We start from the raw sequence: 286,560 nt of genomic DNA, 5'->3' as shown, positions 1-286,560 counted from the left end.
GATACATTGACAGTCATTCTAACTGCAGATTGAAGGTGATTAAAAGTTACAATTGTTGGATATAACACAAAATAAACTGTACAAAAACAATAAACAAATAACGACCATGAAGCTATCATAAGAACTGTGCTGACACAAGCAACTAACATAGACAATCACCGACAACCCACAATGACAAAACAGGCTACCTAAATATGGTTCCCAATCAGAGACAACGACTAACACCTGCCTCTGATTGAGAACCATATCAGGCCAAACACAGAAACAGACAAACTAGACATCCAACATAGAATGCCCACCCAGCTCACGTCCTGACCAACACTAAAACAAGGAAAACACAAAAGAACTATGGTCAGAAGGTGACAGTACCCCCCCCCCCCCAAGGTGCGGACTCCGACCGCATAACCTAAACCTATAGGGGAGGGTCTGGGTGGGCATCATTGTTTTTGTCCACCTCCTTAGCGTCCTTTGAGTGGCGACCCTCGCCGCCGACCTTGGCCTAGGAACCCTAACCAAGGGCCCCACTGGACTGAGGGGCAGCTCCGGACTGAGTGACAGCTCAGGACTGAGGGGTAGCTCAGGCTGGTTGACGGCTCTGGCAGCTTCTGGCTGATGGACGGCTCTGGCAGCTCCCTGCGGCTCTGGCGGCTCTGGACAGACGGGAGACTCTAGCAGCTCTGGACAGACGGGAGACTCTAGCAGCTCTGGACAGACGGGAGACTCTAGCAGCTCTGGACAGACGGGAGACTCTAGCAGCTCTGGACAGACGGGAGACTCTAGCAGCTCTGGACAGACGGGAGACTCTAGCAGCTCTGGGCAGACGGCCAGCTCAGACGGCGCTGGGCAGACGGCCAGCTCAGACGGCGCTGGGCAGACGGCCAGCTCAGACAGCGCTGGAGAGGAGGAAGGGTCCGGCAGCGTTGGACAGGCGGGAGCACCTGTAGGGATGAGATGGAGAGACAGCCTGGTGCGGGGGGGCTGCCACCGGAGGGCTGGTGCGTGGAGGTGGTACTGGATAGACCGGACCGTGCAGGTGCACTGGCGCTCTTGAGCACCGAGCCTGCCCAACCTTACCTGGTTGAATGCTCCCGGCCGCCCTGCCAGTGCTGCGAGGTGGAATAGCCCGCACTGGGCTGTGCAGGCGAACCGTGGACATCATGCGTAAGGCTGGTGCCATGTACGCCGGCCCAAAGAGATGCAATGGAGACCAGATGCGTAGAGCCGGCTTCATGGCACCTGGCTCAATGCCCACTCTAGCCCGGCCGATACGAGGAGCTGGTATGTACCGCACCGGGCTATGCACCCGCACTGGGGACACCGTGCGCTCCACCGCATAACACGGTGCCTGCCCGGTCTCTCTCGCCCTACGGTAAGCACAGGAAGTTGGCGCAGGTCTCCTCCCTGGCTTCGCCACACTTCCTGTGTGCCCCCCCCCCCAAATACATTTTTGGGGCTGACTCTCGGGCTTCCATCCACGCCGCCGTGCTGCCTCATACCAGCGCCTCTCCGCCTTCGCTGCCTCCAGCTCTTCTTTTGGGCGGCGATATTCTCCTGGCTGTGCCCAGGATCCTTTACCGTCCAACTCGTCCTGCCATGTCCATTCCTCCTTGCGCTGCTCCTGCTGCCGCTGCCTGTCACCACGCTGCTTGGTCCTGTTGTGGTGGGCGATTCTGTCACGATCGTCGTAAGAAGCGGGCCAAAAGCGCAGCGTGAATGCATCATTTAATAGATGACGAAAAACACTAAATAAACTGTACAAAGTTTAGTCTTCCCAGAAAAGTGGAGGCTGTTATAGCAGAAAAGGGGGACCAACTCCATATTAATGCCCATGATTTTGGAATGAGATGTTCGACATACTTTTGGTTATTTAGTGTAAGTATTCTCACCTGAGTCGATATGTTAGAATCACTTTTTGCAGCAATTACAGCTGTGAGTATTTCTGGGTAAGTATTTATTTAGGCTTTGTTAGGCAAAGGGGTTAAACTTATTGGCTCAACCCTTTCATTTTTTATTACATTTGTAAACATGTCTAAAAACATAATTCCACTTTTACATTATGGGGTATTGTGTGTAGACTAGTGACCAAAAAAATGTACATCCATTTGAAATTCATGCTGTAACGAAAATGTGGAAAAAGTCAAGGGGCGTGAATACTTTCACAAGGTACTTTATATAGACCACACTATTGCCTCAATGTCATTATGATCAGTTGAGTCTTCAATGAATGCAACCAATTCATACAGACATTGGATAACTTATCAGTGTAAATCTGTACAAGCAAATAGCATTAGTCACACAGAACTTGTTTTCCACAGTGCCGCTGGAATGCAGTATTGTCATGTGTTAATGATGGTGACATTTTATAAGACCTATACTTCCATGGACCAACAATCTTTATATCAGGTTTAAGCTCATATAGTGTCTTCACACCACAGGTGTGACATTTATTTGCTCCTGAACTTACTTAGATATGCCACAGCAAGAGGTGTGAAGACCTATGTAATTAATACATCTTTGTTTTTTTATAATTTGAGAAGATTTCTGTAATTGTAATCCTTTTTAAGATTCACATTTCAGGCAGCAAAATATGACAAATGTGAAAGCAAGGGGTTTGAAGATTTTCACTAGGCATAAAATGTTACTATCTGAAAAAGTACATGAGCACTTTTTCCCTAGATATTTTTATTCACTCTCCAACATGGTCCTCCTGGCCTGTGAGAGGTATTGGTGAACCACTTCTTGCACTGCTTTCCTTCCTGAGGCTCTTCAGGCACTTGTCCAGTCTTTTGATGCAGAGTGTCACGTCATCCCGTGTGATGCCAACAGCCGAGGCGGCATTGAGATAGGGGTGTGGGTACGCCTCTGAGTGGGACATGAAGCCAGAGAACATGTGACCGCTCACCATCTGTTTGTTACCAAGGGCAACCACCCTGAAAACAGACATTACCATTACCACACCTTCTGCATGCAGAAATTGTCTTGAAACAAGCAAGTTTAAAAATATGCTTGGAAGAAACGCCCACAAAAGAGAAAGGGATAGCACATTTATCCCATACTACAAAATTGCTTCCTATTTGAACAAACAGGCAAAGCTAATTAATATCTGAAAAGGGGAAAATGTTATTTCAGCTGCACAAGGCTATACAATTATTGTATGACAGATTCATTTCTTTGAAACATTGAAAATGAATGTGTTCACTTCCAGGAAAATAGGGGGTAACCCTAGGAGAAGGTGCTTTGACACTTGGAAGAAAAAAAATATCACTGCTGAAAGACCAAATTAATAATTTATGAGGATGTTTAAAAATATGTCCACCTTTCTTTGGTCTTCCTTGCTTCATCACAAACTATTAGGTGGGACCAGAGGAAAAAGGAAATGCATAAAATGTGCTCAATTGAATGTACTCTTCATTATCTCAACTTCATTCCTCCTTATCCGGGAACTGTATTCTGAACACATACAGTTGAAGTCGGAAGTACATACACTTACAGTGAAGTCATTTAAACAAGTTTTTCAACCACTCCACAAATTTCTTGTCAACAAACTACAGTTTTCATAAGTCGGTTAAAACATCTACTTTGTGCATGACACAAGTAATTTTTCCAACAATTGTTTAGACAGACATATTATTTCATCCTATCACAATTCCAGTGGGTCAGAAGTTTACATACACTAAGTTGACTGTGCCTTTAAACAGCTTTGAAAATTCCAGAAAATTATGTCATGGCTTTAGAAGCTTCTGATAATCTAATTGACATAATTTGAGTCAATTGGAGGTGTACCTGTGGATGTATTTCAAGGCCTACCTTGAAACCCATTGCCTCTTTGCTTGACATCATGGGAAAATCTAAAAGAAATCAGCCAAGACGTCAGAAAAATAATTGTAGACCTCCACAAGTCTGGTTCATCCTTCGGAGCAATTTACAAACGCTTGAAGGTACCATGTTCATATGAACAAACAATAGTACGCAAGTATAAACACCATGGGACCACGCATCCGTCATACCACTCAGGAAAGAGATGCGTTCTGTCTCATAGAGATGAACGTACTTTGGTGTAAAAAAGTGCAAATCAATCCCAGAACAACAGCAAAGGACCTTGTGAAGATGCTGGAGGAAACAGGTACAACAGTATCTATATCCACAGTCAAACGAGTCCAAAATCGACATAACCTAAAAGGCCACTCAGCAAGGAAGAAAACACTGCTCCAAAACCGCCATGAAAAAAAGCCAGACTACGGTTTGCAACTGCACATGGGGAAAAATATTGTACTTTTTGGAGAAATGTCGTCTGGTCTGATGAAACAAAAATAAAACTGATGTTTGGAGGAAAAAGGGGGAGGCTTGCAAGCCGAAGAACACCATCCCAACCGTGAAGCACGAGGGTGCAGCATCATGTTGTGGTTTGCTGCAGGAGGGTCTGGTGCACTTCACAAAATAGATGGCTTCATGAGGAGGGAAAATTATGTGGATATATTGAAGCAACATCTCAAGACATCAGTCAGGAAGTTAAAGCTTGGTCGCAAATGGGTCTTTCAAGCATACTTCCAAAGTTGTGGAAGGGAATTTTTACTAGGATTAAATGTATTTGGCTAAGGTGTATGTAAACTTCCGACATCAACTGTATCAATCAGGATTTAGACAGGGACATAATACCATCTCAGCTGCTTTCTTGGTTGATAATGTTATTGAATGCTCTTTAGATAAAAATGTTAAAAATAAAAAATTGTACTGTGGATTTTACTGCGTAGATTGTCCTCTAGTGGACTTGATCGAAATGCATGTGCATGGTCAACAACTACCTTACGGATATATCTTAATGTATAGTTGCTGCCATTTACTTTATGTTTGTATTCTTATATTTCATTATATCTTATTGTTGTTGCATTGTCGAGAAGGAACTTGCATGTATACCATGCACATTCCAAATGACTAATAACATTTGAAACTTCACTATTCCTAGAGGACACAAAAGGTGTTCCTCAGGGGTCCATTTTAGGGACAGTTCTGTTCACGTTTTATATTACCGATTTTGGTTCCTTAATGAAGAACTGTAAGCAACACTTTTATACCGATGACACGGGGCTTCACTCTTCTGCCCCCACTGTAAACCAGGATATATTTTACAAAGCTCTCCTGCAGAAACTACCATACTAACTCACATCGCTCATGACATACAGAAGAAATACCTCACTCGCGCCCATGAATGGCAAATTGTTTTGTTTTTTAAACCCTTTGTCCCTACTGACCTAGGTAAAACGGCTTTTAGTTTTTACATGCCCATAACTGGAATGTATTCAAAAATACCCTAAAATCAGACTCCCAAGTGTTTTTTGGTCACTTCAAGACATTATTAAGAGACATGTTGAGGATTGTATTTTCTTTATTAATTTACAAATATGGCTGTTGTCTTGGTTTATTTGGACTGTTCTATCTACCAGTACTTGTTATTTTTATTTATATGCATTTTGTATGTTGTATTTTAAACTTGACAAAGGCTGGAAAACGGCACAAGTCCTCCCCCTACACAAAGATCCTTCTGACTTGGATAACTACCGTCCAATTTCCCTCGTTATCTTGCCTTGCCAACTCTCAGCTTATAACTTTACCTTCTCATTCTATTCTTAATGAGCACCAATCTGGTTTTAGCACTGTTTCAGCGGCTACACTTATCTTAAATTATGTGCTATATTACTTCAACCATAAAAATCATTGTGTAGCCTTATTTATTAACCTGTCAAAGGCGTTTTTGACTCAATTTTAAAAATGGTTTTATTTTTTTAAATTGCATACTAATCTTAAACTAGTTCTAAATCCTAATAAAACCACATTTATGTTGTCTCTAGGTCTTGAAATATACACATGTCCTCAAGGTCAATTTGCACATTAAAGGGAGCCCAAATTGAGTAACATCTCTATTATAAGTACTTCGGTATTTGAATTTACGATAAACTCTCTTTTAAAACACACATTGAAAAACTGACAAAAAAAGCATAGAATTAAGATTGGTTTCTTTTAAAGAAATAAATCCTGCCTCACTTTGGAAAGTATAAGGAAGATTGTTCAAGCAATGCTTCTCCCAGTACTTGATATAATCTACATGCATGCGGCAGCCTCTGTTTTAAAGACTTTAGACTATCATTCAGCACTGCGTTTTATCACTCGGGACAATTTTCTTACACACCACTGCATTTTGTATAGTTCTGTTGGCTGGTAGTCTCTGACTACCAGAAGGGCCCAGCACTGGCTACTTTTTGTATACAATGAGGTTCTTCAGAGACTCCCCCACTACCTCAACTCACATATTAAATTGTCCCGCTGGTCTCCACTGAGCTGGGGAAAAATACTTTTCATATGGCGCAGCGGTCTAAGGCACTGCATGTCAGTGCAAGAGGCATCACTACAGACCCTAGTTCGATTCCAGGCTGTATCACAACCAGCCGTGATTGGGATTCCGTAGGACGGCACACAATTGGCCCAGCATCACCCCGGTTAGGGTTTGGCCGGGGTAGGACATCATTGTAAATAAGAATTTGCCTAGTTAAATAATTACCTGGCTCCAGACACCTGCCTGGTGAACAGCATGGAGCCCAGTTGAGTCACAGACTTGCCACTCTGTGTCTGGAGGCCATCCAGAGACATGGCTACATGAAAACATGCACAGACAAAAGGTCAACACAACATTGGAATTCACATCTTTTACTTTGTCATAAGTCACAATATTACAGACATAGAAGCAATATTCACCCAGCATGTGACGAGCAGAAAAGTGCTGTGACATGCATACGCTAGCTTGTTTGAACTTTACTGGGGTTAAAGCTTTAGATTAGTTGTTGTAGTAGTTGCAAGGACTGACTATGGAGAGAAAATAGCTACTAATACACATTGAAAGATATTACCTTCCACTCTACACACTAATTTGTAATGTAGAATGAAATTTGCATTGAGGTCAATCAAGCATGTTTAGATTTCGGCATTCGTAGAAACTTTCACACCACACAAATTTTGCTCCAACATTCTCATAGGATGCACCAAACCAAGAATTATCGCACGAACATGAAATGTCAGGCGAATATTGTGTAATGTGAAAGCAACTTTATTCCGATTTAAGAATTGCAATACTTCAGATCCAGTAATTTAGGGCTAATCTAGAGATCTCTGGATGAATCTCTGGGCTAATTTCTTATCTCTAGATTATCCCTAAATTACTGGATCTGAGGTATTGCAATTCTTAAGTGTGACAAGGGTTGTGTAAGAGGCATCTATCTTAACCACTGCTATTGAGTTGTGTGCACTGTATCTTCCCTAGTTATAGGGTTGTGTGGGGGTGCATCTTACCCAGTGATATGGTGTGCCGTATCTTACCCAGTGATATGGGGATGTGTGAGGGTGCATCTTACCCAGTGATATTGGGTTGTGTGGGGTGTGCAGCAGTCTCTCCCCATGAGCCGCAGCAAGCCTTTTCAGCTCCTGTGCCAGGTAGGTGTACATCTCCTTCAGGCCATGCAAACAGAGATGGATATAAATAGCATTACGCTCCCACTCTCTCCCTCAGCCTTATAAACAGAGGGCTGATTATTACTTATCTATCAGTTTTCCTCCACGTAGACCAGTGTTTCTCAACCTCTGGTCTGTGACCGGCACCGGTCCCTGGGATGATGCTGACCAGTCCCTCAGATGGTTACCAGACTGATTTAGTCAGTTCTCAAGTGCTAGCTTTCACTCCTTTTAACTCCCGTTCCCAAACTGTACTAGCATTATAACAATACATTAATTTTATATAGCACTTTTCATTACAAACAGAATCTAAGACACTTAAAAATAAATACACTAATATAATTTTGGGGATCTATGTACCCTGATTAAGACAGTTTAGCTGTCAAACATTGTTGAATAGATTAATGAATCGGATCTACTAGTGTGCAGCTTTTCCTTTCTATATAATGCACGTTCAGTCTTGCCTGGTCTGACATTAAAGACAAAATCCAGCTATTTCTTTTTATTTTTCCCATTGAAAAACAATACCCCAAGTATACAGTGCCTTCAGAAAGTATTCCGACCCCTTGAATATTCCACATTTTGTTACGTTATTTTGTCCCTACTGCCTCTGATCTGGCGGACTCACTAAACACATATGCTTCGTTTGCAAATTATGTCTTCGTGTTGGAGTGTTGCCCTAGCTATCTGTAAATTAACAAAAACAAACAAATTGTGCAGTTCGGTTAATATAAGCAAGTTGAAATAATTTATAATTTTACTTTTAAAAGTATATGTTCGCAATTGCATTTACTTTTGATACTAAAGTATATTTAAAAGCAAATACTTTTAGACTTTTGCTCAAGTAGTATTTTACTGGGTGAGTTTCTTTTCTATTAAGGTATCATTTTCTCAAGTATGACAATTGGGTACTTTTTCCACCACTGGTAGTGGCCAGACGGAAGCCACTCCACAGAAAAAGGCACATGACAGCCCGCTTAGAGTTTGTCAAAAGGACTCTCAGACAATGAGAAACAAAATTGAACTCTTTGGACTGAATAGTGGTGGCAGAATCATGCTGTGGGGATGTTTTTCAGCAGCAGGGACTGAGAGACTAGTCAGGATCGAGGGAAAGATGAACGGAGAGATCCTTGATGAAAACCTGCTCCAGAGCGCTCAGGACCTCACAACAGAACTGTGACCCTAAGCACACAGCCTAGACAACGCAGGAGTGGATTTGGGACAAGTGGGTGAATGTCCTTGAGTGGCCCAGCCAAAGCCCGGACTCTAACCCGATCGAACATCTCTGGGGAGACCTGAAAATTGCTGTGCAGTGACGCTCCCCATCCAATCTGACAGAGATTGAGAGAATCTGCAGAGAAGAATGGGAGAAACTTCCCAAATACAGGTGTGCCAGGCTTGTAGCGTCATACCCAAGAAGACTTGAGGCTGTAAACGATACCAAAGGTGCTTCAACAAATTACTGAGTAAAGGATCTGAATACTTATGTAAATGTAATATATCAGTTTATTTTTAATACATTTGCAAAAATGTGTCATGTGGTAATTGTGTATAGATTGATGAGAGAAAAAATTATTTAATCTATTTTAGAAAAAGGCTGTAACATAACAAAATGTGGAAAAAGTCAAGCGTTCTGAATACCTTCCGAATGCACTGTATAAGGTCCCACAGTTGACTATGTCTGTCAGAGCAAAAAAACAAGCCATGAGGTTGAAGGAATTGTCTGTAGAGCTCAGAGACAAAATTAAGAACACCATCAATCTTATACTTTTGAACTATTTGGTCTTTAATCTTGCAACATCATTGGAACATCATTCCACCTGCCAATCAACATGGTCTCTCAAAGTTTGGTTGTGGCTGGCTAATCCCTTGTTGTAGGCTAGTATGGCAAGCAAGCGATTGTGAGAATGCATTTTATATAACGGAAAAGTTAATGCCTACTTACATGTTTGCATCAATTGCCCGATTCCTTGAAAGTAGTGTAATGATTATATATTGCATTTGCATACGTGATGAATGATGATCGCTGGCAATTAACTGCAGTGCTGGATTTTTAACACATATCATGGAATACCTGTGTCTATAAGGACAAATGGCATGGAATTATATGATATGGATGGTTGAAACAACAGAAAGGTAGGGTGATGTATTTTCATCTGAAAAGTGGGTGAAATTTGGAAGTATACATTTCTCGAGCACATCAAAGTTATGTTTGCTGTGTTGAGATTCACGCCCGGTAAAAACCCTATTCTATTGCGCAATCTATTCCCAAATTCTAACTAAATACACCAGCGACACCATTTAGGAGATACAGATTGTGAGCATAGAGTTTCTGATCAGTTTGACAATTGTCTTCTAATGTATGTGCCTGGCTAAAATGCAATTTCTTGCACACATTTTGTGCTTGGTTTTCAGATCAATTTAGCCTATTGAAAGAGTGAAATTAAAAAGCAACAAGGTCAAATAGATCTAACTTATGATGCGTGGATTTGATAGATTTATTCAATGTATTTTCGCTGTTATGAAAATAACTAATGTTAAACCCATGTAGTCAGGCAATCCACCTCGCTTCAGATCACATGCCTCACTAGGCTACATGACATGAATGAGAGCGTGTCTCATGCACTAAATGATGCCAGATAAAAATGTAAGGATTCTGTGCCTTTCACCGCTGGGAGAGGACTGCAGATGTTTTATTATGTATGTATGAACCATACATTGACACTTTGAGTCCAAAATAGGGTGTAAATAACAAGGTTGTTTGCAATCCTCTGGAATGCCTCTAAAAGGTTAAGACCTGGTAAAAAAAACACACATTTAAACAAGGCAGAGAATAGCAGATATCCAAGATTTGAACTTGACAGTAGTAAACGTGGTGGTCATCCATTATGTCGAATTTCTATTTTCTTGATAAAAAAAAAAATTAGAGATGTAGCAAATAGTATGAAATTCATTTGTGAGAATGTTTTATCCCTGTTTGAGTTGAAAGTCTACTCTTTTGCTTCGGATTATGTGTTCGCCATGCATCAATGAGGTTGTAATCAGAGAGTATATGCTGGAGAGCCTTGGTTGCGTGTGGAATGCAGTTGGTCTTATTAGATTTGTCTCGCATGTCCAAAATGACATTCATATCTTTCCCAATAACGAGATGAAATTCAGTTAATTCTAACAATATGCTGTTCAGACAATCAAAATTATATGAATTCGGAGTGTACACACTAATAAAAGGTCATTTTCTTTACATTATGGATACATTTAAGGAAAGTGACTCTGCCTTCTTGGTCTTCCCCTTAACCCAAGATGGTGATTGAGTTTCTTAAGTATAATTATGATTACACCTTTAGTTTGGTTTGGGGCTGATGAAAAAGCAGCCAGTTTATACAAGTTTCTATGTGCGTCCTTATGGAGCAGGTGTGTTTCTTGGAGCATTACTATATCAATAATGGTTTCTTGCTAGGATATGAAGACAGCTGGAGCGTTTATTAGGAACATTTTGGCCTTTCAAATTCAAAGAGAATAGCATTAGCATTGTTTTTCATAAAGGACCGTTATATTAATTATATAATTGTTATCTTTAGCGTTGATAAGCCCATGGATGCCAGAATAACAACCTATCCCTCAACGTAATCAAGACAAAAGGAGATGATTGTGGACTACAGGAAAAAGAGGACTCAGCACGCCCCCATTCTCATCAACGGGGCTGTAGTGGAGCAGGTTGAGAGCTTTAAGTTCCTTGGTGTCCAAACACACCAAGACAGTCATGAAGAGGGCACAACAAAATCTATTCCCCCTCTGGAGACTGAAAAGATTTGGCATGGGTCCTCAGATCCTCAAAAGGTTCTGCAGCTGCAACAGAAACCATCCTGACTGGTTGAATAACTGCCTGGCATGGCAACTGCACGGCCTCCGACCGCAAGGCACAACAGAGGGTAGTGCGTACGGCCCAGTACATTACTGGGGCTAAGCTGCCTGCCATCCAGGACCTCTATACCAGGTGGTCAGAGGAAGGGCCTAAAAATTGTCAAAGACCACAGCCACTCCAGGCATAGACTTTTCTCTCTGCTACCACATGGCAATCGATACCAGAGCACCAAGTCTAGGACCAAAAGGCTTCTCAACAGCTTTTTACCCCCAAGCCATAAGACACGAGAACAGGTAATAAAATGGCTACCCAAACTATTTGCACTGTGTCCCGCTAACCCCCTCTTTTACGCTGCTGCTCCTCTGTTTATCATCTATTCATAGTCACTTTAACTATACCTACATGTACATATTACCTCAATTAGCCCGACTAACCGGTGCCCCTGCATACTGTTATTTTCACTGTCATTTTACTGTCTTTATTTATTTACTTATTTATCTATTGTTTACCTAATACCGATTTTTTTCCTTAGAAATTGCACTGTTGGTTGGGGTTTGTAAGTACGCATTTCACTGTGAGGTCTACACCTGTTGTATTCGGAGCACGTGACAAATACACTTTGATTTGATGATGTTGTTTGGCAAAACAGGTTCATTAGAAACATTGGAATCAGCTCTTTTTTATAGGGTATAGCAATCAAAACGTCTCTCCTGCATGGACCTCTTGTAGGATGATATGGAAGAAGAGCTTACTTGGAAAGCTCCATTCTTTTCTTTGTCAATGCACACAGCGCTGGTCATCAGTCTCTTCATTCTCAATTGATAATATTGACACCCATCACACGGTTATTAATTTAATCTAGTCTTTAGGCCACATTTATTAAAATACAGTTCCAGTCCAAAGTTTGGACACACCTACACATTCAAGGGTTTCTCTTTATTTTTTACTATTTTCTACATTGTAGAATAATTGTGAAGAAATCAAAACTATGAAATAACACATATGGAATGATGAAGTAACCAAAAAAGTGTTAAACAAAGATTCTTCAAAGTAGCCACCCTTTGCCTTGACAGTTTTGCACACTCTTGGCATTCTCTCAACCATTGTCAACTGGAATACTTTTCTAACAGTTGAAGGCGTTCCCACATATGCTGAGAACTTATTGGCTACTTTTCCTTCACTCTGCAGTCCAACTCATCCCAAACCATCTCAATTGGGGTCAGGTTGAGTGATTGTGGAGGCCAGGTCATCTGATGCAGCATTCCATCACTCTCCTTCTAGGTCAAATAGCCCTTACACAGCCTGGAGATGTGTTGGGTCATTGTCCCGTTGAAAAACAAATGATAGTCCCACTAAGATGGGATGGTGTATCGCTGCAGAATGCTGTGGTAGCCATGCTGGTTAAGTGTGCCTTGAATTCTAAATAAATCACAGACAGTGTCACCAGCAAAGCACACCCACACCATCACACCTCCTCCTCCATGCTTCACGGTGGGAACCACACATGCGGAGAACATCCGTTCACCTACTCTGCATCTCACAAAGACACAGCGGTTGGAACCAAAAACCTATTATTTGGATTCATCAGTCCAAAAGTACAGATTTTCACTGGACTAATGTCCATTGCTCGTGTTTTTTGGCCCAAGCAAGTCTCTTCTTCTTATTGGTGACCTTTAGTAGTGGTTTCATTGCATCAATTCGACCATGAAGGCCTGATTCACTCAGTCTCCTGTGAACAGTTGATTTTGCCATATGCCTTGACCACAGGTTGTTGGTGGCACCTTAATTGGGGAGACCGGGCTCGTGGTAATGACTGAAGCGGAATAAGTGGCATGGTATTAAATACATAAAACACATGGTTTCCAGGTGATTCATGCCATTCCATTTGCACTGTTCCGGCCATTATTATGAGCCGTTCTCGCTTCAGCAGCCTCCTGTGGCCTTGACCTCTTTCTCCCCTCTCCCTCCAGATGAAATTCTGCGACTAGTGATGTCTGGCTGCCCGACAACCTGCCCACTTGACTACATCCCCTCCTCCCATTCCTCATCAACTCATCCCTTGATCACTGGCTGTGTCACTTCTGACTTCAAGTTGGCCCCTCCTCAAGAAACCAACTCGACCCCTGACGTCAAAAACTACAGACCGGTATACCTTCTTTCTTTTCTTTCCAAAACAATTTAATGTGCTGTCTCTGACCAACTCTCTAGTTATCTCTCTCAGAACGATCTTCTTGACCCTAACTAGTCCCACTTCAAGGCAGATCACTCAACTGAGACTCCTCTCCTCTGTGTCACAGAGGCTCTCCGCACTGCCAAAGCTGACACGCTCTCCTCTGTTCTTATCCTCCTAGCTCTATCAACTGCCTTAGACGCCGTGAACCATCAGATCCTCCTCTCCACCCTCTCAGGTTTGGGTGTCTCAGGCTCTGCACACTCCTGGATTGCATTCTACCTGGCAGGTCATTCCTACTAGGTGGCATGTAGAGGATTTGTGTCTGCACCACTTGCTCTCTCTACTGGTGTCCCCCAGGGCTCGGTTCTAGGCGCTCTCCTCTTTTCTCTTCACACAAAGTCACTCGGCCCTTCATATCCTCACATGGTCTCTCTTATCATTGCTATGCGGATGACAACTATTTTTATCCTTCCTTCTGACACTCAGGTGGCGACACGCATCTCTGTGTGCCTGGCAGACATCTCAGCTTGCCCAGGACCTAACCATCACAGTTGACGACTCCATGGTGTCCCCCTCTGAGAGTGCAAAGAAACTTGGCATGCCCTGAACAATACCCTGTCGTTCTCTGCAAACATCAAAGCAGTGACTTGTTCCTTCAGGTTCATGCTCTACAACATCCGTAGACTATGACCTTTCCTCACACAGGAAGCAGCATAGTTCCCAATCCAGGCACTTGTCATTGCCCATCTAAACTACTGCAACGCTGTTGGCTGGGCTCCCCGCTTGTGCCATCAAACCCCTGCAATTTATCTAGAATGCTGCATCCTGCTTGTTGTTCAATCTTCCTAAGTTATTCCATGTCAACCTACTCCTCTGCACACTCCACTGGCTTCCAGTCAAAGCTTGCAACATCTTCAAGACCCTGATACTTGCCGACGGAGCAGCAAGGGGAACTGCACACCCTTACCTTCTGGCTATGCTCAAACCCTACATCCCAGCCCAAGCACTCCATTCTGCTACCTCTGGTCTTTTGGCCCTCACACCCCTATTGGAGGGCAGCTCCCGGTCAGCCCAGTCAAAGCTCTTCTCTGTCCTGTTACCCCAATGGTGGAAGAAGCTTCCCCCTAAAGTCAGGACGGTGGGGTCCCTGCCCATCTTTCGAAAACATCTGAAACCCTACCTCATTGAAGAGTATCTTAAATAACTCTCACAGTGCATCCAACGCACAGCTCATCACCGTCTAACACCATCCCTGCCGTGAAGCATAGTGGTGTCAGCAAACTGCCATGGGAATGGTTTCCAGTGGCACGGACTGGGAGACTGGTAAGGATAGAGGGTACAATGAATGGAGCCAAGTACAGGCAAATTCTTGATGAGAACCTGCTTCAGAGTGCGAACGACCTTAGACTGGGGGAGAAGATGTGTGTTCCAACAGGACAATGAACCCAAGCATACAGCCAAAGCAATGCTGGAATGGCTTCAGAACAAGAATGTGAAAGTCATTGAGTCGCCCAGACAAAAGCCCAGACTTGAAATCCATTGAAAATCAGTGGAAAGTCTTGAAGATTGCTGTTCACTGCTGATCCTCATCTAACTTAACAGTGCTTGAGAAAATATGCAATGAATGGGAGAAAATCCCCAAATCCAGATGTGGAACGCTGATACAGACATAACACCTTTGAATAGTCTTGGGTATCACCGCTAAAAGGTGCTTCTCCAAAGTATTGACTCAGGGGTGTGAATACTTATGTAAATAAGACATGGCTGTATTTAATTTTCAATAAATTTGCAGAAATATCAAAAAACATGTTTTCATTTCGTCATTATGGGGTATATGTGTGTAGATGGGTGAGAACAAAATAATGTATTTAATCCATTTTGAATTCAGTCAAGGGTTATGAATACTTTTTGAAGGCACTGTACTTCCTCCAAGTTAGCTAACCACTGCAGCTAGCATTGACATAATTAAGTCACTATAGATTAGTTCCTATGAAACAGCTGCCTGTGTTAGCCAATAATGTCAATCTGTAGACCGCTGTTACTACATGCCGCACCCACTGCCATTGAGGCTACTAGCGCCGTCTCTAGCCCACACTCCAAGCACAGTAGGTGGCGGTAATGCACCAACGTTGAATGCCAACTGCCGAAAAACACCACAGAAGAAGGAGGCTGCTAGCTAGCTACACCGGTGTAGTGTCCTTTGCCTCCGCCAGCTGAGCACTGCTTTCCCACAGTTCTGTTAATGTTACGGCGAGGGAAGTAGCTAGCTATAGCACAATGCTTGGAATTGCGCATGGTGATCTTAGGCTTGTGTGTGACTCCGCGGCCATAGAAACCCATTTCATGAAGCTCCTGACGAACAGTTCTTGTGCTGACGTTGCTTTCAGAGGCAGTTTTGAACTTGGTAGTGAGTGTTGCATCCATGCACAGACATTTTTTACGCTCTACGGGTTCAGCAATCCCATTCTATGAGCTTGTGTGGCCTACCACTTCGTGGCTGCACTTACCACTTCACAATAACCGCACTTACAGTTGACCGGGGCAGAAAGCTCTTCGTATGGGCCATTCTACTGCCAATTTTTGTCTATGGAGAGGGCATGGCTGTGTGCTCTATTTTATACACCTGTCAGAAACAGGTGTGGCTGAAATAGCCGACTCCACAAATTTGTAGGAGTGTCCACATATTTTTGTAGTATCGCTAGCAGCCTCAATGGCAGTGGGCTTGGCATGTCGTAAGTGACACACGCGCATACTGGGCGCAGCACGTTGTGGGCATGGCATGTAGTAAACAAGGTCTGCAGATTGACCCTTCTCGTGTCCACTGCTGAGGTAGTGCAGTGTCTTAGCTAACTATGTTGTGCTAGCTAGCGAACATGCTAACATTAGCTAGCTAAACATTTGGCTACGGACTGGAGCTGGCAGTATGGGACTATGGCGAGTGAATTAAATTGTTTCTTCATCATCTTGCTAGGTAGTTATCTAGCTGTGGCCATCTGGCAAAGGTGTTCTACAAAATAGCAACATTAGCATAGTTAGCTAGTTATCGTTGGAATATAGACCATTAACTAAGCCAGTAATCTGTATATAATGACAAGATGCTCATGTCTCTGCCCTAACAATGGGAGTCGTTGTCCCAAAGGCAGGAAGGCAGGCAACAAGCTTAGGTCCAAAATAAGCCCACAGAAACGCATTTTGTACAGATTTTGGCGAGACTGAAACCTCTCACTTTGCCTCTTCCTCTCTGACTAAGAAACTCACGCGGATATGCATTGCCAAACGACGCTACTGACTCCTTCTGGTTTGGAGTATATTAACAATGACTTCAAGGTCTTTGCTGTATGAACACAAAAAAAGAGATTGACTGCTGACACGCAGGGAGTGTTAAGTATTGTTGGCAGGCAAACATTTGATAATCTTACTGGTGTGTCTGATCTTTTATGGTAATGCCTACAGTCTCTGCCCAATCATAATCATTTAAGACCATCATAAAAAGTATTCCCAATTACAGCTATTTAGTTGCAAATACACTACCCTATTCTCGGTCATGGGAATAATGCTCCAAAAGACTGGTAATAAAGACATGGTGATAAAAGGGCCTCCAGAGTGGCGCAGCGGCCTAAAGCACTGCATTGCAGTGTTGTGGCTTCACTACAACCTGGGGTTCGATCACAACCGGCCGTGACCAGGAGTCCCATAGGGCGGTGCACAATTGGCCCAGCGTTGTCCGGGTTAGGGGAGGGTTTGGCCGGGGGGCTTACTTGGCTCATCACGCTCTAGCGACTCCTTGTGGTGCGCCTGCAGGCTGACTTTGGTCGTCAGTTGAACAGTGTTTCCTCTGACACATATGTGCGGCTGGCTTCCGGGTTAAGCGAGCAGTGTGTTAAGAAACAGTGCAGCTTGGCAGGGTCCTGTTTCGGAGGCGCATGTCTCTCGACCTTCGCCTCTCCCAAGTTCGCACGGGAGTTGCAGCGATGGGACAAGACTAACTACCAATTGGATGTCACGAAACTGGGGAGAAAAGGGGGTAAATAATATATTTTGTCATTAAGTGAGTCTTATCCAAAACTGAGTTTTGCGAGACTTGTGGTCATGACTGTGTCACAATGTAAATGAAGGTTGGGTTGGTTTCAATCCTGCCCACATGCTGACAGCTGGCAGCACACAAGTAACCATCAATTCAGAGTGCAGCTACACACAACCCAACCATAATACTTCTGGTAAATACGGGTATACTTTGGATATCCCTATGGTGCAAGTTTGGGACAAGTCGGTAAATTACACAATGTACATGGGACAATATGTTAAAATTCAATAGCTTCAAATCTCAATGAGTTAACCTTAAACCAAATATACATTTTATAAATTGATATAGAAATATTGAAACATTTAATGAGAAAACTAAAAGGTGTGCAACATGAAAATTGTCTCATTTACATTTTGTAATTTATTGATGGTCCCCAACTAGCCCAGGAGATCCAAAGTCAAACCAACTTTGCCACGGTTGAAACTGAAAGCGCGAACCACTGCTTTTAATCAGGGGAAGGTGACTGGTAATATGACCGAATACAAACAGTGCAGCTATTCCCTCCATAAGGCTATCAAACAAGCTAAGCGTCAGTATAGAGACAAAGTAGAATCTCAATTCAACGGCTCAGACACAAGAGGTATGTGGCAGGGTCTACAGTCAATCACAGACTACAAGAAGAAATCCAGCTCAGTCATGGACCAGGATGTCTTGCTCCCAGGCAGACTAAATAACTTTTTTGCCCGCTTTGAGGACAATACAGTGCCACTGACACGGCCTGCAACGGAAACATGCTGTCTCTCCTTCACTGCAGCCGAGGTGAGTAAAACATTTAAACGTGTAAACCATCCCAAGGCTGCAGGCCCAGACGGCATCCCCAGCCGCGCCATCAGAGCATGCGCAGACCAGCTGGCTGGTGTGTTTACGGACATATTCAATCAATCCCTATACCAGTCTGCTGTTCCCACATGTTTCAAGAGGGCCACCATTGTTCCTGTTCCCAAGAAAGCTAAGGTAACTGAGCTAAACGACTACCGCCCCGCAGCACTCACTTCTGTCATCATGAAGTGCTTTGAGAGACTAGTCAAGGACCATATCACCTCCACCCTACCTGACACCCTAGACCCACTCCAATTTGCTTACCGCCCAAATAGGTCCACAGACGACGCAATCTCAACCACACTGCCCTAACCCATCTGGACAAGAGGAATACATATGTGAGAATGCTGTTCATCGACTACAGCTCGGCATTTAACACCATAGTACCCTCCAAGCTCGTCATCAAGCTCGAGACCCTGGGTCTCGACCCCGTCCTGTGCAACTGGGTACTGGACTTCCTGACGGTACTGGACTTCCTGACTGAGGTAGGCAACAACATCTCCACCCCGCTGATCCTCAACATTAGGGCCCCACAAGGGTGCGTTCTGATCCCTCTCCTGTACTCCCTGTTCACCCACGACTGCGCGGCAACGCACGCCTCCAACTCAATCATCAAGTTTGCGGACGACACAACAGTGGTAGGCTTGATTACCAACAACGACGAGACGGCCTACAGGGAGGAGGTGAGGGCCCTCGGAGTGTGGTGTCAGGACAATAACCTCACACTCAACGTCAACAAAACTAAGGAGATGATTGTGGACTTCAGGAAACAGCAGAAGGAACACCCCCTATACACATCGATGGAACAGTAGTGGAGAGGGTAGTAAGTTTTAAGTTCCTCGGCATACACATCACAGACAAACTGAATTGGTCCACTCACACAGACAGCATCGTGAAGAAGGCGCAGCAGCGCCTCTTCAACCTCAGGAGGCTGAAGAAATTCGGCTTGTCACCAAAAGCACTCACAAACTTCTTCAGATGCACAATCGAGAGCATCCTGGCGGGCTGTATCACCGCCTGGTACGGCAACTGCTCCGCCCTCAACCGTAAGGCTCTCCAGAGGGTAGTGAGGTCTTCACAACGTATCACCGGGGGCAAACTACCTGCCCTCCAGGACACCTACACCACCCGATATTACAGGAAGGCCATAAAGATCATCAAGGACAACACCCACCCGAGCCACTGCCTGTTCACCCCGCTATCATCCATAAGGCGAGGTCAGTACAGGTGCATCAAAGCTGGGACCGAGAGACTGAAAAACAGCTTCTATCTCAAGGCCATCAGACTGTTAAACAGAAACCACTAACATTGAGTGGCTGCTGCCAACACACTGACTCAACTCCAGCCACTTCAATAATGGGAATTGATGGGAAAGGATGTAAAATATATCACTAGCCACTTTAAACAATGCTACCTAATATAATGTTTACATACCCTACATTATTCATCTTATATGTATACGTATATACTGTACTCTATCATCTACTGCATCCTTATGTAATACATGTATCACTAGCCACTTTAACTATGCCACTTTGTTTACATACTCATCTCATATATATATATATATATATATATATACTGTACTCGATACCATCTACTGTATCTTGCCTATGCTGCTCTGCACCATCACTCATTCATATCTTTATGTACATATTCTTTATCCCCTTACACTGTGTATGAGAAATTAGTTTTGGAATTGTTAGTTAGATTACTTGTTGGTTATTACTGCATTGTCGGAACTGGAAGCACAAGCATTTCGCTACACTCGCATTAACATCTGCTAACCATGTGTATGTGACAAATAAAATTTGATTTGATTTTGATTTGATTAGACGGTTGCTCACGAGCAGGCTGAAGGTAATTGCAACAAAAGTACACCTTGACTTGAGGTTTGCAAAATCCCTCTGGTGGCTGAGTTGACCCAATTTTAAGAAATGCCATTGACTTGTGGAGAAAACGTTTAACGTCTTTGATAAGCTGATGAGGACGTTTTTACAGGAACTGCCACCTGGTGATGTTAGCATAGGGCTAACATGTGCCAGGTTTTCTGATGGGGTCAGCTACAACGTAGCGTTCTATCCCGTGACACTATGCAGACTAATTGGCTAATACTTAAAGTTAACCTTACTCTTTTTTTATGTTGGCAAGATGTTTTTTTGGATGTCTTTTCACACCGAATGCTAACCAAGATTGTTGAATCAGCAAAGTCAGCCAACCACTGGGAATGGTGCGGAACACAAACCCTGGGACTGTGGGCGATGGTCTGTAGGGGACACACATTAGTCCTGTGTGTCCCCTACTTTACAGTGCTCACTTCCTAAGCTAAAGATATACCAGCTCTTAATAACGAGAAAGAGTCCTTTTATGACAAATTATTCAAAGCTGTTGAATCGCAAGGGTATGCTATGAAATCAGTAAGCTGCAGATGGTATTAACGAGTGTGTTCAACATTGCAGCCGACTTTGAAGGAGAGTCAAGACTGACGGATCTACAAAAGATCTTCCCATTATTATTTGTAGATCAGTCAGTCAGTCACAATTGATCTATGATACGGCTTTGATTCGTTCTAACACGGCCATAATCTGGTTCAGACATTAAAAAAAATATGATCAGGATCAATTGAAATCAATCAACTCTGGCAGTGTCGGGTCATGTGGTGGCAAGAGGTATTTCCTGGGAGGATTTGAGCAAACATTAATCTGATAGCATTTTGGTCATTGTATGGCATACCATAGGAATCAACATTTCATGGTGACACAGAAGAACCATGTTAGAAGTAACCAAATGCTGTCTGTGGAGACCAGCGCATCATTGCCAGTGCAAAATACAAGAGCTTAAACTCAGCAAAAAAAGAAACGTTCTCTCACTGTCAACTGCGTTTATTTTCAGCAAACTTAACAAGAGTAAATATTTGTATGAACATAAGATTCAACTGAGACAAACTGAACAAGTTCCACAGACATGTCGCTAAACAGAAATGGAATGATGTGTCCGTGAACAAAGGGCGGGGGTGATCAAAATCAAAAGTAACAGTCAGTATCTGGTGTGGCCACCAGCTGCATTAAGTACTGCAGTGCATCTCCTCCTCATGGACTGCACCAGATTTGCCAGTTCTTGCTGTGAGATGTTGCCCCACTCTTCCACCAAGGCACCTGCAAGTTCCCAGACATTTCTGGGGGAAATGGCCCTAGCCCTCACCCTCCGATCCAACAAGTCCCAGATGTGCTCATTGGGATTGAGATCCGGGCTCATTGCTGGCCATGGCAGAACACTGACATTCCTGTCTTGCAGGAAATCACGCACAGAACGAGCAGTATGGCTGGTGGCATTGTCATGCTGGACGGTCATGTCAGGATGAGCCTGCGGTAATGGTACCACTTGAGGGAGGAGGATGTCTTCCCTGTAACGCACAGGGCTGAGATTGCCTGCAATGACAACAAGCTTAGTCTGATGATGCTGTGACACACTGCCCCAGACCATGACAGACCCTCCACCTCCAAATTGATCCCGCTCCAGAGTACAGGCCTTGGTGTTACGTTCATTCCTTCGACGATAAATGCAAATCCGACCATCTCCCCTGGTGAGAAAAAACTGTGAATCGTCAGTGAAGAGCACTTTTTGCCAATCCTATTTGGTCCAGCGATTGTGGGTTTGTGCCCGTAGGCGAAGTTGTTGCCAGTGATGTCCGGTGAGGACCTGCCTTACAACAGGCCTACAAGCCCTCAGTCCAGCCTCTCTCAGCCTATTGCGGACAGTCTGAGCACTGATGGAGGGATTGTGCATTCCTGGTGTAACTCGGGCAGTTGTTGAGATGTTACCCCACTCTTCCACCAAGGCTCCTGCAAGTTCCCAGACATTTCTGGGGGGGAATGGCCCTAGCCTTTACTCTACGATCCAACAGGTCCCAGAAGTGCTCAATGGATTGAGATCCGGGCTCTTCACTGGCCATGGCAGAACACTGACATTCTGTGTTGCAAGAAATCACACACAGAACAAGCAATATAGCTGGTGGCATTGTCATGCTGGAGGGTCATGTCAGGATGAGCCTGCAGGAAGGGTACAACATGAGGGAGGAGTATGTCTTTCCTGTAACTGTCATTGCAGGCAACAATCTCAGTCCGATGATGCTGTGACACACCGCCCCAGACCATGATGGACCCTCCACCTCCAAATCGATCCCGCTCCAGAGAACAGGCCTCGGTGATGTCTGTTGAGGACTTGCATTACAACAGGCCTACAAGTCCTCAGTCCTGCCTCTCTCAGCCTATTGCGGACAGTCTGAGCACTGATGGAGGGATTGTGCGTTCGTTCCTGGTGTAACTCAGGCAGTTGTTCTTGCCATCCTGTACCTGTCCTGCAGTTGTGATGCAGTTGCAGTTGTTCCACGTTGTCTGCCATTGCGAGGACGATCAGCTGTCCATCCTGTCTCCCTGTAGCGCTGTATTAGGCGTCTCACAGTACAGACATTGCAATTTATTTCCCTGGCCACATAAGCAGTCCTCATGCCTCCTTGTAGCATGCCTAAGGCACGTTCACGCAGATGAGCAGGGACCCTGGACATCTTTCTTTTGGTGTTTTTCAGAGTACGTAGAAAGGCCTCTTTAGTGCCTTAAGTTTTCATAACTGTGACCTTAATTGCCTACCGTCTGTAATCTGTTAGTGTCTTAACGACCATTCCACAGGTGCATGTTCATTAATTGTTTATGATTCATTGAACAAGCATGGGAAACAGTGTTTAAACCCTTTACAATGAAGATCTGGGAAGTTATTTGGATTTTTACTAATTATCTTTGAAAGATATGGTCCTGAAAAAGGGATGTTTCTTTTTTTGCTGAGTTTATTTTTATCCCTTTTGCAAGTCTGATTTTCCACATATATTGCCTAGGAGTGTCTGGGAATGGTGTAGTACATTACGCCTTTTAGTATACTGTATTGTTAGCTCTATTTTAGTAAATGGAGCCAACAGGGACTATTTTGGAAACTCCTCTCCTTCACTTGAATGGATTTCTCCTTGCTGTCGCCCTCCCCCTCTACTTAAATGTTATTTTATCTCTGGAGTTTACATGTAGAGAACACACAGTGCTGACAACGGGAGAAAAAACAGATAGCGGCTGACTTACACCCTTGTTGTACTAAGATGTTTCACTAAATTGAAATACATGCTAATCAGTTTCACTTTATTTCCTAAACTGAATGAATATTAAATTAGGCCCCAACCTTCTGCTCTGCCAGGAGTTTCCTGTAGCCGCTGGCTCCCAGGGTGAGCAGGGTGATGAGCACATCTAGGGAGGGTGAGGCTGATGCGCGACCTGGAAACGGAGGGAAGTCAGTGTCATACTAAAGGGGACAGACAAACACTTTCGAATCTGAACCCTTCCTTAGGATTATAGCGATTTCGGTATCAATATCAATTCCTCTCAACAAATTGTTTCCTGAATGGTTCCAATTCATACAATAATTGAAAATATAAGCTCATTATTATGGCTTTGAATGCTTAAAATCTAACTCCAATTCAGGGAGAACTTTATTATAGCTAAATGGAAGGAATGTGCTCAAGTCTATATTCTTACATAAACAGAAAAAGGGTGCTTGAAGTCAACAGTCGATCACAAAGAAAAAGAGGATAAACACTCACTTGATATATTTGGAAATGGAAGTCTTTATTTCTTTATTAAATGTTTCTTTATTCTATTCTTTATTCTACTATCATCTTTTAGGCAACATATTCAACTACAACACATACTAGCCACATGCAGGTCTTTATTATGGCCTAGCACAAGCGTACCTGATTTTATGACATGTTGATTATTTTAAACTGGTGAGTTATGTCTGGGCTGGAAAACAATACTGCACAACAAGTAGCTCCCCAGGATTGGAGTTGGATCGAGACCGTGAGCTCCCAAAATTAATTCACTTTCAATATTCCAGAGGGGAAACAGAATTTGTCACCAACATCAGACAGACGTATAGTGGGGCAAAAAAGTATTTAGTCAGCCACCAATTATGCAAGTGTGTGGCTCAGTCGGTAGAGCATGGCGCTTGCAACGCCAAGCGTCGTGGGTTCGATTCCCGCTGGGGCCACCCATATGTAAAAGTAGTGGCCCCAGCCGACTTGTAAGTCGCTTTGGACAAAAGCGTCTGCTAAATGGGATATATTATTATTATTAAAAAGATGAGAGGCCTGTAATTTTCATCATAGGTACACTTCAACTATGACAGACAAAATGAGAGGATTTTTAATGAATTTATTTTAAAATTATGGTGGAAAATAAGTATTTGGTCACCTACAAACAAGCAAGATTTCTGGCTCTCACAGACCTGTAACTTCTTCTTTAAGAGGCTCCTCTGTCCTCCACTCGTTACCTGTATTAATGGCACCTGTTTGAACTTGTTATCAGTATAAAAGACACCTGTCCACAACCTCAAAGAGTCACACTCCAAACTCCACTATGGCCAAGACCAAAGAGCTGTCAAAGGATACCAGAAACAAAATTGTAGACCTGCACCAGGCTGGGAAGACAATCTGCAATAGGTAAGCAGCTTGGTTTGAAGAAATCAACTGTGGGAGCAATTATTAGGAAATGGAAGAAATATAAGACCACTGATAATCTCCCTCGGTCTGGGGCTCCACGCAAGATCTCACCCCGTGCGGTCAAAATTATCACAAGAACGGTGAGCAAAAATCCCAGAACCACACGGGGGGACCTAGTGAATGACCTGCAGAGAGCTGGGACCAAAGTAACAAAGCCTACCATCAGTAACACACTACGCCGCCAGGCACTCAAATCATGCAGTGGCAGACGTGTCCCCCTGCTTAAGCCAGTACATGTCCAGGCCCGTCTGAAGTTTGCTAGAGAGCATTTGGATGATCCAGAAGAAGATTGGGAGAATGTCATATGGTCAGATGAAACCAAAATATAACTTTTTGGTAAAAACTCAACTCGTTGTGTTTGGAGGACAAAGAATGCTGAGTTGCATCCAAAGAACACCATACCTTCTGTGAAGCATGGGGGTGGAAACATCATGCTTTGGGGCTGTTTTTCTGCAAAGGGACCAGATTTTGGACCAGATTTTGAGTGAAAACCTCCTTCCATCAGCAAGGGCATTGAAGATGAAACGTGGTCTTTCAACATGACAATGATCCCAAACACACCGCCCGGGCAACGAAGGAGTGGCTTCGTAAGAAGCATTTCAAGGTCCTGGAGTGGCCTAGCCAGTCTCCAGATCTCAACCCCATAGAAAATCTTTGGAGGGAGTTGAAAGTCCGTGTTGCCCAGCAACAGCCCCAACACATTACTGCTCTAGAGGAGATCTGCATGGAGGAATGGGCCAAAATACCAGCAACAGTGTGTGAAAACCTTGTGAAGACTTACAGAAAACGTTTGACCTCTGTCATTGCCAACAAAGGGTATATAACAAAACTATTGAGATAAACTTTTGTTATTGACCAAATACTTATTTTCCACCATAATTTGCAAATAAATTCAATAAAAATCCTACAATGTGATTGTCTGGATTTTTAATTCTCATTTTGTCTGTCATAGTTGAAGTGTACGTATGATGAAAATTACAGGCCTCTCATCTTTTTAAGTGGGAGAACTTGCACAATTGGTGGCTGACTAAATACTTTTTTGCCCCACTGTATATAATACACACACAGAAATACAACCACTGATGGCTGGCAGAACAATTACACTACATGAGCCTCACATGATAACAAACTATTAACTAGTCTAGATAATGACAACTTTACACAAAAAGGTTGCAGCCCTGGTTCAAACGCATATGGAATTTTAAACAGCACTAACCTGGATACATTCTGCTGATCTCCTGAATGAAAGACTCATTGAAACCTGCAATTATGGCACCACCTACTGGAACCATGAAGTTTTTGTCCAGGCTTTGTATAAAGGCATCGATTCTTCCAACACGAGCTCCCTAATGAGATTATAGAAGAAAAAAAACTTTGCTATGTATAAAAATAATATACAGTGCATTTGGAGTATTCAAACCCCATCCTTTTTTCCACATTTTGTTACATTACAGCCTTATTCTAAAATGTCTTACATAATTTGATTCCCTCAGTAATCTTCACACAATACCCCATCATGACAAAGCAAAAACTGTTTTTTAATTTATGCAAATGTATTAAAAATAAAAACTGAAAAACCTAATTTACATAAGTATTCAGAAATTTGTCATGAGACTCAAAATTGTGCTCAGGTGCATCCTGTTTCCATTGATCATCCTTGAGATGTTCTACAACTTCATTAGAGTCCACCTGTGGTAAATTCAATTGATTGGACATGATTTGGAAAGGCACACACCTGTCTATATAAGGTCCCACAGTTGACAGTTCATGTCAGAGAAAAAAACAAGCCATGAGGTCAAAGGAATTGTCTGTAGAGCTCCGAGACAGGATTGTGTGGAGGCACCGGTCTGGGGAAGGGTACCAAGAAAATTCTGCCGCATTGAAGGTCCCTAAGGACACAGTCAAGACAACTCAGCAGTGGCTTCGGAACAATGTCTCTGATGCTCCAGATAATCAACTAGTCTAAAGGAAAGTTTTATTGCTTCTTTAAATCAGAACAACAGTTTCCAGCTGTGCTAACATAATTGCAAAAGGGTTTTCTAATAATCAATTAGCCTTTTAAAATGATAAACTTGGATTAGCTAACACAACGTGCCATTGGAACACAGGAGTGACGATTGCTGATAATGGGTCTCCGTACACCTATTCCGTAAAAAAATCTGACGTTTTTAGCTACAATAGTCATTTACAACATTAATGTCTACGCTATAGTTCAGAACAATTTGGTGTTATTTTAATGGACAAAATGTTTTACTTTTCTTTCAAAAACAAGGACATTTCTAAGTGACCCCAAACTTTTGGGGTGGGGTGGCAGGTAGCCTAGTGGTTAGAGCATTGGGCCAGTAACCGAAAGGTTGCTAGATCAAAACCCCGAGCTGACAAGGTAAAAATCTGAACAAGGCAGTTTACCCACTGTTCCTAGGCCGTCATTGTAAACAAGAATTTGTTCTTAACTGACTTTAACTGCCCAGTTAAATAAAGGTTAAAAAAAATTTAAACGGCAGTGTCGGTAAATGGGATTTTTTTTCCCCCTCACATTTATGAAGAATAAAAAAACTCTTTAAAAATGTCAAATATGAAAAAAAATCTACAAATGTCCATTTAGGATATTGTGTAGACTGATGAGGGGGAAAAAATATTTAATACATTTTATTCTACAGCCTTATTCTAAAATGTAACACATTTTGAAAAAAATCAAGGGGTCTGAATACGTTTTTTGGGGGGGGGATTATGAGTTGGTACCTGCTGAATAAGGTGCATACACTTGGATGACTGCACTCCATAAGCATTGTTGACAACATGGGGGATATCATATTTGGCAGACATAGTGGCTAGCTCCTCCAATCTGCAAGAACAGAGAAAAGTCATCAATAATGCCCTCGTACTCTTGACCTAACATACTTCTACATTACTCCAGTGTATGTTTGTCAATAATGTCATGAATTAGATATAATAAACAACATACAGATTACACAAATAACATTTGTTTCAAGTCATACCATTTATTATAGCACATGATAATTGGACATGCACATCTACCTTTCACAGCTCTACTGAACCATGATTGGATGGCTTGAGGACAAGGCATACCTGTCGGGAACACGTGGGGCAAAGCAAGAAGTAGTGGAGTGGATGCAAAGGATGTTCTCTGCTCCCAGCTCTTGCACCTTACATTCCACAGCTTCCATATCTGTTCTCAGCTCATCACCCTCCAAAATGTTCTCAACCACCACTGGTTCAAACCCTGTCCATGGTTACAAGGAGCAAGAGAGTTGTCAATGTTGGGGTTGCCTCATGGTGAACTACACTGGGGCAGCGCAAAAAAGTAGGTTTTTAGCTGCCACAGTGGATGCATAAATTAAGCAAGAGAGCAAGATACTTGATCAAGCATTCACAGGCGTGAGCTGTGAGTAGGGTTGGAAAAACTTCCCGGAAATTTTCCATGGGGAGTTAAGCCCGGGAATTTTGCTTAAATTCTTCAAAAACGTTTGCTTATAATAGTGAACCTTTTTTGTGGGATATACATAAGGCTTGCGGCATATTTTAAACTATCACCAAGTCAATGGAATTGCAACCCTCTGCATGCACAGTGCACTCTTCCATCACATGTACAGCTGACTCAAGATCTTGCACACTAATGAGATTCTATTGAGCTCACACTACTACACTGTCTGAGCCAAGGACTACATGCTTTCTGGTAAATTTTGATTAAAATACTGGGTGGGGTGAATATATTGTATATGACATACATTATTTTTTGTTAACTAGTAAATAGTAGCCTACAGTAATGTGTGTTTAAATAATTTCTAACAATTTATGCTAGTTCGTTTTTGCTACCATGTGGGTTTTTAGCTTGCTCGAGCCTGCTAACTGAGGAGTGTTAATTCACCCGTTTCCATACATGTTTCATTTTAAAACATTTATCAAACAAAGGAAATGTTTAATCTAACTGCTTAACTGTTAATCTGTACATCGAATTGTATTTGTTGTTGTTTTTTACTCTTTTTTTTCTATTCTTTACAGGAAAATGTCACGGGCACTATCTGATGTGTGGAGACATTTCACTGCAGCTAATGTAGAAGGAAAAGCTGTGTACGTTTGCAAATACTGTGCCAAATCATATGTGAAGAATGCAACAAAGATGCAAAATCATCTGGCCAAGTGCATAAAGTTCCCTCAGTGCTGACAACAAGCAACCTCTGACAAAAGTCCCTCTACTTCTACTCGAGATGAAAATGATGAATCAGACATTATTGATAGCAACAGCTCATGGTACTCCTGGAATCATACGTTTTTTTGACTGAATGGAAGAACATGGTCAGTGAAATGCTGATGAATGACTTGCTCGGGCTGTGTATGCAACTGGTTCACCTCTGATGCTCACAGGTAATGTGCATTGGAAGAGATTTCTGAATGTTCTTCGCCCAGCTTACACCTCTCCAACCAGACATGCTTTATCTACTCATTTGTTGGATGCAGAGTTCAAGTGAAGGTCAAGCAAATCATAGAGAAAGCAGACTGCATTGCAATCATCTCTGATGAGTGGTCAGATGTTTGTGGGCCAGGAATAATTAATTACAACATCTCCACATTGCAGATGAGCTGAAGGCAGTCATCAATGACCTTGAACCACAGAAGGTATTTGCACTGGTGAATCTGCTCCTCAAGGACATCATGGCACTGAAAACAATGGATACACTTCAAGAGAGCCAATGAAATGGTTAGGTATGTGTAGGGTCATCAAGTTACCGCAGAAGGTATTTGCAATCTACCTCACCAAGCAAAGTGAGAAGAATAAGAGCACCACATTGAAGCTGCCCAGCAACACCCGCTGGGGTGGTGTTGTAATCATGTTTGACAGTCTCCTGGAGGGGAAGGAGTCTCTCCAAGAAATGACCCTATCACAGTCGGTCGATATGTACAACCCCATTAAGAGGATCCTCCTGGATGATGTATTTCAGGAGAGAGTGGTAAGCAGCCTGAAACTCTTGAAACCTATAGCAGTAGCCATTGCAGGGATTGAGGGAGACAATGCCATCCTGTCTGATGTTCAGACTCCACTTCTGAATGTAAGAGAAGAAATCCATACTGCCCTGCCAACTTCACTGTTGCTCCAAGCAGAGGAACCTGCAGTTCTGAAAGACATCAGAAAGCGTGAAGACTTCTGCCTGAAGCCCATACACACGTGTACATGTTGGACCCCAAGTATGCTGGCAAGAGCATCCTGTCTGGTGCAGAGATCAACAAGGTCTATGGTGTCATCACTACCGTGTCTCGCCACCTTGGCCTGGATGGTTCTTGGCAGTCTGGCGAAGTACACTTCCAAACAAGGGCTTTGGGATGGAGATGCAAAATGGCAGTCGTGCCAACATCTCATCAGCCACCTGGTGGAAGGGACTTTATGGATCTGAGGCTCTTTCCCATGTTGCCTCCATCATCCTCCAAATCCCACCAACATCAGTTACCTCAGAGCGCAACTAGTCCATGTTTGGAAACACACACACCAAAGCACACAACAGGCTGACCAATACAAGGGTTGAAAAATTGGTGGCAATCCGGGCAAATTTGAGGCTTTTTGAGCCTGACAATGAGCCATCCTCAACAAGGTTAGAAAATGACAGTGAAGATGAGGCCTCAGAGTCTGATGTTCACGAAGTGGACATTGAGGTGGTCCAGGGAGAAGACATGGAACCCTGAGAGGAAGACAACCAACGCTTTAGTTTCTAGACTATCATTTTGCAGCTTTATGTTGAAAATGTTTTTGGGAGATGAGATGGATCATTGGGGATCACTCAGTATTCCCTTTCTTTTGTTGTTCTGTGAAATTATCCCATGTGAAGAGTCAACTTTTATTTCTATTGGAAGGATTTAATCATTTGCAATAATGTCTACTTATAATAAGATAAAAGGTTTATGTTTCTGTCTCCATATGATATGGGAAATATATCCAATGCAAAAAACATCTAAATTGAAATAGTATTAATATTAATTAGCATAAATTTACATTAATAACCCATATATTCCCGTTAATTCCCATATATTCCCACGGAAAGTTTCCACCAAAATGTGCAACCCTAGCCGTGAGACTTATTCTTGAAATTAGAAACCAAGAGTAATTTTGTGCTGAGCAGGGCGAGTCTCTAATTGACCCATGCTGCTCATGCCCAGGTTTCTTTGTAATTAATAGGAGCATGTCACACTCTGCAAAAGTTAGACCCTACACGTCGAGTATATGCATGTTAAGCAGCTCTTAGAAAAGAGAAGTAATTTTTTCAAACCCAACTGAACTGATAGGTAAATCTATTGCAATAATAACAAATCAGAGCATGAATGTAGAGTACAATAAACTGTTGATGGATAGTTTTAAGAGCAGAACATACTTTCATGTTAATGTTAGTGCCTAACCTGCAGTGATCATGGCTTTGAAACAGGACTTCTGGTCAATGCGGGGCCAGATGATGTAGCGCCCTTTTGGTCTCTTGTGGCGAAGTGTTAGGAAGCACAGTGTCAGGCTCATCCCTGTTGCCATTGGAACTACGAAACAACTGGTCACACTTCGCACACCTGCAAACACACACAATTAAGTGATAATGCCCGAGAAGCCAGTGTTGAGGATATATTGGCATGGTTTGTTTTTGTTGGCCGGCAAACCATGCCAATATATCCTCCAAACACTGGCTTTGAGGGCATTATTACTTTAATACAACAGGTCTCCAACATATTTAAACAATTATTTACATAACATTATTTTGATGAATTTATTGATACTATTTCATTCTTCCACAAGATATAGTCCTGGCACAAATCTAGGGTTGCTACCCATGCCGGCTGGTCGTTCGTTCTAATAGGTTACCAGAGACGAGACCGTTGTTAAGCAACCAATTCATTCGTTCTAAATTTTCCGTTGCCATGATGGCTGACAAAGTTCTAATACCTTGCTTGCTAGCTAGCCAACTTTGGCTATGACAGTCACGTCAAACAAAAAAGCCAGAACAACAGCAAAGGTGCTGCATTCACGTTTAAGTGGTTTTCTATAGATTTTTTGGGGTTACCTCCATAACAATGAGTTAATGTGATATTTTGCCTGGCATAGAATATTGGCTCTCTTAGATTGAGAGAAAGATGAACAGAGCAAAGTACAGGGAGATCCTTGATGAAAACCTGCCCCAGAGCGCTCAGGACATCAGAATGGGGCGAAGTTCACCTTCCAACAGGACAATGACCCTAAGCACACAGCCACAATAACGCATGAGTGGCTTCGGGACAAGTCTCTGAATTTCCATCAGTGGCCCAGCCAGAGCCCGGACATCTCTGGAGACCTGAAAATAGCTGTGCAGTGACGCCCCCCATCCAACCTGACAGAGCATGAGAGGATCTGTATTTTATTGATTTTTTATTGAACTGAGAGGATTTGCAGAGAATGGGGAAAAACTCCCCAAATATAGCTGTGCCAAGCTTGTAGCGTCATATCCAAGAAGACTTGAGGCTGTAATCGCTGCCAAAGTTGCTTCCACAAAGTAATGAGTAAAGGGTCTGAATACTGTGCAGCAGGGAGACAGGACGGACATCTGATCATCCTCGCAGTGGCAGACCATGTGTAACAACACCTGCACAGCATCGGTACATCCGAACATGACACCTGCAGGACAGGTACAGGATGGCAACAACAACTGCCCGAGTTACACCAGGAATGCACAATCCCTCCATCAGTGCTCAGACTGTCCGCAATAGGCTGAGAGAGGCTGGACTGAGGGCTTGTAGGCCTGTTGTAAGGCAGGTCCTCACCGGACATCACTGGCAACAACTTCGCCTATGGGCACAAACCCACAATCGCTGGACCAAATAGGAATGGCAAAAAGTGCTCTTCACTGACGAGTCACGGTTTTTTCTCACCAGGGGTGATGGTCGGATTTGCATTTATCGTCGAAGGAATGAACGTAACACCAAGGCCTGTACTCTGGAGCGGGATCAATTTGGAGGTGGAGGGTCTGTCATGGTCTGGGGCAGTGTGTCACAGCATCATCAGACTGAGCTTGTTGTCATTGCAGGCAATCTCAGCCCTGTGCGTTACAGGGAAGACATCCTCCTCCCTCAAGTGGTACCATTACCGCAGGCTCATCCTGACATGACCGTCCAGCATGACAATGCCACCAGCCATACTGTTCGTTCTGTGCGTGATTTCCTGCAAGACAGGAATGTCAGTGTTCTGCCATGGCCAGCAATGAGCCCGGATCTCAATCCCATTGAGCACATCTGGGACTTGTTGGATCGGAGGGTGAGGGCTAGGGCCATTTCCCCCAGAAATGTCTGGGAACTTGCAGGTGCCTTGGTGGAAGAGTGGGGCAACATCTCACAGCAAGAACTGGCAAATCTGGTGCAGTCCATGAGGAGGAGATGCACTGCAGTTCTTAATGCAGCTGGTGGCCACACCAGATACGGACTGTTACTGTTACTTTTGACCCCACCTTTGTTCAGGGACACATTCCATTTCTGTTAGTCACATGTCTGTGGAACTTGTTCAGTTTATGTCTCAATTGCTGAATCTTGTTATGTTCATACAAATGTTTACACATGTTAAGAGTTTATAATAATCATACTATTAAAAAATAAATAAACAAATAGATACTTGGGAGTGAAAGTATCGATATAATATTGTCCAAAATAATATTGTGATATGTTGGCATACTATCGATTTTTTTCCCCCATCAATTTATCAGTTGGCTGAATGGAAACTTAGTTACACACCTGAAAGTTTTAAAATGTCCAGCACAACTGAATTCGTCAGCTTGTTCAGCAGACTGGAACCTGTAGCCTTGGGTTGAATTGCAGCAATGTCCCCAGATCGTCCTATCCCATGGATTAACCTGTGTAAAGCAATAAACACAGATCTCATGATCATGACATGTGTGACAAAACTGAAGGCTACTTGGAATTTAGCAAAGCTAAAGTAAATTAGTCTATTTTGAAAATGCTCCAAGTAACAGCTGATAACCTGTAATGTCGTCGGGCCACCAGACTAGAGGCCACTCTGCCCTCTCTCTCGCCAACGCCACAATTTCCCAAGAAGTTGTTGCTGTCCATCACAGCCAGTTCATTCAGGAAAAGTTCTATTGTGCTCTCGCTCCATCCCTCCTCAGGACATTTGCCCTATAAGGTAGAGTGAGTATACGCAACAAGGTACATGCTTCAGCCACAACACCTGAATTATGTAGGCTAAATAGAACTGTAAACAAATTTATATGTAGTATCCATCTATGTTATGGTTGTTGTGCACTCAATCTCCATTCACATCATGGATGTAATCATTAGTCCAAACTGTTGCGTTATGCAATAAAAATTAGTTTCTATTGGATACATGTAGATAGGTCCCTCCTCATTTGTTTCTGCTTGGTTCCATTACATCTTGCAACGGAAATCGTAAACAGAAAGAAACGGGTAGGGACCGACCTGAATTTCTCCAATACTAGTAGTGCCATCGAACATTCAAGCTGCTGTACAGGCTATGGAGCTCTAGTCCAGAGGAGCCAGTTAAATCGTGTTTGAGAGCATTTTTAGAAGGTCTACATTTTTTGACAAATAGGTCTAATTGTTGCAATAGCTTGTGAGTGGACAACATATACTATCATCCTAAATTGACATGTTAGATTTTTTTATCTTAATTTAGGATGATAGTAAATTAAGCAAATTCACACATTTGTTCAATAATCACATACGTCTTAGTATTAACCATTTAAATCGTTTATTTTTTAAATGCTCTTAAACAGAATTTAACCAGGCGCTCTAGACTAGGTCGTCAATAGGGTCTGTGCAGCAGGCTGAACGTTTGACGTCTCTATTCAGATAATGTACATCGGATAATACCTGTTCCAAAAGCAGTCTAATCAGTTGCTCATGACTGCGACGTGCCTGTGACCCCTGGCGAATGTATGATGGCGACACAATCTTCTCACTTATGGAAAAGTTTTCACTATTCATCTCAACAATTGCTGTCAAATAGATGTGTAGATTAACATACGCAATTCATCAGTATAAACTTGTACTTAGGGAACGTGTGCCTCACGAAACTCAAGTACAAAGTACAACCTGCGTCTAACGTTATGCCACGACTAGCTTCGTCGCGCAACTAGCCATTTAAATGACCATTTACATTAACAATTTAGAATGGTCTTTTATGTTACAGATGGCTATCTGTAAATCAAACGTGTTAATATAAATGGTGACTTAAATGGCAAGTAGCGGGACGAAGCGATGCGACGACTAATCCAGAATCTGGGTGTAGTGTGTAGGCTAGAACGAGTGGTTTATTCAGTTCAAACGACGAATCCAAGTGACGCTCAGCACCGTTTCTGAAAATCTTGATTTGGCTACAGGTTATTGTAGCGTTTATCTTTTTAATCTGCTTTACCTTTCTTTCTGTTTTCACTGTCACGAACCAGTCGCTAGAGATCTCCTTCTCTGTCAGCGACACTAAAAAAAAGTACTTCCGGGTCATATCATTTCGGAAACATCCTAAAATAAAGTCCCATGTAATAGTAGAAAACATTTATTGTCGAAACATTAACAAGGATTCATATTTGTTCATATTTAAGTGACATTTGCCTTACATGTGATATTTAAACATGTTCCAATGTCAAATAAATGGCCACAATGCAACTCACTGTATATGGAATATATTGGTTTATAGAGCAAAAAGTATTATTGGTGCTGCAGTAAAAGTTGTTAATACTCAGTAGGGTCAGTGGAATTTATAAATGGTGTTATGTCATGGCGGACTGAGGTCTAAATACCCAGAAAGACTTTCTTCTCCATCCACTTCATTCGTGCAATACACTTGGACCTCCTGAGTGGCGCAGTGGTCTAACATGCTGACCAGACCAGACACGTGGCGTGTGCGAATGTCGCAAAATAAATTTAGAAATCCATGTTATTCAATTATTGCGTGCCAACCAGAGTCTGGTTGCCAAGGGCTAACATAGAACTCCTTTCTATTTCTGACCCAGATCGTGCTTGCAAGTCCTGCCTCTCCCATCTCCTCATTGGTTTATAGAAGCAGGTACCCACGTGCCATCTCCTAATTGGTTATACCCACATAGGTGATGAAAGACTAAATGTTTTGCTGGTAGTCATGGTAATACTATGAAAGTTTAAATGCCAATCACCAAATCCAAAAATGAAAAAGCCTGGAAGGAGGAGAGATGACTAGAAATGTTTCGGTTGGCCGTTTATGTGTGGATTAATTGGCAGAGTAGAGGAGCTTGTGCATTTCAGGTAAAATAACAACTCAATGTTTATATCCCAGGACAAATTAGCTAGCAACAGCAAACTAGCTAAATAGGACAGATTAGCTAGCAAGTGCAAGCTAACTAGCTAAATTGCCATACATGTTTAATGCTTTTCTACCTGTCCCCAAATGTATGTAATTGGTTCAGAGTTTGTTTTGCTATTTTAACCAGCGTAGCGCGATCGCGTTTGGGCTCTGTCGCAGCTGGTGGCGACCCATGGGGTGGTACACAATTGGTCCAGCATTGTCCAGGTTAGGGGAGGGTTCGGCCGGCAGGGATGTGCTTGTCCCATTGCACACTAGTTGACAAAGTCTCCGATACATTGGTGCTTCTGTGTTAAGTGGGCATTGTGTCAAGAAGCAGATATTGGGTTATGTAAAAAATATATATATATATATATATATATATATATTTACAATTTAAACATAATGAATGTCAACCAGGCTATGGGTACAGTCACCAATTTTGTAAAATGTGTTGGTTAAAGTTCATGGTCAAACACACTCTAGGATACATTCATTCGTTTCAATTAAATATTTCATATAATTTGTCAGTAAAAAAATGTGTATGGTCTGACATTGTCATTTCAATCTCTCATCAAATAAATCCATTAAATTAGTGATGGGCACCGATATGGAAAATCTGTCGATATCAGTAGCATTTTTCGATTCGATATTGATATTTAAATATAATTTCATTATTAAGCATATAGCTTAATGTCATCAGTCTGCTGAATCGGTCAAGTTTAAAACCTTAACTTCTTTCAACTAAGTAATTTACTCTCCGATAACGCATGTAAAACAGTCTCGCATGCCATTGTGAAAAAGCTAATTTACATTGCCCTCTCATAAGACTACTTTAGAGAACAAGCACACATAAACACAACTGCTACTGTTTTCTAAAAGGTCGAAGCAGAGAATTAAACTTTTCTGGACCCTGCTTCTCGGGGGTGCAAATAGGCATACCAATGAGAACTTTTAAAAATATCTACCACTATCTACAGATCCTACTGAGTACCCCCTACCCCACTTGTACAGCTGCACAAATAATAGTTTTTCTCCATAAGCCAATATGTTATGCAAATACAGTCATTTGTAATTGTGTCCAATGTAATGGACGAAGTAAAAGGTCAGCAACACTCAGCATTATTCAGATCCCCCGTCAAATGACACCATAATATAGATTCCACAGACCCTACGGAGTACTCCCTACCCCACTTTTACATTGGCACAGATAATTGTTTTTCCTATAGTGTCCCGGCACCCAATTTTAAGCTGTTTGACCACAGTAAAAGGCCAGCAACACTTTGTATTATTCAGAGCCCCATGAAATGACACCATATACTGAGTATTCACATAATAGTTATCTCTATAAGACAATATGTCATTTATTGGTCTACACTGTCTTGGATTGGGACAAATGGAATGGATGGAGTAGAAAGAGCTGCTGGGTATTTAGACCATAGTCCCTCAAGAAATAACACCATATATCAATAGGGTCTGTAGAATATTATGTTCTTTACATTCCTTACCTTAATATCCAACCATTGTTCAATGTGCTCCGCCTTATATAAAGTAGTAACTCTCTTTAGTTTTGATTTTCCACTGATGTAGTTACGTAAATTTGGTAACATTATGTACTATGCAAAGCTCTAAAATGATTGATTCCGTATCATACACATACCGTTCTCCCGCATAGTTTTATTTTGAAGGCATAATCGGAAAACTGAAAAGTCTTAATGTTGCTGCCATGATGTTAATATTGCTGCTGTAATGCTAATTTCTTCTCTCACATTTTTATTAATTCTTAGGCATTGTCTTCTGAGTTTATCAGCAGGTGGGGACTGGGAGCCCAGAAATAGAAAATAGCGCTCCCGGCTGCATAAAGTTATACTACAGGGTACAAACGAGTAATAAGGCCACACCAAGCGTTTGTACAGTGATTCCTCCTTTAAAAGTTGAGTTTACACCGCGGGACTCAAAGGTACACCGCGTCACGGCTTCATTGCTCCAGACCACCACAAGGGGAAGTTTGAGCACGTATTATGCATTTGGGTCCCAAGGTTTTTATATGACCAATCATATCGAGTGGTTCCAATGACAAATTTGGCTGAAGTCACCCATCCCTGGCAAATATGGCTGACAAAACATTACGTGGAAGCTAATTTAAGTAATTATATCGTCATAACAAGTCAATCAAAAAATGTACAATTGAGAGGAATATGTCAGTTAGTGTAGAGACAAACGATGGTGCATATTTGTCATAAAGTCATAAAGAAAAGAAAACCAGGCTGTCGTCTTGTGAAACGGTGGATGTAAAGAATCTAGGTAGCTAAAGCATTTCTGCAAATTGAATGTACAATTGTGTAAGCTTGCTGTGCAATGCAGCTGAAGTAACATAACTAGCTAACTATTTACTTGCCTATTGTGTAGTGGAGGATAAAAATAACTGTATGCCTATGGATGTGTAGCTAGCTGCAGTATGTAGCCGATCCGTGTATGAACCCTGAAACGATAAGTTCTGAACTAATATTCATACCAATCTATGAACCTCAGCTATCATAGTTGTTGTATCAACTTCAAGTCTGAATGGCATTAATGAAGCCTATAGATAGAGTAGAATATAATAACTGTATTGTGCCAAGGATGCAAGTCCTACATATACTGCAAGTACTACATATAGTTATTGTGGCCTGTACATTGAATATATTAATTCATGTACTCTTCCTTGGCAAATAAAGGTGTGGTTCAGGTATGAATCTCTGAGATATTCTTTTTCAGTCATATCAAACTCCATTATCCATTATTTGAATTATTACAATGATTACACATTGTCACTATGCAATAGACTAGAAACGAGAAATGAGTGAAGAAACCTGATGGCTGTACAGACTCTGATAACGTATCCCGAGTGAGCCACGTTTCCGTGAAACAGAGAATGTTGCAATCTCTGATGTCTCTCTGGAAGGCTACCCTTGCTCGGATTTCATCTACCTTGTTGTCAAGAGACTGGACATTGGCAAGTAGAATACTCGGGAGCGGTGGTCGATGTGCACGTCTAAGGAGCCTGGTCAGAAGACTGCTCCGTTTGCCCCTTCAGCGGTGCCGTTGTTTTGGGTCGCCTGCTGGTATCGGATGCATTGTCCTGGGTGGTGGACAAAACAGAGGATCTGCTTCGGGAAAGTCGTATTCCTGGTCATAATGTTGGTAAGTTGACGTTGCTCTTTTATCCAATAGTTCCTCCCGTCTGTATGTAATAAGACTTAAGTGTTCCTGGGTAAATGTGTAAGAAATAATACATAAAAAAACCGAAATACTGCATAGTTTCCTAAGAACGCGAAGCGAGGCGGCCATCTCTGTCGGCGCCGGGAGCAAAGACAACTGACGTCTTCCGTCGCAACGTCCCTCTTTGTCCCTTCTGCTAGCCCCGGCCCGCTAGCTGTCTGAATTGCCGTGTCTCCAGCTTGCCCAGCTACTCACTGGACCCAATGATCACTTGGCTATGCATGCCTCTCCCTAATGTCAATATACCTTGTCTATTGCTGTTTTGGTTAGTAATTATTGCCTTATTTCACTGTAGAGCCTCTAGCCCTGCTCAATGCGCCTTAGCTAACCCTTTAGTTCCACCTACCACACATGCGGTCACCTCACCTGGTTTAAATAATGTTTCTAGGGACAAAAACATCCTGTGGCGGACTGCATTAGCATCGAACAGTCCCCGCGATATGCAACTGTTCAGGGAAGTCAGGAACCAATACACGCAGTCAGTCAGGAAAGCTAAGGCCAGCTTCTTCAGGCAGAAGTTTGCATCCTGTAGCTCCAACTCCAAAAAGTTCTGGGACACTGTGAAGTCCATGGAGAACAAGAGCACCTCCTCCCAGCTGCCCACTGCACTGAGGCTAGGGAACACGGTCACCACCGACAAATCCATGATTATTGAAAACTTCAACAAGCATTTCTCAACGGCTGGCCATGCCTTCCGCCTGGCTACTCCAACCTCGACCAACAGCTCCGGCCCCCCGCAGCTCCTCGCCCAAGCCTCTCCAGGTTCTCCTTTACCCAAATCCAGATAGCAGATGTTCGGAAAGAGCTGCAAAACCTGGACCCGTATAAATCAGCTGGGCTTGACAATCTGGACCCTCTATTTCTGAAACTATCCGCCGCCATTGTCGCAACCCCTATTACCAGCCTGTTCAACCTCTCTTTCATATCGTCTGAGATCCCCAAGGATTGGAAAGCTGCCGCAGTCATCCCCCTCTTCAAAGGGGGAGACACCCTGGACCCAAACTGTTACAGACCTATATCCATTCTGCCTTGCCTATCTAAGGTCTTCAAAAGCCAAGTCAACAAACAGGTCACTGACCATCTCCAATCCCACCGTACCTTCTCCGCTATGCAATCTGGTTTCCGAGCCGGTCACGGGTGCACCTCAGCCACACTCAAGGTACTAAACGACATCATAACCGCCATCGATAAAAGACAGTACTGTGCAGCCGTCTTCATCGACCTTGCTAAGGCTTTCGACTCTGTCAATCACCATATTCTTATCGGCAGACTCAGTAGACTCGGTTTTTCGGATGACTGCCTTGCCTGGTTCACCAATTACTTGAGAGTTCAGTGTGTCAAATCGGAGGGCATGCTGTCCGGTCCTCTGGCAGTCTCTGGGGGTGCCACAGGGTTCAATTCTCGGGCCGACTCTTTTCTCTGTATATATCAATGATGTTGCTCTTGCTGCGGGCGATTCCCTGATCCACCTCTACGCAGACGACACCATTCTATATACTTTCGGCCCGTCATTGGACACTGTGCTATCTAACCTCCAAACGAGCTTCAATGCCATACAACACTCCTTCCGTGGCCTCCAACTGCTCTTAAACGCTAGTAAAACCAAATGCATGCTTTTCAACCGATCGCTGCCTGCACCTGCATGCCCGATTAGCATCACCACACTGGATGGTTCCGACCTTGAATATGTGGACACCTATAAGTACCTAGGTGTCTGTCTAGACTGCAAACTCTCCTTCCAGACCCATATCAAACATCTCCAATCGAAAATCAAATCAAGAGTCGACTTTCTATTCCGTAACAAAGCCTCCTTCACTCACGCTGCCAAGCTTACCCTAGTAAAACTGACTATCCTACCGATCCTCGACTTCGGCGATGTCATCTACAAAATCACTTCCAACACTCTACTCAGCAAACTGGATGCAGTTTATCACAGTGCCATCCGTTTTGTCACTAAAGCACCTTATACTACCCACCACTGCGACTTGTATGCTCTAGTCGGCTGGCCCTCGCTACATATTCGTCGCAAGACCCACTGGCTCCAGGTCGTCTACAAGGCCATGCTAGGTAAAGCTCCGCCTTTTCTCAGTTCACTGGTCACGATGGCAACACCCATCCGTAGCACGCGCTCCAGCAGGTGTATCTCACTGATCATCCCTAAAGCCAACACCTCATTCGGCCGCCTTTCGTTCCAGTACTCTGCTGCCTGTGACTGGAACGAATTGCAAAAATCGCTGAAGTTGGAGACCTTTATCTCCCTCACCAACTTCAAACATCAGCTATCTGAGCAGCTAACCGATCGCTGCAGCTGTACATAATCTATTGGTAAATAGCCCACCCATTTTCACCTACCTCATCCCCACAGTTTTTATTTATTTACTTTTCTGCTCTTTTGCACACCAATATCTCTACCTGTACATGATTATTTATCAATCCAGTGTTAATCTGCAATATTGTAATTATTCGCCTACCTCCTCATGCCTTTTGCACACATTGTATATAGACTCCCCTTTTTTTCTACTGTGTTATTGACTTGTTAATTGTTTACTCCATGTGTAACTCTGTGTTGTCTGTTCACACTGCTATGCTTTATCTTGGCCAGGCCACAGTTGTAAATGAGAACTTGTTCTCAACTAGCCTACCTGGTTAAATAAAGGTGAAATAAAAAAAATAAAAAATAAAATAAAAATATCTCTCTCATCGTCAATCAATGCATAGGTTTACCTCCACCGTATTCACATCCTACCATACCTTTGTCTGTACATTATGCCTTGAATCTATTCTACCGTGCCCAGAAACCTGCACCTTTTACTCTCTGTTACGAACGTACGAGACGACCAGTTCTGTAGCATTTAGCCATACCCTTATCCTACTCCTCCTCTGTTCCTCTGGTGATGTAGAGGTTAATCCAGGCCCTGCAGTGCCTAGCTCCACTCCCATTCCCCTGGCGCTCTCATTTGTTGACTTCTATAACCGTTGTTTTATTCACTGCTTTAGCACACTCTGCCAACCCGGATGTCCTAGCCGTGTCTGAATCCTGGATTAGGAAGACCACCAAAAACCCTGAAATTCCCATCCCTAACTATAACATTTTCCTCCAAGATAGAACTGCCAAAGGGGGCGGAGTTGCAATCTACTGAAGAGATAGCCTGCAGAGTTCTTTCTTACTATCCAAGTCTGTGTCCAAACAATTTGAGCTTTGACTTTTAAAAATCCACCTTTCCAGTCTCTCACCGTTGCCGCTTGCTTATAGACCACCTTCTGCCCCCAGCTGTGCCCTGGACACCAAATGTGAGTTGATTGCCCCCCATCTATCTTCAGAGCTCGTGCTATTAGGTGACCTAAACTGGGACATGCTTAACACCCCGGCCATCCTACAGTCGAAGCTTGATGCCCTCAATCTTACACAAATTATCAATGAACCTACCAGATACGACCCGAAATCCGTAAACACGGGCACCCTAATAGATATTATCCTAACCAACCTGCCCTCCAAATACACCTCTGCTGTCTTCAACCAGAATCTCAGCGATCACTGCCTCATTGCCTGCATCCGTAATGGTTCTGTGGTCAAACAACCACCCCTCATCACTGTCAAACGCTCCCTAAAACACTTCAGCGAGCAGGCCTTTCTAATCGACCTGGCCCGGGTATCCTGGAAGGACATTGACCTCATTCCAACAGTAAAGGATGCCTGGTTATTCTTTAAAAGGGCTTTCCTCACCATCTTGAATAAGCATGCCCCACTCAAAAAATGTAGAACCAGGAACAGATATAGCCCTTGGTTCACTCCAGACCTGACTGCCCTTGACCAACATAAAAACATAATGTGGCGTACTGCATTAGCATTGAATAGCCTCCGCAATATGCAAATTTTCAGGGAAGTTAGGAACCAATATACACAGGCAGTTCGGAAAGCAAAGGCTAGCCTTTTCAAACAGAAATTTCCATCCTGTAGCACGAACTCCAAAAAGTTATGGAATACTGTAAAGTCCATGGAGAATAAGAGCACCTCCTCCCAGCTTCCCACTGCACTGAGGCTAGGAAACACTGTCACCACTGATAAATTTATGATAATTTAACATTTCAATAAGCATTTTTCTACGGCTGGCCATGCTTTCCACCTGGCTACCCCTACCCAGGTCAACAGCCCTGCACCCCCCACTGCAACTCGCCCAAGCCTCCCCCATTTCTCTTTCACCCAAATCCAGATAGCATATGTTCTGAAAAAGCTGCAAAATCTGGACCCGTACAAATCAGCCGGGCTAGACAATCTGGACCCTCTCTTTCTAAAATTATCCCCCGAAATTGTTGCAACCCCTATTACTAGCATGTTCAACCTCTCTTCCGTATCGTCTGAGATAGACTGGAAAGCTGCAGCGGTCATCCCCCTCTTCAAAGGGGGATGACACTCTAGACCCAAACTATTACAGACCGATATCTATCCTGCCCTGCCTTTCTAAGGTCTTCGAAAGCCAAGTTAACAAACAGATCACCGACCAATTCGAATCCCACCGTACCTTCTCCGCCATCCAATCTGGTTTCCGAGCTGGTCATGGATACACCTCAGTCATGCTCAAGGTCCATAATGATATCATAACCGCCATCGATAAAAGACAAATCTGTGCTGTATTCATCGACCTGGCCAAATCACCACATTCTTATCGGCAGACTCAACAGCCTTGGTTTCTCAAATGACTGCCTCGCCTGGTTCACCAACTACTTCTCAGACAGAGTTCAGTGTGTCAAATCGGAGGGCCTGTTGTCCAGGCCTCTGGCAGTCGCTATGAGGGTGCCACAGGGTTCAATTCTCGGGCCGACTCTTTTCTCTGTATACATCAATGATGTCGCTCTCGCTGCTGGTGATTCTCTGATCCACCTCTACGCAGACGACACCATTTTGTATAATTCTGGCCCTTCTTTTGACACTGTGTTAACAAACCTCCAGATGAGCTTCAATGCCATACACCTCTCCTTCCATGGCCTCCAACTTCTCCTAAATGCATGCTCTTCAACCCATCGCTGCCCACACCTGCCCGCCCGTCCAGCATCACTACTCAGGGCGGTTCTGACTTAGGTATTTGTAGTTGTCCACTTATTCTAAGTGTCTGGTTAGACTGTAAACTCTCCTTCCAGACTCACACTAAGTATGTCCAATCCAAAATTAAGTCTAGAATTGGCTTCCTATTTCGTAACAACGCGTCTTTCACTCATGCTGCCAAACATACCTTCGTAAAACTGACTATCCTACCGATCCTTGACTTCGGTGATGTCATTTACAAAATGGCCTCCAACACTCTACTCAGCAAATTGGATGCAGTCTATCACAGTGTCACGAATCCCGTTTCCTGGGTCTGTTTTTTGCCTGTGTTCTGTTCTGGAATGTTTTTTCCGGCGTCCTGGAACGCACCCTGTCTGGTTGCCGGGCAATGTAGCCAGTTGGAAGTTCTGATTACCCGCACCTGTATCCCATCAGCTATCTGCACACCTGGTCCTGATCATCATCTCTCCTCTTCATAAGCTCGGACCTGACATCCATTCCCTGCCGGATCGTTAGCCATGAACAGTATGTCTTGCCATAGTATCAGCCTCAAGTTGGATAGAATTTATTTTGTTGTTTTTTTACGTATTGCTTGCCTTAAACTTACATCCGTTTATTCTGTCTTCAGTTACTCACCCGGATCATTTACCCCATTCCCGCCTGGTCGTCGGAGAATTCTGCTACCCCATTGGATCCACCTATTTACTCCCATCAACTCACCACCGCTGCCCGCTACGCCACCTGGATATATCTACCCATTCACTTGTAAATAAATACTCACCTTCTTCCTACTCTCCTTGTCCTGGTCTGCTTCTGGGTTCGATTTTGAAAGAACGTGACACACAGTGCCATCTGTTTTGTCACCAAAGCCCCATATACTATTCACCACTGCAACGTGTATGCTCTCGTTGGCTGGCCTTTTCTTCATATTCATCGCCAAAGCCACTGGATCCAGGTCATCTACAAGTCTTTCCTCGGTAAAGCCCCGCCTTAATCACAGCTCACTCGTCACCATAGCAGCATCCACCCGTAGCACACGCTCCAACAGGTATATCTCACTGGACACCCCCAAAGCCTACTCCTCCTTTGGCCGCCTTTCCTTCCAGTTCTCTGCTGCCAATGACTGGAACGAACTTCAAAAATCACTGAAGCTGGAGACTCATATCTCCCTCACTAACTTTAAGCACCAGCTGTCAGAGCAGCTCACAAATCACTGCACCTGTAAATAGCCCATCTGTAAATAGCCCATCCAACTACCGCATCCCTCATACGGTTATTTATTTGATTTATTTTGCTCCTTTGCACCCCAGTATCTCTGTTTGCACACTCATCACCTGCACATCTATCACTCCAGTGTTTAATTGCTATATTGTAATTATTTCGCCACTATGGCCTATTTATTGCCTTACCTCCCTTATCCTACCTCATTTGCACACACTGTATATAGACATTTTTTCTATTGTATTATTGACTGCGTGTTTGTTTATTCCATGTGTAACTCTGTGTTGTTTGTGCAGCACTGCTTTGCTTTATCTTCCCCAGGTCGCAGTTGTAAGTGAGAACTTGTTCTCAACTAGCCTAACTGGTTAAATAAAGGTTAAATATTTGTTTTATTTAAACAAATGCTGCAGCAGGGTGTGCCGCAGCATGATGCAACTTTTAAAGGACGAACCGTTGTAGAAACAGTGCTGAACTTTCTCCATTTATAGACCATTTGTTTTACATCAAGGCTTTTAGAGATACGTTTGTATCTGTAATGGGTTTCTTCTACCTCCTTCTCTAACGAAGAGGTGGAACAAGGATCGGACCAAAATGCAACGTGGTTCGTTCGATACATCTTTAATGATGAAAAACACAAACAATACAAAACAATAAATGTTGAAAACCGAAACAGCCCTGACTGGTGCAACAAACACAGAGACAGGAACAATCACCCACAAACACACAGTGAAACCCAGGCTACCTAAATATGGTTCCCAATCAGAGACAACGATAATCACCTGACTCTGATTGAGAATCGCCTCAGGCAGCCATAGACTAATCTATACACCCCATACAACCCCAAGACGAAACACACTACAAATAAACCCATGTCACACCCTGGCCTGACTCAATAAATGAAGATAACATAATAAATATAGTCCAGGGCGTGACAGTATCCCTTTCCAGCTTTATGCAAGTCAACAATTCTTAATTTTGGGTTTTCTGAGATCTCTTTTGTTCGAGGCAATCTCAATGATTGTACTCCAGGTTAGCTGACTCCTCACTCCAATTAGCTTTTGGAGAAGTCATTAGCCTAGGGGGTTCACATACTTTTTCCAACCTACACTGTGAATGTTAAAATGATGTATTCAATTTAGACAAGAAAATTACAATAATGTGTGTGTTATCAGTTGAAGCGGACTGTGTTTGTTTGTTGTTGTGACTTAGATGAAGATCAGATCAAATTGTGTGACCAATTTATGGTCATCACGATGACATAAGATTGATTGCTTAAAACAGATCAATATCTTTGGCTTTGTACCATTGACTTTGTCACATGCTCCGGGATGCGCAGGGGGATCTGTCGTATGCCGTATGCCTTAACCGCCAGACCATCTCTAGGGACCCATTTATGAACTTTGAGTGGTTATATTTCTGCAGCTCTATCCCTCAGCTGTTTACAAAAACAAGTGGCAGGGTGGCAGTTTTGGTGTTTTTCTAATCTCAGACTGCAGCTTTAACATAATGGAAAATAAAACAAATGTTCAAGTTTGAATAATTTCCTTGTTACCTTTATTCATTGTATTAGATACTTTGTGTTTGACAGTAGTTTTACATAGTGGTTTTACACATCTAGATTATATGGTTAATTGTCTGTATATATGTACACCTGAAATAAATCTTACATTAACACCAATAAAATAAAAACATTTACAGTTAAAAATGTGTATTAGTGTTTGACTCATACCCTATAATCTGCAATCAATGTCAGTCTCACATGCTAAACTGGTTGTTTTTGCGTTTTTTGCATTCATGCTTGCACACAATATACCATGTAACTTTGGAAACAGTGCTTCTGCTCATAGGATATTATTTGACAGTACCTTCGACACCAGACATAAATGTCACTGAGGGAATCTGGAAAAGTGAGGCTGAATGAAAAGTACAAGTGCACTATGAAATGACAGTTTCACTAAGGTTGGGGAAGTTTGATCTCAAGAAATCAACCCCCACCTAAGAGAAAAAGGTTAAGAACAAGTGGTTTGGTGAGGTACTGTATTTTAGCCACACAAACACAGTTCTCCTTTTCTCTGGATCGTACTACAGGATAAGGCAATGGGCACTATATAGCGAAGATTTTAAAAAAGGTGTGTGTGGAAAACATCTGTTATCTTATTATCTAAATGTGAATGAGGGGATGTTCACAACTTATGTCTTAGCTTTCTAACTTGTGTTTTCATGTGTGTGCATGCGTGCAGGGAAGAAGAAATGGTTCCTTGGCAGTGACAGCCCTATCTGCCCCTTGACTTTTGCACCTACACTTTAAAGACAGGTAGAGGTAAAAGGAAAAAAATAGTGGTAATAGACAAATAAATATCAGGAGGCAATGTGGTATCTAAAGCCCTAATTTTTTATACCAGCAAAACAATACACAAACGTGGTGTACACACAGGTGAAGTATCCAACCAATCAATCATGATATTACTGAATCCTTGAAGTGTTGAGGGTGACTTCATATTTGATTGTTTAAAAAAAAATACTATGATAATATGAGAATAAGCTTACTATATCAATATTCTGAAAGATAAAAGTTTTCTTACCACTGAAACATTAAATACTCTTTTTTTTAACACAATACAAACCTGAACCAAGGAGTTTTGTTCTAGATTGGTTCAAGTAAGGAATCTTATAAAGGCATATTTTCTATTTACAAGTATTTTCTACGTATTTTCTTATTTTTGCATTATGCATAAGGTTAACGTACAGTACATAATTCCATTTCATGTGTGCAGCCCATGGGTAACCAGCCCAAATTCCTCACATGCACTTTTCCTCATACATTCACATTATTTAGTTATTCATATTTTACAGTCAATTCTTGCTAATATACAGAGAGAGAACTGAGGTAATGCAGGTGTGTCTGGCCAGTTTGGATGTCTGAAAGTGAGCCACATGGAGACATTTTGGAGGACTTCAGGAGAAATCGTTTTTTAAATGTATAGGTATAGAGGTCACGATAGAGGTCACGACAAGTACAGCAGTCAAATGGATGGAAATGCAATTATTAATGACACATACCAGGGTTTGGGCCGATTCTGGATTTAATTAAATTACATTTCCATTTGAATTTCATAGAATTTTATTCAATTCAATTCCACTTCATTAAATTCAAATTCTTCTTCCTGTGGGGTGTGGCCAATACAATTCTGGAATTGAATTGGACTGTGTGGTCCTCGCAGAAAGCAGAAAGCACACATGTACAATCCTGACGGTCACTGATTTAACCCCCCCCCCCCCCCAACCTTGCTGACTTCCCTCCTCCTTGCCTGTGTTCCCTATCTAATTCTTCAATGTCTAAATAAAGAATCAGAAGATACTTATGGATAATGGAATTCCACTCTCCTTTAAAATATTTTTTAAAATCAGAATTGACCCCAACCCTGACATACAGTATACAGTATATTGCTGTTAGTTTTGTGATGTCAGTGTTCCATGTACTGTCGTTTATGGGTGACTGTGAAAACGACTGCATGAGATTTGCTGACTATATAGATAATTATAGATTTCCATTTGCTGCAAAATACTGGTAACCTCCATTCATTTGTTATTACTGTATACCTTTTTGTTAATCAAATGTCAATTTTTACAATGGCAGAGTATACAGACTTCCCACATGCAGACAAAAGCACCCTTCAATTGAAAATAAATTACACAAGGTTGATAGACATTAACCATACATATTGTTGTAATTTTGTACATAGAAGCCTAACACACTTGCGTCAAAGAAATATTGAAATGCTAAATATTTGAGAATTCATAATTTTTTGGGTAGTGATTATTCTGGCAGGTATAACAAGAAAATGTATCATGCATTTTACTGCTCCTATAAACTTCTCTAGGAGCCTGCATATTAAAGTCTTAATTTCAAGAGTGTGCTAAACATTCACTAATCTAAGTATAGCATTTTATGACTATTTCAAACATCAAGTGCCAGTTATCTTATCTACTACCGTATTTTGACTTTACATATTGGTTATGAGTGTCCTATCGGAGTCTACACATGCTTTGTTTATTCAGAGTGAAGAATATTGGAAGCTAATATATATTTTAAGAGGCTGCAGATAAGGCCAATTCAATCAAGTGCAGATTTTTTTTTAACTACCCTGTGGTTTTACTCAGAATTTTTACACTGTGTGTCAGAGTTGTTAAATGTTTGAAAATGGACACAACCCCAATCTCTTGGCGTTATTCCAAATTGAGATCCGAAAAAATTATTCATACAAAAGTATCAGTTTCAATCGCTTATCTCAATTTTGAATCGTATCTGTAGTCTTTGTATATTGATGTGCAACCACATCTGTCCTTATATTCCAGCTTAAACATTGAGTCAATTATGTTATGTTTTTTCATTTGTCTGCAATTGATTGAATTGGGTTTCAAGTTAAACATTTCCAGTAGAGTTTACATTTCCAATTGGTGTGTAAAGCATGGCATGCTCTGTACAATATGAACTCTTATGTCCAATGGCGGGTGGAGAACTGGATAAGATCATAAGTAGGCCTATCAGGACCCAGGAAGAGGCAAGATCCAACACCTAGAGTACATGTTACTGCTACAGTACAACTGGGCTACTACTATTTTAGTAATTAGAGCTAAAGTGTCGATCCAAAAATAATACATGCATCTTCTGAACAGACATGTTGAGCAATGACATCCAGAAGGGGAGATGGAATATTTTAACTTTAGTCTTTTGGACAAAACAAAAGATAAATTTGCCAAAATCAGTTCCTATCTCCAGCTCTGCATTCAAAACTGCTTAGACTGCTTCGTATTTTGATGCCCTGTCACAAGTACACAAGAGAGGAGATAATCATGGCTCCAAACCATATTTTAGTCTTGTGTGAATCCACACATTGTGTGGAGTATCAGCAACATCCCTTCATCATCATCAAACTCACTATACAACAAACACTGGAGTGACAAGTCGAGTGAAGTCATCCGATCAGTCAGTGAAACCAGTTAAAGAGTGTCATCCAAAGTTTTATTCAAAAAGGTTTCTCACAATCTGTCCTGAAGCAGAAAGCATTATTGTTGCACCTCTGGTGTTTCATGCCAGGCTCAGCCACCACAGCTTCGTCAGAAGTCTCTTGTGTACTTCCTTCAGCCTCCTCAATCTACTGAGTATTCCACTGAGTAGTCCACTGAGTAAAACAAGTGACATGCATAAGACGGCATAGTTGCTCCTCTACCTGGCTAATACACCCCCCATCCCAAAAAACTACATCCCCGGCCATCTACAACCCCCAACCACCCGCCCCAAAATAATAATATGATTTTGTATTATTACTATTATTATTATCATTATGATGATGATGATTATTAATATTATCTACTTCCGCTCAGGTCTAGCCATCCAGTGAATCAGCCAAGCCTGATCACGCGCCCTTATTCTGAAAGGTTTTTTTGTGTGTATTTCCTCTATCCCATCCCCATGCTTCTTGTATCCTGTAGAAGGAGTGAACATTTTGTGGCAGGAGTAGAGGGGTCTCAGATGGATATAGGGCAGGCGATGATCTTGTCTTCCAGCATAACGCTGACCACCAGGAAAACTAAGTAGAGCACGAACATGATGAAGCCCAGCAGCTTGCTCATCCGCCACTTGCAGGCAGCAATCGAGATGATGACGAAGATGAGCATGAGAAAGAGCAGCACAATGGCGCAGAACAGCCCGTTAGAGCTCACCGCCACAGGCCGCATGTTGTTGATAATGGACCAGAGGAGCCATGGGAACGGCAGGCTGAAACACACAAAATAAACAGACACACGTGGTCTTCAGCCATACTTAAAGTTTATCTTTCAGCATCACATACATCTGTGCAATATAGATAATAGCTATTGTTCAGTTTAGACCTGAGAATGGACGCCTCTGGGTTGTAATGAATAAAGTCCCTTGGCAAAATGTCCACAGTGGGAACTTCCATGTCACCACCGATGGGCAAACCTTATTCAAATGAATAAATTTGAGAATACAACAGTTCAATTAAGTTCAATTAACTTTTACATCCTATTATAAAGTATCTGGTGTCTACCAAGCATAAATCTGGTAATAATTGTTATCAAAATGATGTGAAGTGTGGTTTTAATTAATCCCAATGAAACCGAAAGCTACTTATTGGATAAGAACAAAGTAATACTGTATGACTGTTACTATGTAATATGTAAAAACATCCCCCAGCACTGCAAAAATGCTAATAAGAATAATCTAATAATAAATAATGTTCAAAATGTGAAAGGAACATATATTAAAATAAATTAGTACTGTAAAACTTAAAGCTGCAAAAAGTAACTTTTTGGGCAACCCAACCAAATTCACATAGAAATGTGAGATAAATATGTCATTGTCATTGAAAGCAAGTCTAAGAACGGTATATCTGTTCTATGTGCACTATTTATATGCTTTCCGTGCTTAAGTTAAATTTTTGCGTCTTTTACTTTCGGTTTTGTACACCAGCTTGAAACAGCTGAAAAAAGGAGAATAATTATTATTATGTTCTGTAAATTAATTACATTTATTTTTAAATAGAGGCATATTAAGACAAAAGAAATGTGAGATAGTGTGTAAATGATAACACATTAGTTCAGGAAATGAAAACATTTATTAAAATGCTAGAAGTAAAAGCTGGAACTAAACAATTAACTATGCAAATGAGCAAAATATGCCTGTCTCTAATAAGTGCCTGTTGTGTTCAGTGATTTAAGCAAATAAATAACCCTTGCTATTAATTGCAATTTTATGGTAATTAGAAATTAGAGTGATCACAGTACTGATGACAAAAGCATACCCAACAGTGATGTCAAAGATGTTGGAGCCCACAGAGCTGGACACGGCCATATCCCCCAGTCCCTTCCGTGCAACAATGACACTGGTGATTAGGTCAGGGATGGAGGTACCAGCTGCTAATATAGTCAAGCCCATAATCTCTTCTGTAATCCCAATGGTCTCTCCAACCTGTAAAGAATAAACAGAAAAAATGGGGTAAATAAATATTTTAAGTGGAGGTGAGGTTTAAGGAATTAAACAGCTATACTTTGACATATTTTGGGATTTTCTTTTTTCATATTCTGCTGAAATCCCTGTATTCATGAACTCTGACTATTTAATGTGGTCTAGCTTTGATTGAGAGGTGTAGTTACACAGGCCAAAGAGCGGAAGGCTGCTGATAACAATATCACAGTGTTCTAACCCTCTGAATATCCCTCTCCTTTTCTAACTACCTATACGTCCTGTCACTTGCTTGTGAACATGCTTGTGTTCTGTTCTGTGTGAGGTGGTTTAGCGTCTTTACAAAAGGAAACATGATTTCACTAAATGTATACTGGACAAAAATATAAATGCAACAATTTCAAGATTTTACTGAATTGAAGTTAATATAAGGAAATCAGTCAATTGAAATAATCTAATCTATGGATTTCACATGACTGGGCAGGGGCGCATAATTAGTTTTTCCTCCCCAAAAAGGCTTTATTACAGACAGAAATACTGCCAGCTGTCTAGGTGGCTGGTCTAAGACGATCCCATAGGTAAAGAAGAAGGATGTGGAGGGCTGGCATGGTTACATGTGGTCTGCAGTTTTTAGTCTGGTTGGACGTACTGCCGAATTCTCTAAAATGACGTTGGAGGCGCCTTATGGTAGAGAAATGAACATTCAATCATCTTTCAACTGCTCTGGTGGGCATTCCTGCAGTCAGCATGCCATTTGCACACTCCCTCAACTTGAGACATTTGTGGCATTGTGTTGTGTGACAAAGGTGCACCTGTGTAATGATCATGCTGTTTAATCAGCTTCTCGATATGCCATACCTATCAGGTGGATGGAGAATATTTGTTTCTTTTTCATCATTTGAGAGAAATAAGCTTTTTTTGCAAATGGAACATTTCTGGAATCTTTTATTTCAGCTCATGAAACCAACATGTTGCGTTTATATCTTTGTTCAGTATAGTACTGTTCTAAATCTCAAATTTTTCAGCAACTATGGTGGATGCAAAACTAGGCCAGCTCAGTACAGCTTGGTTTGGCTTGGCTCAGTAGTGTGAAAAACCCTTAATGGTTCGATTAATTTAGCCCCCAGTGCACCCCACGTACCTGGTGAGCCCACCACACCATTAAGTAGGAGAATCCAGCAATCCAACAGATAGAACCCAGAAATGAGATGGGAAAGAACTTCTTTGCAGTCTGTTAGACAAAGGAGGAAAAGGCTATGGTTACTCTAAAGGCGTAAATGACAAATGAAGCCTCAATATTATTGTTCTACAGGTATCTAAAGCAAACAACACATCACACTTATTATTGACCAGTTATAGCTAAATAAGTATAGACAGATACAATTCATACCAAACATGAGTCTTTCTATGCCTGCGTCCCAAATGCACCCTATTCCCTATACTAATTTTGAGCAGGGCCCATAGTGTGTAGAGCACTATATAGGGTTCCATTTGGGGATATTTCTCTATCTGAAAAACTGGAACAGTAAGAGATAGAAATGGAGGGGAATAACTTACTGGTTTCCTGACATCAGGCAGTGTTAGCCACAGAGGGAAGACGATGGGCATGATGATGAGGTAGGTGAAACGCTTGCGCATGGTATCTGGCCAGGACAGGCTCAGAGGCTGGTCCTCATCCTCCTCATCCTCAGCCTAAGAAAAGAGAGCAAATGTGGAAAAGAGAGGCTTTCTGTATCGATACAGTTTCAAAATTAAATACAGCACTCGTACATCTGAGTTCTCGTTGCAGGTGCGTCGGAATAATGCAATAAATTCAAAGAAAAGAGAAACCTGCAGTATTGATACAGTTAAATGTGAAATTGGTTTGGAGAAATTGGGAGATCTGTGCTCAAATTGTGGTGCAGTCAGGGTCAGCCAGGCCTTTCTGGGAAAAAAATAATATGAATACTATGATGATGATGATAAATAATAATGACAACTAAGGCCTTCGGAAATGATTATAGAGTTGGATGGCATTCCCTCACTCTCTGCGACCTTGAGAGAGGGGTGTTTGATGACAGTGGTTTGGAAGATTGCTCCAAGCCTGGATGAGCCTGACACTCTACTCATCAGGTGCTGGCACACGATCGAATGTCTGGACTGCTGCACCTTCAGTGTGGTTATCAGAATGCCAAACAGAGATACCTCAACTTCTAAAGATAAGTAGGCAGTGGCTTACTTTAACACAGAAGTCTGTCTCACCGCATGACATTAATCCAAGCAGGCCTCTTCTGGCCAAAATTCCAGACCCAGTTACCTGATATATTGCATTATTGTCACAATATTGAAGACATTTTCCTCTCCCTAAAACACGCGGAACAAGCTTAAGAACCTGAGCAGTGACGAGTTAGGTATTTTCGGCTCATCTGCAGGTGCATCTGCACAGATCTTGACAACATCTAGCCTACACCAACAAAGGTGGAGCAGAAAATGTACTGTGTACTTGCGGTACTTGCAAAAGGGATTCCAGACGTGTAGAGCGTGTTGGAGTAATTTCCAAATATGAAATTATAGTTTTGACTTTGATAGGTCATTGATTTTGTACTGTAGCTAACTAGACATTTTTACAAAGTTCGCAATAAGTGATTGTAATGACAGTCCACCAGAACAGACCCGAGAGAGCAAGATGTTGTCTGCATTTAAGCTGATCACATAGTAATGATATACTGTAAATTATACATAATATATAACATTATCAATGAATTAATTTGAGCTAACTTCCCTTTCTGGGTATATGATTTTAGTATTTTATTGTACAACTTTCATCAGCAAATTGGAGTTAAAGGACATAGTCATACAAATTAAATACATTTTATTGGTCATATACACATGGTTAGCAGATGTCATTGCGGGTGAAGGGAAATGCTTGTGCTTCTAGTTCCGACAGTGCAGCAATATCTAACAATTTCACAACAGATACCTAATACACACAAATCTAAGTAAAGGAATGTAATTAAGAATATATAAATATATGGATGGCCAATGATTTCAAGTCTGTGTACAGTATATAGGCAGCAACAGTGAAGGCTATTTAACAGTCTGATGGCCTTGAGATATAACCTGTTTTTCAGTCTCTCTGGTCCCAGCTTTGATGCACCTGTAGCTATACACCTTCTGGATGATAGCGGGGTGAACAGGCAGTGGCTTGGGTGGTTGTTGTCCTTGATGATCTTTTTGGCCTTCCTGTGACATTGGGTGCTGTAGGTGTCCTGGAGGGCAGGTAGTTTGCCCCCGGTGATGCGTTGTACAGACCACACTACCCTCTGGAGAGCCCTACAGTTGTGGGCGGTGCAGTTGCCGTACGAGGCGGTGATACAGCCCGACAAGAAGCTCTCAATTGTGCATCTGTGAAAGTTTGTGAGGGTTTTAGGTGACAAGCCCAATTTCTTCAGTCTCCTGAGGTTGAAGAGGCACTGTTGCACCTTTTTCACCACACTGCCTGTGTGGGTGGACCATTTTAGTTTGTCAGTGATATGTATGCAGAGGAACTTAAAACCTTCCACCTTCTCCACTGATGTCCCATTGATGTAGATGGGGGGTGCTCCCTCTGCTGTTTCCTGAAGTCTACAATCATCTCCTTTTGTCACGACTTCTACCGAAGTCGTTGCCTCTCCTTGTTCAGGCGGTGGTCGGGGTTCGACGTCACCGGTCTTCTAGCCATCATTGATCCATTTTTCATTTTCCATTGGTTTTGTCTGGTCTTCCCACACACCTGTTTTCAATCCCATTCATTACCTGCTGTGTATTTAACCCTCTGTTTCCCCTCATGTCTTTGTCAGAGATTGTTTTATTGTCAGTATAGTTTGATGTTGTATAGGTGTGCGTCGGGTCCTCGTACCCATGTTTGTTTGTTTATGTACATTTTAGTGTTATGGAGCATGATACGTGGACTTTATTAAAAGACTCCATTTTACACTCCGTTTGACTCTCCTGCGCCTGAGTTCCCTGCCACCTATACACCTATGCCTGACACCTTTGTTTTGTTTACGTTGAGTGAGAGGTTATTTTCCTGACACCACACTCCCAGAGCCCTCACCTCCTTCCTGTAGGCTCATCATTATTGGTAATCAAGCCTACTACTGTTGTGTCATCTGCAAACTTTATGATTGTGTTGGAAGTGCGCATGGCCATGCAGTAATGGGTGAACAGGGAGTACAGGAGGGGACTAAGCACGCACCCTTGTGGGGCCACAGTGTTGAGGATCAGCGAAGCGGAGATGTGGGCGGTGTTCAGACCCAGGGGCTCGAGCTTAATGATGAGGTTGGAGGGTACTATGGTGTTGAATGCTGAGCTATAGACAATTAACAGCCTTCTTACATAGGTATTCCTCTTGTCCAGATGAGATAGGATCCAGTGTGATGGCGATTGCATCGTGATGGCAATTGCATCGTCTGAGGACCTATTGGGGCAGCGAGCAAATTGACGTGGGTCTAGGGCAGAGGTGGGCAAACTTTTTGACTCGCAGGCCACAATGGGTTCTAAAATTTGACAGAGGGGCCGGGCCAGGAGCATTTGGAGGGAGTGTTTGGGCCGGATATACTAAAGCATTAAATGTAGTGTGTGCAAACCTCATAGCACAGTAAGAACACTACAACCCAATTTATTAACTGTCTTTCAAATGTGAAAAATAGCCCTTATCAGTTAATAAATTTGTCTCAAGGAATATGCAAGATATGGCATTTACATACTATTTCGGAGATACTGGGAGGAGGAAATGTAAATAGATTAAAATAACATACGCACTGTGATTTATCAAGATTGCATCTGTTTTTAATAAGTTTCAATCGAAGGTGCAAAGTTAAAGAAATCAACATTTATTGAAAAATGGAATCACTTTCAACATTCAAAACATATTATTACACAACGAAATACTCAAGCTCAATAATATCTACTTGTGTTAAACTCCGCAAAATCATGGATGGATTGTCCTGACCGCGCACTCTACAAACTCGCCACGGACGCCCTCGCCTTCACGCGCAAACAGTACACGTGTATCGTTGCCAAGCACACAGACATAGGCTGTATTAAATATCAGCTGAAAATTTAAATTTAAATTAAGAGCGATGTGCGGCGTGTTAATTAAGCTACTGTACCGCTGCTGTGCGTAAATGCGCATTGCTCTTAATTAAAAGACGCACTTCCAAACTTTCCATATGCATTTTTTCATAACACAGCAGAAAAACTCACCATTTCAGTGGGAACAGTGTTGTTGGTCTCCCTTTTTGCCAGTGCATCAAAGTCTGGAGTTAGTTTTGTTGTGGCAATTCTCAGGACAGATCTGAGGTGTTGGTCAGTTAACTTGGATCTGTGATGGGCTTTGTTGATTTTCATGACGCTAAACGTCTGCTCACACACGTAGGTCGAGCCAAACAACACCAGCATCTTCTGCGCCATCCTCCGGAGGTTTGGAAACGCGGTCTCGTTAAGTGAAGCGTAAAAGTCATTCAGTTTAAGAGACTTGAACTTCTCCTTTGAGACGGAGTCAGACTGAAGATCGATCAGTTCCAATTGCAGCTCCTGCGGTGCTGGTTCGGGGTCTTGTGACAGGGGACAGGACACCAGTTGAAGTGACTTGTCAATTTTTTCAAAATCACAGAACCGACGGCAAAATTCTCTGTGCAGATCGTCCAGTGATTTGCAGTATTTCTTCGCATTTCGGGCGGCCTCTTTCTGCACGGCTAGTGTGGGGAAATGTGCGAAAGATTTGTTTGACATTTGCCTGGAGAATAAAACCAGCTTGGATTTGAAGGCTCTCACATTTGTGTACATGTCGTGCGCAAACTGATCTTTCCCCTGTAGCTTCACGTTCAGCTCATTCATGTGTGAAAATATGTCCACAGCAAACGCAAAGTCACAAAGCCAGTTTGTGTCGCTCAGCTCGGGGAATTCTTCGGATTTCCCCATTGAATTAAAAAATGAGCGAATCTCGTCTTTGAGCTCCCAGACTCGTTGAAACACTTTCCCCAAACTTAACCAGCGGACGCGAGAGTGGTAAAGTAGGTCCTGGTGATCCGCATTAGTTTCTTCCAGGAACGTAATGAACTGACGATGATTAAGTCCCCTTGCTCGTATGAAGTTAACAAGTTTTACAACTGGATCCACGACGTGATTAAGCTGCAATACAGACTTACACAGAGACTCCTGATGAATGATGCAGTGAAGTAAAATAACATCCTGGTCAGGGTTTTCTTCTTTCACTTTATCCTGGATTCTTTTCAGCAGCCCGATGTTTTTTCCAGTTAAATTTGGCGATCCATCCGTGGTGACATTGGCAAGTTTACTCCAAAGTAGCTTCATTCTCTCGATGACAGCAGACACCTGTTCATATAAGTCCTCTCCACGCGTTTTCCCTTTCAGTGATTCCATGCTCAAAAGCTCCTCCGTTATCTCAAAACTGTCGTTAATCCCTCGGATAAAAATTAGGAGCTGAGCAGTGTCTTTTATGTCGTTACTTTCATCCAGTGCTAGTGATTATAACTTAAAGGACTCCGCCTTTTTGTTTAACTCGCTGACTATATCTTCGTCAATCAGTTCCACGCGGCGAGTCACTGTCCTGCGTGCTAAACTGATTTTTTCAAACTTGGCTTTGCTCTCCGGACACAAGAGACCTGCTGTCTCTACCATGCACTCTTTCAAAAACTCGCCTTCGGAGAAAGGCTTGCTAGCCTTTGCTAATTTGAATGCCAGCAAATAACTTGCCTTGGTACTTGACTCTTGAATTGCAGTTTGTCGGTGAAAAAGTTCTGTTGACTCTGTAAATTAGCTGCCAACCTCTGAGCAGTAGCCGCCCGTTCCTGTGTTGACTGCTTGCTAGCATAGTTTGCATGCTTCGTGGCAAAGTGACGGCTGATATTGTACTCTTTGAAAACCGCAACAGCTTCTTGGCATATCAGACATACAGCCGTTGATCGGACTTCAGTGAAGAAGTATTTTGTTGTCCACTCCTTATTAAACACTCGGCATTCGCTGTCCACTTTCCTTCTCTTTGGTCCGCTCATTTTCACAGAAGGGCTTAATGGTGACGTGAAACGAAGTGAAAATTAAAGTGAAATAAAGAGAAATACGCGCCACTCCAACAACGGTCAATGTGTTTTGAGTGCGCCATCTATTGGGGAAACGTGGGCATTGCAGGGAAAGGGGAAAAAGGAGGTTTTTACTATAATTTGGCCAAGTTCGGCGGGCCGGATTAAAAAGCCTAACGGGCCGTATGTGGCCCGCGGGCCGTAGTTTGCCCATGTCTGGTCTAGGGTGACAGGTAAGGTGGAGGTGATATGATCCTTCACTAGCCTCTCAAAGCACTTCATGATGACAGTGACTGCTATGGGGCGATAGTAATTTAGTTCCGTTACGTTGGCCTTCTTGGGTACAGGAACAATGTTGACCATCTTGAAGCATGTGGGGACAGCAGACATGGATATGGAGATATTGAATATGTTCGTAAACACACCAGCCAGCTAGGGATAGGGATAGGGATGCCCCCTGGGCTGGTAGCCTTGCGAGGGTTGACACATTTAAATGTCTTACTCACGTCGGCCACGGAGAAGGAGAGCCCACAATCCTTGGTAGCTGTCCGTGTCTGTGGCACTGTGTTATCCTCAAAGCAGGCTTGTCCGTAAGCAAAATGTTGGTGTCCGACACATGGCTGGGTTTCCTTTTGTGGTGTGTGATTGTCTGTAGACCCCGCCACATATGTCTCATGTCTAAGCCATTGAATTGCGACTCCACTTTGTCTCTATACTGATGTTTTGCCTGTCTGATTTCCTCGCGGAGGGAATGACTACTCTGTTTGTATTTGGCTGTATTCCAAGTCACCTTGCCGTTAAATGCGGTGGTTCACGCATTCAGTTTTACGCAAAATGCTGCCATCTATCCACGGTTTCTGATTAGGGTAGGTTTTAATAGTCACAGTGTGTACAACATCTCCTATATATTTCTTGATAAACTCAGTAACCGTTTCAGTATACACGTCAATATTATTCTCGGAAGCTACCCGGAAAATATCCCAGCCCGTGTGATCAAAACAATCTTGAATCGTTGATTCTAATTGGTCAGACCAGCATTGAATAGTCCTTAGCATGGGTACTTCCTGTTTGAGTTTCTGCCTATATGAAGGGAGGAACAAAATTGAGTCGTGGTCAGATTTGCCAAAAGGAGGGCGGGAGTGGGCCTTGTATGCATCCCAGAAGTTGGAGTAACAATGGTTGAGTGTTTTTCCAGTTTGAGCACTACAGTTGATACGCTGATAGAATTTATGTGGCCTTTTCCTCAAATTTGCTTTGTTGAAATCCCCAGCTACAATAAATGCAGCCTCAGGAAATATGGTTTCCAGTTTAAATAAAGTCCAGTTGTCACGCCCTGGCCATAGTTTACTTTGTATGTTTCTATGTTTTGGTTGGTCAGGGTGTGATCTGAGTGGGCATTCTATGTTGGATGTCTTGTTTGTCTATTTCTGTGTTTAGCCTGATATGGTTCTCAATCAGGGGCAGGTGTTAGTCATTGTCTCTGATTGGGAACCATATTTCGGTAGCCTGGGTTTCACTGTGTGTTTGTGGGTGATTGTTCCTGTCTCTGTGTTTTGCACCAGATAGGGCTGTTTTCGGTTTTCGTACATTTGTTATTTTGTTAGTTTAATAGTGTATAGTTCTTTATTTAAATAAAATGAATAACAACTACGCTGCATTTTGGTCCGCTCCTCCTTCCCACAATGAAAGCCGTGACAGAATCACCCACCACAACAGGACCAAGCGGCGTGGTAACAGGCAGGAGCAACAAAGGGAGGAGTGGACATGGGAGGACGAATTGTTTGGAGAAGGACCCTGGGATCAGCCTGGAGAATATCGTCGCCCGAAAGAAGAACTGGAGGCGGTGAGAGCAGAGAGGCGCTGGTATGAGGAGAAGCAACAGCGGCAGCAGGAGCAACAATATCGGGACTACACTACTTGGGAGGAAATAGACAGGTGGGCGGTCGACCCAGGGAGAGTGCCGGAGCCCGCCTGGGATTCACTGGAGCAGTGCGAAGAGGGTTATAGGAGAATGGAGATGGCGAAGCAAGCACGGTGGCGTGGAAGGAAGCCCGAGAGTCAGCCCCAAACATTTCTTGGGAGGGGGCTCACAGGGAGTATGGCTACGTCAGGTAGGAGACATGCGCAAACTTCCTGTGCTTACCGGGGTGCTAAAGAGACCGGGCAGGCACCGTGTTATGCTGTGGAGCGCACGGTGTCTCCAGTGCGGGTGCATAGCCCGGTGCGGTACATACCAGCTCCTCGTATTGGCCGGGCTAGAGTGGGCATCGAGCCAGGTAAGGTTGGGCAGGCTCTGTGCTCAAGAGCTCCAGTGCGCCTGCTCAGCGCAGCCAGAGCCCTCCTCCTCTCCTGCGCTGCTGGAGTCACCCGCCTGTTTAGCGCTGCCAGAGCCTTCTGCCTCTACAGCGTTGCTGCCTCTACAGCGTTGCCGGAGTCTCCTGCCCGTTTAGCGCATCCAGAGCTGCCAGCCTGCATGGAGCAGCCAGAGCTGCCAGCCTGCATGAAGCAGCCAGAGCTGCCAGTCTGCATGGAGCAGCCAGAGCTGCCAGTCTGCATGGAGCTGCCAGTCTGCATGGAGCTGCCAGTCTGCATGGAGCTGCCAGTCTGCAAGGAGCTGCCAGTCTGCAAGGAGCTGCCAGTCTGCAAGGAGCTGCCAGTCTGCATGGAGCAGCCAGAGCTGCCAGTCTGCAAGAAGCCACCAGAGCTGTCAATCTGCATGGAGCAGCCAGAGTCGCCAGTTAGCATGGAGGGGGGGGGGGGGGGGGGTTCTGTCACGCCCTGGTCTAAGTATTTTGTGTTTTTCTTCATGTATTGGGTCAGGCCAGGGTGTGGCATGGAGTTTTTGTATTGTGGTGTGTTTTGTCTTGGGGTTTTGGTGTGTATGTATTTGGGATTGTAGCTAGTGGGGTTATCTAGCAAAGTCTATGGCTGTCTGGAGTGGTTCTCAGAGGCAGGTGCTTATCGTTGTCTCTGATTGGGAACCATATTTAGGCAGCCATATTCTTTGAGTTTGTCGTTGGGTGATTGTCCTGAGTGTCTTGATGTCCTTAGTCTGTGTTAGTTTGCACCAGTTAAGGCTGTTTCGGTTTTCACTACGTTTATTGTTTTGTAGAGTTTGTGTTTTGGATTCGTGTTACGTTGTGTAAATAAACATGGATCACAATATACGCGCTGCAGTTTGGTCCGACTCTCCTTCACCATTAGAAAACCGTGACAGTTAGGTTGAGTAAATAACTTTATTTGTGCTCTGCTAATCTAAAGTTGAGATGTTGCAAGTTATGATTATTTAATATTTTAAAGTCAATCTAACATTTATTAAATACGTTTTTACTCTATTCTATGTTTTACATCTTTACTTAAAATAATAAAGGAGTAGTCAAGACATTGCTATTTGAGTAAAAAACACTTGGTTTATTTGTGTTGTGCTGATAAAGAATTATGTTTTTGTAAGTTATGAATAGTGCCATTTTGCTCCGTTTTTGAAAGGATTGTGGGTAATACATTATTTTGGGACTATATGATACTTTTACACAATGTTGTAGGATTTTTTAAATATTTCAAAAATACTATTAAGCAGTTTGTGGTAACATGAGGTGTAAAGAATCACGAACAGATTAGGGTAAATTGACGTTCAATAATGAGACAACTCAGACAAGCCATTCCCACCAAGGTCACTCCGCTCTAAATGACAAAGGCTATTGCAGCATCCTGCAATGCTTACAGCTCTACCTCCAACTATTGCTAGAGAAATGATCATTGTGCTCAACAATGCTTACCAAGGTGGGTTAAAATGACAAATCCATAAAAGAATGTTAAAAATTAAGACATGACCACTAAAAATTACTAATCAGAACTAGTTCCTACTAACGCTTGAAAAAATAACAATTTAAAGGCCCAGTGCAGTCAAACATGATTTTCCTGTTTATATAATACCGTGAAAATGTTGATAATGCTCTTTTAGTGTAAGAGCTGTTTGAAAAGAGCCTGAAATTTGCCTGTTTTAGTAAATGTGTTTATAGACAAAGTCCCAAACCTCTCTGCCAATAACAGCTAGTTTTCTGTTTTCCCCTCCCACAGACAATCATATCAATATTCTTGCTTGAGAAATTGCTCTTTGCTAAAAAGCTATTTTAGTTTATTTACCATTTAAAACAATCAACAGTAAGGTACTTAATTGGTATTAATTAAGGAAATGGGACCCTACATTTATGTTCCCGGGAATAAATATTATTAAACTTCAATTGTTATAGTTCAGAGTACATAATGCAATTTAGTGCAAACACAAAACCGTTAAGTATTTACAACTTAAAAAGAGAACCAAATTGGTATGTCACTGTATTACGTTAAGTATTGAACACTGCAATACTTTGAGTTGGGTTACTTGAATGGTTCTAGGCAACAGGTTTCCACAAAAAAATGTTAATTAGCAGAACTAATTACTTTTACAGTGTGGGAAGGGGTGAGACTACATTTGTACGTACATCGCCAAGGGGGATATGTGATCTGGTGTCTGCAGCGCTACCACTAGACCAGACTCCTGCACTCTTGGAATATTGTAATAGGAAATAAACTGTGAATGTAAAAGTTATAGATATATTTTTAATCAACCAGTTAAAAGGTGACATGACTGTAGCTGGTATATAAAAATATCTCTATCATGAATTAAGTATTTATTAAGGATCCCAATTAGCTGCTGCCTCTTCCTGTGGTCCATCAACATTTAAGCAGTTATGGTACCATAATTTAAAATAAGGAAAGAGCACAACCACACCCTTTTGAGAGTGGAAAGCAGTCTCAGATTCCCTTGTATCCAATTAAAGAGGAGGACCAGGACCCCCTTTGGGACTGCTGGAGAACAGGTCCTCACGCCAATCAATGTAGAACGCACTAAGGACTATTGCTGTCAGCCATGTCTGTCCCTGGCTCTGTGGACAATGATGTATGCAAAAAAACAGGATTGTTTTCAAACCTAGGAGTATGATATCCTGTTCTAATGAGACCAAAGGTTCATTCGTTGGGTTTGAAATGTAAAAAAGTTCAAGATGAAGTACCTACGCGGCATATTAAGCAGGTTGGAGCACTATAGAAGATGGACCTGATGACAGCTCAGGCTGCTTAATCTGCCATGACCGTTGGCGCTGACAAGAGACTTGCTTGTAACCTTGGTGATGAAACAGCAGTAAAACAAAAGGGCTATTCTCTTCCTCCCTCTCCACATCCAGATGATTGAATTGTTATCAATAGCATGGCGTCCACAACCGTGCTATAATCAGGCGAACCAATATATTCTGATGCCATTTTTTTGGTTTCCACTTCTAGTCTTTGGGGATGATATATAATATATATTATAAACTGCGTGGTTCAAGCCCAGAATGCTGATTGGCTGACAGCAATGGTATATCAGACTGTATACCACAGAAATGACAAAACATTTGTTATTGCTCTAATTACGTTGGTAACCAGTTTATAAAAGCAATAATGCACATCTGCAGTTTGATACTGTATATGGCCAATATACCACGACTAAGGGCTGTGTCCAGGCACTCCATGTTGCATCGTGCTTAAGAACAGCCCTTAGCGTGGTCTATTATCCATATACCACACCCCCTTGGGCCTTATTGCTTAAGTGTATATATATATATATATATATATATATATATATATATATATATATATATATATATATATATATATACACCATTTAGCAGACACTTTTTTCCAAAGTGCTTAAAGTGGGCTTAATCTGTGCTTAAACATTACATTTTATTAATGATTGGAGACAGGCGCAGGAATTCATAATACTCCACCCAAAATATACAACATGAAAAGGCACGGGGACAAAGCCCAAAACAAACACGTATACAAAAACACAGGGAAGTAACCCAAACAAAAGAAGTTAAACCTCCTAATATATACCTGCAAGACACTACACGGGGCGAGACCCGTAATAACAAGTGCACAATACACGCTGCACGAAAGCCGAAATAACAACCCACAGGTACTCACAGACGAACGGACATGGGAACAATAACCGACAAGACAATGGTGAACAGTACCGGGGAAATCCGTGATATGAGCAAGCAGCATGTGAGTGAAGACCCTGAGTCATTTTATGCTTCACATGAAAGCAACATTTAAGTTAGTCTGTAACCTGCAGTAATTCTGTTTTTTTCATTTAATTATTGTTCAGGTTCGGCATTCCATAACTCTAAGGTTAATATCTTTGAGGTTCTACTGTATCTGACTAGTACCTTAGTAACTATGTGCACAAGTGGGAGGGATGGGAATTATTGAGTTGTGTGCCCACTTGTTTGCGGTCGGGTCTATGTTGGTTTGTGTGTGTGTGTGTGTGCCCCTAAAATGGGTTTCTTACCAGAGCTTCCCCTTCTTGTCCTGTAGTGCCATTCATTGGTGGTGTGACTTCCACCTCAACATTTGTGCTGTTTGGAAGATTTTTATCTGCAATAAAAGAGAAAACATGGAGAGCAATTAATGTAATTGTGGTATACAGTGGGGAGAACAAGTATTTGATACACTGCCGAGTTTGCAGGTTTTCCAACTTACAACGCATGTAGAGGTCTGTAATTTTTATCATAGGTACACTTCAACTGTGAGAGACGGAATCGGAAACAAAAATCCAGAAAATCACATTGTATGATTTTTAAGAAATTAATTTGCATTTTATTGCATCACAGACCTGTTAGTTCTTCTTTAAGAAGCCCTCCGGTTCTCCACTCATTACCTGTATTGACTGCACCTGTTTGAACTCGTTACCTGTATAAGAGACACCTGTCCACACACTCCATCAAACAGACTCCAACCCCTCCACAATGGCCAAGACTAGAGAGCTGTGTAAGGACATTAGGGTTCAATTGTAGACCTGCACAAGTCTGGGATGGGCTACAGGAAAATAGGCAAGCAGCTTGGTAAAAAGGCAACAACAGTTGGCGCAAATATTAGATAATGGAAGAAGTTCAAGATGATGGTCAATCACCCTCGGTCCGGGCTCCATGCAAGATCTCATCTCTTGGGGCATCAATGATCGTGAGGGATCAGCCCAGAACTACATGGCAGGACCTGGTCAATGACCTGAAGAGAGCTGGGACCACAGTCTCAAAGAAAACCATTAGTAACACACTACGCCGTCCTGGATTAAAATCCTGCAGCGCAGGCAAGGTCCCCCTGCTCAAGCCAGCGCATGTCGAGGCCCGTCTGAAGTTTGCCGATGGCCATCTTGAGGATCCAGAGGAGGAATGGGAGAAGGTCATGTGGTCTGATGAGACAAAAATAGAGCTTTTTGGTCTAAACTCCACTCGCCATGTTTGGAGGAAGAAGAAGGATGAGTACAACCCCAAGAACACCATCCCAGGACGACTGCACCGTATTGAGGGGAGGATGGATGGGGCCAGGCCATGTATCATGCGATCTTGGCCAACAACCTCCTTCCCTCAGTAAGAGTATTGAAGATGGGTCCTGGCTGGGTCTTCCAACATGACAATGACCCGAAACACACAGCCAGGGCAACTGAGGAGTGTCTCCGTAAGAAGCATCTCAAGGTCCTGGAGTGGCCTAGCCAGTCTCCAGACCTGAACCCAATTGAAAATCTTTGAAGGGAGCTGAAAGTCTGTATTGCCCAGCGACAGCCCCGAAACCTGAAGGATCTGGAGAAGGTCTGTATGGAGGAGTGGGCCAAAATCCCTGCTGCAGTGTGTGCAAACCTGGTCAAGAACTACAGGAAACGTATGATCTCTGTAATTGCAAACAAAGGTTTCTGGACCAAATATTAAGTTCTGCTTTTCTGATGCAACAAATGCTTATGTCATGCAATAAAATGCAAATGATTACTGAAAAGTCATACAATGTGATTTTCTGGATTTAAAAAAAAGATTCCGTCTCTCACAGTTGAAGTGTAACTATGATAAAAATTACAGACCTCTCCATGCTTTTTAAGTTGGAAACACTGCTGATTTTGCAGGTTATCAAATACTTGTTCACCCCACTGTAGATGGGTTGCAAATTCACTCACAATATTGTAATGAAGATTCTCTTTAGACACTGCGCCCTCTGAATGTTCTACTCAATTAATTCTGAATTGGCGCTGATGAAGAATTAGTCTAAAGTGCATTATTGTGTCTTGGAAACATGATGACATTTCAAATGGAGACATACAGTGCCTTGCGAAAGTATTCGGCCCCCTTGAACTTTGCAACCTTTTGCCACATTTCAGGCTTCAAACATAAAGATATAAAACTGTATTTTTTTGTGAAGAATCAACAACAAGTGGGACACAATCATGAAGTGGAACGACATTCATTGGATATTTGAAACTTTTTTAACAAATCAAAAACTGAAAAATTGGGCGTGCAAAATTATCAGCCCCTTTACTTTCAGTGCAGCAAACTCTCTCCAGAAGTTCAGCGAGGATCTCTGAATGATCCAATGTTGACCTAAATGACTAATGATGATAAATACAATCCATCTGTGTGTAATCAAGTCTCCGTATAAATGCACCTGCACTGTGATAGTCTCAGAGGTCCGTTAAAAGCGCAGAGAGCATCATGAAGAACAAGGAACACACCAGGCAGGTCCGAGATACTGTTGTGAAGAAGTTTAAAGCCGGATTTGGATACAAAAAGATTTCCCAAGCTTTAAACATCCCAAGGAGCACTGTGCAAGCGATAATATTGAAATGTATCAGACCACTGCAAATCTACCAAGACCTGGCCGTCCCTCTAAACTTTCAGCTCATACAAGGAGAAGACTGATCAGAGAAACAGCCAAGAGGCCCATGATCACTCTGGATGAACTGCAGAGATCTACAGCTGAGGTGGGAGACTCTGTCCATAGGACAACAATCAGTCGTATATTGCACAAATCTGGCCTTTATGGAAGAGTGGCAAGAAGAAAGCCATTTCTTAAAGATATCCATAAAAAGTGTCGTTTAAAGTTTGCCACACGCCACCTGGGAGACACACCAAACATGTGGAAGAAGGTGCTCTGGTCAGATGAAACCAAAATTGAACTTTTTGGCAACATTCCAAAACGTTATGTTTGGTGTAAAAGCAACACAGCTCATCACCCTGTCCACACCATCCCCACTGTCAAACATGGTGGTGGCAGCATCATGGTTTGGGACAGCTTTTCTTCAGCAGGGACAGGGAAGATGGTTAAAAGTGATGGGAAGATGGATGGAGCCAAATACAGGACCATTCTGGAAGAAAACCTGATGGAGTCTGCAAAAGACCTGAGACTGGGACGGAGATTTGTCTTCCAACAAGACAATGATCCAAAACATAAAGCAAAATCTACAATGGAATGGTTCAAAAATAAACATATCCAGGTGTTAGAATGGCCAAGTCAAAGTCCAGACCTGAATCCAATCGAGAATCTGCATAAAGAACTGAAAACTGCTGTTCACAAATGCTCTCCATCCAACCTCACTGAGCTCGAGCTGTTTTGCTAGGAGGAATGGGAAAGAATTCTCTCGATGTGCAAAACTGAGAGACATACCCCAAGCGATTTACAGCTGTAATCGCAGCAAAAGGTGGCGCTACAAAGTATTAACTTAAGGGGGCTGAATAATTTTGCACGCCCAATTTTTCAGTTTTTGATTTGTTAAAAAAGTTTGAAATATCCAATAAATGTTGTTCAACTTCATGCTTGTGTCCCACTTGTTGTTGATTCTTCACAAAAAAATACAGTTTTATATCTTCATGTTTGAAGCATGAAATGTGGCAAAAGGTCGCAAAGTTCAAGGGGGCCGAATACTTTCGCAAGGCACTGTATTTAATAGAAAACCTTTTGTCATCATTGTGATGCAGTATAAACATGCAGCAAAACTCAGCACCACATTTTTACTAGCTATAGTTTTCATCGCTAACGTAAACTCACCCCCTTCCGTACAAATGTGAGCAACCGCAACATTCAAACGAGGCTACAAAGAACTAATGGGACTGTAGCGACTGTGTAAACTTCAAAATCGGGGGTGTGAACTAGGTTTCTATTCAAGCGTTGATCGACATGGTAATGGCTCTATAGTATTGGAGAAAAGTTGAAAAAAACGGACCCTCTGTCATAACGTACAGCATGCATAAAGCAACTATTTATGTCTTACAATCTCTCTCCACCAGGTGTGGCACTTCTCTCATCCTTTAAAAACAGGAAATTGACAGTGACGGGGGTAAGGGGGATACCGTGTCATTTTTTGGGTTGTCATTCTCAGAGCCGCTGTTTACTTCTAAGATCACTTTAGCACCGCCCTAAAAACCCAATTCAAATTCGACACAAACCTTCAAATATGTATATAATGACACATTATATGAACTCTTTATAGTGTTTTATTTACATTTTAGAGGTGATAAGGTGATAAGTTGGACAGATCAAGTGAAAAAAAGCAATTTTCCACCCGACCTCTCCTTCTCACTATCACGCATTAGTTTAGTTTCCCCACCCGCCATTTTTAAAAAGACCCGACGGGGCTCATTGCCTGCTTGAATTATGCAGAAACAGGCAGTGTTTAGGTCATGTAATTGATTCTGTTGGAAAGGGGAGAAATTGTGCTTTACCATGGTATTGACATTACAGTTGATCTGGAAGTATTACGTTTTTGGGGCGCAAAAATAAGGGCAATTGTATGGACCAAGGCGATGTACGAGTTTACGTTAGCTATTTGTAAAGAACTTTGCTAGCTAATGGCAACCTTGCCATATGTCTAAAGTACATTTTACGACACCATAGTGATGGCAAAGTTGTTTTCTACTAATTATTTGCCTACTTTAGACACGTCATCGTATTTCCAGGCCACTAAAGTGTAATTTAGACGAAACGGTCACTAACCAATGTTGACAATGACTGGCTAACACTCGACTTCGAGCATGACTATTGCTGAGGCGCCTGTAGAACTTTAATAACAATGGCATGACCAAGTGATGGAGATGCAAGCCATGAATACAGATAGGAAAAAAAGCCAATTCAGTGTAGCAAGTTAGTCAAATACAGAGTAATATTCGTAAAACTACACTGTAAAATGCTGCTATGATTAATCAAGAGATTCATTCATTAAGAAATAACTAGCTATAATTGCAAATCCATCAATCAAACTATCTACGGTATCCGATGATGAAAATAACCATTGTACACACTACTTTACGCAAACAACTTTTCTCCCCCTCACAAAGTGTTGCCATGAAAGAAAGATAAAAAAACAAAAAAAAAACAATAGTCAGCTCTGTAGAGCTTCTGTAGGTCTACATGATATTTTCAGGACAAGGATTGAGGAACACTGCATTAGGACATCCAACCTTCATGTCTTTCACAGTCATTCCTTACAGCTTCAAACAGTGGCTGCATATATTGTTTTTGGCTTTTCAGAGCACAATATGTCCCCATAAGCATTGTTAGCAGCATCAAAAATGCTAAGCAATGAGATGCTGGACCTAGGGTGTCTGTGAGTGTGTGTTCCTGTAGTGCAGCAACCCCTATGTTGTAAGAGGGCTACCTTTTGTCGAACTTCATTTAGGGCCCTATTCATTGAAGGCCAGATTTACTTACACTAATTCATTAAAATACAAAATGCCGAAAGCTATAAAATCGGATGACTATAACAAAATTGACATTGGAATTGGTTTAATCCAAGTGTGGTTGTGACATAGCAGGATATTGCCAGGGAGGTAAAATGATCTGATACTCCTATTATCTAACAAATAACTTCCCTGGCCATTTTGGAAGGGATCCTATACACTATTAACTAAACCATAGAACATATTCAAATTAATGATACATTTGATATGTCAATTTGATATACTAGTCGCATATTACATTCTGAGTAAATAAGACATTACACTACGCATTTGTATATTAATTACATTTGACATTTTTTGGGACTACAGTACAAACTTGTTTAACCAGCAACATGGACTTCTAATCTTAAATTGAGACTTGGCATGAATTTGGGTTCTGTTAATATGTTAATGTAGCACTGTTAGCCTAATTTTGTCTCAGTAATAAATATCCATGTCCCTCTTTGATTTTGTCTGTATGGGAACATTATACACATGAAAGATCTTTCTATGGCCCCTCTGAGTATCTTTTGGACCATTGCGTCAGAGCTCTTTGAAGTGAAAACACACAGGAATTGCACTTGGCAGTGGCTCAATTGAACAAAACATTGCTCTAAGACAACAGTCACAATTGATTTGGCACTTCTAAATGCCATGCTTGCTTGGCTTTAGAACTGACGCCTCATTAACCCAAAAGATAGCAAAGGTGGTTTAGTCAATCCTCCCAATTTCAGGACTTTGTCAGTCAACATGTTCCTAATAACTACACCAATATTTTAGATTTTCTGCATCAATGTGGGCTTTAAAAAATATATTTTGACCCCAGCCAAAAAACATCAAATTCCACTTTTAGTAATTTGATAAATAGCCAGGACCTTACTTTGAATCCAGGTTTCTTTTGAGGCATAATTCCAGGTTATAAATATCATTGTGGACCTGCATCAGTGATTTGGACCACATACAGATCCCCTACCAAGATAGTAATTGGGGAGCTCTAAGATTCTAACTTTTCTATACAGATGTGCTATCTTAATTTAATCACTCTGCTGTTGTAGAGAATTTTCATGTGCAGCAGGAAATGCAAATTCTAGTGTATTCAAGGTTTAAAAAGGCTTCTAAAGTTAGTTAATTCCACTTTAAAATGTAAGACTTGATTTATCCTAACACAAATGTACAGTGGTTGCTCAACTAAAAGTTTTGCGATTATGCTGCGGGACTTAGATGTAATTTGTGTTTTAGTACTGTATCCTGTGTCACTACTTCATTGCTCCAGACCAGCACAAGGGGGAGTTAGAGCACTGATTAAGCTTTTGAGTCCCAAGGTGCTACGGTCTCTGACAATGAATGGGCAACATAAACCAAATAGAAACTGATAATTCTGCACGACTTTCATTTAACTGAATGATGAGTATGAAGGAGATAATTGAATTTAGAACAATACTCTAAGAATTGCGATTCCTCTGTCCTGTACGCGCACACCTGGAAAAATACACTTATTATTTTATTTCTACTCGTCAGTATTACTTACAAAAACTGTTGTTACACTAAGGTTTTTATTCTAAGAGAAACTTAGACTACAATTAGGGTGTGGAAATGTTAGGATTATTTTGCTCTTACTTTATTGCTGTAGGCTACTCCCGACCAGTTACCTTGTACAGCGCCTGAGTGGTGCAGCGGTCTAAGACACTGCATTGCAGTGCAAACTGTGTTGCTACAGATGCTGGTTCAATATCTGTGCAGGTTGTGACCTATGAGGTGACGGTAGGTTTTTGGTTTCTCTCCCTCTAAAAACAGAAATAAATAATTCTGAATAACAAACTGGCTTTATTTATAAATGTTTAACAATGTCTCACCCCATGTTCAATAATGGCCTTTTACACGCTCACTTTAGGTTATTTGAAAATGAAATAATCTCTAAAATATCATTAGTTTTTAAACAGGTCATAGAAAGTTGGTTGCAATTTCCATTTAATCCACCAGAAAAGACAGAACAAATAATACAACAAATATTGTGGTTAAACTCAAATATAATTAGTATATTTGAGTTTAACCACAATATTAGTTGTATTATTTGTTCTGTAAAAAAACGTTTATAAATTAGAACCTTTAACAAGTGGAAGGAAGAAAGTATTATTATTAACCCTGTTTTCCACAAGCACAGCAGGCTGTGAATTCTGCAAATAACGTTTCTAGGATGGGCTATTAGCAGCACAATATATATTGATCATGGTTCCTGAGTGGCACAGTGGTCTACGGCACTGCAACTCCATGCAAGAGGCATCACTACAGTCCCTGGTTCAAATCCAGGCTGTATCACATCTGACTGTGATTGGGAGTACCATAGGGTGCCTGGGTCCTGAGTGGCACAGTGGTCTACGACACTGCAACTCCGTGCAAGAGGCATCACTACAGTCCCTGGTTCAAATCCAGGCTGTATCACATCTAACTGTGATTGGGAGTACCATAGGGTGCCGCACAATTCTTATGAATTCATTTAGAATTATATAAAAGCCCCTTAGATGTTCTCACAGATCAGATTTGACCTAACGGAAAATTTTGTGCAAGGTAGTTGATAAGCATTAAAAACTTTGTGGATGGCGCCTCCTGAGATTCGCAGCAGTCTAAGACACTGCATCGCAGTGCAAACTGCGTTGCTACAGATTCTAGTTCGAGTCCCATGCCGGCCATGACCGGGAGACCAATGAGGTGACACACAATTGGCCCAGCATTGTCCGAGTTAGGGAAGGGTTTGGCCCGACCGGGATGTCCTTGTCCCATCGTGCTGTAGGGACTCCTGTGGCGGGCCAGGCGCATGCACGCTGACACGGTCACCAGGTGTATGGTGTTTCCTCGAACACAAAATGTTTTTTTTGTCGATGGGTATAATTTGTATGTATAAAATATATAATAGTAATATTTAAAGTTACTAAATTGGGTCAATTTATATATATTTATTTAAATTTGCATCGGCAAGATGCCGGCAAAGTCGGCTGAATTCCGGTAGATGGAAGCAGCCCGATGTACTTGGGCCGATTCTGGGCGGTCATTCATTTTTATTTTTATTCCGAGTCCGACACCTGATGCCGGGCCGATTCAATCAGTTCCGGCCCCCCGGAAGAGGGCCAATTCCTCATTGTTAGCTGGGTCACATCACAAAATATTTTTTTCAATGACATACTGTAGGCCTACCGTAGGCGACATGAGTCTCACTAGTGTTGAGTAATGTGCTGTTTAAAGTGGTGTAGGTCTTATTTATTTAAAAAGCATATTGAAGTTAGAAGCTATAGGACTTGAAGCAATAGACTACCCACATATGGTCAACTATTTCAGCACCGTTTCACGCTGCTCTGGGACAAGCATGGGGACTGGTCTTGATAAATCAATGAGATGTCTATTTTCACTGAATCGCTGTTTGGGTATGGGTTAGACTACAATTAGGGTGTGGAAATGTTATGCTCTTAGTACTGTAGCCTACTCTCGACTGTCACATTGAACAGTGCCATATATTCCGTTCCATCCTCACGGAAATCCTGAGGGTTTTGTTTTTTGTTTTTCTTGGAATAGAAACACCATAATATTAATCAAATTAATTAAGCAACATTTCTTAAAATCAATCCCATATACTATGTTCTTACAAAAAAGCTTTTAAATTCTCTAGTACAGCCAGTTTTGAAGGTTATCCAAATGCTTCTCAAAGATGCCATCTGGTGGTCAAACTTGCACTAACTAGCATTAATGGTAACAATGGCTGACAATTAAATAACGTGCCATAGAATTCTGCGGCAGCTTGCAAGCTGTGCTGAAGTATGACGCAACTTTTAAAGGAAGAACAACTGTATCAACCCCTACAAAAATATCCATTAATTTTAATTCACATAATAATTCACATTTCCTGTTGCTGCTGGATTATTTTCTTAATGTGAGAAACTGGTCAAATGAAGACAACATATCTGTATCAAGTAGCCCATGACTGTGTACAAAAATGTATATTTGTGCATATGCGAACAAAACAATGGCAATGGTATTTGCGTTTCTCAAAAGCTAGTGAGCTGTTTTAGAAAATGCAGGAGAGCAGGCAAAACCTCAAGGTGGTAGCAATCCAGCATCAGGGGTTATGCGAGTAGGGTGTAGGAATGTTAGATTAGTCTGTTAATTTAATATAAATTAAACTGAAGTTGGTGGTTACTACTGGTTACAGACACAGAGCATGGCAAAATGTTCACCATGTTTTTTGTTTTCGTCAGAGCCTGGAGTTGGCATATTGAGATTGGATGTATCAAGTTACAACTGGCACTCCTTCGACAGAGTGATAATCACTAGATGGACATGCTAGTAAGGACAGGCATTATGACTGTTTGGAACTTCTGTACTTTGTAACATGGCCAAATAGTGATGATCTCTGCCTGTGTGGTTATTGGAGATGATTGAATAGCTTCGACCTGCATTTCATCAGATAGTAGATTTTTCCGAACCTGTTATACAATAACAAATATCTAACAATTACATGGTTTCAAAACAATATGGAGCATTGAATGGATTTATTTAAATGTTTAGCCAACTGCCAAACATAAAAATATTTGAAGAGATCACTCTTCAACTTGTTTGTGTTTCTGATATCATTCACTTGTGTTAACACATGGGACTACACTAGACCCCCCCCCCCCCCAGAGTAGAGACCACTCACCTGACCGGCTGGCTACTCCATTAGCCTTCTCGCTGTCCTCTACTTGGCATTTCTTTTTGGCAATCTTATGAAGGATGGATGCCTTTTCTCTGAATTGTCCTGCAACATAACCATCAGGGAGTTAACTACAGTAGGGGACATAAGCCCTGTGTCACCTTCACAGGTCCATTGCCTGGACTCAGGGCTACTCTGCCTTTCTCATGGTTCCAGACTTATCTAAGTTCAAAGGAACACAGAAGCAAGTTTTCATATCACTATTCAAATTACAGTTTGAAGTCAATGTCATATAATGCACTAATGACCCAGCAATGTCCTAGATGCATGCCAGTGGGAGAGAACACTTTATGAAGCATAATCGGTCACACCCAATCTATGGCCAGGTCTACTAAGCCTTTACGCTAGTTGAACCTACATTTGTACACTTTTATTTTCTCGAGGCATAGCATTTAGTCTAAAAGATAGAACAAAACAGTTACATACAATTTAAGAGACTGATTAAGATATTGCACTTGATAATATCCTTTTCAGAAAAAAACTTTTGTTACTAATCTTTCATGGACAGACTATGTAACATATGGTATCGTAATGTCTGTCAAAAGACTGTGGGATGCAACAATAAACGAGCAACAGTTGTTCCAGTGGGATGGTTTTTCGTCACTGATTAGTTGTACAAATGACGATTTAGCATGTGTGAGCTTCTTTAAAAATTTTACCCATAGACTTTAGAGAAACTTGAAGAGCGAGGGTGGTGGAGCTATCGCCCTTCTTCCGCTCCTCGTTCTAGTATCTTTTCTCATACAGCTCCCCTCAGAATTTATTTGAGTAGCTGCCGCAAGATATTCTTTCGGGGTTGCCGACTGCCAACTTTGCACCAGGCAAATTCTTAATAAATGTGTCTTGATGAGGTCCATTAGTAACCTTTTCTTGTCACCGTATTCACATACAACGTACCAAAATATTGTAATACAAAAGACAGTAATGGCATGAACAGAATGCAAAAATAATGAAATTCAACATAGAGGTCAAAATTTCCTTACTTTACTACTCTAAATAATGAGGATGTAGATCAGACCATATTGGACAATTTAATAAAGATGGTAACCAACATTATCTGTTTTAAATTGGTGGCTAGCTTACACTACCGGTCAAAAGTTTTATAACACCTACTCATTCAAGAGTTTTTCTAGATTTTTTAAAACTATTTTCTACATTGTAGAATAATAGTGAAGACATCAAAACTAAGAAATAACAAATATGGAATCATGTAGTAACCAAGAAATTGTTAAACAAATCAAAATATATTTTATATTTGAGATTCTTCAAATCGCCACCCTTTGCCTTGATGACAACTTTGCACACTCTTGGCAGTCTCTCAACCAGCTTAATGAGGTAGTCACCTGGAATGCATTTCAATTAACAGGTGTGCCTTGTTAATTTGTGCAATTTCTTTCCTTTTTAATGCTTTTGAGCCAATCAGTTGTGTTGTGACAAGGTATGGGGGTATACATAAGTCCATATTATGGCAAGAACAGCTCAAATAAGCAAAGATAAATCCTTTCTAGGACACATGTTCCGCTAGTGGAACCCCTCGACAACATTCCGCTGAAAAGGCAGCTCGCAAAATTCAAAAATATTTTTTAGAAATATGTAACTTACACACATGAACAAGTCCAATACAGCAAATGAAAGATTAACAAGATGTTTATCTACCCATCGTGTCCGATTAAAAAAAAAAAGCTTTACAGCCAAAACACAACATATGATTATGTTAGATCACCGCCAAGTCCAAAAAACACACAGCCATTTTCCCAGCCAAAGGAGTCACAAAAAATAGAAATAGAGAGAAAATTAATCACTAACCTTTGATTATCTTCATCAGATGACACTCATAGGACATCATGTTACACAATACATGTATGTTTTGTTCAATAATGTGCATATTTATATCCAAAAATCTGTTTACATTGGCGCCATGTTCAGAAATGCCTCCAAAATATCTGGAGAAATTGCAGAGAGCCACATCAAATAACAGAAATACTCATCATAAACTTTGATGAAAGATACATGTTTTACATACAATTAAAGATACACTTGTTCTTAATGCAACCACTGTCAGATTTCAAAAAACTTTACGGAAAACAATTCCATGCAATAATCTGAAACGGCGCTCGGATAGAAACAAAATTTCTCCGCCATGTTGGAGTCAACAGAAATACGAAATTACATTATAAATACCTTTGATGATCTTCATCAGAATGCACTCCCAGAAATCCTAGTTTTGTTCGATAATGTCCATTATTTATGTCCAAGTAGCTACTTTTGTTAGCACATTTAGTACACATATCCAAACGCTCGTGCAGGTCCATGCGAACGTCGGACAAAAACTTCACAAAGTTATATTACAGGTCGAAATAAACTTGTCAAACTAAGTTTAGAATCAATCTTTAGGATGTTATCATACATATTCAATAACATTCCAACCGGAGAATTCTTTTGTGTCTATAGAAGTAATGGAATGCAAGTCGATATCATGTGGAATGCGCGTGACCAGGATCTGGCTCTCTGCCAGACCACTGACTCATTCCCCTCTCATCCGGCCCCACATGAGAGTAGAAGCTTCATTCAAGGTTCGACAGACTGTTGACATCCAGTGGAAGCTGTAGGAAGTGCAAACATATCCATATCCCACTGGGATTTCAATAGGTTATGAGTTGAAAATCGACCAACCTCAGATATCCCACTTCCTGGTTGGATTTTTCTCAGGATTTTGCCTGCCTTATGAGTTCTGTTATACTCAGAGACATCATTCAAACAGTTTGAAACTTCAGAGTGTTTTCTATCCAATAGTAATAATATGCATATATTAGCATCTGGGACAGAGTAGGAGACAGTTCACTCTGGGCACGCTATTCATCCAATGTGAAAATGCTGCCTCCTATCCCTAAAAAGATAAATGACAGTCCATCAGTACTTTAATAAAGACATTAACATTTCTTCAAGTGCAGTCGCAAAAACCATCAAGAGCTATGATGAAACTGGCTGTCATGAGGACCGCCACAGGAATGGAAGACCCAGAGTTACCTCTGCTGCAGAGGATAAGTTAATTTGAGTTACTAGCCTCAGAAATAGCAGCCAAATAAAAGCTTCACAGAGTTCAAGTAACAGACACATCTCAACATCAACTTTTCAGAGGAGACTGTGAATCAGGCCTTCATGGTCTAATTGTTGCAAATAAACCACCACTAAAGGACACCAATAAGAAGAGACTTGCTTGGGTCAAGAAACATGACCAATAGACATTAGACGGGTGGAAATTTGTCCTTTGGTCTGATGAGTCCAAATTGGATATTTTTGATTCCAACCGCCATGTCTTTGTGAGACGTGGTGTGGGTGAACGGATGATCTCTGCATGTGTATTTTCCACCGTAAAGCATGGGGGAGGAGGTGTTATGGTGTGGGGGTGCTTTGCTGTCTGTGATTTATGTAGAATTCAAGGAACACTTAACCAGCATGGCTACCACAGCATTCTGTAGGCAACACGACATCCCATCTTGTTTGGGCTTAGAGGGACTAATTAATTTGTTTTTCAACAGGACAATGACCCAACACACCTCCAGGCTGTGTAAGGGCTATTTTGCCAGGAAGGAGAGTGATGGAGTGCTGCATCAGATGACCTGGCCTCCACAATCACCCAACCTCAACCCAATTTAGATGGTTTAGTATGAGTCGGACCGCAGAGTGAAGGAAAAGCAGCCAACAAGTGCTCAGCATACTTGGGAACTCCTTCAAGACTGTTGGAAAAGCATGAAGCTGGTGAAGCTGGTTGACAAAATGCCAAGAGTGTGCAAAGCTGTCATCAAGGTAAAGGGTGGCTATTTAATGAATCTCAAATATAAAATATACACTACCTTTCAAAAGTTTTGGGTCACATAGAAATGTACTTGTTTTTGTCCAAATGCATTTTTTTGTCCATCAAAATAACATCAAATTAATCGGAAATACAGTGTAGACATTGCTAATGTTGTAAATGACTACTGGAGCTGGAAAAGGCAGATTTTTTAATGGAAAATCTACATAGAAGTACAGAGGCCCATTATCAGCAAACATCACTCCTGTGTTCCAACGGCACGTTGTGTTAGCTAATCCAAGTTTATAATTTTAAAAGGTTAATTGATCATTAGAAAACCCTTTTGCAATTATATTAGCACAGCTGAAAACTGTGTTCTGGTTAAAGGAGCAAAACAACTGTCCTTCCTTAGACTAGTTGAGTATATGGAGCATCAGCATTTGTGGGTTCGATTACAGGCTCAAAATGGCTAGAAACAAAGACCTTTCTTCTGAAACTCGTCAGTCTATTCTTGTTCTGAGAAATGAAGGCTATTCAATGCTAGAAATTGCCAAGAAACTGAAAATCTCGTACAATGTTTTGTACTACTCCCTTCACAGAACAGAGCAAACTGGCTCTAAGAAGAATAGAAAGAGGAGTGAGAGGCCCCGGTGCACAACTGAGCAAGAGGACAAGTACATTAGTGTCTTGTTTGAGAAACAGACACCTCACAAGTCCTCAACTGGCAGCTTCATTAAATAGTACCCGCAAAACACCAGTCTCAACGTCAACAGTGAAGATGCGACTCCAGGATGCTGGCCTTCTAAGCAGAGTTGCAAAGAAAAAGCCATATCTCAGGCCAATAATATAAAAGAGTAAGATGGGCAAAAGAATACAGACACTGGACAAAGGAAGATTGGAAAAAAGTGTTATGGACAGACGGATCGAAGTTTGAGGTGTTCGGATCATAAATTAGAACATTCGTAAGACACAGAAAAAATGAAAAGATGCGGGAGGAGTGCTTGACGCCATCTGTCAAGCATGGTGAAGGCAATGCGATGGTCTGGGGTGCTTTGGTGGTGATAAAGTGGGAAATTTGTACAGGGTAAAAGGTATCTTGAAGAAGGAATGCTATCACTCCATTTTGAGACATCATGCCATACCCTGTTGACGGTGTTTAATTGGAGCCTATTTCCCCCTACAACAGGACAATTGTCAGGACCCGGTTACGAACCTGGGTCTCCGGAGTGAGAAACAGTCACTTAACCAACTGAGCCACGAATAGTCAGCAGAACCCAGAAGATGAGGCAGACACAGCAGTACTTAAGACGGTGTATTTAATAAAGTAAAAAGGAGAAGTCCTTAAATACAAAAATTGGCAAATCCAAAAGGTGGTAGGAATAGCACAAAAAAGCCTCAAGAGACACTCAAAAACAAAAACAGAATTCCACAAGAGCATCCACCGGAATCGACAGGAAAACACAGAACACTAGGGCTGGGTGCTGACATACAAACACAGAGCCCAGAACTGAGGGAAACTAAGGGTTTAAATACAATCAGGGGAAACGAGGTACAGGTGCAAATAATAATGGGGAACAAGGGAAAAAACATAAGGTCAAAAAGCACAATGGGGGCATCTAGTGACCAAAACCCGGAACAACCCTGGCCAAATCCTGACAACAATTTACCCAAAGCACAGCTCCAAACTATCCAATAACTATTTAGGGAAGAAGCAGTCAGCTGGTATTCTGTTTATAATGGAGTGGCCAGCACAGTTACCGGATCCCAACCCTATTGAACTGTTGTGGGAGCAGCTTGACCGTATGGTAGGTAAGAAGTGCCCATCAAGCCAATCCAACTTGTGGGAGGTGCTTCAGGGAGCATGGGGTTAAATCTCTTCAGATTACCTCAACAAATTGACAACTAGAATGCCAAAGGTCTGCAAGGCTGTAACTGCTGCAAATTGAGGATTATTTGACGAAAGCAAAGTTTGAAGGACACAATGATAATTTCAATAAAAAAATCATTATTTATAACCTTGTCAACATCTTGACTATATTTCCTATTTTCATGTATGTTTTCATGGAAAACAAGGACATTTCTAAGTGACGCCAAACTTTTGAATTGGTAGTGTATTTCGATTTATTTCATACTACATGATTCCATATATATTTCATAGTTTTGATGTATTCACTAGAAAATAGTACAAATAAAGGAAACTCTTGAATGAGTAGGTGTTCTAAAACTTTTGACCGCTAGTGTATGTAAGCAGCAATGGTTGTCAAAATTGATAAAAGGTCAACAATACAGTTCTGATAAATGTAAGATACTCAACGCTTTTAGAATTGTCAAAATCCATCAAATAATGTCTGAATATCACCTTGATGTGTTTAAACCCTGTCTAAAGGTCGGCTTTGAAATAGATGCATATCAAAAACCACATGTTCCATTGTTGCCATTTTGAATGGACTGCCATGTGTGTTGATAACGTACTTTTTGGCGCAATAATACATTCACAGTGAAAATGTGCTTTGCACAAGCAACAGTTTGAATGTCCATGGCTTTTCTTTAGAGATAACTTACCTATGCAAGATACACCCTCTTGATATTCATAATGGTGCTCGCACAGGAAAATTAAACTTCAACATTTCCACATCTAATCACCTATGCTTAGTCTAATACAGTGACAAAAAAATACCAAAATGTATTTAGTCCAATCAATGTAAACTAAATATGATGTGGCTGTCCATGCTACTGATTTCTGTGTGTGTGCATGTAAGTGCATGCATGTCGAAAAAACATGTTGACTCACCCTACTTGTAGAATAACGTCAATTCCATCCTCCTCTTTCATGTTGCCTAAAACGGTCTATAATTCTGTCATACATTACATGCTTTTAGGTTTTGTTGTCCTAGGCTACCTGGCTAAGATTCTTGATCGGTAGCTTAACTTCCTTTCATGGGCAATGATGCGCCAGGCCAGCTAGTTAACATTAGCATACTACATCTAGCTACATGTTGAACTTCCATCTTCTCAGGCTACAGGCACAATGAATGAATGTATGGTTGGATCAGAACCGCCACTATAATCATTGGTCAGTATGGAGAATTACGTAAAACCACAAGTCAATATCCTTATCTCCATTGTGAGAGAAAAATTATGTATTTACCTGATTGATTTGATATTAATGGTTAACAATTAATACATAACAAAAAGTAAGACATTTCAGTTCTACTAATGATGTCTTTTTATGGTCTCCACTCTAGGTCCCTGAAGCTAATCTGGGTGTATGGTCAAGAATGGGTTTTACTAGAGATAGCTTAGGTTTAGAATGATCCCTCATTGTCTCATAATCATCCTGGCATCTGAGAAACTAAGCCAGGGTGGGGTTAAGACAATACCACCCGTGCAGATAACGACAAGATGAACCCAGAGTGGCTTATGTTGCTCCATTCTGCTTCGGAGGGGTGGAACCAGCCATGACTAAGCATTCTTGGTGTCAGCTATATAAAGAACTCTGCATTTCTGTGAAGGTCAGACTGCTCAGCCCAACAGTCAAGAGTGTTGGGTTGACTAGTCTCATTATTGCAATAATTAATCAATATTAAATAAATATAATTGTTTGAAGAAATGCCAAAGTCTCTCAGTATGAATTTCCACGACACCATCCATGGCTAATTTAGAAAAGGGCTGATTTCAGCTAGCTAGCCACCAGAGGACAACAACACAATGAAATGGAACAATTAAAAAAAAATTCTGTCAATGACGTTTGGCTATTGATGTGATGTGATTGGTTTGAAGTCAAATTCAAACTGGCTTCCCTTTACACATTTTTTTTTGGTGCTCAAAGACCAGTCACAGCTTAGTTCACTCAGTTTAGATCAACGCTGTTTGGCTATAAAATTCATACGAGCACCTAAAACTTAATTTTGTCCTGCACATCAATAAAGCTGTGGTATATTAGCAGATGTAAAAGCTGAGTTTGCTGGAAATCCCCATTATTGCATGAGAATAAATGTATGCTTAACCCGAAAATGTGGTCAGACGCGCAGTATGGATGGTGTGACGCAATTGTGGAGCCTCCAGAGGCCAAATTGAGCTCCGTACCGCATCGCCATGCACCTCTCAAATGTGGTAACAATACGGAAGGCTCCGTATAGCTCTGCATTGACATGATTGGTTGACGGAAGGTAAGGGCGGGAGACCCTGTATAAACACAAACTCACTTCCTTGAAAACTTCCTTCAGAACAGCTCTGGCAGTAGTGCAGGCAGTGGTCCTGTGTGGCTCAGTCGATAGAGTGTGTTTTTTGCAAGCCAAGTGTTGTGGGTTCGATTCCTGCTGGGGCAACCCATACGTAAAATGTATGCACATGTGACTATAGTGCGCTTTGTATAAAAGTGTCTGCAAAATGGCATATACAGCGCAATCGGAAAGTATTCAAACCCCTTGACTGTTTCCACATTTTGTTACATTGCAGCCTTACTCTAAAATTTGTTAAGTCGTTTTTTCCCTGATCAATCTAAAACACAATAACCTGATAATGACAAACCATTTTGCAAATGTATAAAAAAAAATGAAATCACATTTACTTAAGTATTCAGACCCTTTACTCAGTAATATGTTCAAGCAGATTTTCATCAAGGATCTCTCTGTACTTTGCTCCATTCAGCTTTCCCACGATCCTGACTAATCTCCCAGTCCCTGCTGCTGAAAAACATCCCACAGCCATGATGCTTCACCGTAGGGATGGTGACAGGTTTCTTCCAGACATGACGCTTGGCATTCAGGCCAAAGAGTTCAAGCTTGGTATCATCAGACCAGAGAATCTTGTTTCTCATGGTCTGAGGGTCTGAGAGTCCTTAAGGTAACTTTTGGCAAACTCCAAGTGGGCTGTCATGTGCCTTTTACTGAGGCGTGGCTTCTGTCTAGCCACTCTACCATAAAGGCCTGATTGGTGGAGTGCTGCAGAGATGGTTGTCCTTCTGGAAGGTTCACCCATCTCCACAGATGAACTCTGGAGATCTGTCAGAGTGACCATCGGGTTCTTGGTCACCTCCCTGACCAAGGACATTCTCCCCCGGTTGCTCAGTTTGGCCGGTTGGCCAGCTCTAGGAAGAGTCTTGGTGGTTCCAAATTTCTTCCATTTAAGAATGATAGAGGCCACTGTGGTCTTGGCGACCTTCAATGCTGCAGAAATGTATTGGTACCCTTTCCCAGATCTCTGCCTTGACACAATCCTGTTTTGGAGCTCTACAGACAACTCCTTTGACCTCATGGCTTGGTTTTTGCTCTGACATGCACTGTCAACTTTAGGACCTCAAATAGACAGGTGTGTGCCTTTTCAAATCATGTCCAATCAATTGAATTTACCACAGGTGGACTCAAATCAAGTTGTAGAAACATCTCTAGGATGATCAATGGAAACAGGATGCACCTGAGCTCAATTTCGAGTCTCATAGCAAAGGGTCTGAATGTAAATAAGGTACTTCTATTTTTCACTTTTAATATATTTGCAAACATATCTAAAAACCTGTTTTTGCTTTGTCATTAAAGGGTATTGTGTGTAGGGGTCAGACCTACATCACACGTGTTACTGAAGTGGTCGTGAATGCATATATGGGCATGCTGCATGAAAGTCAGTGCACGCATGTTGGTCATACTTTCAATCAGGCTAGTGCATTTCAATCAACATGAAAGCTTCCAAGGTCGGCTAATTTGTCAGGACTGCTGTGGTGAGTCATCGAGCTGTATCTTGTCACCATGTGTGACCTTCCAGCAAAATCATTAACTGTTCAACAGCAATCCAGTGCCACAGAGCTCTCCACCCTCTCTCTTTCCGCTGTCTGTAGCAATCAACACCCTTGCTCGGCACACACACTCGTTAATACATTCTGACACAATGATATGGATCACACACCCTCCACGTCTGCTGCTTCTAGCCTGACTCACCATTGGAGGACAGCCCTTTCCCAGTTATCATTATTACATTATCTCTCTTTGGCTACTTGGTTTTCTGACAGTGATGCCTGTTATGCAATTCCTGGGTGGATGAGTCACCCCACTTTGCCAAAATCAGTGGCGTAAATCTTACTTGCATACTCGGTTTCGTTCTCATTGCAGATTGTGGGGATTCCGAGAGTGTGCGGAGGCATGGCCGATTTTGTGTCTCCAAGATGAAAGAGAGAAAGGACTGATGTGATGTTCCAATGTTTTTTGGGGGAGTCTGTGTGTGTTCTTGCGTATGTTCTTGCAGGCATGTTTGTGTATATATGTTAACGTGGAAAAGAGTCAGATACCCCTACTAATCTTCTATGGTCAATGACAAGGCCCTAGGGCTGAATGTAACCCCAAACCATGACAGTACATATCCACTCACAAGCAGATTTGTAGTTGGAAAATAACTTAGCACGGCCCTTCTGCCTGCTAAATAACAGTCATATTTTGAACCATTAGGCAAAACCCTTTAGAAGATCTAAAAAGAGTGGGTGAAAAATCTCACACAAACTTTTCAATAACTGTATGGTTGACACTACACCTATTAACTTCAGCTTGACACATTTTTTTAAACTATTAGACAAACAAAACACAATTATACACGTTAACAAATGCTATCAATCACGAAACATTAAAACAAACAAGAGTTAAATACCTCTGAGCATGAAGAACAAGAAAATATAATGTAGGATGTCCAAACATGTAGATGTCCAAGCATTGGAAAATGATTTGCACTTATGTCAGTGAAATCTCGTAGAGAGAGGTAATCAAACAAGCAAAAGCATACATAACAATCACAAAATAATGAAGCATAAGTCAAAGTAATCAAAATGGAGAGAAAAATAAAACAGATGGGAAAAGTGACTCAAAGAATCTATTGAAAAAGCTTACCTTCCTCGGTCATTGTTTGATAATATTTTAGTTTTCCATAAGTCACAAGTTCTACAACATTACAGTAAAAGACAAGGGTAAGGCAATTATGACAGACATGGAAAAGGTCAAGAAATTCTGAAAGTTTATCATCGTACACACAATACACAAGGACAGTAAATTCTCTCACACACCAAGACATCACTGTATAAGTGCAAAACCAAGCAGCAAGGACTACGAAAAAACGATTGAATCCTTACAACTACTTTGAATGAGTAACATTTTCGTATCTGAGATACATATGCAGTAGCTACATGTTCAATCTAATCAGTGGTTGCAGAGATCTCAATATAAACTGAGTATACAAAACATTAGGAATGCCTTCTCTTTCCATGACATGAACTGACCAGATGAATTCGGGTGAAAATTATGATTTATTGATTTCACTTGTTAAATCCACTTCAAATCAGTGTAGTATATGAAGAGGAGGAGACGGGTTAAAGGAGGATTTTTAAGCCTTGAGCCAATTCAAATAGATTGTGTATGTGTGTTGTTCATAGGATGAATGGGCAAGAAAAAATATATAAAGTGCGGAGTATTGTAGTAGGTGCCAGGCGCACCAGTTTCAATTTGTCAAGAACTGAACGCTGCTGGGGTTTTCAATATTAGGAAGGTGTTCCTAATGTTTGGTATAGTTAATGTAAATAGAGGCTCTAAAAGGCGTATAGCACCTCAAGAAATTATAGACATATTAATTTTGAAAGACAAATGTATGTATGTATGTATGTGTATATATGTATACAGTATGTACAAGTGAAGTCAGAAGTTTACACACACTTAGGTTGGAGTGTTTAAAACTCGTATTTCAACCACTCCACGAATTCCTTGTTAACAAACTATAGTTCTGGCAAGTTGGATAGGACATCTATACTTTGTGCATGACACAAGTCATTTTTCCAACATTTACATTTACATTTAAGTCATTTAGCAGACGCTCTTATCCAGAGCGACTTACAAATTGGTGAATTCACCAACTGAGATGAGACACTACAAAGTTGATAATTATAACAATTGAAATGCTAATCCTTTGCACATGAACGCTCACTCATTCGGGAATAATTGCAATCAATATATATATTTACGATCAATGTGTCGTCTGGATCTCTGTTGAAAAGTTTGTTTCTGTTGGAAGAGTTTGTCCGCTCTCTCTCTCTGTAGTGGTTAGGATGGATAGTTCAGAGTGACATTCATTCATGCCGTTATAGAATAGATGTTTCGGCGGTTGTCGGTCTTCGCGTTCAATGATACCGAATTCCTAGCTGCAGACTAGTAATTACTATCAAAGACTTGTTCTTATTCTGTCGGTATCGATAGTCTAAGAGTTTAACCATGTGGTATGGTTAAAAGATTCAGCCGTCTACTCAAACCTTAGGTTTATGGTCTCTACTCAAACCTTGGCCCTCTCGTGGTAAGCTGGTCTGCAACCTTTAGCCATCTCGTAATTGAGGTAAACTCGGTCTCCTCTCAAACCTTGGCCCTCTAGGTAAGCTGGCCTGTTGATAGAAAACCCGGGTGGGGGTTTTATTCGGAAGAGCAGAAAAGGGCCTGTCCCAGGACGGCAGACCATAACTGTGCTCTTGGGCGGTCCTCTGATTTAGTTAAACTCCAAAGGGAATTGGAGTTTCCTTCATTAAATAGTCCAAAATCACATTACACAATTTCACAAACAGTATCATCCTCACTCATTCATCTTATACAACAATTAGATGTTATCCTCATAACTGAGGCTATTGTATAAACAGCGTTATGGTAATGTGGCCGTATTGTCTCCCATGAGTTTCACAAAATTGTACCAAATGGACCAGTTCGTAGCTGGATTTTTCACCGATCTTTTATACCTTCTCCAGAACATAAATGTTGTTCAGTTCTCCAGTTCTGTGAGGTGGAAGAAATTCCTTTGTTCTCTCTATGAAACTCACTCTCTCTCTATACTGTGGCCATGACGAGATTATTTCCTCCAGGAATTTACGACCTCTCTGACCACAGCAGCCTGGTTGGAGGAGACAGAGAGAGATGGTGCCGTGGTAGGGGGATGGTGCTCGCGGTGTTGCAGTGTCCAAAGAGGGCAACGTCATGACACTAGCATGGTCCAAGCACACCAAGACAGTCGTGAAGAGGGCACGACAAAACCTATTCCCCCTCACGAGATTGAAAATATTTGGCCTCAAAAAGTTCTACAGCTGCACCATCAATTAACTGGTTGCATCACTGACTGGTAATGGCAACTGCTCGGCCTCCGACCGCAAGGCACTACAGAGGGTAGTGCGTACAGCCCAGTACATCACTGGGGCCAAGCGTCTTGCTATCCAGGACCTCTATACCAGGCGGTGTCAGAGGAATGCTCTAAAATTTGTCAAAGACTCCAGCCACCCTAGTCATAGACTCTTCTCTCTGCTACCGCACGGCAAGCGGTACTGGAGAGCCAAGTCTAGGTCCAAGAGGCTTCTAAACAGCTTCTACCCCCAAGCCATAAGACTCCTGAACACCTAATCAAATGGTTATCTAGACTATTTGCATAGTACCCCCTCTCCAACAATTGTTTACAGACAGGTTGTGTGTGTGTGTACGCAGCAAAGATCAGTTCTCTTTTCTGTAGTGATGAGAACTGTGGCGGCAGCGTAGCCTAGTGATTAGAGTGTTGGACTAGTAACCGGAAGGTTGCAAGTTCAATCCCCCGAGCTGGCAAGGTCTGTCATTCTACCCCTGAACAGGCAGTTAACCCACTGTTCCTAGGCTGTCATTGAAAATAAGAATTTGTTCTTAATTGACTTGCCTCGTAAAATAAATAAAACTGAAAAGGGCATTTGCTTTTTTGAGATCAATCTCGCAAAATGTTTTGATTCTTATGTATATAGAGAAGAGACACTCTTTTTGACGAATTAGCCAGGATTTAAAAGCTGCAAACACTGCTCAACTGGAAAATCCAGTGTTGAGGACACTGCAATAAATAGAATCTGACACATCAGGATGATTTGTCTGGAAAACCGTGCTTCTTTCCCTTACTGAAATTATTCTATCTCGCCCAGCCCTCTGAATGAATGAGTCAGCTGTCTAAACTTATCTGTAACACGTGTAACTATGAGAAACCAAAATCTAATTTATTTAGTTTTATTTTGGAATGCATATTCAAATGTTCAGGATGAACCTTTACTAGAAAGGTTCCTATCTAACTGATGCTGAGTGGATGAGATGGACACATCCAAATCAAGAGTTGTATTTTTTTATCTGTGTTTAAACGTGTTTTGAGAGGCTTCAATAATTTGAAAAGGTTCCGTGGAAACGAGACCTGTTGAGTCCATTAGTCCTATTTCCAGGAAGTGGAGAGGTGCAGGTGATGGAGTTGTGAAAACAAAGCAGGAGCTGGGTATATTAATGCTGGGAAAAGGGAGCTCAGTGTTAAGTTCAAGTTGATAACCTCCCTAATGGTGTTGTCATCAACTGTTGCCACTTATGGAGAAATATACCTTATTAACAAATCACTACCAAGTTTGTTCGCCCTTTGTTACAGGACATAATAACTTTTAGCTGTTTATCAAATGGCTTTTTGTCCTTGTGGCATGACCTCTGCTGCAGTTGTCTTTTGCGTCATGAAAATTAGTCTGTTACTGGAGCAGAAGGCTTTTAACATTGATTATTTCAACAGCCAGCCACGAGTTGGGGGGGGGGGGGTTACGTAACTTTGTCAAGGCCCAATTATTCATCTAACTATTTATGTGTGGGGTAGCAAAAGCCTGGGAGCACTGAATGGCTGTAGCAGCAAGACTCTGCAGTTTTCCTAAAACAAGTATGCGTGGATGGTGGACAATGAACAGGGCAGGGGGCACTGATTCAGCTGCGTGATAAATTAGTTCTGAGTCATAACACAGTGCAGGTGCGACAACAACCACACACTATGACCGGATACACGCCAGACATGGGCCACAAATGCAATGATGGAGGGTAGTTGCAGACACCATACAGTGGCCAAGGTTAAGAACACTTTGCCACATTTGACATGGGTTTTATATATAGCATGATGCATGAAAGTTGCTTTACTATTTAACTTTCTGGTACAATAGAAAACATTTAATGTGGAATATAGAGTATATAGACCATATAATCAAATTGTGATTTGTTATATCCCTTTACTCCGTTTTGTTTTTATAACCAATTGATTGTTTGTAAAAAATTGCATATTAACAGTTCGAATCAAATCTAGCAGAAAAGCCACTCTTTGTTGAAACATTAATTATTTTGATTGCGTGACAAGATGTAGTTTTGGTGTATGTGTGTGTGTTGAGGGATGAACCATTCATGGTAAACTAAACAGCCTTGTCCGGTCTGTTCAGCAATGGTCAATGCCATATAGCAATGATAACAGCAACAACATGTCCACACCACAATGCAGCAACTATCTAGTCTCCTTTTACTATATAATGGGGTATTAAAAAGAAACCAAAGAGGAGCCTGTCACTTTATGACCCTATCGCCAGTGGCAGACCATCACTGAAGGAAGGGCTTGTACCGCATACCTACTCAAACTTCAGTTTGGCCTTTGTCCCTCCAAGATAAAGCACCAAATTGTATTGTATTAGGTAATTTATTTTGTCTACTATCATCTTTGAATTTGTGACTAACCAAAGTTGTTGATTTCTAAAGAAATATTCGCTACTCAGCTGCTTCCCACGTCGTTTCACTGCATGCAGTACCAGCATAGCGTTGCTGTTCTCCACCATATGCTCTGCCAGAGCGTGCTCTGTGATGTATAGCCAACACTGTCATTCACATTGTGTTGCAATGATAACATGACTTATATATTGGCACCCTTGCACTTTTCTTAATTAATTTCCTATTTATTCTCAAATAAGTAGAAAAAGATACTGTATATACCTGTATATACACATATTTGGTCACAACACCTTGTTTTTGATTTTCAACATCGCAGAACCAATTATATTTTTTTATACACCACCTGCTGTTTTCAGATCTCACCATAGCTTTTGGATGTGATTCAGATCGGAGTCTTTGCTGGCCACCCAAGAATGGTCAAGCATCTCTTCTTGAACCATTCCTTGGTGCTTTTTGATGTTTGTTGGGGTCGTTGTTTTGCTAGAAGACCCACAACCTTCTATGGAGACCCAGTTTTTGGACACCGGGTTGAATATTGGACTGTAAAACACCTGATAATCTGCTGATTTCATGATGCATTATGTACATTCAAGGCCCCTAGTACCAGAGGCAGCAAAGCAACCCCACAGGATTATCAAACCTCCCCATCTTTGATTGTAAGGTGGGTGTTATTTTCAATTGAATGCTTAATTCGGTTGTCAGTAAACACAGTGCTGATTTATATTGCCAATGTGCTTAATTTTGTTTCACTGGTCCATAGAACATTTCTCCCAGGATTTAGGTTTGTTTAGGTGGGTTTATGAGAAGTTAAATAAGGCTTTCTTGTGCCTCCTTCAGCAGTGGTGTCTTGCTATATTTATTAACGACCAAATGAAGCATTCAAAGAAAACACTCTCCCCACAATCAAACATGGGAGAGGTTTAATAATGCTGTGGGGTTGATTTGGTGCCCCTGGTACCTGGGGCCTTGAATGTGTGCAATACATCATGAAATCAGCAGTCAAGTTTTGAAGGCAGTGATCTCGGTTTTAATTTGAATCATATTTTATAACTTTGTATTTGTACTCAACTTTGTTCTGGAGTTATAGGCAGTCACAGAGAGCCGGATAAACAATGTGATTAAATGTTTAGTGGAGATATTCTATGGATAAAGTGACGCAGGAGGGGGGGAAGCATCTAACGATGCACTTAGCTCTTCTATGAGTTTTAGATTATGAGCATTTCCAAGTGTAACGTTAATAATGATGGTTTTGGGCAACAGATCAGAGATTTAACAACGCTCCTCCAAAGCTTCTAATGATAAACTTAGCCTTAAGATGCTTTGGGAAACCAAAATCTGAATTTAAAATAGCCAGACTGTGAAATAGTCAATTAATGGTACCCAAACTATCTTGTTGGATTCTAGCTTGAAATATACTTACCATACTATAAGTTGTTGATTACATATTTAAGGAATGTATATGGTGGGGTCAATAGAGGGTGGATAAGAACTAAGGGTATGGAAAATTACTGAGTGAGGAAAAAGGCAATCACTGGATGCCGTGGATTAGGGAGGAGTGAAGAATTCAGGCCGAGGTCAGATGAAGTGAGAAGGAACTGCCCTATTACACACACACCCCTTAAGTTCCTGCCTAGCAGCAGAGATGTTATGGCTGTTTACATGTGCAAGGAGTTGCCTCTGCCTCGTAGGAGGGTATACATACTTGTGCTGGGGGAAATGCATATTTGTCTTTGCAGCCGTTTGACCCAGTGGGTGAATAAACTTGATTTGAACTTTTACTAGTTGTCCGTGAGTTTTTACTCTGTTTGTTCAGAACCTAACAGTTGGCGTTGTCGGCAGGATTCACCACGATTTACAGTCGAACTACAGTCCAAATCAGTGAAACAGGAGCCGAAACTAAAAACAATGCAGGCACAGTTCCTGCATCTGTTACCATTTATTCTGAAATAATTATAGGATGCAGACCTAGAAAGCCTGCGTTTATTCAGTAGGCCCATTGTGGAATGACGTGTCAGAAATATATGGTTTAGGGTAGGTTCCGTAAGGATAGGTCCTGACGGGGTGTTCCTCTGCGAGATCCATATAAATAAATGGTTTAGGGTAGGTTGCATAAGGATAAGTCCCAAGTGGAGATAGTTATCTAAGAGATCCGTGAGTGACACCACAGTGTAGGGTAGGTTCCGTGTAGGATAGGTCCCTCGTGGGGGTGTTCCCCTGCGAGGTCCGAAGTGGGACAAAAGTCCCAGCCGCGGTGGTCGTAAGGCTGTAGAGTGTTTGTTTACGGATAAATTGTCATGCTTGTATACTAGTATGAAAGGTTGTAGAGAAGTAGTCCATGTAGAAGGACAAAGGAAGGAAGTGCGTTCGCTGGAGAATAGGAGATATCTGAGAATATATCTTGAGATGAAACATTGTCAGTGAGTGGCAATGTGGATGGTGATAAAAGGTTGCCTACAAGTTATGGAGGAGTGCCTCATTCATGGTTAGAAATGCCAAAGGATATTTGAATGTTGTTTGAACATTATTTGAGTTTATTAGCAGTAGCAATAAGAGAGAGTTTGGTTATGCCTTATTGACGTGAGGAACCATGACAGATTATGTGGAAATTGGAAGACAACTGTGAATAATTTTGATAATGTGTGTTGTCAACAACAGCGATATTTGAAGCGGGACACTGGTACAAGACATTAGGTCTCCCTGTATTTTCCAGTAGTAAATTGGCAGACGCTTCAGTATTGGTTTGAATACAAGGTATCAGGTGACCAATTAATAGGCACAAATACCATAACTAGTCTCCGGGGAAGTGGGTATCACTACCTTGGAAAATTATTAATAGAGGGCATGTATTAAAGCTGTGAGTGAGGAAATCTAAACACCCTGGACACGAGAGAAAGGCACATAAATAACCACCATTGAAATGGCATCAGTGGCTTCTGACACTCCCGTAAATGGGGGAAAACAAGAGGAAAACTATAGCAAAGCCATGGAATTGCTAAAAGAGGGGCACGAGCTACCATTTTGGCTCAAATATTGAAAAATTTGAGCAAATGGAATTAAATTGGTCAGCATTTCCCTGCTGACAGAAAATTCCAATTTAATAAATAATTTAGAGATGCTATTGTGATACGGCATAATGACGTAAAATAAATATCAAAAGCTCAATACACCGGCATTTTATGTACTCAGCGTCAAAAGGAATGGGTATGTGAGTACCTTGATATAATTTTTAGGTCTGCTTTGATGGCAGGTTTGAAACCTGTTATCAAAACGGCTAATGCGGGGGTAGGGGACCAACATTTTCACTGGGATGAGATAGTAAAGACAGCTTTGAGAGTGGAATCTAATTCCGCTCACTTCGCAGCAGTGCGTGTGGTTAATACAGCCACAAGGAAAGTCAATGGCCAAGGTAAGACAAAGACACAGGGAGGAAAGGGCAGTGAATTGGTCCCAAGGCGCAAGGCATCAGAGCCCTGTTTTAGGTGTGGGGCTGTTGGTCATTCAGGCACATGTGCATTTCTTGTTTACCTTTTATAGTGATGACGTTATTGTCCGGTTTAAATATTATAGATCATTTAGGCTAAAAAACAACCTGAGGATTGAATATAAACATCGTTTGACATGTTTCTATGAACTTTCCGGATACAATTTGGATTTTTTGTCTGATTGTTTTGACCAAGTTTGAGCCTGTGGATTACTGAAGAAAACACTGGATATAAAGAGACTTCATCGAACAAAAGGAACATTTATTGAGTAAATTAATGTCTTCTGATTGTCACCATATGAAGATCATCAAAGGTAAGGGATTAATTTTATCTCTATTTCTGAGTTTTGTAACGCTTCTGCTTGGCTGGTTACTGTTAGTAATAATTTGTCAACTGGGCTAGGTATGCTTTCGCCGAAAAGCATTTTATAAATATGACACTTTGGTTAGTTTATCAAGAAGTTAATCTTTCAACCTATGTAAAATATGTTTTGTTTTCTGAATTTTTATTATGAGCATTTCTGTAATTGAATTTGGCGCTCTGCAACCGCACTGAATGTTGGCCAGGTGGGACGCTAGCTTTTAAAATAACATAACATAAAATTGATTAGAAATACAGTGTAGACAGTGAGGAGGTGACTCCGGGATGTTGGCCTTCTAGGCAGTGTTACAAAGAAAAAGCCATATCTCAGACTGGCCAAGAAAAATAAAATATTAAGATGGGCAAAATAACACAGACACTGGAAAGAGGAACTGCCTAGAAGGTCAGCATCCCGGCGTCACCTCTTCACTGTTGACGTTGAGACCTGGTGTTTTGATCATTGTTCCAGATGAGGGATTGTTGGAAACTGACTAATTGAGTATGTTTTAGTATATTTATAACTATATACAGTGCATTTGGAAAGTATTCAGACCCCTTACTTTTACACATTTTGTTAAGTTACAGCCTTACTCTAAATTTGATTTGACATGATTTGATAAGGCACACAACTGTCTATATTAAGGTCCCACAGTTAACAGTGCATGTCAGCGCAAAAATAAAGCCATGAGGTTGAAGGAATTGTCTGTAAAGTGCCGAGACAGGATTATGTCGAGGCATAGATCTGGGTAAGGGTATCAGAAAATGTCTGCAGCATTGAAGGTCCCCAAGAACACAGTGGCATCCATCATTCTTTTTTGTTGTATTTTTCACCCCTTTTTTGTGTTATCCAATTGGTGGTAGTTACCGTCTTGTCTCATCGCTGCAACCCCCGTACGGACGCGGGAGAGGCGAAGGTCGAGAGCCATGCGTCCTCCGAAACACAACCTAACCAAGCCGCACTGCTTCTTGACACAATGCCCATCCAACCCGGAAGCCATCCACACCAATGTGTTGGAGGAAACACCGTTACACCTGGCAACCCGTGTCAGAGTGCACTGTGCCCAGCCCGCCACAGGAGTTGCTAGGGACAAGAATATCCCTGCCGGTCATTTCCAGACGACGCTGGGCCAATTGTGCGCCGCACCATGGGCCTCCCGGTCACAGCCAGGTGCGACAGACCCTGGACTCAAACCCAGAGTCTCTAGTGGCACAGCTAGCACTGCAATGCAGTGCCTTAGACCACTGTGCCACTCAGGAGGCCCTCATCCATCATTCTTAAATGGAAGAAGTTTGGAATCACCAAGACTCTTCCTAGAGCTGGCTGCCCAGCCAAACTGCCCAGCCAAACTGAGCAAAAAAAACTGGCAGAGCTCCAGAGTTCTTTTGTGGAGATGCGAGAACCTTGCCATCTCTGCAACACTCCACCAGGCCTTTATGGTAGAGTGGCCAGACAGAAGCCACTCCTCAGTAAAAGGCACATGACAGCCCGCTTGGAGTTTGCCCAAACGCACCTGAAGGACAGACGATGAGAAACAAGATTCTCTGGTCTGATGAAACCGAGATTGAACACTTTGGCCTGGAGGAAAACCTGGCACCATCCCTACGATGAAACATGGTGGAGGCATTAACATGCTGTGGGGACGGTTTTCAGAGGCGGGGACTGGGAGACTAGTCAGGATCGAGAGAAAGATTAACGGAGCAAAGTACAGAGAAATCCTAGATGAAAACCTGCTCCAGAGCGCTCAGGACTTCGGACTGGGATGAAGGTTCACCTTCCAACAGGACAATGACCCTAAGCACACAGCCAAGACAATGCAGGTGTAGGTTCGGGACAAGTCCCTGAATGTCCCTCAGTGGCTCAGCCAGAGCCCGGACTTGAACCTGATCAAACTGTAGAGACCTCAAAATAGCAGAGTCGCTGGCCAGATTTAAATTCAATAAAACAGGTTGGGCACAGCACAATTTAGGAACCAAAACAAAAGACCTAATTACCCATATGTGTAGGAAAGACCTTCATGGTTACATTGGAAATTACTGTTTTCTTACAAGTACAGTGGGGCAAAAAGTATTAAGTCAGCCACCAATTGTGCAAGTTCTCCAACTTAAAAAGATGAGGCCTGTAATTTTCATCATAAGTACACTTCAACTATGACAGACAAAATGAGGGAAAAAAATCCAGAAAATCACATTGTAGGATTTCTAATGAATTTATTTGCAAATTATGGTGGAAAACAAGTATTTGGTCACCTACAAACAAGCAAGATTTCTGGCTCTCACAGACCAGTAACTTCTTCTTTAAGAGGCTCCTCTGTCCTCCACTCGTTACCTGTATTAAAGGCACCTGTTTGAACTTCAAAGAGTCACACTCCAAACCCCAATTATGGCCAAGACCAAAGAGCTGTCAAAGGACATCAGAAACAAAATTGTAGACCTGCACCAGGCTGGGAAGACTGAATCTGCAATAGGTAAGCAGCTTGGTTTGAAGAAATCAACTGTGGGAGCAATTATTAGGAAATGGAAGACATACAAGACCACTGATAATCTCCCTCAATCTGGCGCTCCATGCAATTTCTCACCCCGTGGGGTCAAAATGATCACAAGAATGGTGAGCAAAAATCCCAGAACCACACGGGGGGACCTAGTGAATGACCTGCAGAGAGCTGGGACCAAAGTAACAAAGCCTACCATCAGTAACACACTACGCCGACAGGGACTCAAATCCCGCAGTGCCAGATGTGTTCCCCTGCTTAAGCCAGTACATGTCCAGGCCCGTCTGAAGTTTGCTAGAGAGCATTTGGATGATCCAGAAGAAGATTGGGAGAATGTCATATGGTCAGATGAAACCAAAATATAACTTTTTGGTAAAAACTCAACTCGTTGTGTTTGGAGGACAAAGAATGCTGAGTTGCATCCAAAGAACACCATACCTTCTGTGAAGCATGGGGGTGGAAACATCATGCTTTGGGGCTGTTTTTCTGCAAAGGGACCAGGACGACTGATCTGTGTAAAGGACAGAATGAATGGGGCCATGCATCGTGAGATTTTGAGTGAAAACCTCCTTCCATCAGCAAGGGCATTGAAGATGAAACTCGGCTGGGTCTTTCAGCATGGCAATGATCCCAAACACACCGCTCGGGCAACGAAGGAGTGGCTTCGTAAGAAGCATTTCAAGGTCCTGCAGTGGCTTAGCCAGTCTCCAGATCTCAACCCCATAGAAAATCTTTGGAGGGAGTTGAAAGTCTGTGTTGCCCAGAAACAGCCCCAAAACATCACTGCTCTGGAGGAGATCTGCATGGAGGAATGGGCCAAAATACCAGCAACAGTGTGTGAAAACCTTGTGAAGACTTACAGAAAACGTTTGACCTCTGTCATTGCCAACAATGGGTATATAACAAAGTATTGAGATAAACTTTTGTTATTGACCAAATACTTATTTTCCACCATAATTTGCAAATAAATTCATAAAAAATCATACAATGTGATTTTCTGGATTTTTTTCTCTCGTTTTGTCTGTCATAGTTGAGTGGTTTAAAGTTATGCTGTTATGCTATGCTGAAAATTACATGGGAGAACTCGCACAATTGGTGGCTGACTAAAAACTTTTTTTTTAAATTCTAAAAGTCCCTGGTTCACTGCACCCAATCAATCTTTCTCCCAAGTAGTGCAACGGTCTAAGGCACTGCATCTCAGTGCAATAGGTGTCACTACAGTCCCTGGTTCACATCCAGGTTGTATCATATCCAGCTGTGATTGGGAGTCCCATAGAATGACACACAATTGGCCCAGCGTAGTTATCTGGATTGTTCTTAAATGACTTCCCCATTTAAATAAAGGTTAAATTTAAAATAATAAATACAAATTGGATACATAAGAATCTGCTTTTCAAATGCAATATTCACCTGAATTTTGATATGATTTTCTTGCCATTTGTGAACAATACATGTAACTATAACTCAATCAAACTGCTCAAAACAGAACCAAAGTTATGTAGTGCCTAGATAACTGATATATTTTGATAAATGCTGAACACTAAAATTCTATATTACATCATCAATCTATCAATTGACATCAATTTATATTGTAAGGTCAAAACAATCTTGTATTTTTCTGTTAACCTTTATTTAGCCGATATTTGAAATAATATATGGATGTGGCTGTAAATACTACATCATCCTCATTCTCCATCAGCCAGTGTGCTTTAAGATGAAGGACCATAGGAAAGAGTCACTCTATGTACTACCTTTCGGTTACTGGCCCAACCTCTTAACCGCTAGGCTACCACTGATCTAAACTTTTTTGTGCATAATGTTTCCTATGAAACCTATGACCGAAAACAGCTTCTGGACATAAGAACAGTCATCACTAACCTCGATTTAGATTAAGATTTATACATCAACGGGTCGGCGGCGCAGGATACAGCTCACCCAGGACCAGACTTTAATCCTCGACACTCAGAAGAGAACGAGACGGCGATATAGAGGCTGCCGTCGGGGCACCCTGATGAAATTGTGACGGCAAGTAAATAAACCGCCTCCACCCTCTGTTCTATTGACGAATGTATTGGAGAACAAACCGGCCAAGCTCCATTCAAGACAATCCTGTCAATAGGTACTGAAGAACTGTATTATCCTATGTTTATATGAAACTTGAACAAGGACATGGATAATATAAGCAGATTTTTTATGCATCAGCAGGACAGAACAGCAGCATCAGGTAAGCTCAAGGGGTGGTGTGTGTCACTTTGTTAACTTCTTATGACTGAGATCCCGCTAACGGGATCGATATGACAACAGCCAGTGAAAGTGCAGGGGGACAAATTCCAACATCAGAAATCTCATGATTAAAATTCCTCAAACATACAAGTATTTCACACAATTTTAAAGATACACTTCATGTTAATCCCACCACAGTGTCCGATTTCAAATAGGCTTTACGGCGAAAGCACCACAAACGATTATGTTAGGTGAGTGCCTATTCGCAGAAAAACACAGCCATTTTTCTAGCCAAAGAGAGGAGTCTCAAAAAGCACCAATAGAGATAAATTAATCACTAACCTTTGATGATCTTCATCAGATGACACTCATAGGACTTCATGTTACACAATACATGTATGTTTTGTTCAATAAAGTTCATATTTATATAAAAAAAAGTCTCGATATACGTGCGTTATGTTCAGTAGTTTCAAAAACATCCAGTGATTTTGTAGAGCCACATCAATTTACAGAAATACTCATCATAAATGTTGATGAAAATACAAGTGTTATACATGGAACTTTAGATAAACTTCTCCTTAATGCAACCGCTGTGTCCGATTTAAAAAAATCTTTACCAAAAAAGCAAACCATGCATTAATCTGAGTACAGCGCCGCTCAGAGACCAAAACAAGCCAAACAGATATCCGCCATGTTGTGTAGTCAACAGAAGTCAGAAATAGCATTATAAATATTCACTTACCTTTGATGATGTTCATCAGAATGCACTCCCAGGAATCCCAGTTCCACAATAAATGTTTGATTTGTTCAATAAAGTTCATTTATGTCCAAATACCTCCTTTTGTTAGCGCGTTTGGTGAACAAATCCAAACTCACAAATCCACAAAGTTATATTACAGGTCGTAGAAACATGTCAAACGAAGTATAGAATCAATCTTTAGAATGTTTTTAACATAAATCTTCAATAATTTTCCAATCTGAGAATTCATTTGCCTGTAGAAATGCAATGGAACAGAGCTCGCTCTCACGAGAGCACGTGAAACTGAGCTCGTGGCTCTCTGCCAGACCTCTGACTCGCCCCCACCTCACAGTACAAGCATCAAACAAGGTTCTAAAGACTGTTGGCATCTAGTGGAAGCCTTAGGAAGTGCAATATGACCAATATCCCACTGTGTATTCGCTAGGCCAAGAGATGAAAAACTACAAACCTCAGATTTCCCATTTCCTGGCTGGACATCATTCAAACTGTTTTAGAAACTTCAGTGTTTACTATCCAAATATACCAATAATATGCATATCTTAATTTCTGGGACTGAGTAGCAGGCAGTTTACTCTGGGCACCTTATTCGTCCAAGCTACTCAATACTGCCCCCAGCCATAAGAAGTTTAACTTGACTGATGTCTTGAGATCTTGCTTCAATATATCCACATAATTTTGCTTCCTCCTGATGCCATCTATTTTGTGAAGTGCACCAGTCCCTTTTGCAGCAAAGCACCCCCACAACATGATGCTGCCACCCCGTGCCTCACGGGTTGGGATGGTGTTTTTCGTCTCAGAAACGTATCTTTTTCCTACAAACATAACAATGGTCATTATGGCCAATCTGTTATATTTTTGTTTCATCAGACCAGAGGACAATTTTTTCTGAGGTCCTGGCTGATTTCTTCATAATTTCCCATGATTGTCTAGCAAAGAGGCACTGAGTTTGAAGATAGGCCTGTAAATACATCCACAGGTACACCTCCAATTGACTCAAATGGTGTCAATTAGCCTATCAGAAGCTTCTAAAGCCATGACATAATTTTCTGGAATTTTCCAAGCTTTTAAAAGGCACAGTCAACTTAGTGTATGTAAACTTCTGACTCACTGGAATTGTGATACGGTGAATTATAAGTGAAATAATCTGTCTGTAAACAATTGTTAGAAAAATTACTTGTGTCATGCACAAAATAGCAAAACTAATGGTTTGTAAACAAAACATTTGTGGAGTGGTTGGAAAACAAGTTTTAATGACTCCAAACTAAGTATGTATGTAAACTTCCAACTTCAACTCTACATAACCCAACCAGAAGCCATTGATTACAAGCAACATCTGCACTGATCTTATTAACACTATCATTAAGTTTGCCAACAAGACGTCGGTGGTAGATCGACCTGATCACCGACAATGATGAGACAGCCTATAGGGAGGAGGTCAGAGACCTGGCAGTGTGGTGCCAGGACAACAATCTTTCCTTCAACATCAGCAAGACAAAGGAGCTGAATGTGGACTACAGGAAACAGAGGGGCAAGCTCCCACCATCTATACCAGGCGGTGTCAGAGGACGACCCTAAATATTGTCAAAGACTCCAGCCACTCAAGTGAAGACTGTTGTCTCTGCTACCGCACAGCAAGTGGTATTGATGCACCAAGTCTGGAACCAACAGGACCCTGAACAGATTCTACCCCCAAAACATATGTCTGCTACATAGTCCTATTTGGTTAACTATTTAATTAACTATCTGCATGGACCCTTTTTGCAGTAACTTTTTTGACTCGTCACATACGCTGCTGGTACTGTTTACTATCTGTGACTTTATTCCTAGTTATATGTACAGTCGTGGCCAAAAGTCTTGAGACTGACACAAATGTACATTTTCCCAAAGTCTGCTGCCTCAGTTTGTTTGATGGCAATTTACATATACTCCAGAATGCTATGAAGAGTGATCAGATGAATTGTAATTACTTGCAAAATCCCTATTTGCCATGCAAATTAACTGAATCCCCAAAAATGCATTTCCACTGCATTATACAGCCCTGCCACAAAAGGACCAGCTGATATCATGTCAGTTATTCTCTCGTTAACACAGTGTTGACGAGGACAAGGCTGGAGATCACTCTGTCATGCTGATTGAGTTCAAATAACAGACTGGAAGCTTCAAAAGGAGGGTGGTTCTTGGAATCATTGTTTTTCCTCTGTCAACCATGGTTACCTGAAAGGAAACACGTGCCGTCATCATTGCTTTGCACAAAAAAGGGCTTCACAGGCAAGAATATTGCTGCCAGTAAGAATGCACCTAAATCAACCATTTATCGGATCTTCAAGATCTTCAAGGAGAGCAGTTCAATTGTTGTGAAGAAGGTTCAGGGCGCCCAAGAAAGTCCAGCAAGCACCAGGACCATCACCTAAAGTTGATTCAGCTGCGGGATCAGGGCACCACCAGTACAGAGCTTGCTCAGGAATGGCAGCAGGCAGGTGTGAGTGCATCTGCACGCACAGTGAGGCGAAGACTTTTGGAGGATGGCCTGGTGTCAAGAAGGGAGGCAAAGAAGCCACTTCTCTCCAGGAAAAACAGACAGACTGATATTCTGCAAAAGGTACAGGGATTGGACTGCTGAGAACTGGGGTAAAGTAATTTTCTTTGATGAATCCCCTTTCCGATTGTTTGGGGCATCCGGAAAAAGACAAGGTGAGCGCTACCATCAGTCCTGTGTCATGCCAACAGTCAAGTATCCTGAGATCATTCATGTGTGGGGTTGCTTCTCAGCCAAGGGAGTGGGCTCACTCACAATTTTGCCTAAGAACACAGCCATGAATAAAGAACGGTACCAACACATCCTCCGAGAGTAACTTCTCCCAACCACCCATGAACAGTTTGGTGACAAACAATGCCATTTCCAGCATGATGGAGCACCTTGCCATAAGGAAAAAGTGATAACTAAGTGGCTGGGGGAACAAAACATTGATATTTTGGGTCCATGGCAGGAAACTCCCCAGACCTTAATCCCATTGAAAACTTGTGGTCAATTAATATATCCCATTTAGCAGACGCTTTTGTCCAAAGCGACTTACAAGTCGGCTGGGGCCACTACTTTTTTACATATGGGTGGCCCTAGCGGGAATCGAACCCACGACGCTTGGCGTTGCAAGTGCCATGCTCTACCGACTGAGCCACATGTGGAATAGTTTCACACGGATTTACAATAATTGCATTGGCCAAAACAGTACTGTAAAACGGTACAATATGTCAGTTATATTGCAGACATTTTTATACATACATTTTTGTATGTGACCCCAGTGGGAATAGAACCCACAACTCTATTGTTGCTAGTGCCATGCTCTTACTAACAGAGCCTCACAGGACAGCTACAATGTGTAAGTACAATACTGTAAAATACATGATTACAATACAGGTGGAAGGTGTATGATCGCCACCCCAATGAGCGTGCCACCCTCCTCCAGGCCATGGATGAGGAATGCAATGGCATCAATCCAGACCTACAGTATATCAGGCTTGGATTCGCCATGCCAAAAGGTTTTTCCCCAGGTGAATGAACAATGAGGACATTTACTGCAATGTCAATGAGAACCCATGGCCAAATGCAGGCTTGATATACAAACTAGTGCCTACTAAATGTTATGTTTCCTTAATTCATTCAATTTGTTCATTTGATTACAGTACACTCATTTTGTGATTATATCTGAACAATACATTTATTTTTTGCATCAATGATTGGGAAAGATGTTTTCAATGATTACACCATTGATAATACATGGGATAGAAATTATGGAAATATGATTTTCAGTGATAGTATATTGCCTAATGTGAAAAAAACAATGTTCTGTAAATTACAGTACTGTAGCATATAACATTCAAAGGGCAATTTTGAAACATGTATCTTACTTAAAAAATATATTGGATTACTTGGTTGTTAAAATGACTAAATTCAGAAGATATTGCTTTGGTGATTGAATCAATGTTCTCATGGTATTTCACAGTAATCTTATATTTTGGATCAATGGTTGTGTGGTGAAAGATGTCTCCAAACAAAAAGAATGCACAAGAATAGGTTTGGAAGACAATACTTGATGCGTTACAAGTGTTACCAGTTTGGAGGTTTTTGTACTAAGAGTTTTGAAAAATCACCACATACTTGTGAAAATAGCACTAAAGCGATTGATAAAAAATGTAAATGGTAGTTAAAATGACTAAGTGGTGAGCCTATCATTATCGGATGTATTGGTGGATAAACTAAATGTTCTCATGGTATTTCACAGAAAACATCAATTTTGCATAAATAACTCAGGGGTGAAAGATGTGTTCAACTCCAACTCCAATGCACAATCAAAGGTTATGAACGTAAGTGTTATCAGTTTAGAGTTTTGTATTTAGAGTTTGGAAAAAGTAATCAACATAGTGACTGAATAGGGTGTTGGGCCACTACGAGCCAGAACAGCTACAATGCAACTTGGCATAGATTGTACAAGTGACTGGAACTCTATTAGAGGGATGCGACACCATTCTTCTATGAGAAATGTCATAATTTGGTGTTCTGTTAATGGTGGTGAAAAAGCTGTCTCAGGTGCCCCTCCAGAATCTCCCATAAATGTTCAATTCAGTTGAGTTCTGGTGACTGAGATGGCCATGGAATATGGTTTACAACATTTTCATGCTCATCAAACCATTGTGATCACTCATGCCCTGTGGATGGTGGAATTGTCATACTATGGGACATAGCCATGGTAACCAAAATAATGGCCTGACAAGCATTTCGATACATGACCCAAAGCATAATGGAATGTTAATTACTTAATTAACTCAGGTACCACACTGTTATTTATTCAAGTGTTTCCATTATTTTGACAGTTACTTGTAGATTCTAGTGTTAAGGAATCAAAGTGGAAAGCAACTCTGCAAACACACCACAGATACAGTGGGTAATGGTCGGCCACCAGGGTTGGGTAGGTTACTTTTTAAATGTAATCCGTTAGAGTTACTAGTTACCAGTCCAAAATTGTAATCAGTAACGTTACTTTGGATTACCCAAACTCAGTAAACTAATCTGATGACTTAGTCAATTTTTGTTCACTTTCCCCTTAAGAGGCATTAGAAGAAGACGAAAAGGATCCATGAAACGCATTTGGTGTGTCATCACAGTGAATTCTGACTTGTCGTCAGACTCGCTCAGGTGGAACAAACTTAAACTTGCGCCTTTTTTCAATGCTATGTTTTTTTAATGTGTGTCAAAGAACAAAACATGTAGTTAGAACCTTTCGGTGTTTGGCCCCAATGTATCTCCCAGCCCCATGCATGCAAGATAGTTAGTATAATATGTATTGTTACAATGGTTAGATAAAACAAACAAGAGGGGAGATGGAAAGGATAATGGAGAAAACAAAAATGGTTATAGAGGTATACATTCACATAAAATAGTAAAAATATGTCTGCATAGAAACTTATGTTTGGACATTCATTGACATACCTGTACAGTGCCATCAGAAAGTATTCCACATTTTGTTGTTTCAGCCTGAATTCAAAATGGATTATATATTTAAAACATTATGACACAATACCCCATAATGACAAAGTAAAAACATGTTTTTGCAAATGTTTGGAAATTTATTGAAAATGAAATACAGAAATATCTCATTCACATAAGTATTCACACCCTTGAGTCAATACTTTGTAGAAGCACATTTGGCAGCGATTACAGCTGTGAGTCTTTCTGGGTAAGTCTCTAAGAGCTTTACACACCTGGATTGTGCAACTCAGGAACATTCACTGTCTTCTCGGTAAGCAACTCCAGTGTATATTTGGCTTTGTGTTTTAGGTTATGAAAGGTGAATGAATGTCCCAGTGCCTGGTGGAATGCAGACTGAGCCAGGTTTTTGTCTTGGATTTTGCCTGTGCTTAGCTCCATTCTGTATTTTTTATCCTGAAAACTCCCTAGTCCTTAATGATTACAAGCACACCCATAACATGATGCTTGAAAATATACAGAGTGGTACGGAGTAATGTGTTGTATTGGATTTGCTCCAAATACAGTGCCTTGCGAAAGTATTCGGACTCCTTGAACTTTGCGACCTTTTGCAGCATTTCAGGCTTCAAACATAAAGATATAAAACTGTATTTTTTGTGAAGAATCAACAACAAGTGGGACACAATCTTGAAGTGGAACGACATTTATTGGATATTTCAAACTTTTTTAACAAATCAAAAACTGAAAAATTGGGCGTGCAAAATTATTCAGTTAAGTTAATACTTTGTAGCGCCACCTTTGTAGCGCCACCTTTTGCTGCGATTACAGCTGTAAGACGCTTGGGGTATGTCTATCAGTTTTGCACATCGAGAGACTGACATTTTTCCCATTCCTCCTTGCAAAACAGCTCGAGCTCAGTGAGGTTGGATGGAGAGCATTTGTGAACAGCAGTTTTCAGTTCTTTCCACAGATTCTCGATTGGATTCAGGTCTGGACTTTGACTTGGCCATTCTAACACCTGGATATGTTTATTTTTGAACCATTTACATTGTAGATTTTGCTTTATGTTTTGGATCATTGTCTTGTTGGAAGACAAATCTCCGTCCCAGTCTCAGGTCTTTTGCAGACTCCATCAGGTTTTCTTCCAGAATGGTCCTGTATTTGGCTCCATCCATCTTCCCATCAATTTTAACCATCTTCCCTGTCCCTGCTGAAGAAAAGCAGGCCCAAACCATGATGCTGCCACCACCATGTTTGACAGTGGGTATGGTGTGTTCAGGGTGATGAGCTGTGTTGCTTTTACGCCAAACATAACGTTTTGCATTGCTGCCAAAAAGTTCAATTTTGATTTCATCTGATCAGAGCACTTTCTTCCACATGTTTGGTGTGTCTCCCAGGTGGCTTGTGGCAAACTTTAAACAACACTTTGTATGGATATCTTTAAGAAATGGCTTTCTTCTTGCCACTCTTCCATAAAGGCCAGATTTGTGCAATATACGACTGATTGTTGTCCTATGGACAGAGTCTCCCACCTCAGCTGGTAATCTCTGCAGTTCATCCAGAGTGATCATGGTCCTCTTGGCTGTATCTCTGATCAGTCTTCTCCTTGTATGAGCTGAATGTTTAGAGGGACGGCCAGGTCTTGGTAGATTTGCAGTGGTCTGATACTCCTTCCATTTCAATATTATCGCTTGCACAGTGCTCCTTGGGATGTTTAAAGCTTGGGAAATATTTTGTATCCAAATCCGGCTTTAAACTTCTTCACAACAGTATCTCGGACCTGCCTGGTGTGTTCCTTGTTCTTCATGATGCTCTCTGCGCTTTTAACGGACCTCTGAGACTATCACAGTGCAGGTGCATTTATACGGAGAATTGATTACACACAGGTGGATTGTATTTATCATTAGTCATTTAGGTCAACATTGGATCATTCAGAGATCCTCGCTGAACTTCGGGAGAGAGTTTGCTGCACTGAAAGTAAAGGGGCTGAATAATTTTGCACGTCCAATTTTTCAGTTTTTGATTTGTTAAAAAAAGTTTGAAATATCCAATAAATGTCGTTCCACTTCATGATTGTGTCCCACTTGTTATTGATTATTCACGAAAAAATACAGTTTTATATCTTTATGTTTGAAGCCTGAAATGTGGCAAAAGGTCGCAAAGTTCAAGGGGGCCGAATACTTTCGCAAGGCACTGTATAACACTTTGTATTCAGGACAAAAAGTGAATGGCTTTGCCACATTTTTTGCAGTATTACTTTAGTGCATGGTTACAACAGGATGCATGTTTTGGAATATTTTTATTCTGTACAGGCTTCCTTATTTTCTTCTGCCAATTAGGTTAGTATTGTGGACTAACTACAATGTTGTTGATCCATCCTCAGTTTTCTATCACAGCCATTAAACTCACCATTGGCCTCATGGTGAGATCCCTGAGTGGTTTCCTTCCTCTCCGGCAACTGAGTTAGGAAGGACGCCTGTATCTTTGTAGTGACTGGGTGTATTGATATATCCAAAGTGTAATTCATAAATTCACCATGCTCAAAGGGATATGCAATGTATGTTTAAAAATATTCAGTGGGGAGAACAAGTATTTGATAACCTGCAAAATTGGCAGTGTTTCCTTCTTACAAAGCATGTAGAGGTCTGTCATTTTTATCATAGGTACACTTCCACTGTGAGAGACGGAATGTAAAACAAAAATCCAGAAAATCACATTGTATGATTTTTAAGTAATTCATTTGCATTTTATTGCATGACATAAGTATTTGATATATCAGAAAAGCAGAACTTAATATTTGGTACATGACCTTCTCCCATTCCTCCTCTGCATCATCCAGATGGTCATTGGCAAACTTCAGACGGGCCTGGGATGTGTTGGCTTGAGCAGGGGGACCTTGCGTGCTCTGCAGGATTTTAATCAATGACGGCGTAATGTGTTACTAATGGTTTTCTTTGAGACTGTGGTCCCAGCTCTCATCAGGTTAGACCAGGTCCTGCTGTGTAGTTCTGGGCTGATCCCTCACCTTCCTCATGATCAATGATGCCCCACGAGGTGAGAGCTTGCATGGAGCCCCAGACCGAGGGTGATTGACCGTCATCTTGAACTTCTTCCATTTTCTAATAATTGCGCCAACAGCTGTTGCCTTCTCACCAAGCTGCTTGCTTGTTGTCCTGTAGCCCATCCCAGCCTTGTGCAGGTCTGCAATTTATCACTGATGTCCTTACACAGCTCCCTGGTCTTGGCCATTGTGGAGAGGTTGGAGTCTGTTTGATTGAGTGTGTGGACAGGTGTCTTTTATACAGGTAACGAGTTCAAACAGGTGCAGTTAATGCAGGTAATGAGTGGAGAACAGGAGGGTTTCTTAAAGAAAAACTAACAGGTCTGTGAGAGCCGGAATTCTTACTGGTTGGTAGGTGATCAAATACTTATGTCATGCAATAAAATGCAAATTAATTACTTGAAAATCATGCAATGCGATTTTCTGGATTTTTGTTTTAGATTCCGTCTCTCACAGTTGAAGTGTAGCTATGATAAAAACTACAGACCTCTACATGCTTTGTAAGTAGGAAAACCTGCAAAATCGGCATTGTATCAAATACTTGTTCTCCCCACTGTATATGCATTACAAGTCAAAAGTTTGGACACACCTACTCATTCTAGAGTTTTTCTTTATTTTTACTATTTTCTACATTGTAGAACAATAGTGAAGACATCACAACTATGAAATAACACATGTGGAATCATGTAGTAACCAAAAGTGTGTTAAAAACAAATGAAAATATATTTTATATTTGAGATGCTTCAAAGTAGCTACCATTTGCCTTGATGACAGCTTTGCACACTCTTGGAAATTAATGAGTATGTGTATCTAAACTTTAGACTAGTACTGTATACAGTGGGGCATAAAAGGTATTTAGTCGGCCACCAATTGGGCAAGTTCTCCCACTTAAAAAGATGAGAGAGGCCTGTAATTTTCATAACAGGTACACTTCAACTATGACAGACAAAATGAGATTTCTTTTCTCCAGAAAATCACATTGTAGGATTTTTAATGAATTTATTTGCAAATTATGGTGGAAAATAAGTATTTGTTTGATAACAAAAGTATCTCAATACTTTGTTATATACCCTTTGTTGGCAATGACAGAGGTCAAACATTTTCTGTAAGTCTTCACAAGGTTTTCACACACTGTTGCTGGTATTTTGGCCCATTCCACCATGCAGATCTCCTCTAGAGCAGTGATGTTTTGGGGCTGTTGCTGGGCAACACGGACTTTCATCTCCCTCCAAAGATTTATGGGGTTCGAGATCTGGAGACTGGCTAGGCCAGTCCAGGACCTTGAAATGCTTCTTGCAAAGCCACTCCTTTGTTGCCCGGGCGTTGTGTTTGGGATCATTGTCATTCTGAAAGACGTAGCCACGTTTCATCTTCAATGCCCTTGCTGATGGAAGGAGGTTTTCACTCAAAATCTCATGATGCATGGCCCCATTCATTCTTTCCTTTACACGGATCAGTCGTCCTGGTCCCTTTGCAGAAAAACAGCCCCAAAGCATGATGTTTCCACCCCCATGCTTCACAGTAGGTATGGGGTTCTTCGGATGCAACTCAGCATATTTTGTCCTCCAAACATGACGAGTTGAGTTTTTACCAAAAAGTTCTATTTTGGTTTCATCTGACCATATGACATTCTCCCAATCTTCTTCTGGATCATCCAAATGCTCTCTAGCAAACTTCAGACGGGCCTGGACATGTACTGGCTTAAGCAGGGGAACACGTCTGGCACTGCGGGATTTGAGTCCCTGTCGGCGTAGTGTGTTACTGATGGTAGGCTTTGTTACTTTGGTCCCAGCTCTCTGCAGGTCATTCACTAGGTCCCCCCGTGTGGTTCTGGGATTTTTGCTCACCGTTCTTGTGATAATTTTGACCGCACGGGGTGAGATCTTGCGTGGAGCTCCAGATCCAGGGAGATTATCAGTGGTCTTGTATGTCTTCCATTTCCTAATAATTGCTCCCACAGTTGATTTCTTCAAACCAAGCTGCTTACCTATTGCAGATTCAGTCTTCCCAGCCTGGTGCAGGTCTACAATTTTGTTTCTGGTGTTCTTTGACAGCTCTTTGGTCTTGGCCATAGTGGGGTTTGGAGTGTGACTGTTTGAGGTTGTGGACAGGTGTCTTATCTACTGATAACAAGTGCAAACAGCTGCCATTAATACAGATAACGAGTGGAGGACAGAGGAGCCTCTTAAAGAAGTTACAGATCTGTGAGAGCCAGAAATCTTGCTTGTTTGTAGGTGACCAAATACTTATTTTCCACCATAATTTGCAAATAAATTCATTAAAAATCCTACAATGTGATTTTCTGGATTTTTTTCTCATTTTGTCTGTCATAGTTGAAGTGTACCTATGATGAAAATTACAGGCCTCTCTAATCTTTTTAAGTTGGAGAACATGCACAATTGGTGGCTGACTAAATATTTATTTGCCTCACTGTATACGTATCTACCAATAGGTGCCCTTCTTTGCGAGGCATTGGAAAACCTCCCTGGTCTTTGTGGTTGAATCTATGTTTGAAATTCACTGCTCGACTGAGGGACCTTACAGATAATTGGTAAAAATTTCGACTTTGACAAATGTTATGCATTTTAATTCAAGCTGTAACACAACAAAATGTGGAATAAGTCAAGGGGTGTTTATGCTTTCTGAAAGCAATGTAACTGCAATCAGGGAGCGGTACAAACTAAGAGGAAAGTTTGGCAAAAAGTCGCTTCCAAGCTGTGGAGATGATAATGAACAGCATTTTGGCAAAGATAATTAGAAAAGTAACTCACCAGAATCAGCAAATTCTGAGGAGACAGAGGAAGAAAAAGAGATACAAAGAGATAGAAAGGGAGAGGGAAAAGATCAACTTGATTATGTACAAGTAGATAAAACATGATAAAACATTGGACCTTAAAGCTGAGATCTGCATAAGGTGAAACAGTGCCACTGGTCGCCCCAGATGCATCTTTTATAGTTTTTGTTTTGTTTATGAAACGGAAAAGAGCATCCAGCATCGTGGTAAAAAAAAGTCCTACATACTAGGCTGTTCTAATTAATTTTATCATGGTTTCATGATACACCTGGTTTTATGGTGCTTGAGTCCACACAACATATCGCCCTGTCACTTACAGTAGACCCTGATGAACAACATGGGGGGGGGGATTAAGCCACCGACATGCTTTTTTGTCCCACTAGATCCACGATGAGAAGGTTCTAGCTAGTGTATCCCTCTGCCCTTCAACTCTTGTTGGATGTAGATGTCCAGTTTATCATGTCCCAGGCTCCCATGACTGTTAAGATTATTTATTTACAAGTTATGTACGTGTGCCTAATGAACTCAATCTAATATAATCATTTAAAACATAATTAATGAACGATCTAATATATATATAGTGCCTTCAGAAAGTATTCATACCCCTTGACTTATTCCACATTTGTGACCTGTTTCAGGAAACTAGGCGTAGGTCTAGTTTTTTTTGTACCAAAATGCGTTTTTTGGCAGAAATGCCTTCCGCATGACTGATATGCCCAAAGTAAACTGCCTGTTACGCAAGTCCAGACGCCAGGATATGCATATAATTGGTACCATTGGCTAGAAAACCCTTTGAAGTTTGTAGAAATCTTAAAATAATGTATGGGACTATAACACAATTGATATTGTAAGAGAAAATCCAAAGAAAAACCAACCAGAATGTTTTTGTTTTTTTAGATTCCATGCACTTACAAAGGAAAGCTATGGGTCCTATGCAATTCCAGCTTCCAGATTGCAATTCCTATGGCTTCCACTAGATGTCAGCAGTCTTTGTTCAAAGGTAAAAAAAAAAAAAAAGATGACGCGCACTTCCTAATTTTACTTTTCTATTGAACATACTTCTTTCCGTATAACATATTATAGTTTAATTACATTTTAAGGTACCTGAGTATTAAATAGAAATGCAGTTTAACTTGTTTTAACAAAGATTGGATTCCTTTGTCTGCATGTTGAACTCAAATTGATGGTGCCAACTAAACTGACTTTTTGGGATATAAAGAAGGATTTTATCCAACAAAACGACCATGCATGTTGTAGCTGGGACCCTTTGGATTGCAAATCAGAGGAAGATTTTCAAAAAGTAAGGGATTATTTAATCGCTATTTGTGATTTTATGAAGCCTGTGCTGGTTGAAAAATATTTTGTGGGGCGCAGTCCTCAAACAATCGCATGGCATGCTTTCGCTGTAAAGCATATTGTAAATCGAACAATGCAGTTAGATTAACAAGAATTTACGCTTCTAACCGATATAAGAGACTTGTATGTACCTAGATGTTTAATATCCATAATTGTATGATTATTTATTTGAATTGCATGCCCTCCAATTTCACCGGAAATTGTCGACAGGTGTCCCGCTGACCTCTTGATGCTATGGGGGCGCTATTTCATTTTTGGATGAAAAACGTTCCCGTTTTAAACAAGATATTTTGTCACAAAAAGATGCTCGACTATGCATATAATTGATAGCTTTCGAAAGAAAACACTCTGACGTGTCCAGAACTACCAAGATATTTTCTGTGCGTGCCCTAGAACGTGAGCTTCAGGCAAAACCAAGATGAGACGGCATCCAGGAAATGAGCAGGATTTTTGAGGCTCTGTTTTCCATTGTCTCCTTATATGGCTGTGAATGCGAGAGGAGTAAGTCTGCCCTTTCTGTCGTTTCCCCAAGGTGTCTGCAGCATTGTGACGTATTTGTAGGCATATCATTGAAAGATTGACCATAAGAGACCACATTTACCAGGTGTCCGCCCGGTGTCCTGCGCCGAAATTGGTGCGCAAAAGTCAGCTGCAAGTATTTTTCCATGGAATTTAGAGAAGAATGCAAGCTTCCACGAACGATATATCAATGAAGAGATATGTGAAAAAACACCTTGAGGATTGATTCCAAACAATGTTTGCCATGTTTCGGGCGATATTATGGAGTTAATTCGGAAAAAGTTTGACGTTGTAGGTGACTGAATTTTCGGTTCGTTTTCAAAGGTAGCCAAAAATGCGATGTACAAAACGGAACGATTTCTCCTACACACAGACGCTTTCAGGAAAAACTGCGCATTTGGTATGTAACTGAGAGTCTCCTCATTGAAAACATCCGAAGCTCTTCAAAGGTAAATTATTTTATTTATTTGGTTATCTGGTTTTTGTGAAAATGTTGCGTGCTAAATGCTACTCAAAATGCTAAGCTAGCTAGCTTAGCATACTCTTACACAAATTAGTCAATTTCAAAAGCATATTTTGAAAATCTGAGATGACAGTGTTGTTAAGAAAAGGCTAGCTTGAGAGCAGACGCATTATTTTCATTTTATTTGCGATTTTCAGAAATCGTTAACGTTTTGCAGTTATGCTAATGAGCCTGAGGCTTTAGTCACGATCCCGGATCCGGGATGGGGAGTTTCAAGAGGGTGTGAACGATGCTAAATGATTGTAGACAAAGAAGGACTCTCCAATAGTAGTACCAAAACATTCAAAGGCCATTTTCTCAAAAGTGAGTTTTGAAAGGTGATCAACTTTCAAAGCAAAATTACTTTCCCATTGTTCTTCAACTGTAGTGTTATGATATACCATTTTGTAGCTCTGAGTCTCTACTTTTATCCAATGTACAAAACACAATTTCAAATTTTGCTACATCAGACCGATTTGAGCCGGTCGTCACATTTGTTGTGTTACAGCCTGAATTCAAAATAGATTAAAAAAAATGTGTACCCATCTACACACAATACCCCATAATGAGAAAGTGAAAACATATGGTTAGAAATTCTAGCAAACGTATTGAAGATGAAATAGAGAAATATGTAATTTACATAAGAATGACGCCCCTGAGTCAATACTTTGTAGAAGCACCTTTCTGGGTAAGTCTCTAAGAGCTTTCCACACCTGGATTGTGAAACATTAGCACGTTATTATTTTCAATATTCTTCAAGCTCAATCAAATTGGTTGTTGATCATTGCTAGACAACCATTTTCAAGTTTTGCTATAGATTTTCAAGCTGATTTAAGTCAAAACTCTAACTCGGCCACTGCTACTCCAGTATAGATTTGGCCTTGTGGTTTAGGCTATTGTCCTGCTGAAAGGTAAATTGTTCTCTCAGTGTCTGGTGGAAAGCAGACTGAACCAGGTTTTCCTCTAGGAGTTTGCCTGTGCTATGCTCCATTATGTTTATTTTTTAACCTGAAAAACTCTCCAGTCCTTACCAATTACAAGCATACCAATAACATGAAGCAGCCACCACTATGTTTGAAAATATGCAGTTGTACTCAGTAATGTGTTGTATTGGATTTGCCCCAAACATACTGTAGCACTTTGTATTCAGGGCAGATTTACTTTAGTGCCTTGTTGCAAACAGGATGCATGTTTTGGAATAGTTTTATTCTGCACAGCCTTCCTTTTTTTCACTCTGTCAATTCGGCAATTATTGTGGAGTAACAATAATGTTGCCGATCCATTGTCAGAACAGAAATTACAAGATGATGTTATAATACTGTTATTGCATTAAATGGTTGTTTTATGCAACAGAATAGAGGGTTCTTATAACTCTATTGTGTCTGTATGAACTGAAAGTGGGCCTCTGGGAGATTTAACACTGATAGTGGATTTACGATGGATTGGTGATAAACCTAACAAGACTGCATTCCATTGCATGATTAGTGTCTGTGTGTCTGACTGGAAGGTACTAGGGTGAGATGCCTCGGGGCCAGACCCTGGTTTCCACACAATGAGGCCTTTTTTACAGCAGATACTGTCTACTGTAAATTATATATATATATATATATATATATATGTATATTTTGTACAAATCTTAACCTTGTGACCCATTCCATGCATCTGTTGTTTGTTATGTAGACTGAAGGGGGTGTAACTTGGCTATACAATACCTTTGTACCTTCGTCTCGGGGCTCTCAACAAATCATCTGAGGGTGATTCGTCGACCAGCCATCATTATTGCAGAGCACTCAATCGATTCACTTTATATGTGTGTGTTATATTGACCTGCTCACTTATTAATTGGTGAATAAAGATTTAGTTTAAGTATAACTCTGACTTGTGTGATAAGTTTGTCTCTCCTCATTTGATAGTAAAGTAATTAACTGCCACACCATTCTCAATTTTCTCCTATCACAGCCATTAAACTCTGTAACTGTTTTAAAGTCACCTTCAACTTCATGGTGAAATCCCTGAGTGGTTTCCTTCCTCTCTGGCAACTGATTAGGAAGGACACCTCTATCTTTGTAGTGACTGCTTGCATCGATACACCATCCAAAGTGTAATTAATAACTTACTTCACCAAGCTCAGGGATATTCAATGTCTGCTTTTATTTTTTTTAATTTGCAAGCCGTGGTCTTTGTGGTTGAATCTGTGTTCAAAACTCACTGCTCGACTGAGGGACCTTAAAGATAATTGTAAGTGTGGGGTACAAATATGAGGTAGTCATTAAAAAATCATGTTAAACTCTGTTATTGCACACAGATTGAGTTCATGCAACTTATTTTGTGATTTGTTAAGCACATTTTTACTCCTGAACTCATGTAGGGTTGCCATAACAAAGGTGTTGAATACTTATTGACTTTAGGCATTACAGCTTTACATTTTTATAAATATGTACAAATTTCAAAAAACATAATTCCACTTTGACATTGTGGTATTGTGTATATGTCACACCCTGATCTGTTTCACCTGTCTTTGTGCTTGTCTCCACCCCTCTCCAGGTGTTGCACATCTTCCCCAGTGTATTTATCTATTTAAAGTCTATATAAACAATATTATTCTCTCTGCAAATTGTTTTACCATTCACTTGTATGCAGTTGTTGTATATGCTATTGGCCTCACGGTTGAGCAGGCTCTTTCTGAGCTTCAATCTGTCTTTACTTCGCTGCAGAAAGCCTTTGTTGAACTGAAACTGGTTCTCAATGAATGTAAAACCATGTATATGCTATTTTCTAAATCACATAAAAATGTTTCTGATTATTTATGCATACGTACATTGAATGGTGCACTCATTGATCGTGTCCCTGAGTATACATATCTGGGCTTTTTACAAAAAACATGTTAAGTTAGTTAAGAAATTGAAAATTAAAATAGGCTTCCTATGCAGGAGCAGATCATGCCTTTCATTAAATAGCAGAAAGAAAATAATTTTGTCAACATTTTTTCTGGTTATTGACTATGGCGATATCATCTATATCAGTGGTCGCTAACCGGTCGATCGGCCATCTTTCTAGAGCTCTGACTTTTCGAAACCTGAAGATCACTGACGTCGTGCTTTGACCTCGTTGACCATCAGATGCAGGTACCATCAGTCCAGTAAAATACAAAAGCGAATTATTTCAATTCATGATCCACAGTGCCTCACAAGTGCTAAACCAACAGATATATTTTGTTATCAAAGCTCAAATTTTGAAATATAATATGGTCTTATTTACAATATTGGCAGGCCAATCATATAGCCAATATGCTGTGATAATGTATTAGGTCTACTGCCCAAACCTCATTCCTAAAAAAACTGTTTGTGTGAGGTTAATGTACAACAACAAAAAATCTGAGCAGTAGATCTCAGCTTACTTTTTGACTGCCAAAGTGTTCTTGACTCAGAAAAGGTTGGTGACCACTGATCTATATGAATGCAGCTGCCAATTGTATTGAAGCCATTAGATGTTGTGTACCATAGCATATTAAGCTTTATTAGGGGCACTAGGTTCAGCACACATCACTGCATTTTGTATCAGTAAGTAGATTGGAACTCTTTGAAGTATCGTGGATAAATGCACTGCATTCTCTTTGTTTATATAGTCCTCTTACATCTCGCCTTATCTTACGACATTGTTGAAGTACAGGCATACGGGCTACCTGACCCAGGCTCAGGGATGGCTAACGTTGGAGATCCCTTCGACCTCCAATGAATTGGGTAGATCTGTTTTTAATTTTTCTGCACATTTCACGTGGAACAATCTCCAAAACACCCTGAAATTGGAGGAATTGGTGCCGATAGGGCTTTTCAGACATCAGACTTTTTTTATTGATGAACGTATTTGTTTTTATGATTGTTTTGTGTGTATGATTGTGTGTATTTTTGTGTTTATTTAAGTGCTTTTATTGAATAGATGTGTATATTTTTGTATCTACAGGGCTCACCTGTAAAAGGGACCTTGGTCTCAGCTTGACTTCCCTGTCAAAAATAATAATAATTTAAAAAAATCCTTACTGATGCCCTACTGGTTTGAAGATAGACAGCAGCTATTGGAAAATAACTGCAATCTAAATCCATGGCCAAGACCAATCATAAACAGAGAATGCCTAAAGCCTTATAAACTGCAAAAAGTTAAATTACATAAACCAGCAGGTGTCTTATAGGACTCCATCCTCCCCTGCAAATATGATACAGGAAACAACAGGAAATTAAGACCTCATCTCACATGGGGGAAGTGAGGTGCCCACAGTTAAAAGACCTCGTTTTTGACACCATGACTCACAGAGGGTACTGCAGTCAGTGGTGGTTGGTGAAACTTTAAATTGGAGGATGGGCTCATAGTAAAGGCTGGAATGGGATGAATGGAATGTATAAATATAAAATATAAATCAAATCACATTGTATATGTCACATGTGCCGAATACAACAGGTGCTTTACAGTGAAATGCTCACTTACAAGCCCTTTCCCAACGATGCTGTCACACCCTGACCATAGTTTACTTTGTATGTTTCTATGTTTTGGTTGGTCAGGGTGTGATCTGAGTGGGCATTCTATGTTGGATGTCTTGTTTGTCTATTTCTATGTCTGGCCTGATATGGTTCTCAATCAGAGGCAGGTGTTAGTCATTGTCTCTGATTGGGAACCATATTTAGGTAGCCTGGGTTTCACTGTGTGTTTGTGGGTGATTGTTCCTGTCTCTGTTTTGCACCAGATAGGACTGTTTTAGGTTTTCGCACGTTTGTTGTTTTGTTAGTTTATTCGTGTACAGTTTCTTTATTAAAATAAAATGAATAACAACCACGCTGCATTTTGTTCCGCTCCTCCTACTACAGACGAAAGCCGTGACAGATGCAGAGTTAAAAATAAGAACAATATAAATAATAACACGAGGAAAAAAACACACAAGAATGATGCTATATACAGGGAGTACCATTTCAATTTTCAGGGGTCTAAGGTAGTTGAGCAAGATGTGTGTGTGTGTGTGTGTGGTGTCAGTATGTGCATGTGTGTGTGCATATATAGTGTATGTGTGTGTGTGGGTTTGTGTGAGTGTGCATAGAGTCAGTGGCCCAAAATGGTGTCAATGCAGATAATCAAATGGTTACCCAGACTAACTATTTACCAGTTTTATGGCTTGGGGATAGAAGCGGTCTTGGAGTCTGTTGGTCCGAGACCCGATGCTCCGGTGCTGCTTGCCAGATGGTAGCAGAGAGAACAGTCTATGGCTTGGGTGGCTGAAGTCTTTGGCAAATTATCGCGTGATATAGAGGTCCTAGATGGAAGAGAGCTCGGCCTTAGTGATGTACTGGGCCACCTGCACCTCCCTCTGTAGTGCTTTGAGGTTGAGAGTGGTGCAGTTGCCATACCAAGCGGTGATACGTCCAGTCAAGATTCTCTCAATGGTGAAGCTGAATAACTTTTTGAGGATCGGAGGGCCCATGCTAAATCTTTTCAGCCTCCTAAGGGGGAAGAGGCACTGTAGTGCCCTCTTCACATCTGTGCAGTGTGTGGACTATGTTAAACCCTTTGTGATGTGAACACTGAAAAACCTGAAGGTCTCAAACCGCTCCGCTATAGCCCTGTTGATGTGGATGGGGGTGTCCTCACCCCCTGTTTCCTATAGTCCATGATCAGCTACTTGGTCTTACTGATGGTGAGGGAAAAGATGCCAGTTCTCTGACCTCCCTGTAGGCTGTCTCTTCGCCGTCGGTGATCAAGACTACCACTGTCGTCTCATCAGCGTACATGCAGCGTACATGCAGTCGTGGGTGAACAGGGAATACAGAAGGGGACTAAGCACACACCCCTGTGGGGTCCCCATGTTGAGGGTCAGTGTAGTGGAGGTGTTGTTGCCTACACTCACCACCTGGAGGCGGCCTGTCGGGAAGTCCAAGATCCAGTTGCAGAGGAAGGTGTTCAGTCCCAGGATCTGAGCTTGCTGATGATAATGCTGAGCTGTAGTCAATGAACAGCATTCTTACATAGGTATTCCTCTTGTCTAGGTGGGATAGACCAGGGCGAAGTGCACATCTGTGGATGTGTTGGGGCGCTATATGAATTATTGTGGGTCCAGGGTGTCTGGAATGATGGTGTTGATGTGCGCCATGACCAATCTTTCAAAGTACTTTGTGATTACAGATGTGAGTGCTATGAGACGATAGTAATTTGTGACTGACCGGCTCAAATCTGTCTTATGTAGCAAAATTTGAAATGGTGTTTTTCACATTGGATAAACGTAGAGACTCAGAGCTAGAAAATTGTATATCATACACGACAGATGAGGAACAATGGGAAAGTACTTCTGCTTTGAAAGTTGATAAACTTGTAAACTCATTTTTGAGTAAATGGCCTTTGAATGTTTTGGTTCTACTACTGGAGACCACTTCTTTGTCTACACCCATCCAGCATCATTCACACCCTCTTGAATTTTAGCCATTCCCATATCTTTAAGGGTAGATCCGTGCATTCTGTACTAACAACAGCAGTCAAGCACCCAAGCTAACTTGTTAGCTACTTCCGGACACAAATGAGAGAACAGGTCACTGAACATTACTTGCTATGGCAGAGCTGGTTAGGCTGTTATGTTATCCACAGCGTTGGTGACTGTCTGTCAGATTGTCTGTTCATAAATTCAAAGTGTTTCGCTTTTGGAGCGTTCAGAGCGCACACTGGACACTGCCTGATGAGCAGGGTTGATCAGAATGTTCTGACCTCACAACGACAGTCAAGCCTGCAAGCTAACTGGCTAACATTGGCTAGCTTGCTAGCTACTTCCAGACACAAATGAGACAACACCCCACTCTGACCATTTTCCTCACCCTAGCAGAGCTGGTTAGGCTGTTTTCATGTTATCCAGTGTTGGTGACTGTAACTGTGCTGCTGGCAACAATTTAATTAGACTTCTTTGTCAACGTTTACTGACACCGGCCATATTCAATAGGTGTTGAGCATTCATAAGTTATTCTGCGCTCTGGCACACTCAGGCAGGTTACCCTGGAGTTCTTGGGAACAATAACAATTAGGTTTAGTTTGAAACGTGTTGGGATTACAGAAGATTGGGACAAGAAGAGGTTGAAAATGTCTGTGAAGACACTTGCCAGCTGGTCTGCGCATGTTCTGACAACGCGCCCTGGTATTCCGTCTGGCCCAGCAGTTTTGCGAGTAATAACATACTTAAAACTTTTACTCACATGGCACATGGCGAGATCACACAGTCGTCCGGAACAGCAAAGACTCTCCTGCATGACTCTGTTGTTTACCTCAAAGCGAGCATGGAAGGCATTTATTTTGCCTGAGAGGCCTGCGTCACTGGACAAGTCACGGCTGGGTTTCCCTTTGTAATCCTTAATCATCTACAAGTCCTTCCACATCCGACGAGCGTCAGAGCCGGTGTAGTAGGATTCCATTTTATCCCTATATTTTCATGTTTGATGGCTCATTGGAGGTTGTAGCAGGATTTCTTGTATGTGTCCCATTAATGGAAAGCAGTAGCTCTATCTAGCGTGGATACTGCCTGTAATCCAAGATTTCTGGTTTGGTACATACGTATGGTCACTGTGGGGACGACATCGTCAATGTACTCGTGTCCGGTTCATTAGACCAATTCTGTACTGAGCACTTTACTGAGACTTCCTGTATAGGTAGGGTCCCTAACCACAGGTTATATCGTATAGGGCACAGGTTTAACAAAGAGATTTGGTGGTTAGATAATGTGGATGCCTGGAAAAGTTATTTACAGATCTCAGAGCAATAACCCATCCAACAACAAATGTTCCCCTGATGTGCAAGGAATGTTTCCAAGAGACCATTCCCTTAATGTCAAATTGAACTTCCCAAGAAAGTGGTTACCATGTTCTCAGAATTTCCAATTTAATGGGAACATTGCAAGAACATTTGTGTCCTGTTTTCTGTGAGTTAGGAGAATGTTCCATCAACGTCCCACCAAACATACACAGAACATGGTTGCCATGTTCTCTGAACATAAAATATTCAGAGAATATTTTTTATAAACACTGTCACGGATTCCTCCTGAACTTTCAACACGCACACCTGTCCCCTATTCCCACTTATTAGTATTTGTATATATGTGCCATTTGGTTTCCAATGTCTTGTCGATTTCGTGCCATTTTGGATTGCTCAGATGATTACGGGTCTCGCCCCGTGTGTTTATCATCGTGCGCTTAAGTTATTTATTCAAGGTACTCCTTTGTTTGGGTTTCTACCCTGTGTTCTGTTACATGTTTGTTTGGTCTTCGTCCCCGTGCTATTACACAGCACGCCCTAATTTGGGAATAAAACCCCCTATTATAAAAACCCTGTCTCCTGAATCACTTTATACCAACGTGACAGAATAATCAACCATTAAGGGAGACAGCGGGAATGGCCCGTCCGACGATGACGCAACTTCGGCAGCTACATCGGGTCCTGATCAACCCGCACCGCGTTCCTGTGATTGTCCTCGAGGCCGGTGTCGTTGCAGCGCGTCAGGGGGGATCCCTCCAGAACTTTCACGCACACCTGTCCCCTGTTTCCACTGATTAGTATTTTTTATATGTGCCTTTTGTTCACCATAGTGCTGTCGATTAATGTTACAATGTCCATTAGTGCTTGTGAGTACCTGTGCTGTGTGTTTGGGGCTTTCGTGCCCTTGTGGATTGCGCAGATGATTTATGAATCTTGTCCCGTGTGTTAATCATTGTGCACGTGTGTATTTATTCAATGTACTCCTCGCTCTTTTGTTTGGGTTTCGACACTGTGTTTTTGTATAGTGTTTGTTTGGTCTTCGTCCCCATGCCTTTACATGGCACGCCATAATTTGGGTACAATACAAAAAAACTATTACGCATTCCTGCATCTGTCTCCCGATCCTTCATGCCAATGTGACAGACACATTTCATGGGAACGTTGCAAGACCATTCATGTGTCCAGTTTTATGCGTTTTAAGAGAATATTCCCTCAACTTCCCACCAAACATACACATGGTTACCATGTTCTCAGAATATAGGATATCAAGATTCTAGACATATTTCATGGAAACATTGCAAGAACATTTGTGCCCAGTTTTCTATGGGATGTTGATTGAATATTCTCCTAGCCCTTTCTAGGCTTTATGATGTGTTCCTAATTTCTTTAATAAATAGCTCATGAAGAAGACGGTTCTATGAGAATCCATCTAATAGCAAAAACGTCCAGTATGTGCAAGAACTATCTTTATTGAATGTTGGCAGAGTGGCAGAGAAACGTTAACCTGGGTTAACCTAAAAATGACCGGAATTATGAGCACCAGTTTGCCTCTTAACCTTCTGGCTCTGTATGGAAGTGGAATCAGGCAAAGATAAACAAAAGCATTCCATGTTGCTTTGCGTAAACACTAGAAAAACAGAGGTAGAGAAACAGTGACCGTTTTGTGTGTTGGATAACAGCTTACCTTCACTGAGAGGGTCCAGTGTGTGGATCATAAGCTGGAAGATACTGTTTCTCATCAGGCTGTTGTGCAGGGAGGCTGAGCTACCACCTCTCTGAAGCCGGGGCCTAGCCTGCAAGAGGAGCACATTGCCGTTACACAAACAATGGCACCATTACACAACTCTTTCTAGTCCTTGGTGGTTCCCCTAAGGAAATACCTGAAGGACACTATAACACTGTAGTGTTAGCTGTATTTCTCATACAAAATAATGCAGTATCATCATTTCCAAAGCAAAATGCAGAGTGCTGGCCCTCTTCTTAGGTCATTATCTGTATCAGATCTAAAGTTTGATTGTCCCTGTAGTGGAAATTCCCTGCCCTGGAATGTCCCCTTAATCTAACAGTCAAGATTTTGAGAGACCTGGGTTCAGATCCTGCCTGTGACAATGGCACCCAACTGTAGGATGGTGTCTCATCAAGGATGAGGTCAAAAGGGGGTGAATCTAGTGACCATCAATAGGGCTCATGGTCTTGTGATGAATTAGCCCTAACTGTGACTTCAAAATCATTGTCACCCTGGGCACAAGAGGTAATTTCCCCTTGGTCTAACAGTCAAGATGTTTGTTTTTTCCTGTGAGTGCCCCAAGTTCAGATCCCACCTGTGACATCCCATTGGTTTAAAAAATATATGTTGCCTTTAATTGTGTCTTTAGGTGAAACAATGTGCAAGTCCTTTCCATGAAATCAGTCAAATAACTAAGTGACATGTTACATCTCCAGAACTGCTCTCCAGGACACCTACACCACCCGATGTCACAGGAAGGCCAAAAATATCACCAAGGACAACAACCACACGAGCCACTGCCTGTTCATCCCGCTATCATCCAGAAGGCAAGGTCAGTACAGATGCATCAAAGCTGGGACCGAGAGACTGAAAAACAGCTTCTATCTCAAGGCCATCAGACTGTTAAACAGCCATCACTAACATTGAGTGGCTGCTGCCAACATACTGACTCAATCTCTCGCCACTTTAATAATTAAAAATTGGATGTAATACATGTATCACTATTCACTTTAAACTATGCCACTTTATATAATGTGTACATACCCTACACTACTCATCTCATATGTATGTATGTCACGACTCCGACCGAAGGACACTCCCCTTCACGTTCGGGTGGAGCTCGGCGGTCGTTGTCGCCGGCCTGCCACTGATTATTTCCTCCCCCTCCTTATGTGTTTATTGAGTGCACCTGTTTTGAGTTAGGTAGTTAGTAGTAATGCTTTCTTAGTCAGCCGGCCCACCTGGTTCCTTGTGCGGGATTAATTATTGTGACCGTCTGTTTGGTGTACTTGTGTGCACGTCTATGGGTTTTGTGTTTTCCCATTTTGTGTTTTTTTTCTAGACAGTTTAAGTCCCCCTGTTTGGGGCATTTGTTTGTTCATTATGCCCTGTGTTTTCGTGGGGGGTTGGCTTATGTTCGCCGTTTCTCTGCATTAAAATAGCACTCCCCTGAACTCTCTGCTTCCTGCGCCTGACTCCTCACCCACTACACTCAGACCGTTACAATATACTGTACTCAATACCATCTACTGCATCTTGCCTATGCCGTTCGGCCATCGCTCATCCATATATATTTTTATCTACATATTCCTATTCATTCCTTTATACACACAAGCGTAAGGTAGTTGTTGTGAAATTGTTAGATTACGTGTTAGATATTACTGCATGGTCGGAACTAGAAGCACAAGCATTTCGCTACACTAACATTAACATCTGCTAACCATGTGTATGTGACAAATGAAATTTGATTTGATTTGAACACAAATATCATGCCCAAATCATATCAAAATAACTCATTGAACTACTGTACACAATGGGCAAATGCAAAAGCATGCAAAAGCATGCTAACAGGGGACATTTTACTCTTTGAGCGGTTGTTTTTTTTTTATAAGAAAATGCTAATACTATTGGTTGGTGGCACTGACTAGTTTAACCACTTGGCTTCCTGGGTTTGAGCGGGCGGGGGGGGGGGGGCAGACAGAGTGTCTGCACTTTGTGAAAGGCCATAAGGATGGCGGGGTACTATATATTTTCTAAACACGTTTAATGGGAGCTTTGCAAGACCACTCATGTGTCCAGTTTTCTGTGTTTTAAGAGAATATTCTCTCAACTTCCCACCAAACATACACTTTTTTGGTTACTATATGATTCCATATGTGTTATTTCATAATTTCGATGTCTTCACTATTATTCTAAAATGCAGAAAATAGTAAGCATTAAGAAAAACCCTAGAGGGAGTAGGTGTGCCCAAACCTTTGACTGGTACTGTATATATATATATATATATATATTTGAAAGGAACTATAGCAAAACACTCACTGATCAAGAACTTTGTTTTTAGCATTTTGGATGTATAAACTGTTCTTCAAGCTTTTGAAACTGGAGGCGTCATTGCATTCTAACTCACTAGTGACCTACTGAGAGAGTAATTTTAGAATTGCAAGGACAGACAGAGCTACTACAGGCACACACAGAGTTTGGATCTAGAAAACAGAGAGCGCAATGGTTCTTGAGTATAGTAGGGAAGGAGAGAAAAAAGTTAGAGTAGCTACATAGACACAAACACAAACATAGACAAACCAGACAGGACCTACCGACAGCTTGCTCTCATCCTCTGGTGCCCCGGGACTCACAGCCTTCATATCCAAGAAAAGAGAGAGGAAAAAGTGAGAGGGAGAAAGAGAAAGAGCACATAGATGTGAAGCATGTCTTACAAACCACAGATAGACAGATGAAAAGACAGTAGAGAGACATTCCATTGTCGTATTGATGATGATTTGACATAGACAGATTCAAGAGACTGACACCACCGCTGTGCTGTGTCACTCACTATCTCGCAGACCAAGATAGGCTTATGGTTAAAAATGTTCTTCTCATCAGGCTTTTGAGATTCATCAGCCACATGGAAAACCATTCTATTCACAGACCATTTAACTCTGCAGGACCCCAACCGACTCAAACAAATAGAGGAAAAGGTAAACCTAGCATTCATGTAATTGTTCACGATTTATATATAAACTAGTACATGTAAAGAAATGACAAGTGTCAAATCCCTCTATCCGGAAGATATTAAAGACTTGCATATTAAACCTACTAATGTGGAATTCCAGTAACTTCAAAGATTGAATTATGTCTCTCAATTGTGTTATTTCTCTTGTTATTTATCCTGTATTGTTTCCTTTGTCTCCACCAATGACATCAGACTCGCCCCCAAGCATCATCCTAAGCCACGACAAGAATAACTTGTTTGTAGCATTTTTGTCATCCACATCTATACCTCAGATGCCAACCCAGGCCAGGATTCAAACATACGCAGATAAACAACCTTTGCACTGCGATCCTGAAGAAAATAACATTTGGAAGTAGGCTTTGGGATTAAGTTAACGCCTGATGTTACACATACAGTTGAAGTCGGAAGTTTACATACACCTTAGCCAAATACATTCAGTTTTTCACAACTTCTGACATTTAATCCTAGTAAAAATTGCCTGTCTTAGGTCAGTTAGGTCACCACTTTATTTCAAGATTGTGAAATGTCAGAATAATAGTAGAGAGTGATTTATTTTCAGCTTTTATTTCTTTTATCACATTCCCAGTGGGTCAGAAGTTTACATACACTCAATTAGTATTTGGTAGCATTGCCTTTAAATTGTTTAACTTTAACTTGGTCAAATGTTTCGGGTAGCCTTCCACAAGCTTCCCACAAAAGGTTGGGTGAATTTTGGGCCATTCCTCCTGACAGAGCTGGCGTAACTGAGTCATGTTTGTAAGGCCTCCTTGCTCGCACACACTTTTTCAGTTCTGCCCTCTATAGGATTGAGGTCGGGGCTTTGTGATGGCCACTCCAATATCTTGACTTTGTTGTCCTTTAGCCATTTTGCTACAACTTTGGAAGTATGCTTGGGGTCATTGTCCATTTGGAAGACCCATTTGCAACCAAGCTTTAACATCCTGACTGATGTCTTGAGATGTTGCTTCAAGTGCACCAGTCCCTCCTCCAGCAAAGGAGGAGGTGAAGTGGTGAAGTGCACCAGTCCCTCCTCCAGCAAAGCACCCCCACAACATGATGCTGCCACCCCGTGTCTCACAGTTGGGGTGGTGTCCTTCGGCTTGCAAGCCTACCCCTTTTTCCTCCAAACATAATGATGGTCATTATGGCCAAACAGTTCTATATTTTATTTCATCAGACCAATGGACATTTCTCCAAAAAATATGATCTTTGTCCCATTGTGCAGTTGCAAACCGTAGTCTTGCTTTTTTATGCCGGTTTTGGAGCAGTGGCTTCTTCCTTGCTAAGCGGCCTTTCAGGTTATGTTGATATAGGACTCGTTTTACTGTGGATATAGATAATTTTGTTCCTGTTTCCTCCAGCATCTTCACAAGATCATTTGCTGTTGTTCTGGGATTGATTTGCCCCACCATCTCCAACATTGTGATTTAGGTAAAATGTAACATCCATGTTGACTCATCCAAGTCCACTATGGATGCTGACTTCCCTAACTTGCTAGACTGTCAAAACCTTGTGCAACATGTTAATGTCCCCACCCCACAACCGTGGACACACATTGGACCTCATTATCACTGGCGATTACTTGGATGTCCTCAAACTTGGCATATCATTTAACATTACATTTAAGTCATTTAGCAGACGCTCTTATCCAGAGCGACTTACAAATTGGTGAATTCACCTTCTGACATCCAGTGGAACAGCCACTTTACAATAGCATATATGACCACAAGGCTGTGACACTGTCTCTGACTGTGCCCACTCCTCTCCACTGCCCAAAGAGGACAATTAAATTCCGCAACCTAACGAAATTGAACACATCCCTCTTCCTGGCACACATACAGCCCACACTACCCAGAGTACTACCCAGAACATCCTTGCTCCCCCCCAAATAACATGAAAAGTAACCTTCTAACGCTCTTCACCCTGGTTCACTGAAGAACTTCTGTGAATTAAGACTCATGGCTGTAAGCTTTAGAGGCGTTGGAGGAAGGATGGCCTCACTGTCCATCTACTGGCCAACAAAGACCACCAAGCAAGCTGCTATGCTGTACGATCAGCTTTTATTTTTTTGTCACCATCTTCACCTTCTGATCGGGGAGGTACCATCACTCTTCAAAACAGCCGCAGTCACCCCCTTACTGAAGAAACCCAACCTTGATCAGGACATCCTATCCAACTACAGGACATCATCTCCAACCTCCCTTTTCTATCAATCCCATCTGTCTTCCAAGCAGGTATACAAAGTTTTCCAGTCTGGCTTCCAATCATTGCAAACAGCGCCGAAACAGCTCTGATGAAAGTTACCAACGACCTACTAATGGATGCAGATTCTGGATCACCTAGGCTCCTTCTCCTTTTAGATCTCAGTGCTGCTTTTGACACCGTTGACCACAATACCCTCCTGTGGCATCTCAGAGAGCACACAGCAGTCTCTGGAACTGCTCTGACCTGGTTCTCCTCCTACCTCTCCAATAGGAAGCAATACATAACGATTGGAGTCCAGATCGGTGGAATCTACAGTGTCCAACAGGAGTCCTTTTTGGGGCCTATTCTGTTCTTAATCTACATGCTCCCTCTCAAGTCAAATTCTCAGAGACTATAACATCTATAACATCATACGCTGACGATACTGAAGTATATATTAACACCAAAACAGGCACCATCTTAGCCCTAGGAAAACTTGGCAGCTGCCTTATGACATGGATGGAAGAAAACTTCCTCCAGCAGGACAGCATTAAGACTGAGGCTGTGCTTATTGGGACACCCAAGCAGGTCTCCAGTGCTGGAAACACCTGCCCTTCAACTGACGGTCAATCCATCCATCTGTCCTCTGTCATCTCCAACCTGATTGAGTGCTACCTACATCAGCCACCTCATTTATATCAATGAGCCACCTCACAGGCCTTAAAACACATTTCCAAAGACTATCTTTTTTATATTCCTAATCTTGAATGTGTCACAGGTCAGGGTTTCTTCCTGGAGTGTACTACCTGTGGTTGCCACTGGAGAGCACCCATGGGTTTCCTCTAGTATCCAGGTGACCCTGATTGGGCTTATTGGGATCACCTTCCAGATTACCGTTTATGTTCCTCTGTGGACTGGGCCAGTTGCTCAGGTCTCATGTTTTGTTCAGTGTTGTCGTGTGCCCTTGCATAACTATTGCTAGGAGTGTTTAAAAAACTAATATTATTTGCGGTCTCCTTGGGTAGTCGTAATCACTGCTTAATTCACATGCAAGGAAAACTGGGTCTGGGTTTCTAAGGGTTAAGGCTGCTTCTGCGGTTACATCCATGACATACCGAAAACATTCTTCAAGTCAAGTGCAGTGCCATGTCGGTTGTCCCCATAGGAGAAACCATTGAATAACTATTTTTGGTTCCAACCAAAAAGGGTTCTAACTGGAACCAAAAAGGGTTCTCCTATGAGGACAGCCGAGGAACCCTTTTTTCTAAGAGCGTACACATCTCGTTACATACACAGTACATACATTGCACTGTGCTTACACATTCTATCAGTTGCATACTAAGAGAAGCTCTGCACTTCTATATTGCTGTATTTGAATGACATGGCAAATAAGTAAACAAATAGTGATTTGACAGCAGTATTTTGCCATGGTCCAACCACTGTGTACATGGTCTGGTTGGCTTATTGTGATTTATTTTCTGCTTGAGATTAGGTAAAGCCCTTGGGCACAGTGAGTCACATCTCCCATGAGTAGGGCCCTGTGTTTTGGACAATTTCATAAGGCAGTGTGCTTTTACTGGTATTTCCGGTAATATCCCATTAGTGTCGCTGCAGGTAGAAAATCCTATGAAATGTTCTGTAATTGACACAAGGTATCTCCAATCAAAAACAAAGATGAATCATTAATCAAGTGGCCATTCAGAATGTATGAGCATGAACCAATCCAATTACCCATGAACCAAATTCTCAGCCAATTGTTCTAAGGTTACTACAGGTTTACAAATACACTCAGTGGACAGTACAGTGAGTCACGTGGCCGTGGCTTACTATATAAAGCAGGCAGACAGGCATCGAGGCTTTCAGTTACGGTTTGACTGAATGATTGAATGGGCAAAACGAGTGACCTAAGTGACTTTGAGCATGGAGTGATTGTCGGTGCCAGGCACGTCGGTTCCAATAGCTCAGAAACAGCCGGCCTCCTGGTCTTCACACGCACGACAGTGTCCAGGGTTTATCGAGAATGGTGCACAATCACATCCAGTCAGCTGCAGTCCTATGGGTGAAAACAGCTCTTTGATGAGAGCAGTCGAAAGAGAATGGCAAGAATAGAGCAAGCTAACAACTGGGCCACAAACAGGCAAATAACGGTGCATCTCGGAACGTACAACTTGCTGGTCCTTGTCACGGATGGGCTATTGCAGCACACGACCACACCGGGCTCATCTCCTATCAGCTCTCCCTCCCGGGGGACCTGAGCCCTAGGATCATGCCTCAGGACTACCTGGCCTGGTGACTTCTGGCTGTCCCTAGTCCACCTGGTCATGCTGCTGCTCCAGTTGGAACTGTTCTGACTGTGGCTAAGGAACCTGTTCACCGGACGTGCTACCTTGTCCCGGACCTGCTGTTTTCGACTCTCTCTCGCTCTACCGCACCTGCTGTCTCAAACTCTGAATGCTCGGCTATGAAAAGCCAACTGACATTTTTCCTGAGGTGCTGACCTGTTGCACCCTCTACAAGCACTGACTATTATTTGACCCTGCTGGTCAGCTATGAACATTTGATCTTCTTGAAGAACAATCTGGCCTTGAATGGCCATGTACTCTTATAATCTCCACCCGACACAGCCTGAAGAGGACTGGCCACCCCCTCGGAGCCTGGTTCCTCTCTAGGTTTCTTCCTAGGTTCCTGCCTTTTCTAGGGAGTTTTTCCGATCCACCCTGCTTCTACATCTGCATTTATTGCTGTTTGGGGTTTTAGGCTGGGTTTCTGTATAGCACTTTGACATCTGCTGATTTAAAAAGGGCTTCATAAATACATTTGATTGAATTTGATTGATTAAAATAAGAAGTGGGTTTCCGGGGGGCATGTGATCAACAACAGTGGACAATTGAGGAGTGGAAAAACATTGCCTGGTCTGACAAATCCTGGTCCTTGTTGCATCATGCTCATGGCAGAGTCAGGATTTGGCATAAGCAGCATTATGCCAATGGTGCCGGCTGGTGGAGTTGATGAAATGGTGTGGGGAATGTTTTCCTGGCACATGTTAGATCCCTTGATACCAATTGAGCAACGTTTGAACGCCACACCCTGTAGAATCCATCCCCCGACTAATTCTGGAGGAAAAGGGGGGTCCGTCCCGGTACTAGATGGGTGTACCTAATAAACAAACAAATGTTTATTTTAAGTAATTCATAGTACATGTCACTGTTTCTCATATAATGTTTCACACAGAGCACCATTCCTTCCATGGGTGGCCAGTTTGGGAAATATTTTAGTATATCCACTTCTCCAGGCACCACTACAGCCCTGGAGGTAGCAGAAGTGCATAGGGCTCATCTGGGGATCAAACCTGCCACAGGGGAAAGTATATGATTCCAGAGGTGATAGTGTTACCCACTCAACCAGTCCAACACCTGAACATTTTATCTATCAAATAGACCTGGACCTCCCTTTTAGTCCAGATTTATCAGGACTAAACTGCTAAAACCTTCTTCTGTCATTCCATATTTTTTGAATAATCCCTGATTTTAAATAAATCCATTTAAATTATTTGTACCTTTCTTAAAGGCAACCCAGAGAGGCAGATAGAACAGGAGAATGTCAGATAATCTGTTTCTCTCATTAAACTAGTGTTAAATATCATGACTAATAATCACAGGGAGATTAGCACATCTTCTGGAGTCACTGTGCGTGCTAATCCCAATAGCTCTGGTTCCACTTCTTATGTAATGTCACATCAGGATCATTCCAGGAAACGGATCATGGAAACATCCTCGATGAAAGCAAAAGTATTACGTGTAAAACAGACCTCCTGTCCACAATTATCCATTAAAGGGGGGCTGAACTCAATAATTTCGCCTCACTTTTCATTAAGAAATGCTATGAGTTTGAAGTGGGTGTGTATCTCAAACAGCCAGCTGAGCGTGAAGAATACCGTAGCAACTGTGTGACGCAGCATGACAACTTGACTTTATGACCAAAATTATACTATTTACACTTTGTAGTCAATTTTGGCAATAAAATACGTTTCTCACTAATATCGATGCCACATAGGCCATTTTCAACCATAGAAGTTGTTTCTTTCGCTCAGCTCCTCTTAAAAAGTACTGAAAGTAGAGGATTCATAGTGATCTGAATTCCACATCTACTCAATGGCTTTTTAATACCTTCTTTCTCTACACAAATGTATTGGAATACACTTTGTAGTTGCCAAGAATATTGTATTTTTAAGAAACATATTTGTTACGCAAGTGTCAATCCTGTTATAGCAAATTACATGGTTGATGAGAAATTGATGTCAATGTAACATGGTTGAAGAGACAATTGCCAGAAGTGACTATAAAAGTGACATAACAGGGTTGAGGATTTAATCTTAAATCAGCCATAACTCCTCATGTGACAAGGGGACGGGGAATGAAAGCTTGTTGTGTGCAACGCGGGAGGGGGGATTGAATGCAAGCTTAACAACAATATTTGTACTTGTTAAAACATTTCTAGCCGATCTATCAATGGGTTATGCTCGATGCATTCCATTTTCCACCACATAACACCAGAAAATGTCCAAAAAGAGTAGAAGCAGCTCCCGTTTTGCACTTTGACTTGACTTTTATATATTTAATGTTTTTTTTGTTTTTTGAATATAATTTTACTATATTAAAATGAAAGTTCAGCTCAAGTTACAGGGCTGACCTTAAACCTGGGGGACAAATTTAAATTAATCACTAATCATAATTAAATTTCCAGACTTTCCCATACAAACAAAATAACTAGGGCTTCGCAATAATGGTGACGACTTTGGGACAATCTTGGGTAAAGTGGATTAAATTCTTCATAGAATTTGGATAAAATATTACGTGGGACAATGCCAACATTGGGATTTGGTTTACAGTAGTTAGAGCATACTGTACATGTATGTAATCCAACTGTTACATGTAGTGTTTTAACACACTTTACACACAATGTCCGACAGACATAAAATAATGTGGAATGACCTAGATAACAACTTAAGCTAATTAGCCATTTTAGTATTCAAGATGATTAGAAAGAAGTCTGCAACGTTGGAATATCTCAGAATTGTCTGAAATGTTTTGAATAATACCTGGGACTGGAAGTAGGGCCTAAGTGCAAAAATCAAGGCTCTTACTGCACACAAACTACCTCAGTAAATACACTATCAGAGGCCATTTGATCATGATAAATAAAATAAGTTGTAATGTATGTACCTTAATTTGCAAATGAATAGCAGGGCTGTGATTAAGGCTAAGACTGTATTCTCACAATGAAAGATTCTCTAGAGCCCTCAAACTCTGGACCTCGAGGCCAGTTCCACTGCTTGTTGGCATTGTTCACCTCTAGTTAGGGACTGATTTAGACTTGGCACACCAGGTGGGTACAATTAATTATCAGATAGAGCAGAAAACTAGCAGGTTCCGGACCTCGTAGGATTAGAGTTGAATAACCCTGCCCTAGAGGTTTTGAGAAAATACACTCGGCTAGAACTTTTACTGTAATGCAAACTTGTCACGTCTCCTACGCCACAGGGCGAGTTTTGCTTGAGAGTCACCCCCTCCGAGGCATTGGATGTAAACAGAATTGTCTCGTGCAGCCAAATGCTCCTACAGTAAAAATCTTAATAGCAGAGCAATGTTTTTGAAACAGCTGAAAAGTATAGACATTTTCCTTATATTTGAGACTTGTTTTATTGAATCTTTATCTGAAATCAGTGGTGGAAAATGTACCCAATTGTCCTACTTAAGTAAAAGTACTGTAAATATACAGTACCAGTCAAAAGTTTATTTTTACTATTTTCTACATTGTAGAATAAAAGTAAAGATATCAAAACTATGAAAGAACTCATATGGAAATCATGTAGTAACCAAAAAAAATGTTAAAGAAAAATATATGCAGCCACCCTATGCCTTGATGACAGCATTGCATACTTTTGGCATTCTCTCAACCAGCTTCACATGAAATGCTTTTCCAACAGTCTTGAAGGAGTTCCCACATATGCTGAGCACTTGTTGGCTGCTTTTCCTTCACTCTGCGGTCCAACTCATCCTAAACCATCTCAATTGGGTTGAGGTAGGGTGATTGTGGAGGCCAGGTCATCTGATGCAGCACTCCATCACTCTCCTTCTTGGTCAAATAGCATTAACAGTGGTTCCTCCTTTAAAAGTTGCATCATACTGCAGCACACCTTGCAGGCTGCCGCATAATTCTATGGAGCATTATTTAATTGATACCATTAATGCTAGTTAGTGCAAGTTTGTCCACCAGAGGGCATCTTTAAGAAGTATTTGATAGCCTTCAATAGTGGCTGTACTAGAGAATTTAAAACCTTTTTTTGCAAGAACATCGTATATGAGATTGATTTTAAGAAAAATTTCTTCATTAATTTGATTAATATTATGGTGTTTGTATTCGAAGAAAAATGAAACCTTCATTTCCGTTAGGATGGAATGGAAAATCTGGAGCTATACAACGTGATGGTCGGGAGTAGGCTACAATACTAAGAGCATAACATTTCCATACCCTAATTGTGGTCTAACCCATACGCAAACAGAGATTCAGTGAAAATAAAAATCTCATTGATTTATCAAGACCAGTCCCCATGCTTGTCTCAGAGCAGTGTGAAATGGTGCTGAAATAGTTGACCACAGCAGGTAGACTATTGCTTCAAATCCTATTGCTTCTAACTTCAGTATGTTTTTTAAATAAATCAGAACTACACCACTTTTAACAGCACATTACTCAACACAAGTGATAATCATGTTGCCTACGGTAGATTTACAGTATATAATTCTATGAGGCGTTACTTAATTGTCAGCTATTGTTACCATTAATGCTAGTTAGCGCTAGTTTGACCACCCGAAAAATATTTTTTCAAGGACGTGACTCTCCACCTGTCACGTTTTGACCTTTATTTCCTTTGTTTTGTCATTATTTAGTATGGTCAGGGCGTGAGTTGGGGTGGGCAGTCTATGTTTGTTTTTCTATGATTTGGGTATTTCTATGTTTCGGCCTAGTACGGTTCTCAATCAGAGGCAGGTGTCATTAGTTGTCTCTGATTGAGAATCATACTTAGGTAGCCTGGGTTTCACTGTGTGTTTGTGGGTGATTGTTCCTGTCTCTGTGTTTGTTGCACTAGATAGGGCTGTTTCGGTTTTCCACGTTTGTTGTTTTGTATTATGTTCATGTTTAGTTGTCTTATTAAAAAACATGAATAGTAACCACGCTGCATTTTGGTCCTCCTCTCTTTCAAGTCAAGAAAATCCTTCCTCCTCTCCAGCACAGCCGGAGTCTCCCACCTGTTCGGCGCTGCCAGAACTCCCGCCCCTCAGTCCAGAGGCGCTAGAGCCCCTCATTCCAGAGGCGCCAGAGCTCCTCAGTCCAGCGCTGCCAGAGCCTTCCTCTCCAGCGTTGCCGGAGCTTCCCGTCTGCCCAGCGCCGCCTGAGCCACCCGTCTGCCCAGCGCCATCAGAGTCGCCAGTCTGCCCAGCGCCATCTGAGCTACCCGTCTGCCCAGCGCCGCCTGAGCTACCCATCTGCCCAGCGCCGCCTGAGCAACCCGTCTGCCCAGCGCCGCCAGTGCCGCCAGTCTGCCCAGCGCCGCCAGTGCCGCCAGTCTTCCCAGCGCCGCCAGTCTTCCCAGTGCCGCCAGTGCCGCCAGTCTGCCCAGCGCCACCAGTCTGCAAGGAGCTGCCAGTGCCGCCAGTCAGCCAGGGGCCGCCGGTGCCGCCAGTGAGCCAGGGGCCGCCAGTGCCGCCAGTCAGCCAGGGGCCACCAGTGCCGCCAGTCAGCCAGTGCCGCCAGTCAGCCAGGGGCCGCCAGTCAGCCAGGGGCCGCCAGTGCCGCCAGTCAGCCAGGGGCCGCCAGTGGCGCCAGTCAGCCAGGGGCCGCAAGTGCCGCCAGTCAGCCAGGGGCCGCCAGTGCCCCTCAGCCCAGAGGCGCCAGTGCCCCTCAGCCCAGAGGCGCCAGTGCCCCTCAGCCCAGAGGCGCCAGTGCCCCTCAGACAAGAGCCCCTGCCCCTCAGCCAAGAGCCCCTGCCCGTCAGCCACCACGGACAGACGCCCACCCAGACCCTCCCCTATAGGTTAAGGTTGTACGGCCGGAGTCCGCACCTTTGGTGTGGGGGTGGTACTGTCACGTTCTGACCTTCATTTCCTTTGTTTTGTCATTATTTAGTATGGTCAGGGCGTGAGTTGGGGTGGGCAGTCTGTTTGTTTTTCTATGATTTGGGTATTTCTATGTTTCGGCCTAGTATGGTTCTCAATCAGAGGCAGGTGTCATTAGTTGTCTCTGATTGAGAATCATACTTAGGTAGCCTGGGTTTCACTGTGTGTTTGTGGGTGATTGTTCCTGTCTCTGTGTTTGTTGCCCCAGATAGGGCTTAATGAATAATATTAATCGCTTTGTTTAAAAAATAACAATATTTTGGGGGTTATTTTGTTTTCATTTAACCTAGAGTGAACACGGGGTGAGACATTCTCACTAATTTGTAAATAAAGACAGTTTGTTATTTAGAAATATTTATTTCTGTTTTTAGAGGGAGAGAAACCAAAAGCTGCCTCATGGGTCTCCCGGAGGCGGCCGGCACGGGTATCAAACCAGCATCTGTAGCAACGCAGTTTGCACTGTGATGCAGCGTCTTAGACCATTGCACCATTTGGGAGGCCCCATCCACAAAGTTTTTAATGCTGATCAATTTCCTTGCACAATGTATCAAAATACAGAGAGGTGTTAATAAGCGTATATTGTCCTGCTAATAGCCCATAATGGGCAATTATAATACTGTACATGGTGTCCAGGTCAGGATAACCAAAACATTTCTTTATTAAAGACTATCAGAAAGATTGTTGGTACTCGTCATGTGTTGCTGCCATGCTATGTTGTTTTCTTAGGTCTCTCTTTATGTAGTGTTGTGTTATCTCTCTTTTTGGGATGTGTGTTTTGTCTTATATGTTTCACGTAATTTATTTATATTTTTAATCCCAGGCCCAAACCTCGCAGGAGGCATATTGCCTTTTGGTAGGCCATCATTGTAAATAAGAATTTGTTCTTAACTGACCTGCCTACTTAAATAAAATATAAAAATAAAAGTATTTATTTTGATCCAAAGCCATGAATGAGTGAGTCACTCAGCTTTAAGTAGGTGCCGAGGCTATATGACTGCCATCAACTTGATTATTTAGCAGACATCACTTGATTATATTCTGTCAACACATACATTTTAAGAATATTATGGAATATAATTGAACAATTTAATTTCTCCATGCTTGTCTCAGAGCAGTGTGAAACAGTGGTGAAATAGTTGACCATAGTGGGTAGGCTATATATAACGATATGTTGTTTTAATGGGGTTTTTTTCTCCAAAAAACGAAAGTGAGAGATTGTAATCTGAATAAAGGCCAAAATAATATGAAGACCAAAATATTTATGTTTTTAGAGGGAGAGAAGCCACCTTGCCTATTTTTTTGAACAAAGACCCCTTGACTTTTTTCACATTTTGTTACGTAAACAGCTGTATTCTAACACATCGATATAAAGCCTAATAAGAAACTAATTCTAAAACACACACATTTTGTCATTTTATCAATCAGAAACTACAGTCCCTGCCGCTGAAAAACATCCCAACAGCATGATGCTGCCACCACCATGCTTCACAGTAGGGATGGTGCCATGTTTCCTCCAGATGTGACACTTGGCATTCAGGCCAAACAGTTTAATCTTGGTTTAATTACACCAGAGAATCTTGTTTCTTATGGTCTGTGTGTCTTTAGGTGCCTTTTGGCAAACTCCAAGAGCGCTGTCATGTGCCTTTTAGTGAAGAGTGGCTTCTGTCTGGCCTCTCCACCATAAAGGCCTGATTGATAGAGTGCTAAAGAGATGGTTGTCTGCAGCACTCCACCAAGCAGATGAACCGATGAACTCTGGAGCTCTGTCATAGTGACCATCGGGTTCTTGGTCACCTCCCTGACCAAGTCCCTTCTGCCCGGATTGCTCAGTTTGGCCGGGCGCTCAGCTCTAGGAAGAGTCTTGGTTGTTCCAAAATTCTTCCATTTAAGAATGAATGCCACTGTGTTCTTGGGGACCTACAATACTACAGACATTTTTTGGTACCCTTCCCCAGATCTGTTCCTCGACACAATCCTGTCTCGGAGCTCTATGGACAATTCCTTTGACCTCATGGCTTGGTTTTTGCTCTGACATACACTGTCAACTGTGGGACCTTATATAGACAGGTGTGTGCCTTTCCAAATCATGTCCAATCAATTGAATTGACCACAGGTAGACTCCAACCACGTTGTAAAAACATCTCAAGGATGATCAATAGAAACAGGATGCACCTGAGCTCATTTTGTTTAGTCTCATACCAAAGGGTCTCAATACTTATGTAAATAAGGTTTCTGTTTTTTATGTTTAATAGTTTTGCAAACATTTCTAAAAACCTGCTTTTCCTTTGTCATTATGGTTTTAATCAATTTTACTTTAAGTCTGTAACGTAACAAAATGTGGAAAAAGTCAAGGGATCTGAATACTTTCCAAAGGCACTGTAGGCAACTTTAAATGACAAAACCTGCCAATTTCAACCGTATACAGGATGACTGGGACTGTGAGTGGAAAGGTCTACGTCTCGTAGATCGATCAAACTTTCGCCGTACTTTACTTCAATGTCAAATTAGATATACCTCTACATTATTAGGTAAATCTGTGTTTTTTTGTGACCTGTGTATGCAATGATCTGCAGAGCTCTCTGCACCTTGATGCTCTGTTAACGCTAAGGCAGTTCTGGTTGTGAATGGAAGCCCTCCTTGTTGATGAATGTGATTGCTTTTCTTACAATATTTACAAGAAATGTATGTTTTTATTACGTTGTATTTGTAAATGTTGTATAATTTGTGCACATGTAGGGCTCCCTAGCAAAATAAGCCTTGGTCTCAATCGGATTTCCTGGATAAAATAAAGGTTAAATCAAATTTGATAAAACTACCAAATTACCAATACTGTATGTACAGTTGAAGTCAGAAGTTTACATACACTTAGGTTGGAGTCATTAAAACTCGATTTTCAACCACTCCACAAATTTCTTGTTAACAAACTATAGTTTCGGCAAGTCGGTTAGGACATCTGCTTTGTGCATGACACAAGTAATTTTTCCAACAATTGTTTACAGACAGATTATTTCACCTATAATTCACTGTATTCACAATTCCAGTGGGTCAGACATTTACATACAGTCAATTTAGTGTGTCTTTAAACAGGTTGGAAAATTCCAGAAAATGTTGTCATGGCTTTAGAAGTTTCTGATAGGCTAATTGACATAATTTCCGTCAATTGGAGGTGTACCTGTGGATGTAATATAAAATAATAAATTAGCCAAGACCTCAGAATTGTTTTTGTAGACCTCCACAAGTCTGGTTCATCCTTGAAAGCAATTTACAAATGCCTGAAGGTACCACGTTCATCTGTACAAACAATAGTACGTAAGTATAAACACCATGGGACCACGCAGCCATCATACCACTCAGAAAAGAGACACGTTCTGTCTCCTAGAGATTAAGTCCTATATCGACCTAACCTGAAAGGCCGCTCAGCAAGGAAGAAGTTACTGCTCCAAGAAGGCCATAAAGAAGCCAGACTACCCCTGGTCTGAAGAAACAAAAAAAACTGTTTGGCCATAATGACCATCGTTATGTCTGGAGGAAAAAGGGGGAGGCTTGCAAGCCGAAGAACACCATCCCAACCATGAAGTACGTGGGTGGCAGCATCATGTTGTGGGGGTGCTTTGCTGCAGGAGGGACTGGTGCACTTCACAAAATAGATGGCATCATGAGGAAAAAGAAAATTATGTGGCTATGTTGAAGAAACATCTTTAAGACATCGGTCAGGAAGTTAAAGCTTGGTCGCAAATGGGTCTTCCAAATGGACAATGACCCCAAGCATACTTCCAAAGTTGTGGCAAAATGGCTTAAGGAAATCAAAGTCAAGGTATTGGAGTGGCCATCACAGAGCCCTGACCTCAACCCTATAGAACATTTGAGGGCATAACTGAAAAAAATAACTGAAAAGTGTGTGCGAGCAAGGAGCCTTACAAACCTGATTCCGTTACACCAGATATGTCAGGAGGAATGGGCCAAAATTCCTCCAACTTATTGTGGGAAGCTTCTGGAAGGCTACCCGAAACGTTTGACCCAATTTAAACAATTGGGAATGTGATGAAATAAATAAAAGCTGAAATAAATCATTCTCTATATTATTCTGACATTACACATTCTTAAAATAAAGTGGTGATCCTTACTGACCTAAAACAGGGAATTGTTACTCGGATGAAATGTCAGGAATTGTGAAAAACTTAGTTTAAATGTATTTGGCTAAGGTGTATGTAAACTTCTGACTTCAACTGTGTACACATTCTGCTTGTGGTTGCTATCAAATCAAGCTTTTGGTTCCCTAAAATTGGCAGACGCATCATAGTCTTACCAGCTGTCATGGGCTAGCTCTCTTTCCAATACGAAGATGAGAGGCCTGATTTCCAATCCAAGATGCTGTAGTGAATAGCCAGCAGAAGTTGACCAGTACGTGCATACAGTGCGGCAGTACAGGCTACAGGCTGTCAGTCACCCCTTTGAGAACTGTCTGTCTAGATGCACTGATTCGACATGAAACTGTTGAGCAGCAAAACTGAGCTGTTTTTCACCTCTGCCATAAGGGTTCTTAGATCTACCAAGAGAAGATAATAATAATGATCTTCATGGAAGGAGGGGTGGGGGGGGACAACAAGTCAAGAAGCCAGCCACTTGCAAATTAGTACCACTTGATTTTTCTAACAAGCAGAACTAATTACAAGAGCTGCCAAATCATTGATTTCCCACAAGGCAACGTTCCACATGCCCAACAAAACGGAGCCAAAATTGCTCTCCCCGAATCAGGCTGCTCTTGTTGGTGGGAGGCAAGTGGAGAAATAATGCTGTGTCATTTTCACAAATGCATGCATAAAGCAAACACATTTATTGATGAGTATGAACTGCATTATTACAATTTTACCAAGCTCACAGGCAAACAATTCTGCTTAAAAACCTACTTCCCCCTGAGAGATAGTAACACTTATTAGTACTACTACTACTACGACTACTACTACTACCACCGTTGCTGCGGCTGCTACTACAACAACTTCAAAAGAGGTTGAGCTACATGGGAATGACAGTGATTTCAATACATAAAGTCAATGGGAGAGAAGAAAACAAGAGTGACCACAGTAGTTCTCCTCTAGATTTTGTGTATTATGTGCAACATAAACTGAAACGCTAACCCTCTCTCACAGCAGTCGGTTGGTGCTGCTTAGACCGACAACATTACAATAGAAGGATGCCCGCGCCCCGCAAAGATCATTGTGGCGGAGTCAGGATGTTAAGGCACCTTGGGTGTTTCTGGTACATTGCCAATATACCATTGTTAAGGGCTGTTTCCAGGCCCTCTGTGTTGCGTTGTGCAAAGAACAGCCTTAGCTGTGGTATATTAGGCATATACCACACCCCCTCGGGCTTATTGCTTAATTAGGAAGTACATTTCTTTGGAAAGATAACTGCCCCATGCTTCTCCATCCAAGCATAGGCTATAGCCTACTCTATTTATTTGAGGCCACACACACACCTGATCTCACATGTATGGCTACTTAACTTGAAGCAGCAAAAATGATGACAGTGACACTTGCTACATTTTGCATATAGAATTTAGCCCATCTTTTAGGAGGAGGATTTGCAGGCAGAAACAAATAAATGGGTAATCAATAGTTATTGAAAATTAAAAGGCACAATGCCTTTAGGTTCATTTCATATTTAAGATAACTACCACGGGATTCTCCACCTATGTAGGCAGCCAACTCTATTTCAATGAGACCACACATAGGTGAACTCGCACGCCAAACTAAGAGAGGAGAGGTAGGCTACCAAAGTTTAAGCAGCGAATTCCTTGTGTGAATAATGTCCAAAATACGTACTTTTAATACAATAGGTAGGCTAACACATACAAAGCAGAAAGACCGTTTCCAAATAATCTGCAGGACAACAAAAATATTTACATCCCAAAGTTGTCTGACCTCCCGCTCCCTCCTGCAGCATGAATCCCTTATTGCTTTTATAAACTGGTTACCAACATAAAATTAGAGCTGTAAAAATATTTTTTTGTCATACCCGTGGTATATGGTCTGATATACCACGGCTTTCAGCCAATCAGCATTTAGGGCTCGAACCAACCAGTTAATAAATATGATTAGGCTATAGTTTACTACATTGCCTAGAAATAAGTATTGATCACCCGTATTTCTCCGTCTGAAAATCTTCCCTTTCCTAAAAAGTAAGCTATAAAAATAGCTCAAGAGAAAGTGCAAGTCTCTCCAACTCTGCTTTCTTCAAACTATATTTTGCATAGTCGCTGATATATCCCAGTAATACAGATAACATAATATAACGGGACATGTGATAAACTTTTTATGAAACACATTGTTTATTGCCCTTAGGGCACAAAATTGCTGGGACCATGGCTGGCAAGTGAGCTGCGTCACATACGCCTAAAATAACATTGTGGTACTGCGGTTGTGTTTGGGACCAGCTGCTGGTGCAGACAGGAGCGGGATGAAGAAATCAGTCCTGCTCAGACCTCTACATTACAGCACAAAATCCCCTCGGGATGAACACTGAGGATACCAGTGCCCTTCAGACGGTGCTTTTACAGTGGCTACATTAGCTTTCAAAATAGCCAGTATCGATTGAGCTTCCAGTTTCTCATTTGTCTCAGTTCTTCACCTTGAGTATCCTTGCCACGTGTGACGTTGAATCTTGAAAAAGTACCAAGGCCAGCAGAATGGCTTTACATGTGTCAAAGATGCAAGTGCAACCAAATCGGGATGGATTGATGTTATGACCTATTTGACATGGGAGGGGCCCATTTCATTCTGAATAAAATTAGCAAAGAGAGAATTGCCCCTCTGTATTGCATTGTATCATCTTGTGTCTTAGACCTAATGAAGATTAAACATTTTGAGGCTATTCTGAGATGAGGTGCTCAAATAGGCATCTGTATCAGCCTGGTCCTGTGTATGGATATACATTGTGATACCATGAAAACCAGAAGACCTGCACAATTAAAGCTAAATCATTGTGTAGACACAGAATTGAATAGAGCATTATAAATTGTTTATGAAAGAGAACTGGCTGCAATCCAGGATTTCTCTAGGCTATGTCTTGCTAAACCTGCAAACAGCTAAATGTATCATTTCAAGGCATTGATACATTGCTATTACAAATATACTGTGAACTATTTTTATGATTATCGAAGAATCTAACAATATCCTGAAAGCTAGACAAAGATACTCAAAAAAAGATACTCAAAACCATCTGCACACATCAGTCCTCAGGGCCTAAAACAACAGTGGGACAAACAATGGTCAAATCAATTGAAAAGGCCACTTCAGAACACATGCTCATTAAGCATCAAAGGGAGAGAAGTGGCTCACAGTCTGGACCTATGCAGATTTTCTTCTGTGCAAGAGCCGGAGTCCGGCAGACCATCCTTATGGTTGCCTTACGGGCCAAATGGTTTGAACTGTTTAAACAGTCCTCGCAATGCCTTAATAAGGACCATATAGCATTTAAACAGTTCAACTCTTGCATGGAGGGAAATTGTATAGGCAGTACAATAGCTTTCCCAATGGGGCAGGGGCTGCTAAATATAAAACAGTGAACTATGTTTGTACTGAATAAGCTAAAGATAAAACAGTACATCATATAACATCCCGACACCACATATCCACAAAACAAAATGTTCAATAACACCATACAACAATATCACAATTTGTGAGCATGCATGTCTCTGTACTTTTGCATGTCTCTTCACAGTCCCTGCTGTTCCATAAGGTGCATCTTTACCTGCTTTTTAAATCTGAATCGACTGCTTGCATCAGTTACCTGATGTGGAATAGAGTTCCATGTAGTCATGGCTCTATGTAGTACTGTGTGCCTCCCATAGTCTGTTCTGGACTTGGGGACTGTGAAGAGACCTCCGGTGGCATGTCTTGCAGGGTATGCATGGGTGTCCGAGCTGTGTGCTAGTAATTTAAACAGACAGATTGGTACATTCAGCTTGTCAACACCTCTTACAAAAACAAGTAATGATGAAGTCAATCTCTCCTCCGCTTTGAGACATGAGATATTGACATGCATGTCATGAATGTTAGCTCTCCATGTACTTTTAAGGGCCAGCCATGCTGCCCTGTTCTGAGCCAACTGCAATTGTCCTACGCCCCTCTTTGTGGCACCTGACCACACTACTGAACATTAGTCTAGGTGCGACAAAACCAGGGCCTGTAGGACCAGCCTTATTGATAGTGTTGTTAAGAAGGCAGAGCAACACTTTTTTATGGACGACTTCTCCCCATCTTAGCTACTGTTGTATCAATATGTTTTGACCATGACAGTTTACAATCCAGGGTTACTCCAAGCAGTTTAGTCATCTCAACTTGCTCAATTTCCACATTATTCATTACAAGATGTAAACTCAGCAAAAAAAGAAACGTCCTCTCACTGTCAACTGTGTTAATTTTCAGCAAACTTAACATGTGTAAATACTTGTATGAACATAACAAGATTCAACAGCTGAGACATAAACTGAACAAGTTCCACAGACATGTGACTAACAGAAATGGAATAATGTGTCCCTGAACAAAGGGGGGTCAACATCAAAAGTAACAGTCAGTATCTGGTGTGGCCACCAGCTGCATTAAGTACTGCAGTGCATCTCCTCCTCATGGACTTGACCAGATTTGCCAGTTCTTCCTGAGCAAGCCTGCCTTTACCTGTTGTTTGCCTGCCCCTGGTGTTACATTAAACATTGTTACTGCACACAGTCTGCACTTGGGTCTCACCTTGATTCCTGATAGTATGAACTGGCCATGAGGAAATTCATCAAATTTTAACATTCTTTGTTTAACGGAAACATGGCTCACTCAGGATACGTTATCAGAGTCGGTACAGCCACCTGGTTTCTTCACGCATAGCGCTGACAGAAACAAACATCACTCTGGTAAGAAGAAGGGCTGGGGTGTATGCCTTATGATTAACGATACGTGGTGTGGTCATAACAACATTCAGGAACTCAAGTCCTTTTGTTCAACAGACCTGGAATTCCTACATTCAAATGCCGACCGCATTATCTACCAAGAGAATTCTCTTCGATTTTAATCACAGTCGTGTATATCCCCCCCCCCCCAAGCAGACACATCGATGGCCCTGAAAGAACTTATGTAAACAGGAAATCACATGTCCTGAGGCTGTAATTATTGTAGCTGGGGATTTTAACAAGGCTAATCTGAAAACATGGCTCCCTAAATTTTATAAGCATATCGAATGCACAACCCGGGCTGGCAAAACCCTGGTTCATTGTTACTCTAACATCCGCAACGCATACAAAGCCCTCCCCCACCCTCCTTTCGGAAAATCTGACCACGGCTCCATTTTGTTGCTCCCAGCCTATCGACAGAAACTAAAACAGGAAGCGCCCATGCTCAGGTCTGTTAAACGCTGGTCCAACCAATCGGATTCCACGCTTCAAGATTGCTTCAATCACGTGGACTGGGATATGTTCCGCATAGTGTCAGACAATAACATTGATGAATACGCTGATTTGGTGAGCGAGTTTATTAGCAAGTGCATCGGTGATTTTGTACCCACAGAGACAATTAAAACCTTCCCTAAAAAGAAACGATTGGTGAGATAAGGTAGGTAAAGGCAAAAAAAGGCCATGGTGGCAAAGTAAATACAATATAGCAAGTAAAACACTGGAATGGTAGATTTGCAATGGAAGAATGAAAATAAAAATAATGGGGTGCAAAGGAGCAAAATAAATGAATAAATACAGTAGGGGAAGAGGTAGTTGTTTGGGCAAATTATAGATGGGCTATGTACAGGTGCAGTAATCTGTGACCTGCTCTGACAGCTGGTGCTTAAAGCTAGTGAGCGAGATAAGTGTTTCCAGCTTCAGAGATTTTTGTAGTTCGTTCCAGTCATTGGCAGCAGAGAACTGGAAGGAGAGGCGGTCAAAGGAAGAATTGGTTTTGGGGGTGACCAGAGAGATATACCTGCTGGAGCACGTGCTACAGGTGGGAGATGCTATGGTGACCAGCGAGCTGAGATAAGGGGGGACTTTACCTAGCAGGGTCTTGTAGATGACCTGGAGCCAGTGGGTGTGGCAACGAGTATGAAGCGAGGGCCAGCCAACGAGAGCGTAAAGGTTGCAGTGGTGGGTAGTATATGGGGCCTTGGTGACAAAACGGATGGCACTGTGATAGACTGCATCCAATTTGTTGAGTAGGGTATTGGAGGCTATTTTGTAAATTACATCGCCAAAGTCGAGGATCGGTAGGATGGTCAGTTTTACGAAGGTATGTTTGGCAGCATGAGTGAAGGATGCTTTGTTGCAACATGGGATGCCAAATCTAGATTTAACTTTGGATTGGAGATGTTTGATGTGAGTCTGGAAGGAGAGGTAAGTAACAGTCTAACCAGACACCTAGGTATTTGTAGTTGTCCACATATTCTAAGTCAGAACCATCCAGAGTAGTGATGCTGGACGGGCGGGCAGGTGTAGGCAGCGATCGGTTGTAGAGCATGCATTTAGTTTTACTTGTATTAAGAGCAGTTGGAGGCCATGGAAGGAGGGTTGTATGGCATTGAAGCTCGTCTGGAGGGTTGTTAACAGTGTCTAAAGAAGGGCCAGAAGTATACAGAATGGTGTCGTCTGCGTAGAGGTGGATCAGAGACTCACCTGCAGCAAGAGCGACATCATTGATGTATACAGAGAAGAGAGTCAGCCCACGAATTGAACCCTGTGGTAGCCCCATTGAGACTACCAGAGGCCCGGACAACACGACCTCCAATTTGACACACAGAACTCTATCAGAGAAGTAGTTGGTGAACCAGGCGAGGCAATCATTTGAGAAACCAAGGCTATCGAGTCTGCCGATGAGGATGTGGTGATTGACAGAGTCGAAAGCCTTGGCCAGGTCAATGAATATGGCTGCATCGTATTGTTTCTTATCGATGGCGGTTAAGATATCGTTTAGGACCTTGAGCGTGGCTGAGGTGCACCCATGATCAGCTCTGAAATCAGATTGCATAGCGGAGAAGGTGCGGTGGGATTCAAAATCGTCGGTACTCTGTTTGTTGACTTGGCAGTCGAAGACCTTAGAAAGGCAGGGTAGGATAGATATAGGTCTTTACAGGCTAGTAATAGGGTTTGCAACAATTTTGGCAGATCATTTTAGAAAGAAAGGGTCCAGATTGTCTAGCCCGGCTGATTTGTAGGGGTCCAGATTTTGCAGCTCTTTCAGAACATCAGCTGACTGGATTTTGGAGAAGGAGAAATTGGGAAGGCTTGGGTGAGATGCTGTGGGGGGTACAGTGCAGTTGACCGGGGTAGTGGTAGCCAGGTGGAAAGCATGGCCAGCCATAGAAAAATGCTTATTGAAAATGTCAATTATAGTGGATTTATCGGTGGTGACAGAGTTTCCTATTCTCAGTGCAGTGGGCAGCTTGGAGAAGGTGTTCTTATTCTCTATGGACTTGACAGTGTCCCAGAACATTTTTGACTTTGTGTTGCAGGATGCAAATTTCTGCCTGAAAAAGCTTGCCTTGGATTTTCTAACTGCCTGTGTATATTGGTTTCCAGCTCCCCTGAAAAGTGCATATCACGGGGGCTGTTCGATGCTAATGCAGAACGACATGGGATGTTTTTGTGTTGGTTAAGGGCAGTCAGGTCTGGAGAGAACCAAGGGCTATATCTATTCCTGATTCTACATTTCTTGAATGGGGCATGCTTATTTAAGATGGTGAGGAAGGCATTTTTTTTAATAACCAGGCATCCTCTACTGACGGGATGAGGTCAATATCCTTCCAGCATACCCAGGCCAGGTTGATTAGAAGGGCCAGGTCGATTAGAAAGGCCTGCTTGCTGAAGTGTTTCAGGAAGCGTTTGACAGTGATGAGTGGAGTTTGCTTGACCGCTGACCCATTATGGATGCAGGCAATGAGGCAGTGAAAACAGCATAGGTGTATTTAGAAGGCAAGTTGGTTAGGATGATATCTATGAGGGTGTCCGTGTTAACGGCTTTGGGGTGGCACCTGGTAGGTTCATTGATAATTTGTGTAAGATTGAGGGCATCAAGCTTAGATTGTAGGATGGCTGGGGTGTTAAGCATGTTCCAGTTTAGGTCATCTAGCAGCACGAGCTCTGAAGATAGATGGGGGTTAATCAGTTCACACATGGTGTCCAGAGCACAGCTGGGGGCAGAGGGTGGTCTATAGCAGGCGGAAACAGTGAGAGACTTGTTTTTAGAGAGTTGGAATTTTAAAAGGTAGAATTGTTTGGGTACAGACCTGGATAGTAGGACAGAACTCTGCAGGCTATCTCTGCAGTAGATTGCAACACCGCCCCCTTTGGCCATTCTATCTTGTCTGAAAATGTTGTAGTAAGGGATGGAGATATCAGAGTTTTTGGTGGTCTTCCTAAGCCAGGATTCAGACACGGCTAGAAAATCTGCGTTGGCAGAGTGTGCTAAAGCAGCAAATAAAATAAACTTAGGGAGAAGGCTTCTAATGTTAACATACATGAAACCAAGGCTATTACGGTTACAGAAGTCATCAAAAGAGAGCGCCTGAGGAATAGGAGTGGAGCTAGACACTGCAGGGCCTGGATTCACCTCTACATCACCAGAGGAACAGAGGAGGAGTAGAATAAGGGTACGGCTAAATGCTATGAGAATTGGTCATCGAAGACGTCCAGAACAGAGAGTAAAAGGAGGTTTCTGGGGGCGATAAAATAGCTTCAAGTTATAATGTAAAGACAAAGGTATGGTAGGATGTGAATACAGTGGAGGTAAACCTAGGCATTGAGTGATGATGAAAGCGATATTGTCTCTAGAAACATCATTGAGACCAGGTGATGTCATCGCATGTGTGGGTGGTGGAACTGAAAGGTATAATAAGGTATAATGAGCAGGGCTAGAGGCTCTAAAGTGAAATAAGCCAATAAACACTAACCAGAACAGCAATGGACAAGGCATATTAGCATTAAGGAGAGGCATGCTTAGCCGAATGATCATAAGGGTCCAGTGAGTAGTGAGGTTGGTTGGGGTCACGGCGATTCAGACAGCAGCCGGGCCATGGGTAGTAAGCTAGCAGAGGATGGAGGTCGGTTTTTAGCCACCTCGTGCGTTTCCGTCGGTAGATTAATGGGTTTCCGTGTGGTAAAGGGGACCAATCCAACTGGCAAAATATATATAGTTATAGTGACCCAAGAAAATTGTCGATAGACCTATTCAGATAGTAGCCGATAAGACAGCTAACGATTAGCGGGCCACCGATGGGCGTTCAGGTAATGTCGCGACGGAGGAGCCAGTTGGATAACGCCCTCGGGCAGATAACGTCGGTAGTCCAGTCGTGAAGGCCTGGTGGGGCTCCGCGTTGTCAGTAAAACGGATCCGGATAGGTGATTGTAGCCCAGGAGTAGCTGATGGAACTCTTCAGCTGGCTAGCTCCGGAATAATTTATGTTTTCTCCGGGACCGACGTAAGCAATAGTCACTCGGATAGCTACTAGCTAGCTGCAAGATCCAGGTGTAAATGTCCAGAGCTTGCGGTTGAAATCCGGGGATATGGAGAGAAAATAGGTCCGGTATGCTCTGGTCTGAGTCGCGTTGTACAAGACTGGTGATTGCTTTTCAAGCTAAATGATAGCTGATGACCACCAACCGTGGTCAACTGAATACTAACGTTAGCCAGTAAACTGGCTAGCTTCTGGCTAGCTTCTATTGTGGATTTCAGATTTGAGGTGAATAATACATTCTTTTTTTTTAATAGTGAGGCGGGTTAAAATATATTGAGGAACAAATGTAAATATATATATACACGGGACACGACAAGACGAGGACAAAGCAGGCCTGACTGCTATGCCATCTCAGTCATATGTCATATGTGATATCTCATCTCAGTCACAGTCATATGTATATACTGTACTCTATACCATCTACTGCATCTTGCCTATGCCGTTCGGCCATTGCTCATTGACATATTTTTATGTACATATGCTTATTCATTCCTTTACACTTGTGTGTATAATATAGTTGTTGTGAAATTGTTAGATTACTTGTTAGATATTACTGTATGGTCGGAACTGGAAGCACAAGCATTTCACTACACTCGCATTAACATCTGCTAACCATGTGTATGTGACAAATAAAATTTGATTTGATTTCAGTGGATGAGCTGAAGCTGGAATGGTTGACAAAGACTGAAGACCATACTGAGTTCAAAGCACAAACGTTTCTATTTTAAGACGCTATTGGATCCTGGGTCTGCCATCTTTGGCATAATCCTATATGCTGGAGCTAATCTTTTTAGCATGTGTCTAAATATGGTTGTGTGCGCGTGTGTGTGTGTAGGCAACCTAACCTGCTGATATTTCTCTGTCAACTCACAGTGTGACTTGTTTTTGGTAAGACATTGTGTGCATGTATTTTATGATACTCGTTTGATACAAAACCTTGCTAAAATAAGGAGACACTTAGTTTCATCACATTGTAAAGAGTCCATGTTACTGCGGAAACGGAATCAACCGTGCATCTCATCTTTTTGAATGTCCCCTCGTCAGTCAGCTGTTCCAAAACCCAAAGTTCTAAAACTGGCTAGTTTTGTTTCCTCTCCTCATGTCGACTGTTAGATGTGCACCAGGTTTACGTTTACTTTACTGCTTTTGGGTGGTTTGTCGACTTTAAACAAAACATTTTTTGTAAAAACAGTTTTACAAAATGAATGTATTAAAGCGCTTTTGACGATTATTTTAGTTTCATGACGGTCTTCATCCATAATCAATCAACAATCCACAATTATCGGTTACACAGTTATACAATTCAGCCATAGCGAGCAAGGTGTGTGATCCAAGATGGCGTAGCAGTCAGACGTCGTGTCGTGTCCCTTGTATATATTAGTTTTTTTAAACAGATTTTTCTTCACATATCTTTTAAAACATTTTTCTAAACCTCAACATCTAAATACTCTCCTGCAACCCGCCTCACCCAATGCAGCGTGGATCTGCTTTTTTTCTAAAGTATTTATATTTACTTCGGATCCAGAACCCCTCAACTGAAGCTAGCCAGCTAACTACCAGCTATCAGTCAGCAAACCATTGCTAGCGGTCATCAGCTAACCTTTAGCTCGGAAAGCTCTCGCCAGTTCGAACAACGCGACTCTAACCAGAGCATCACGGACCTATTATTTTTTATCCCCGGATTCCCACTGCAAACTGAACTTTTTCATCTGGATCTTCACAACTAGCTAACTAGCTAACCGCAACCCCGGATGACTACTCCTGGCTAGCGTTCCCATCCACTTAGCTTGAAGCTAGCCCGGCCAGAGCTCCTGTGCTACCACCGAAGCATACTTCTGGGCTACAATATCCGGTCCCACGACCGGTCTATCGATGTCACCGCATGAAGAGGCATAAACAGACTTAACCCCCATCGCGACGTCCCCCAAAGGCTAACTTTCTAGCCCTTGCTATCTGCTTGCTTGCTAATTCGGCCTGCTAACTGCTAGCTTGTTTAGCCCCGGCCTACTAACAGCCCATTCACTCACTGGACCCATATTTACTTTCAATCTCTTTTCAATTTTTAATTCGGTTATACCTTCCGGTAACCTGCCTCACCCAATGTGATACGGAATCGCTATTATTTTTAATTTTTAGAACACATCCAAGAACCACCAGAAGCCTACCAGCTAACTAGCTACAAGCTATTTAGTCATTGTTAGCCACTGCTAGCGGCTTTTACCTTCTGCACAGTCAGCCAGTTTTTTTTTGCCTGGATAGTACTCACCAGTCTAGCTTCCCTGGCCCATCCACCGCTGCCCCCTGGACACTGTGATCACTTGGCTACATAGCTGATGCCTGCTAGACTGCTAGACTGTCCATTAATCACGGTACTCCATTCTGTTTGTTTTATCTGTCGGCCCCAGCCGCACTCAGGCTCTGTGTGTAGTTAATCCGACCCTCTCTGCCTAGTCAACGCCATTTTACCTGCTGTTGTTGTGCTAGCTGATTAGCTGTTGTTGTCTCACCTACTGGATCAGCTAGCTCTCCCAATCAACACGTGTGATTACTGTATGCCTCGCTGTATGTCTCTCTCAAATGTCAATATGCCTTGTATACTGTTGTTCAGGTTAGTTATCATTGTTTTCGTTTACAATGGAGCCCCTAGTTCCACTCTTCATACCCCTGATACCTCCTTTGTCCCACCTCCCACACATGCGGTGACCTCACCCATTACAACCAGCATGTCCAGAGATACAACCTCTCTTATCATCACCCAGTGCCTGGGCTTACCTCCGCGTACCCGCACCCCACCATACCCCTGCCTGCGCATTATGCCCTGAATATATTCTACCATGCCCAGAAATCTGCTCCTTTTATTCTTTGTCGCCAACGCTCTAGGCGACCAGTTTTGATAGCCTTTAGCCGCATACAACTCCTCCTCTGTTCCGCGGGTGATGTGGAGGTAAACCCAGGCCCTGCATGTCCCCAGGCACCCTCATTTGTTGACTTCTGTGATTGAAAAAGCCTTGGTTTCATGCATGTCGACATCAGAAGCCTCCTCCCTAAGTTTGTTTTACTCACTTGCTTTAGCACACTCTGCTAACCCTGATGTCCTTGCCGTGTCTGAATCCTGGCTCAGGAAGGCTACCAAAAATTCTGAGATTTCCATACCCAACTATAACATTTTCCGTCAAGATAGAAATGCCAAAGGGGGTGGAGTTGCAGTCTACTGCAGAGATAGCCTGCAAAGTAATGTCATACTTTCCAGGTCTATACCGAAACAGTTCGAACTACTAATTTTAAAAATGACTCTCTCCAGAAATAAGTCTCTCACTGTTGCCGCCTGCTATACCGACCCCCCTCAGCTCCCAGCTGTGCCCCGGACACCATTTGTGAATTGATTGCCCCCCATCTAGCTTCAGAGTTTGTTCTGTTAGGTGACCTAAACTGGGATATGCTTAACACCCCGGCAGTCCTACAATCTAAGCTAGATGCCCTCAATCTCACACAAATCATCAAGGAACCACCAGGTACAACCCTAAATCTGTAAACAAGGGCACCCTCATAGACGTCATCCTGACCAACTGGCCCTCCAAATACACCTCCGCTGTCTTCAACCAGGATCTCAGCGATCACTGCCTCATTGCCTGTATCCGCTACGGATCCGCAGTCAAACGACCACCCCTCATCACTGTCAAACGCTCCCTAAAACACTTCTGTGAGCAGGCCTTTCTAATCGACCTAGCCCGGGTATCCTGGAAGGACATTGACCTCATCCCGTCAGTTGAGGATGCCTGGTCATTCTTTAAAAGTAACTTCCTCACCATTTTAGATAAGCATGCTCCGTTCAAAACATGCAGAACTAAGAACAGATATAGCCATTGGTTCACTCCAGACCTGACAGCCCTCGACCAGCACAAAAACATCCTGTGGCGGACTGCAATAGCATCGAATAGTCCCCGCGATATGCAACTGTTCAGGGAAGTCAGGAACCAATACACGCAGTCAGTCAGGAAAGCAAAGGCCAGCTTCTCAAGGCAGAAATGTGCATCCTGTAGCTCTAACTCCAAAAAGTTCTGGGACACTGTGAAGTCCATGGAGAACAAGAGCACCTCCTCCCAGCTGACCACTGCACTGAGGCTAGGTAACACGGTCACCACCGATAAATCCATGATTATCAAAAACTTCAACAAGAATTCCTCAACGGCTGGCCATGCCTTCCTCCTGGCTACTCCAACCTCGGCCAACAGCTCCGACCCCCCCCCCTGCAGCTACTCGCCCAAGCCTCTCCAGGTTCTCTCAATGTGGAAGAGGTGAAAAAAGTATTATTGTCTATCAACAATGACAAGCCACCAGGGTCTGACAAGCTAGATGGAAAATTACGGAGGATAATAAGAGATATGAAAGGCAATATTTGCCACATCTTCAATTTAAGCCTACTAGAGAGTGTGTGCCCTCAGGCCTGGATGGAAGCTAAAGACATTCCGCTACCCAAGAATAGTAAAGCCCCTTTACTTTTTCAAATAGCTGACCAATCAGCCTGTTACCAACCCTTGCTAAACTTCTGGAAAAAAACGTGTTTGACCAGATACAATGCTATTTTACAGTAAACAAATTAACAACAGAAATTAAGCATGCTTATAGGGAAGGACACTCAACAAGCACAGCACTTTCACAAATGACTGATGATTGGCTGAGAGAAATTGATGATAAAATGATTGTGGGGGCTGTCTTGTTAGACTTCAGTGCAGCTTTTGACATTATTGATCATAGTCTGCTGCTGGAAAAATGTGGATAAAGAGTTACTTGTCTAACAGTTATCTATGTTTTATGTATTATTTTGGTCAGGTCAGGGTGTGACGAGGGTGGGTATGTGTGTTTTTGTCCTGTCTAGGGTGTTTGTATATCTATGGGTTTTTTGTATGTCTAGGTAATGTAGGTCTATGGTGGCCTGAATTGGTTCCCAATCAGAAGCAGCTGTTTATTGTTGTCTCTGATTGGGGATCCTATTTAGGTAGCCATTTTCCATTTTGGTTTTGTGGGTTATTGTCTATGTGTAGTTGCCTGTCAGCACTCGGTTTTATATAGCTTCACGGTCGTTTTGTTTAGTGTTCTTTCTTTATTAAAGGAATTATGTATTCATATCACGCTGCGCCTTGGTCTCCTCGTTATGACGAACATGACACCCCTCCTTTATATAGCCCTTTACGAAAATATAACTTTATGTTCCGATGACATTAGGGCGACAGTCCTATGTTGAAAGTGTTCAGATAATAAGCTGTTCCAGGGACGTGAGGACTTTCGGTCCCTGCGTTGAAAGGACAAAGATCACCTAAAGAACTAAGCCAATCTCAGTGTGAGCTCTGGTTGAACGACAAGGACCTAACGAAATTGGCATAGAATTTCAATGTGAAGGTGACGACCTATACACGCCGAAAGGATTAATTTCGACTATACCAGCCAGAATATTGCATGAGCCCATGTCATACCCATGTCATAATGGGTATTGTGTGTAGAAAATGTTTAATATTTAATCAATTTTGAATACAGGCTGTAACACAATTAAAATAATATGGAATAAGTCAAGGTGTATGAATAATTTCTGAAGGCACTGTATGTTTCCTGTAATTGTTTTCCAGAATATTGTTGGGTTTCCACCACTATCAAAAGAGAACCATCACGCTCTCCCAGAAGCTTGGCTGGTACTTAAAACCCACAAATTCATACATACAAAGACATGTAATGGGTTCGCACTCAACAACATATCACATGAAGCTTACTTCATTATTCAATGTTTTACATTTGTTATTGCATCAGGGATAGCGTACACAGACGTTTCGGCTTCACAGCCTTCAGTGTGTAGGTAGAATTTTCTTTAATTCAAAACAGCATTTGTAAAGAGAATCAGGGTTGTGGCTTTCCTGCTTAAGACCTAAAAGTACTTTAATTCCTTTTGTAAATAACCCATCAGTTAGTACATTTTGACGACTGGTAGAAAGTGACATTGACATCCAACTAAAGAAACAAAGTGAAAGTCCACACTTAACACAACATAAACACAACAACATAAACACAACCTTTCCAAGATTTGATGACTTAATGAATAACTTGATAAATATACAGAGATAAGGGAAGTGGGATTTTGATTTCTAATACAAACATGTATATTGAAAAAATGTATAGTATGTTGGCTGATTTTCAATCCAACCTCCAACTATAACATTTAAGTGAATAATGTCCTCAAAGGACTACAAAATAAATGGTTGACAGAACAAGACTTTAAATATCTTTCTATCCCAAAACCTACAGTTCTGATTTATTTATGGTGTGTTTAGGGTTCACAAATCAACTGTATGTTGATTCTCCATTAAGACCTATCGTTTCAGGTACTGGCTCCCAGAAAAAAAGTGTATTATGTGGAATTCCACATTTATCCATTAGTCAAACAGTTTCCATCTTATTTAAAAGACCTCACTGATTTTCTAATGAAACTACAAAGTACAGCATATTCGGAAAGTATTCAGGCCCCTTGACTTTTCTACATTTTGTGACAGCATATTCTAAAATTGATTACATTTTCAATCGACACACATTTTTTTTTACATACGTTTTCTGACCCTTTGTTAAAATACTCGAAATTGAGCTCAGGTGCATCCTGTTTCCATTGATCATCCTTGAGATGTTTCTACAACTTCATTAGAGTCCACCTGTGGTAAATTCAATTGATTGGACATGATTTAGAAAGGCACACACCTGTCTATATAAGGTCCCACAGTTGACAATGCATGTCAGAGCAAAAACCAAGCCATGAGGTCGAAGGAATTGTCCATAGAGCTCTGAGACAGGATTGTGTCGAGGCACGGATCTGGGGAAGGGTACCAAAACATTTCTGCAACACTGAAGGTCCCCAAGAACATAGTTGCATCCATCATTCTTAAATGGATGAAGTTTGGAGGAGCCAAGTCCCTTCCTAGAGCCCGCTACCCGGCAAAACTGGGGAAATGGGCTGTGGGTCAGGGAAGTGACCAAGATCCTGATGGTCACTCTGTGAAAATAGGAGAACCTTCCAGAAGGACAACCTTCTCTGCAAGCCACTCCTCAGAAAAAGGCACATGACAGCCCACTTTGAGTTTGCCAAAAGGCATCTAAAGACTCTCAGACCATGAGAAACAAGATTGAACTCTTTGGCCTGAATGCCAACCGTCACTCTTGGAGGAAACCTGGCACCATCCCTAAGGTGAAGCATGGTGGTGGCAGCAGCAGGGACTGGGAGACTATTTCATTTTTTAATTTAACCTTTATTTATCTAGTCAGGATCGAGGGAACGATGAACAGAGCAAAGTACAGAAAGATCCTTGATGAAAACCTGCTCCAGAGAGCTCAGGACCTTAGACCGGGGCAAAGGTTCACCTTCCAATAGGACAGTGTCCCTACGCCCACAGGCCAGACAACGCAGGAGTGGCTTTGGGACAAGTCTCTTAATGTCCTTGAGTGGCCCAGCCAGGGTCTGGACTTAAACCCGATTAAACATCTCTGGAGAGACCTGAAAATAGCTGTGCAGCGACACTCCCCATCCAACCTGACAGCGCTTGAGAGGATCTGCAGAGAAGAATGGGAGAAACTCCCCAAATACTGGTGTGCCAAGCTTGAAGCATCATACCCAAGACGACTCAAGGCTGTAATCTGTGCCAAAGGTGCTTCAACAATGTACTGAGTAAAGGGTCTGAATACTTATGTAACAGTGATATTTCAGTTTGTATTTTTTATACATTTGCAAAAATGTACAGAAACGTGTTTTTGCTTTGTCATTAGATTGATGAGGCGAAAAAAACTATTTAAGCAATTTTAGAATAAGGCTGAGACTGAATAACAAAATGTGGAAAAAGTCAAGGGGTCTGAATACTTTCTGAATGCACTGTATATACCAGTTATTAGTGAAGGAGATTTGTTAGTCACTCTTGATGTCTTATCGCTATATACCAATATTCCGAATGCTGAAGGCCCTCAAATTATTCCTCTCCAACCGCTTAAGCGATGTGCCTACTAATTATATAATTGAACTTGCACAACTAGTGCTTACTACAATAATAAATATTACTATCTACATACTTTTGGAACAGTAATGGGAACTCCATTAGCTCCCAACTATGCAAATCTCTTTATGGGGAAATTCAAATTGGATTTAATTTATGAAGATAATCCTTTACAAATATCATGTTAAATATTTTATCCGCTATATAAACGATCACTTTGTGACCTGGACGGCAGGCCCGGCAGCAGGATTAACTCGGCAAAGGGGTATCAGTAATAACTAAGGGGGCACAACTATTTTCGCTTGCTGATAACATAGGACGGATAATAATCGAAAGTACAATTACACACAATGTATTTGCAGCCATGCATGGCTTTCTTGCCACAAGAATACAGGCTACTGCACCGCTTTACAAATATGGACAATTCATAACCGGCACGAGGAATTGCAAGTTATGACTCTACACAGCTACATGCATAATACCCATCAATGCAATGCAAAACAGTTGCTAATTACTGCAATAACACTTTCCCATGCCAATACAATGCATTTCCAATCGCGGAAAGCAAACAATAATGTACAATGCACTACAAAGACTTATCGGTACCAAGCTGTCTTCCCACGAGTGCCGTACTACGCTGCATATGACAACAGAGAAATTAGTATTCCATTGTAACGAGTTGTTTATGACAACACTATAGCTACATCTTTACTCAACCATTAGTCACGGTCTGCCCACCCTCATCAATGTAATGCAAAGCACCTCTTCTACCATATAAAACAACATTAAAAACAATCCAATTATATTATAAACTAAACATTTCCAATACAATCACATCACAGAAATCAAGCAAGATGGCGCCGACAGAGATGGTCGCCTCGCTTCAGGTCCTTAGGAAATACATTTTTTTAAATGTATTATTTCTTACATTGTTACCCCAGGAAATCTTAAGTCTTATAACATACAGCCGGGAAGAACTATTGGATATAAGAGCAACGTCAACTTACCAACATTACGACCAGGAACACAACTTTCCCGAAGCGGATCCACTGTTTGGACCACCACCCAGGACAATGGACCTAATCCCAGAAGACGACCCAAAACAACGGTGCCGCTGAAGGGGCAGATGGTGCGGCCTCCTGATCAGGCTCCATAGACGTGCACATCGCCCACCGCTCCCAAATATCCTACTCGCCAATGTCCAATCTCTTGACAACAAGGTAGATGAAATTCGAGCAAGGGTTGCCTTCCAGAGAGACAGAGATTGTAAAATCCTCTGTTTCACGGAAACATGGCTCCCTTGGAATATGTTGTTGGGATCAGTTCTGCTTCCAGACTTCTCCATGCATCGTGCCGACAGAGTTAAACTCCTTTCTTGGAAGAGGACGGGAGGGGGTGTATGCTTCATGATTAACGACTCATGGTATAATCATAACAACATACAGGAACTCAAGTCCATCTGCTCACCCGACCTAGAATTCCTTACAATCAAATCCGGCCATATTATCTCCCAAGAGATTTCTCGTCAGTTATCGCCACAGCGGTGTACATTCCCCTTCAAGCAGACACCAAGACAGCCCTCAAGGAACTTCACTGGACTCCATGTAAACTGGAAACCGCATATCCTGAGGCTGCATTTATTGTAGCAGGGGATTTTAACAAAGCCAATTTGAGAACAAGGCTAGCTAAATTCTGTCAGCATATGATTGCAATATGTGAGGGTGTAAAACACTCAATGCTACTCTAACTTCCGTGATGCATACAAAGCCCTCCCCTGCCCTCCGTTCGGCAAATCATACCACGACGCCATCTTGCTCCTACCGTCTTATAGGCAGAAACTCAAAACAGGACGACCAGTGACTAGAACCATTCAACGCTGGTCTGACCAATTGGAATCCAAGCTTCAAGATTGTTTTGATCCATGCGGACTGGGATATGTTCCGGTCAGCCTCAGATAAGAACATCGATCTATACGCTGACTCGGTGAGTGAGTTTATAAAGAAGTGCATTGGAGATGTTGTACCCACTGTGACTATTAAAATCTACCCTAACCAGAAACCGTGGATGGATGGTGGCATTTGTGCAAAACTGAAAGCGAGAACTACTGCATATAACCAGGAAAAGAGGTCTGGGAATATGGCTGAATATAAACAGTGTACTTATTCCCAAAGCAATCAAACAAGTGAAATGCCGCAATTCAAGGGCTCAGACACGAGACGTATGTGGCAGGGTCTACAGGAAATCACGGACTACAAAAAGATAACCAGCCACGTCACGGACACTGACGTCACGCTTCCAGATAAACTAAACACCTTCTTTGCCCGCTTTGAGGATAATACAGTGCCACCGTTGCAGCCAACTAACAAGGACTTCTCTCTGGAAGGCAACAATTCTCGGTGCCCGACGTGATAAAAATATTTAAATGTGTTAACCCTATCAAAGCAATGGCTGCTGGCCCAGACGGACTCCCTAGCCAAGTCCTCAGAGCAATTGGCAGACCAGCTGGCTGGTGTGTTACAGACATATTCAATCGCTCCCTATCCCAGTCTGCTGTCCCCACATGCTTCAAGATGGCCAACATTGCTCCTGTACCAAAGAGGGCAAAGATAACTGAACTAAATGACTACCGCCCCAAAGTACTCAATTCTGTCATCATGTAGTGCTTTGAGAGACTAGTCAAAGATCATATCACCTCCACCTTACTGGCCACCCTAGACAAACTTCAGTTTGCATACCGCCCCAACAGGTCCACAGATGATGCAATCGCCATCACACTGCACACTGCCCTATCCCATCTGGACAAGAGGAGTACCTATGTAAGAATGCTGTTCATTGACTACAGGTCAGCATACAACACCATAGTACCCTCCAAGCTCATCATCATGCTGGAGGCCCTGGGTTTAACCCCGCCCTGTACAATTGGGGCCTGGACTTTAACAGGCCACCCCCAGGTAGGAAACAACATCTCCACTTCGCTGATCCTCAACACTGGGGCCCCACAAGGGTGCATGCTCAGCCACCTCCTGTACTCCTTGTTCACCCACGACTGTGTGGCCATGCACGCCTCCAAACAGCAGAAGGGGCACCCCCTATCAACATTGAAGGGACAGCAGTACAGAAGGTAGAAAGCTTCAAGTTCCTCGGTGTACACATCACAGACAAACTGAAATGGTCCACCCACACAGACAGTGTGGTGAAGAAGGCGCAATAGTGGGTCAGAAGTTTGCATACACTCAATTAGTATTTGGTAGCATTGCCTATAAATTGTTTAACTTGGGTCCAACATTTTGGGTAGCCATCCACAAGCTTCACACAATAGGTTGGGTGAATTTTGGCACATTACGCCTGACAGAGCAGGTGTAACTGAGTCAGGTTTGTAGGCCTCCTTGCTTGCACACTCTTTTTCAGTTCTGCCCACAACGGGCTTTGTGATGGCCACTCCAATACCTTGACTTTATTGTCCTTAAGCCATTTTGCCACAACTTTGGAAGTATGCTTGGGGTCATTGTCTATTTGGAAGACCCATTTGCGACCAAACTTTAACTTCCTGACTGAGTTCTTGAGATGTTGCTTCAATATATCCACATCATTTTCCTACCTCATGACACCATCTATTCTGTGAAGTGCACCAGTCCCTCCTGCAGCAAAGCACCCACACAACATGATGCTACTACCACTGTGCTTCACGGTTGGGATGGTATTCTTCAGCTTGCAAGCCTCCCCCTTTTTTTCTCCAAACATAACGATGGTCATTATCAGACCAAAGGACATTTCTCTAAAAAGTACGATCTTTGTCCCCATGTGCAGCTACAAACCATAGTCTGGCTTTTTTATGGCGGTTTTGGAGCAGTGGGTTCTTCCTTGCTGAGCAGCCTTTCGGGGTATGTCAATATAGGACTCGTTATGCTGTGAAAATAGATACGTTTGTACATGTTTCCTCCAGCATCTTCACAGGGTCCTTTGCTGTTGTTCTGGAATTGATTTGCACTTGATTCGCACCAAATTGATTCACACCAAAGTACATTCATCTCTAGGAGAGAGAACGTGTCTCCTTCCTGAGCAGTATGATGGCTGCATGGTCCCATGGTGTTTCTACTTGCGTACTATTGTCTGTACAGATGAACGTGATACCTCCAGGCTTTTGGAAATTGCTCCCAAGGATGAACTAGACTTGTGGAGGTCAACCATTCTTGGCTGATTTCTTTTGATTTTTCCATGATGTCAAGCAAAGAGGCCCTGAGTTTTAAATACATCCACAGGTACTCCTCCAATTGACTCAAATTATGTCAATTAGCCTATCAGAAGCTTCTAAAGCCATGACATCATATTCTGGAATTTTCAAAGCTGGTTAAAGGCACAGTCAACTTAGTGTATGTAAACTTCTGACTCACTGGAATTGTGATACGGTGAATTATAAGTTAAATAATCTGTCTGTAAACAATTGTTGGAAAAATGACTTGTGTCATGCACAAAGTAGATGTCCTAACCAACTTGCCAAAACTAGTTGAGATTTGTGGAGTGGTTGGAAAACGAGTTTTAATGACTCCAACCTAAATTGAAGTCTGTAAACTTCCGACTTCAATTGTGTATGTATATATTCTCATTCATCCCTTTTAGATTTGTGTGTGTTAGGTAGTTGTTGGGAAATTGTTAGATTACTTGTTAGATATTACTGCACTGTCGGAACTAGAAGCACAAGCATTTAGCTAATCTCGCAATAACATCTGCTAACCATGTGTATGTGACCAATAAAACTTGATTTGAAGCAGTAGACTTGGCAGCAATGCCAATAAAGAAAATCACATCTACGCCTATTTCTGACATTTGCCACGCATTTCCAAAAGCTAGCAAATAACAAAATAATACAAGCCCCGCCAGGCTGCCTGTTGTCCCCAAATTCAAAAGAGTTGCAGGCGCCTTGACGCTGTGTTGAACCTCCTTGGCAGTCTATCGTTCCTCCACCTACATAATTTGCTTGCAAGATGCCTCTCAAATGCCAGTTGAATCAGCTGTGTTTCCTCCTGTGCAACATGCTCTGTCTGTGCTCACTGAAACGTTTTTCAATGTTGAAAAAGAGTTCTCGCAAGTTGCCGTGGATGCTCCAAATGTCAATCCCAGCTTCAATGCCATCATCACAGTAGGCATTACTGTTAGAGGCCCTGAGTATCTATCCACAATGCTCTGCCTTTGTCCATTTTTCTTCTCCAGATCGGGCAATTTCAATCTGTAGAAACTGGCGTGCAACAGTAAGCTCAGCTTCCACCAAGTCCCCTGAAATTAAGTCTAGCAGTGGTTTCACCTTTTCCACACCCATAAAGGTTTCATTAGCTGGGTGCAAGGCACACAGGGCCTCAACAAGTTGGCTGTTTCGTTCATTAAATTTCTCCCAGTACAGCATCCATCCAGATTGCTGAAAAACAGTATTTTGCACTCCCTCTCATTATCCTCTTCTTGCAGGCCCATTGTTGTTTCGACCACATATTCTTTCAGATTACTACTCACTACTCTTTTCCGTTTGCTTGGAGCGGGGGTGTCCGCGTGCTTGTTTTTCCAAATCTCATCGAACTTACTGTCACGTCACAGTTTTTCAATGCAATTGTGGGCGCTGGGGACACCTCGGATGCCAATGTACAGATCAGTTGCTTCAGCCTGAAGTAACTTGTTAGATTTTATAAAGGCCAGATGACCAGTCCATCGCTGCTCAAGCAGCCGTTTCAGTTTCTCTCCCATATATTGCGCAGCCAGAGTTGGTTTCCTGAGAAACTTGTAAAGGGGATTACATACATTAAAAAAGTAATCCAATGCACCCTCAGAGGACATAGCGTGCACTATGACTAAATGCAGCTGGTGGTTAAAGCAATGCAGATACGGCACTGAACAATTTAGCTTGTCCTGCACTACCTTTTGCATGCCCCCATGTTTACCAGACATCACACTGGCCCCATCATAACATTGACCAAGAATCTTCTCAGTGCTAAGGCCAAAATTTGTTAGCTCTGACAGGACCAAGTTAGTCAGCGATAAAGCATCACATTCTTTACTCGTTGCCATTAACTTCTCACAAACACGGTTGTTTTCCCCAATGTTACAGAGTACAATTGAAACATTCTCGCACCCGGTTGGGTCTTTAGTCCTATCCCCTTTAAGTGTGTACCATGAATCACCGACTTCCTTCACAATGTCCTCTGTGACTACCTCACTCATGAGTCCAATTATTTTGTTTGGGATGTTATGAGTTTGTGGCATTGCAGGGTATTGTGCTTAAGGCACTAGCAAGTTCCTTGTCTTTCATGAGCGTATAATCTAACATAGCCAGGAATAGTCCACCGCCCCCCTCCCGTCTTGCATCCAACGTTCCCCTGAGAGGAAGCTCGTTGATAGCAAGAAATTCCACAACTGATGACACATATGATTTCTTGAAAGCTGTGCAGAATTCACAAGTGTTGAAATCTCCGCTGCCTGTGCATTCCTAGATTGTCTTTCTGGCCAAAGTACCATACATTTCAAATGTTCTTTGCTTGATGCGTGCCTCCCCAGTCCCTTGTTGCTATCAATGGCATGTCGCCAGTTATTATATCCAGTTTGGGTGAATGCGTTATTGGCATTAGCATTGAAGCCAATGTTACATTTTCGACATGGACAGCAGAAAGCTGCATCTGCCTTTCAGGAATATTCTAGCCACTCTCTGCCTTTGAACCACACGCAAAATGCCCGTTTTCTCCCACAGTACGGGCGTGTTGGGTATTTCCCCAGACAAACCTGCGCTGGCTCCTCAACCCCGAGGTTGTCACGCACTAACGGAGGCGTCGGTGGTTGTAATATCCTGGCATTGCTGCTAGGTTCGGTCTTGGCGGTTGCAGGCCCCTCCTCGGGTTGGTTACCTCCTATGTCACCAGGCTGCTGGTGATTAGCGTCGGCTTAGCGGCCTTGGCCTCTGTGGCAGGCTTCTCCCTCTCCCCTTAATAAATCCCAAAAAAACAGAATAAATAGTTTTCTGTAAACTATATATTTACTTTCAATGATAGCCTTAATGGCATCAGGTCTATTGTCAATAAACACTGGCACATTATCATCAGACTTCTCTTTAAATTCTGCTTATTTTTTTTCTTCACCTATAAACGAGAAATATATCAAAGATATTGGTTAAATCGATGTGGTCGGGATGCTTCCCATGTGGATCTTGTACCTTTTGTAGCACCATAAGGAAATGTTCTATCTTTGTATGCCCTCAGACTTCTAGGACCTGTGAGATAAAGTAATGTTTAACTTGCACTTCTAAAGGAGTTTTTATATGTTAGTGTTCTTGAGGCCCTCTTTCAGTGTCTGCACAGCTCACTCAGCTAATCCGTTCAAGGCCGGCGGAAACGGAGAGCTGCGAACATGGCGAATCCCGTTTCTCTGCATGAATTCTTGAAGGTTGTCGCATTGTCTGACACTAGAGAATCAGGCAGACCATAGGTTGCACTACTAAAGGAGAACATAAATCCACTATTAGACGTCAAGATATCACCTCACCAGTTGCGAGACACTTTAAAAAAGTCTTTATAGAACAATATCATTCTATTCATGAATTGCGTTGTGTCGGGATCGAAAACATTTATCCACGACGTCGAGGAGGTGACTATGACAACAAATTACTCCAAAGATAAGCCATGTTGACATATAAATTTGAGCCAGATCCTGCTGGAACAGAATCTGGCACCTCTGTTTTGGACTGTTTCCTGCTGGAACCTATTTGCCAGGATCTGGTACCTCTCGTGGCATGACTAATTCTTGCAATGTAAAAATTCTAATAAAGCAATCAGAGTTAATTCAAGTTGACTACTCTGTAATTCTCCTGGCTTCCCCTAAAAAATGTAATGTGAAAACGTGACTGATATTGTAATAATTGGTTTGTGTATGGTTTGCGCAACATTGCCACCCTACTGTAAATAGACCAATGCGTGGCTATTGCTATAGTGAGAGAGAAAAGCAAACCTGTATCTCTCACAGAACTAGAATGAAATTCAATTTATGATCTGTTTCTCTGCTCTGATAGCCATGAGCCTGCAACTCTCATCTCTCGAGCATTGCACTTCATCATTTATTTCCTTATAAATGCTGCAGCACCCCTGATAAATTGAAATACATTTGCGTTATGGTATTACTGCTGTCTGTTCAGAAATAAATTAAATAATTCAGAATACTACAATAGAAGTAGGCCTATAATTTAGCATATCAACAGCGTATTTAAGAAATTAATAGCTTATTTTTAAAAATTGCCTTGCTGTGGATTGTGTGTATCTGTAACGTTTCTCCTCTTCGTCTGAGGAGGAGTAGGAAGGATTGGACCAATATGCAGGGTGGTAAGTGTCCATGTTAATTTACTAGAACTGAACACACAAAACAAAATTACAAAGTGAATGAAAGAAACAAAACAGTCCTGTCAGGTGAAACAACACACTAAACACAAAATAACTATCCACAAATCATAGTGGGAAAGCAGGCTACCTAAGTATGGTTCTCAATAGATCGACAGCTGCCTCTGATTGGGAACCATACCAGGCCAAACACAGAAATACAAAACCTAGAACAAAAACATAGAATGCCCACCCCAACCCACACCCTGACCAAACTAAAACAGAGACATAAAAAAGGAACTAAGGTCAGGATGTGACAGTATCCCAATCACAAGGGAGGCCTACAGTTGGGAACGTGCCTCAAATCTGTCAGTGAACAAACAGCATGCAGCCAAAATAGGTATTTCACAATACTTTAAATGTACTGAATAAAAATAAAGGCAACATGCAACAATTTCTAAGATTTTATTTACTGAGTTACTGTTCATATAAGGAAATCAGTCACTTGAAATAAATAAATTAGGCCCTAATCTATGGATTTCACATGACTGAGTCCGGTTGGACGTACTACCAAATTCTCTAAAATGACAGAGGCAGCTTATTGTAGAGAAATCTCTCGTAACAGCTCTGTTGGACATTCCTGCAGTCAGCATGCCAATTGCACGCTCCCTCAAAACTTGAGACATCTGTGGCATTGTGTTGTTAGCCACACTTGTCAGGTGGATGGATTATCTTGGTAAAGGAGAAATGCTCACTAACAGGGATGTAAACAAAGTTGTGCAAACATTTGAGAGAAATAAGCTTTTTGTGCGTATGGAACATTTCTGGGATCTTTTATTTCAGCTCATGGGACCAACACTTTACATTTTGCATTTCTATTTTTGTTCAGTGTACAATCGCAGGAAAACACAGGTTGGAAAGACTAATCTGACTGTAGGCTACCAAGTTATCAACTTCCAAATAGGCCTATTGAGCGAACAACATTGTTTTGCAAAGGAAAACAAGAGAGATAAGCTTTGGCACGAGCGTATCGGCCATTGGCATTGAGTCAGTGAAACCGGAAAACTTTTTTAGGAATATAATTTCCTACTCATATTATACAATATGTGTGTCTCCACACACCTAACCCTAGGTTATTGATGGATTCAAGACAAGGTTGTTCTTATTGATCTCAGATTCTCAGTTTGTCAGTTTCAAAGTAGCCTGTAATTTCAAACATTTCAAACAAACATTTGTGAAGAATTCAAAAAAAGATTCTGCTAAAGTCTCCAGTCATCTAGCACGATGTAGAAATGTGTTTATAAAGGCCACATTTTTCCCAGAACCTAGGTTACAAAAATAATTTCCCCATGTATGCAACTTCTGCAAGCGCCTCTACTCTACTGCTCTATGCCAGTACACAAAAGCGATGATAATGCATGCAATCTATTATAAAAGGTGATTATAAAGGTGGTTCCAGTACCTCCGAGGCTCCCAGGGCGCACCCCACCTCTTGGGCTCACTTTTTGTCCCAGCCCCCTTTGTCCCAGCCCCGAATTTACAACATAAACATTAAGCAACACACACACACACACACACACACTTCTAAGATGGTTGTTAAACTGGATTCAGCAAACATATTACTGACTAGCATCTCCTGAATACCTTACTTTATATAAGTGGGACTTAAACAACATCAGCACCAGTACCCACATGTTTAAATCTGCAGGAGGGATCTTTTTTGAAACTAATCTTTTGAAGTGCATCCTGATGGTGGAAATTGCTTCTGTGCCTCTATTTATAGATTGGTAATGCACTGGAGGTTGCACCTTCCATCTCTGCACCAACATCTGCCCCCATGGACCATTACTGGAGGCTTTGTGCCATGGATCATCATTGGAGGCTTCGTGCCATGGATCATCACTGGAGGCTTCATGCCATGGATCATCACTGGAGGCTTCGTGCCATGGATCATCACTGGAGTGAGGAGATGTATAGGCAGACTGGTGCGTGGAGCTGCCACAGGGCATACCAGGCTGGGGAGACATACAGGAGGCCTGGTTCTGTGAGCAGGCACAGGACTCACCAGGCTGGGGAGACATACAGGAGGCCTGGTTCTGGGAGCAGGCATAGGACTCTCCAGGCTGGGGAGACATACTGGAGGCTTGGTTCCTGGAGGATGCATCGAATACACTGGACCGCGGAGGCGCACTGGAGGACTTGAGTGTAGAGCCTGCACAACCCGTCCTGCTGGATGGTTACCTTTGCCCGGCAAATGAGGGACGCTCGCACAGGACGCACTGGGCTGTGCAGACGCACCGGAGACACAGTGCGCTGGGCCGAAGAGACGCACTGGAGGCCAGGCGTGCTGAGCCGGCACCATCCATCCTGGCTGGATGTCCACTCTAGCCCGTCCAATGCGGGGAGCTGGAATGTAGCGCACCGGGCTGTGAACGTTCACTGGAGACACCGTGCACTCCACCGCATAACATGGTGCCTGACCAGTACCACGCTCCTTACGGTAAGCACGAGGAGTTGGCTCAGGTCTGAATCCTGACTCTGCCACACTCCCCGTGTGCCTCCCCCCCAAAAATTGAGAGTGGCCTCCCGGTCTTTCGTGCCATCCGTGACCCTGTGTAATCACAAGATCACCTTCCACCTGCTCCCATGGCAGTCGATCCTTTGCCACCAGGATCTCCTCCCACGTCCAGGATCCTTTCCCATTCAGGATGTCCTCCCATGTCCATTCCTCCAGAAAACGCTGCACCTCTTGGCCACGCCGCTTGGTCCGTTTGTGGTAGTTCTTTCACGTTTCTCGTCGTAATGAGGATCGGACCAAAATGCAGCGTGGTAAGTGTTCATGATTCTTTATTAACCAAAACACGTGAACAAAATAAAAGTGAACAAACCGAAACAGTTCTGTAAGGTGCATAAACTATACAGAAAACAACTAACCACAAAACACAGGTGGGAAAACAGGCTGCCTAAGTATGATTCCCAATTCCCAAGACAATGATAGACAGCTGTCCCTGATTGAGAACCATACCCGGTCAAATATAGAAATAAAGAAACTAGAATGCCCACCCTAGTCACACCCTGGCCTAACCAAAATGGAGAAAAAAAGCCTCTCTATGGCCAGGGCATGACATTGCCAAAACGGTACTCTCTGTCTTTCATAAAACCATCATGAGCAAAGTGTTAGCTAATCTACCAGACCCAGTATTTGTTTGCATATTTCTGAGTGTAACATTTAACTCTTTATGACAATACATACATCATAAGGCCTTTCTTTGAGGTCCTAGTTACACCCTAATGCAGGGGTTTGAAACTCCCGGTTTAAAGTCCACATCACGCCTTCAAGTCAAATTACGCTGGCTTGCAAAGTGATGTGCAATTCCTATTGGAATCCAGCTAGTGTGAAGATATCCAACAATTGGAACTTTTAATCACCCACAACCTGCATTGAGAATGATTGCCAGGGTAAAAAAAGAGTGACTAATGAAGCTACCTAGTCTGCAACAAGTCTAACTACTAACAGATTGGATTAGTTTAGAAAATTGTATTTATCTTTGTGCAGCATAAGATTAATCAACCAATCAATGTACATGGAAAAACACACAGATATTAAGACAAACAATTCTGAAAAACAATGTGCAATAGAGCATGCTGGGAAACATGATAATGATTGGTATGGTTTTGAGCAAACATACACTTGTAGATTGTTCAAATTCAACATACAATTATTAGGCAACCAGCTGCAATAGGATGGTGAATTTGCTCAACATTTGGACATATAGCTGGATCTTCCAAAGACAAACATGAATTTGTAATTCAACTCAACAAGTTTTTATACATTCAGCTCACTGTGAGCAAAGTTTGTTAAGTGAACAAATGTTCACATATTAGCTCAATTTCTTGTCCTTCTGAAGTCCAACCAACTCACAGAATAATACTGATTGAGCAATTGGTTAAGTTGGCTTTTTTTTACAGTGTGTACAGTACAAAGACACTCTTTTAAAGAGAGTTGTTATTGACGATATTGATGGATGCCACAACATGACAACAAGGTATGACATTCTACAAATATGACTATAACAACTGCAACTAAAACCCTGAATACAAGCTACGACTTTTACTATTGTAGTCTCTAGTTTTGCAGAAACTATAATTATGGGATATTTACACACAATGGTTTTATATGAGGGTGGTTAATGTATCGCCAAGCAATGTCCATATGAAATGTATAGTGAGTCAGGTGTTGTGAGAAATGCAGCAAGGAATGAAAAGGTAAGAAGTCAGCAATAAAGAATATGGCATTGAGAATTACAAAGACTAGTCCTTGAAAACATGGGAATACATGGTCTTGTAAAGCTGCCAATATTTAATTTGTACATTGGGCAATGTAAATACCTTGAGTCGAAGGAGGGAACAGATAGCTACAAGATCCACCCTTTGGTGTTCATAGACCTCAAATAAATGGATAGGTGTAAGTAAGCATACATTGGCTTCACCGAGGCTCCGATTGGGTAAGTGGAATAACATTCTGTCATGTTTCTTTCACATATCTAGTCATTCCATATCTCTGAAAACCAAGGGACTAGGGTAATGGGCTAGTACCCAAAATTAAAACTATAAACTTGCCAACATATCACATCGCTATGCTTGGCAGAGAAGATGGTCATGCATTGATTGACTTGTAGAGTAGGGGCACAATCTAAAAATGTGGGCCTGGAATACTAATAATGGGGAGGATGTGGATCAGTGACTGCCTCGAGGTTGTCTCTGCATGTGCTGCCTCACCAATGGGAGTGAAGGACAAGGAGAGAAAGGTATACAGGAAGAAATCATACTGTAGTTCCACAGGAACATTCAAACTAGATTGTGCATCTGGCTTGTAAGCCACTGACATGTCTTGCCATGAGGCCAATGAGGCTAGCCATAAAATGACCTTGGACTGTGATATTATCATGCTTTGGTCAAGTGCCTGTTCCACATTCGATCACGTGTGTGCACTCAGTAGTAATGTATGAGGTAGTGGTAGTATCTGGAATATGTGAGAAATGTCATTTTTTGATGCCCTTTACCCACAATGTGTATGGTGGGTGACCCCATGAGCCACAGTCAGACCTCTGCGTGGGAAAAAGTCAACCATGTCCCCTTAAACTGCACAGTTATCAGATTAAGGAGATTAATTGAAAGAGATGACCTTGAAAGTTTTAACTCTTAGCCTGTTGAGCTATGACCCTTATGGCTAGTGTTGCCAAGCCTTGACATTTGGGTCAAAACAATTACTGACTTGTGCTGCTGCCTATTCATAGACCATTGAGTGCAAAATATAAACCCCTCTTAATCAGCAAACCCTTGGTTCTAATGAGTGGGGTTGGCTTGCTATAGATGTGATACTGTACATGTGCCTACAGTAGCAAAATAAAATATTCAACTAAGAACAGCCTTTCTACACTTTATGCATATTTGTCACGTTCTGACCTTTATTTCCTTTGTTTTGTATTTATTTAGTATGGTCAGGGCGTGAGTTATAGTGGGCAGTCTATGTTTGTTTTTCTATGATTTGGGGATTTGTATGTTTCCGCCTAGTATGGTTCTCAATCAGAGGCAGGTGTCATTAGTTGTCTCTGATTGAGAATCATACTAAGGTAGCCTGGGTTGCACTGTTTGTTTGTGGGTGATTGTCTATGTTAGTTGCTTGTGTCAGCGCAGGTCTCATTTATAGCTTCACGATAGTTATTTGTTTATTGTTTTTATATAGTTTGTATTCAGTGTTCAGTGCTTTCTTTTATAAAATATTCATCATGAACACATACCACGCCACATTTTGGTCCTCCGATCCTTCTCGCCTCACCTCTTCAGATGAAGAGGAGGACGACCGTGATAATATTCCTGTTTTCTAAACTGAAAATGTGATATTACTACTGTAACCAGATGGGATAATACTGGTTAATAGTACATTTATAATTAGCATAATCACAGGCTCATTATATACAACTCGAGCACAGTTTCCAACTCCCACTTTACATGACTGGCGACATGACTTCTAGGTCTCAGGAAGGCGATGCATTGAGCCATATGCTACATCCACATCCCTTTGATCTCCTTCTCCAGCAGCACCCCCAGCAGCTGTGTAATCCAAGCCATGGCCATTGTTTTATATCAGGTGGCATAACTCCTATGCGGCACTCCCTCAACCGACCTGTCTTGTAGGTCGTGGAACTCATATTCAAAATGGAATATTAGAAAGCACTCGCCATATAACATTTTTACATAGTTCCTAATTTCTGAAATTACTGTGCTCTCTTATGACTCTCTATGAAACAGGCAGAATATCTATCTAAATTACTACGCACGTTGTGACAGTAATTTTATAATATGCAATTGTGAGAAAATAAAACAAAATGGTGTCTCTGGACTTTAATATACTATTTATATTTTTGACAACTTTTACTCCACTGCATTACTGAAGAAAATATGAACTTGGGTCGTAGACAGACCTGGCTCTCACAGGAAACTTCAATGCTTTTTGTCAACTTGTCAATCGTGTCATTTCTGGTCACAACTTGCAGACTTGTTTACGTGCTGCTGTGCGTTTTGTTGCTAACCTTACTTGGCTCATTAACAACTTTACGGTTTTTACTTTTCAATTACCTTTTATATTTTTAGTTTTTCCCTCACTCAACTTTTTTTCATTCAACTTTTTCACTCCGGATGCTTTATCTGGACCTCCAACAGCCGAAGGTAAGTAGTAACATTAACACGATGCCTTCTAATTGTAGTCGCTGTACTCATAATATACAGGAGAACGATTGCCTTACGGCGAGGATAGCTGTGCTGCAAGCCCAGCTTCAGATGCAATCGTTACGCAAGGGTAATTTCAGTATGGGAAAGGATGAAACAGTGTCTGTGCCACCAGTAAGTACAGATAGTAGTATAAATCCCCTCGCACGGTCCCCGCAGCCGGACAAATTTCTCATGGCTTCTGGAGGGAAATGCTGTAGGAATGCTCAACCAGTGTTGCTCATTCAGCCGACAGAATCTTTCAACCGGTTCTCCCCATTAAGTAAGCGAGTCGGAGTCAGAGGCAGAGCCTCTGGTCTTTACTCCTCCCGTTATGGGGTCTGAGACACCGAAGCCTCCCACCATTAGCTCTGACTAAATGAAAATCCTAGTCATTGGCGACTCCATTACGAACAGTATTAGACTTAAAACGAATCATCCAGCGATCATACACTGTTTACCAGGGGGCAGGGCTACCGACGTTAAAACCTGTTGCGACTCTTGGGGCAGTATTTTCATTTTTGGAAAAAAGACGTTCCCGTTTTAAACAGGATATTTTGTCAGGACAAGATGCTAAAATATGCATATAATTTACAGCTTTGGATAGAAAACACTCTAACATTTCCAAAACTGTAAAGATATTGTCTGTGAGTATAACAGAACTGATGTTGCAGGCGAAAGCCTGAGAAAAATCCAATCCGGAAGTGCCCCAGGTTTTGAAAGCGCTGCGTTCCAATGAGTCCCTATTGAGCTGTGAATGTGCCATCAACGAGCTTACGCTTTCTACGTATTCCCCAAGGTGTCTACAGCATTGTGACGTAGTTTTGCGCATTTATGTTGAAGAATAGCCGTAGGCAGCTACATTGCATAAGTGGTCACATGGTGGCTCCGAGAGAGATTCTCGCGTAAAATACAGAGGTAGCCATTACTCCAATCGGTCCTACTGAAAAACTAATTGTCCCGACGGATATATTATCGAATAGATATTAGAAAAACACCTTGAGGATTGATTATAAACAACGTTTGCCATGTTTCTGTCGATATTATGGAGCTAATTTGGAATATTTTTTTGGCGTCGTGGTGACCGCAATTTCCGGTCAATTTCTCAGCCAAACGTGAAGAACAAACGGAGCTATTTCGCCTACAAAAATAATATTTTGGGAAAAATGAACTTTGGCTATCTACCTGGGAGTCTCGTGAGTGAAAACATCTGAAGTTCATCAAAGGTAAACGATTTAATTTGATTGCTTTTCTGATTCGTGACAAGGTTGCCTGCTGCTAGCAAGGCATAATGCTATGCTAGGCTATCGATAAACTTACACAAATGCTTGTGTAGCTTTGGCTGTAAAGCATATTGCAAATCTGAGATAACAGGGTGATTAACAAAAGGCTAAGATGTGTCTCAATATATTTCATTTGTGATTTTCATGAATAGGAATATTTTCTAGGGATATTTATGTCCGTTGCGTTATGCTAATTAGTGTCAGGCGATGATTACGCTCCCGCATGCGGGATGGGGAGTCAGTAGAGGTTTTAATCTTAAACCACAAAAATGCTTATTTGACCACAAAATCTCATCAATCCTTAAACTGACCCAATGGTCTTGAGCCAGATCAACAACATGTGCGTTCCACAATAACAGTCAGCCTTCCTGGGTTCAAATACTAATTGTTAAGGACACAAAACAAAGTACTTTTAGACTTTTACTCAAGTAGTATTTTACTGGCCGACTTAGATTTTACTTGAGTCATTTTCTATTAAGGCATCTTTACTTTTACGCATATGACAATTGAATTTTTTTTCTACCACTGTTCCTGCAATAATTATGTGCAAGCACGTCAGTGACTTGATCAATTGCTTAGCTGACTTGTGGATACTGACAGAGCTTACTATCTTAGTAGCTATATCTTTACTGACATACATGCATGCATAGCTTGTTTAATTACCCTGAGGTTGTAGACATGCTTTTCCAAAATTAAGAGGGACCGGTATCAGAAATCAGTCCTGTTATCTAATGGGGTTGTACATCAGGGTATGTATTGTCATGAGAACGTTCAGAAAAATGGCTGAACTGAATTCCTGTCTCATCATTAATGAATTGTTATAAAGATGTGGTTATGAAACTCACAAGACATAACAAAAGATAGGCGACGAGTAAGTCACTATTCTGCCTTCCCCCCCCAAAAATTTAAAACTGTTATTTTCTGTGGTACAGTCGAGGCTAATGTTAGCACAGTGTATTGCTAGCAGCGGCAAGTGCATATCCGACCTAGCTAAAAGAGATTTAGCATCGTCAAGGATAGCAAAAAAGGATTTGAGGCAGGCGTCAGAGTGGAATAACAACCTGGTTTCAAAGGGAGGAACATGATGTGTAAAGGAAAGGACAGAGGAAAGGACATTTATTCAACTGTGAAGACTAACTTTGGAATTAACTGCTTAATAAGCAATCTTGAAGATGAAATGTCAGTGAGTGAAGTGAATGAAGATCACGTTACTGAGGAAAATATTCCCTTGCTAGAGGGGCAGTCAGCGCATACGGAGGTTGACAATGGGGCAGCTGTATCTCGTGTCAGACTGAGTCTACAAAAAGCCACTGAAACACTTTCCACTTCAACCAGCACACACAGGTGAATCAGTCGTCGTGAGAGGCCTCACTGAGGTCACAGTTCAGTTAAATGGACAAACTGAAAAGCTGATACTCTACATCGTGAAAGGAGACTATCCATCACTACTGGGACGTTCGCAGCTAGAGAAAATCACACTGGACTGGCCATCAGTGCGTACATTGACACATGGAGACACAGGCCTACCCGCCATCTTAAAGAAACATGGAGGAGTCTTTAATGGAGAGCTGGGTAGCATGAAAGTTAGCTTAGCATTAGGCAATGGAGACGGTCAGCATGAGTGAATGGGCTACACCCATCGTACCAGTCCTTAAGAAGGATGGTGGATTCAGGATACTGTATGTGGAGACTTTAAGTAGTATCTGCTACCATACATCAACAACCTTTTCGTGGGCTTAGCTGGGGGTCAAAAGTTCAGCAAAATCTACCTATGCCAAGCGTACTTGCAGATGCACATGGATGAAAAGTCAAAGGAGCTGCTGACCGCCACGACAGGTATTGTCGTCTACCGTTTGGAATCACAAGTACGCCAACGCTGTTGCAGAGGGAAATGGACCAAATCTTGAGTATATTTCCAGGAGTACAATGCTACCTGCATAGCATCCTCCAGAACTTGGATGCGACCTTAAAGAGATTGAAGGACTATGGACTGCAAGTTTGTAAGGACTTGCAGTCCGTAGTTGAATACCTCAGACACATAATTGATAATACGGTTTTCATAAGTCTTCTGTCCAAGGTCAAGGCTATCTTGAACGCTCCAGCTCCTCAGAACGTCAGTTAACTACGTTCTTTCGAGTGGTTACTGAATGATTTTGAACGCTGTATCCTGAGTTTAGCAACAAAACTGAAGCCACTGCATCAGTTGCTTTGTCAGGACAAAACATGGAAATGGACAGAACAATGCAAGGAAACTTTTGTGAAGAACACCAAGTAAGCAAAATTGTAAAAGGTTATTTTTATTTTTACATTAGATAAAAGTAGTGTATCACACACTACAGTTGAGGAACAATGGGAAAGTAATTTTGCTTTGAAAGTTGATAAACTTGTTACCTTACTTTTGAGAAAGTCCCTTGAATGTTTTGGTAAACCTACTGGAGAGCTCTTTTTATCTACACTCATTCAGTATTGTTTACATCCTCTTAAAAGCCTTACCCCCACCCATCTCTTTAAAGATTCACATGTGAGGCCATGTACTAAACAACCAAAGATTTCAAGACTAAAGGCTGGTTTACACTACGTCTATCGACATTTGTCACAGTGACATCATGAACATTCTGTTGTCCTCCGACATCAAACTTGTCATTGTCGTCATGAAAAAGAAACACAAAAACTACAGCAGCCTGGTGGTCCTAAATAGCATAACTGGTGTATTTTAACACCAATAAAACCACACGTTTAGAAATTTAATTTAGTATATGTCAATCTAGCAAACCAGGCAACTAAAAGCAACTTTCTAAAAAAAATTTTGGTTTGTTTCTAGCTTGTTAGCTAGCTAGCTAGTGTTAAGTTTGCTGACAACGTGTTCTCTTTAGCTAATTTCTTTTCATTATTAGAGGAAAATAAGATCATTATTTACAAGTTCATGGCAAGCCAATTACAGAATTGTGAATGTGATGAAATAAAAGCAGTGCATTGTAGAGGACAATTTTAAACTTGGACACGGGCTCGTTGGACTAACGTTATATTCTTATATTTGACTTTGGTGCAGGTCATGTTCTTCCAGTATATGTATGTACTGTACTCTATATCATCTACTGCATCTGTATGTAATACATGTATCACTAGCCACTTTAACCTCTAGCGTCGAGCAATCCCGTATCCGGGAGCGCAATCATAGCCTCAAGCTCATTAGCATAACGCAACGTTAACTATTCATGAAAATCGCAAATGAAATGAAATAAATATATTGGCTCACAAGCTTAGCCTTTTGTTAACAACACTGTCATCTCAGATTTTCAAAATATGCTTTTCAACCATAGCTACACAAGCATTTGTGTAAGAGTATTGATAGCTAGCATAGCATTAAGCCTAGCATTCAGCAGGCAACATTTTCACAAAAACAAGAAAAGCATTCAAATAAAATAATTTACCTTTTGAAGAACTTCAGATTTTTTCAATGAGGAGACTCAGTTAGATAGCAAATGTTCAGTTTTTCCAAAAAGATTATTTGTGTAGGAGAAATCGCTTTGTTTTGTTCATCACGTTTGGCTAAGAAAACCCCCCGAAAATTCAGTCATTACAACGCCAAACTTTTTTCCGAAATTAACTCCATAATATCGACAGAAACATGGCAAACGTTGTTTAGAATCAATCCTCAAGGTGTTTTTCACATATCTATTCGATTATAAATCATTCATTGCCTTTCTCCTCTGAACCTAATGGAAAAGTGGACGCAGCTGGAGATAGCACAATAATTTCGACGAAGGACCCCAAGCGGACACCTAGTAAATGTAGTCTCTTATGGTCAATCTTCCAATGATATGCCTACAAATACGTCACAATGCTGCAGACACCTTGGGGAAACTACAGAAAGTGTAGGCTCATTCCTGGCGCATTCACAGCCATATAAGGAGACACAGCGCATTCAAAATCTGGGGCATTTCCTGTATGAAATTTAATCTTGGTTTCGCCTGAAGCATTAGTTCTGGGGCACTCACAGACAATATCTTTGCAGTTTTGGAAATGTCAGAGTGTTTTCTTTCCAAAGCTGTCAATTATATGCATAGTCCAGCATCTTTTCGTGACAAAATATCTTGTTTCAAACGGGAACGCTTTTTTATCAAAAAATTAAAAGAGCGCCCCCTATATCGCCCCCTATATAAGTTAAACTATGCCACTTTGTTTACATACCCTACATTACTCATCTCATATGTATATACTGTACTCAATACCATCTACTGCATCTTGCCTATGCCGTTCTGTACCATCACTCATTCATAAATCTTTATGTACATATTCTTTATCCCTTTACACTTGTGTGTATAAGGTAGTAGTTTTGGAATTGTTAGGTTAGATGACTCGTTGGTTATTACTGCATTGTCGGAACTAGAAGCACAAGCATTTCGCTACACTCGCATTAACATCTGCTAACCATGTGTATGTGACAAATACATTTGATTTGATTTGATCTCATGATAAACACATACTACATCAAATAAAATCTAAGTTGATTTGGTCACATGCACAGGATACAGAAGGTGTAATGAAATGGTTACTTACATAGTGGAGTCTTTTGTTTAGACATGTAGCTAGCTAGCTAGTTAAACAATTAACCATAATCCCAACTCATAATGTTATTGCCTTGCATGAATCTGTAGGTAGCTAACCAACAAGGTTCAATGTTAGCTAGCTAGCTAACATTAGGCTACAACTAGCAATGCAAATGGCTCTGAGATACGAATAATATTATTACACAGATCATACATGTAATGTTAGCTAGCAAGCCGCTTGCCAGCTAATATTAGCTAGATCGAGATCACATGTAACGTTAGCTAGCAAGCCACCAGCCAGCTAACATTAGCTAGATATCTAACAGCACGCTTTAACTTGAAATGAAAACGACTTTCTGACTAAATTAGAAAAGTATAATATCTGAAAATGTAGCTAGCTAGACTTTTACTGAATACATGGCAGGACGTTTCTCCATCTCTGTCATCTCTGTCCATCTCTGTCACGGATGCCATGGTTACCCTTAGTTTGGAGATGTAATCCGGAGACAGGTGTTTTATACAACAGCATATACATATTTGCAATTAGCTATCATACTCTAAATTCACCGGGCATTCCACTTATTTCAAAACTCAGTCCTCCAGAAAGTTGAGAGCAACACTTTTGCAGTTCTACTATGTGATATCTTTCAAAAAATCTGCGTTTGAAAGGATACCTACAAGTACTGACCAGCTCATATTATAGACAGATGCGTGATACATGGAAGACCAAACCAAACTCATCTCTTGACATGTCCAGCCCACACATTATGTCAGCCAATCATGGCTAGCGAGAAGATTCCTTTCTTTTTCATAGGCTAACCAACTAGGCTAATAATTTAACAATTATATTCGTATTTACAGATGGCAAACAAGTTTGTTATTGAGGCAAATTATAAAGGCATGTTCCAGAAGGCATTTCTGCCCAGAAAAACTAATTTTAATTTAAAAAAAGTTTATATTCAAATGCCTCTCCTGTGAAGTTGTGGCCACGACTCAAGCCGAGTTTCCTGAAATTAGTCACAAATAGCTACACGGACTATCCGCATTGACCCTTTTCGCACAAACTTGTTTGACTCATCACATACGCTGCTGCTACTGTTGCATAGTCACTTTATTCCTAGTTATATCTGCAGTATATCTGCAGTGTATATCTGCAAAAGTATTCACCCCTTGGTGTTTTTCCTATTTTCTTGCATTACAAACTGTAATTTAAATAGATTTTTATTTGGATTTCAAGTAATGGACATACACAAAATAGTGCAAATTGGCGAAGTGAAATTTTAAAAATGTAAAAGTGGTGTGTGCTTACGTATTCACAGCCTTTGCTATGAAGCCCCTAAATAAGATCTGGTGCAAACAATTACCTTCAGAAGTCACATAATTAGTTAAATAAAGTCTGCCTGTGTGCAATCTAAGTGTCAAATGATCTGTCACATGATCTCAGTATACAGTTGGAGTCGGAAGTTTACATACACGTTTTCGAACCACTCCACAAATTTCTTGTTAACAAACATAGTTTTGGCAAGTCAGTTAGGACATCTTCTTTGTGCATATCACAAGTAATTTTTCCAGCAATTGTTTACAGACAGATTATTTCACTTATAATTTACTGTTTTACAATTCCAGTGGGTCAGAACAGCTTGGAAAAGCTTCTGATAGGCTAATTGACCTAATTTGAGTCAATTGTGGATGTATTTCAAGGCCTACCTTAAATCTCAGTGCCTCTTTGCTTGACATCATGGGATAATCAAAAGAAATCGGCCAAGAACTCAGAAAAATAATTGTAGACCTCCACAAGTATGCTTAATTACTTGGGAGCATTTTTCAAATGCCTGAAGGTACCACGTGCATCTGTACAAACAATAGTACGCAAGTATAAACACCATGGGACCACACAGCCATCATACTGCTCAGGAAAGAGACACGCTCTGTCTTCTAGAGATGAACGTATTTGGGTGCGAAAAGTGCAAATCAACCCCAGAAAAACAGCAAAGGACCTTGTGAAGATGCTGGAGGAAACAGGAACAAAAGTATCTATATCCACAGCATAACAAGTCCTATATTGACATAACCTGAAAGGCCGCTCAGCAAGTAAGAAGCCACTGCTCCAAAAGCACCATAAAAAAGCCAGACTACGCTTTGCAACAGCACATGGGGAAAAAGATTGTATTTTTGGAGAAATGTCCTCTGGTCTGATGAAACAAAAATAGAACTGTTTGGCCATAATGACCAATGTTATGTTTGGAGGAAAAAGAGGGTTGAAAAAAAAGAGCTGAGGAACACCATCCCAACCGTGAAGCACAGTGGTGGCAGCATCTGGTTGTGGGGATGCTTTGCTGCAGGAGGGACTGGTGCACTTCACTAAATAGATGGCATCATGAAGTAGGAAAATTATGTGGATATATTAAAGCAACATTTCAAGACATCAGTCAGGAAGTTAAAGCTTGGTCGCAAATGGGTCTTCCAAATGGAAAATGACCCCAAGCACACTTCCAAAGTTGTGGGAAAATTTGCTGAAGGACAACAAAGCCAAGGTATTGGAGTGGCCATCACAAATCCCTGACTTCAATTCTATAGAACATTTGTGGGCAGAACTGAAAAAAGTGTACTGTATGTGAGCAAGGAGGCAACCTGACTCAGTTACACCTTCACTGTCAGGAGGAATGGGCCAAAAATCACCCAACCTTTTATGGGAAGCTTGTGGAAGGCTACCCAAAACATTGGACCCAAGATAAATAATTTAAAGGCAATGCTACCAAATACTAATTGAGTGTATGTAAATGTCTGACCCACTGGGAATGTGATGAAAGAAATAAAAGCTGAAATAAATCCATCTCTCTATTATTATTCTGACATTTCATATTCTTAAAATAAAGTGCTGATCCTAACTGACCGAAGACATTTTTACGAGGATTAAATGTCAGGAATTATGAAAAACTGAGTTTCAATGTATTTGGCTAAGCTGTATGTAAACTTCTGACTTCAACTGTATATACACCTGTTCTGAAAGGCCCCAGAGTCTGCAACACCACTAAGCAAGGGGCACCACAAAGCAAGCTGCACTGTGAAGACCAAGGAGCTCTCCAAACAGGTCAAGGACAAAGTTGTGGAGAAGTACAGATCATGGTTGTGGTATAAATAAATATCAGAAACTTTGAACATATCACAGAGCACCATTACATCCATTATTAAAAAATGGAAAGAATATGGCACCACAACAAACCTGCCAAGAGAGGGTCGTCCACCAAAACTCACCGACCAGGCAAGGAGCGCATTAATTAGAGAGGCAACAAAAAGACCAAAGATAACCCTGAAGGAGCTGCAAAGCTCCACAGCAGAGATTGGAGTATCTGTCCATAGGACCACTTTAAGCCGTACACTTCACAGAGCTGGGCTTCACGGAAGAGCGGCCAGAGAAAAAGCCAGTGCTTAAAGGAAAAAATAAGCAAACACGTTTGGTGTTCGCCAAAAGGCATGTGGGAGACTCCCCAAACATATGGAAGAAGGTACTCTGGTCAGATGAGACAATAATGTCGATTTTTGGCCATCAAGGAAATGCTATGTCTGGCGCAAACCCAACACCTCTCATCACCCCGAGAACATCATCCCCACAGTAAAGTATGGTGGTGGCAGCATCACGCTGGTGGGATGTTTTTCATTGGCAGGGATTGGGAAATGGGTCAGAATTAAAAGAATGATGGATGGCGCTCAATACAGGGAAATACTTGAGGGAAACCTGTTTCAGTCTTCCAGAGATTTGAGACTGGGACGAAGGTTAACGTTCAAGCAGAACAGCGACCCTAAGCATACTGCTAAAGCAACACTTGAGTGGTTAAAGTGGAACATTTAAATGTCTTGGAATGGTCTAGTCAAAGACCAGACCACAATCCAATTGAGAATCTGTGGTATGACTTAAAGATTGCTGTACACCATCAGTTGTACACCAACGGAACCCATCCCACTTGAAGGAGCTGGACCAGTTTTGCCTTGAAGAGCTGGCAAAAATCACAGTGGCTAGATGTGCCAAGATTATAGAGACATACCCCAAGAGACTTGCAGCTGTAATTGCTGCAAAAGGTTGGTCTACAAAGTATTGACTTTGGGGGGGTGAATAGTTATGCACGCTCAAGTTTTCTGTTTTTTTGTCTTATTTCTTGTTTCACAATAACAAATATTTTACATCCTCAAAGCAGTAGGCATGTTGTGTAAATCAAATGATACAACCCCCCCCCAAAAAAAATCTATTTTAATTCCAGGTTGTATGTAAGGGAACAAAATAGTAAAAATGCCAAGGGGGTGAATACTTTCGCAAGTCACTGTAATCTGCAATGGACACGCTAGAGGGGGAATGTTCTGATCAGTGGGTGCTTTCAGATCAGATGTCAATCACGTCACATAAACAACATAATGGTACACAGTTTTTTGTGCATTTCATGTTTGTTCTTTCTGCTACTATGCATCATCTGATTTTGAAATCACTTCCCAACTGACCAACTCATCAACCTCATTAACATCGTATTGGGTTGTCCTCGGCGGTAAACTCTTACTAAAGGTTTGCTATAGGATGTTATTAAAGATTGAAATGTGCTAGAGAGAAACTTCCGGTTGGCGATCTAAGACAATGTGTTTAAGGTCTCTAATTAGACTTTAATTTTAACGTTGTTAATATTTATGTGGATGTATTAGTTTATTATATTCTTCTAATCCAAGATGGGATAGCAGTGGGATGTCTGTTTTGATTGTCTTGTCCCGTCCCGTGTATATCGTTTTTCTTCGTATATATTTCACATATATTTTTTGTCTCAAATTCCACCTACAGACTGAATATACTCTAAATTGTAATTATTTTGCCTGTATGGCCTATTTATTGCCTAACACCCTACTCTTCTACATTTGCACACACTGTACATAGATTTTTCTATTTTCATTTACTATTGTGTTATTGACTGTACGTTTGTTTATGTGTAACTCTGTGTAGTTGTTTTTGTCACACTGCTTTGCTTTATCTTGGCCAGGTCGCAGTTGTAAATGAGAACTTGTTCTCAACTGGCCTACCTGGTTAAATAAAGGTGAAATACATTTTAAACATTTAAAAAATATAAATTTCCATGGTACCATGAGCAAGAACAACCCGAGGACAACTGCTACGACCAACACATTGTCGAAGGCCGAAGCAACTACCCGAACACCAAAAATGGCTGTCGTGGCAAGCCCTCCTGCAGAGTTAGGGGCCTTGTCTATAACCACCTTTGTAGCTGAGCAAGCTAAACAAAGAAGTATCCTAAAGGAGGATATAGCTTCTCTCATCAGCACTTCACTGGCACCTCTCCAAACTTCTATTGACGCCTTTTGAGAAACGGTCAACACGTTAGGACGACGCCTCAGTACACTAGAAGGTTTCTCCACTGACAACACCGAGCGGATTGCCGAGCTAGAGGCAGCTGTCTCTTATATAAAAATGGCCAACACAGCTCTACTTTCCAAGGTAGATTTGTTGGGATTATACCAGAAGGGAAAACATCCAGATCGTTGGCGTCATGCAGGGAATTGAGACTGGAGTCAACCCTGTGAAATTTGTCTCTGACATGCTGGTGGAAGTGATGGGTAACGGGGTCTTTGACAAGCCACCGGAGCTCGACCAATCGCACACATCCCAAACCCAACTAAGGGGAGAGGCATAGTGCGATTATAGCGCTCTTTCATCATTACCGAGACAAGGAACGTGCAATGTGCTGGGCGAGGGATCATCAGCCAAAATTCCGTGGCCAAGATATACGATTCTACCCGGACCTGAGTGCCAATCTCGGGTAGAAAAGAGACTAATTCAAATACAGCAAAATCCTTCTATAAGAAGGGGATAAAGTTTCAGCTCCTACACCCTGCCCGTCTTCGTTTCTTTTATGAGGGAGAGACCCACATTTTTGGCACACTGGCCGAGGCTAAAGCATTCTATGTCTGGCGCATAGAGTAAAGTCGATAGAGGAAGTGGCCCGGCTGGCTGGCCATGGCAGGAGGAATATGTGGCTGGCTACTTTGCTAGCTGGAAAAGGACTGATTTTCATCACATTCACTTGGATATTACTTTTCACATTAAAGCAATGGTTTTTTTCTCATTCTGGGAGTACCCGATGACATATTTATTTAATTTAATTTATTTGACTGAGTTGAGTCGCAACATTAACTTATACATCACAATCAAATTGGCTGGCTAGCGGGCGCTGGCTGGACAATCTTCTCAGCCAAGTATATATGTAATAGAGATATCCCTGGGTGCTCCTGGAGTTATGCATTCATCTTGTTGCCATGTAAAAAAAAATTTTTAAATGTGGCATTAGCTCGCCAGCCAGATAGTAAACAGCCAGGCTAAACAGGCTGGCTGGCGAGCTAATGCCACATTTAAAAAAAAATTTTTTTTTACATGGCAACAAGATGAATGCATAACTTCAGGAGCACCCAGGGATATCTCTATTACATATATACTTGCCTGAGAAGATTTCAGACAACAGGAACATTGGGCTGACTTGCTAGCATGGCTAGCTACGTACAACAAAAACCGGAGTGCTCAAGCACTGACTGGGCTATCTGAATGTGGCGGTGGATTTAGCAAGGCACTTCAACATTTCTAGTGGCTAGCTAGCTGAGATATAGCTTGACATATGGACAACTACCTAGCTAGATACATCTAAAATCGACTGAACGAAAACCTGTATCCATTTAAGTAACATTGGATGGCTGACTTGCTTAGCTGGTACTAGTAACATGTTAAATATCCAATATGTGTTTATGTTTTTGTTTGAACTAAGTTGGCATTAGCTATTCATTTAACACTACCTTTCTAAAGACTAATGTTTTTTGCTAATGCTACAATCTCAGGGTTTGACTCTGGTTACTTTCTTGTTTGCATTTGCTTTCCTGTGACTGTAATGCCTTTATTTGTTTGAGTGGGTGTATGGATATATTTAGCTTCCGCCTCTACAGAGATTCATTGACGTTGGAATATTTTGGCATTCGTGTTTGTGGGGTGCGTTCCCTGCTGTAGTCTTTGTGGTCACGCTGCTCCTGAGTATCATATTTTACTATCTGTTGATGCAATTGTGTGGTGCGGCTGCGTGGTGTGGAACGCGCTCCTAACACAACCCATGGGCCGAAGGTCTTGACCAACAGAAACATTTTATTTGGATATTTGTATTTGTTAAAGCCAATTGAGAGGATGTAACTGACTATTGAGTGACACTGTCAATATCTGAGTTTAAACCATTTTAAAACTTGTGTTGTAAATCATTCTGTTAATAATTGGGAGCCCTCTTGTGTAGGATATGTTAAGTGACAGATGGTTAACCGGGAGTTTGACCCTATTTGGGGAAGCCTGCAGTCTGCCTTAGAGGCGAGCATAGGACAGTGTTATTTTATACTATGTTTATTGTGTTGTGCTATTTTGAGGGTTTTATGTCAGGGGGGTGGGGGAAAGTTGTTTGCCTTCATTAACCATTTGATTGTTACATATTCTACTTCAACAGTATTTATCCAAACTTTTCGGTGCATGCTTTTTATTTTGTCACAAGCTATGATCGGTGGTCTTATTACAGGGTTTTCATGTCTATTCCAGTTTTAATTTAGTAATCTCAACTTTTAATGACTGACAATTCAGATATTGGGGTGGGAATTGGGGGGTCAGCTTTTAGGTTTACAAGCTGGAACGTCAAGGCAATGAACGGCCCGGTTAAACGGGCTAAAGTATTTGTCAATCTTAAGAATTTAAAAACTGATATAGCATTCTTACAAGAAACACATCTGTGTACAGCAGATCATGGTAGACTCTGTAAAATTTGGGTAGAACAAATATTCCATTCAAAATGCAATGCTACGGCAAGGGGAACAGCAATACTTATTCATATGAAAGTACAATTTACCGCTACTGACATAATCTCAGATCAACAGGGGTGCTTTGTTATGGTATCTGGTTATCTCGTTCACACCTCTGTTTTAATTGTAAATGTTTATGCTCCTAATTGGGATGATGTTGATTGTATTCTTTGCTGCCCAATCTCAACTCACTCTATTTCATTTTTGGAGGGGACTTGAATTGTGTGATCAACGCAGTCTTGGACCACTCAAACTCTAGATCATTATCTCCTTAAAAAATGTCCAGTGCTTTGTCTGCATTTTTGAGCCAGGCAGGATGTGTAGATCCATGGAGATTCCATTTTCCCAGTAACAAAGAAGTATCTTTCTTTTCACATGTACACCACTCCTATTCTAGAATAGATTACTTTTTCATAGATAAAACCCTTCTCCCCTCTGTTAAGAAAGTAGAATACTCTGCCATTGTTATTAGTGACCATGCTCCTCTGTCACTCGACCTCTCATTCTCATTGAACTATACAAATCGCCCCCCATGGAGACTTAACTCGTCTTTACTTTCAAACAATTCATTCTGTACCAATCTATCGAATGCAATTGATTTCTTTATTGAGACAAATAAAACAATCTCTCCATCTACACTTTGGGAAACACTGAGTTGTTCTTAGAGGCAAAATAATTTCCTAATCCTCTCAATAAACATCGGAAAATTAAACAACAGCTGAACGTTGCAATTCTGAAATTAGACCAAAGGAAAATACTCTGCCTCTCTTTCACCAGAACCTGACAAAGAAAGGCTGAGTCTTCAAACTCAGTACAATTTACTATCAACAGATAACACTGAGCAGCAGCCACTCTGCGCACACGGTTTTGTTTACGAACATGGAGAAAAGGTTGGTCGACTTCTAGCTCATCAACTCAAGTGCAAATCTGCCTTACGGCTGATCCTTCAAATTCACAACACCTTGGGAGTCTTAACAGTTAGTCCTACTGAAATCAATAATACAATCCAAAAAATATATTCAGATCTTTACACGTCAGAATCACCTGAAGACAATTCAATTATGAAAGATTTTCTTGACAATTTGGAAGACAGAGGACATTGATCAACCTTTGCAGTTAGAGGAGATTATTAATTAAATTACAGCAATGCAAAGTGGGAAATCCCCTGGCCCAGATGGCTACCCAATCGAATACTACAAGAAGTTTTCCGCCATACTGGCCCCCCTCCTGCAATGTGGCTTTGGTGCAATTTTTGAAAATGCCCTGGACCCGGATGTTCTACCCCAAACAATGACAGAGGTTGCTCATATAGACCGATCACACTTTTAAATACAGATGTAAAAATATTAGTGAAATTGCTTGCCTCTCGAATAGAATCCACTATGACAGACATCATATCAATGGATTAGACATTATTTATTAACGTCTTATGGGCAGGTGGGACGGTAGCGTCCCACCTGGCCAACATCCGGTGAGATTGCAGAGCGCAAAATTCAAACTACAGTATTATGAATGTTTAACTTTCATAAAATCACAAGTGTAATACAAACACATGAAAAACATATTTCAACTAGGCAGGTGCGAGACGAAAGTCAGAAATAGCGATATAAAAAATGCCAACCTTTGATGATCATCTTCTGTTGGCACTCCAAAAGGTCCCAGTTACATCACAAATGGTCCTTTTGTTCGATAATGTCCTTCTTTATATCCAGAAAAACTCAGTCAATAATCCACCCAGTTTCCCTCCATCAAAATTAATCCAAAATGTTACTAAAAAACGTTTCCAAACAAGTCAAACAACGTTAATAATCAAACCTTCGGTACCCTAATATGTAAATAAACAATACAATTTAAGACGGAGAATTGTTATTGTCTTTACCGGAGAAAAATACCAAAGAACACGCTCTCTTCCACGCGCTTGGAAACACTACAGCCAAAATGGGAGCCACCTAGAAAAACTACAATTTCTGGCTCATTTTTCCAAAAACCAGCCTGACACTCTTTCTAAAGACTGTTGACATCTAGTGAAGGGTCGCCACTCCTTTTCTAACATTTGTCATCTGCTTAATACCATACACTCTCCTACGCCTTTGGACCTTCCTGAAGTAGTTATCTCTTTAGATGCGGAGAAGGCATTTGACAGGGTAGAATGGGAATATTTATTCTCTTTACTGGGAAAATGTGGCTTTGGTGCAAACTTCATTTCCTGGGTCCGACTGTTGTACTCACCACCCAAGGCATCAGTATTTACAAACAAACTTTGTTCACAGTATTTCCCATTATCAAGGGCCACATGCCAGGGATGTCCAATGTCACCTCTGTTATTTGCTCTGGCAATAGAACCCTTTTCTATTAAGCTGAAGGCCACACCCTCAATACATGGTATCTACAGATGGGGACTGGAACACAACGTTTCCTTGTATGCAGATGTCTTGCTTTTATATATCTCAGACCCCAAGTGTGTGTCCCTGGGGTAGTGAACGTAATGCGTAGGTTGGTGTGTTTTCGGGCTATAAATTGAATTTCTCAAAGTGAATGCTTTCCTATTCATGAATTAGCATTACAAATTCCACGGGATACTATTCCATTATTATTTACTGGCTTCACACCCCATAAACTGACTTGTGTCAAACAGAAGCAAACTTCTGTTTCTCCTCCTCTTTGTCAGCCTTACATGCTGACCAGACCGGACACGTCGCGTGCACGAGCGTCACAAAATAAATTTTGAAATCAAAGTTATTCAATTATTACACCCACACTGCTCGCGCGTGCCAACGAACGTCTGCGATGCCAAGGGCTAAAATAGAAGTCATTCCTATTTCTAACGCAGATCGCGCTGCAAGTCCTGCATCTCCCATCTCCTCATTGGTTCATAGAAGCAGGTACGCACGTGCCATCTCCTCATTGGTTATACCCACGTGAGAGATTGAAAGACTAAATGTTTTGCCGGTCGTTGTGGTAATACTAGGATGACAAACACTATATAAGTTCAAAGATGAAAAAGCCAGGAAGGAGGAGAGATGACTAGAAACGATTCAGTTGACTGTTTTATGTGTGGATTAATTGTCGGAGTAGAGGACCTTGTGCATTTCAGGTAAAATAACAATGAAATGTTTATATCCCAGGACAAATTAGCTAGCAACAGCAAATAGGACAAAGGAGCTAGCAATTGCAAGCTAACTAGCTAAATTGCCATACATGTTTAATGCTTTTAGACCTGTCCCCAAATTAATGTCATTGATTCAGAGTTTGTTTTGATATTTTAACCTGCGTGTCGTGATCGCGTTTGATGTAGGGGAACAAAATCAATGTATGCACGATAGTGCATGATGGTGCACGCGCGCAATCTCCCTCTTTCAGCTTCGCGCTACACATTCAATCCAATTGTTATAAATACTTAAAACATGTGGACTCCATTCCGTCAATATTTTAAATTCTGGGATTTCTCTATTCAAGGTCCTATAAAGTGAGGGAAAAAAGTATTTGATCCCCTGCTGATTTTGTACGTTTCCCCACTGACAAAGAAATTATCCGTCTATAATTTTAATGGTAGGTTTATTTGAACAGTGAAAAACAGATTTTTAAAAAATAATCCAGAAAAACGCATGTCTAAAATGTTATTGCATTTTAATGAGGGAAAGGGGTAATTGACCCCTCTGCAAAACATGACTTAGTACTTGGTGGCAAAACCCTTGTTGGCAATCACAGAGGTCAGACGTTTCTTGTAGTTGGCCACCAGGATTGCACACATCTCAGGAGGGATTTTGTCCCACTTCTCTTTGCAGATCTTCTCCAAGTCATTAAGGTTTCGAGGCTGACGTTCGGCAAGTCGAACCTTCAGCTCCCTCCACAGATTTTCTATGGGATTAAGGTCTGGAGACTGGCGAGGCCACTCCAGGACCTTAATGTGCTTCTTCTTGAGCCACGCCTTTGTTGCCTTGGCCGTGTGTTTTGGGTCATTGTCATGCTGGAATACCCATCCACGACCCATGTTCAATGCCTTGGCTGAGGGAAGGAGGTTCTCAGATCTTGCATGGAGCCACAGGCCGATGGAGTTTGACAGTTATTTTGTGTTTCTTCCATTTGCAAATAATTGCCCCAACTGTTTTCACCTTCTCACCAAGCTGCTTGGCGATGGTCTTGTAGCCCATTCTAGCCTTGTGTAGGTCTACCATCTTGTCCCTGACATCCTTGGAGATCTATTTGGTCTTGGCCATGGTGGAGAGTTTGGAATCTGATTGATTGCTTCTGTGGGCAGGTGTCTTTTATACAGGTAACAAACTGAGATTAGGAGAACTCCCTTTAAAAGTGTGCTCCTAATCTCAGCTCGTTACCTGTATAAAAGACACCTGACCTGGGAGCCAGAAATCTTTCTTATTGAGAGGTGGTCAAATACTTATTTCTCTCATTAAAATGCAAATCAGTTTATCACGTTTTTGACATGCATTTTTCTGATTTTTTTTGTTGTTATTCTGTCTCTCACTGTTCAAATAAATGTACCATTAAAATTATAGACTGATAATTTCTTTGTCAGTGGGCAAATGAACAAAATCAGCAGGGGATCAAATACTTTTTTCCCTCACTGTATGTAATAATCACCTCTTCCTTCCAGGCGAACTGGATTCAGCTTTCAGGTTGTGGCAGAGGAATGGCCTTACCAAGTTTAATGATCTTAATATTGATGGCACCTTTGCCAATTTTTAAAGACCTCACTATCAAATTGAATCTACCCCATTCAAGTTTATATAGGTATTTCCAAATCAGCCCGTTTATTTTACCTTTATTTAACTAGGCAAGTCAGTTAAGAACAAATTCATATTTTCAATGACGGCCTAGGAACAGTGGGTTAACTGTCTGTTCAGGGGCAGAACGACAGATTTGTACCTTGTCAGCTCGGGGATTTGAACTTGCAACCTTCCGGTTACTAGCCCAACACTCTAACCACCAGGCAGCCCAACCTTTCCAACCTTTCCAATTCTATCACCCGTATCAGGTCTGGATGCCCTATTGCAAACACCTTTTCAACTAAAGGGCTCATATCCCGTATTTTTTAGATAATCATGTCCCTTGATAACCTGTCACTCAATAAAATCTGATCTGAGTGGGAAAGGGAACTTGGTGGAGAGATCACTGATGAAGTCTAGAATGGTCCCTTATTTAGGGTAAATGGAAGCTCCTCTTGTGCCCGGCTCAGCTTTATACAGTTTAAGGTACTTCACCATATACATTTCAGCAAGGCCAGATTATCCAAATTCTCCCCAAATATTGATGGTACATGTGACAGGTGTAAAGGCTCCTTGGCGGACCTGACCCACATGTTCTTGGTCCACTATATTTAAAATGCTTTCTGAAGCATTTGATATAAAGTTGCAGCCTAGTGCAGAAATGGCTATTTTTGGAGTACCAAACAACAATCGTTCTCTGACCAATGGACGGCTGGATGCCATTGCTTTAGCCTCCCTGTTGGCCCGCAGAAGGGTTTTATTGGATTGGAAATCTATCAATCCTCCCTTAGTCTCTCTTTGGCTCAAATATCTGATGCTGTTCCTAAAATTTGAGAAAATTAAGTATACCATTCGAGGGTCAACCAACTCATTTTATTTCACCTGGGAACCGATGATATCCTATTTTGAACAGCTCCAAACACTTCCCCCAGATTGGTACTCTTGGCCCCACCCCCACACCTTGAGATTACTGCTATAGGATCAGCAAATCACCTAAAATAGTTAAGCCATTACATTTTTGCTTGTATTGAAGTAGCATTGTTGTATACTTATGTTTTGTTTTCTGATATGTAACTCAATGACTTTGCCTTTCTTTGTAAATGTGTTTGGAGGCATTCTGGGGGAGGTCAAAGTCGGACAAAAAGGGGAAAAATGTACAATGTCTTTACATGTAATCTTTCATTCATTGTGAATAAAAAATATAATATTTTTTTTGTTGAAAGATTGAAATGTGCTCACAAAGGCCTAGAAAAAGCATTCAATCAACTATGCAATTTGAGCCCTTGATTTACTATTGCTTTCCTCAAACGTTCGTCAATCTCCTTTACATTTAATACCAAGTGTCCAGACGTGAGTACACTTTCTGGCACACAAGTGGTTTCAATTTTAAAGCCATTAAAATGTACAGCGCATCAATGTATTGTGTAGTTTTGTTAATTGGATGGATGCTGTATCATGGAATACATTTGATGAAGCAAGGAAACAGTCTACTGTCACCCAGTGAGCTGCCAATAATACTGATACAGTACGTGTGAATAGAACCCTTAGCTGGTTAAGACACTGCAGGGGGACCAACTGATGACCAATGGAGGGCTTTCCAGAGGCAAGCACGAAACGTAAGTGGGGACAGACAGTTTCAGTTTGAAGTATTGATGGTGTTATGCATTACCCCCAGGGTGAAATTGAGTTGCTTAACTGACTCGTCTAGTAATCGACAACGGCCACAAGTTTTCTCCATTTCATGTCCCAGACCTACAGCAATGTGCACTCTTTGCAAGATGCAAAGTGACAGAATGTCATTGTGTTCTAGAAAGATGGAAGACATTGAAACAAACATAATTGTGGTGTTAAATGAACACTGGACTTCCACACTTTACACAATAGGGAATAAAATACTTACTTAAAATTTTGCGGCGTGTTTCGGAGGACGCTTGGCTCTCAAACTTCGCCTCTCCCTAGTCCGTACGGGAGTTGCAGCGATGGGACAAGACTAACTACCAATTCGATATTACGAACTTGGAGAGAAAAAAAGGATAAAAAGAACATCTAAAATACATCTCGGACTAATTTTCAGATTCAGTAAGAAGTAAATCTTAATAATATACAAAGTTTTTATAAGCCCTTTATACGGCCTACATCAAATATTTACATAATTTTTAAAGTAAAATGTCATTGTCACGCCCTGGTCCATATTTATTATGTTATCTTCATTTATTGGGTCAGGCCAGGGTGTGACATGGGTTTATTTGTAGTGTGTTTCGTCTTGGGGTTGTGTGGGGTGTATAGATTAGTCTATGGCTGCCTGAGACGGTTCTCAATCAGAGTCAGGTGATTATCGTTGTCTCTGATTGGGAACCATATTTAGGTAGCCTGGGTTTCACTGTGTGTTTGTGGGTGATTGTTCCTGTCTCTGTGTTTGTTGCACCAGTCAGGGCTGTTTCGGTTTTCAACGTTTGTTGTTTTGTATTGTTCGTGTTTTCTTCATCATTAAAGATGTATCGCTGCATTGTGGTCCGATCCTTGTTCCACCTCTTCGTCAGAGGAGGAGTTGGAAGAAACCCGTTACAGTCATACTATAAAGGGTGGTAAAAACATTATGTCACAATCTGCAAAGCACCAGATTTAATGACCTGATGATATCACCCTTATATAGTATGACCTTGGTTTATTGTTGATTTGTGAAGCATCTATGCAGGTCTGTTAAACTAAAGGGTTTATGAATGCTTCGTTAAAGTTACATTCTGGGATTTTAAAAAACAAAAACAAAACAGCAGCCCTGCCTAGGGCTGTGGCGGTCACGGAATTTCATCAGCTGGTGATTGTCAAGCAAATAACTGGTCGGTCTCACAGTAATTAACCACAAAATAAACACATTTAGCATCTCCTGGCTTCCACACATTGCCTACAAGCCATTTTAAAAAGTCTAATAAATCCATGTAATATAGCCTATACCTTCACAATAACTCCATAATTTATTTTAGATAGGTCTAAAGAAGCATCATATGAAGAAAATGTAGTCTATTTCAGAAGAAAATAATAGCATACTCTGAGTTCTCTTGATGTGGCTATGCCAAATGGCTGTAGGCTACACTAGTTCATTTAGAAGACAAGATTTCCTTAGAGTTCCATGGCATTATTTTATAGTATGAAGAACCCAATTGAACAAAGATGAATAAAATGTAAATACTTTCTCCAAACAATGAGGGAGTCCGCACATGAAGCTATTCTGTGTTGAATGGTTAACAAAGAAAATGGTATTCATATATGCTTATTTTAGAGTTATTAATGTAACTTTATTTGTTTTTCAAACATTGGGCTACATGTTAAGATTTTTAATATATTGTAAGGCTGCATGATGAGATTAATGATGATTTGAAAAAAGTCGCTTGAAGGGCATAAGCTCTGCTTTCATTTTTGCGGAGGCTGTACACACTCTCATTCACAATTTGATAAGCACATGATAATGCTTTGAATTGGTGATGCACCGATATGACATTTTTGGCCGATACCGATATCCAATATTTTCCTTGCCAAAAAGAAAGACACTGCTACCCGATATTTACATTTTTGCGGCCTTTTAAGCATTCTAGTACAGTTAAAAACACATACACATGGACACAGCGGTCTAAGGCACTGCATCTCAGTGCAAGAGGCGTCACTACAGTCCCTGGTACGAATCCAAGCTGTATCACATCCAGCCGTGATTGGGAGTCCCATAGGCCATCATTGTAAATAAGGATGATGCTCGTGAAGTTGTCTCGCGCACCTATAGTGCTGGTTATTAAAAAAAGCTAGCTCGCTCATGGATGCAATGTTCTTTTCCAAAAACATATCAAAATTCAAAATGACATCTATTTCAGTAGCTATATAGTTAGCTAGCTAACTATATAGCGAGGTGTCATCATCTAAAATAACCCTAATTTATAAGGCTGGTCTTATTTGATTAATGGTGGTCAGATCCATCGATGTGAAGCAAGCCACAATAAGGATTAGCCACAGTAGTGGACTTTCCGGTTAGCCTTCAAAATAAAAGTATGTAATTGACAGTGATGCAAATTAATACAAATAGTAGAATTATTCCATAATTGACTAGATCATGCTAAACGACATTGGAATGTTGTTATATAAAATCAACAAAAGACAATAATTTGATAATTTGACAAATCTGTTAATCACATTGGATGTATTATACTTTAGAATTGCATTGGGGGCATGCTTATTTCACTGTACAGCCTTACCTATGGATTGTGGATCAATGCCATGGGGTACCAGTCTACTCAGTGACACCCAGAGAACATTAGCATTGTAGCTCTTATTGCGGGACTCTGAAACAACTGTGAATTGAGCCACATTTATTGTCAACCTATGTGTATTGTACACTATTCTTCGAGGAAAAACAATACCGCGTGGATGTTTAGAGTCTGATAACTCTGAGGAGGATGTTGGGAAAAGAATTGCCTGGTTATTGAGTAGGTTGATACCCCATTTCATTGATACCCAATCCTTAGGTAAAGCTGTACAGTGCAATATGAATGTCAATACACACAATAGGCTTACTGGGGAGATGATTTCACACAGTCACAGTCCAGCGATAAGAGCTATAATGCTAATAGTGTGCTAAACTCTTCAAATTTCTGTTCTGTGGGTGTCACCGAGTAGACTAATATCCCATTTCATTGCTTCACATTCCAACCTTCTTTAACATCTAGTCTAAATATGGCATGATTCCACCAATTGTAACCTTCTGCATCACTTTCAAAGATGTACTTTTATTTATTTTGAAGGCAAACCGCAAAGTCCACATAACCATGTCCAGTCGAGCCTCAATAGGCAGATGAAGCAAGCTGGCTGCTTATAATGTTAGCTTTGAGCAACAGGGTTAAGTAGCTGGCTAGCTGGCTAGTTCAATTTCAATAAACAAACAACAAGTGTCTACCTAGCTAATACTTACTCACAAGGATTCATAAATCATTGCTAAGAATAATGAAAATTCTTGCAGTTTCTACTGGTCATTGTTGCGAAAGAAAACATCACCCACAACAGAGAATGGTTGATTGTCAAGTGCAACGAATCTATTATCTTGGCATTAAAGGCGGATTTCTCCTTTGAGTTGTCTCGCTTTTTTACTCTTTCAAATGACAGCTCGACTTGTTGACTACTCGATCCACACAGCAGACATTTTGGGCTTGGTTAGGAATGCTGTGTTGCATGTGTAGTGCAAAATTTTATGTGGCGTCATTACGCCATGAACCTATGTTATATAGGTATGCACGTCAGCTTTGAAATCGGTTTTGCACATCGGCGTTGAACTAGACATCGGGCCTATACCAATGTTGGCATTTTTAGCTAATATCGTCTGATTCCGATATGTTCACCGATATATCGTGCATCCCTACTTTGAATTTCACAGCAGCATCCCATTTGTGGCCGTAATGCACCCTAAAAAAAGATTTTGCACCCTAAAAAAGATTCTGCATTGTGCCCTTCTCCCGGAGTGTGCTGCGCAATCCGAAGCATCTCTCACTCACACTGCTCTCTATCACATGATCGGGTCTTTTTCACAGGCTAAGTTAAGACAGACACATCGGGAACACTGATGCGAGCGTTCTTATCCAATTTCGAGGTGCATATTGAAGATATTGGATGAACTGTTCACATTTACTTTTTGTCAACCAACAAGATGAGTAGGCCTAACGAACAACAAAAGCACAAATCTATGTCAATCTTCTATCTCCCATAGTACAAAAGTCGACCAATTCAATTCTGTATGAGAAAAAAAACATTTGAAACAGTCTCGGGACAGTTGTGGTATGGAATAGATTCCAAATTAATACAACCACTAGCATCAGACATTTTTTTATGCTATGTGGCTGACGCAACAAATCAGAACATTTAGCTTAAAATGCTATTAAACTATTAGGCTATTTCATCACTTTATAAGCGCAGCAATGTGCACTTGGTAGTAGGCTATAAGCGCACATTTTCCATTAGTGGAAAACACCATTATCAAATGTGACCGCAAATGCAATTATGCATATGTAATGCTTTTTATTTTAAAGGTGAATTTTTATGGTGAAAATTATCTAACCCAAACTTGAAACTCACACACTGCTTATATACTGCATGCCAGTGAGGCTCTACACCACTTGTAAAGCGGATTAATGTGCTTAAGTTATTTGGACACTTTAGTTGTGATGCAAACCTTATGAAAACATATAGGCCTATGGGCTAAGCTACATGAGGTGTGTGACTATGATTCGAACAAGTCGCAAAAACATGGCACTGTTTCTTATGCTGGGCATCATTCACAAGTGATAGGCTAATATTGTCACCCATCAGACTATTCTTGATTTAATCTTGTCTTTTCATATACTAAATAATATGTGTGAAATTTGTTTGGATTTAGAATGGACCATTATCATGCACCTGTATCAAAACAGGGGCAGCGGGGGAAAAATACATGTCATCTATGCACTTAAATAGTGAATGGAGGATGCTTTTCCCTGTGGTTTATATTTACTCCTGTTGTAAAATATAAGCAATGTGCTTAATATATGCTTAATATTAGGAAAGTTGAATATTATTAGTAGCCATCACTCTATTTTCTCACGCAATTGCATAGCCTATAGAAACATTGAGCTCATGGGCTCTCATGCAGTGGTTTATTAGATTTTCGAATACATTTGCATTGATGTCAGAGTGATTAGAGGGACAATAGAGTGCTGAGTTCCAGGCAGTTAGCAAGTTCGGTAGGATACTAATGACCAGCTGCAGCATCAGAGCTTGGAGAAGCCTAATTACACCATGACTAAATGGTCATGTGGAATTTGACTGCCTTCATGACTCATGACTGCCGGTGTGGCGGAATACGGTCACCGCAACAGCCCTAGCCCTAAAGATGGAACAAAAGGGAATGATACACCATCTCAAATTCATAGACAGCTCTAGATACAAGGACTGTCAGTTCATGACATCAACATGATAGTTTTAAACATATTTAAAACCTTATATTTTAAGTTATGAAAGGGCATTTTCCCTAAGGTCATGAGGAAGTTATACAATTTTCAAGAATCAAATGGGTAAATATCAAGAATTGAAATTGGACAGATTCCTGAATCCCAAGCTGTGACCAAAAGCACTAATTCCTTCAAACCTTGATGCCTACAACAGGGTGACGTCAATTCCAATTGAATGCAGTCAATTCAGTAAGTAAACTGATCATTTAAAAAATAACATCTATTTGCAATGATTTCTCAATAAATAGAAAAGGAGAATTGATGTGAGGGAAATGTTGCTGCTTATAGTCAGTTGGTTGATGAATCCATAATCAGAATGCCTCACTTGACATTTTTATCCAAGTTTTCTGTAGGACTGCCCAATGTAAATTTAGCAAAACCCATTGCATTCAACTAACCATTTCCAATGCATCGCATTCATTGAAAACGAAGACTGATGATTCAGAATTTTCACTGGTTTTGAAATACCCATAGAGTAGTTACGAATGCCCAGTTTATAAGATCAACCATAGCACTCCCAGGTTCTTCTGCTCTCACATTCTCTGTGGCACACAATGTTCTCATTAGCATCCTGTAGGTGTTACAGCTTTTCCAAACCTCATGATCACAGCACAAGTCGCCTCGCCTGAGCCTGTCTATCGCCATGGCGATGGCAGAATGCCAATCACCAACTGAAGGCTCAGTTCTGTCTGAGTTTTCACAATGTGCCCCCCTCCTTCTGCTCTCCCTGTTTGTTTTATGCTTTTCGCAGCACTGTGTGAGACTGTATGGAGACAACACACTGTCATGCTATTGCTTCAGGGATTCCTCACCCCATGTGCACTATTATTACCAGATGTTCGTGTTACTGCATGTCAAAGGTAATTGACCTTGTGCTACAAGAGAGGATGCCTTAATCATTCTCCACTAGATATTTGTCTAGTTACTGGGCTAAGGTCTACAGTCCTACCTCTGATAAATGCTTGAGGGGATTTATGCTCTTATGCAAATGTTGTCTAAAAGGATGTCTAGGACAAAGACAAAGTTCAGTAAACCTTTACATAAGGAATACAAGCAATATGGCGCGAAGTAAATGTGATCCACACATTCTGAGCATGTGTGGATCATGTTCTTTGCATGCTACTCAGGATAATGGTGCTTGTTAAATTAGGTTAGATCAATGTCTGCAAGATCACATATGATAGTATTCTACATAACAGAGCCTAATATAATAGTTTAGTTACTGTAAGACAAAAACTCGCTGCATTTTTCACTCATGTGGCTAAAACTCAACAGCGTGCCACTAGGCAAAATACAAAGAGACTATGCTACAGTTTGTTGACACCATCTGCTCTAAAAATTGTTTATTGAACATAATTGAGAACAACACTGTATAACTCAAGATGATCTCAAGCATATCCCCATGAAACTGACTGAGATCAAATGGTTGGTATGCAGATGCCGCATAGAAACTAAACTATGCTATTACAGTGCCCTCCACTAATATTGGCACCCTTGGTAAATATGAGCAAAAATGTCTTTGCTGTTTATCCTCTTGGTCTCTCATTCAAAATATTCACAAAAAGTAACCTTTAATTAAAGTAAAATGATTGAAAAAAATAAAGGAGCGTGTGCCACAATTTTTGGCACCCCTAGAAATTCTTATGAATAAAATCTAACTGAAGTATATTCCCATTCATATTTTATGTTCTTAATTTCACCTGAGCGAATAGGAATACTTAAGTGGTAATTCATGACATCCTGTTTCACTAGGGTATAAATATGAGGTGACACACAGGCCAAGTTCCCATAGTCATCCATCACTATGGGAAAGACACGAGAATTCCAGTAATGATGTGAGACAAAAGGTTGTTGAGCTGCACAAATCAGGAAATGGCTATAAGAAAATAGTTCAACGGTTGAAAATGCCCATTTCCACTATCAGGGCAATAATTAAGAAGTCTAAAGCAACTGGAGATGTTAACAATCAGCCTGGAAGAGGACGTGTGTCTATATTGACCCCACGCACAGTGAAGAGGATGGTTAAAGTGGCCAAAAAATCTGCAAGAATCACAGCTGGTGAATTGCAGACGTTAGTTGGGTTTTGGGGTCAGAAAGTCTCCAAAACTATGATCAGACGCCACCTACATAACCACAAGTTGTTTGGGAGGGTTGCCATAAAAAAGCCTTTACAACAAACTGTGTAATGGTAATGCTGTTTAATCAGCTTCTTGACATGTCACACCTGTCAAGAGGATGGATTATTTTAGCAAAGGAGAAATGTTCACTAACAGGGATGTAAATAAATTTGTGCAAAACATTTTAGAGAAAGAAGCTTTCTGTACATATGGAAAATTTTACACTCTACATGCTGTGTTTATCTTTTTGCTTGGTAGTACACACACACACACACACACACACACACACACACACACACACACACACACACACACACACACACACACACACACACACACACACACACACACACACACCCGTTCAAAAGTTTGGAGTCAATTAGAAATGACCTTGTTTTTTTGTTTTCTAATTTTTTGTCCATTTAAAAAAAACATCAAATTAATCAGAAACACTGTGTAGACATTGTTAATGCTGTAAATGACTATTGTAGCTGGAAACAGCTGATTTTTTTATGGCGTACAGAGGCCCATTGGCATACAGAGGCCCATTATCAGCAACCATCACTCCTGTGTTCCAATGGCACTTTGTGTTAGCTAATCCAAGTTTATCATTTCTAAAGGTTAATTGATCATTAGAAAACCCTTTTGCAATTATGCTAGCACAGCTGAAAACTATTTTTCTGATTAAAGAAGCAATAAAACTGGCCTTCTTTAGACTAGTTGAGTATCTGGAGCATCAGCATTTATGGGTTCGATTACAGGCTCAAAGTGGCCAGAAACAAAGACCTTTCTTCTGAAACTCGTCAATCTATTCTTGTTCTGAGAAATGAAGGCTATTCCATTTGAGAAATTGCCAGGAAACGGAAGATCTGGTACACCGCTGTGGACTACTCTCTTCCCAGAACTGAGCAAACTGTCTCTAAGGCCCAGGTGCACAACTGAGCAAGAAGACAAGTACATTAGAGTGTCTAGTTTGAGAAACAGATGCCTAACAAGTCCTCAACAGGCAGCTTTATTAAATAGTACCTGCAAAACACTGGTGTTTCACAAAGCTGCCAGTTGAGGACTTGAATTTAAAATGGATTGAATTGTGATATTTCTTGTCACTGGCCCACTACACAATAGCCCATAATGTTAAAGCGGAACTATGTTTTCCTGAGTATTTACAGATTAATTACAAATTAAAAACTGAAATATATCTTGAGTAAATAAGCATTCAACCGCTTTGTTATGGACAGTCTAAGATCAGAAGTAAAAATGTGCTTAACAAGTCATATAATAAGTTGCATGGACTCACTCTGTGTGCATACAAAATATATGTTTGGGTTAAAGTCATTAAGAACTGAGGAGTATTTTTGTTTAAAAAATAAATGGAATGGTGCTAAGCACAAGCAAAATCCTAAAGGAAAACCTTGTTCAGTCTGCTTCCACCAGACATTGGGAGATTAATTCACTTTTCAGCAGGACAATAACCTAAAACACAAGGCCAAATCTACACTGGAGTAGACAGTGAATGTTCTTGAGTGGCTGAGTTACAGTTTTGACTTAAATCTACTTGAAAATCGATGGCAAGACCTGAAAATGGTTGTCTACCAATAATCAACAACCAATTTGATAGAGCTTGAAGAATTTTGAAAAGAACAATGGTCACAATCCAGGTGTGGAAAGCTCATAGAGACTTAACCAGAAAGACTTACAGCTGTATAATCTGCCAATGGTGCTTCTACAAAGTATTGGCTCAGGGGTGTGAATACTTACAGTACAAGTCAAAGGTTTGCACACACTTTTTATTTATTTGTACTATTTTCTACATTGTAGAATAATAGTGAAGTCATCAAAAACTATGAAATAACACATATGGAATCATGTAGTAACCAAAAAAGTGTTAAACAAATCCAAATATATTTTTGATTTTAGATTCTTCAAAGTAGTCACCCTTTGCCTTGATAACTCTTGGCATTCACTCAACCAGCTTCACCTGGAATGCTTTTCCAACAGTCTTGAAGGAGTTCCCACATATGCTGAGCACTTGTTGTGTGCTTTTCCATCACTCTGCAGTCCAACTCATCCCAAACCATCTCAATTGTGGAGGTCAGGATGCAGCACTCCATTACTATCCTTCTTGGTCAAATAGCCCTTACACAGCCTGGAGGTATGTTGGGTCATTTTCCTGTTGAAAGACAAATGATAGTCCTACTAAGCGCAAACCAGATGGGATGGCGTATCGCTGCAGAATCCTGTGGTAGACATGATGGTTAAGTGTGCCTTGAATTCTAAATTAAATCACTCAGTGTCACCAGCAAATGCCCCCTCAGACCATCACGTGCCCTCCTCCATGCTTCATGGTGGGAACCACACTTACTCTGCATCTCACAAAAACACAGCGGTTGGAACCAAAAAATCTCAAATTTGGACTCATCAGAACAAAGGACAGATTTCCACCGGTCTAATGTCCATTGCTCGTGTTTCTTGACCTGAGCAAGTCTCTTCTTCTTATTGGTGTCCTTTAGTAGTGGATTCATTGCTGCAATTTCACCATGAAGGCCTGATTCACACAGTCTCCTCTGAACAGTTGGATGTTGAGATGTGTCTGATGAAATCTATGAAGCATTTATTTCCTCTGCAGCAGAGGTAACTCTGGGTCTTCCTTTCCTGTGGCGGTCCTCATGAGAGGCAGTTTCACATAATGCTTGATGGTTTTTGCAACTGCACTTGAGGAAACTTTAAAAGTTTTCAAAATGTTCCATATTGACTGACCATGTCTTAAAGTAATGATGGACTGTCATTTCTTTTTGCTTATTTGAGCTGTTCTTTGGGCTTGGTCTTTTCCCAAATAGGGCTATCTTCTGTATACCACCCCTACCTTGTCACAACATAACTGATTGGCTCAAACGCAATAAGGAAAGAAATTGGACAAATTCACTTTTAACAAGGCACACCTGTTAATTGAAATGCATTCCTGGTGACTACCTCATGAAGCTGGTTGAGATAATACCAAGAGTGTGCAAAGCTGTCATGAAGGCAAAGTGTGGCTACTTTGAAAAATCTCAAATATAAAATATATTTTGATTTGTTTAACACTTTTTTGGTTACTAAATGATTCCATATGTGTTATTTCATAGTTTTGATGTCTTCATTATTCTGAAATGTAGAAAATAGCTTTTAATAAATGGAATGAGTAGGTGTGTACAAACCTTTGACTGGTACTGCATGTACAGTGGGGAGAACAAGTATTTGATACACTGCCGATTTTGCAGGTTTTCCTACTTACAAAGCATGTAGAGGTCTGTAATTTTTATCATTGGTACACTTCAACTGTGAGAGACGGAATCTAAAACAAAAATCCAGAAAATCACATTGTATGATTTTTAAGTAATTTATTTGCATTTTATTGCATTACATAAGTATTTGATACATCTGAAAAGCAGAACTTAATATTTGGTACAGAAACCTTTGTTTGCAATTACAGAGATCATAATGTTTCCTGTAGTTCTTGACCAGGTTTGCACACACTGCAGCAGGGATTTTGGCCCACTCCTCCATACAGACCTTCTCCAGATCCTTCAGGTTTCGGGGTTGTCGCTGGGCAATATGGACTTTCAGCTCCCTCCAAAGATTTTCTATTGGGTTCAGGTCTGGAGACTGGCTAGGCCACTCCAGGACCTTGAGATGCTTCTTTCCCTGGCTGTGTGTTTCAGGATGTTGTCATGCTGGAAGACCAAGCCACGACCCATCTTCAATGCTCTTACTGAGGGAAGGAGGTTGTTGGCCAAGATCTCGCAATACATGGCCCCATCCATCCTCCCCTCAATACGGTGCACTCGTCCTGTCCCCTTTGCAGAAAAGCATCCCCAAAGAATGATGTTTCCACCTGCATGCTTCACGGTTGGGATGGTGTTCTTGGGGTTGTACTCATCCTTCTTCTTCCTCCAAACACGGCGAGTGGAGTTTAGACCAAAAACGTCTATTTTTGTCTCATCAGACAACATGACCTTCTCCCATTCCTCCTCTGGATCATCCAGATGGTCATTGGCAAAATTCAGACGGGCCTGGACATGCGCTGGCTTGAGCAGGTGAACCTTGCATGCACTGCAGGATTGTAATCCATGACGGCGTAGTGTGTTACTAATGGTTTTCTTTGAGACTGTGGTCCCGGCTCTCTTCGGGTCATTGACCAGGTCCTGCCGTGTAGTTCTGGGCTGATCCCTCACCTTCCTCATGGTCATTGATGCCCCACGAGGTGAGATCTTGCATGGAGCCCCAGACCGAGGGTGATTGACCGTTATCTTGAACTTCTTCCATTTTCTAATAATTGCGCCAACAGTTGTTGCCTTCTCACCAAGCTGCTAGCCTATTGTCCTGTAGGCCATCCCAGCCTTGTGCAGGTCTACAATTTTATCCCTGATGTCCTTACACAGCTCTCTGGTCTTGGCCATTGTGGAGATGTTGGAGTCTGTTTGATTGAGTGTGTGGACAGGTGTCTTTTACACAGCTAACGAGTTCAAACAGGTGCAGTTAATACAGGTAATGAGTGGAGAACAGGAGGACTTCTTAAGAAAAACTAACAGGTCTGTGAGAGCCTGAATTCTTACTGGTTGGTAGGTGATCAAATACTTATGTCATGCAATAAAATGCAAATTCATTCTTTAAAAATCATACAATGTGATTTTCTGGATTTTTGTTTTAGATTCCGTCTCTCACAGTTGAAGTGTACCTATGATAAAAAATGACAGACCTCTACATGCTTTGTAAGTAGGAAAACCTGCAAAATCGGCAGTGTATCAAATACTTGTTCTCCCCACTGTATGTAAATGACATATTACTGTATTTCATTTTCATTTTACTGTAAAACATTTCCATTATGGGGTACTGTGTACATTATGGGGTACTGGGTGACATTTAAAAAATATTTGATCAATTTTGAATGCAGGGTGTATCACAACAAAATGTGGAATAAGTCAAGGGGTATGAATACTTTCTGAAGGCACTGTACACATAATTCTACAAAGAATAAGGACTCTCAAGTGTAAAATCATCGACATAAAGATATTTAGTTATAATGTCAGAATCTAACAGTCCAACACAATATGGTCTGTAGCCAACAGGGCAGTGGTGGAGGCATTCCTCAGCCATGATAGGAGAGACTTAAACATGCCATGAGTGATAATTGAGCTGTGGGGATGAGAACAGAGACAAGCATGGTTGATTGACTCGTCTGTGTATCCACCTTTTTGGACTTGTTTTTCTGTTATTTTCTCCGGTCGTCTCATGCATTGTATCTCAAGGTCAACTGAATCTTTGCTCTGGCACTCCCTGTTGCATTCTTATTAGGTTTATTTATCTCACTAGTAGCAGCCAGAAGCCAAAATACATCACTATAGACACAACACACCCATTTTCAAGACCTTATATTTTGAAAGCTTTACTAGATTCTCACTTGGGAATGAACATATCAAGCACCTAGCCAACCTTGAATGTATGTGAATTCTAGAGTCTATTTGATGTTCGATTCCCAGTATTGTGTTGTGTGACCTCCAATGAAATATCCTTTATCTACTTAAAGTAAATCCTGATTTATTTAAAGCTTTATTACAGTACAGCTTTCTGGGATAATATCTCAAAAACTAATTTTCATCTCGTGTCACAAAGTAACCTAAATCCATCCGTATAATCTCAACAACAGTATCAAATTGCTATGGAATATATTCCCTTTGCCCTCCAGTGTCATTGAAGATAGCATTCTATGCTCTGTGAAGTCAATGGATTCCTATAGATATACATGTATCACAAGGAAGATACCAGTCATCATTTGTGAATAAACAAAAAATATTTTACAGCATAATTTAACCTGAGGGAGTATTTCAAGATTCTTAGAATTTCTTAATGAGAGCGACTGAAAGACAGATGGAGTACCACAGTGGCAATTTTGTGTACAGAAACTGCTTCTCCTTGCAATGAGGCAATCATACTAATAATCATACTTTAAGGACTGATATCTAACATCTTTTGGATATCTTCATTTTTATATATATTTAAACCCATTTCAAAACAGACCTTCCTTTGACATTGTGAAATTAAATTTGGTTTGTAGAGTTTCCATATATTTCAAGGGATTGTTTGTCAAACTGGGACACAATTTGTCCAGCTTAACCTAGAATGACACTGTCATTTTTATTAATCCCACAGAGGAATACTGTGAGGCAGCTTGGGTGACACAGGCCAATGCCATCTCAACAGAAGAACACTAAGTCTGAAAATATCTGAGAAACTAAAATAAAGATAAAATAAATGGTGACTATGTTGGGCAATTTGTGTGAAAATAAATTCAAAAAAGGTACATGGTGTGTTTTCATCAGACAATGTACAGAGAAAACAAACAATCTCCATTTTCCATTTCCCTTTTTTTATTACTAGGATATATTTTTGACGTTGGTACCAACATTTATGTAATAACTACAGTGTGCATTTCTAGGATATACAATGCCTTCAGAAAGTATTCATATCCCTTGACTTATTCCACATGTTGTTGTGCTACAGCCTAAATTCAAAATGTATTAAAATAATAAGAATAATTATCACCCATCTACACACAACACACCATATTGGCAAACTGAAAACAATAACCCATAATGGCAAGCCATGTTCAAGTCTTGCCATAGATGTTATGTCAAATCTGTAACGAGGCACAATTCAACGCATCTCCAGCATATATTTGACTTTTGTGTTTTAGGTTAAAGTCCTGCAGAAAGGTGAATTTGTCTCCCTGTGTCTGCTGAAAAGCAGACTGAACAAGGTTTTCCTCTATGATTTTGCCTGTGCATTGCTGTATTTAATTTCTTTTTATCCTAAAAAATTCCCAGTCCTTGCCGATGACAAGCATAACATGATGCAGCCACCACCATGTTGGTACTCAGTGATGTGTTGTATTTAACCCAAACATAACACTTTGTATTCAGGACATAAAGTTAATTCTTTGCCAATTTCTTTTTTCAGTTATACATTAGTGCCTTATTGTAAACAGGAAGCATGTATAGGATTTTTTTATTCTGTACAGGCTTCCTCCTTTTCACTTTTCATTTAGGTAAGTATTGTGGAGTAACTACAAGGTTGTTGATCCATCCTCAGTTTTACTCCCATCACTGCCATTAAACTCTGTAACTGTTTTAAAGTCACCATCAACCTCATGGTGAAATCCCTAAGCGGTTTCCTTCCTCTCCAGCAACTGAGTTAGGAAGGACGCCTGTATCATTGTAGTGACTGGGTGTATTGATACACCATCTAAAGTGTAATTAATAGGTTCACCATGCTCCAAGGTATATTAAATGTCTGCTTCTTTTTTTATGAGGCATTGGAAAACCTCTGGTCTTTGTGGTTGAATCTGTGTTTGAAATTCACTGCTCGACTGAGGAACCTGAGATGTATGTGTGGGGTACAGAGATAAGGTAGTCAATTCAAAAATAATTTGAAGCACCTTTATTTCCCAAAGAGTGAGTGATTTCTTAAGAAATATTTACTCCTGAACTTATACTATATATACAAAAGTATGTGGACACCCCTTCAAATTTATGGATTTGGCTATTTCAGCCACACCGTTGCAGACAGGTGTATAAAATTTAGTACACAGCAATGCAATCTCCAAAGACAAACATTGGCAGTAGAATGGCCCATACTGAAGAGCTCAGTGACTTTCAACATGGCACCGTCGTAGGATGCCACCTTTCCAACAAGTCAGTTCGTCAAATTTCTGCCTTGCTAGAGCTGCCCTGGTCAACTGTAAGTGCTGTTACGTCTAGGAGCAACAACGTCTCAGCTGCAAAGTGGCAGGCCACACAAGCTCACAGAACGGAACTGCCGAGTGCTGAAGTGCGTAGGGCGTAAAAATCGACTGTCCTCAGTTGCAACACTCCCTACCGAGTTCCAAACTGCCTCCGGAAGCAACGTCAGCACCAGAAATGTTTGTCTGGGTTTTCATGCCCGAGGAGCCACACACAAGCCTAACATCACAATGTGCAAAGCCAAGCGTCGGCTGGAGTGGTGTAAAGCTCACTGGACTCTGGAGCAGTGAAAACGTGTTCTCTGGAGTGATGAATCACGCTTGACCATCTGTCATTCTGAGGGACAAATCTGGGTTTGGCGGATGCCAGGGGAGCGCTACCTGCCCGAAGGCATTGTGCCAACTGTAAACTTTGTTGGAAGAGGAATAATGGTTTGGAGCTGTTTTTCATGGTTTGGGCTAGGCCCCTTAGTTCAAGTAAAGGGAAATCTTAACACTAATGACATTCTAGACAATTCTGCGCTTCCAACTTTGTGGCAACAGTTTGGGGAAGACCCTTTCCTGTTTCAGCATGACAATTTCACCATGCACAAAGCGAGGTCAATCCAGAAATACTATTTTTGTACATATTCAAGATTTCTGGGATCTTTTATTTCAGCTCATGAAACATGGGACCAACACTTTACATTTAGCATTTATATTTTCAGTGTAACTTGTAATAATTTCGAAAAACCTAATTCCCCTGTGACAATATGTGACAGAAAATCTCAATTTAATCCATTTTAAATTCAGGCTGCAGCATAACAAAATGTGGAAAAAGTCAATGGATGTGAAGCCACTGACATTGGAGCCTAAATTCATTGAGAAATTAATCAAAAGCCATATGTTGGCCTTGTTCAGACTACCTTTAAAAGACTATAGTGTAGTAGAGGGCTTAGTGTGTTGGAATATTGTTTTAATTTCAAAACTTGCATTTTGAGGTTTGAGGATTTGTTTTTACTTGCACCATTGCATGTCCACCAAATCACCTGTAGAGGGAGTTCTGGGAGCTCTGACTGCATTTTCACAATAATTTATAGGTTGTACTAATAAAATAGGCCATCATAGTAAATACGAATATGTTCTTAACTGACTTGCCTAGTTAAATAAAGGTTTAAATAAAATAAAACAATCATGAAATACACATTTTTCATTTCAGAGCACAAGGTAAGCATTCAAGGCATTTAAACGACACCTGCAGTCTGTAGGTCACAGGCCTAGGCAAGTCCAAAATTGAATAAATATTGAAAATAAATTGAAATGTCAGTCAATTCAGGTCAGTCAGTCAATTCAGGAAGTAACCTGATATTCTAATTCCATAATAGAAAAAAGGGTATCACTTCCTCAATTGACTGACTTATTTTGAATTGATCCATTACTTCATAGGCTGTGTGTGTGGTGGGTTGGGGCTCCTGAGTGGTGCAGCAGTCTAAGGCACTGCATCTCAGTGCTAGAGGCATTACAACAGACCCTGGTTTGATTCCAAGCTGTATCACAACCAGCCATGATTTGTATTTATTTTTTATTTTTTTTACCTTTATTGGACTTGGCAAGTCAGTTAAGAACAAATTCATATTTTCAATGACAGCCTAGGAACAGTGGGTTAACTGCCAACCTTGTCAGCTTGGGGGTTTGAACTTGCAACCTTCTGGTTGCTAGTCCAACACTCTAGCCACTAGGCTACCCTGCCACCCCGGTTGGCCCAGCATCGTCCGCATTAGTGTTTGGCAGGGGTAGGCCGTCATTGTAAATAAGAATTTGTTCTTAACTTACTTGCCTACTTTTTTTTATTAAATGGGGGGGGGGTTATCCCATATAAGATCAAGTCTATCTGTTACAGAGCCAACTTTGTATTGTTACATTTGTCTATTGTTGTTTTGTACAATACTTGTGATCTGAGATTCTAACCGCTAGATTCAAATGGTCACATTCATTTGAAAGATAGAGAGGCAGAGGTAATGGTGATGAAGCTCTGTCGGGAAAGATAGATAAAGAAAAATAGGGAAATAGACTCACCTTGGGCTGCACTTCCACCTCCACCACTTGATTCTTGCTCATGCAGCCTTTCACGAAGCCCTCCACGTTGCTGTTGAACTTCATAAAGATCACATAGGCGGCATAGGCTGAAAGTAGCACAATACTTTCCCAATAGGAGATGTAGTTATCCAGGAAGAAACAGATGAGCATGATCAGGTCCATGATGTAGAAGGAGACGTCACGGAAGAGGGGCCACCAGGTCAGATTGAGGATCTCCCTGGAGAAGATGGCGCACATTCCAATGACAAAGAGAATGTTGAAGACAGCTGAGCCCACAATGGTCCCGATGCCCACATTGCTGTGAGAGACGAATACACCAATGACTGAAGTGAAGAGCTCAGGCGCCGACCCGCCTGCCGCCATGAAGGTAGCCCCCGCCACATCATCAGAGATGGCCAGCTTCTCTGTGATGACTGTCAGAGCGGGCACGAAGAACTCATCACACACAATGGCTAAAGAGATGAACATGTACAGCATCCCAAACATGTGGAGCACCACAGCACCCTGGCGCCTCTCCTCCAGCGTGAACAGGTCCGTGGGGTAGTCCCCCTGGCTCTCGTTGCCGTCTGCCGAAAACCTCATTGCCACGGGAATGTCGGCTGAGATATTGGGGTCCCTCTGGTGCTGTGTAGAAAGTAGAGTCCTGTGTGGAGTTGGGCCTGACTGAAGGATGGCCTCCTGGGGCAGGAGCGGCTCTGAGTAGGTCCCTGAGCTCCAGGTCAAGGCACTGAAGGAAAATGAGATCGCGCTTATGGCTACCAGGCTGAATACAAAACCCAGGATTCGTATGGGCCTCATCTTTCTGCGCAGGTTCTGGTGGCGGTGCCTATTACATGTTGCACCCAGAAAGGGCCTTTGCACCACCATATCCAAGCAGGGCTGGTCCAAACCCATCTCTGTGGTGTGTGTGTGTGTGTGTGTGTGTGTGTGTGTGTGTGTGTGTGTGTGTGTGTGTGTGTGTGTGTGTGTGTGTGTGTGTGTGTGTGTGTGTGTGTGTGTGTGTGTGTGTGTGTGTGTGTGTGTGTGTCTTCACTCTCAATGGTTTGGTAGAAGGAGGGTGGACTGGTTTTCACCAGACACAATGCATGGTCCTGCCTTAGGCTTCAAACAACATGGGAGGATTCCAGATGCTTTCCAGGGTCTGGCTTGACCATCGATGTCTTCATATTAGCCTCTAAAAACAAGATTTCAATAGAAATGAAAGAGAAAAAGAAAAGGAGGAAGCGTCAACATGTAGAACTCACACACAGCAACAAACTATTAGCTGTCACATGCCTACTACAATTATGTAGTGAATTTAACACCACAACGTAGTCCTGACCAGTGGTTATCCAGTTAGTCATACATGAGTTCAGAGGCAATAGCTATATCCCACTTTATCTTTTCAGAAATAAGCATATAACATTGGGGAAAAAATCTGCAAATGTTTGAATTCATAATATACTAATTGCCTACTCGGACAAATAGGGTTCATAATATAATATTCATACAAATAAATCAACACTACTAATGGGATGGTATCCAGGTAAAATTTATGCAAATAGCAGAATTCCACAAAATTATAGGCTTACTGGCAATGTGATGCACTAAATGCCCTTGAAAAAAAAAAACTTCAGTGATACCTTTATAAAGGTTATAGTTACAGACTAGACCACTATACAATTGGATTGCGGTGTTGAAACCAGATCATCTATGTTATGTATTAGGGTTGTACCATTTGCACCTCCCATACTTACCGTAGTTGTGATGCAGAGTATTATGCCTAATGTGTGTTGAGATGATCACATTCTGAATAAATGGTTGAACTGAACATAATTACAAAGAGGAAATTATCCTGATTAAAATGGTGCCCGACTTGAAAAAATCTCAAATATACACATTGTGAGATATTTGGCGAAATAGACAGGCATGCCTTTCCATAGGAAAACAACGGGGGGGATCTCAGCGTATTTTGGGGCTAGCATTTGATGACAACCGAGCTCGCTGCCCAGACTTACATAATTAGAAAGAGGAGATTGTCATGATTAAAATGGCGTCCGAAAAAAAACTAAATATACACATTGCGAGATATTTGGTGACATAGACAAACATGCCTATATTTCCCCTATAGGAAACGATGGGACGAACTCCATTCTTTGTTGTTGTTAACATTTAACTATAAACAACGTGAGCAGGTCTCATTGCCAACAATAGCGAAGCAGGCATTGTGACGTAGAACAATAAGCCGGGAATAGAATGTTTGGAAGGCGAGTTGGTGCCACGATGTTCAATAGAACTAATAGGAGCTGGCAGGGTGAAAAATGCCCTAAAATAAGGCCTGATTTTTTGTGACTACTTCAAAACAATGGCAAGCAGCTGGGAAATATGGTCATACGGCGGATGCAATGAACTCGTTTTTATCAGAAAAAAAGCGTTGTTAAAAATGTCATGTGTCCAGCATACTATTGAGAAATGAAAAATGGCTGGAACTGTTGAACAGTTTAATGAAAGTATTGAGCAGTGGAGCTCCATATACTGTACGTACAGAACGGTTTGAATATTTTGATTTTGCAAATTACATTCTATAGATTTCGAACCAATTTGCGACCAATTTTCATGTGAATATAAAAAAATTAAAACGCATTAAGAAAATCTGCGCATTTTCCCACCAGTGGACTTGTTGTGGATAAAAAATCACTGCATTATGACATAAGCTGAATTTTTTTTGTGTGTGCACTAAGTTTTCATGTACCATATAAAAATCTTGAATATCTTCAATATGTTTCCATTGCATTTTCAACTCTACAGATAGTTTTGTCACAACAACCGTTGCATTAAATAGTAAGTGTGCCTACTATGGTCTTGGCACGTGCGCTCTAGCCAACAGCTCGCAGATACAGTTCTGGTAGGTTGAGCGGGTAGGTTGTGCAAGTCTACATTATATTATTATGGATAGCCTAAGAGCAATAATATTTTTATTTGTCAAACTGCAGTCAAGCATCGATCATCATGTCACTAAAATAAGACCCTAGATATTTATTGGAAAGGAGCATCAAGATCACTGCACACTTTCACCACCCTATGAAGTTTATCATAAGATATTTTTATATAGCATGACTTTACTCGCATAAAAACTGTGGATGGAAGCGTTATTGTTGGAGGACAAAATAGTTGTACATGTTTTGTGTAATGGGACCAAAGACATTTAATTTACTATGCAGCCTGCAACAGCTAGACAGGCCAGGTAATAAGACGTATGGGGATTTTGTTCACAGATCACTGCACCTGTACATAGCCCATCCAACTACCTCATCCCCATACTGTATTTATGTATCTTGCTCCTTTACACCCCAGTATCACTACTTGCACATTCATCTTCTGCACATCTACCATTCCAGTGTTTAATTGCTATATTGTTTGCCTTACCTGCCTTATCCTACCTCATTTGCACATACTGTATATAGACTTTTTCTACTGTATTATTGACTGTATGTTTGATTATTCCATGTGTAACTCTGTGTTGTTTTATGTGTCGAACTGCTTTGCTTTATCTTGGCCAGGTCGCAGTTGCAAATAAGAACTTGTTCTCAACTAGCCTACCTGGTTAAATACAGGTGAAACAAAAAATAAAAAATAAATTGTGGAAATACTTAAAGGACACTTTTCACCAAAACCAGGGCAGCAGGTAGCCTAGTGTTTAGAGCATTGGGCCAGTAACCGAAAGGTTGCAATATTGAATCCCCAAGCTGACAAAGTAAAAATCTGTCGTTCTGCCCCTGAACAAGGCAGTTAACCCAATGTTCCGAGGCCGTCATTGTAAATAAACATTTGTTCTTACCTGACTTGCCTAGTTAAATAAAAAGGTTCCACAGAGAAATCAGGAAAAGGGAGAATCAATGACAATGTTTAGAGACAGACTAGTATGTGAGCTATGGATTGAAGCTAGAGAAAATAACCTACTGACTGAAAATAATCTAACCTTGGCAAAGGCTTTTGAAGTCAGTGTTTCCATGGAACGAGCTGCTAAAGAAGCTCACCAGTTGAGTTCATCACAAAAAGTGTACATAGTAACTGAAAATCAGAGACAAGGAAATCGGGACATCAGGTGTCTACAGGACATTGAACACTGAGCTTGTGGTAAAAAGGGCCACATTGAATGAGCCTGCAGAAATAAAAATAGCTCGGATCATGGAGGGCACTTCCCAAATGCGTACTCGATTGTATATATTTTGAAGCATGCATCGATGCAAGCTTCAACAGAAAGTATGCAAAGAAATATGACGCAATCACATACAAATTATGCTAATGGTGCCATTATTTGAGGTGAAGCGAGAGCAAATACACTGACATGCTGCCTATTCACATCTCATATGTTGCCTGACTGCAAAATTTGATGTTGTTATGTTAATAAATACAATTGAAGCCGGAAAATTACGTACACTTAGGTTGGAATCATTAAAACTTGTTTTCCAACCACTCCACAAATTTCTTGTTAACAAACTATAGTTTTGGAAAGTCGGTTAGGACATCTACTTTATACATGACACAAGTAATCTTTCCAACGATTGTTTACAGACAGATTATTTCACTTATAATTCACTGTATCACAATTCCAGTGGGACAGAAGTTTACATACACTAAGTTGACTGTGCCTTTAAACAGCTTGGAAAATTCCAGAAAATGATCTCATGGTTTTAAAAGCTTCTGATAGGCTAATTGACATAATTTGAGTCAATTGGAGGTGTACCTGTGCATGTATTTCAAGGCCTACCTTCAAACTCATTGCCTCTTTGCTTGACATCATGGGAAAATCAAAAGAAATCACCCAAGACCTCAGAAAAAATAATTGTAGACCTCCACAAGTCTGGTTCATCATTGGGAGCAATTTCCAAATGCCTGAAGGTACCACGTTCATCTGTACAAACAATAGTACGCAAGTATAAACGCCATGGGAACATGCAGCAGTCATACCGCTCAGGAAGGAGACGTGTTCTGTCTCCTAGAGAAGTGCAAATCAATCCCAGAACAACAGCAAAGGACCTTGTGAAGATTCTGGAGGAAACAGGTACAAAAGTATCTATATCCACAGTAAAACGAGTCCTATAGAGACATAATCTGAAAGGCCGCTCAGCAAGGAAGAAGCCACTGCTCCAAAACCGCAATAAAAAAGCCAGAATACGGTTTGCAACTACACATGGGGACAAAGACGGTACTTTTGGAGAAATGTCCTCTGGTCTGATGAAACAAAATATAGAACTGTTTGGCCATAATGATCATCGTTATGTTTGGAGGAAAAAGGGGAGGCTTGCAAGCCGAAGAACACCATCCCAACCGTGAAGCACAGGGTGGCAGCATCATGTTGCGGGGGTGCTTTACTGTAGGAGGGACTGGTGCACTTCACAAAATAGATGGCGTAATGAGGGAAGAAAATGACATGGATATATTGAAGCAACATCTCAAGATATCAGTCAGGAAGTTGGTCGCAAATGGGTCTTCCAAATGGACAAGCATACTTCCAAAGTTGTGGCAAAATGGCTTAAGGACAACAAAGTCAAGGTATTGAAGTGGCCATCACAAAGCCCTGACCTCAAGCCTATAGAACATTTGTGGGCAGAACTGAAAAAGTGTGTGCGAGCAAGGAGGCCTACAAACCTGACTCAGTTACACCAGCTCTGTCTGGAGGAATGGGCCAAAATTCACCCAACTTATTGTGGGAAGCTTGTGGAAGGCTACCCGAAAAGTTTGACCCAAGTTATACAATTTAAAGGGAATGCTATCAAATACTAATTGAGTTTAGGTAAACTTCTGACCCAATGGGAATGTGATGAAAAAAATAAAAGTTGAAATAAATCATTCCCCTTACTATTATTCTGACATTTCACATTCTTAAAAAAAAGTGGTGATCCTAACTGACCTAAGACATGGAATTGTTACTAGGATTAAATGTCACGAATTGTGAAAAACTGAGTTTAAATGTATTTGGCTAAGGTGTATGTAAACTCTGACTTCAACTGTACATGCTGTGTTAATTTTGGCATCGTAACCTGCCTACAATACACATTGTACAATACCCATTTTGCTGGCTTGAAGAAGAACGGTTCAGTGAATGGGTAATTCAATCGGGCTAACTGGCTAGACATGAAGAACTCTTAGCTAGCCACCCACAAAGAATTGACATCTACCTTGCATAACATTGGCTTTAGTTAATTTTTGCCAGTTAACAAGCAAGTTTACGATTCACATAGGAACTCAGCAAAAAAAGAAACGTCCCTTTTTCAGGACCCTGTTGTAAAAATCCAAATAACTTGACAGACCAACACTGTTTCCCATGCTTGTTCAATGAACCATAAAGAATGAATGAATATGCACCTGTGGAACGGTCGTTAAGACACGAACAGCTTACAGACGGTAGGCAATTAAGGTCACAGTTATGAAAACTTAGGACACTAAAGAGGTGGCAGGGTAGCCTAGTGTTTAGAGCATTGGACTAGTATCCAGAAGTTTGCAAGTTCAAACCCCTGAGCTGGTCTGTTGTTCTGCCCCTGAACAATGCAGTTAACCCACTGTTCCTAAGCCATCATTGAAAATAAGAATTTGTTCTTAACTGACTTGCCTAGTTCAATAAAATAAAAGAGGCCTTTCTATCGACAACCTTTTCGCAGGCTTAGGGTCAAAGTTGAGTAAAATTGACTTCTGGAAAGCCTACTCGCAGATGATTTTGTATGAAAAGTAAAAAGAGCTGCTGACCGTCGTGACACACAAATGGATCTTCAGGTACTGTCGTCAAGCGTTTGGTAGTGCATCCTCGCTGTTCGAGAGGGCAATGAGTCAGATCTTGAGTGGATTGCCAGGAGTGCAATGCTACCTGGATGACATCCTCGTCACTGGAAAAGATGAAGAGGACCATCTTCAGAACTTGGATGCAACCTTACAGAGATTGAAGGACTACGAACTGCGAGTTCTTAAGGTCAAATGTGCATTCTTCCAATCATCAGTTGACTATAGGGGTGTGAACATTTAAACGTTTAAATGACATTGGGAACCTTAACGTGAAGACAAATCTATAACTTCACCCAACAAAATTAAAATCACAGTGCAGTTAACATTTAACATTTACATTTAAGTCATTTGGCAGACGCTCTTATCCAGAGCGACTTACAAATTGGTGAATTCACCTTATGACATCCAGTGGAACAGCCACTTTACAATAGTGCATCTAAATCATTTAAGGGGGGGGGGGTGAGAAGGATTACTTTATCCTATCCTAGGTATTCCTTAAAGAGGTGGGGTTTCAGGTGTCTCCGGAAGGTGGTGAATGACTCCGCTGTCCTGGCGTCGTGAGGGAGTTTGTTCCACCATTGGGGGGCCAGAGCAGCGAACAGTTTTGACTGGGCTGAGCGGGAACTGTACTTCCTCAGTGGTAGGGAGGCGAGCAGGCCAGAGGTGGATGAACGCAGTGCCCTTGTTTGGGTGTAGGGCCTGATCAGAGCCTGGAGGTACTGCGGTGCCGTTCCCCTCACAGTGCTGTAGGCAAGCACCATGGTCTTGTAGCGGATGCGAGCTTCAACTGGAAGCCAGTGGAGAGAGCGGAGGAGCGGGGTGACGTGAGAGAACTTGGGAAGGTTGAACACCAGACGGGCTGCGGCGTTCTGGATGAGTTGTAGGGGTTTAATGGCACAGGCAGGGAGCCCAGCCAACAGCGAGTTGCAGTAATCCAGACGGGAGATGACAAGTGCCTGGATTAGGACCTGCGCCGCTTCCTGTGTGAGGCAGGGTCGTACTGCGGATGTTGTAGAGCATGAACCTACAGGAACGGGCCACCGCCTTGATGTTAGTTGAGTTAACACAAAACATATTATTTTCTGTGTTATAGCCTAACTATATATACTATGGGTTTTGAGACCTGGGAAAGTTGTAGAATTTAAATAATACCAGAGAGGTGAACTTCAGGAACAGGTGAACTTTAGGCTACTTTGGTGAATTTGTGAGGCATGCAAGATGAGACATTGCAAGGTTCAGATTAGCAAAACATATGCGCACCATGGATATTTCTGCCTACAACATCCTCTCTCTCCCTCGCGATGGCTCCCCTGTGGCGCATTCATTACACCAATTCCATTGCAAAAAGTTTAGGAACAGAAGCAGACATAACAAAACTGGGAGGGATCTACCTGAATTTGTCTTATAGAAACTCTTGTTTTAGTTGCAAACTGTTTGGACTAATGATTGCAACCCTGCTCTCTCTCTTTGCAAGTGTGTGTTCATTTCGGTCTGTTGCGTGTAGAATATCGTAGCCTATTCATTGATGATAGGCCCTGCTTTACTGAAGTTGTGAAACAAGCCAAGAAATTGTAAGATACAGCATTCCATAGCAATAGATAGGCCGAGTGCACGGTTCTGACTGTCTGCCTGGTAGCCAACCTGCCTATACTGTGCCCCTCCCCTCTCTCTCTGTCACTCGCTAGCTCGCTATGAAAGATGCAAGTGTTTGTGTTCTTAGAAGTACGGAAACTAATCAGTCTCCTACATTCCAAAAACACTTAATCTTAAGAGTCGATAACAAGCGGAATTGAATCTTGACACTCAGAAATGTGAGTCGACACCGGGAGTTGATATGCAAGAAATCAAGCAATAAATTATTTTCGGCATTGTCGCTAACAGTTGGAGAAATGTCAGAGAAAGGCACGCGACAGCAGCAAAGTCCTGTATGGCAATAGGTTAAATGATAAGGAAATTAAAACTTTGAGAGGTGGAATTGAGGTACAATAATGGTAGTACATGTGCAATGATTAACCATCTGAAAGGGAACCAAACCGTGCGTGAAACCCAAATCATTGCTGGCAGCATCGCAGCTCTATTGTGAATTCACGTAGAATTGTATGAATTTGTATTATCTTTTTAACGGAAAACCGAATTTAAAAAAAATTGGTGTTTAAACGGTAAGAAAATTTGTTCATTTGTCACATCCCTAGTTGAATACCTTGGACAAGTTGTCGATGCTACGGGCCTTCACAAGGCTCTGTCTAAGGTCAAGGCCATCTTAGACACCCCTGCTCCTCAGAAAGTCAGTCAACTGTTTTCTTTCCTGGGGTTACTGAATTACTATGTACACTTTATATGTAGTATGCATCAGTTGCTTTGTTAGGACAAAACATGGAAATGGACAGAGCAATGCTAGGAAGTATTCGTGAAAACCAAGCAAAAATTCCTGAAATGGGGCACTTAAACCACTTTGATCGGTCATTGCCAATACAACCAGCTTGTGATCCTAGTCCCTATGGTGTGGGAGCAGTCATTACTATGGATGGGTCCCGAAACCCGGTATTAAACAGGCCCCGGGGCTAAATTATGAAAGACCGTAGTATCGATAAGCTCCGACGTTATCGGTTCTGCTTTCGGTACTGGAGAAATTAAGAAAATACATTTCCTATTTATTATTGCTAGATAAACATTATCTTGCACATTTTGTCTCGCCAACTGTTTCTAATTTGCAATAGGATGAAAACATTAGTCTATGGTACATTTTCGCTATTCCCAATCCAGAAGAGAGATCTCTCTCGCGTGGAGCCTGTGTCTCTCACACGCTACAGCACACACACACACTCACACACACACACACACACACACACACACACACACACACACACACACACACACACACACACACACAAAAGAGCCTGCTCTTAATAAGTGACGATGGTAGAGAGAGAGAGAACTAAACGTTCAAAAGTGTGTAACACTTCAGAGTCGATGCGGACAATGCTCGTTGCCACAAGTGCAACAAGACATTTGCTTGTAAGGGCGGAAACACGAGCAATCTGTCCAAACATCTATCAAAGGTGCATCATGTACAGGCAGAGAAATGCACAATTTTTGACTGCCTAGCTCGTAGTTCATCACTCGTTGCCCAATCTACGTTTGGTATGTATGCTAGCAGCCTAGAACCCACACACAGAGTTAACTAAATTATGCGAACATGGGTTCATGATCAAAAGTAACCATTAGCCAGCTAATTGTTTAGCTATGGGTGCGTTCATAAATTCAATCACCCTTTTAAAGACTTTGTCACTTTTTTGTTAATGTTGCAGCCACAATGAAGCAACCCACTCCTCCCTTTAATTGCGCTGGTCCAAGCCAAAGACAAGCCCAAAGCCCCTTCACACTGGCAGCTAGTGGGAGGATGACTGAGGAGAGGGTGAATGAGTGCCACCTAGCCTTAACCAAGTTCATAGTGAAAGGCCTACACCCATTTGCAACAGTAGAGTCCAAGGGCTTTAGGTAACAGTCTGTCAGTATATATTGAATTGTATTCATTTTTAGGATATAGTAGTATAAAAAAGGTTTATATGTTAGTCCCATCACTCCACAATACACAACAACACAATAACGATTGTTTTCATGTGTTGAATTATCTTTTTTTTTACTGTAGGGAGATAAGCAAGGCACTCAACCCCAAATATACCCCTCCCTCCAGGAATTACCTCAGTGACACAATAATTCCTACCTGGTATGTTGTAGAAAAGGCCAATGTGATCACTGAGCTGAAGGATGTGCCAAAGCTGGCCATCACATCAGACGGGTGGACCAGCCTCTGTCAGGACCACTATCTCACTGTTACAGTGCACTACACAAGCCAGGGCAGTGTAAAACAGAAGGCCCCCCATACCAGGGCAGTGTACAAATCACAAACTGGCGAAATAGTGCCAGAGCAAGATTGTAGCTGTGACTGTTGATAATGCTGGCAATATGGATGTTGCCATCAAAATAGGATGCTTTGCACACACATTGAATCTGGCAGTGAAGAAAATCGACAATATTACTTCAATTGATGGGCAGCCCGAATCAGAGCAGTGGCCGTGTGATTCAAGAGATCCTTGATATTCTAAACAGTCTTGAAAGAAAAGCAGCAGCTCCTTGGTAAGAAGCCAGTTCAATCTATTAAAGTATTATTTTGAAATTCCCAAATTTAACAATTTAATTCAATATTCAAGTGTGCTGTAATTAAATGCATGTTGTTTTTTGTTGTCGTTTCAGGCCATCCGCAACACTTACTCATCCTTAATGTCAAGACCAGATGGAACTCGCTCTATCTAATGATAGAGATTCATGGATCAGTATCCAGCAATCAAAGCAGCAGCCTTGGACCCACGATTGCGAAAAGCAATGACCAAGAACAACCTTCCATAAGGCTGAGGAGTTTGACAATCCTCTATACATCCACACTGTGTGTGCCATGTTAAAAGAATGCCACCTGTCGACAGATCATACCCATCCTCTAAAAACTGGAAGAGCACTTCACTGAGAAACATGAAGACACAACGTTTGTGGCAACCATCAAAGTGAAGGTGTGGGAGAATCTCCCCGAGTGCTATCAGGATGAGGACATTCAAGCCTTCCTGCATGAGGCCACAGCAATGGACCCCAGAATTAAAGGGAGGCCGGTGAGTGACGCCACCTGGGACAGGCTGAGCAAGGCAACTGTTGAGGTCAATGTGACAGGAGCAACACCAGGGCTGTCAGAGGAGCAGGAGCAGACAAGCACAGAGCACCAGCAACAGGGGGAGTCTGAAGGAAAGGAAATGGAGGAGACAGTTCAGTCCCTCTGTTGTACAAAACAAGGAGTGCCTTGGAGGAGCTGTTCTCAGAGTAGTACAGGAAGTTGAGGTTGACGATCCAACAGGACACCTTGCCCCTCAGCGAGCGTGTTGACCTAGGTCGAGCTCTACAAAGGCCTGCCTCCCATCCCCATGGCTGAAGATCCTGTGACGGTGGGAGAAGAGAGCTACTCTGTCCCTCCTCACAAACATTGTAACAAGCTACCTCTGTGCTCGAGCCTCCTCCACCCCTAGCGAGAGGGTATTTTCGACTGCAGGGAACATAATAAGTCAGGAGACGTCCCGACTTCTGCCAGAGAAGGCAAATATGTTGATCTTTCTCCAGAAGAACTGCTAAGGACTGTTAGTCCTTTTGCAAACTACCTGCATACCCCACCCGTTTTGCTCTACATGTATACCACTGTACTTTCTTTTGCAGGAAAATATTGTTTATTTAATTTGTTTTACATTTCCATCATCACAACATTAGGGTCTATAATAGTGATTTGTTCAAAACATTGCTGTTTCTTTTTCTGTAAATCATTTTTATTTTATTTATTTTTACATTTCAGAAAATAAAGCAATGTTAATTTTGTTCTTAATTTGTTTCGGGTTTTTTTTTTGTAAAAAATTGCAAAAAGAACCGAAAAGAATACCGTTAAAGTACCGGAGAGATAAGCAGTATCGGTAAGAGTAAAGAGTAGTAATACCATTAAAATCTTAACGATACCCATCCCTAGTCATTACCATATCATTCCTTCAGATGAAGAGAAGCCGATCGCTTTCGCATCGAGGATATTGAACAAATAACAATGCACAAATAGAACGGGAAGCCCTTGGCATCGTTTTTGGAGTGCGTAAGTTTCACCAGTGTCTGTACGGGAGGAAGTTCACCCTTCTTACAGATCATCGTCCCCTGACGTGCATCATTGGACCGCATACAGGGATTACATCACTTACTGTAAGCAGAATGCAAAGATGGGTTTTGTTGTTGTCAGCACACACCTACGATATCAAGAACTGCAAGTCCGAACTATATTGCAACAGTCACGCCAAGTAGACATTTTCTACTTTCAGAGAAGTGGAAAATGCACCAGACACTTCAACACAAGTGCGCAGAAACACCAGAAACGACTTATCATCAAAGGCAGAGCTGCAAGGGATGCCACGGAACTGAAACTTTACCTTTCCAGGAGAAATGAGCTGTCAGTACAGCCCGGTTGTCTCCTGTGGGGGAGGAGAGTTATCATTCCGCCTTCGGTGAGGAAACCCCTTTTGCAACAGCTACACTCAAGTCATTATGGAATGGTTCACATGATGGAAATCACACAAAGCTACTTCTGGTGGCCAGGGGTGGACTTGGTGATTTGGAGGCCCAGGCAGAGGCCAGTCTTTCTGGCCAGACAGCATCAGATACATGAGCTACACATACATGTCCTCTGATTCTGTCTTGACGATGATGGCAGTATTATCTGCAGCACCTGTCTTTTTACGAAAGAAATGCATTAATTTACTGAATTTTAACAGACAAATTACATCTTAAAAGAACCTCATTGCTGCATCTGGAATAGTTCATTATTATGAACCAGTCCATGGGTGATTAATGACACTTGTTTCTACTATTAACAAGGTTGGGGAGTAACAGATTACATGTAAAGGGCCTCATTGAGGATTACATGTAATCCGTTACATGGAACAGATTACAAACAAACTGTAACCTGTTTTACATCACCAGCAAAAATAGTGTAATCAGATTACAGAAACGTTTTAAAAACTAAATATTACTTGTAGGATTACTTAACAATTCAGAAAATATGTTTTTGGAGACCTTTCTGTTTTCTCAATGATATTCAAATTAGCATTGAAAAAAGGAGCAAGTTTAAAGGGCTACTTTGGTATTTTAGCAATGAGGCCCTTTATCTACTTCAGAGACCACTATGATGACATGCCAAATGTGTTTGATGGATCGCAAGAAAAGAGCAGGAATGGGCTTTTGTAGGCTATAGTCCAAGCTCCAGTGCCTTCAGAAAGTATTCATACCCTCTTCCACATTTCGTTGTGTTATAGCCTGAATTCAAAATGGATTAAAAATGTGTTTTTTCTCAACCATCTATACACACTACCCTAGAATGACAAATTGAAAACATGTTATTAGAAATTTCAACACATTTCTTGAACATTACAGAAATATCTAATTTACAAAAGTTTTCACACTCCTGAGTCAATAGTTTATAGAAGCACCTTTCGCAGCGATTACAGCTGTGAGTCTTTCTGGGTAAGTCTCTAAGCTTTCCACAGCTGAATTGTGCAACATTTTCCCATTATTCTTTTCAAAATTCTTCAAGCTCTGTCAAATTGGTTGTTGATCATTGCTAGACAACCATTTCCAATCAAACAAAACTGTAACTCGGACCCTCAGGAACATTCACGGTCTTCACGGTAAGCAACTCCAGTGTGGTTTTGGTTATTGTCCTGCTGAAAGGTGAATTCCTCTCCCAGTGTCTGGTGGAAAGCAGGCTAAACCAGGTTTTTCTCGGGATATTTTGCCTGTGCTTAGCACCATTCAATACTTTTTTTCTCCTGGAAAAAATCTCCAGTCCTTAACGATTACAAGCATACCCATAACATGATATAGCCACCACTAAGCTTTTTTTATTTTTTATTTTTACTCATCTACAGTACCAATAGGTGCCTTTCTTTGCTAGGCATTGGAAACCCTTCCTGGTCTTTGTGGTTGAATCTGTGTTTGAAATTCACTGCTTGACTGAGGGACCTTACAGATAATTGTATGTGTGGGGTACAGAGATGAGGTAGTCATTCTAAAATCATGTTAAACACTATTATTGCACACAGAGTGAGAGTCCATGAAACATATTATGTGACTTGTTACACAAATTTGTACTCCTGAACTTATTTAGGCTTGCCATAACAAAGTGGTTGACTCAAGGCATTACAGCTTTTCATTTTTAATTAATTTGTAAACATTTCAAAAAGCACAATTCCACTTTGCCATTATGGGGTATTGTGTGTAGGCCCGTGACAAAACAACTCAATTTAATAGATTTTTTTTTCAAGCTGGAACAGAACAAAATGTGAAAAAAGTCAAGGGGTGTGAATACTTTCGGAAGGTGTTCCAATTGTGCAACTGCTGTTAGCATCCAAAGATTATCCAACTGGAATAAATGCTTGGAGGTAAGGACGACAGCAGTGGTGTAGCCTACAGGCGATATGGGTATCACTTATTATTGATAACTAGGCCACATTGACGTAAATCACACTCCTGCTCTCTCATTTAACTATTTGCACCTTACAGATTGTGGATGTTGTGGATGGATGTTAATTTGTTAACCCAATAATGGTTGAATTGAAGAAGTTAAAACTGCTTGTCAATCATTGTTTTTGCTACCAGGGTTGTAATTCATGACGGGAAAACTTTTACTGTTTATGAACCAAACGGAAGCTAACAGAGCAAAAGGGAGAGTTTCTATTGGACAAATTCAGGTAGGTCCCTTCCCGTTTCGTTCAGTTTAAGAAATGTTTTGCAACAGAATCAGAATAATGATTACGCCCCCCAGTGGACAGCCAGTGAAAAATTAGCTCTAGCAGCAGCTCCCAGCCTATGGAATAAGAGTCTGAGTTCCTCCATTCTGAGTTCCTCCCTTCTCCCTCATAGTATTGCGCTCCATACTGTATGATTTTCTTGCATAATCTAATTTGTGCTTATTAACGGACAGATGCTCAAACTCCAACTCGCACTTTGATAGACTTAAACAGCTGCAGATTATTGAGATATCAAAGTGTCACAAACAAAAATGTAAACAACAGGCCTATAGCAAATGCAACATGTGGAATTACATTTTTCACATGCAATTAGCACTTTTCGGTAGTGCTCTAAGCATGCCATGCCAAGAGCAGTATTTTTTTTCCCCACTCGAAGCAATGAACCTAATCAGTCCTCCGAGACAACAAAATCATAAACAACAGAGTCGGCTAATTAGTCCTCAGTTTTGGGGTTATGCTCAGATAAAACAGGTTGGCTAATCTATATTTCCAAGTCCTATTCTTGAAGATCAAGGGTATTTAATTAATTGGAATTGGATCTGAGCGATTTCGGTTAGATGGGCCATCTGTTTAGAGTTAGCAGTATGGTTAAGGTTCGGGTTAAGGTTAGGTTTAAAAGCAGATTTTATGACTTTGTGGCTGTGCCAGCTACTAACCTGCACCTCTTAAGGGGAAAGTAATCATATTACGTTACTGAGTTTGGGTAATCTAAAAGTTATGTTGGTAATTACAATTTTGGACAGGTAACTAGTAACTCTAACGGATTACATTTAGAAAGTAACCAACCCAAGCCTGACTATTAAAACTTGGATTATATTAATATTGATATGAAATATATGTATATGCATGGAAATAAATGATTGATCTATTATGAATTTGGCTGAATGGATTCATAAACTTTTTGGGGGGCCTCATTAACCTGGGCACAGTGGCCAGGCAAAACCCCCCTCGAGTGGAGCAGGGGGGGCCTCATAAAAAAAAGATTACCACTATATTATTATTTTTTTAACTATGCCCAGCTCACGAGGCCTAAAGCAATTGATGATGTGAGGCCTAAAGCAATTGCCCCTCCTGCCTAATAGTAAGTCTGGATGGAAGCATTGAGGAGAAACAAAAACATGTTCCTCATGTCAGAAGGGTCACAACATACCTCAACTTGCACCTTTTTATGCGTGGGGTTGGCCGGGGGAGGCATGGCAACGCATACACCGACTTCACAGTTCCATTCGAAGACAGAATGTTTCTCATGGTCGTGCAACCTCATGGCAAAAGGTTGCCATCATGAGGTCTACTACTGCTGAGAATAACATCAAGAAGCTTGGGGAAGTGTGTAGTCGGTTCGGATCACCACTCATTAGCAACAACAGAATGCAGCTAGTGTCCCAAGAAATGGCCATGTTCCTACATGTGAATGGCATACAAAACAACAGGTCCGCTGGCACAAAGGTTCGTACAGACGATGAAACATGCCTTGAAAGCGTCTCATGGTCAAAGAAGACTGCACCAATGCTTGAACAGCTTCCTGCTATCCTACAGGAACACACCTCACGCAACCACCAAGGCTTCACCTGTATCGCGACTCATGAAGCGAGAGCTACGCACAAGCTTCGACCTACTCCAACCTCAGAACGAAAAGGAGACTGTAGAGTCAAGTCAAACGTTGTGAACTGAGAGCAAAGGACAGAGCTGGAGAAACTGTCTTAGCTAGGAACTGCCTCAAAGAACCAAAGTGGGTTCCTGCTTTGGTCATTGCTCAGACTGGTCCTGTGTCCTACACTGTCCAGACTGCAGAGGACATCATCTGTCAAAGGCACACATATCAGTTACTGTTGAGTAAAGCAACATCGGCAGAACCACCAGTCATGAGTAGTCCAGAACTGTTATTAAGTGACACCCTGACTCAGCAGTCCTCACCTAGGAGATCACAGTCACATTCTTAGGACACTTACTCAGCCACACCCACAAAAGTACACAACAAGACTGCGACACAGGCTACTCACATGCCTACACCTGTGTCAACGCCACAGTCCACGGAGGTTGTTGAGAGTCAGGTTGACCGCATTACCATGTGAGAAAGAGGCTGGCACCTAGATGCTTAGACTTGTTTGTTTTGTACTAGGGTTGTACCATTAGTACCTCCATATTTGTGCTGCAGAGCATCATGGATAATATGCGCGTTGAGACGATCATTTTCTAGATAAATTATTGTCAGAATGTTACATTTTTTGTTGCGTCGATTTTTTTTCGTGACGCAAACATGGTTAACCAACAGACTACTTGCGACAGAATCTTTATTTTTACAAATAAATAACAAACATTGCTGGAAATGTACGTTTAAGTCAGTCAGTAACGTTATGCTATTTGCGTTTAAATTAAATAGCCTAAACGCAAACATACTGGCCTTGTCTTGCGTACGCCTATAGCCTGCATCGTGCAATGAAATATCAGCATTTTATCTCTTCATTTATACTAGGACCAGCAAACAGCTGTTGTAACGTGCGCCTCTGTCCTTCAATAAAATCGCCCTGCCGGTTAACAATAGTGCTCCAAAGCTGCGTAATTATTAGGCTGTTCGTTAACATCATCTGTGTAAAATGTATGCGTAAACGCTTAACATTGACAAATGTGTGAGTCATTATGAATGTCTTACCTTATATAGAGGTACATAGAACGGCACGTTATCGCACCAGGTCGAAATTCAGTATCCTCTCTCGTGTCCTTATGCTCTCATTGAGCAAATGTGATGTTACTATCCTATCCGACGATTGATGCGGAGCTCTGACAAACTGGTTGCAAGCTGCGCTCACCTCAGCATCATCCCTCCCATATCACAGAGAAATCCGAAAGTACCTTGCTAATGTAAGAGAAGAGACTGTAACCCAATGTAGGGTCGGTCTAACCACGTGAATACGGAGGCTATAGCCTACAATATCAGACGGACAAACCATTTCCCTGGTTGTCTGGTAGACTACGTACAGTGTAAACCGTCAAATGATACCATATACCACGGAAATACTAGACTTGGATGGAGTTGCCGTGGTTACAGCAATGGCACAATTTCAACTACACAGATAGGGCTGACATGGATGGATTTGTTTGAAATAACGTGCAATGATGTTACTTAGTGGTCTGCACGTGATCCTTCATATGAAGGTCACCCTTACGAAAAAAAATTGCAGTCAGAGTGCAGTACTACTGCAGTTAGTGCAGTATAACTGCAGTACGCTGCAAATACTGCGTCCAAATTTAACTATTTTTACTGCAGTAATTTTGCAGTGTAACTGCAGTTAGAGTGCAGTAGTTATTCTGCAATTAATGCTTCCAAAATATCCCAATCGACTGCAGTTACTGCACTTTTACTGCAGTTTCAAACTGCAATCTTTTTTGTATAGGCAATTAAGGGTAGTCACCAATGGAGCTAAAGCAGAGCCTTATTCACAACGCAGAGTAAGAGCTATGATCTGTTTTTCCTTTTATTATAATGAATAAGGCAGGGACTTGATCCTAAATCAACACTTTGTGGATATGGGCACATATGGTTTTGAATTTGTGAGTCATCAATGAGTTGAAGTGTTTTGAAATTACATCAATTGATGTGGTATAGCCTACCACATTGGGTAATCTGGATATTATTAATCTGAAACTAGGTTGAAACATCAGGGCATTTTGGAACATGAGATCCATAAAGGAATGCACTGCAGTCATGACTTCAAGGTCAAACAGTGTGTGGGATTTGGCGTTGTAGGATTTGTCTGTTGCTCAGCCCTCAGTAGACGTTACATCCATCTTTACAAACCTGCTTCTCATGTTTACTTTCAGTTCCTCTTACATCAAACCCCCCAGCAGGATTTAGCATTAGCAGACACTCCAAACAAGCCGTGTTAGATAAAGACAGCAATCTCTGCACAGCATGACAAGGTATGTGTGACACTAATGCCCTCGTGGTAGATAATATATCACGATTCACTGACCTAATTGATTACCCTCCCTTCCCACCTGCAATTAACCCAAAATGGGCACAGAGACAGACAGTAACTTGTCTGCATTCTTGTTATCAATATCCACTTACCATTGAAAGACAGATGCGTTCATGGACAATTCACACCAATTGACCCACCCACGGTGTAAGAAGCTCAGACCTACAAATTGAGATGGACGGCTTGCTTTCTCCCCTCAAAGCCTTAAACTCTTGTCTACTATTCCAAACAACATATTGTGCACTTCCATAGTGGCTTGTTATTTTATTTTTGTTCATGCATAGCCTACTAAATACACAACTCTTTTCACATTAACAAAAAAAACCTTTCATAAAGAGAATGCAATTTAAAGAACACTTCAGTAAAATGTTCTATGAAGCTCAATTCTATATCAAATCAAATTGTATTTGTCATATGTGCTGAATACAACAAGTGTAAACTTTACCGTAATAATGCTTACGAGCCCTTCCCAAAAATGTAGTTAAAAGTAAGAAAATTAACAAATAGATCAAAAGATTGTTCATCATCTACTGTATAATGATAATAATGATTGTACATGTATACGAGCAGCTATAACATTACAGTTATGTTATTGCATTACATTATATGTAGCATAAGGCATTATGACAATTAATGACAATTATGACAATACATTATAAACAGGGTACTCGTAGGAGGTTTTACCAAACTATAATTCAACAGTATGACTAACGAGAGTATTGGACTTCATTTGATCAGGTCAAAATGGTGACATGATTGTTCCAGGCCCATACTCCTGATACTAGGAGAGATTGAGTCTGACGAAAAATCCAAAACAGAGGCTTAAATGCAAAAATAGATACGATCACGGAATATTCCACTACAGGAAGCACATTTAATTTTTTTTATTTGTATTTATTAATTAATGATCCCCATTAGCTACTGCCAAGGCAGCAGCTACTATTCCTGGGGTCAAGCAACATTAAGGCAGTTATATGGGGCGGCAGTGTAGCCTAGTGGTTAGAGCGTTGGACCAGGTTGCAAGTTCAAATCCCCGAGCTGACAAGGTACAAAATCTGTCATTCTGCCCCTGAACAGGCAGTTGACCCACTGTTCCTAGGCCGTCATTGATAATAAGAATTTGTTCTTAACTGACTTGCCTGGTTAAATAAAGGTAAAATAAAAAAAATAAAAAATAAATATACAATTTAAAATATTACATGACATTACATTTCATAACTATATACCCAATACATTTAGTGTGTTCCCTCATGCCACTACTTCAGTATCACATATTTACTATATGCGTGTCTTATCATGAGTGCGTGTCTGTGTCTATGTGTGTCTATTTTACAGTCCCCGCTGTTCAATAAGGATCATTTTATCAGTTTAAAAAATATATATGATTTTACTGCTTGCATCAGTTACCTGATGTGGAATAGAGTTCCATGTCTCTATGTAGTACTCTGTGCCTTCTATAGTCTGTTCTTGATTTGGGATTGTGAAGAGACCTTTGGTGGCATGGCTTGTGGGGTATGCATGTGTGTCCACGCTGTGTGCTAGTAGTTTAAATAGAAACCTCGGTGCATTCAGCATGTCAACACTTCTTACAAAAACAAGTAGTGGTGAAGTCCATCTCTCCTCCACTTTGAGCCATGAGAAATTTAATATGCATATTATTAATGTTAGTTCTCCGTGTCCATTTAAGTGCCAGTCGTGCTGCCCTGTTCAGAGCCAATTGTCATTTTCCGAGGTCCCTCTTTGTGCCACCTGACCACACGACTAAACAGTAGTCCAGGTGCGACAAAACTAAAGCCTGTTGTATCTGCCTTGTTGATTGTATTGTTAAAAAGGCAGAGCAGCACTTTTATTATGGACCGACTTCTCCCATCTTAGCTACTGTTGTATCAACATGTTTTCACCATGATAGATTACAATCCAGGGTTAGTCCAAGCAGTTCAGTCACCTCAACTTGCTCAATTTCCACATTATTTATGACAAAATGTAGTTGAGATTTAGGGTTTAGTGAATGATTTGTCCCAAATACAAATCATTATAATCATTATATTATATATATTGTATTACAATGATTATATACAAATCATTATATTATAAATACAAACCTGCCCTCCAAATACACCTCTGTTGTTTTCAACCAAAATCTCAGCGATCACTGCCTCATTGCCTGCATCAGTGATGGGTCAGCGGTCAAACGACCTCCACTCATCACTGTCAAACGTTCCCTGAAACACTTCAGCGAGCAGGCCTTTCTAATCGACCTGGACGGGGTATCCTGGAAGGATATTGATCTCATCCCGTCAGTAGAGGATGCTTGGTTATTTTTTTAAATGCCTTCATCACAATCTTAAATAAGCATGCCCCATTCAAGAAATGTAGAACCAGGAACATATATATCCCTTGGTTCTCTCCAGACCTGACTGCCCTTAATAACCAACACAAAAACATCCTATGGCGTTCTGCATTAGCATCGAACAGCCCCCGTGATATGCAACTTTTCAGGGAAGCTAGAAACCAATATACACAGGCAATTAGAAAAGCCAAGGCTAGCTTATTCAAGCTGAAATTTGCTTCCTGCAAAACAAACTCAAAAGGTTCTGGGACACTGTAAAGTTCATGGAGAATAAGAACACATCCTCCCAGCTGCCACTGCACTGAGGATAGGAAACACTGTCACCACCGATAAATCCACTATAATTGAAAAACAATTATACGGCTGGCCATGCTTTCCACCTGGCTACTCCTGCCCCGGTCAACAGCACTACACCACCCACAGCAACTCGCCCAAGCCTTCCCCATTTCTCCTTCTCACAAATCCAGTCAGCTGATGTTCTGAAAGAGCAGCAAAATCTGGACCCCTTCAAATCAGCCGGTCTAGACAATCTGGACCCTTTCTTTCTTATATGATCTGCCGAAATTGTTGCAACCCCTATTACTAGCCTGTTCAACCTCTCTTTCGTGTCGTCTGAGATTCCCAAAGATTGGAAAGCAGCTGCGGTCATCCCCCTCTTCAAAGGGGGTGACACTCTTGACCCAAACTGCTACAGACCTATATCTATCCTACCCTGCCTTTCTAAGGCCTTCGAAAGCCAAGTCAACAAACAGATTACCGACCATTTTGAATCCCACAATACCTTCTCCGCTATGCAATCTGGTTTCAGAGCTGGTCATGGGTGCACCTCAGCCACGCTCAAGGTCCTAAACGATATCTTAACCGCCATCGATAAGAAACAATACTGTGCAGCCGTTGACCTGATTGACCTGGCCAAGGTTTTCGACTCTGTCAATCACCACATCCTCATCAGCAGACTCGATAGCCTTGGTTTCTCAAATTATTGCCTCGCCTGATTCACCAACTACTTCTCAGATAGAGTTCAGTGTGTCAAATCGGAGGGCCTGTTGTCCGGGCCTCTGGCAGTCTCTATGGGGGTGCCACAGGGAACAATTGTTGGACCGACTCTCTTCTCTGTATACATCAATGATGTCGCTCTTGCTGCGGGTGAGTCTCTGATCTACCTCTACGCAGATGACACCATTCTGTATACTTCTGGCCCTTCTTCGGACACTGTGTTAACAGCCCTCCAGACGAGCTTCAATGCCATACAACTCTCCTTCCGTGGCCTCCAATTGCTCTTAAATACAAGTAAAACCAAATGCATGCTCTTCAACTGATCACTGCCTGCACCTGCTCGCCCGTCCAACATCACTACTCTGGACGGTTCTGACTTAGAATATGTGGACATCTACAAATACCTAGGTGTCTGGTTAGACTGTAAACTCTCCTTCCAGACTCACATCAAACATCTCCAATCCAAAGTTAAATCTAGAATTGTCTTCCTATTTCGCAACAAAGCATCCTTCACTCATGCTGCCAAACATACCCTTGTAAAACTGACCATCCTACCAGTCCTCGACTTCAGCGATGTCATTTACAAAATAGCCTCCAATACCCTACTCGATAAATGGGATGCAGTCTATCACAGTGCCATCCATTTTGTCAGCAAAGCCCCATATACTACCCACCACTGCAACCTGTACGCTCTCGTTGGCTGGCCCTCGCTTCATAGTCTTCGCCAAACCCACTGGCTACAGGTAAATCTACAAGACCCTGCTAGGTGAAGTCCCCCCTTATCTCAGTTCGCTGGTCACCATAGCAGCACCCACCTGTAGCACACGCTCCAGCAGATATATCTCTCTGGTCAACCCCAAAACCAATTCTTCCTTTGGCCGTCTTTCCTTCCAGTTCTCTGCTGCCAATGACTGGAACGAACTACAAAAATCTCTGAAACTGGAAACACTTATCTCCCTCACTAGCTTTAAGCACCAGCTGTCAGCTCACAGATTACTGCACCTGTACATAGCCCATCTATAATTTAGCCCAAACACTTACCTCTTTCCCTACTGAATGTATTTATTTATTCATTTTGCTCCTTTGCACCCCATTATTTCTCTCTACTTTGCACCTTCTTCCACTGCAAATCTACCATTCCAGTGTTTTACTTGCTATATTGTATTTACTTCGCCACCATGGTCTTTACCGCCCTTATCTCACCTCATTTGCTCACATTGTATATAGACTTATTTTCTACTGTATTATTGACTGTATGTTTGTTTTACTCCATGAGTAACTCTGTGTTGTCGAACTGCTTTGCTTTATCTTGGCCAGGTCGCAATTGTAAATGAGAACTTGCCTACCTGGTTAAATAAAGGTGAAATTATTATTATTATTATTTATTTTTTTAAATACAATGCTTTTAGTTTGTGAAATATTTTGGACACCCTTCATTTATTCCTAGCCACCCATTCTGAATCTAAATGTAGCTCTTTGTTAAGTGTTGCAGTGATTTCACTCACTGTAGTAGCTGATGTGTATAGTGTTGAGTCATGCGCTTACACAGACACACTGGCTTTACTCAAGGCCAGTGGCATGTCATTAGTAAACATTGAAAAAAGTAAGGGGTCTAGGCAGCTGCCCTGGGGAATTTCTGATTCTACCTGGATTATGTTGGAGAGGATTCCATTAAAGAATACCCTCTGTGTTCTGTTAGACAGTTAACTCTTTGTCCACAATATAGCAGGTGGTGTAAAGCCATAACACATACATTTTTCCAGCAGCAAACTATGATCGATAATGTCAAAAGCCGCACTGAAGTGTAACAAAACAGCACCCACAGTCTTTTTATCATACCTTTCTCTCAGCCAATCATCAGTCATTTTTGTAAGTGTCGTGCTTGTTGAATGTCCTTCACTATAGGCATGCTGAACGTCTGTTAGCACTGTATCTGGTCAAACACAGTTTTTTCCAAAAGTTTACTAAGGGTTGGTAACAGGCTGATTGGTCGGCTATTTGAGCCAGCAAAGGGGGCTTTACTATTTACTAAATTACTTTAGCTTCCCTCCAGGCCTGAGGGCACACACTTTCTAGTTGGCTTAGATTGAATATATGACTAATAGGAGTGGCAATATCGTCCGCTAATATCCTCAGTAATTTTGTCAGACCCCAGTGGCTTGTCATTGTTGATAGACAATACTTCTTCCTCACTCACTTTAAGGATTTCAAAATTATAATGCTTGTCTTTCATAATTTGATCAGTTGGACTTGGATGTGTGGGGGCAGCATTTATTGCTGGCATGTCATGCCTACATTTGATAATCTGGCCAATGAAAAAAAAATGACATAAAGGTGCAGTTTTCAAAGAATTGTATAACTTCTCAACATGGTGACACTACTTTACTCAAAGGTGCAATCTGCAGTTCAAACAACAACAAAGTTGTCAGTTTTTTTGTAAACAGCTGAGGAATGGGGCTGGAATAATGTAAGGACTCTCAAATAGACAGAACTATGGATGCAAGGACATGAAATCAAAATAGTTTTAACATTGGCCGGGATTCTATCTGTTGGCCAGTGCTCTGCACAGCAGACAATGCTATTTTTAAAGGTAATTCCCAATTTATCCGCATTTACCGTGAATGTGTAAAGGACGTCATGCTGCTTGTTTAGTGAGTACTGCTCCCCCCTGATTTAGCTCATACCGAAGCTCGAACACAAGACTGCCTTCCTGAAAAGTCTTACTAGTCGCGTCACCAAAAAGCTAGCTATTCGGCAGTTCAAGTGGGGATACTTCAGGTTGAGTGGGTTTCACAGATCCTCATCTGTGCATATGCAACATCCACAATGCTGGAACACAAGCTTTTTTATTTTGTATTTAATCCTGGCTCATGATTTTAGGTTATACAGTGTTTGTTTAGCAGTACATGGTTTACAAACAATGGAGTACAACAAGCTTATTTTGGGAGTTCTGATGGAATACAACAGTTGTTATAGTTATATGTCATGTTCTGACCATAGTTCTGTTATTTTATTCTTTGTTTTAGTATGGACAGGGCGTGCGTTGGGGTGGGCAGTCTATGTTTGTTTTTCTATGTTGGGGTTTGTATTCAGCCTAGTATGGTTCTCAATCAGAGGCAGGTGTCGTTAGTTGTCTCTGATTGAGAATCATACTTAGGTAGCCTTTTTCCACCTAGGTTTTGTGGGTGTTTGTTTCCGTGTGAGTGTTTGGGCCACACAGTACTGTTTCGGTTTTGTATATTTCACATTTGTTATTTTGTTCCAGTGTTCAGTTGTATTTTTGAATAAATCAATATGGACACTTAACAAGCTGCGTTTTGGTCCGATTCTTACTCCTCCTCAGATGAAGAGGATGAGATCCGTTACAGAAACACCCACCACAAGAGGAACAAGCAGCGTAGTAACGGGCAGCAGCAGCAGCGACCGAAAACATCAGACTCCTGGACTTGGGAGGAAATTTTGGTCGGCAAGGGACCCTGGGCACAAGCAGGGGAATATCGCCGCCCTAAAGCGGAGCTGGAGGCAGCGAAAGCGGAGAGGCGCTGGTATGAGGAGGCAGCACGGCAGTGCGGCTGGAAGCCCAAGAGGCAGCCCCAAAAATTTATTGGGGGGAGCACACGGGGAGTGTGGCTAGGTCAGGTAAGAGACCTAAGCCAACTCCCTGTGCTTACCGGAGAGCGAGAGGGACCGGGCAGGCAAGGTGTTATGCGGTGGGGCGCACAGTGTCCCCGGAGTGTGCATAGCCCGGTGCAGTACATTCCAGCTCCTCGTATCGGCCCGGGCTAGAGTGGGCATCGAGCCATGAAGCCGGCTCTACGCATCTGGTCTCCAGTGCGTCTCCTCGGGCCGGCGTACATGGCACCAGCCTTACGCATGGTGTCCCTGGTTTGCCAGCACAGCCCAGTGCGGCCTATTCCACCTCGCCGCACTGGCCTTGCTACGGGGAGCATTCAACCAGATAAGGTTGGGCAGGCTCGGTGCTCAAGAGCTCCAGTGCGAAAGCACGGTCCGGTCTATCTGGTGCCACCTCCACGCACCAGCCTTCCAGTCGCAGCCCCCCGCACCAGGCTGTCTCTCCATCTTCTCCCTACAGGTGCACCCGCCTGTCCAGCGCTGTCAGAGCCTTCCTCCTCTCCAGCGCTGTCAGAGCCTTCCTCCTCTCCAGCGCTGCCAGAGTCTCCCGTCTGTCCTGAGCTGCCAGAGTCTCCCGTCTGTCCTGAGCCGCCAGAGCCTCCAGTCTATCCTGAGCCACCAGAGCTGCCAGTCTGTCCTGAGCCGCCAGAGCCGCCAGTCTGTCCTGAGCCGCCAGAGCCGCCAGTCAGCAAGGAGCCGCCAGAGCCGTCAGCCAGGAGCCGCCAGAGCCGTCAGCCAGGAGCCGCCAGAGCCGTCAGCCGGCCAGGAGCCGCCAGAGCTGTCAGTCAGCCAGGAGCTGCCAGAGCCGTCAGACAGCCAGGAGCTGCCAGAGCCATCAGTCAGCCAGGCGATTCCAGAATCGCCATTCACTCCGGAGCTGCTGGAGTCTCCTGCCTTTGCGGCGTTGCCAGAATCTCCCTTCCATTCGGGACCCGTGGCGAGGGTCCCCAGTCCGAGGTCTGCGGCGAGGGTCGCCGCTCATAAGAGGTCACGGGGGCGGTTGAGGCGGCGAACAAAAACAATGGTGAAGTGGGGTCCACGTCCCGCTCCAGAGCCGCCACCGCGGACAGACGCCCACCCAGACCCTCCCCTATAGGTTCAGGTTTTGCGATCGGAGTCTGCACCTTTGGGGGTGGGTACTGTCACATTCTGACCATAGTTCTGTTATTTTATTTTTTGTTTTAGTATGGTCAGGGCGTGAGTTGGGGTGGGCAGTCTATGTTTGTTTTCTATGTTGGGGTTTGTGTTCGGCCTAGTATGGTTCTCAATCAGAGGCAGGTGTCATTAGTTGTCTCTGATTGAGAATCAAACTTGGGTAGCCTTTTTCCACCTGGGTTTTGTGGGTGTTTGTTTCCGTGTGAATGTTTGGGCCACACGGTACTGTTTTGGTTTTGTATCGTTCACGTTTATTATTTTGTTCCAGTGTTCAGTTGTATTTTTGAATAAATCAATATGGACACTTACCACGCAGCGTTTTGGTCCAATCCTTACTCCTCCTTAGACGAAGAGGAGGAGATCCGTTACATTATATAAGAATCAATGGGTATTGTAGCGATCCTCGCTATATGAGCCACGTTACAATTCCCACCAAGTGTGTTAACCCTATTGGCGCGATGTGTAGGGTGTTGGCCTTTCACGCCAGATACCCGGATTCACTTCCCTGCCCTGTTGTTTGCTACACTGGTGTCAGAAGAGGGATTGTGTCCAAGAAGTGGGATTGCGGTACGTCATAACACGGGGACATGCCTTCCCGTTCGGATTGGGAAGAGTAGGAAGAGTAGTAATCCTTGATTGGGAAGAGTAGCGATCCTTGCTATATGAGCCACGTACAATTCCCACCAAGTGGGCAAACTCTATTTGCGTGATGCGCAGGGTGTTTGCATTTCACGCCAGCACCCAGGTTCACTTCCCTTCCCTACCGTTTGCTACATTATCATTCATTTAGAAACCCCAAAACGTATGTACCAATCACAGATTGGCAATATGCAGTTCAAACAATAACAAAGTAGGCACCCCACCAAAAAAAGCTGAGCGGTGGGGCTGGACAAATGTAACCACCATTTATAGACAGAACTATGGATGCAAGGAGTAAGGAGTTTTAAACCTTAATTGAGACTATACATTGTTTGTTCACATTTACAATTTTTTACAAACATTGGAGTTAAAAAAGTTTACATATTGGGTTCTGATGGGGTACGACAGTTGAACGAAGCATTTCTAAGATATGTTATTCAATAATGAATCGATGGGTATATATAATTAATTTAATGTCCAAAAATGAATGTGTCAATCCCAGATTGCCCCAAATAAAAGATCCCATAAAGTGTTTTAAAATCATATTACAATATATCATAACAATTATTATTATTAGGGCTGTCAGAGTTAATCAATTAACTCAAGTTAACGTTTTGTCATTTTAGTGAACACATTTTGTGGTACCGTGAATAATTGCATTCACTGAAAGCATTCAAAATTACACATCCAAAATGCATCGTCTATACAGCTAAAAATAACAATGATGTCTGTTATTTTGGACAAAATCAAGATTTCAATATTCTTATAATACTTTAAAAATATATATCTTAAATTACAGTTAAATTTAAGCAAATTCTGCATTTGCGATTAATCGTGATTATTCACTGCAAATCCTGCGATTAACTCGATTACATGTTTTTATTATTTGACAGCCCTTATTATGAATGTTGCTCAGCTCATTATCGAAAACAGCAACAGGAGGTATACAATATGCATGCAGTAGACAAGTTTTAACTAATGTTCCCTCTGAACTGTGCATGCGAGCGGGCGCACGTTAACGGAGACTGCCGGGTAGCTCCCGCGGAACTGCTACACGGAGTGCAGTAAAAATATCAGCCCATGAAGAGAAGCACGAGATTGAACATCATGTCACACCCTGACCTTAGAGCTTTTTATGTCTCTATTTTGGTTTGGTCAGGGTGTGATTTGGGTGGGCATTCTATGTTCCTTTTTCTATGTTTTTGTATTTCTTTGTTTTGGCCGGGTATGGTTCTCAATCAGGGACTGCTGTCTATCTATCTGTCTGTCTCTGACTGGGAACCATACTTCGGTAGCTTTTTCCCACAGGGTTTTTGTGGGTAGTTGTTTTCTGTATAGGTTAGTTTCCTTACAGAACGGTTTGTTTTCCTCTTTGTTATTTTTGTTCAAGTGTTCTGATTTAATAAAATATCATGAACGCGTCCCACGCTGCACCTTGGTCCTCTCCTTTCATCAGCCATGACACATCACTTATCTTTCTAGAGTTTTCCATGTTAGTTAACACTATCAATGTTTCCCTTTACTGTGGCAATTGTGGTTAAATCAACCAAATATTAGCCACTTTCAATGTAGCATACTGAAACAAAACAAACTATGCAAGAGATTTTGCTGTAGGCAGAACGCTTCGGAGTAGGATTCTGTAATAATGGTATGGGAATAATAATGCATTTTGTTTTGTAAAATCCCATGGCATGTAGGCCTACATTGAACACCACACATTGGCTGCTACTGTAGGCTGAATGATAGAACAGCTATTTCCATGTTAAAATATTATGGGATGCATTTTCTCCATTGTTTTTGATGGTAGGATTATGATATTATGATTAAATAGCCACAGTAGGCTACATGGTCACTGTTAAAACTGTAACTTAAAGCGTGTACAGCCTCAGTGTGCTGGAAGTTTTTTTTTAAGTTTGCACTCAACAGAATTTTTTTTGAGGGAACATTGGTAATAACACCTTTATCAGTGTCGCAGTATCCTCCATAACAACCTAAATGGCACATTTATTCAAAATCATAGGAGTTTTCATAATAATTCCCAGGAGTAATGATGATGACAGACTTCAGCTATGGCCTACTACACTTTGACTGCATTATAACCCATTATGTGTCTGTTTAATTAATGCATTATCTATGGACTTAATATGAAGTGCTATCAATGATTCTTTACACATCTTGTGTGTAATAACATACATTTCTCCCTAGGAGAAACCAACGTGGTCTCCCAGGGACTTCTAATTCAACTTTGGTTTGAATGCTGTCCGATGCAAAAGCCCACTAGGCCACTGATTTATTTGCAAAGTAAGTGTTTCAGAGTTTAATTGCTTTGCTCGACCATTATGCATTGGCGCTCACTCCTCATAATGGATTGGGCAATGCATCTCACAATCAGGCTCCCTAGCCATCCGACTCCAAAGTTTTTTCCTGAGAATGTCTTCACCTATTAGACAAGTTAATTAAAATGAGTTTTTGATTGATGGATGGGTAGATAAGTAGGCTATTTGATCAATCAGATGGTTGCAGAACATTTACTGTGCTGGAAGGAGTTTTTTGTTAATCTGTCAGTATTGAAGTTTGTTGAATTTAGTGTGCTAAATTTTTGTCTCAGAAGGCTGAAAATGTTGTTTCTGAAGCAGCCTGTGTATACTTATTGGAATATCGTTTTTGAAAGGCTAGACAGTTCATTTTCTTTTATCCATATAGACTGAGTGTACAAAAAATAATGAACTCTGTCCATGACATAGACTGACCAGGTGAATCCAGGTGAAAGCTTTGATCCCTTATTGATGTCACTTGTTAAATCTACTTCAATCAGTGTAGATGAAGTGGAGGAGACAGGTTAAAGAAGGGTTTTTAAGCCTTGAAACAATTGAGACATGGATTGTGTATGTGTTCCATTCAGAGAGTGAGTGGGCTAGACGAAAGATGTAAATGCCTTTGAATGGGGTATGGTAGTAGGTGCCAAGCGCATCGGATTGAGTGTGACAAGAACTGCAACGCTGCTGGGTTTTTCATGCTCAACATTGTCCTGTGCGTATCCGTTTTTAGTATGTGATCTCCACGGGACTTGGCCATGACCTGGCCATGCTAGCTCCATGCTCATGCCACACTGGACCAATTCACGATAGATGGCCAGAACCCTGTATGTAAGTGTCCGTGACTGAAATGCTTGTTAATTTCAGTCAGCTTTGTGGTCATAAAGAGAGAGACTAGTCAAGGACCATATCACCTCCACCCTACCTGACACCCTAGACCCACTCCAATTTGCTTACCGCCCCAATAGGTCCACAGACGACGCAATCGCAACCATACTGGAATACCTATGTGAGAATGCTGTTCATTGACTACAGCTCAGCATTTAACACCATAGTACCCTCCAAACTCGTTATCAAGCTCTATACCCTGGGTCTCGACCCCACCCTGTGCAACTGGGTACTGGACTTCCTGACGTGTCGCCCCCAGATGGTGAGGGTAGTTAACAACATCTCCACCCCGCTGATCCTCAACACTGGGGCCCCACAAGGGTGCGTTCTGAGCCCTCTCCTGTACTCCCTGTACACTGCATGGCCATGCACGCCTCCAACTCAATCATCAAGTTTGTAGATGACACTACAGTGGTAGGCTTGATTACCAACAACGACGAGACGGCCTACAGGGAGGAGGTGAGGGCCCTCGGAGTGTGGTGTCAGGAAATTAACCTCACAGTCAACGTCAACAAAACAAAGGAGATGATTGTGGACTTCAGGAAACAGCAGAGGGAGCACCCCCCTATCCACATCAATGGGACAGTAGTGGAGAGGGAGGTAAGTTTTAAGTTCCTTGGCGTACACATCACGGACAAACTGAATTGATCCACCCACACAGACAGCGTCATGAAGAAGGCGCAGCAGCGCCTCTTCAACCTCAGGAGGCTGAAGAAATTTGGCTTGTCACCAAAACCACTCACAAACTTCTACAGATGCACAATCGAGAGCATCTTGTCGGGCTGTATCACTGCTTGGTACGGCAACTGCTCCTCCCACAACCGTAAGGCTCTCCAGAGGGTAGTGAGGTCTGCATAACGCATAACCGGGGACAAACTACCTGCCCTCCAGGACACCTACACCACCCGATGTCACAGGAAGGCCATAAAGATCATCAAGGACAACAACCACCCAAGCCACTGCCTGTTCACCCCGCTATCATCCAGAAGGTGAGGTCAGTACAGGTGCATCAAAGCAGGGACCGAGAGACTGAAAAACAGCTTCTATCTCAAGGCCATCAGACTGTTAAACAGCCACCACTAACATTGAGTGGCTGCTGCCAACATACTGACTCAACTCCAGCTCACTTTAATAATGGAAATTGATGGAAATTGATGTAAAAATGTATCACTAGCCACTTTAAACTATGCCACTTTTATGTTTACATACCCTACATTACTCATCTCATATGTATATACTGTACTCAATACCATCTACTGCATCTTGCCTATGCCGTTCTGTACCATCACTCCTTCATATATCTTTATTTTCATATTCTTTATCCCTTTACACTTGTGTGTATAAGGTAGTAGTTTTGGAATTGTTAGGTTAGATTACTCGTTGGTTATTACTGCATTGTCGGAACGAGAAGCAAAAGAATTTCGCTACACTCGCATTAACATCTGCTTGCCATGTGTACGTGACAAATAAAATTTGATTTTGATTTGATTCATAAAGGTAGTGTAAATACCTAGATTTGTGTTCGAAATATCTGTCAAATGACAAATGTACACATTGTACCTGAAATATGTTTTCACTAATACTGATTTGATGTTCTTGGAATGTTAAACAAGCCAAAAATATATGTTTATAATAAGTAAGTAAATAAGTAATGTAACTATTCTATTCAATCCATTAAATGCAGAATTTAGTTGTTAAATTAGAAAACTTTTTCTCAAGGTCTGTCCCCTGACCCCCCTACTTTTCCCACTGAATCTAGACCATTTCCACTACTAGGTAACAATATCCATGCATCGTATGTGGTGAATATAACTGTAATATAAAGTAACAATGGCCCATGGCCTGTGTGTGTACAACACTTCCTGTGGCAATGATTTTGCCTATCAAATGAGATCCCGACATTAAGTCAGCTCTTTTTCCACAATGGGTACCCAGCCTCCTCCTCATTGAGTGGCACATATCTGGCTGCATCTCCAGCATAAAAGTGATGACTGGTCATGGGACTTGTTTTGATTTGTCTGAAATCTGCACGAAACAAAACAACAGAATGATCCACCCTGGCCTTACCCCCCCATACCACCCTTAGTTTGGGCCAGCGGCTAAATCCGTGCTTTTGTGTGCCACATAGTTGTGTGCATTTGTCAGCAATGGTAAAGGGGGATAGATGCGGGGAGGGGTCTGTTAAGCTTTCCCAACGAAGAGAGAGAGAGTGAGAGAGCGACGCAGCCACCAAAGCAAATTTAACCTCACTAACCACAATTATTGCCAAAGATTTGTGGCTTGGTGGTCGAAACAGTAAAAGTGTATGGTCATCCAAACAGGATTTATTTCTGGGGGACTCTGGTATGGGATTAAATTATGGCTGTATGCTAATCCCCCTACTCAACCACAATACTGACCAAAGAGGCTTGGATAGGTCTGTAAGAGACCAGCTGTGCTTACTGGATGAACACCACATACTACAATTAACTGAAATTTGTTTTTATATATTTTTTTTTCATAAATGTATATGCTGCCTTCTGCCTTTAACATACTGTATGTATCTTCCTGCACTTTAGCTGCCTGTTTAGGTGTACAATCGACGCCCACAGCTATTCACCAGAGATTTGAAGTTGGAACAGAGTGGGGAATGTTTGCTGAGTCTGAGATCTTAGAGGTACAGTATACATATTTGGAATGGAGAAGCAAAACCAATGAGCAGAGAGGGGATGAAATGTGAATATTCATTTTTGTCATCCAGCTAAAGAGATTAGGGGAACAATAATCCACAGGAAGGTCTCTTACCGGTAAATCCTAGAGCTGATTAGACCGCAGCACAAGGGAAAGTGAGACATCAGTGCTCATTCGCACCTCAAACATACAGTGGGGCAAAAAAGTATTTAGTCAGCCACCAATTGTGCAAGTTCTCCCACTTAAAAAGATGAGAGAGGCCTGTAATTTTCATCATAGGTACACTTCAACTATGACAGACAAAATGAGAAGAAAAAAGTCCAGAAATTCACATTGTAGGATTTTTAATGAATTTATTTGCAAATTATGGTGGAAAATAAGTATTTGGTCAATAACAAAAGTTTATCTCAATACTTTGTTATATACCCTTTGTTGGCAATGACAGAGGTCAAACGTTTTCTAGAAGTCTTCACAAGGTTTTCACACACTGTTGCTGGTATTTTGGCCCATTCCTCCATGCAGATCTCCTCTACAGCAGTGATGTTTTGGGGCTGTTGCTGGGCAACACGGACTTTCAACTCCCTCCAAAGATTTTCTATGGGGTTGAGATCTGGAGACTGGCTTGGGCCACTCCAGGACCTCCAGGACCTTGAAATGCTCCAGGACCTTGAAATGCTTCTTACAAAGCCACTCCTTCGTTGCCCGGGCGATGTGTTTGTGATCATTGTCATGCTGAAAGACCCAGCCACGTTTCATCTTCAATGCCCTTGCTGATGATAGGCTTTGTTACTGCAGTTCATTCACTAGGTCCCCCCGTGTGGTTCTGGGATTTTTGCTAACCATTCCTGTGATCATTTTGACCCCACGGGGTGAGATCTTGCGTGGAGCCCCAGATCGAGGGAGATTATCAGTGGTCTTGTATGTCTTCCATTTCCTAAGCCTGGTGCAGGTCTACAATTTTGTTTCTGGTGTCCTTTGACAGCTCTTTGGTCTTGGCCATAGTGGAGTTTGGAGTGTGACTGTTTGAGTTTGTGGACAGGTGTCTTTTATACTGATAACAAGTTCAAACAGGTGCCATTAATATAGGCAACGAGTGGAGGACAGAGGAGCCTCTTAAAAGAAGAAGTTACAGGTCTGTGAGAGCCAGAAATCTTGTTTGTAGGTGACCAAATACTTATTTTCCACTATAATTTGCAAATAAATTAATTAAAAATCCTACAATGTGATTTTCTGGATTTTTTTTCTTCTCATTTTGTCTGACATAGTTGAAGTGTACCTATGATGAAAATTACAGGCCTCTCTCATCTTTTTAAGTGGGAGAACCTGCACAATTGGTGGCTGACTAAATACTTTTTGCCCCACTGTATATATATTTTTAAATGTTTTTTTGTGGATCACATTTTTATTTGATGTACCCCCGACTGCATTGCGCGTACCCCTGGGGGTGTATTTGGGAATCACTATAACAGTTGCTGTTTCTGCCGGTTTATAGTTTCGCTCAGCACTCATTGACCAACAAAAGCTTTTTTTGAGTCTCTGCTCACCTACTTCCTTCTATAGTGGATTGCCTCTTTGGAAGTCATTATATCCTAATATTACACCAGCATGCAGAAATGCTGAGGTCACTTTGAGCGTCCTACAAGATCACCCATATAATATGACAGGCATGCCAAATAGGTTTCATATTATCAACACAATATTCAGGCCAGGGCCTTCTTATAGCAAAATCATACAGAATATGGATCAAATGCATTAATTTATTTTCCATTTTGTTTATGCATGTTTTTTTTATCCATAGAACTGTATTTGAAGTAGAAACATGTTCTATACCCCTCAATAACTCATTTTATTATGGCTTTGCATGGTTGGCCTTGCATGTTCTTGTTATGAGCTCAGTGTGATAAAATGTTTTTCTTCCTTGTCATTTTTATTATTTAAGTAGAAAACTGTTCTATAACTTTTATTTAACCTTTATTTAATCAAGCAAGTCAGTTAAGAACAAGACATTATGTACTTGTATACATCTGAAGTTATTGTGTGACAGGCTTATTAGAAGTAAAAGTAATGTACTAAGCATGTACTAAGCATGTTCAATGTAAAAAAAGTAAGGGGGAAAAGTATACCCCACCGGAATAGCACCGTCTTATCAATTTCATTGTCCTATTTTATATATCACATTTGCGGTCCACACTCAAACCATAAAATTGACAATTGTAGTGACATAGTTACAAGTAAGAGCACCAATATAGTTAATGACATCCACGTTTACACAGATCTGACTATAAAATCAATCATTACAATAATGTATTGGTTATGTATTCAAAATATCACTCTAAAGCTTTCATTTTATATACAGATATACACTGAATGTACAAACATTGGTTTGAGTGTGTCAAGAACTGCAACACTGCTGGATTTTTCACACTGAACAGTTTCCCATGTGTATCAAGAATGGTCCACAATCCAAAGGACATCCAGCCAACTGGACACAACTGTGGGTATTATTGGAGTCAACATGGGCCAGCATCCCTGTGCATTAATTTTGACACCTTGTAGAGTCCATGCTCCAAAATTGAGGCTGTTCTGTTCTGAGAATAAAATGGAGTGCAACTCAATAACAGGAAGGTGGTCCTAATTAATATTCTGTACACTCAGAGTGTGCACCGTATTATAAGGTTAATCTTCATCACCCCACACTACTATGGACCAACCTGCTGGGCCACAGACAGAAGATAGGAAGTATGGGGCAGGAACTGGAAATGTGTCCCTGTCGTGGACGATGTCAATGACAGAAAAATTAGGGAGAACCAGGCAAAAATAAAATTTTCATGATCCAATGTTATTAGGGGGTGAAAGCAGAGCTCTAATCCTATTTTAATCGCAGTGGGATTTATTAAACAGAAGCAGCAGGTTTAAATCTCAGCAGATTACACGGCAGGCCTAAGGAGATGCCCAGTGAGTTTGTGTAATCAAGTGCACTTAAGGTAAAACAGTCCTGATGCAGTCCTCCTTTCTGTGGTCACCATTCAGACAAGACGGTCCAACCCTGGAACAGGGACAGTGAGTAAAGCCTATTTGCTAAGAAGGGTTGTTGTCAATGAATTAATTCAACACATGGGAATGTATATAATTAAAATCAATTCTATCAATGAAAAAATGCCCATTATGATTTTTTTTCTTTACTTCATATTAACTTCCTGAGTTGAGTGAGTTTGTGGTATGCACGGTATTTATACCAACTCCCTTTTGACCCAAACAGTCTTTTGACATGTCTGACATTTGGACCTCCTACAGATGGCTGTGTTTATTTGGAAACATGGGTGTGTAGGTTCTGTGCTCCTTGGGATCATGACATGGATTACTGAGACTGTGTATTAAAGGTCCAATGCAGACGTTTCTATCTCAATATCAAATATTTTCTGGGTAACAATTAAGTACCTTACTGTGATTGCTTTCAATTAAAATGTTCAAAAATAAACAAAAATATATTTTTAGCAAAGGGCAAATTCTCAAGCAAGAATTTTGCTAGGAATGTCTGGGAGTGGTCTGAGTGGGGAGGGGGAAACTGAAATTAGCTGTTATTGGCAGTCAAGTTTGGAACACTCCTTTCTTATTGGTCTATTAATCAATTTACTGCATGGAGATGTCACCATGGAAGGCCAAAACTCCATCCCACCAAAACAGGCTGAAATTTCAGGCAGTCTTCAAAACAGTTTTTACAGTAAAAGGGCATTATCATCAGTTTCACAATTTCACGGTATTATTCCAACCTCAGCGTGGAAATATAAATAAAACACAGGATATCTTGTTTTTGACTGCACTGGGCCTTTAAGTGAAATTAGTGCGCACAGCCCTATTGGACTAGTTGGACAGAGGAAATAGGTTAATCCAGGACTTGGTATGTCTGGATTTAATCAAATCAATCCTTTGACTCCTGAGTATTTTTTATTTTTTTCTACCTTGGAGGCCTAACTAATGCTGGATTTGCGATAGGGAATATATTAAAGCCACAATCCTTAATTTGTGATTCAGCCAAACAGCAGCCCACAACTTTTCCTGGGAAGCTGAGGCGTGGGGCTGGAGAAATGTAACCCAAATACATAGATGGAGCCATAGATGCAAGGACTGACATTCCATGAGATCAACATGATAGTTCTAAACATTTTTCTGAGCTATAGGCTACCATAGAGATACATACAGTTGTAGTCGGTAGTTTACATACACCTTAGCCAAAGACATTTACTCAGATTTTCACAATTCCTGACATTTAATCCTTGTATAAAATCCCTGTTTTAGGTCAGTTAGGATCACCCGTTATTTTAAGAATGTGAAATGTCAGAATAATAGTAGAGAGTGATTTATTTCAGATTTGATTTCTTTCATCACATTCCCAGTGGGTCAGAAGTTTACATACACTCAATTAGTATTTGGTAGCATTGCCTTTAAATTGTTTAACTTGGGTAATGTGTTTTAGGTAGCCTTCCACAAGCTTCCCACAGTAAATTGGGTGAATTTTGGCCCATTCCTCCTGATATAGCTGGTGTAACCGAATCAGGTTTGTAAGGCCTCCTTGCTCACACACGCTTTTTCAGTTCTACCCACACATTTTTTATAGGATTGAGGTGAGGGCTTTGTGATGGCCACTCCAATACCTTGACTTTGCTGTCCTCAAGCCATTTTGCCACAACTTTGGAAGTATGCTTGTGGTCATTGTCCATTTGGAAGACCCATTTGCGACCAAGCTTTAACTGATGTCTTGAGATGTTGCTTCAATATATCCACATATTTTTTCTCCCTCATGATGCCATCTATTTTGTGAAGTGCACCAGTCCCTCCTGCAGCAAAGCACCCCCACAACATGATGCTGCCAACCCTGTGCTTCACAGTTGGGATGGTTTTCTTCGGTTTGCAAGCCTCCCCCTTTTTCCTCCAAACATAACGATGGTCATTATGGCCAAACAGTTGTATTTTTGTTTCATCAGACCAGAAGACATTTCTCCAAAAAGTACGATCTTTTTCCCCATGTGCAGTTGCAAACCGGAGTCTGTCTTTTTTATGGCGGCATTGGAGCAGTGGCTTCTTCCTTGCTAGCAGCGTTTCAGGTTATGTCGATATAGAACTCGTTTTTACTGTGGATATAGATACTTTTGTACCTGTTTCCTCCAGCATCTTCACAAGGTCCTTTGCTGTTGTTCTGGTTTTGATTTGCACTTTTCTCACCAAAGTAAGTTAATCTCTAGTAGACAGAACGTGTCGCCTTCCTGAGCGGTATGACGGCTACGTGGTCCCATGGTGTTTATACTTACGTACTATTGTTTGTACAGATGAACATGGTACCTTCAGGCGTTTTGGAAGGTCTACACTACTGTTTTCTGAGGTCTTGGCTGATATCTTTGATTTTCCCATGATGTCAAGCAAAGAGGCACTGAGTTTGAAGGTAAGCCTTGAAATACATCCACAGGTACAACTATAATTGACTCAAATGATGTCAATTAGCCTATCAGAAGCTTCTAAAGCCATGACATAATTTTCTGGAATTTTCCAAGCTGTTTAAAGGCACAGTCAACTTAGTATATGTAAACTTCTGACCCACTGGATTTGTGATACAGTGAATTATAAGTGAAATAATCTGTCTTTAAACAATTGTTGGAAAAATGACTTGTGTCATGCACAAAGTAGATGTCCAAACCGACTTGCCAAAACTATAGTTTGTTAAACAAGACATTTGTGCAGTGGTTGAAAAATGAGTTTTAATGACTCCAACTTAAGTGAATGTAATCTTCCGACTTCAACTGTAGGCCTATACCATACCCTGATGGATTGATTGATTAATTTAATTTTGGATAAAATAATTTGAAATGTTTAAAAACAGTTTAAGCCTTTACACTTATACCCATAAACTGCAGATTTTAGCCCTGCACTTCACAACGCTGTATTGGTTTTGACTGACAGCCGTTATGAACTTGAGCACCAAATGTTGCCCGATCCCTCCCACTAATTGGGCAACTTTTGCAAGTGGTTTGTTATCTGAGTGAGGGAAATTGTGTAAATTAAGAGGATTCTACAGTATGTATTTTGAAAGATGAGACGTTTAGGATTATAATCAATACCACTTTGATGTCATACAAGCAAGCCAAACACCAGTGAGTCCAAATGTACACTTCACATTTCCATGTCATATACAGTGTCAATGTTTATGATCAATATGTTTGATGTAGGCCTACAGTTACAAGATGACATTGCATCATACCCTGGGTTGTTCTGAACAGAATGAGCCTATGATGTTTATTGGGAACACGCACTTGAATGCACACAACTCCTTTCTATGCGCACCAAAATTACAATCTGTTTCCATGAATTTCCCTGTGAAAGCATAACTGTATACTGTAATTTAGCTAGTCATGTTGGCAATTGAACAGGCTTTCAAATGATGCCCACTTGACCCTGATTGCGATTTATAATGGGACATTTTTGGATTGCGCAAACAACAACAGTAATTGCGTGATGGCGGGAATGCAGGGCTGTGTTTCAAACAAAATAGCTAAAAGTGTGCTTGTTCTAGTGCCTCAATGGCACATCTTGGATGTAAATGTAAAATCCACATATAAAATCAACAGTGTAATGTTTGGATTCTGTCTTGAGTCAGGTGAACTGTTGTGTCCTCAATGTTGGTCTAATAATTTATCCATAGTCTCCTAACTGTTCCCTTTCGATTGCTACCATGGTACCTATACATGTAGGCCAATTCCCACGAGTGTAAAGGGTTAAAAGTACATGAAACCCAGAGGATGACACATGAAAGCATACAAACACTTATTTCCAATGTGGTCCTAGGTGTAGAACAAAAACAGGACATAACGAACAGCAAAAAAACATGGAAATACACAGGAAAATACATGGGCCTATGATAAGCTAACTAGCCTACATCACCATAGATATATTTTCATTACAAAAAAAGACCATGATAAGCAGCTAACTAGCCTACATCATAATGAATACATAATGAATACAAGAATCAAGACCATTATAAGCAGTTGACTAGTGTACATCGCAATAAAAAAAAGAGATAAAGATACATACAGTACATTCATATGCAAATTAGGACTGACCCCAATTAGTCGACTGGTTGATTGTTCAGTCGTTAGGCTGTTGGTCGACCAAGATTGTTTTAGTTGAGCAGCAACAAATATTTATTTATATATATTTGCACCCATCTCTGTGACCTAATCCATTGCGGAGGCCTAGACTAAAAGACAATTTATGGAGAGTGTGACGCAATTGCAGAGCCTCCAGAGGCATGCAGAGGCCAAATCGAGCTCTGTACCGAATCGCCATGCTTCTTGCAAAAAATGTAATGCAGAGGGCTCCCAAATGTCGCAGTGGTCTAAGGTACTGCATCTCAGTGCCAAAGGCATCACTACAGACACCCTGTTCAAATCCAGGCTGTATCACAACCGGCCGTGATTGGGAGTCACAATTGGCAGTGCACAATTGGCCCAGCATCGTCCGGGTTTGGCTGGTGTAGGCTGTAAATAAGAATTTGTTCTTAACTGACCTGCCTAGTCAAATAATGGTTCAATTTAAGAAAAGCAGTCAGACCCCTTGACTTTTTCCACATTTTGTTACGCTACGGTATTATTCTCAAATGGATTAAATAAATAAAATGTCCTCGTCAATCTACACACAATACCCCATAATGAAATAGCAAAAACAGGTTTTAAGAAATGTTTTCACATTTATTAAACAAAAAACAGAAATATCTTAATTACATAAGTATTCAGACCCTTTGCTATGAGACTCAAAATTGAGCTCAGGTGCATCCTGTTTCCAATGATTATCCTTAAGATGTTTCTACAACTTCATTAGAGTCCATCTGTGTGGTAAATTCAATTGATTGGATAGGATTTGGAAAGGCATAAACCTGTCTACATAAGGTTCCACAGTTGACAGTGCATGTCAGAGCAAGGACCAAGCTATGAGGTCAAAGGAAATGTCTGTAGAGCTCCGAGACAGGATTGTGTCGAGGCACAGATCTGGGGAACGGCACGCAAACATTTCTGCAGCATTGAATTAAATCAAATCAGATCAAATCAAATGTATTTATATAGCCCTTCTTAAATCAGTTGATTTCTAAAAGTGCTGTACAGACACCCAGCCTAAAACCCCAAACAGCAAGCAATGCAGGTGTAGAAGCACGGTGGCTTGGTAAAATTCCCTAGAAAGGCCAAAACCTAGGAAGAAACCTAGAGAGGAACCAGGCAAAGAGGAGTGGCCAGTCCTCTTCTGGCTGTGTCTGGTGGAGATTATAACAGAACATGGCCAACATGTTCAAATGTTCATAAATGACCAGCATGGTCAAATAATAATAATCACCGTAGTTGTCGAGAGTGCAGCAAGTCAGCACCTCAGGAGTAAATGTCAGTTGGCTTTTCATAGCCTATCATTAAGAGTATCTCTACCGCTCCTGCTGTCTCTAGAGAGTTGAAAACAGTAGGTCTGGGACAGGTAACACGTCCGGTGAACAGGTCAGGGTTCCATAGCCGTAGGCAGAACAGTTAAAACTGGAGCAGCAGCACGGCCAGGTGGACTGGGGACAGCAAGGAGTCATCATGCCAGGTAGACATGAGGTATGGTCCTAGGGCTCAGGTCATCCGAGAGAGAGAGAGAGAGAGAAAGAAATAGAGAAGGTCCCCAAGAACACATCGGCCTCCATCATTATTAAATGGAAGAAGTTTGGATCCACCAAGACTCTTCCTAGTGCTGGCTGCCCGGCCAAACTGAGAAGAGCTTTGGCCAGGGAGGTGACCAAGAACCTGATGTTGCTGCTGACAGAGTTCTACTCCCACTTGGAGTTTGCCAAAAGACACCTAAAGGACTCTCAGAGCATGAGAAACAAGATTCTCTGGTCTGATGAAACCAAAATTGAACTCTTTGGCCTAAATGCCAAGCGTCTGGTGGAAACCTGGCACGTGTGGTGTGCCAAGCTTGTCACGTCATAAAGAAGACTGTAATCTCTGCTAAAGGAGCTTCAACAAAGTACTGGTAATGGGTATTTATGTTTATATGATATTTCTGTTTTTATTTTTTTACATTTGCAAAATTTCCAAAAACATTTGTCATTACGGGGTATTGTTTGTAGATTTGGGAAAACAACTATTTAATCAATTTTAGAATAAGTCTGTAACATAACAAAATATGGAAAAAGTATAGGGGTCTGAATACTGCCCGAATTCACTGGAGCTGAGTGGCGACCCGTCATTTAGGGCAGGTGGGGCAGAGCCATAGAGTTACATTAGATGTGCCCATCCAAGGCTCAAGATCTTTGGCTGCAGATAAAATGATGTCAAATCACTTTATATCTACCGTAGCTTTGATTGGATTGATCATGTCAACATCATACATTCAAAATCTTTGCTAGCAAACTAGACAAGCAGTCATCATCATGAATCACGTCGACAATCTACTGGCAAATCTTTTTCAATCCTTGTCATATGAAGATAAATTATAGATAAAACGTATCGGTGCTCATCGGCCATTGGACATAAATATTACATAAATATTATAAATCGCAAATTCAGCAATGAGTGTTTTGGAAGGAATCAGTGGCTAACTGCAAGTGTTGCAAAGCAATCACTAGCCTGCTATTCAGTGGAGTGGGTGTGTGATCCAAGTCCGGGTTTAAGGGTCTCTTTTCCAAGCTTAAAAGGGTAAACATTCAACACTATGGGCCAGAAAAGGTTGCATTAATTGGCCATGCTGTCAATCCAGCAAAACAACTGGAAACTCGGAACTGTGAAATCTCAGACTTCAGTCAGTTGAAGACAACTGGGAACTCTGAAAAAAAGAAGATTTCCCACTGGGAAAATAAGTTTTGAATGGTCATCCAACTTGAAATTCCAAGTCAGGAACTCTTTCTAGAGCTCCGACCTGAAGATCACTGAGGTCATGATTCAACCTTTTTTTTCAATGAGTTCCCAGTTGTCTTGAAAGTACCATAAATCCAGAGAATGCCAGACTTTGATGACAAAGTTAGATGACAAAATTTGCCCAAAAGTGCTGAACAAATAGTTATATTGACTATGTCCGTCCTAGCTCAGTCATTAATGTCTTAATAGAAATTGCGGATTGTCTCTTATCCTCTCATCAACCCCTTATACCATAGTTTGTACGTCTCAATTGTCAGTAGAAACAACATTTGTTTATGTAAGTCAGCCATATCAAATGTTTTTTTAAAGGCAGTAAGTGAAGCTAAATGAACTGTTTCGCTGCCAGACAAGGCTCCACTGATAGCCAGGTGTAGCAGTGGTAAGGATTCACTCCATGGTGCTGAAAAGAAAGCTCTGCTGTTGGGACAGCTTTATGTAGGTCCTAACAGTTTGTGGGCAAAGTTTGTCACTGTTGTAGTGCAATTAATGTATTTTTTATGATGTGTTGTGTAATGGCTTTGCTGGCATCCATCTTACATTTTGGGGGGGATTCTTCCACACCAAGATTTAAATGCTAAAATCTCCAATGGTATAGCTCCGCATTGACATGATTGGTTGACGGTAACTGGGGGTACTACATCCTGTGTTTTTTGTGCACATTCATTGTTTCATCACTTCATTGTGTGAATTGTTAGTGTACATCAATTGCCCATTACATATATCACCAGTAGTACATTTACCGTTAATTCCTATAATTTCTAATCTACAATGTTTATTACTTTTGTTACGGTAATTTCTGTTCAATATTATTCAAAATTATTATTCTAGTCTTCCCGTTCTCATTGTCTGAGTCAATATATTGTTTGCAGAGTGCACAACCTATGCTACAGTTGTGAGAAACAAGTTTTGGTTTTATTTCATTCCATTTACAAGTTTTGTCAATTTAGTAATTGTCTTTTGTTTGGAGCATGTACTGCCAATGTTGAGTAAGGACGTGCGCGCATAGAAGTAGGCCTATAGGCTACCTGGCCTGTGCGCAAATGTGGTCATAAAAATGTGTCCATTTGGGGATCTGATAGTATTTCTGATTGACTTAATGCACCACCACTAATGACCTGTGGAGCTTCTCAAAGTAATGTTTTCTCACCTCAAACAGCAAGCAAACAAAGTCTGCTTTTACATCTATTGACAATTACAATAGTTCCTCAATGTATTTGAAAAATCTTTCCAGCTCTATCCCTTTTGATAACCACTCAGCGCGAAAAGGAAAAATGTTATGCTCTGATAGAATGGAAAGGTCATAAAATAGGCCTACCTGATTACTGATTACTTATCAGTGCTTGACTTGGAATTAAATATGTTCCGGTACTCATTTAGGGTGCTGGTACTGTTAATATTTACGTGCAGGAGCTCCACAATACTTTTGAGCTAATATTCTTTAAGAGGAACAGGAGCTCAAGCAGTAGAACATTTGAGGTGCCGTTACTCAGCTCTGGTGTGCTCCTGCCCAAGTCAAGCGCTGCTTCTTATCCCTTGTGCCAATTGCCTACAGCTGTGTCTGTCCCGAGCTCACTGACTGGGAAACTAAGGGCCTAGAATATTTTACACAATGTTTAAAGTTTGTTGCATACAAGCCATGTGATTTATAGGATATTTATTTCTATCACATTATTTTCTACCTGCTGGCTGCAGTGTTTTCATTAGTTGTCTTTGTGTAGGCTATTTTATATAGTTAGCAATGGCAATAGAAGTTAATTTTTAGGTTTGTATCATTTTGATACAGATTTGTATAGAATTGTGATTAACCACATGACAATGATTTTGAGATACGAAGACGTTATTATAAATTAAGCAAAATTGTTTCACGAAAATTTGCATATGAAAACCATAACTGGCAGCCAGATCGGTAGAAATGGTAGGGTAAATTGGCTTTCCACATGAGAACGGTTGCCGCCGACTCGTGTAGCTTTTTATCTGCAACGTCAGGAGAGTAATGGAAGAATCTGCGAAAGATGCAGGAGCGGGAGGAGAATATTTGGGCAGGTTAAGGTTATTTTCTTCTGGTTATCTAGATATCTGGTGCCCTCTTCAGGCATTTGTCTTATTTCATCAAATAGTAAGCTTAAACCGTCAGACAAGCTCAATTTATAAAGTTGATTTTGTTAAAACACACAGTCTATAAATGGAAAAATATACATTTAGGCAGTCCTAATAGAAATACACTATATATACACAAAGGTATATGGACACAGCTAGTAAGGCTCTGAGCACATAGCCATGCAATATCCATAGACAAACATCGGCAGTAGAATGGCCTTACTGAAGAGCTCAGTGACTTTCAAAGTGGCACCGTCATAGGATGTCACCTTTCCAACAAGTCAGTTTGTCACATTTCTGCCCTGCTATAGCTGCCCCGGTCAACTGTAAGTGCTGTTATTGTGGAGTGGAAACATCCAGGAGCAACAATGGCTCAGCCGCGAAGTGGTAGGCCATTACAAGCTCACAGAACGAGACCGCAGAGTGCTGAAGCTTGTATTGAGTAAAAATCGTCTGTCCTTTGTTGCAACACTCCCTACCGAGTTCCAAACTTCCTTTGGAAGCAACGTCAGCACAATAACTGATCGTTGGGAGCTTCATGAAATGTGTTTCCATGGCCGAGCAGCTGCACACAAGCCTAAAATCACCATGTGCAATGCCAAGCATCAGCTGGAGTGGTGTAAAGCTTGCCGTCATTGGACTCTGAAGCAGTGGAAATGCCTTATCTGGATTGATGAATCACGCTTCACTGTCTGGCAGTCCGACGGACTACTCTGGGTTTGGCAGATGCCAGGGAAACGCTACTTGCCCGAACGCATAGTGCCAACTGTAAAGTTTGGTGGAGGAGGAATAATGGTCTGGGGCTGTTTTTCATGGTTCAGGCTATTCCCCTTAGTTCCAGTGAAGGTAAATCTTAACACTACAGCATACAATGACATTCTAGACGATTCTGTGCTTCCAACTTTGTGGCAACAGTTTGGGGAAGGACCTTTCCTGTTTCATTATGACAATGCCCTCGTGCACAAGATGTCCATGTAGAAGCATCTTGTCGAGATCGGTGTGGAGGAACTTGCCTGGCCTGCATAGAGCCCTAACCTCAACCCCATCGAACACCTTTGGGATGAATTGAAACGCAGACTGCGAGCCAGGCCTAACCGCCCAATATCAGTGCCCGACCTCACTAATGCTCTTGTGGCTGAATGGAAGCATGTCCCCGCAACAATGTTCCAACATCTAGTGGAAGGCCTTCACAGAAGAGCTGAGGCTTTTATAGCTGCAAAGGGGGAACAATTCTTTATTAATATATCTTTTTATACCCAACTTTTAACCTAAATCCAATGACATGGTGAATTTTTTGGTCGAATTTCACGTTGACTAAGAGCAACATTTTGAGCTATTATTCTTTAATATATACCTATAGACAGCAGATTTCTGATAAGATATTTTATCAACCCCATTACAAATTTGACTTAACCGTAGTGGCCTGAATTATGCAAGGCACAAGAGTAAGGGATTTATTTTTTTGCAATCAACAAAAAAGTCACATTAATAAACACCTTAAACGCTTTTTCAGAAAAAGGAGCTGAGGATGACTTTACAGTACAGCACTTGGGGCATAAACCCGCTCATTTGATGACCTTGTAACTTTTTGAAATTCCAATGGATTCATCCTATGCCTTGCTTTGTCTGGCTGGTGAACTTGCAGATGCCTTCCTTCCTTACTCAAAAAGAGAAAGCCTAGTATGGCTTTATTAGGACAGAGCAGTGGAAATCTATCAACCAGGAGTGTGTGTGTGTGTGTGTGTGTGTGTGTGTGTGTGTGTGTGTGTGTGTGTGTGTGTGTGTGTGTGTGTGTGTGTGTGTGTGTGTGTGTGTGTGTGTGTGTGTGTGTGTGTGTGTGTGTGTGTGTGTGTGAAATTGCATTTCCATTTGCCACAACATTAATTTTTGCTTTGGGTATGAGTTTTGCAATATTATGGTTGGCAGGAGAGAAGAGAGTTAAATAATGTCTCATTGTTGGGGGCAATGAGAGAGGCTTCCACATTCACATCGAGAATTTTCAAACACTTGGTATGATACTGCTGCCACCAACTGGACAATAAATAATATTCCATGTGGTGTAGGAAATGGACACATTTCTTATAATTTCCTGGTCTCTGATTTGAAAGAACTGACCAGTTGAAAGTCAGCCAAATGATGAACTTCCACCATAATGTTTTGACTTGTCAAGTATTTTCCAATAAATGCAGGTGAAGAAGTGAAACAAGGACAAAACTCATTTTTTGACAATTGCCATGTAGAACCCTTTCCACATATGGTTCTACATGGAACCCAAAAGAGTTCTACCTGGAACCAAAAAGGGTTCTACCTAGAAGCAAAAAAGGGTTCTTTATATGGACAGCCAAAGAACCCTTTTGGAACCCTTTTTTCTAAGTGTGTAGGATGTTTTGAAACCTCTTTGGAAACAGGCCCAGGTTACTATATTATCCCCAAAATGTACAATTAATCTAATCAAATCATTGTATCAAATTTCGAACAGTACAATACCAATTTATAGTGACGAACCAAGCTAATAATGATAAAATACTAAAAAACAAGAATTAAAACACCAGTCTGGGATTTGTTTTCCAGCTAAAAGACAGCCTACACATGTTTTGGTATACAGCTGAGGGATGGGTCGAAAGGGATTTTAACCTTCTCCCAAAAAAGGGAAATCATGTTGATTTGTATTTTGAGGGAACTATCCCTTTATGATAGTTGGATGGTGGGGCTTAAGTTAACTGGCTATGTGAATCTTTTAATTATAATTGTTTAGGTGATTTTTCATGACAAAAATAATTATCTGTGGTCCTCTCAATGGAAGGTCACACAATCATCACTAGTTGGCAGCATATTATAAGAAGGTGCAGAAATATTCCGTGCTGAGAGAACTTCAAATTCCACACCAGTGTAGGCGGCTGTCTGATGGAGTTTTAGTTTTCTCTGTTGAAATATTAGCACTTGAACTAGTGTGGGCATTGCGGTGAGTGAATGAAGTGGGGCCTCAAAGGGTTATTTTCTGTTCAGACTCTACCACTGCCCTGGTCGAGCTGAGAGAGGGAAGTCTAGAGCACATCCAGACATTATTATTCAATTAATTATTATTCAATAAACAATTATTCAATTAATTATTCAATTAATTATACTTGTGAGCAATCATTCCATAACCGCAGGTGACAGTAAATTGCCAACCTTGGCTTTGTACTTGTTTAAACAAACTCCAGGTGGCAGTATGTGGCAGGGCTTGCAAACTATCACGGATTACAAAGGAAAAACCAGCCGCCAGCTGCCCAGTGATGAAAGCCTACCAGACGAGCTAAATGCCTTCTATGATCGCTTAGAGGCAAGCAACACCGAACCATGTATGAGAGCACCAGCTATTCCGGATGACTGTGTGATCACGCTCTCCATAGCCGATGTGAGTAAGACCTTTAAACACTCTGACAGATTTCCAGGACATATACTCAGAACATGTGCTGACCAGCCGGCAAGTGTCTTCACTGACATTTTCAACCTTTCTCTGACCCAGTCTGTAATACCTACATGTTTCAAGTAGACCACCATAGTCCATGTGTTCAAGAATGCCAAGGTAACCTGCCTAAATGACTACCGTCCCGTAGCGCTCACATCTGTAGCCATAAAAGGCCTTGAAAGGCTGGTCATGGCCCACCCCAACAGATCCACAGAAGACACAATCTCTATTGCACTGCACACTTCCCTTTCCCACCTGGACAAAAGCAACACCAACGTGAGAATGCTGTTCTTTGACTACAGCTCAGCATTCAGCACCATAGTGCCCTCCAAGCTCATCACTAAGATAAGGACCCTGGGACTGAACACCTTCCTCTGCAACTGGTTCCTGGACCTCCTGACGGACCGCCCTCCCAGATGGTGAGGGTAGACAACAACACATCCACGATTCTTACTCAGTCCCCTCCTGTACTCCGTGTTCACCCAGGACTGCATGGCTGAGCACGACTCCAACACCACATTTTTGCAGACAACATAGTGGTGGTAGGCCTGCCTGATCACCGACGATGATCAGACAGCCTATAGGGAGGAGGTCAAAGACCTAGCAGTGTGGTGCCAGGACAACAACCTCTCTCTCAATGTGGGCATGACAAAGCAGCTTATCGTAGACTACAGGAAACGGATGGCCGAATACGCCAGCATTCATTTCAACAGGGCTGTAGTGGAGCAGGTCGAGAGCTTCAAGTTCCTCGGTGTGTCACACCCTGATCCGTTTCACCTGTCTTGGGCTTGTCTTCACCCCCCACCAGGTGTCTCCCATTTGTTCCCATTATCCCCTGTGTATTTATACCGGTGTTTTCTGTCTGCCTGTTGCAAGTTCATCTTGTCTCGTTAAGCCTACCAGAGTGTTGTTCCCTATGCCTGTTTTTTCTAGTCCTCCGGTTCCGACCTTTTCTGCCTGCCCTGACCTCGAGTCTGGCTGTCGCCCTGCACCTTTCGGACTCTGACCTGGTTTACTAACTTCTGCCTGTCCTTGACCTGCCTCTTGCCTGCCCCTTATATTTTAATACATATCAGAGACTCGAAACATCTGCCTCCTGTGTCGGCATATGAGTCTCATCCTGCGTTGTTATACTATGTCCACATCCTTATCATGGTCCAAACACAACAACACAGTCGTGAAATGGCACGACAATGCCTCTTACCCCTCAGGAGGCTGAATAGATTTGGAATGGGCCCTCAGATCCTCAAAAAGTTCTACAGCTGCACCCTTGAGAGCATGATGACTGGCTGCATCACTGCTTCGTATGGCAACTGCTTGGCATCTGACCACAAGGCGCTACAGAGGGTAATACGTACGGCCCAGTACATCACTGGGGCCGAACTCCCTGCCATCCAGGACCTCTATACTAGGCGGTGTCAGAGGAAGGCCCAAAAAATGGTTAAAGTCTACAGCCGCCCAAGTTACAGACTTCTCTGTGCTACCACACGGCAAGCGGTACCGGAGCGCTAAGTCTAGGACAAAAAGGCTCCTGAACAGCTTCTACCCCAAGCAATAAGACTACTGAACAGTTAATCAAATGGCTACCTGGACTATTTACAATGACCTCCTTTATTATTTATTGATCGTAATTGTTTTGCACTGACCCTATGCACACTCACTTGACTCTATCCACGCACTCACACATACTACACTGACACTACAACACACACATTGACACCACACTCACACATACGCTGCTGCTACTCTGTTTATTATATATCCTAACTGCCTGGACACTTTTACCCCTACCTACATATACATACTCCATTACCTCAACTACCTTGTACATTGACTCGGTACTGGTACTGCTTGTATGTATTTATTTTATTTTTATTTAACTTTTATTTAACTAGGCAAGTCATTTGAAGACCTTTAAACAGGTCAACATTCACAAGACCGCAGGGCCAAATGGATTACCAGGATGTGTACTCAGAGCATGTGCTGACCAACTGGCAAGTGTCTTCACTGACATTTTCAACCTGTCCCTGACTGAGTCTGTAATACCAACATGTTTCAAACAGACCAACATAGTCCCTGTGCCCAAGAACACTAAGGTAACCTGCCTAAATGACTACCGACCAGTAGCACTCACGTCTGTAGCCATGAAGTGCTTGAAAGGCTGGCCATGGCTCACATCAACACCATTATCCCAGATCCACAGATGATGCAATCTCTATTGCACTCCACACTTCCCTTCCCATCTGGACCAAAGGAACACCTATGTGAGGATGCTATCCATTGACTACAGCTCAGCATTCAACACTATAATGCCCTCAAAGCTCATCACTAAGCTAAGGACCCTAAGACTAAACACCTCCCTCTGCAACTGGATCCTGGAATTCCTGATGGGTGTTCAACAGGTGGTAAGGGAAGGTAACAACACATCTGCCATGCTGATCCTCAACACAGGGGCCCCTCAGGGGTGCGTGCTCAGTTCCCTCCTGTACTCCCTGTTCACTCATGACTGCATGGCCAGACAGGACTCCAACACCATCAGCAAGTTTTCCGATGACGCAACAGTGGTAGGCCTGATCACCAACAACGATGAGACAGCCTATGAGGGAGGAGGTCCGAGACCTGGCCGTGTGGTGCCAGGAGAACAACCTCTCCCTCAACGAGAGAAATTAGATGATTGTGGACTACAGGAAAAGGAGGACTGAGCACGCCCCCATTCTCAGAGACTGGGCTGCAGTGGAGCAGGCTGAGAACTTCAAGTTCCTTGGTGACCACTTCACCAACAAACTATCATGGTCCAAACACACTAAGACAGTGGTGAAGAGGACACTACAAAGCTTATTCCCCCTCAAGAGACTGAACAGATTTGGCTGATTACTCAGATCCTCAAAAGGTTCTACAGCTGCACCATCGAGAGCATTCTCTATTCTGCCTGATATGGCAACTGCTCAGCCTCCAACCGCAGGGAACTACAGAGGGTAGTGCGTACGGCACAGTACATCACTGGGGCCAAGCTTCCCGCCACCCAGGACCTCTATAACAGGCAGTGTCAGAGCTGTCTGAATCGCCATGTCTCCAGCCCGTTCAGCTACTCAGCTACTATGATCACTCGGCTATGCATGCCTCTCCCTAATGTCAATATGCCTGGTCCATTTTGGTTAGTGATTGTCTTATTTCACTGTAGAGCCTCCAGCCCTGCTCAATATGCCCACACAGGCAGTGATCTCACCTGGTTTATTTAATACCTCTCTCATCATCACTTAATGCATGGGTTTACCTCCACTGTATTCCCATCCTGTATTCACATCCACTGTATTACTCTCTGTTCCGAACATACTAGACAACCAGTTTAGCTATACTCTTATCCTACTACTCCTCTGCTCCTCTGGTGATGTAGAGGTTAATCCAGGTGTAATGGATGTGAAACGGCTAGCTTAGTTAGCGGTGCGCACTAAATAGCGTTTCAATCGGTGACGTCACTTGCTCTGAGACCTTGAAGTAGTAGTTCCCCTTGCTCTCCAATGGCTGTGGCTTTTGTGGGGTGATGGGTAACAATGCTTCGTGGGTGACTGTTGTTGATGTGTGCAGAGGGTCCCTGGTTCGCGCCCGGGTATGGGCGAGGGGACGGACTAAAGTTATACCGTTACATTGATGCTGTTGACCCGGATCACTGGTTGCTGCGGAAAAGGAGGAAGGTCAAAAGGGGGGTGAGTGTAACGGATGTGAAACGGCTAGCTTAGTTAGCGGTGCGCGCTAAATAGCATTTCAATCGGTGACATCACTTGTTCTGAGACCTTGAAGTAGTAGTTCCCCTTGCTCTGCAAGGGCCGTGGCTTTTGTGGAGCGATGGGTAACAATGCTTCGTGGGTGTCAGTTGTTGATGTGTGCAGAGGGTCCCTGGTTCGCGCGAGGGGATGGACTAAAGTTATACTGTTACACAGGCCCTGCAGTGCCTAGCTCCACTCCCATTCCCCAGGCACTCTCATTTCTTGACTTCTGTAACCGTAAAAGCCTTGGTTTCATGCATGTTAACATTAGATGCCTCCTCCCTAAGTTTGTTTTATTTACTGCTTTAGCACACTCCGCCAACACGGATGTCCTAGCCGTGTCTGAATCCTGGCTTAGGAAGGCCACCAAAAACCCTGAAATTTCCATCTGTGGTAAACCGTGGGGTGTTGGGTTGAGCGTGCAGAGATTTACACAGAGACAGGGAGGCTTTAGTCAGAAAACAACTTTACTTAAGACAGAAAATAAATATATCAAAGACATAACTTTTGCTCAGGTTTTGCTCAGTCATCCTTCTCTCTCTTAACTGGTGTCCATCTCTCTCCCTTCTGTCCCACGGTGTGCCATCGTGCTCCTTTTATTTAGCCTCCACGGCTGGTTGGCACTTTCCTATTATTACCTCCACTTACCTGTCCGTGTCAGGGTGCACAGCTCCCGTATTCCCAGCTGAGGGAGCCAACTTCACCTCACGTACCTCCCCTCTATTACCATCCCCCGGGGTAGACCTCCTGGGATACCACACATCCCTAACTATAACATTTTCCGACAAGATAGAACTGCCAAAGGGGGCGGAGTTGTAATCTACTGCAGAGATAACCTACAGAGTTCTGTCTTTACTATCCAGGTCTGGCCCAAACAATTTGAGCTTCTACTTTTAAAAATCCACCTTTCCAGAAACAAGTCTCTCAACGTTGCCGCTTGCTATAGACCACATTCTGCCGCTAGCTGTGCCCTGGACACATTATGTGAATTGATTGCCCCCCCATCTATCTTCAGAGCTCGTGCAGTTAGGTTACCTAAACTGGGACCCAGGCCATCCTAAAAATCTAAACTTGATTCCCTCAATCTCACACAAATGATCAATGAACCTACCAGGTACAACCCCAAATACGTAAACACAGGCACCCTCATAGATATCATCCTAACCAACCTGCCCTCCAAATACACCTCTGCTGTCTTCAACCAGGATCTCAGTGATTACTGCCTCATTGCCTGCATCCGTAATGGGTCTGCGGTCAAATGACCACCCCTCATCAATGTCAAACGCTGCCTAAAAAACTTCAGTGAGCAGGCCTTTATAATCAACCTGGCCCGGGTATCTTGGAAGGATATTGAACTCATTCCGTGAGTAGAAGACACCTGGTTATTCATTAAAAGTGCATTCCTCGCAATCTTAAATAAGCATGCCCAATTAAAAAAAAATGTAGAACCAGGAACAGACTTGCCCGTGGTTCACTCCAGACCAGACTGCCCTTGACCAGCACAATGATATCCGGTGGCGTACGTCATTAGCATCGAATAGCCCCCGCAATATGCAACTGTTCAGGGAAGTTAGGAACAAATATACACAGGCAGTTAGGAAAGCAAAGGATAGCTTTTTCAAATAGAAATGTGCATCCTGCAGAACTAACTCCAAAATGTTCTGGGACACTGTAAAGTCCATGGAGAATAAGAGCACCTCCTCCCAGCTGCCCACTGCACTGAGGCTAGGAAACACTGTCACCACTGATAAATCCACAATAATTTAGAAGTTCAATAAGCATTCTTCTACAGGTGGCCATGCTTTCCACCTGGCCACCCCTACCCTGGTCAACAGCCCTGCACCCCCCGCAGCTGCTTGCCCAAGCCTCCCCCATTTAGGGTGGCAGGGTAGCCTAGTGGTTAGAGCGTTGGACTAATAACCGGCGAGGTTGCAAGTTCAAACCCCCGAGCTGACAAGGTACAAATCTGTTGTTCTGCCCCTGAACAGGCAGGTAACCCACTGTTTCTAGGCCGTCATTGAAAATAAGAATTTGATCTTAACTGACTTGCCTAGTTAAATAAAGGTAAAATAAAAAATAAAAAATTCTTCAAATCCAGATAGCTGATGTTCTGAAAGAGCTGCAAAATCTGGACCCCTACAAATCAGCAGATCTGGACCTCTTTCTAAAATGCTCCACTATGCAATCTGGTTTCCGAGCTGGTCATGGGTGCACCTCAGCCACGCTCCAGGTCCTAAATGATATCATAATCGCCATTGATAAGAGACAATTACTGTGCAGCTGCATTCATTGACCTGGCCAAGGCTTTCGACTCTGTCAATCACCACATTCTTATCAGCAGACTAAACAGCCTTGGTTTCTCAAATGACTGCCTCGCCTGGTTCACCAACTACTTCTCAGACAGATTTCAGTGTGTCAAATCGTATGGCCTGTTGTCCGGACCTCTGGCAGTCTCCATGGAGGTGCCACAGGGTTCAATTCTCAGGCCAACTCTTTTCTCTGTATACATCAATGATGTCGCTCTTGCTGCTGGTGATTCTCTGATCCACCTCTACGCAGACAACACTGTATACTTCTGGCCCTTCTTTGGACACTGTGTTAACTAACCTCCAAACAAGCTTCAATGCCATACAACACTTCTTCCGTGGCCTCCAACTGCTCTTAAATGCTAGTAAAACTAAATGCATGCTCTTCAACCGATCGCTGCCCTTCACTCGTCCGGCCGACTAGCATCACTACTCTGGATGGTTCTGACCTAGGTATTTGGAGTTGTCCACATATTCTAGGTGTCTGGTTACACTGCAAACTCTCCTTCCAGACTCACATTAAGCATCTCCAATACAAAATTAAATCTAGAATCGGCTTCCTATTTCGCAACAAAGCCTCCTTCACTCATGTTGCCAAACAGACCCTCCTAAAACATACTATCCTGCCGATCCTTGACTTCAGCGATGTCATTTACAAAATAGCCTCAAACACTCTACTCAGCAAATTGGATGCAGTCTACCACAGTGCAATCCATTTTGTCACCAAAGCCCCATATACTATCCACCACTGCGACCTGTATGCTCTTGTTGGCTAGCCCTCGCTTCATATTCATCGCCAAACCCACTGGCTACAGGTAATCTGTAAGTCTTTGTAGGTAAAGCCCCACCTTATCTCAGCTCACTGGTCACCATAGCAGCACCCACACGTAGCACACGGTCCAGCAGGTATATTTCACTGGTCACCCCCAAAGCCAATTCTTCCTTTGGCTGCCAATTCTTCCTTTGACAGTTCTCTGCTGCCAATGACTGGAACTAATTGCAAAAATCACTGAAACTGGAGACTCATATCTCCCTCACTAACTTTAAGCACCATCTGTCAGAGAAGCTCACAGATCACTGCACCAGTACATAGCCCATCTGTAAATAGCCCATCCAACTACCTCATCCCCATACTGTTATTTTTTTGTTTGTTGCTCCTTTGCACCCCAGTATCTCTGTTTGCACATTAATCTTCTGCACATCTATCACTCCAGTGTTTAAAATGCTAAATTGTAATTATTTCGCCACTATGGGGTATTTATTACCTTACCTCCCTTATCTTACCTCTGTACATGCACTTTTTTTTCTTTTTCTATTGTGTTATTGACTGTATGTTTGTTCATTACATGTATAAATCTGTGTTGTTTTTTGTGTTGCACTGCTTTGCTTTATCTTGGCCAGGTCGCAGTTGTAAATGAGAACTTGTTCTCAACTAGCCAACCTGGTTAAAAAAAGGTGAATAAAAAAAAGGTCAATGACTCCAGCCACCCTAGTCATAGACTGTTCTCTCTGCTACCCCATGGCAAGCGTTACAGGAGCGCCAAGTCTAGGTCCAAAGGGCTTCTTAACAGCTTCTACCCCCAAGCAATAAGACTCCTGAACAGCTAATCAAAGGGCTACCCAGACCCCTCTTTTACGCTGCTGCTACTCTTTGTTTATTATCTATGCATGGTCACTTTAACTCTACCTACATATTACCTCAATTACCTCGACTAACCGGTGCCACCACACATTGACTCTGTACTGGTACCCCCTGTATATAGCCTCGCTATTGCTGTAGTTATTTTACTGCTGCTATTTAATTATTAGTTACTTTTTTTTCTTTTTTTTAACGTATCTATTTTTTAACTTAACTTCTTAAAGCATTGTTGGTTAAGGGCTTGTAAGAAAGAATTGTATTTTGCGCATGTGACAAATAAAAATTGATTTGATTTAAGAACAAATTCTTATTTATAATGACGGCCAGACACCAGCCAAACCCTAACAAAGCTGGGACAATTGTGCACCTCCCTATGGGACACACAATCACAGCCGGTTGTGATACAGCCTGGAATCAAACCAGGGTCTGTAGTGATGCCTCTAGCACTGACATGCAGTGCCTTAGACCACTGCGACACTCGGGAACCAAATTAAACAAGAGATGTGCATGGTAATTTGTTGTATGGCTCCTTCGGGATAATGAACCCATCAGGGCCAGAACATGTGAAGAATATATTGTGCAATGGTTGTGAAAAAAAGGGGGGAAAAAAGATTCCTATGTCTAATTATAAGATTCCTATGTCTATTTATTTTATATATTTTTTTAATTTACATAGATTTTCTCTCTTCTCACTAATGGCAAATTGTTGCATTCTTGTTAATATGTTTTTTCCTGTTTTTATGAATAAGCTTTTCACCATATCTCCATTTGCACAAAATACTTGCCAGCTTGCACTACAATATCTCAACCACTAGCAAATGTGTGTAAGCATGGTCTAAAGTGTGCGGGGAGGTGTGCACATTCTCACGTCAAGTAATTTATGTCAATAAATGGCAATTTCTGCATGACGCACGTACTTTTTGCCCTATATTTTGTGTGTTCCTAAGGTGTATAAATGAGGCCAATGTACCGGCCTGCACCTACGGGTGTGAGACTATTAGATATATAAACGTGCAATTCTCACGCCGACCTGCGAAAGGCAACAATACGCAACACAACGTCCAGTCTGCTGGAAACTCACAGGGAAGAAGAAAAACTTCAAATTCCAAGGTAGCGACTTTAGTCCTTCCTTTTCCGGTTACATTAATAGAAGGTATGGCGGCCTACATTTTCTCGCTTATATTTAGTTTAAATAATCTGTTGTAATCTGTGTTTATATACTATGACAAATCGTATTTCAAAGATTATATGTACAGTGTTAGAAGCCGTTAACACGTTGATGATGATATTTCATGTTATCCTAGTACTTTGTCATGGCCCTTTTTATTTAAGTAGTATATCTTCAGTAACATTAGCCCAAAGCAAAAATGTCTCAATTTTGGTAACTACAAGACAAATGCCATTGCAGTTTTGCTGCCTTAAATTGACAAACTAGGGTGTGTTCTTCCACGTAAAATCAAACGTTTTAATCTTGATACGTTTGTTAGGTAGCATATCTACTACTTAGTTTACTTGGTTACACAGTCTTGCGCGGTGATGACGCCATCGGCAGTCCCCGATACCATTTTTTTTATGAGCGAGCCAGCTAGTAAATTATCTAGGAAGGTAATAATGTAATCAATCAGTGTTACACGTAATACTACTAATCATGTATCTACAGGTATCAACATGGTCCAGCGCCTAACTTACCGTCGTAGGTTGTCCTACAACACCGCCTCCAACAAAACTAGGCTGTAAGTAACTAGCATGTAGCTATAGCTAGCTAATTCCATTGGCTTGTTGCTATTCCCTTGGCTTCTGTGCCATTCTTAGTTACTACAGTGCATGTTTCTTTATTGTGACCTACACGGTTAGTAACGTTAGTACTGGCTTGCACGTGGTTGTATATAGCTAGCTCTGGATTTTAAATAAAAAGTTGTCTTTGGAAAACTAATGTGAGCATGTTTTCATCCCTCAAAATATTGTTACCAACTTTGCAATGTGTAATCTCTCACTTACAGGTCCCGGACTCCTGGTAACCGCATTGTGTACCTGTACACCAAGAAGGTGGGCAAGGCACCCAAGTCTGCATGTGGAATATGCCCTGGTAGACTGCGTGGAGTAAGTATTGTCCTATGTACATCCCATCCCATTGCATAATATACAAACTGGTTTTTTTCAGGTCTGTTACTGTTGTAGTGAAAACACTAAATGACAAAGTATGTGGACTACTGCTCGGCTATCTCATTCCAAAGTCATCGGCATTAATATGGAGTTGGTCCACCCTTTGCTGCTATAACAGCCTCCACTCGTCTGGGAAGGCTTTCCACTAAATGTTGGAACATTGCTGCGGGGACTTCCTTCCATTGAGCCACAAGAGCATTAGTGAGGTTGCGTACTGATTTTGGGCCAGCATTTGGCGTTACAATTCATCCCAAATGTGTTTGATCAAATTGTATTGGTCACATGTGCCGACTACAACAGGTGTATAACTTACAGTGAAATGCTTACTTACAAGCCCCTAACCAACAATGCAGTTTAAAAAATAGGATTAAGAAATAAAAGGAGCCCGTAATTAAAGAGCAGCAGTAAAGTAACAATAGCGAGACTATATACAGGGGCTACCGGTTAGTCGAGGTAATATGTAGCTAGAGTTATTAGTGACTATGCATAGATAATAACAGTATCGGTGGTGTGGGCAATCCAAATAGTTTGGGTAGCCATTTTATTAGATTGTTAGGAGTCTTATGGCTTGGGGATCAAAGCTGCTTAGAAGCCCCTTGAACCTTGACTTTGCACTCCGGCTACCTCTGACACCACCTGGTATAGAGGTCCTGGGTGGGAGGAAGCTTTGCCCGGGTGTACTGGGCTGTACGTACTACTCTCTGTAGTGCCTTGTAGTGGAGGCTGAGCAGTTGCCATACGCTGCAGTGATGCAACGAGTCAGGATAATGTAGCTGTAGAACCTTTTGAGGATCTGAGGACCCATGCCAAATCTTTTCAGTCTCCTGAGGGCGAATAGGTTTTGTCATGCCCTCTTCATGACTGTCTTTGTGTGCCTGGACCATGTTAGTTTTTTGATATGGACACCAAGGAACTTAAAGCTCTCAACCTGCTCCACTACAGCACTGTCGATGAGAATTGGGGCGTGCTTGGTCGTCCTTTTCCTCTAGTCCGAATGGTTGCGAGATCAAATCTGTCGTTCTTCCCCTGAACAAGGCAGTTAACCCACTGTTCCTAGGCAGTCATTGAAAATAAGAATTTGTTCTTAACTGACTTGCCTAGTTAAATAAAAACATGTTTTTTTAAAGTCCACAATCATCTCCTTTGTCTTGATCCCATTGAGATAAAGGAGATGGTTGTGGACTACAGCAAAAGGAGGAACGAACACGCCCCACCATCCTCATCGACAGGGCTGTAGTGGAGCAGGTTGAGAGCTTCACCCTCTGTGTTAAGTTCAGGTCCCTGTGCAGGCTGGTCAAGTGATTCAACACAGATCTCGACAAACCATTTCTGTATGGACCCCACTTTCTGCATGGGGGGCATTGTCATGATGAAACAGGAAAGGGCCTTCCCCAAACTGTTGCCACAAAGTTGGAAGCACAGAATTGTCTAGAATGTCATATGCTGTAGCATTAAAATCTCTTCACTGGAACTAAGGGGCCTAGCCCAAACCATTATTCATCTTCCACCAAACTTTACATTTGGCGCTGTATTCAGGCAGGTAGCGTTCACCTGGCATCGGCCAACCCCAGATTAGTCCGTCGGACTGACAGGTGGTGAAGCGTGGTACATCATTATAGAGAAAGCATTTCCACTGCACCAGAACTTTACACCAAGCTGACGCTTGACTTTGCGTATGGTGATCTTAGGATCGTGGCTGCTCGGCCATGGAATCTCGGCGAACAATTATTGCGCTGACGTTGCTTCCAGAGACAGTTTGGAACTTGGTGGTGAGTGTGGCAACCGAGGACAGGCTATTTTTACGTGCTTCAGCTCTCGGCGGTCCTGTTCTGAGCTTGTGCGGCCTACCACTTTGCGGCTGAGCCGTTGTTGCTCCTATATGATTCTTCACAATAACCGCTCTTGCAGTTGACCGGGGCAGCAAGTTGACCGGGGCAGAAAGGTGGTCTCTTATGACACGGCCATATTAAAAGTCACGGAGCTCTTCGGTATGGCCATTCTACTGCCAATGTTTGCCTTTGGCGATTGCATGTCTGCTCTATTTGATACACACGTTGTCTGAAATAGACAAATTCACCAGTTTGAAGAGGCGTCCACTCACTGTGTGCACACACACAATTAATATATTTCTATTAAAATCGGTATGTGTGTATATATATATTTTACTACCACCACCGTTCAAAAGTTTGGGGTCACTTCGAAATGTCCTTGTTTTTGAAAGAGAAGCACGTTTGTCCATTTAAAATAACATAAATTGATCAGAAATAGTGTAGACTTTGTAAATGACACTGAGGAGGCAACTCCGGGATGCTGGCCTTCTAGGCAGAGTTGCAAAGAAGCAGCCATAACTCAGACTGGCCAATAAAAAGAAAAGATTATGATGGGCAAAAGAACAGACACTGTACAGAGGAACTGCCTGGAAGGCCAGCATTCCGGAGTCGCTCAATTGCAAAAGGATTTTCTAATGATCAATTATCCTTGTAGAATTATAAACTTGGATCAGCAAACACAACGTGCTATTGGAACACAGGAGTGATTGTTGCTGACAATGGGCCTCTGTACGCCTGTGTAGATATTCCATCAAAAAAATATGTCCAGCTACAATAGTCATTTACAACATTAACAATGTCTACACACAGTATAGCCTAGTGGTTAGAGAATTGGACTAGTAACTGAAAGGTTGCAAGTTCAAATCCCCAAGCTGACAAGGTACAAAATCTGTTGTTCTTCCTCTGAACAGGCAGTTAACCCACTGTTCCTAGGCCGTCATTGAAAATAAGAATTTGTTCTTAACTGACTTGCCTCGTAAAATAAAGGTAAAAAAAAAGTTTCTGATAAAATGAGCTTTCTTTCAAAATCAAGAACATTTCTAAGTGACCCCAAACTTTTGAACGGTAGTATACATACTATATACGTGTGTGTGTGTATATACATGTATACATACACACGTATTTGTGAGTATATTGAGGGTTGCCACTGTGGTATATAATATCAGCGTCTTGTTTTACTCCGTGCTGATCTGGAGACTAACACGGAACCCAAACCGTTTGCTCTCATGCGCCATCGTGCATACATTTATTTTGTCCCCCCACACCAAACACGATCATGACACGCAGGTTAAAATATCAAAACAAACTCTGAACCATTAATTTGGGGACAGGTCAAAAAGCATTAAACATTTATGGCAATTTAGCTAGCTAGCTTGCAATTGCTAGCTAATTTGCCCTATTTAGCTAGCTTGCTTTTGCTAGCTAATTTGGCCTGGGATATAGACATTGAGTTATTTTACCTGAAATGCACAAGGTCCTTTACTCCGACAATTAATCCACACTTGAAACGGTCAACCCGAATCGCTTCTAGTCATCTCTCCCAGGCTTTTTCTTCTCGACTTTATATTGCGATTGGCAACTTTTGTAAATTGGGTGTGTTACCGCCACTGACGTCGTTCGTCTTTCAGTCACCCACGTGGGTATAACCAATAATGAGGTGGGTGCCTGCTTCTATAAACCAATGAGGAGATGGGCGAGGGAGGACTTGCAGCGCTATCTGCGTCACAAATAGAACTGACTTCTATTTTAGCCCTTGGCGACGCAGACGCTCGTTTGCGCATGCGAGCAGTGTGAGTGCAATAATTGAATAATAGATTTCTAAATTTATTTTGCAACGTGAGTGGTGTAGTCAGCCTGTTAGGGTGCTTCAACCAAAACGACTGGTGTGGGTGGGGAGAAATGATTTGATAAAAATACTGTTTTACATTTTCAGTTGGTTGGCAGATACGTTGTTACTTTTCTGACACGGGGCACCACAATACTAAGCCTTTCCCCCAATTCACTGCTTCTGCTGACTATTGAGTTGCTGTGTTTTTATACAAGTTTGTATGATTTTGAAGGATGGGTGGAAGTGCTACGTTGAATGCCCGGCCCATCAGCTAGGCCTATTTGCTTACACATGCTTTTCTTATCTCCCGATGAAGGAAAGTCATGCTAATGTTGGCTCTATTTGAATTCTTGCTGACTTTCTCTTTTTCTAGACTACCTTTAACTCGTTTGAATTCAAGGGAAGGAAGTCACATGGGAAAAGTGAAGGTGGCATGTTATTAAGCAATCTTTAAGGACACTTTCGCCTTACTTGAATTGATCTGTTTTCAATGTTATAGACGTGCCCAGACACTTTTGTGAAAGGCTTCACTTTTGGGTAACTTACTCCTCAAGCGATATACTTCCTCGTGCTCGTTTAGCGGTTGTAGGGGTGTAACATAAGCAAAAGCTCCGAAAACATCCAAATACGTACGCTCTCAGTATACTGATGTAGGTCTTTACTCTTGTACGCATGGATTTGTCATTCAGAACTTTATCCTTTGTTGTATTCCTTTTTGTGCGACTCCAGCGGTCTCCAGCCAGCTGTGCTGTTTCTGTGTAGCCACCACAGCTGGTAGGAGACAGCCAGAATCGCACAAAATGTAATATAATGTTAAAGATAAAAAAATTGTGTTTTAACAGGTAAGATCGCAAAAAGTGTCTAGGCTTTTCTAACATACTGTAATTTGAGATTTGGTTAAAATAAAGTAACTTCTCCTTTAACAATGGCTGTGGCATTTCACTTTGTTTCAAAATGGTTTCTCCCATGTTTCTCCTGAACATTAACCTGGATTCAAGTTTTGTTACATCTGCTCACAAGCATTTGTTTGTCTTAAAGATCCGGGCAGTGAGACCCCAGGTCCTGATGAGGCTCTCAAAGACAAAGAAGCACGTCAGCAGGGCCTACGGCGGTGCCATGTGTGCGAAGTGTGTACGTGATAGGTAAGAATATATCCAAAACCTCCAAAGCCTTCTGAAGAATCTGTACCAAGTGTTGTATGTCGGGTGAAATGTACAGTTTATAAGATAAATATCTAGCAAAATGTGAAGGGTGAATGACTACAACTACCCATACTAGCGTACTACATAAACTGCCTACTATGTACATGAATGACTCATGTTGTGTGATGACATGAACAAATAGATTGATACAGTAGTGTTCGGAAGTATTCAGACCCCTTGACTTTTTCCAAATGTTATGTTACAGCCTTACTCTAAAATTGTTTGAAGAGGAACAAACCCAATTTAATCTACACACAACACACCATAATGACAAAGCAAAAACTTTTTTTTTTTTTTAATACATTTGCAATAAATTCTAAAAACCTGTCACATTTACATAAGTACCCTTAACTCTGTACTTTGTTGAAGCAACTTTGGCAGTGATTACAGCCTCGAGTCTTCTTGGGTATGATGCTACAAGCTTGGCACACCTATATTTGTGGAGTTTCTCCCCTTGTTCTCTGCAAAATCCTCTCAAGTGCTGTCAGGTTGGATGGAGTGTGTCGCTGCACAGCTATTTTCAGGTCTCTCCAGAGATGTTCAAGTCTGGGCTCTGGCTGGGCCACTCAAGGACAAATCCACTCCTGTGTTGTCTAGGCTGTGCGCTTAAGGTCGTTGTCCTGTTGGATGGTGAACCTTTGCCCAGTCTGAGGTCCTGAGCGCTCTGGAGCAGGTTTTCATCATGATCTCTCTGTACCTTTCTCTGTTCATCTTTCCCTCGATCCTGACTAGTCTCCCAATCCCTGTGCTATTTTCAAGTTGCGCCATGGCATTTCTGTTAAAATGTATTTAATACACTGTGACCTGCTGCTGACTGTGAGGCAGGCTGTTGCTGGGGGGGTGTTGAGAGCCCAACACCTATTTCCTGAGTCACTTGAGCTGTATGTAGGAGATTGTCATTATGGAGACACCCCTCTTCCATACAACTGATTTTAATATCCTATAATTAATTCACATCGAGAAATAATGTCGACAAAGCACTGAAACGACTTTGGGTGCGTTACATACATTCGCTCAGGTGGTTTAAACTGCATTCGAATGTTCACTTTAAGAACTGTTTCAAGTGAAGAGTTTTATGCATGCCCAGTTCATGGTTCTCGGGGGTGGGGCTGCCCGAGTGGAAATTTGAAGTGGAAGTTATGGGACTCCCTTGTGGGTTTTTTTTATTTTTATGTGGAGAATTAGACATTTGCCTCTGTTGGCCATCAAGTAGCCTATTAATGTTTATTCCAGAGGTAGACCGATTATGATTTTTCAACGCCGATACCGATTATTGGAGGACCAAAAACGCCGATACCGATTAATCGGCCTATTTATATATTTGTAATGACAATTACACAATACTGAATGAACACTTATTTTAACTTAATATAATATGTCAATAAAATCAATTTAGCCTCAAGTAAATAATGAAACATGTTCAATTTGGTTTAAATAATGCAAAAACAATGTGTTGAAGAAAGTAGAAGTGCAATATGTGCTATGTAAGAAAGCTAACATTTCAGTTCCTTGCTCAGAACATATGAAAGCAGGTGGTTCCTTTTAACATGAGTCTTCAATATGCCCAGGTAAGAAGTTTTAGGTTGTAGTTATAGGAATTATAGGACGATTTCCCTCTATACCATTTGTATTTCATTAACCTTTGACTATTGGATGTTCTTATAGGCACTTTAGTATTGCCAGTGTACCAGTATAGCTTCCGTCCCTCTCCTCGCTCCTCCCTGGGCTCGAACCAGCAACACAATGACAACAGCCACCATCGAAGCAGTGTTACCCATGCATCGCAAGGGGAACAACTACTAGAAGGCTCAGCGAATGATGTTTGAAACGCTATTAGCGCGCGCTAACTAGCTAACCATTTCACTTCGGTTACACCAGCCTATTCTCGGGAGTTGATAGGCTTGAAGTCATAAACAATGCAATGCTTGAAGCATTGCGAAGAGCTGCTGGCAAAACTAACGAAAATGCTGTTTGAATGAATTTTTACGCGCCTGCTTCTTGCCTTCCACCGCTCAGTCAGATACTTAGATACGTGTATGCTCAGTCAGATTATATGCAACGCAGGACACGTTAGATAATATCTAGTAATATCATCAACCATGTGTAGTTAACTAGTGATTATGATTGTTTTTTTATTATAAGTTTAATGCTAGCTAGCAACTTACCGCATTTGCGTGTCAGTCAGTCTCCTTGTGGAGTGCAACGAGAGAGAGGCAGTTCGTTATTGCGTTGGACTAGTTAACTGTAAGTTTGCAAGATTGGATCCCCGAGCTGACAAGGTGAAAATCTGTCGTTCTGCTCCTGAACAAGGCACTTAACCCACCGTTCCTAGGCCGTCATTGAAAATAAGAATGTGTTCTTAAAACTAGTTAGGAATAGGCGGGACGCAAATGTCTCAACTGGCCAATTGCCAGGGAAAATGCAGAGCGCCAGATTCAAATAAGATGCTATAAAATTCAAACTTTTGTTAAATCACGTGTAAGATTCTCAATTAAAGCTACACTCCAGCCAACATGTCATTGCGAATCCAGCCAACATGTCAGATTTTAAAAATGCTTTTCGGCGAAAGCATAAGAAGCTATTATCTGATAGGCTGCACCATCTGTACCAGCAGTAAACAAAGGAGTTAGCATATTTCAGCCCTGCAGGCACTACACAAAACGCTGGAATAAACTATAACATGCATTACCTTTGACAAGCTTCTTTTGTTGGCACTCCCAATATTTCCCGTAAACATCACAATTGGTCCTTTGGTTCGATTAATTCCGTCCATATATATCCAAAATGTCCATTTATAAAGCACGTTTGATCCAGAAAAAAAACAGCTTCACAAAAACGCAAAGTCACTACAAAAGATTGAACAGCCCTTGCCTTGATTGTTTACGGAAGTTGGTTTCCTCAATTTAAGGTCTATAATCAATAGCCTACCATAAATGTGCTTGGCTTTATTAAATATTCCACGTACAGCTACAGAAATAAAAGATCCTGCTTCTGTTGCCTGTTTGAGTGAATGTTTATACTGATTCAGTGAGCGCAAAGCCTCACTCAACCGCAAAATGAGACAGACGGGATTGTGTCGGCACAGATCTTGGGAAGGGTACCAAATGTCTACAGCATGGAGGGTCCCCTAGAACACTGGCATCCGTCATTCTTACATTTTAATACGTTTGGAACCACCAAGAGGCTTCCTGGTGCTGGCCGCTGGCCAAACTGCGCAATCGATGAAGGGCCTTGGTCAGGGAGATGACAGAGAACCCGATGGTCGCTCTGACAGAGCTCTAGAGTTCCTCTGTTGTGATGGTTGTCCTTCTGGAAGGTTCTCCCATCTCTGCAGCACTCCAATCAGGCCTTTATGGTAGTGGCCAGATGGATGCCACTCTTCAGTAAAGGCACTTGACAGCCTGCTTGGAGTTTGCAAAAAGGCACCTAAAGACTCTGACTATGCGACACAAGATTCTCTGGTCTGATAAAACCAAGATTGAACTCTTTGTCCTGAGTGCCTGTTGTCACATCTGGCGGAAACATGGCGGCAGCATCATGCTGTGGGGCTGTTTTTCATCCTCAGGGACTGGGGGACTAGTCAGGATTACATGGTGTCAAGACAGGCTACTTACTGAATCGAATTATATACGCCCATGGAGAATTGGCACATGTACACCCTGGTAAAAGCACCCGCCAATCAAAGCCTCTAGAACAAATATTTTATCTTCAAAACGTATATATTTTTAAACTAGCCAAACCTTAGGCTTTCCAAAAGTAGGCGCTAAGATAATCAATTGACAAGGAAAGTGTGAAGGAGAGAGCTATGTTATAGTATGCCGATGAAATTGACAATCCTTAAAATAACAAATACACGCAACATGTCAGTTGCCTGTTCATTAGTGAACTCCCACTATTGGGTAGTTTATCAACATGAAAATTAAGTTTATGAAAATCAATCCTGAAATGACTGTCTTCATCCATAACTCCGTGACAATAATCCTGCCCCATGGGTGGTTCTGGTTGATAATGTTTACTTGCATATTGGACTAACTATGCCAGAAAGATATTCTATTCAAGATGCCAGCCAGCTGTAGTTGAATTTCTATCCATAGCAATTTAAGTGCAGTTTGTTTGCTTCAGCAGCCTCTGGTTATTTTAGGATGTTCTTGTGAGTTCCATGTGTTAGGATTAAAAACTACATTCTTTAGTCAAGTCTGATCCTGATCACATCTCTCCCTAACTGATCAATTGTGATTTAAGTAGATGGTGGTTTTAGCTGGTTTTGTCAACTATTATCACATTGGGAGATTTGTCCTGGGGTGTGCTGTTAAAAGCAGTGACACTTCCTATGTGCAAAAAAATAAAGATGGATGGTTCTGCAATGGTCTTTGCACCATGCATTCATTCGATTTTTCTTAGTGTTGACATTTGGTCAGTATTTGTAAAGTAACCATTAAAGGCATGTCCTGAACATCTCAAAGTTAACTTATCCACTAACCTTCACCCTTCTGTCTACCACAGGATCAAGCGTGCTTTCCTGATTGAAGAGCAGAAGATCGTTGTCAAGGTCCTTAAAGCACAGGCACAGAGTCAAAAATCTAAGTAAATGTGTATTTGTACTGCAACATTAAAATAATTGAAATGTGTTTAGTGTCCTGACTCAAATGGTGTAACTGTCCATAGTATTCCTCAATTCGAAGTTTGAGTCCAGTGTTTCTCAATGTGAACTACCATTTTGTAGGTTTGATTGAGACTGAAGTTTAAAAAACTGAGTGGACTACTGAACATTGTTCTATTCACTTAGTGTTGACACTGACATAACATCCAGGAATTGTGTATTTTATTAAATATTAAGATGGTGCTGCATGTGCTTGCATTTATGAAGGTGAGCAGGCTTTTAAACTGATTATTTGATGGCTTATACAAGGTAAACAAGTTGCTTTACTCCAAACAAACCATTTTTGTAAAGAGATCATAGTCATCCATCTGACTAAATATTTACTAATGTTCAGTGGCTGTTGCTATCAAGCTGGCCAAGAGTTCTATAGGCTTTACATTTTTGGGAATACTCTGGATTTCATCCAATATACCAGGTGGATGATAAAGTATATAAATACTAACAACTAAAACTAATACTAACAACTAAACACACAAGATAGCCATCGCACTCAAGGCTAGGTCCATCAACAAGACTTCAATGTAAGTAGTCTGGTGGCCATTTGATTATTTGTTGAGCAGTCTTATGGCTTGGGGGTGAAGCTGTTCAGGAGCCTTTTGGTCCTAGACTTGGTGCTTCGTTACTGCTTGCCTTGTCGTAGCAGAGAACGGTCAATGACGGTTGACTGGAGCGATGCAACTGCTTGGCATCTGTCACATTGACCAGATTGGTGCACATTCAATAACTCTAATCTAACAAAGTTGCTATTTGTCAAATTTCTAATTTTGTATTGTAACAGGCCCACTGGTTACTTTTCAGGTTTAGAAGTAACTGCTAAATGGTAACTCCTGTTTATACAAACTGGTTAGCATAAAGCAATTGGTGGGGGTAGTTGAACGACTAATACAGTTGAATGGAAACGATGACAAGAACGTGTTGGGGTTGACATCCATACAAGCATATGATTTTTACATTATGGTGTGAAATACAAAAAATCTTAATTTTGCTGGGGGCTAATGAGGCGACGTGCGATCTGGTCGAGTTCGGTTTTACTGAATCTATAACCCTTACCTACCCATTTTAAACTTCAATGGGGGGGCAGGGTTGCCAGGTCTAGATAACATTTCTTGCCCAATAACCATTCAAGCTGCCCAAAAGGCCTGAAAACTAGTCCAATTGTTTTTTTCACAGCAAGAGAGGAGTTGCCATATTTATACAATAAAACATTTAACCGTTATCGAGACAATTAAGAAATATCGTAGGAACTTGTAACGAGGTTAGAAGTTAAATCAGGATTTCCTCAATTACTGCGAGCTATGACGTATTTAAGGAATTTGAATCACAGAAGGTTGGTGGCACTTTTAAATAGGGAGAACGGGCTTGTGGTAATGGCTGGAGCGGAATCAGTGGAATGGTATCCATGTGCGTGATGCCATTCCATTGTGTCCGTTCCATCCATTATTATGAGTCGTTCTCCCCTCATTAGCCTCCACTGATAAGACTATGTGGCAAGATAAAAGGTCATTTGCCCTTATTAAAATTGCCAGATCATTTCCCATAAATGGTTTTAACTTGTTTGACTGCTATGATTAAGCAATAAGGCCAGAGGGGTTGTGGGATATGACTAATATACCACGGCTAAGGGCTGTTCTTAAGCACGACGGAACGCTGAGTTTCAGCCAATCAGCATTCAGGGCTCGAACCAGGTTTTATAGATGTAAATAAATCCCCTTTGCACATATAAATAGCAAAAATATAAACGTCCTCTCACTGTCAACTGTGTTTATTTTCAGCAAACTTAACATGTGTAAATATGTGTATGACCATAACAAGATTCAACAACTGAGACAAACTGAACAAGTTCCACAGACATGTGACTAACAGAAATGTAATATTGTGTCCCTGAACAAAGGGGGGGTCAAAATCTAAAGTAACTGTCAGTATCTGGTGTGGCCACAAGCTGCATTAAGTACTGCAGTGCATGGACTGCACCAGATTTGCCTGTTCTTGCTGTGAGATGTTACCCCACTCTTCCACCAGGGCACCTGCAAGTTCCTGGACATTTCTGTGGGAATGGCCCTAGCCCTCACCCGCTGATCCAACAGGTCCCAGGCGTGCTCCATGGGATTGTGATCCGGGCTCTTCTCTGGCCATGACAGAACACTGACATTCCTGTCTTGCAGGAAATCACGCACCGAACGAGCAGTATGGCTGGTGGCATTGTCATGCTGGAGGGTCATGTCAGGATGAGCCTGCAGGAAGGGTACCATATGAAGGAGGAGGATGTCTTTCCTGTAACGCACAGCGTTGAGATAGCCTGCAATGACAACAAGCTCAGTCTGATGATGTTGTGACACACCGCCCCAGACCATGATGGACCCGTCACCTCCAAATCAATCCCGCTGCAGAGTACAGGCCTTGGTGTAACGCTCATTCCTTCGACGATAAACGTGAATCCAACCATCACCCCTGGTTAGACAAAACCGTGACTCGTCAGTGAAGAGCACTTTTTGCCAGTCCTGTCTGGTCGAGCGACGATGGGTTTGTGCCCATAGGCGATGTTGTTGCCTTACAATCTGCCTCTCACAGCCTATTGCGGACAGTCTGAGCACTGATAGAGGGATTGTGCGTTCCTGGTGTAACTCGGGCAGTTGTTGCCATCCTTTACCTGTCCCGCAGGCGTGATGTTTGGATGTACCGATCCTGTGCCGGTGTTGTTACACGTGGTCTGCCACTGCGAGGACGATCAGCTGTCGGTCTTGTCTCCCTGTAGCGCTGTCTTAGGCGTCTCACAGTACAGACATTGCAATTTTTTGCCCTGGCCACATCTGCAGTCCTCGTGCCTCCTTGTAGCATGCCTAAGGCACATTCACGCAGATGAGCAGGGACCCTGGGCATTTTTCTTTGGTGTTTTTCAGAGTCAGTAGAAAGGCTTCTTTAGTGTCCAAAATGTTCATAACTGTGACCTTAATTGCCTACCGTCTGTCAACTGTGTCTTAACGACTGTTCCACAGGTGCATACTCATTAATTGTTTATTGTTCATTGAACAAGCATGGGAAACAGTGTTTAAGCCCTTTACAATGAAGATTTGTGAAGTTATTTAGATTTTTACAAATTATCTTTGAAAGTCAACTCCCTGAAAAAGGGATGTTTCTTTTTTTGCCGAGTTTACATAACTAGATAAATCCGACAGGAGAGTTTGAGTGATGGAAGTTGGACAGAGGATCACAATCTCTGAGCAAGAAACGCTTCGACAAACATAAAAAAAAAAATGTTAGGCTATTTTCTGGGAATTGTGCTGTTATTATGTGCCAGACCGTTATAAATGGCCCATTTGCAAGATCGACATGTCATTGCAATAGGCATAGGCTACAGATTAAAATGTGGGTTTATGATTGTAATTCGATTTTGCCATTGTTTGTTTAGATAAACTTGGTAGCCTATAGCCCATGATAGAACTACAACTTTCAGATAATCAGCATTTAAACTAAACAAAATTCTTTTAACCATTATTCAACCAGGTAGGCCAGTTGAGAACAAGTTCACATTTACAACTGCGACCTGGCCAAGATCAAGCAAAACAAAGCAAAGCAGTGCAACAAAAACAACAACACAGAGTTACATGTGGGATAAACAAACATACAGTCAATAACACAATAATAGAAAACTCTGTGCGCAAATTAAGTAAGTGGGTAAGGCCAATAGGCCAATAGTGGCAAAGTAATTACAATTGAGCAATTTACACTGGAGTGATATGTGCAGATGAGGATATGCAAGTAGAAATGTTGGTGTGCAAAAGAGCAGAAAAACAAAAACAAATATGGGTGTGAGGTAGGTAGTTGGTTGGATGGGCTATTTACAGATGGGCTGTGTTCAGCTGCAGCGATCTGTAAGCTGCTCTGACAGCTGACGCTTAAAGATAGTGAGGGAGATATGTCTCCAGTGATTTTTGCAATTCGTTACAGTCATTGGCAGCAGAGAACTGGAAGGAAAGGCAGCCAAAGAGGCGTTGGCTTTGGGGATGACCAGTGAGCTGAGATAATGTGGGGCTTTACCTAGCGAAGACTTATAGGTGACCTGTAGCCAGTGGGTTTGGCGACGAATATGTATTGGAGACCAGCCAACTAGAGCATACAGGTCGCAGTGGTGGGTAGTATATGGGGCTTTGGTGACAAAACAGATGGCACTGTGATAGACTGCATCCAATTTCCTGAGTAGAGTGTAGGAGGCTGTTTTGTAAATAACATCGCCAAAGTCAAGGATTGGTAGGATAGTCAGTTTTACGAGGGTCTGTTTGGCAGCATGAGTGAAGGAGGCTTTGTTTGCGAAATAGGAAGCTGATTCTAGATTTAATTTTGTATTGGAGATGCTTAATGTGTAGCCAGACGCCAATGTATTTATAGTTGTCCACATATAGTTGTCAGAACTGTCCAGAGTAGTGATGCTAGTCAAGTGGGCGGGTGCGGGCAGCGATCGGTTGAAGAGCATGCATTTCATTTTACTAGCATTTTAAGAGCAGTTGGAGACCACGGAAGGAGTGTTGTATGGCATTGTAGCTCGTTTGGAGGTTTGTTAACACACTGTCCAAAGATAGGCCAGATGTATACAGAATTGTGTCGTCTGCGTAGAGGTGGATCAAAGAATCACCTGCAGCAAGAGCGACATCGTTGATATATACAGAGAAAATAGCCTGCCAGATAACTGAACCCTGTGGCCCCCCCATGAAGACTGCCAGAGGTCCAGACAACAGGCCCTCTGATTTGACACACTGAAATCTGAGAAGTAGTTAGTGAACCAGGTGAGGCAGTCATTAGAGAAACCAAGGCCGTTGAGTCTGCCGATAAGAATACGGTGATTGACAGTCGAAAGCCTTGGCCAGGTCGATGAAGACAGATGAAGAAGGCTGCACAGTACTGTCTTTTGTCATTGAGTGTGACTGAGGTGCACTGGGACCAGCTCGGAAACCAGATTGCATACAACACCAAACATGAGAATGATGAGTTGCTTGAATCTATAGAGAAACATATACTTCATTGGTTATCTAAATTTCCCAATTCGTTATTATTGATAGGAGGGGACTTTAACATTACAATAGATAATTCAACTGATAGATGGCCCCCAGGTAGGCCAACCAATCAGAATTTGGGTTTAATACTTTTCATGGAAAAGTTTGATCTTACTGATATATGGAGAGAGAGGTTTCCGGCCGAATCATTCACTTGGAGTAACAAAACAGGTTCCAGACAATCCAGAATAGATTTTTGGCTTATATCCAAATGTATTGATGGTGAGTGTGTTACTACAAATATTTGTACTACTCCCCTCACAGACCATAGGGCTATTTACATTGATATCAAAAATATTTACCCCTGATACGAACCTTGGTAGAGCATCCTACTGGAAGCTAAATAGCTCATTATTAAATAATGATATAGTTAAATTTGAGGTTTGTAACGAGTTTCTTCTAACTCCTCCTCTGACGAAGAGGTGGAACAAGGATCGGACCAAAATGCAGCGTGGTTAGTTAGATACATCTTTAATGAAGATGAAACACGAACAATACAAAAACAACAAACGTGGAAAACCGAAACAGCCCTATTTTTTTTTATATAAAAATAATTTATTATCTTAAATACCATTCATTCTTTACAACTCATAATTTACATACCTACTCAAATAATGGTATTTTTAATTAAACTAATTAAACTAAACATAAACCCCAAACAAAACCTCAGGGGAGCATCTTCCCTCCCCGTCACCCTACCAAATACCTTTCCCTATCTCCCCGTCCCTAATCTATCCTCTTACAAATCTAAATGACACCCAGCCCTAAACCCCCCATCCACCTCTCCCGAGCAGCATGCTGCCCCCACTTCCTCTCCTCCCTCTTCATCCTCCCCCTCAAATCTCCTTCCACTCTCCTCACTATCCCTTCCACCCCCAATCTCTCCCTGTCTTCACCATGTTCTGCCTTGCTTCCCACAGCCCCCGTTTAAAGAGACTCATGAGAAGCCAGAGCAGAAACCTGTCCCTATCCGTCCCTCTCGCTCTCCCTACACCCCTCTCTAACCTGGCCCACGTCAATACAAAATCCCCCTTTACCAAACCTAACAACACCCGTGACCTAGCCCATACTACTCCGGCAAAGGCACAGTCCCAAAAGACATGGCACACAGTCTCCTCCCTGCCACAAGAGGATCTTGGACAGGTGTGGGATTGCACCAAACTATACCGGTACAAGATGGAACGTACCGGCAAACACTTATGAAGGCTCAACCAATTCAGGTCCTTGAGCCTGTTGTCCAGACCCCGCGCCTGCACTCCCTCCCAGACCACTTCCGAGATGCCCACTACAGGCGCCGGACTCCCTGCCTTTCTGACCTCCTCGTACAGGTGCCTATGATCTAAACCTACTCGGGCAACTTCAACCTCAGGGTGCGCACGCAGCCACTTGGCCGCATGACCAAAGTGCCACGGCAGCTGTTCCGACCGAGGACCCGTGTTAGACCACACCATTATGCTTCTCGCCTGATACGAGAAAAATACCCGCAGGAGGTAA

General features: G+C 41.7%; 3 protein-coding genes across 7 annotated transcripts; 1 reads left to right on the top strand and 2 right to left on the bottom strand.

Annotated features, from left to right (window-relative positions):
• Window positions 1–2,151: 2,151 nt before the first annotated feature.
• sepsecs (Sep (O-phosphoserine) tRNA:Sec (selenocysteine) tRNA synthase) lies at window positions 2,152–35,512 on the bottom strand. Of its 2 annotated transcripts, none has more exons than XM_064940088.1 (12): window positions 35,436–35,512; window positions 34,892–35,016; window positions 34,023–34,177; window positions 33,776–33,894; window positions 31,436–31,594; window positions 28,121–28,274; window positions 27,773–27,875; window positions 26,247–26,376; window positions 23,656–23,747; window positions 7,401–7,494; window positions 6,554–6,644; window positions 2,152–2,930 (listed from the first exon to the last, which is right to left on the bottom strand). In XM_064940088.1, exons 2-12 carry the CDS (start codon window positions 35,003–35,005, stop codon window positions 2,687–2,689), a joined length of 1,455 nt encoding a protein of 484 aa, XP_064796160.1. In that variant the 5' UTR covers window positions 35,006–35,016; window positions 35,436–35,512; the 3' UTR covers window positions 2,152–2,686. The 2 variants fall into 2 exon arrangements, with proteins under 2 accessions (XP_064796160.1, XP_064796161.1); XM_064940089.1 differs by having other exon boundaries at window positions 2,696–2,862.
• Window positions 35,513–48,232: 12,720 nt separating this feature from the next.
• LOC135516076 (sodium/potassium/calcium exchanger 2-like) lies at window positions 48,233–229,472 on the bottom strand. Of its 4 annotated transcripts, XM_064940083.1 has the most exons (11): window positions 229,184–229,472; window positions 211,379–212,573; window positions 126,622–126,663; window positions 123,986–124,094; window positions 112,135–112,149; window positions 76,147–76,245; window positions 66,278–66,363; window positions 54,401–54,535; window positions 53,985–54,074; window positions 52,683–52,849; window positions 48,233–51,637 (listed from the first exon to the last, which is right to left on the bottom strand). In XM_064940083.1, exons 2-11 carry the CDS (start codon window positions 212,291–212,293, stop codon window positions 51,388–51,390), a joined length of 1,908 nt encoding a protein of 635 aa, XP_064796155.1. In that variant the 5' UTR covers window positions 212,294–212,573; window positions 229,184–229,472; the 3' UTR covers window positions 48,233–51,387. The 4 variants fall into 4 exon arrangements, with proteins under 4 accessions (XP_064796155.1, XP_064796156.1, XP_064796158.1 ...); XM_064940084.1 differs by lacking the exon at window positions 112,135–112,149; XM_064940086.1 differs by lacking the exon at window positions 126,622–126,663.
• A 39,981-nt stretch (window positions 229,473–269,453) lies between these two features.
• On the top strand, window positions 269,454–279,989 carry LOC135516075 (large ribosomal subunit protein eL34). Its single transcript, XM_064940082.1, has 5 exons — window positions 269,454–269,492; window positions 270,000–270,072; window positions 270,340–270,439; window positions 275,198–275,301; window positions 279,865–279,989. The coding sequence occupies exons 2-5, from the start codon at window positions 270,008–270,010 to the stop codon at window positions 279,947–279,949; spliced, it is 354 nt and encodes a 117-aa protein (XP_064796154.1). The 5' UTR covers window positions 269,454–269,492; window positions 270,000–270,007; the 3' UTR covers window positions 279,950–279,989.
• Window positions 279,990–286,560: the final 6,571 nt, after the last annotated feature.

This window comes from Oncorhynchus masou, chromosome 27 (assembly GCF_036934945.1).
Source record: "Oncorhynchus masou masou isolate Uvic2021 chromosome 27, UVic_Omas_1.1, whole genome shotgun sequence".
NCBI classification, from domain to species: Eukaryota; Metazoa; Chordata; class Actinopteri; order Salmoniformes; family Salmonidae; genus Oncorhynchus; species Oncorhynchus masou.
This window is presented reverse-complemented; position numbering and strand designations above follow the sequence as displayed.

Bases quoted from the DNA above. Each gene is read 5' to 3' on its own strand.
- sepsecs (XM_064940088.1), bottom strand. From the start codon at position 35,005: ATGAATAGTGAAAACTTTTCCATAAGTGAGAAGATTGTGTCGCCATCA. The intron at 31,595-33,775 runs GTGTGTAACTAA...GTGTGTTTGCAG, and splicing joins GGACATTTTAAAACTTTCAG to GTGTGCGAAGTGTGACCAGT. The intron at 27,876-28,120 runs GTATGCCTTGTC...CTGTTCTTGCAG, and splicing joins GCCCCACGTGTTCCCGACAG to ATTGGAGGAGCTAGCCACTA.
- LOC135516076 (XM_064940083.1), bottom strand. From the start codon at position 212,293: ATGGGTTTGGACCAGCCCTGCTTGGATATGGTGGTGCAAAGGCCCTTT. The intron at 126,664-211,378 runs GTGAGTCTATTT...TTGGATATGAAG, and splicing joins AGGTGGAAGTGCAGCCCAAG to GCTGTGAGTCCCGGGGCACC. The intron at 124,095-126,621 runs GTAGGTCCTGTC...CTCCTCTTGCAG, and splicing joins AGGATGAGAGCAAGCTGTCG to GCTAGGCCCCGGCTTCAGAG.
- LOC135516075 (XM_064940082.1), top strand. From the start codon at position 270,008: ATGGTCCAGCGCCTAACTTACCGTCGTAGGTTGTCCTACAACACCGCC. The intron at 270,440-275,197 runs GTAAGTATTGTC...TTTGTCTTAAAG, and splicing joins GCCCTGGTAGACTGCGTGGA to ATCCGGGCAGTGAGACCCCA. The intron at 275,302-279,864 runs GTAAGAATATAT...TGTCTACCACAG, and splicing joins GCGAAGTGTGTACGTGATAG to GATCAAGCGTGCTTTCCTGA.